General features: G+C 44.6%; 6 protein-coding genes across 10 annotated transcripts; 2 read left to right on the top strand and 4 right to left on the bottom strand.

The window, feature by feature from the left end:
- Positions 1-5202: 5202 nt before the first annotated feature.
- BCAT1 (branched chain amino acid transaminase 1) lies at positions 5203-85160 on the bottom strand. 3 transcript variants are annotated; one of them, XM_054989283.1, is made up of 12 exons: positions 85004-85160; positions 54706-54774; positions 37170-37370; positions 33286-33342; positions 29232-29342; positions 25378-25497; positions 19779-19942; positions 16175-16317; positions 11924-12009; positions 11049-11189; positions 7239-7313; positions 5203-6507 (listed from the first exon to the last, which is right to left on the bottom strand). In XM_054989283.1, the coding sequence occupies exons 1-12, from the start codon at positions 85007-85009 to the stop codon at positions 6466-6468; spliced, it is 1215 nt and encodes a 404-aa protein (XP_054845258.1). In that variant the 5' UTR covers positions 85010-85160; the 3' UTR covers positions 5203-6465. The 3 variants fall into 3 exon arrangements, with proteins under 3 accessions (XP_054845258.1, XP_054845256.1, XP_054845257.1); XM_054989281.1 differs by lacking the exon at positions 33286-33342; XM_054989282.1 differs by lacking the exons at positions 33286-33342; positions 85004-85160 and adding an exon at positions 67937-67985.
- Positions 85161-91486: 6326 nt separating this feature from the next.
- On the bottom strand, positions 91487-110104 carry GOLT1B (golgi transport 1B). The gene is made up of 5 exons (XM_054989233.1): positions 109918-110104; positions 103021-103112; positions 100565-100743; positions 98078-98159; positions 91487-94986 (listed from the first exon to the last, which is right to left on the bottom strand). Exons 1-5 carry the CDS (start codon positions 109940-109942, stop codon positions 94948-94950), a joined length of 417 nt encoding a protein of 138 aa, XP_054845208.1. The 5' UTR covers positions 109943-110104; the 3' UTR covers positions 91487-94947.
- Positions 110105-110431: 327 nt separating this feature from the next.
- RECQL (RecQ like helicase) lies at positions 110432-127745 on the top strand. The gene is made up of 16 exons (XM_054987720.1): positions 110432-110503; positions 110978-111067; positions 112894-112982; positions 114652-114846; positions 115445-115624; positions 117227-117333; positions 118800-118998; positions 119255-119421; positions 121119-121200; positions 121368-121516; positions 121955-122072; positions 122166-122304; positions 122752-122843; positions 123002-123218; positions 124255-124384; positions 126683-127745. The coding sequence occupies exons 3-16, from the start codon at positions 112964-112966 to the stop codon at positions 126860-126862; spliced, it is 1974 nt and encodes a 657-aa protein (XP_054843695.1). The 5' UTR covers positions 110432-110503; positions 110978-111067; positions 112894-112963; the 3' UTR covers positions 126863-127745.
- A 1226-nt stretch (positions 127746-128971) lies between these two features.
- PYROXD1 (pyridine nucleotide-disulphide oxidoreductase domain 1) lies at positions 128972-148800 on the bottom strand. The gene is made up of 12 exons (XM_054989337.1): positions 148671-148800; positions 145069-145149; positions 144243-144362; positions 141182-141310; positions 140535-140608; positions 138964-139124; positions 136749-136849; positions 135364-135502; positions 135043-135155; positions 132781-132903; positions 131544-131681; positions 128972-130020 (listed from the first exon to the last, which is right to left on the bottom strand). Exons 1-12 carry the CDS (start codon positions 148761-148763, stop codon positions 129772-129774), a joined length of 1521 nt encoding a protein of 506 aa, XP_054845312.1. The 5' UTR covers positions 148764-148800; the 3' UTR covers positions 128972-129771.
- A 24015-nt stretch (positions 148801-172815) lies between these two features.
- On the bottom strand, positions 172816-202726 carry IAPP (islet amyloid polypeptide). Its single transcript, XM_054988869.1, has 5 exons — positions 202714-202726; positions 194839-194973; positions 189496-189590; positions 189210-189347; positions 172816-173392 (listed from the first exon to the last, which is right to left on the bottom strand). Exons 3-5 carry the CDS (start codon positions 189573-189575, stop codon positions 173221-173223), a joined length of 390 nt encoding a protein of 129 aa, XP_054844844.1. The 5' UTR covers positions 189576-189590; positions 194839-194973; positions 202714-202726; the 3' UTR covers positions 172816-173220.
- On the top strand, positions 197853-242753 carry SLCO1A2 (solute carrier organic anion transporter family member 1A2). 3 transcript variants are annotated; one of them, XM_054988867.1, is made up of 15 exons: positions 197853-197935; positions 207322-207432; positions 212796-212937; positions 215513-215645; positions 216534-216634; positions 217731-217877; positions 222903-223001; positions 224657-224890; positions 227971-228135; positions 228871-229066; positions 230873-231038; positions 233152-233336; positions 235333-235397; positions 239078-239195; positions 241699-242753. In XM_054988867.1, the coding sequence occupies exons 2-15, from the start codon at positions 207361-207363 to the stop codon at positions 241931-241933; spliced, it is 2058 nt and encodes a 685-aa protein (XP_054844842.1). In that variant the 5' UTR covers positions 197853-197935; positions 207322-207360; the 3' UTR covers positions 241934-242753. The 3 variants fall into 3 exon arrangements, with proteins under 3 accessions (XP_054844842.1, XP_054844841.1, XP_054844843.1); XM_054988866.1 differs by lacking the exon at positions 197853-197935 and adding an exon at positions 202694-202779; XM_054988868.1 differs by lacking the exon at positions 197853-197935 and adding an exon at positions 203063-203142.
- The last annotated feature ends 20883 nt before the right edge of the window (positions 242754-263636 follow it).

The following is a 263636-nucleotide window of genomic DNA, read 5'->3' on the forward strand; positions in this document are numbered from 1 at the left end:
CGTTAGTTAACTTCTTGACTGAATGGAAACCGTTAATAGACTTTTTGCATGAAATGGATAACAAGGATTTGATGACATCTGGATTTATGGATTAAGAAACAGGAGCAATAGAAAAAAGAGGGGTTTTGTGACTAACTTAGAATAAGTGGGAATCTAGAAATGATATGTACTTGTTGTAGAGAAAATCGGAACTCAGCTTGTAGTGTAATTTAGGGTTTTTTTGTTTTCTTTTTTCTTTTCCTCTTAATTTTATAGATATATGTATTGTTAGTGTGTTATGTTTAGAACTGTGTGCTTTTTCTTGTTTTCTGTGTTTGTTGTTTATTGTGGTGTGGTGTATAGTTTATAGTTTAAATAAAGAAATTTAATACAAAAAAATCTATTTACTTTGACTGCATATATAAGTACCATCCCCTAGTGTAAAAAAAATAAATTCAGAACAATTACACCTGGAGATGTCTCTCATTTACAGGCCTCTTTCAAATGACCAGGTACCGTTATTTATATCATAAAACACATGTTAACCAAAAGCGTTTTGGCTGTGAGGCCTTCCGCAGTGATTTAAATTTTTACAATTACATACCATATACTAAATTTGTGGAACACATAAACATGTATTAGATTGTTCAGATTACAGCGTGTCTGACTCAATATTGGGAATTTCGCATTCTTTAATATTGGGAATTTGATTAAAGGTTTTGTAACTTAATATAGTTTTAGCTTTTTTGATATTGGCCCTTGGTATTCATACACTCAAGGTTTTTCTTTTCCTTTTAAGCCTCTTTGGTTACCTGGAGTTAGGTGATGTGACTAGGGCTTTTTGGGGGGGGAAGAGGTGGTGGAACTCAGGACCGCACAATGATGTCACTTTGGGTCAGCTGGAACAAGGGGGGAGTTTTTTAAAGTTTAAATCACCCCAAAATGGTCACATGGCTGGTGGCCCCTCCCTGCCCCATCACATGGCTGGTGGCCCTGCGAAGGACAATCTAAACTCCCCTCTGTCAGGAGATCAGGGGGTGGGGCCACCGGCCATGTGACCATTTTCAAGAGGTGCCAGAACTCCATTCTACCGCATTCCAGCTGAAAAAAAGCCCTGGATGTGACACTTTAGCACATAGGAACAAACATGGCAGCGGTACAGATTCGGCACGATAACAAGCAGGCCAAGGGAAGGATGAGGGTTACTGCTGATAGTACCCAATGCTCACACCAGACAAAGTTAATTCATTCTAACATTTCCATTATAAGAGAAGTGGCCAATGGGCAATTTGGGGGACTATCTCTTATGCTGTCCAAGCATAAAGGCCATTTTGTATTTTCTGCCAATGCAATGGGAGAGTAAACTTGTGTGTTTTGTGCTGCCTCTCCGCATGCTCCCAGATTTTGTGCAAATCCAATTTTTTTGGTGTGTGTGTGTGGGGGGGGGTAGGGATTCAGATCTCCCTCTTTCAAACAGGGTCCAGAAGTATGGGAAGAAGGACAGGCAAGCTGTCCACATTTTTCCTCTCCCAGATCCATTCCAGCCCAGATAAGGTGAATTCCCATCAAGGTGTCCGGCATAATAGGAGTGCACTCATGTAGCTTTGTCTTAGAGCCAAGATACAAGAGACAAATTACATGAGGAGGAGCACGTGAAGGGAGTCGCAATGTTAGCCTGGAAGCTGAGTTTTAAAATAGATCGGAAGGCTTTGTCAATTTCCCCTCTCTACAGAGCCAGGGAGATGCTACCCAGAGGGTTTGTTAATTTCCTCTTTGCCTCCTGAAGGCTCTTTCAGTTTTACCTAAGAGGCAAAGAGGAAATTAACAAACCCTCTGAGCAGCTATCTCCTTGGCTCTGTAGAGAGGAGAAACCGACAAAGCCTTCCAATCTCTTTTAAAACTCAGCTTCTTGGCTAACATTGCGACTCCCTTCACCTGCTCCTCCTCGTGTAATTCGTCTCTTGTAGCTTAGCTCTAAGTACCAAGAAACAATTCTTCGTCTTGGTAATATAGAGTGGGTAGCCGTGTTGAGTAGTAGAACAAAATTCGAGTCAGATCTCCAACAAAGTGAGCTTTAACCCAAGACAGCTTATACCCTGGAAAATTTTGTTGCTCTTTAAGGTGCTATTGGCCTCGAATTTTGTTCTTCATCTTGGTAGCTCTCCTCAGTTTCGTACAACTTTACAAACTTGCTAGATTTGCAGCAAAACTTTTCCAGCATACATAAGCAGAACATAGTCCAAAATAACTTAAGGATCCCACTTTGAACTACTGGAACTCGGATCTTGGTCACCTCCATGTAAGATGTCAGTCATTCACAATTAATTACTTTGACCCTTTATGTTACAACATATATGAGAAAACAATTTAGAGTCTTTCTTTCAGTTTTCAACAGTTGAGAGCTGGACTAAAAAATAAAATACACCCAACAAACATCAGCATCATTCCATAAAGTTCCACAAAGGCTGTGGCAAAGTTCATAAATTTGTGCTCCGTAATTCTTCTGTAAACATCTTTATATCAGTCTAGTAAGACCCCAGTATGCCTTTATCCTCTCCCACCCTGGATACAGCTAAGACTCCACCCCTAAGCACATTCACCACAGAGTAAGCCCCACTGATCTCAATGGGACTTACTTCTGAGAAAACTCACTTAGGATCGCACCTTCCCTTGTACTTTATGGTATTTAACAAGGCTATCTCTCCCATACATATTTTGAATTGTCCTTCTCTCCGCCCCTCGGAAAACCAGGCCTAGTGGGGAAGCCCCATCTGCACTAGTCCCAGCAACGGTAAATACTTTAGGGAGGGATGAGAAAAGAAACTGCCTTTCTTCTCAGGAATCTGGATATGGTCACCTTTCTTCATGGTCTCCCTTGGCTCACCATCTACTTCAAAGAACAAAACTGTAGGGACGTATTCAAAGCACCTGCAAGTCAGCAAGCAGGAGATCGCTGGGAGTAAAGTTATTTCAAGAACATTTCTGTGTTGGTTCTAGGTACCTGCAAGCCAGAGATTTTTGCATCCAGTTCACAAAAAAAAACCCAACCCTTCCCACTGGAAGCGAACAAAGAAGCAAAAATTCCTTCCAACTCTGAAACAAGCAGAGGAGGTCATAATTGTAAAGGGTTCGCTTCGGAGAATGCACAGCTTGGGATGGAACCACGAGTTCCAGGTAGCTGCTGAAGGGCCACAAGAGGGCCCATTGCTGACCACCGACCTTCTGTGCAGGAGTAAGTCTCCTTGCCTAACTCTTTGGTTGTCAGCAGTGGTAGCCAAACTGGGCCCTTGAAGGGACTGGGCCCTCCTCCTTCTCTGGCTTCTACTGAAATATACCCACTGGAGCAGTTGATGGCAACAAAGGATATCACTGCCAGCCCTCTTGAGGAGAAGAAAGGTCACATTTGAAATAATTTTGACAAACCCTCTCTTCAACCTGGTGTTGGCCTTGGCCACACAAATGGGATGTAGGAACCTCCCTTGCCATTTCTCCTCTACCTCAAGAGAGGTGACCGGGGCAGAGAATCGGAGGGGAAGGGGTCTTAATTGTTCCCTTGCCTGCCACTTTTCCTTTGCAATCCGTCTTGCTTCAAGTTATCCCCTCATTTGAGGGGACAAACATACATCTCGGAAGTTTAGTTGGGAGAAAATTAGCTGGGGAAGAGGGTTGCATGGGGGAAGATTAAGCCCTGCCCTCTCTGTCCTTGTTTCTCCCTTGTAAATTGTCTCCCCGGTTGCCATTTTCTGGTGGACATGGCAGCTGTTGTTGCTGGTCCCTGTATTTTGCCAAATATATTTAAATGTGTGGCATCAGTTTTTGTGTAGTGAGGTGAAACTCTTTATGTGGACATATGCTCTCTGGTCAAAAGGCACTCTTCAGTTGATAGCGGCCTTGTTTGAGCAACTACTTTACTCAATTATCAGCATCTTTGCATGCCCCACTTAATATTGTGGCCACTAGTCTAATGACAGGGGAATTGGGCACCCCAGATGGCAACTAGGGATACATGAAATACAAGTGAACAATGACTGGAGCATGACACACATTTGAGCAAGAAGATATAAGCAGTACGATGTCTACCATTAAACGGCACAGTGGTTTGTGCTTAACATCTGCATTCTAAGAACAGTGCCTGGGACAGTCAACTTCAACTGGTCTTCAACAAATTGATATACAGATATATGTATATATATCTACGAAACAGATATAAACATACAAAACTAAAATCAGACTCCTCGGTCTGATTCTAAAATTGTAACGGCAATTCGCGGTTCGCTAACCATGGGTAGTTTTGTACATGTTCATTTTCTCAAAGGGAGCAGCCACGAACCTCTCCGGGTTTACATTTGTGTAGAGAAACATTAACGTGAGAATCGCTGGATAGACAGCATTTCCTGCGACTGAGGTGTTTGGGGAAAAAAACATTTTGTAACCATGGGAATAGAAGCCAGCAACATCTGGGATTTGCAGATTCACAGTAGCCCTGGGCATGTAATTATGGAGGGACAAGTCAACACAGAAGGGCAGCTGGAATGAGAACTTTAGCCTTGCCTCCTGGCAGCAGAATGCATTGTCCCCTCTCCCGCCTATCCACATTTGCAAACCCATGGAATCTATCCTCGTAACTAGGAACACTGATTCATGATTGTGAGACAACAGCCAACTTGTGTGCAACTTGTAGATATGCAGGTATGTCCAGTGAATGTGTGCAAGAGGGGGTAGAGCCAGTATGCTCTGCTGTGAATGCGGGCAAAACCAGAGTACTCCCTCATGCAACCCGTCAGTGCCTCTCGGCCCTGTAGACAAGTTGCATGTTCAGGACTAGCAGCTTAAAATCACATGATCTAATTCCATAGATGCTTCCAAGGAATTTCAACCAAAAGCTGGTTAAAATGTCTAGAACAAGAAGTCAGCACAGCATTCTTGAGACTGAACCATTTTGGAAGGCAGGTGGGGGAATACGTTTCTCAGGACTCTCTTCCGTAAATGAACACTTGCAAATGTAAAGCTAGTAATGGCAGGAAGGGGGCTATGGTAAAAATCTTCTGCAAAGGGAATTAGATTTTTGTGTTCATCGAGTGGTTGATCTAGAATGGCATTCACGCATGCATTTTCCTTTCCCCTGCACTATGAAGTAGTACAGTCTTGGATGGGCTGTCCCATATGCTTTATCTGAATGTTTTAATTATGGGTCTGAGGTCAAAAATTATGGGGAGACACACAGAGAGATGCTGAATGTATTTCAAGGTGTTAGAGGTAGGTTCAGTTACAAAAGAGGAACATTGTTAAGTTTCCCAAAATTTCACCCTCTCTTTTATAGAAAAAAATAAATACTTCTCAGCTCTCTAAGTACTGTTAGTGCAACCACAAACAGAGAACTGGTTTTTCATACTATTTCATTGGTTATTTTACCAATGTAATCCAATTCTTCCCCTTAAAGTGACAATAACGGTAACTAATGGAACACTATCATAAGTAACCTTTGGCAAAAGATGTCTTAAAGCTAGCTCAAAAAGAGGGCAAGCTAGGAAACAAAATCTCCCTGTGGGAGGGTAGCTTGGTGTCCTAATCTAGGGCACACAAAATCCTTGGGCCAGCCCTGTGTGTACCCCTCAGAGGTCATTTTGCAGGGAGAAAAGAAAGGTTATCAGAATTCATCCAAGGCATGGTATTACCAGGCACCAAAGTGGCACCAAACCAGCACCAAACTGAATCATTTTCATTTAGAAAATTCTGCCCCTATGAGTCATGGTTAGGGGTGTGCACAGGGGAAAAATTTCAGTTGATTCGGGTTTGGTAATACCAAATTTTCCCAAATCAGGTAATATTCGGTATTTTTTACCGAATTCTGAACCCAAATTGCAAACTCCTAGTCATGGTCTCCACAACCAAAGTATTAAATAGGAAAAAGCAAAAAGCACCCTGGGGATTTAAGAGAAATATCCCACAACAGTCAAAGGAACAATAGAAAAGATTAAAAAAACGAAAACAAAACCAGAACAGTTTTATCATCTTCCCAACCTGGGAATAATGAGAAGACTCGGAGATAGCAAAAGGATACCTCTGAGACATTTGGCAACTGTGCTATAGGTAGCAATCTGTGGCTCAAAAGGTAATGCAAAGAGTACTTGGCTTGAACTGAAGAGCAGTTGAAGAACTTTTAAACACATCTGTCAACTGTACCGAGGACACGAGGGGGCATCAAGAAAACTGTCGGAAAAGTGTCTATTGCTTACATCTAGCACCTCTACCAGAAGACAGATTTCTACTCTAGAGCAAAATCACAGTAGAAAATCAAACGACTGTGTTCACATTCCCTGGCATGTGGACACCATTCCCCCCCCCACCCCACTAAGCCCAGGAACAAAGTGATAACACACGGACTACGCTACGCGGAGCTACGGTACAACTGGTCATTGTTCAGATGGTACGTCGGCCTGCCTTGTTCTCTTTCCAGGAGGTCTGAGCCTTCCTTGTCCTTTGCATTCAGGACACCACGATTGTCCACTCACTGTCTTCTCTTCCGTACTACAAGAAGAACAAAGAGTATTACTCTTTCACTAGGGGACAGTGAACAGGTCATTACAAACCCACAGCAGGGCCTAGTGCAGGCCATCTTGCCCGTTCTTCCACGCTAGTACCCAAATAGTGCAATCCTAAACAGAGTTATTATGCCCAATAACTTAAATGCCCAGTGACTTCATTGGGTATAGAAGGGTGTAACGTCTTAGGATGGCACTGTGGTCCAATTCAGTGATTACATTTTGTACATTTTCTAATATGTACTTCTGACAGTTTCCTACACTCTGAGCTAGCATTTAGTTACAAGCAACATAGAGTGGTTTCAAGCAAGTAATATTCCCAGCATAAGAGCTGAAATAGTATAGGCACGCAGGGTGACCGTACCATGTTACAAAAAGCACATTAATTGTCCACGTTATAGACGGCAGTCAAACTAAGTTTAATATATTCAGAGTGATACTGAACATAGGAAGCTACTTTATACTAAATCAGACCATGGTTCTGTCTAAATCAGTATTGCCCACTTGGACTGGCAGCAGCTCTTCAGGGTCGTGGTTTCTGGCATCAGCTACTGTCTGATTCTTTTAACTGGAGATGCTGGAGACTGAATCTGGGACCTTTGGCAAGCAAAGCATGCACTCTACCTCTAAACCACGATCCCCCAATGAAAAGAGCTGCTGGAGTATTTTTCTTCTCTTCCATGCACAGTTATCCTAGGAATGAATCAAGACCCTTACTTGGATATCAGTCAGTTGTTTCAAAAAACGGGTAGCTATCTGAGGTCCATTCTCCATGGTTGGAATGTGCAAATTCTAGAAGAAGAAAAAGTGCAACAGTTTATAACAAGATTACACCCCCTGCCCCCCCAAAAGAATGAATGAACTGCATTTTGGCACACTGAAATACAACTAGTCAAAGGTTTTGTTTTCTGTCAACAAAAGCAGACCAACAAAATAAAGAACAAAAATCAGCAGCAGTGGTGGTGGAAAGGAAGTTAACTTCTCTCTTTGTCTCTCTTAAAAACAATGATGGGAATTTTTTGCCATTCAGAAGAAGGACCATAAATTCTGTTGTGTGTAAAAAGGTGCTTGCTTGACTACCAAACACCAACCATTAAGAAACCAAGAACAAAACTTCCTGAGAGGCACTGTTCATATATTAATTACCAAACAAGAATAAATACTACCTTATACTGTGAGTAGTCAGCCTGACTTCTGACATCTTTAATAGCTGATCATGAGGAGAATGAGTCATGCATGGAATGTGTATGCAAGGCTGAGTGATTGGGCGTGACTGACTCCTGTCTCCTCATGCTGCGGAATGTGCTATCTTGACAATAAAGGTGCTCGTGAGTCACCACTCCATACTTTCCGATCTCCCTTCTTTCCATTGATTAAATCTCGGGCCTTCAAATAGCTCTGTTAAGTTTGTAACTTCTTCCTGGGAACATCTAATCAAAACTCTAAATTTATTAGCCAAGCTCCGGGAACATTTAATTAGTAGCCATTTCTTTGTGAGGCACCAGGAGTAACCAATCTGATTTCTTTGTCACACCCTGGTAGCACCAATCAAAAGTACTCAAACCTTTGTCTTTCCCAGGAGGTGAACTTTAAGGTCTTTGGCCTAATGGCCGAGGCCTAATTTTCCCTATAAGAACCAGAGCTTTGCCCCCCCCCTCAAATTGTGCACGCTTCCCTGGATCTGAGCGCTGTGCCCTCAGAGTCTCCTTCTCTGAGCCTCTTCTGGTCAAGAACGCTGGCCGTTAGAAGCCTTCTTTCCCCATGGACTACTCTGCTCTCTGGATAGGTAATTATTGCCCGAAAATCCCTCAAATCTATTCCAATTTCACCATTGCTTTCCTAGGAACCTTGTATGCTCGTGAGTTATTTCTTGTATGTGTGAGTTTTCCCCTTTAAATAAAAATCATCCGTCTCATCAGTTGGCTTAGGGAAAGGACCCTGTAAAAATTGGTGGAGTATCCCACTTTGTTACCCCTCTCGCATAGCCTTCTCCTTGCCGCTAATTTTCCCCTACTCACAAGGAGTCCCATTCTGGTAACAATACCATGTCAGAGAGTATAGCTCTATCTACCTCAGGATAGCTGACTCTGACGGACAACAGATCTCCAGAGAAGAGCTTTGGACATCTCTGCCTGTGACCGTTTAGCTGGAGATACCAGGGATTTGACCTTGGACCTTCTGTGTCTATCTGTATATTTTCATCCCATCTTTCATCCAGGGAGCTCAAGGCAGGATACATCGTTCTCCCCACTTCCATTTTATTCTTTATTCTTTTATTCTTTATTCTCACAACAACTCTGTGAGGTAAGTTAGAATGAGGCAGAGAATGACTGGCCCAAGGTCATCCAGAAAACTTCATGGCAGAGGGGAGGTTTACAATCAGGTCTCCCAGTTCCAAATGCTCTACCCACTATGCAACACTGGCCTTCTGCCACTGAGCCATAGTCTCTCCCCAGCAGCAAATGTCCATTGTGTGATCTAAGAGCACAAGACTGCTTTTCACCCCTGAACACGGCCTTATGCATCACTCTGCACATGCTCATACTACGTTGAGCCACCCACCTTGTGGATTGGCCTGCCTGCTGAGGTTAGGAAGGCTCCATCTCTCCTGGCTTTTGGCAAACTATGCAAAACTGACTTATTCAGGAGGGCTTTTTTACACAGGTAATAGTGCTGTACTGCAAAGAAATGTTTCAGAAATATACTTTGGTATATTTGGTATAACGGTACTACAGTGAACCATCTTTTGCTGCAAGTATGATCCCACATAGTTTCTGCATTGTTTAATACGCCATGCTAAATAGTTTATGTTTTCTTTCAGCATTGTTGCAAATGTGTATCAGATTTATCCCTGTTTTCAAACTTCTAGAGTCCATACTTTATACTATTGTTTACTGAATATCCTGGCAGTCGATTCTGTATCGATATGCAGTGTGTAATTCTCCTTGAGTCTCAGTGAGAAAGGTGTACTATAAATAACATAAATAAAGGAAAGCAACTCTAAGGAAGCCTTGTGAGTCTGTGTTTGGTCTCCAAAGGGTAGGCTACTTCCTGGGAATCCTATATACTCACTCACTTGTCTTCAAATTCCACAATACAAGTTAGATGGGCTATAAATGCCATAAGCCTATGAAATCAAAATTGCCAGTACTTCATGGTGTCCATTTTGGGGAGAAAGAACTCCTGCAGTACAGAGTTCCATAGTTCCATGAGTACAACTGCAAGATCTTCAGATTGTGAGAAAGTTAACCAAAACTATTGGGTCTACTGTCTGAGAAAATACATATTGTTTATTGGACTGTTATGTTTGAATCCTCAAAAGCTGGCATTATATTCTTAGAGCCAAAACACACGAGACGCCTGATGCATGGAAGACACTTCTCAGTTTCCCGTAAGTTTCCATGGGAAATGTAGTGAGAAAGAATCTCTGTCAGGAATAAGAGGGAGAATCTCCCTTCTTCCCAGCAGAGGCTCTTTCTCTAGGCATCTCATCTAGTCTGCTCGGCTCCCTCTCGCCGCTGACAGTGCGCTCAGCTCCCGAATGCAATTAGGGGAGCAAGGGGAGTGCACTGGCAGCCGCAAGAGGAAGAGCGCTCCCCTTGCTCGGGAGCAAAGCATGCTGGCGGCAGTAAGAGGGACAAGGAGCCGATCTCACCAGCAGCTCTCTTTCCCTCTCGCCACTGCCAGCACTTCCGTTGCTCCCCTAAATGCACTCGGGAGCTGAGGACGCTAGCAGTGGTGAGAGGAAGCTGAGCAGACTAGATGAGACACCTAGAGAAAGAACCTCTGCCAGGGAGAGGGGGGATTCTTCCTCTTCTCCCTGGCAGAGGTTCTTTCTCACTATGTTTCCCGTGGAAACTTGCAGAAAACTGACGACTGTCCTCCATGGGTCAAGCGTCTTGTCTGTTTTGGCTCTTAGATGCCTTGTTTCCAAAGACATAAGATGGGATAGAAATGTTTTAAATAAATAAATAGATAATCTATTGCAAATAATCACTTCCTCCTTGGCTTTCAATATATTTATTTACTTCATTTATACCCCGCCATTCTCCCCGATGGAGACCCAAAGTAGTTTAAAACATTCTCCTCTTCCCCATTTTATCCTCACAAGCACCCTGTGAGGTAGGCCAAACTGAGGGCCAAGCTACACATGACGAATGACACTTGAATGGCAAGTGTATTTCTCCCTGTTCACTTGCCCTCCACTCAATCCACTTGCCGTTCAAGTGTCATTCGTCATGTGTAGCTTGGCCCTGAGAGTGTGAGACTGACCTAAGATCACCCAGCAAGCTTCCGTGGCAGAGCGGGGGTTCGAACCTGGCTCCCCCAATTCCTAATTCTGACACTCTAACCACTACACCATGCTGGCTCTATATACCAGAATCAGCATCTTGTGGTTTTTTAACAACTAAGTACCCAACCTGCTAAAACAAACCTGAATTTAACACTATTAGATATTCCCGAAAATTCCACAATGGATTCCTCAGTAGACCCAATGATCCACTTACAAAACCCTCCTGCCCTTACCTCGCCCATATACAATATTGTTGAAATAGGGCACACAACACAAGCCGTTCCAGCACCAAACATCTCCTTCACTCGGCGATCCTTCAAGGCAGTTGTCAAATCGCTCATGGTGATGTATCGCTCGGACACTTTAAATTCTCCCTGTACAGGGAAAGAGATGTGTAACGAAAGAACATGCTGTCGAGAAGCCAAAGGTCCACTTCAGGTGGAAGAAGCAAAAAGTCAACAAAATATATACCTCGTTGTTGCCAGGAGAGGGCACTTTCCTCTACAAGTTTCCCTGAGTCAGCTTCACCTACATCTGTGTGGTTTGACTTAGAATACTAGAATCATAGGGTTGGAAGGGACCTGCAGGGTCATCTAGTCCAGCCCCCTGCACGATTTAGAAAATTCACAACCCCACCCCACCCTATGCACACACACCTCCAATGACCCTTGTTCCATGCCCAGAAGATGGCAAAACACCGTCAGGATCCCTAGCCAAACTGGTCTGGGGAAAACTGCTTCCTGACCCCAAGGTGGCCATTGGCATTACCCTGGGCACGACTTATAGGAACTTATACCCTGGAAAATTTTATTGGTCTTTTTAAGATGCTACAGGACATGAATTTTGTTCTCCTACACTTCTGATTTCCATCCACAGTGTTGGAGGTGTTCTGGGCACGCTCTTCTGTTCAAGTGGGGCAGCCGAGGCCCACAGGCCTAGACAGTGCATATGTGAACTTAGTGAAATTGTCCCAGAATCCTCTGCAATGTTCAGGGCTTCCATGGCAACCACACAGTATGGAAAAGATGCTCTAGAGTTTGGGAAGCCAATGGCATTAGATTACCTACCCACTTAAATAAATGAATAAAGGGAGGGGGAGATTACCTACCCACTTGTGTGCCAGGTCTAAAATGCTCTGCCTCGTCACACCAGGAAGAATGATGCCATCTAGTGGTGGAGTTGCCAGCTCCTCCTCTGTCAACACAAAACAAAATGACATAACAACAATAATAATAATATAATAATATTTGCTTTATATACCACCCATCGGGACAACTTAACACCCACTCAGAGTAGTTTACAAAGTGTGTTATTATTATGTTCACGACAATTACCCTGTGAGGTGGGTGGGGCTGAGAGAGTCCCATGGCTGGTCGTACTTTAAATTCCAGTTCTTCAGTGTCTAAATTGCAGGCCGAAGGGGGTTCAGGGATTTTTGTCCTAGGAAACTAGTTGTGAAAACAGAACATTTGTCTAATGAGAAGTTCTTGGCCAAGGAAAAAAAAGGGTAGAGGCTGCATCAAAAGTGGACTCCCCCTCTCACTCCCCACTTCCTCAGAAGTACTGTGACTGTGAAGAAAATTCTCTGTACCACTACTATGTGAGAAGGGGGCTCTGTGCCTGCCCTAAGGGGAGCCTTCAAATTAAGCTGTTTGTAAATGCAAAGTAAATAAGTCTATCCAGGGGTCATTTTGTAGAAAAAGAGCTGGAGGAACTCATTAGCATAACTCATTAGCATATACCACACCCCTTGACATCACTGGAAGTGTGTTATTAGCATAACTGATTTGCATATACCACACCCCCTGGCATCACCTATCCTGGTTGTTTTGGACCCAATCCTAGCCATTCAAGGCCAAAATTGGGCCCCAAATGGCAAAAAGGGGCTGAAAATGGCCGAAAAGGGGCCCAAAATGGTCAGGATCAGGCCGCTGCTGAGTGGGAGAGTGATCCACCATCCATCAGAAGCCCGATCTGGGCCGTTTCGGTCCCAATCCAGGCTGAAATGGGCCCAAAATGGCAGAGTCAGGTGGGCGGGGCCACCTGTCATGTGACCTCTTTGGGGAACTGCCGGAACTGCATAGATATGGTATCTATGCAGATAGTTTAATATGTCCTGTAGTGTAGTGCTTAAGAGCAGCAGGACTCTAATCAGGAGAACCGGGTTTGATTCCCTACTCCTCCGCTTGAAGCCAGTTTGGTGACCTTGGGTCAGTCACAGCTCTCTCAGAGCTCTCTCAGCCCCACCCACTTCATAGGGTGATTGTCGTGAGGATAATAATAACACACTTTGTAAACCACTCTGAATGGGTGTTAAGTTGTCTTGAAGGGCGGTATATAAATAGAATGTTGTTGTTGTTATATTATGTAGCTATTTACAGATTTATTCTGCACTTTTTTTTCCTTGCTGACTTTTCTGACTCGTGCCATTCTTTCTTTCACGGTTGTTTCCCAATGAAACGCAGCCATTAGCAAATGATAACTGAAAGAGAATAGGTGGTGGGAGGAAAAGAAACTCAGACAGGGCCTGTTGTCTCAGGGATACCACTATAGGAGGACAGAAACAAAAGAAGGGGGAGGAGCTGTGGTTCAGTCACTGACAGCTTTGCTCAGGTCTTGCAAACTGAAGACCGTGGCTTCTTTGATTCTACAATAAAAGTGGCAGTCTTCAAGGAACCACCAGGCTCTTGTTTTCAGTGCAGCAGATTATCACAGCTACTCGTCACTCATATAGCCATTTGCACATTTCAATGATGCCAAACAAGCTTTAAGACTATTGCTGGCAGTAGTGGTAGAGTTCCATTTCTCAAGCAAAGAGATGATTATAACAACAACAACATTTGATTTATATCACGCCTTTCAGGACAATTTAATGCCACACTCAGAGTGGTTTCCAAAAGGTATTATTATTATCTTCACAACAATCATTCTGTGAGGTGGGTGGGGCTGAGAGAGCTCTGAGAGAGCTGTGACTGACCCACCCAGCTGGTTTCAAGTGGAGGAGTGGGAAGTCAAACCCGGTTCTCCAAATTAGAGTCCTGCAGCTGCCACTCTTAACCACTACACCAAACTGGCTCTCATGCATGTGGGCATGAAGTTCTGAAGGTAGGTTCTCACCCCTTTTTACAAAAGCTTTACCTTGTCTTTCTTGCTCCGTGCTCTTAAAAAGATCTCCCTGGCACTCTTCCCTACTCTGTGGCCAGTGCAGCAACTGTCACAAAATGGCTTTCAAGCACTTGGCTTGTCCAGCCAGCTGCCAGAGAGCGGGGGCACCTGTGAACATTTTAAACTCCCCTTTCACATGCAATTTTCACAGAGTGTGCGCATATTATGTCCACCAGTTTGGCATCACCTGCGGCAACATCTGCTTCCTTTGGTACCAGACTGAAAGCATGACAATGTGCAACCCTTTGGGTGCCAAAAATGCTTATTCTTTCCTGTGAACTACAGCCAATCCTGGCTCCATATGGCTTCATACATTTCACCATTGTTAAAAAAAAAAAAAGACTGCAACTGTACACACTCCCAACTTGTGTTTGATTAGTCGAAGGAACTAACTAGTAGCTAATAAAAATGGCCTGCACTTAAGCACCTCACAGCCTTTATGTTTCCTAAAAGTAATGCATTTATGTTTCACAAAACAAAATCAAATATTTGAAATGCATAAGAGGCTAAACACACCATGTTTGTAGGCAGAAAATGTTGTCTGTACCTTTCCGGTGAACAGTTGCAAACTCAACCATTTTGCACCCCAAACGTACCTGTTAATCAGAAGTCTCCACTATACTGGGTTAGACAAAGATGTTCTTTTTCAGACATCTTGCTTGTGGGACTTGGGACTTGGGATTCTAGGGCCTCCATAGCTTCCCTGGGCATTCAGCTGATTGGCAAGTCCTTCTATGACATCAAAGCAGCTAAGCCAATGGCAGCCAGAGGGGCAGTGACAACTCAGGCCCTTGGTGACATCAGAGCAGACCGGCATGTATTGAAGGAGATTTGGCAAGTAGAGAGATCATATGGACCGTGCACATTTTCAATTTGTTCTTGTTTTGAGTGTATGTGTGTGTATATATAGTCACACTGCAAAGCTTGAAGTCCTGATGTTCCAGAAATAACCTCAGATGGCAGCATTCATTCATGAAACACCACACGTGGTATGTGTCAAGGGAAGAGACAGATTAGTCATGTTTACCAGTCACAAAATATGACTGCTACCTGATCCTAGGTGAGCCTAATCTTGTCAGATCTCAGAAGCTAAGCAGGGTTGGTCTTGGTTAGTAATTGGATGGGAGACCCCCAACAAAAAACAGGGTTGCAGAGGCAGGCAATGGCAAGCCACCTCTGTTAGTCTCTTGCCATGAAAACCCCACCAGGGGTCGCCATAAGTCAACTATGACTTCTTGAGGGCAGGATTTCATTTCACCTGATCCTAGAATCCGAGGGGTTTTTTTGGAAGTCAAAGAGCGTCCGGAGACTAGGGGCAGATGGCCAGGATAGATAATTTTTTAATGCCTGTTTTCTAAAATTCAAAAGCAGACAGCTGAAGTGCAACGGAATTACCTAGATAGACCTCAGGCCAATTATGCTACCATTTAATTGACCCAAGACATTTTGGTTCCACTTCTCTGTTTAAGAAATTAGCATGCTGGGTCAGCCTAAACGATCTGGATGCGATCCAGACTAAATTTTCCATTGGCAGAAAGGAAACCTACTGCCCCTCCCCCCCCTCAATCTCCACAAAATGCTGCTCCTCAGGGTTAGGGGACCCTGAGGAACGACAAGAGAGGAGTCTGCAATGGGAAAGAGGAATTGGTAGAAATTTCTAGTTCATTCTGGATTCAACTCAGTGCCTGAATGGGACAGACTCTAATAATATTCTAGACCAACTCTTAGAACTTGGTCATTAATAGTTGTGTCCATGCTAGTCTGGGAACCCCACCACCAACTTTTTTTGAACTTGAAAACTCAGTCACCACATTAGATGTGACTGAGCCAGGGGTTAATATTAGGCCATGTCAGGGAAAGGAGCCTGAAACTGGGTCGCGAAAACCAGTATACGTGTCCTAGTTTCCTTGCATGTCCTAGTTTCCCTTTCTTCTTCCCTGTGGCCCAGAAGAGTAATGTGAGAAAAAACTTGTTTTCAAAGGTCCTCAAACGGTTATTAATATCAAATGTGGAAAAATATTAGTTGGATGTAAACCCGGTTTGAAAGTTTTGCCTCAGGGGAAACTCTGTTTTCGAAAAAGACTGATGAATGGCACCTGAGGCCCAAAGGTGAAGTGACCATTTTGTTCAAACTTTTGTCAAACAGTGGTCAAAACTGAGGTAAAACCCCGACAGCAGTCTATGGTACTGTTACCTCCATTTTCATTCCGCCAATACAGGAAGAGATTCATGGTCCCGACTTCTGTAATTTGATGGTCTTCCCCATAGAGCCACAGAACCTGCTGACACCCTAACTCCATAGCTTCACGCTGGGCATAAATAGAAGATCCATAGTTCCTTTCGGAGACAGAAGAAAAATGGCAGGCAATTGTTATTGGACCATGCATGTATTTTACTGCATTTTTATCCCATATCTCTCTCTCTCGCTGGTAATGCTCATACAGCTATCACCTTAAGCAGAAATTAAAATGGAAAAAACTTTATTTAATATCATGTCTCTGATGTTTAATTATTGCCCCTACTAGCAACAAAGCCTGTTGTGGGAAAAATACAAAGGGCCCTAGAAACAGCAGAGCAGGCAGGCCGGGCATTGCATCCTCCGTAGTGTCTGGATCAGGCTGGAGGAGGGCAGGGCAGCAGGCCGGGCATGGCCCCCTCCCCCGTGCCCCATCTGGGTGGGGGGAGGGCAGGGCAGCCGGGCCAACTATTGCCTCCTCCCACATACCCTGTCTGGATGGGAGAAGCACAGAGTGCCCAGGACGGGCATTCCCACCTCTGCTGCCATCTCGGCTCTTCTCACCATCTCCACCAATATAAAAGGTGAATCGTCAGGAACACGTCTCACTTTTTATATAGTAAGATAGGTTTTGCCACAGAAAGAACAACAGAATCATTTGTATCCAAAAATAACCATGTCACCTGTGCTTTCAGATTAGGTAGTTTCATATTTTTAAGTAGAGGGATGATTAAGCTAGCCCTCAACTCATTAAATATGGGACACTCTATAATCATACGTTGAATGGTTACTTAAAGGCAATCTAAACTGTGATTTGGCAGAACAGCTCCTGCTGTGGCACTCTGAAACAATTTTAAAGGTGGGAAAGTCTAAATTACAATTTCAAGAATGGTGAAAACATTTATGGTTTCTTTAAAATGCCAGTCAAATATAGTTAAGGAAAGTGAATGGAAAATGTATTGATTGATTTCTAGGAACCTACTCCTGACTGTCCTCTAAAGACCCCCCAAGTTTCAGGAAGATTGGAATCTAGGGTCCAATTCTATGTGCCTCCCCTTACTCCCCCTTGCTTGAGCACTGTAATAGTGACTGAAATGGGCCTACATGCAACTGTGGTTAAAAAAAATGACACAGAAGAAAGGGTCATCCGTCCATCCCTCCCATGCCACAGCCCAAATCTGAATCAGGCCCCCACCCTCCGTGACTGCTTGTTTGCAGCTTAAAAGCTAGCCATTCAGGGATCTCTGGCTGCCACATCTTGTTAAGTTCCTCTTCAGAACACGTTCACAGTGACGAAGTTCAGGAAGGACTTCTCTTCTTTGCCAAGACCAAAGCATCCTAGATGCTTTATCTACTAGCTATATGTGCTAAACCATCATCTGTCCTAAGGCCCAGTTCTTCTGGCTCACACTACTGGATGCTGTCAGGCCTTCAGCTTGCTGTCCCCCTGGAGCCATTGAACACATTCCCCAAATGCTTGTATTCTACTGGACCGTCTCAGAAGTCTTTGCCCTGAGCCAAGGAAAGCCGTGATTGCGGCCAGGTCTGTCTCCTAAAGTGGGCAGCAGGTTGCAAGCTTTGATGACGCCAAAGAGAGACATTGCAGGGATAATACCAGCTTCCTTAGAACAGAGTGTCAATGCGTTACATGGCTGTTTTCTGAGTTCCAGACCTACAGACTGGCAGTACAAGGGACTTTTGTCAAACACCATCTGCAAGATTAATTCACAGCTACAACATTTGTTCAGGTCCAAAAGCAAATCTCCACCCCAAGCTTGTAGCTGAAGCCAGATCCAACTGAGCAGAATAGATGGGGTCAGTGTGGTGCAGTGGTTAGAGGATTGGACTAGGACTGGGGGACCCAGGTTCAGGTGGGTAGCCATGTTGATCTACAGCAGAAAATCAAGATCGGAACCCAGTAGCATCTTAAGACCTACAAGATCTCCAGGGTATAAGCTTTTGAGAGCCAAAGCTCCCCTGTCTCTGGCAAAGGGAGCTTTGACTCTCAAAAGCTCATACCCTGGAAATCTTGTAGGTCTTTAAGGTGCTACTGGATCCAGGGATCTTTCTTTACTAAACCATGAGTTCAAATGTGCAACCTGGGACCAAAAGAGAGAACCATATACACTATGGGATAATATTTATCTGTTAGATTTTTATCATGGCAGCACACATAATTGTCACATCTTCCATTTTATCATCGGAATAAACTCATAGGTAGGCACATCTGCAACCAGATGTGATTGGGTATTTCTGCTATCATCATGTTATAGCAAACCATTCACAATTGGACTTCCTTCCTTCCTTCCTTCCCCCCTTTCTCTCTGAGACTCAAGGTGGATTACTTATACTCAAAGGAAGATCCAGTTGTGATTAATATCTACAGCAAACACCAACGAAGTGGGTTTCCTTTTGTCCATTTCCTTCTTCAACAAAGTATCTCTCCCCAAAACAAAGAGATTTTCTCCACCTCACTGGAGCAGAAGGTGCTTGAGAAGAATCCACAAGGCACTACCTTTGTGTTCACAAGGAACACTCAATTCAGAAACGAGTGTCTTCATAGGAGGAAGATGCATGGCTGGCAAGTTCCCAGCATTTTTGGACCCGACACCCACCGCCGGCGCCAGGGTTTCTGGCGCCTGCGGCCACCCTTTCATGCTCGCGCGCGCCCCCCAGACTGCGTGATGACGTCATCACGTGATGACATCATCACGCAGTAAAGCTGGGGCCATTGGCCGGTGGGTGGCTGGGCCGGTGCGAGGAGGCTGCCCACGCTCCTCATGCTGCCCCGGCTCCCTGCCATCCCTGGCCCATGGCTGCTGCGCCCGCCCGGGGGGGTGTGGTGGTGGCGGTGGCTGGCTGGCGGCAGCGGCAGCACGGGCCAAGCATGCCAGTTCCGTGGCCCACGCCTCCGCCCCCAGCACCCCCTCTGGCCCCACCTCACAGCCTCAATGGTGGCACCGGGCCTGCCAACACCCCATGGTAGTCATTTTGACTGCCCTCACCGTGTAGAGATATGAACTCCCCAAACCCAGAAAATTTCAAAAAAAAAATAATCCCAGTCCTATGATTCTGCCCCCCCACCCAATTTTTCCAGTGGGATTTGGGGGGGGGGGGTTCTTCTTCAGGATCCTGGTTCATATGCACTGAAGCCCTATGTGCAAGAAAAATACGTGTGCTGCCCCTGGTCACACAACATGAGAACTGTGCATATTGGGAGCACTGCAAGTAGCACACACTCCCAAACACAAGGATATCAGGTTCTTGGTATCGTTAGGTGGGTAGCCATGTTGGTCCACAATAGAATAGCAGGATTTTAGTCCACTGGCTTCTTTGAAACCAACAAAATTTGGTCTTCAAAACAGAGCTCTGACTCTTGAAAGCGTACACTCTGAAAATCATGTTGGTCTCTAAGGTGCCACTAGGTTCCTGTTATGTGTGGATGTAATGTTTGTAAAGCACTAAACTAACTGCAATTAAAATAAATCTCATTATTATGTCTGAACTCAGACTATGTATTACAATTCAGAATGCTGATGTTTTTCAGAGGGAATTCTCTTACCCTCCCAGTTTGCAGTCCCCTGTTCCTCCTTTCCAGGCTCTGACGTATTTTGGATCTGCCCACAAGGATATAGGATTAAAGCTTCCGCTTGAGAAGTATGGACCCACGGGGCTTAGGATCACGTACAAGAGGGCCCTCGATGGCTTCTTGACTCCAAGGGATGGCTGAAGGGTCAAGACAAAAGACAAATATAGCTTGAAAACAGGTTCAGTCCTGGTGAAGGCACCTCTGTTGAAACAACAATGCTCTAGGAATCCTCGCAGAAATTTAAAAAAGGAGACAGGACTAGAAAACAAATTGGAACGGGGAGATAAATGATCTTAGATTGATTTCAGAGGGGAATGGTTGTGTTGGCTACAGGTTGTGGCAGAAGTCTCCCACCTTACTGATTTATATTTATTAAACATTTATACTCTGCTTTTTTCTACAGTGAGCATCCAAAGAACATTGTTTTCCCTTTGCTGTTTTTTGTGTTTTTACATACCTATAGTGGTTTTAGCCCTGATCTAGATAGCCCAGGCAAGCCTGATCCCATCGTATCTCAGAAGCTAAGCAGGATTGGCTTGGGTTATTAACTGAATGGGAGACCTCCAAGGAAGACCAGGGTCACTATGTAGAGGCAGACAATGGAAAACTACCCCTGTTAGTCTCTTGCCTGGAAAATCCTGGAAGAGGTTACCATAAGTTGACTACAACTTGATGGCACTGTCTACCACCACTAGGGTAGTATGAGTTTTAAGTCATTGTGTTATATGTTTTTACAGGGGTCACTTCATAGAAAAAGAGCTGGAGGAACTCATTAGCATAACTCATTAGCATATGCCACATCCCTTGCCATCACCAGAAGTGTGTCATTAGCATAAGTGGTTTGCATATGCCACACACCCCTGACATCACCTATCCTGGCTGTTTTGGACCCAATCCCGGCCATTCAGGGCTGAAATGGGGCCCAAAATGGCAAAAAGGGGCTGAAAATGGCCCAAAAGGGCCCCAAAATGGTCAGGATCAGGCCGTTGCTGAGCAGGAGCATGATGCACCACCGTCAGAGGCCCTATCCGAGCTGTTTCGGCCCCAATCCAGGCCGAAACGGGCCCAAAATGGCTGAGAGTCAGGTGGGCGGGGCCACCTGACATGTGACCTCTTTGGGGAACTACCGGAACTGCATTCCTGCGCGTTCCCCCTCGAAATGGGCCCTGTTTTTTTTTTATAATGTTTTGTTTCTAACTGTTAACTCCTTTGGTGGCCTTATAGGGAATAAAGTTGGAGTATAAATTTTGTAAATAAAATATAAATAAATAAGCCTTGTGTAGGAGGCCAGGCTAAGAGAGAAAAACTGGCCAAGTTCAACAAGCAGCCTTCCCTGAGTGTGAATCAAACCTGGTCCCCCAGTTCGCAGTCTGATACTCAGACATCACGGAAGGTCCTTGGTATGTTTGCACACTTTTGTCGCCAAGTCTTGTACCTGTCCCTTTGATTTTGCATTGCTGCAGATCACTCTCTCTACTTTATTCCAAGTCAATGGCAATTTCCACCTGTTGATTTCTGCAGGGCAGATTTCAAAAGGGCAGATACAAACCAGGTTGAATTTTTTCCCCCCTGGCTAGCTGGCAATCGCAGTTCCTGGCAATCACTGCATCCCACATATACTTCAATCATTGCCTTTCTTTGTCATTTTGTGATGATAAAATCATTTGTACTATAAATCTCGTATGTGTGTTTGAAAGTGCTCTTTTGGCACATGGGCTCATGCAATATGAAAGATGCATTTGGGATCTTTTGCAGTGCCACTGTGGGTGCTCAAGGGTAATTTTCGAACTGTGCAAAAGTGTGCACGATGCAGAGAATTGTGCTTGAACATCTTCTGACGTAACATCTTGGAGCTTGCCTCTTGGCTGGTGGGCTACTGGGTTTGCAGCGGTGAAATATTACTTGCCAAGCAATGGCTCGGGCAGGCAGGCCATAGCTAACCCCCTCCCCCTCAGTCACATATGGGGGAGAAAGGGTGCATGGCCATTCATCAGAGCCAAACTACAAGTGACGTCTTACACAGGTTGGACACTAGTCAGCTTCCCTCAAGTTTTGATGGGAAATGTAGGCACCCTGGTTTTACAGCTTGGCTCTCCATTACAGCTGCAAGACCAGGATGCCTACATTTCCCATCAAAACTTGAGGGAAGCCGACTAGTGTCCGACCTGTGTAAGACGTCACTTGTAGTTTGGCTCACAGCAAATAATGAAAGACAAAACAAAATGTGCTATGCTATGGCAGAATAGTTCCACTAGGTGGTGGTATTATCAACTGGAAACACTACATTTCTGTCTCAAAATGGCCATATTTCTTTACTCATAGAATTTGTTTATTTATTTTAATTCATTTACGCCCCACTTTTCTCCCAAATGGGGACCCAAAACAGTTTACATCGTTCTCCTCTCCTCCATTTTATCCTCACATCAACCCTGTGTCAAATGCTGGCAGCATCTGCCGTGCTCATGCCCGAGGGCTGGGGCTGGATGTTATGGTTATCTGCTAAAGTTACGCTGCGCTTGAACTGTAAGCTGTTTGCTCCTGAAGTTCAGTCTGCTAGGCTGTGCTCTCGCATCTGGCCTATGGGAAAGGAAGCCTACATCACCTTGTACCCCTGTGTGTCATCTCTCCCTGTGTACCATCCCCTGCATAGATGTTTCCCAGTGGAAGTAGCCAGCCTTTAGAAAAAGAGGTGGGGGGTCAGCCAAGGGGGAGTGTTAGTCTTTCAACAGGGCTTTTTTTCTGGGAAAAGAGGTGGTGGGACTCAGTGGTGGAACTCAGGACCACACAATGACGTCACTTTGGGTCAGCTGGAACAAGGGGGGAGTTTTTTAAAGTTTATATTGGTCTCGGCGAAAATGGTCACATGGCCGGTGGCCCCGCCCCCTGATCTCCAGACAGAGGGGAGTTTAGATTGTCAATCTAAGCTCCACTCTGTCTGGAGATCGGGGCGGGGCCACCGGCCATGTGACCATTTTCAAGAGGTGCTGGAACGCCATTCCACCGCGTTCCAGCTGAAAAAAAGCCCTGCCTTTGAATGATATATATGCCTGATACCTGCTTGTACTTTCATTCCTACGGCAATAGCAAACAATGAGAGGTCCCCACTCTACAATAGTACAAAACGAGTGAAAAACACACAAGCAGGAGAAGCAACGATAAACAAATATAAAAAAAACACACATTGATTTGACTTTTCATTTTGTGATATTTGTTTATTGTTGCTTCTCCTGCTCATGTGTTTTTTGCTCGTTTTGTACTCTCATTCCTGGCAAAGAACCCAATAAGATCATAATACTAGCAACTTTTCAATAAAGCTCTTACCAACAAACAGGGGAGCCTCTTGAAGGTTACTTGGCAGATTTTTACACCCTGTGAGTTAGGTTAGGCTGACAGAATGTACAGGCTCAAGGTCATCCAGCAAATTTCCATGGTGGAGTAGAGAATCGAACCCAGCTCTCTTAGATCCCAGTCCAGCACTCTAACCACTATCACACACTACTTCTCATTCAACAATAGCCCTTTCTCTTTTCTCTTTTTCCCTTATGGATGCTTAATGCGAGAGTATTTTCCTGCAAAGCTATTACTTCTGGTCAGGCACAAGTACATACCACTTGGAACGCACACGGCGCATACACACTTCATCTCTACCTGGAAAGAATCTGTGTAGGAACATAACTGTATCTGAATCAGGCCACAGTTTAGGACCATCTTTGGATTAGGTTGTCCAATCTTGAAATGGATTGTGATGCCACATGGAATGTTGTGCGGCTTATCCATACACACAGAACAGATGCACAAACTTTTTCACGAGGACTCAGAGCTCACCTATTTTTGCCAGAGCCTGAAAAAGTGTTCTGGGAGCATCACCAGCCAAAGTATTTCCATGTGTAGGGATCAGAGTTATAACTAGAGATGGGCACGAACAGCAATATGAACTAAAAAAAGCCATGAACAGCCCAGTCAGCTGTTCGCGAACAGGTGGTCGTTGCAAGCCTGTTCGTTGCTGTTTGTTGCTGTTCGTCAAGCCAGACAGTCAGGCACCTGCAATCAACTCCCTTGGCAACCGGAGGCAGGGACTGCTGTTGCCCTGGAAACCCCAATCTAAGCCCAATTTAGCTTGATAGGCAGGTCTTCCTTTCAAGTGTGGAGCTCCAAATTTGTTACAAGGAAGCAAAGAGCAGGGGGGAGGGGGGCTCCCAGCTCTGGTTTTGCAGACAGTGAGGGAGAGACAGTTGCTGTTGGCATTTTGAGAGAGAGACAGGGAGAGTGCATTGGAGTTTGAATTTTGTGTGTGGTGGGATAGGGATCTACCTTTTCAAGTTCCAGGGCTGCTGCCAGGCTCTGAGCCAAGCTATTATTTATTACTAGTACCTTTCCTGCTGCCTGCTCAGGTAGGGTTTCTGGGAGTGGTGTGGTAGGGATCTTGATGGCTGGAGGAGTGCCTGTTGGTCCCCACGAACAATGAACATGTTCATGAACAGGTCATGTTCATCAATGTTCATTGTTCGTGGATGGCAATGAACAACGAACACCATGTTCGTTGTTTTTTTCTTTTCGTGCCCATGCCTAGTTATAACACAAACTAAATGATGCAATCCACCTTTGGGTGGCCATCCACCTTTGGGTGGATAAACTGAGGTTGTGTAAGTTAAAGCTCACTTTATCATATCTGAAAATGTGTTGCTCTTTAAGGTGGTACCGGATTCAAATTTTGTGCTACAGGCTGGTACAGCTACCCAACTGCAAGTGAGTTAGTACTACTGACCTATCTGAAACCACTCGTGTTGTTGCAAGTGATTCCAGCCAAGCACTCAAAGAGGCTTGATATTTGTGAGTGTTTGGTGAGATGATTACAAATTAAACATGTCTGCACACCCACACTTATCCTGTACTTTACTGCCCCAATCACTACCAGCCACTCCTCCACGGCAAGTAATGAACTATACCATTCTGAAGATGGGGGAGAAGAGTTCTCTGCTGCAGGAGAGAGCTTTTTAAAGACACAGGATACAGCCTGACTTGGAACTAACTAACTTTCCTGTTAGTTAGTTCCCAACCTTATCCAACATGACTGCCAGCTGCAGTTACCAGCCTCCAAGTGAGGCCTCAAGAAGATCTCCCAGAATTATAGCTGATCTCCAGAATACAGAGATCAGTTTCCCTGGAGAAAATGTCAGCTTTGGAAAGCAGAATCGATGGTATACTCATAGATTCTAGGTGAAATTCTTCCCCAAACTCCCTCCCTCCGCAGGCACTTCCTCTGAATCTCCAGGAATTTCCCAGGTCAGAGTTGGCAACCTTACTGCCAGCCGAGATGGATGAGAATTGTCATTTTCACAACCTCCCAAGGCCAAGAAAACTACAATCCCCACTAACCACAGCAATCCAGCGAGCTCTGAGCATACGCCAATAATGTTATTGGCCTATGTGATGATGAATGCCCTTGAATTTTATTTTGTTTTTAATTGTGGACAAATCAGTCTTTTGTGTTGCCCACTTCATAATAAAATAATGACATGGTTTTAATTGTGTTAAAAAAATTTAAAAATCGGGGGACAAAAGTTTCCCCCACCTCTGTTCCAATCAAAGTAGGGCGGATATACAGGCTGGCAGAAGTTGAAAACGGCACCCACTCCTTTTCGACTTCCACGAGTTTCCGGATACACTCCAAAAGCTCTTCTTTGTCAAACCCCTGAAAGCAAGAGGAGGAGAAGACCCTGTTTAGAAGTAATCTGGCCTTTATGGGAATGCGGTTTCACGGGAACATTGAATTAGGCTATTAAATCAGGGGCCATGACGTTCAGGCGTATTTAGTACACAGACATAAGTATGTGATAAGGCACAACACCAAAGGTCATATGATTTCAAGTGCCCAAGAAACAAACCGGTATGACTGATTTTTATCGCAACTGAAAAATGTATTTCACAACAGAAAGTACATGAGATCTAAATCAGCAATTTATAATACTTGGGTGTGAGGCAAAGGAGGGAAATGAGACACTTCTGTCTCATATACACTTTTTCTTGCAGCTTTTTAAGACAGGTATTAATTAACAGTGGCAGGGAAAGAGGCATGGTATAGCCGGATCTCATCATCGATTCTTGGACTGGTACTTGGTGGACTGAAACCACCACGGAAGACTTCAGAGGTCAGTAATGGCAAACCACCTCTGCTTCTCACTTGCCCTGAAAGCCCCTTGCTGGGGGTCTCCATAAGACAGTTGTGACTTGACAGCACATATGTACATATTAATTAGCAGTAAGGAAAGGCAGCTGGAGCCAAATTCTCCTATCTGGTCCACAGCATACTCTTTTATCCCCAGCCCTTCCCCCTACCTACACATTACTTACCCCACAAACAGTTTCTCTCAAGATGGTTCTTCAGTGTAAGCAGCACAAGACATGTCAGCATTCTTGGTTTTTTAAATCATGTGGTGTTCTACATCTCCCGCCCCGGGGCTTTTTTTCTGGGTAAAGAGGTGGTGGAACTCAGGACCACACAATGACATCACTTTGGGTCCGCTGGAACAAAGGGGGAGTTTTTAAAAGTTTAAATTGCCCTCGGCGAAAATGGTCACATGGCCGGTGACCAGCAGCCTCTGCTCCAGCAGCGCAGAGGGCAATCTAAACTCCCCTCTGTCTGGAGATCAGAGGGTGGGGCCACTGGCCATGTGACCATTTTCAAGAGGTGCTGGAACTCAGTTCCACTGCGTTCCCGCTGAAAAAAAGCCCTGCCCCTTCCCCAATTTTATTTTCAAGACAACCCTGTAAGCTGGCTGAGAGAGTAAAGGGTTCAAAATTGCCAAGTGTGTAATGTGGTGGTCTGGGGATATGAACTTTGGTCTCCCTGGTTCTAATCCGACACTCTAACCACTATATGACTCTGATAAAGGGAGCTTGACTCTTGAAAGCTTATGCCCTGGAAATCGTGTTGGTCTTTACGGTGCTACTGAACTCCACTCTTCTACTGCAGACCAACACAGCTACCCACCTGAAACTATCTACATGACCCTGGGGCATCTCAGTGGCTCAGTTCTTTACACAGCCTAGGCACAGACCAATGGGAATGAGATGCTGAGATGGTTTAAGGGGAAATGTCCACCACAGCCTCCATTGGATGAGGTTAAATAGCCCTTTGCCTTAGGGTCAGTTAAAGGGTTCAAGAGCCCTTTGCCTTGGGTCAGTTAAAGGGTTCAAGAGCACTTTGCCTTGGGTCAGTGGGCAAAGCCAAGGTTTACAGGCCCTTCCGTTCTCACTTATTTGGCAGAATATTGCATGGCAGTTCCATCATTCAATCCCACTGTGTACCCCATTCGCTCCCAGGACAGAACTATGAAATTTGCATCTTGTATTCCAGGTGTGCATTGTTCTGGCATGAAAGAAATGGGTTTTCAGACTTCCAGAAAAGTAGCTTTTAGCAGACAGCTTCCACAGAGCTGTTCAAATCCCATCATTGTATCCATCTGCATAACAATAGAGGCTTTGAAAAAAATTGCTGTAGAAAGGGAACTTTTCAGTGTCTTGAAATGATTTTCTGCAGCTGTCGCTAAGGCCTGGATTATACAAGACCCCCAAAATAGATCTACCAGGAACACCACAGCTGTCTTGAATAAACATGACTGCCCAAAACATTACTGCCCAACAGAATTCCTAATGCCTGGGGCAGATATGATGCCCACCAGTGACTTCTCTCCCCAAAGCAAAGAACCAGCCCTAGCTTTCTTCCACCACATTGGAGCAGGAGGTGTTTCCGAAGTGTCCAGAAGGCATCACCTTTGCGTCTGTGGGAAGTTCCCATTTGGAAATAGCTTCCCCCTATCATAAGAAGTTGTTTGACCTGGAGCCTCTTGGTCCACCAAGCTCAATATCGTCTGCGTTGATTGGCAGTGACTTTTCTGCATTTCAGAAAAAGAAAAGTCTCTCCTAATTTATTCTAGTTTTTGTGCTATGGATTCAGCACGCAAAAGAGTTCTAGTAACTCAAGGTCTTGCATCTTCTTGAAGCTACCAGTTGGTACAAGACATAAAAGGACTGCTCGATGATTCTATCACTTGGCAAGAACAATGAATTGGATCCTGTGGATCCATTCTGCAAATGGTGGTCAACTCCTTCAGCACCTCGTGTCAGAGGAAAGCACCACCCTTAGCAGCCCCATCAAACCTATTTCAATGACTGAAATGAACAACAGCAACAACAATAGTGTGCTTACAATACCATCCCTATGCAGAGTGGTGAACAAAGTCAGGGTTATTATTATCCTCACAATAAAGTTGGGGAGCTGGGGCTGAGAGGAGTGGTTTACTCAAGGCTACCTGCAGAGCTCAGAGCAGTAGTAGGAGTTGAACTGGCAGAATACTGATTTGCAGCCCAACCACTTACCCAAGGCCACCTGCTGAGCTCATGGCAGTAGTGGGATTCGAACTAGCAGAATGATGATTCGCAGCCCAATTACTTAACCACTATGCTACAGCAGGTTTCCTAGCATACATCTATGATTAGAGGTTGCCATCCATTCCAAAGGGTTTCGCTGAACTGGGATTTCACAGAACTGGGATGGAACTATTGCCAAACTTAATAGCTGAATTCCTGTTTCTTTACTGCTGCTATCAGACGGAAAGTGGTACGGTATAGCCTGATCTTGTCAGATCTTGGAAGCTAAGCAGCGATGATACTTGGATGGGCAACCACCAAGGAAGACTCTGCAGAGGACAGCAATAGCAAACCACCTCTGCTTCTCACTTGCCCTGAAAGCCCCTTGCTGGGGTCACTGTAAGATGGTTATAGTTGACAGCATATATGTACGCAGGGCTTTTTTTCTGGGAAAAGAGGTGGTGGAACTCAGGGGGTTGCCCTAGGAGAAAATGGTCACATGGCTGGTGGCCCCGCCCCCTGATCTCCGGACAGAGGGGAGTTTAGATTGCCCTCCGGAGGGCAATCTAAACTCCCCTCTGTCTGGAGATCAGGGGGTGGGGCCACCAGCCACGTGACCATTTTCAAGAGGTACCAGAACTCCGTTCCACCGCGTTCCTGCTGAAAAAAAGCCCTGCATACAACTGAGATTAAAAATTGTTATCAAGTTCCAGAGGGTTTCATTTATTTGAGATGAAGCTACTGCCAAACCTAATATCTGAATTCATGTTTCCTTACTGCTGCTATACAAGTATTCCATTAGAGGAGAAAAGGAGGTGGCGTTTAGTGCAGGTGTGCCTCCGCTAGGGCTGGATCTAGTTCCAGCCACCATTTGCCACTGCTGAGGCCATTAGACAGGGGACAAGCAGCAGCCAGGAATCCGTTTCTCAAAGCAACATTTTCACCATTTTCACTGGTGTTGGATTTCAGTTGCTAAGAGATCACTGCTTCGGGAGTCAAAGCAGGATCAAAATGCAATCAAGAAAAAAGGACGAGAAATCTGTTCATGGTACAGACCGGCAAAGTGGCTCGTACAGCCGACCGCAGCATCCGGTCCATGTTCAACCTGGGTCGGAAGAGGCGGATTTTGCCGTCCACTCCTCGGTAAGCTTTCATGCCTTCAAAGAGCTGCAAAGAACCAAGAACAGAATCGTTGCAAAGGGTTGGTATTGCCAAACAGCAGCCGGCACAACATCGACACGGTTGCATTCAAAATGCTATCAAATGCAAAATTAAGGTTATCAACCATTTTTACGTATGCAACACTTGAAATGTAATAGGAGCTGGCACAGCTCCTGGGTTGAGAAAATGAACTGTGATCTGGTGAGAGCTTGCGAGTTCCAATCTTCCTTCCTTCACAAATTTCACAAATGGCTTTATACAAATCACTCTCTCAGCCTCATTCCCCATGTCCTGCACTATGGGGTTCCTAACACTGGACAGCTTTACAAGACTGTTGTAACAGTGGCAACAAAGTTATAAATATCAGGGCTGCCCTTAGGGTTGCCAGCTCCAGGCTGGGAAATTCCTGGAAATTTGGGAGGTAAAGGTTTGGGGGCGGGAGGTGAAGTCAGCGGTGTATAATGCCGTAGAGTTCATCTTCCAAGGCAGCTATTTTCTCCAGGGGAACGGATCTCTGTTTCCTGGAGATCGGTCTTAATTCCAGGAAGTCTCTAGCCACCATTTGAAGTTTGAGAACCCTAGCTACCATTTTCCCACTGGGAATGAGGAATCCCCCACCCACCCCTGTTCCTGTTTCCTGCTGACGGTCTGAATAGTGGCTGGAAGAAAAATAAACAAAAAAATTGCCATCCAGCTGATGGTGTGACATTACTTCTAAGGAAAACACAAAAGTGACATCAAGCCTCTCTGGGAATTGCCAGAAACTCTATGGTTTTACCATAGAGTTTCTGGCAATTACTAGTGAGACATGATATCACTTGTGGGTTTTCCCCAGAAGTGACATCACACTGTTGCAGCCCGTCCATGTGCCCCCCAGAATCCTGCCAGTTGCTAAATATTATTGAGTAAACAGTAACTAAATACCTCTGTATAGTGGCCAAATTATGTATTCTCCTTTCTTCAACTGGAAGAATCCAGCACTCCTGTCTAGCATCTTATACAGGATGCTAAGAATACTTTTGAGCTAACAGGGAGGGCAGAACTTCCTGATGAAAACACCTGGGCAACTTCCTGTTTTCCCAGGGGCTGCAAACTTTAATTTGTAGAGCAACAAGCCCTTCAGTTGATTAATCTTTGGAGTCCAATTCTAATCAGTAAATGCATTTAATCAGTGAGGCTATCATTTAAGGACTTGCTTTTTTTTACCTCTGGAGGATATTTTGGTTCTGGTAAATTACTCCAGCAAGGAATGAAGCAGAAAATATCGCAGGGAATTTACTCTTCACAATGGCAGCAAATGTTTATTAACTCCAGTATCTCAGCATCAAAATGGCAACATCACCTTGATATTTTATGCTGTTACTGTTTCAAACATATACTCAAGAATTTAGCAGGACTCCACAGGCCAACTCTATCTAAAGAAGGAAGGGCTCATCAATGGGCTGAGACCGGAGTAACTCTGTAAAGGATTGCACTGCTAGTTGGAGATATAGCTGGTTGAAATAATCGGTGCCTCTTGATTCAAAGAGCTGCCCTGATTTCTACACATATTGAGCAAGACGACTACTGCTTGCATCAAAACATCTCAGCTGTGCACAGTTACAGAAGATGCACCACTGTCTCAGAACATCCTTTACGATTTTTATTTTAAACTCTGACCGGGCAACCCTAGGGATTACTCAAATATGCTTGGAGGGAAACCAAGAATGAAACAGTTGTCCACAAACAAAAAGGCCTTGCCCAGCCTTGTATAACCCATTCTTGGAAAGATGGAAAACATCCACAAAAAACTTTCAGCTCAGCCTTTTCAGTAGCTAAGGAGGAAAGCGGCGGGGAGTTCCGAGCCTGCTGATTTCACCAAAAAAAAAAAAATCCCAGCTGCTTGCAATCGCGTGTGGGTGGGATTTTCCCACTGCATACAAAACAGAGCTAGGGATGGGAACTAAAGAAGTGAGGCTGGGAAGTCCCATGGTTAAACTCTCAAACCAGCCATGAACAGTCAGAACCCTTCCCATCTGCCACGGGATATTAACAGTGGTCTCCCTTATAGGGCTGTTGTAACAGTTCTCAAAATAACATATATGGCAGCAGACAAAACAAAGCACTATAATGTTAAATAATTATCTACGTTAGTAGCTTATCCTATCCTCAAAGTACTGGGATAGGTGATATAAACAAACAAATTAAATGTTGTCAAATTCATTCCCATTTTCCAACCTTTTTTCTGGACCTAAACATTGACCCTGCCCTCAAATGCCAGGCAGCGCAGGTGTCTTGAAGTGAAGTTCTAAACTCACCGATTTCAATGCACTTAGACAGGTGTCACTCTGCAAAGAATGGTGTTGTTAGAACACTCCACCGAAATGCTTGGGCTTGGAATCTCTGAAAACTTCCACTGAAAACTTCCTGTCTTTGTAGCTTTGACAAGGGGACCCAACTATGGATGTAGGGATCCCATTCCCTCGGTGGGGGTGGGGATCCCCTGTTCCCACCTGGCCGGTGGGTGGAAAGGCGGGGAAGGGCCTACCGGGTGTGCTCATGGGGCTGGCGCGACATCACTGATGTCATTGCACCACTCCGAGAGCACTTCACAGAGGGCCAATTTGGGCCCCAAACAGGCCGAATTGGGCCCATTTGGGGCCCAGATTGGCCCACTGCAAAGCATGTCTATGCTTCCCAGCCTTGTGTGATGATGTCACTTCCCGGAAGTGACATCATCATGCCAGTATGCACGAGCAGCATTCCAGGAGCACCAGGAAGGTAGATGCTGGATTCCCCCCTCCCACTGGGAGGGTAGGGAGAACTGGCAACCCTATATGGATGGTACCATTAGTATATCTCATGAGACTGTAATGTAGCACATGGAGGAGAGGCGATCTTTGAGGTACGTTGGGCTTACACTGGTTCAAAAACAGCCTTTTGCCTGTTTGCTTGAACTAAACAGGTATCACTGCTAGGTGAGGAAGCAAGGAGACTCCTGAGTTGGTTACAGACTAAATTTTCCGCCAGCAGAATCAAACTTTCCTGCCTCTCCTCTCCATCCCATTTCACCCCACTGATCGCCACAAAATGCTGCTTGTGGGGTTTAGGGGTCTCTGAGAAACAGCAGGAAGTGGGCCCGCAGCAGGAAGTGGGGATCAGTGGAAACCCCCTGGTGCCCCCGCCCTTTCTTCTTTCTCTGCATGAACTAAGCCAAACCACAGGGCCATCTAGATCTGTACTGCGAATGGTCAAGAAAGGTCTTTTCCAACACCTGCTACCTGTAGGGCTGAGTGAATATATCCTTCCCCCCTCCCTCATTTTGCTGTTGAATTTGTGGATTTCCATAGATTTCTATGCTATTTAATACGTACAAAGTATGTCATTTGTACGTTTAACACATGACATAATGCTGACCAATCGATGCACAAACAAGCTGAGAAAGGCAAACATTTGACGGAACCATTCTGATGCAAGGAGACAGAAAAATGGTGCAAAAATAAAGAACCGCAGGTTTGATTTGCAAAAGGGAGAAGCGAAACTGGGATTTTCGGACCGAAACAACAGGAATGAGAAATTCGACATTGTTCCTAGTAGCTGAGCTCTTTTAACAAGGGACTGAATTGTGGAACTTCTGCATGCAAAACAGGCGCTCTGCCACCAAGGCACAGCCCCATCCAGTAGCTAGCAGCATACCAACATGTGGGCAAGCAGGCTAGTAAGTTCTATGAACTCTATTTGCAAGGCTGGTCAAGGCATCTTACTGATGGATCGATACAAACCAAAACAAATGAATGCATGGATAATAATCTGACACTTGCCATGTATCTACAACAAAGAAGCCAGCCCACGTAGGTGGCAGAGCCAGGATTATCGGAGGAGTCACAGACCACAAAAAATGCAGAGACGTGGCAGGGGTGGGGAGCAGGAGAACGCTAAAAGCATCATTGTTAACTTGTGTTATACCCACTGTGTATTCATTGAGCCACAGCATGTGGAGCAGTTTCGCCTCTGTCAGTCCTCTTGGCTAGAGGAAACGTGATGCAACAAGGGTAAAAAAAATGAAATAAAAACAAAAATAATGGAGGGGGAACATATAAAAAAAAAGCATATTGATTATTAGCAATGAAAATATCAGAGACTCAGTATTACAGCAATTCACATCCAGGATTCCAGCGTGGTTCATTGCTCCTCGTAAAGACCTGGAGCTCTTAATACATCTAGCTCTATTCAGCCAGAGAGAGATCTGGAAGAAAATCACAAGGTTGTTCTTTGGGAGAGAATAAATGAGAGGGGCTTGAAAGTTAAATGAGCACAGCAAAGTCTTCTTAAAGACTTGGGGAGGGGGTCAAGGCCTTGTCCACCCTCTTTTTGGAAGCATCTTCCAAAGTCAACTGACCATTTTCAAATTTGCAACAGAGGGGAGAAGGGGGGAAAGCTAAATAAAAAAAAAAGCCCCACGTTTTCTCCACATGCTCCTTGGCAGCAAAAACATGCCCATTAACTGAGGCTCCGACACAGATGGAAGTATAACATATGCCACTCATACAGGCACCGAAACGGCAGCATTTGGCACTAACACCTCAACCATTAACCACGCTGGCTTCTGGCAAGTCCCAATTTCCTTCGCTGCCAGAGGCAACACGCTTTTGGCTTCCAGTGGATGTCTGTGCTATAAGGAGGCTGACCGCCCAACAGTTCAACAGGGAGTTTGGTGGAGGAAAGGGAATGAATGGCAGTCTCTTCTGCCCACCCAAACTAGGTGCTGATTCACAAACACACATTCATCAGCTGGAGACGGTAACTCCAAAAAATGATTGGCGTATGTAAATGAGCCATCGGGAAGTGAAGGGAGATCTTTTATACTACCTCATGTTCACCTCAGACTCAATGCTTTCTAATAGAGCCGATCACATGTTCAGCTAAATAATCAAGTGATGTCCACACACATGCAAACTGGCCTTGCAGGTATATATAATATGTCTGCTTATACCCCAAATCAACATGATAAATCTTGGTTAGAGTTTTTGGGGTGCCCTGAGAACGTTTGCAAATGTGATTCTAATAATGTATTCATTTGGCCCAGATATTTTTTTCTTATATCCCGCCTTTCTTCCGCAGAACTCAAGGTAGCCTACATAGATATAGCCCACAACTGTTGAGAACTAGATACATTCAATTACACTGAGATAATTTTTTTTTGTCTTGGTATATCCTGATAGCCCTCTCCTCTCCGCAAAAAAATTCTTAAGAAACGACGGTATAGCGGTAAACCATGACTGTACAAACCACAAATGCAGGGATGGTACTCCTAATGTGCCAGAAAGTGGCTTTCTGCCATTTTGGCAAGCCACAGTATGAATATGACTGGGGGGAAAACAAACATTTTGAACAGCCCAACCGATTTTCCCAGGGAGATCCCACAGGCCCAAACTTACACGTTACAGGAACAGTTGGGGCCACCACTAATCTACATCTTAACTAGGGCAATTTCCACACGGCTTACCGCAGCTCGTAACAACCCAGAAGATTGGTCAAAAAACGCAGAAGATCGTGTTTTCTTGCGTGATCTTCCGCATCTTTTCTGTGATCTTGCGGGTTGTTACGAGCAGCAGTAAGCCATGTGGAAATGGCCATGGTTTTATTAAAGGGAAAAATGTGCTGTCAATGCATTAGCAGTTCCCTATACTCAGAAAATGGCAGCCAATGAACTAGATATCACCATGCACATTTTCCTATTTTCAGGGAGACAAGTAGAGATGGGCACGAACAGCAATATGAACAAAAAAAAAGCCACGAACAGCCCAATCTGCTGTTCATGAACAAGCTGTTTGTGAGGCCCCATTCTAAATGGACAGGTGGTTGTTGCAAGCCTCATTCGTTGCTGTTCGTCAAGCCAGACAATCTGGCACTTGCAATCAATTCCCTTGGCAACTTAGGCAGGGATTCTCTGAACTCTGTCTGAACTCCTGCTGTTGCCCTGGAAACTCCTATGTAAGCCCAATTTAGCTTGATAGGCAGGTCTTCCTTCCAAGTATGGAGCTCCAAATTTGTTACAAGGGAGCAAAGACCAAGGGGGAGGGGGCTCCCAACTCTAGTTTTGCAGACAGTGGAGAGGGAGAGACAGTTGCTGTTGGCATTTTGATAGAGAGAGTGCATTGGAGCTTGAATTTTCTTTGTGTGTGGTGGGATAGGGATCTACCCGTTCAAGTTCCAGGGCTGCTGCTAGGCTCTGGGCCAAGCTATTATTTATTATTGGTACCTTTCCTGCTGCTTGCTCAGGTAAGGTTTCTGGGAGTGGTGCGGTAGGGATCTACCCCTTCAAGTTCCAGCGCTGCTGCCTGTCTCTGGGGCCAAGCTATTATTTATTACGGGTACCTTTCCTGGTGCCTGCTCAAGTCAGGTTTCTGGGAGTGGTGCAGCAGGGATCTTGACTTGAATGATGGCTGGAGGAGAGCCTGCTGGCCCCCATGAACAGAGTAACGGAAGGGGGGCTACAAAGCCAAAGAAATCCCAAAAAGATCTCTCTTTTACACTTTAACACAATTTATTTAATTGTAACTGTCTCTCTATCAAATTCCGTTGCTGTTTCATCAATAATCAATGGGGGTGAAAGAAAGAACCCCTGTCCTTCTAGAGACAAGAGGACACCTTAAATGCATACAATAAGGGACGTTAAAGATTGAGTCAATATTTATAGTGATACAATATTTATAGTAATTCAAACAGTCCAAAAGAGAATTGCCGAAGAGTTGTAGTGCTAAACAGCGTCCGTTGATTGAGTCAAGAAGGACGGGGGTTCTTTCTTTCACCCCCATTGATTATTGCTGAAACAGCGACGGAATTTGATAGAGAGACAGTTACAATTAAATAAATTGTGTTAAAGTGTAAAAGAAAGATCTTTTTGGGATTTCCTTGGCTTTGTAGCCCCCCCTTCAGTTACTCGGTTCCTTAGAGGAGATCTCCCCCTACTGGTTTTGCTGGGCCCCCATGAACAGCCAACCACGAACATGTTCGTGAACAGGGCCATGTTCGTGGTTACTTGTGAGTCCCTGTTCATGGATGGCAACGAACAACGAACATCATGTTCGGTTTTTTTTCTGTTCGTGCCCATCTCTAGAGACAAGATGAGCAGCAGCCACTTGAGTCTTCATAACATCTTAGCCCATTTCAAGTGTGACCTCTAACAGCACATACAGACAAAATATGCCACCGGCAGTCCTCCTGATACATGTGACTGCCATTGTATCTGAAAGGGACAATGCATGCACATTCCAGCTTCAGAACATGCATGTCAGAACCTTGAGCTTTCACGGAAGGGGCTGCGGAGCATCTTCTTTGCATGCAGAAAGTCCCAGATTCAAGCCCCGGCATCTCCAGTTGAAAAGACCGGGTAGTAGGTGATGTGAAAGACCAATGGTCTGATTCACTATATGGCAACTTAATGGATTTAGGGTACTGAGGCTAAAATGGCTATCCTATGTATCAGGAGGATTACGTGAAGCGCATTCTCCACACAGTCAATTGTAACGAGCTGAAACGAGCTGTGGTTAGGTTAGGTTCGCTACTGACATTTCATTCCTTTCCCATTATATAAATGTCACTATTATGGAGCTACATCTACAATAATAATATAGTACATTTTGGTACTGTATATTCAACAGTTGAAACGAAAGAAACACTTTTTATAACACAAGAAAGGATGCTTAAAAGACACTATATAATAATATAATATAATTACTATATAACTATATATAATGATATAATAACACATTTTATAACACAAGAAAGGATGCTTAAAAGATAGTAAAGCTTACAAATAAAACCTCTTTTTTGTCCTACTGCGGTACTCACTTCTACGGCGTAGTGGAAGGCCGATATGGCAGGATGAACAGAGAGGTTCTCCAGAGGCTTGATATGAGGTTTCTCCCAACCTGAAGCTAAGGACCATTCTATAAACAGCATGTTGTCTGAGAACACAGTTCCAAACACAAGGCCGTTGGGGTCTGGCTTTTCCTTGAAAGTGGTAGAGGGGTTGATGATTAAGTCGGCAGCCTAGGGGATAAAAAGCACAAAAACCAATAAACAAGAATGTAAGATTATTTATGCTAGAGCAGACCAATGGTCCAGCTAATCCAGCAACCGGAGGAACACAACCAATCCAGCAACCAAAAGGAATACAAGTAGCCCATAATAGCCTCCCCCATGATTTTCTTTTTTGCCATCAAGTTGCAGCCATCTTATAGCAACCTCATAGGGTTTTCAAAGCAAGCGACGTTCAGAAGTGTTTGGCTATTGCCTGCCGCTAGCAAACCTAGACTTCCCTCCCAGGCAAGTACTAACCACTGCTGACCCGGCTTAGTTTCCAAGATCTGATAAGATCAGTCTAGCCTGGGATTTCCAGGTCCATTATTGCTCCACAGCAACTGAACACAGCAGTTCCTTTTAGTCATTAATACTGATTGGTGAACCTGTCCACCACGGATTTGTCTAATCCCCCTTCAAATTCATCTAAGCTAGTGGCTATTATGACATGCTGTGGTGGTAATGACTTTTTGAGTAAAGTAGAAGTTACTTTTTTATGTCTTGAATCTACTACCCAGGAGCTTTACCAGGTACCTATGAGTTCTGGCATTATGCAAGAGGGAGTTATTTTTTTAAAAAAAATCCCCTTTCTCTATCCCATGCATAATTTTTTAAAAATCTATTGTGACACCCCTTTGTTGGATTTTCTTAAACTAAGAAGTCCCTATCTCCTTTGCCTTCCTGAATTTGACTATATTATAATGAAATGAATCAAAGTAAATTCAAAGATGGACAGAAACTAACAGCGCAATCCTAGACAGAGTTAGATCCAGGGCTTTTTTTCAGCTGGAACGCAGTGGAACGGAGTTCCGGAACCTCTTGAAAATGGTCACACGGCTGGTGGCCCCGCCCCCTGATCTCCAGACAGAGGGGAGTTGAGATCAGGGGGCGGAGCCACCAGCCATGTGACCATTTTCTCCGAGGGCAACTCACTGAGTTCTACCACCTCTTTTCCCAGAAAAAAGCCCTGGTTAGATCCTTCTAAACCCATTGATTTCAATGTACTTTGAAGAGACAATAGTACGGTAAGAGCCATTCCATATAATATGACGGCTACAGGAACACTGGCAACAAACATGTTTTCCACGGCAAACTTATAACATGTGGATCTCTTTGTCTCTCGCATAATATTCACACCCACGTGTGGCTGGAAACTGTGACTGAGTCACATTTTCTAGCCATATATATACAGAGTACACGTGATTTCGTACAGGAAACATTTCTCTAACACGGCCAGTGCAATTCTAAACACAGTTATGACCTTGTAAATTGACTTCAATGAACTTAGAAGGGTATAACTCTGCTTATGATTGCACAGTGCATGTTTCACATCCTACTGGATCCTTTTTAAAGCATTGTAGATGCTTGGGACTTAGAATCATAGAATCATAGGGTTGGAAGGGATCTCCAGGGTCATCTAGTCCAATCCCCTGCACAATGCAGGAAATTCATAACTACCTCCCCCCCCTACACACACACACTCAGTGACCCCTGCTCCATGCCCAGAAGATGGCAAAACAACATCAGGATCCCCAGCCAAACTGGCCTGGGGAAAATTGCTTCCTGACCCCAAGGTGGCGATGAGCCTTACGCTGGGCATTTAAGAAGGTGCCACAAGAACTAAGCACTGAGAGCCAAACTACAAGTGATGCCTTACACAGGTTGGACACTTGTCAGCTTCCCTCAAGTTTTGATGGGAAATGTAGGCACCCTGGTTTTACAGCTTGGCTCTCCATTACAGCTGCAAGACCAGGATGCCTACATTTCCCATCAAAACTTGAGGGAAGCTGACAAGTGTTCAACCTGTGTAAGACGTCACTTGTAGTTGGCTCTCACATAACCCTTCCTGCCCTCCCTCTCATGATCTGCCTAGGTTCACAGAATCAGACTTAACCCAGTACCTTCAAAAAAGAATCTTTACCACTAACCCACAGTCTCTCTCCTTGTGCCATGAAAGCAGTACAGAGTCTATGTATACTTCCATCCCCACCCCCATAAAATTCAAAGTCATCCTTCCACAAAAGCATTTCCTTGAATGCAAACAGCAGTACAGCAAAGAAGACATTTTGGAAGCACCCCATGAGATCTTGATCCCTGGCAGTAGACCTAGTAACTAAAAGGTGTGTGTTAGGTGTTTGGTCAACTGTCCAGCATCCTTCATTTTAGTCCAAAAAAAGAAATGTCGTGTTCCACAGTGGATGCACGCTGCTGGTCATGGGTTACCAAATAGCCCATAATAACCGACTTGAAGCATGTATTCAAAGGAAGAAGCCTCCTTTCCTGAAACAGCGTAACGAAGATCAGAGGGAAATACATTTCTCAACTTTGACATGCTTAAATTGATAACACGAGGAATTCGAAACAAACAATTGGATTTCATTATCTGCAAAGCCACACTATGAGAAAGGTCCAGCTCTGTCTTTTGGTAAAAGGCCAAATCCTTCTTGAGCTGAGAAAGGGGAATGAGCCACAGATCAGTTGTCAGGGGCAGTGAGTTGAGAATACTTGGAAGCAGCCTCAAGATTAACATTTCCTCTAACAAAGACTTCCTTTACGGCCTTGGAGAAATCACTTAATCTCTCTCTACTTCCACTTCTGATTTTAGCCGTGAAAGAAGCTGCTGTTTCATTTTGCTTCATCAAGGAATGATGTCCAACAATCATGGGGCTTGGATTGCTCATACTGTTACCCAATGAGGGGGGTCTTCTTGCGAGTTGGGGGAATTAGTGTGCAAGGATAGGGAGTGAGAGGGGGTAACTTTGGGATCTCCATCTATGTATACGTGGATCGTCCCGGCTAGAGAATTCTTTCAATGACCAGGTTTCAATCAAAAGGGGTTTTTAATTGAAAATAATAAAGATCAACAGCATGGAAAAACACAAACAACACACATTTAGAGCTAACTAGAAAGCAGAGGTGAAAATTGGATAGAGTTTGGGGGATCGGGTGATATTTACCATCCAGAAGAGGGTGTCCGGGAGAGAGAACATTGAGCAACCAGCGCACCAAGGCAGAAGAGCTCGAACGGAGGTTTGAGGGTGGATGCTGGATCCGACTGCATGCTCACAACTATGGCGGAGGGGTAGTCCGATTATACTGTGAAACATACTCAGGGGCAAGACTGCATTTTCTGTCCCCAAACAAAGACTTAATGGTTGTTCCCAGGGTGGGAAAAAGGATTGGGAAGCCATCTCTGGGGTGAGACAATATACTGACGAGCTGTCTCTGGGACGAGACAATGAACTGGGAAGGTTTGATAAGGTCTTCCCAGGCAGAATTAAAGGGATGACTGACGGCCCGCAAATTATGGTTGGGTAAGGCTATCAGTGCCTGAGTCACTTGTGAATAGGACAATGGATCAGGCACGGTCGCTAGGGTGTGTTGCGGTGATTAATTCATGAACTCCAGGAGGACCCTTGGTCTCAGGATCTATGCACAACTCTGGGGTGTGGGGGGTGAGAACTGGCCACACCTGTCATCTCACATGCTAGCAATGTTCCATCTCCCATCTGGGATCTGGCTTCCATTTCTGCCTGCTTGGGCAGTATTTTGTGTTTGAAACACAGTCAGAGAAGAGGCTTGTGGCATAGCCATATTCATAAACCTTAATATTGTTAGGGCATGTCTGACCACTAATGATATAGCAAACTTTTGTGTGAATAGCTCTGGGTTCAGCTGATTGGTTTGCTTGAGTCTTCTGTTTTCTTCAAAGGCAAAGGTTTTTCAAATGCATTGTGTTGGATCCGGGGCATGCAATTCTAATAAATTCCCATGCCCACATCAATCCGCCAATTCCTCCCTCATGCTGCTCCTGAAGGTCTTCGGGGGGAGAAGTGTTTGGAGGAGGCAATTTGATTTGAGAATTGCTTAAACTCTATTTGATCAGCCTGCTGGGCAAGGCTGCCTCCCCATCCAAAAACAAAAAACAAAAATGAGTGGTGCCACAACATGGTGGGGTGGGGCCACTTGAAATTAATCACGTGTTGTAAACTCCCTGCCCACACACTACTGATATGGTGGCTACATAGGGGTGCCATTCCCCAGTCTCGGGCGGGGGATCCTCTGCTCCTCCCTTCACTCCATGTCCACTTATTTGGCCAACAGGGGGGCACGCTCCCCAGGCCACTCCCCCAGGCAGTGCAGCACCCTCCCTCCTGGGTGGTGCAGCTCACTCTTGTGCCCCACAGCGAGCCAATCTAGCCCAAGGGAGCACTCCCGCGGGCAGGATCACTTCCGAGAAAGTGATGTCACTTTGGGCCTAATTGTCTTGCATGGTGTGGCTCCAGTGCAGGATTGCCAACTCCTAGGTAGTGGCTAGAAATCTCCCAGAATTACAACTGATCTCCAGGCCACAGAGATCAGTTCCTTGGAGAAAATAGACAAGAGCAAGAGTCCAGTAGCACCTATAAGACTAACAAAATTTGTGGCAGGGTATGAGCTTTCCTGAGTCACAGCTCACTTCTTCAGAAAGTGAGCTGTGGCTCACAAAAGCTCATACCCTACCACAAATTTTGTTAGTCTTATAGGTGCTACTGGACTCTTGCTGTTTTCTATTGCTACAGACAGACTAACACGGCTACCTATTTTGGAGAAAATAGCTGCTTTAGAAGATCAACTCTATGGCATTATATCCCACTGACAACAACAACATTCGGTTTATATACCGCCCTTGAGGACAACTTAACGCCCACTCAGAACGGTTTATTATCCCCACAACAATCACCCTGTGACATGGGTGGGGCTGAGAGAGCTCAGAGAAGCTGTGATTGATCCAAGGTCACCCAGCTGTCTTCAAGCGGAGGATTGGGGAATCAAACCCAGTTCTCCAGATTAGAGTCCCATCGCTCTTAACCACTACACCAACCTAGCTCTCTGAGCCAGTCCCTCGCTTTCCAAACCCCACTCTCTCCAGGCTCCATCCCCCCCCCCCCCAAATCTCCAGGAATTTCCCAATCTGGAGTTGGAAACCCTACTCCAAAGAAGTTGTGCATCCCCTGCTGCGCAACCAGAAGCTGATTTCTGAAATAGTGCAAGTAGTCATTTGACTTTGTATGCTGCAAAGGCCAGCAATGAACCAACAGCGTATTGCGCTGGACAGTGAGTGCAAACAACTCCACTTGTGCAAAAAATTTCCCCACTGCAACTCCCAACTCAAGAAACATTGCAGTGATAGTAATTAGGATGCAGGTTTGCAGTGTGAGGTTTGCAGTGTGTATATGTTGTGCAAATAAGAGGGCTTTTTACTCAGACAGGACAGGACAGCTGTACTGTAAGGAAGTGGTCTCAGAGAGATCCATCAGTAAAGGGATAGGGAGCGACTATAGACTACTACTATTGCTGTAAATATTGAGGGACCATAGACTCCACTACTATTGCTATAGATATGATCCTACTGGGTTGCTCCTCTATTGTTGTAGAATTGCTTATACCCTACTTCAGCATTTCTTCAGCTCTGTATTGGATTTCTGCTGGTTTTCAAATCTTTGCATATTTGCATGTATATATCCCTTACATGTTTATCGAAATGTCTTTGATATTGACTGTACTGGCTCACACTGTGAAATTCACCTTGAGTCTCAGAGAGAAAGGCGGAATATACATAACATAAATAAATAATTTTTAAAAATAAAGTAAAATGGCAACTATTTCCGTATTGAATCCAATTTATACAGGATCTGCTAGTCTTGAGGAGGAACAAGGAATTATCAGCTTAACTGTGCAGGGGACAGAAACGCCACTCCTGGGATTCCTGCCGTCTTCCTGACATCTGAGATTTCATTGTGGCTTTTGCATTTTCTTTGCAACAGTTAAAAAGGAGAAGCCCGTTCTTTTCTCTTTTTTCTCTTTCTTTCTTGCTGAGATTGAACTGTGCGTCCAACACCACGTTCATTGTGCCCCCAATCCTATTATCATAAGTGGCTCAATATAGTTACATACCAGCTTAGTAACAGAAGTCCCATGAGCCCATTGTACCCTGAAAGAAGCCCCTCGAGGTAGACCACAAACACCTGTTGACGCTTTTCTTGTGGCTTTCCACTTTATTCGGACATGCAGTATTTTGTTATTCAGCAACATTGCTAGACTTTCCTGCAATAATTCGGGCATTTCTTAGAGATAAATTGCTGTGATGGAGGCAAAACATAAAATAAAGCTTCGGAGGTGGGCCCAGGAAGGGGGGGGGGAAGACAGCTGGGTGACCTTGGGTCAGTCACAGCTCTCTCAGAGCTCTCTCAGCCCCACTCACCTCATGGGATGGTTGTTGTGAGGATAATAATAACACATTTTGTAAATCACTCTGAGTGTGGCATTAAATTGTCCTGAAGGGTTGTATATAAATTGAATGTTGTTGTTAACCTTCAGGTGGTGGCTGGAAATCTCCTAGAATTACAACTGATCTCCAGCCAACTGAAATCCGTTCCCCTGCTTCAGAGGGTGAACCCTATGGCATTATACCCTTCTGAGGCCCCTCCCATCCCCAACCCCCACCCTTTCCAGGCTCCACCCCCTAAATCTTCAGTAACTTCCCATCTTAGAGAAGAGTGATTCCGCACGTGTTGGATAATGCACTTCCAATCCTCTTTATAGATCATTTGGAACAGATTTTGTTGTGTGCGGAACAAAAAATCCACCTCAAACGATTGATAAAGTGCATTGAAAGTGCATTATCCAACGTGTGCGGAATCAGCTGAAATTTAACCTTCTAAGCTCATTGACTTCAATGGACTTCGAAGGAGGTGAAACGCTCAGAATTACCACTGCAAGTGTCCGAGTTGAACGGGAAACATTTGGCTCGCTCTTTGATCTCTATGAACCCTGATTCTGGAAGGTTCCAACTGACTCTGCACTTGCCCAGACCTGTCCAGATGACTGCACAGAGACAATAAAAAACAGATCAGAGCTTTAAATAACCAGGATTTTTGCTCCCATCTGAGATCTGCAGAACTTCAGTCCACTGAATGTATCAAAGCAGGGTATTTTCCATACCACCGAAGTCCTAACTAACAGATTAGTCTAACAGATTTGTAGAGGGAGCCAGGTTCATTCTTTGGCACCTCCAGTTGAAAGGATGACCATTTCCACATGTCTTCCCCCCTCACACAAAATCGCACAAACCTCATGGAACGACAGTGTCTTCATGGCTCCGTTTCATGGCACAATGACATCAGAAATCGCGCCATGAAATGGAATCATGACAGGAAATTGCACCATGAAGACGCCATCATTCTACGAGTTTTGCATGATTTTGCACGAGGGAAAGACGTGGAAATGGCCAATGTTGGGGGGGGGGAAGACTGGGAAGTAACTCTCTCCTCAAACTGCACATCAGAGTTGGCTGTTCCACAGTTCCTGCTGCTGAAAATCATGCCAACTTCAGTCTCGTTCCCATTTTTTAGGACCAGGCAATGTGTTTGGCATGATTGTGCTGTTCCACCCCTGGCCAGTATCACAGCTTAACTATGCATGCCATGATTGTCTATTTGTAGGGCTTTTTTCTGGGAAAAGAGGTGGTGAAACTCAGTGGTAAAACTCAGGACCGCACAATGACATCACTTTGGGTCAGCTGGAACAAGGAGCGGAGTTTTTTAAAGTTTAAATCACCATTGGCAAAAATGGTCACATGGCCGGTGGCCTCGTCCCCTGATCTCCAGACAGAGGGGAGTTTAGATTGCACTCTGTGCAGCGCAGAGGGCAATCTAAACTCCCCTCTGTCTGGAGATCAGGGGGCGGGGCCACCGGCCATGTGACCATTTTCAAGAGGTGCTGGAACTCCGTCCCACTGCATTCCCGCTGAAAAAAAGCCCTGTATTTGTCTATTCATTGCTGGCATCATAGCATGATTGTGCATGACTTCATCCGTGATTGTGCATGGTAGGACCGAACACATGGCTCTATCTATGGCCGTCACCATCTCACAGCAGTGTCATGAGAGGGGGGGAAAGGCTAATTTTTACAAAGCAGACAGCCCTACTCAGGCCTGAAATGCAAGATGGGTTACCTACAACAGGAGTCTATAAGTGATTGTAGTAGGGTTGCCGACTTCCAGATGGTAAAAAAGAAAGAAACAGCAAGACAGGTGTGAAAACTAACTAAACAATAAACAATCAGATGTTATACAACATTGTTTTTATGTGTACTGATACATAAAGAAAAAATAAGTGAAGTCATAAAAGAACTCCGCGTACACTTATTTTACTCAAGAAATAGGGGTGCCAAGTTAGATAACAAAGTTCCAGTTCTTATACACAGATGACAAAATCCATGCTAGTTACATATCCTTCGTCCTAAGAGTCTCATTTACATGGAAACAATAAACTTCTGTACACATCAAAATCTTCTGAATAACAACAAGCAAATAAATTTCATTGGATGATATTCAACCCAGAACACCGTAGCCGATTCTCTATAATGCAAAATACAATACAATTAAGAAATCCTGTAATTCCACAAAAAATGTATAATGTATACGTTTCAAGCATAATCATTGAAAGTTCATACAAATAATTCAAAGCATTACGATATACAAATTCCAAGAATGACGGTTGATGGGAAAGCTGGTGTTTTTTTTCCTCCTGCTTCCAGGATTCTTTATCAAAGCCGCCAACGCTTCTTGATAGAAGTTCTCTCACCAAGAAAACATCTAATCAATCACTTAGAGAAACCAGTGTTTCAGACCTTCAAAAAGGAAGTCTTGATCTAATAGCCAGGCCACAGAGATCAGTTCCTCTGAAAAAATTGGCTACTTTTGGAATGTGGGCTCTATAGCATTATAGCCTAATGAAGTCCCTCCCCTCCCTAAATCCTGCCTTCCCCAGGCTCCACCCCCCAAATCTCCAGGAATTTCCCAACCTGGAGCTGGCAACTCTATTAATTGTAGGGGTTGCAAAACAAAGTCACCCAGACCACACATACCACTTGGCTCATCACAGTCCCCATAGTCCCCAGTCAGGCTGGGTCAGTCAAATTATATCAGGCCTTGAGCAAAGAGCCTGTAGATATTCTTCTTTTTGCCTTATTTTTAAACTGCTGACCTGAGCTGTTTTTTGAGATTAGCTTAACAGGCCTTAAGAAATGTGACATCTGTTGTTTTTCAAACATTCCTTTACAAGCTGGCTCCAGGCTCCAAGGAATCTTAATGTTATGACATTACTTGGAACGGCAGACCCTTGGAGGCAGGCAATGTAATATCAGACAAAACGCTGCTCTTTCCAGCCCATGTGCCTAATAAAAAGTTTAAGTTACAGAACTGGAAGGCACGACCATATATGCTGCTAAGCCTGACCCAACTGTTTCTTGCCAGTGTGTTCCTACAGAGTCATCTGTCCCTTCCAGTGGCACTTTTCTTGCTCTTCCCACCTTGCCCCAACCCCAGCTCCATAGCAGCCGTTATTATCGTTACCGTTTTTAAAGAGAGACAGAAGACCAGTTAAAGAAGCAATCTGGAGTCATTTATGCCAGTATTTGGACTCCTGCAGGGTAAGAAGAATGTGGTTGACCGATGTTCTGAGTTTTATATAAACTATCTCTGGTGTTCTTCATGCAGAACTATCGGGAAGGGGTCAGGGGTCAGTGGTACAGCTTCTGCTTTGCACACAGAAAGTTCATTCCCCAGCAACTCCAGTCAAAAGGATCATATAATAGATGAAAGACTACAACCTGAGACCCTGGAAAGCAGCTACCAGTCAGAGTAGATAATACTGATCTTGACAGCCCAATGCCCAGACTCGGCATAAGGAATTTTGAATGTAATCCTTTAGAAACGATACTTAATCTCCAACTCAAGCTGGTCCCAACTGGTAGCATGGTTGTCATCAAAACCATTAAAGACATTCACACTTTTGTGTTAACAGGCTCCCAACATACCACCAGTGACTTTCCCCATGCTGACAAAGCCAACAGAGAAAGCCATTGCTCAGTAGTAGAGATGGGCACGAACCAAAATACAACCCAAAATTTGTGATGAACCAGGCCGCTTTGTGGTTCGTGAACCAGCGGATTGTCAGATCTCATTTCTGACAAACTACCACCAAGTTTAGGCTGGTTTGTTTGGTTTGTTTTTTGGTTCATCACTGCAGACAGACTGGTGCCAGTCAATTAGTTTCCTAGGCAACAGGGGATGGACTTCCTGCAGACCTTCTGCTGACCCAGAAGTGACCTTCTGCTGGCCTAGAAGTGACGATTTTCTGACCTAGAGCCAAAACACACGTTAAGAAAAACCTAGGTTCAGCACGTGTTCTCTTACCTCAAGGTTTGCTGGGATCTGTAGGTGTCCTGGAAGCTTAAAGTTTAGCATTTACAGAGCAGCAAAAAGGAAAAGGGAAATACAGGCGCCTGTATTTTAAGCTTTAAGCTTCCAGGACGACTTTAAGCTTCCAGGACGCTTACAGATCCTTTAAGCTTCCAGGACTTTAAGCTTCCAGGACCCCTACAGATCTTTAAGCTTCCAGGACGCCTACTTTAAGCTTCCAGGATGCCTACAGATCCCGGCAAACCTTGAGGTAAGAGAACACGTGCTGAACCTAGGTTTTTCTTAACGTGTGTTTTGGCTCCTAGATGTGACATTTTCACGAACCAAATGAACCAGTTCATGAACCGGGGGCAGGTTTGTGAAAGTTCGTGAAATCTGACAAACCACAAACCGCATGGTTCGGGTTTTTTCCAGTTTGTGCCCATCTCTACTCAGTAACGACCACAGAGATTGATAGAGTTCCTAGAGAGCTGTGTCAAAGAATGGGAACGTATGATGTCACTTCTGGGTTTTTCCTGAAAGGACTCTGGCTTTCCTCTGAGCAGCAGGAGGTTTGCACTGAAAGTGGGAGAATGCCTGTTACCACTTGCAGATTGGTATCTCTGTATGTGACACTTCAGATATGGAGACAGTTTGCTTATGCATCCTCCTTCCCTCCCCAAGTGTTCCCTGCAGATGCTAAAGAAGCATTGCCAGCCAAATGCACGTATCACTCACAAGGATGATTGATTGCTCAGTACGCAAAGATGAATGGTTCTCATCAAACCTTCACAAACTTTCTTACAGGATCCTTTAGGGAACTGGGCAAGATAATGCAGTTGATTACATGAAGTAGCATCACTCAGAGACAGGCAGCTCCTATTCAATATGATAAGGTATGCCAGACTGGCATTCTATACATAGACTGTTAAAAGCCAGTTTCTCTTAGTTTGACCTTCGTTCCACAGTTGTTGCAAGAAGAAAAATAGAATAATCTCATGTACCCAAAGCTCAGAGCTCCTTAGACAAAGGACAGAACACAATATATAAAATGACCTTTTTCAAAATCATTTGGATTTTATTCTTACAGGGCAATCGGTGATTTAGAACATTTATCACTATTGGACAGCCTATATTAAGATATCACTTCCTATGTTAATACTATGAAAGTATTAACAAAGGAATGACAAATTAACGATGCCTTGTTCGGGGGTACTAAAAAGCCAAGGGATAGGTCTAAGTACAGTTGCCACGGTTTTTTTGCCAGACTGTCCAGGGAAAACAAATTTGAAAAAATGGACACCTGCACGTGCTCCTGGGAACCTTAGGATTACCAGGTCCCTTACCCTCCCAGCGGGAGGCGGGGGACCTAGTGTTTACCTTTCTTGTGGCCTCAGCATGCTTCACTTCCGTGCTTTGTGCACATAGCCCTGCACCCACGTGATGATGTCACTTCCAGTGATGTCGCTTCCAGACAACATCACCGTGTGGGTACAGGAGCACACTTCACAACAGGCCGATTTGGGCATCAATTGGGCCCAATTCAGCCTGCTTGGGGCCCAAATCTGCCTGCTGCAAAGTACGTGCATGCTCTTGGGAAGGCACGATGATGTCACTCCCTGGAGTGACATTGTCGCACCACCTCCAGGAGCGTACCCAGGAGGCCCCTTCTTGCACCCTTCTCCTCCACTGGCCAGGTGAGTGGGGAGGGGGTGGAGGCTGAAAGTGGGGATTCCCCCACCCCCACCAGGGGAATGACCTGGGGTGTGCCCAGGCAGGTGTGCAAGCTGGCCTGCTGCACACCCAAGGAGCAGGCTGCCAGGTCACCTGCCCAGCCCGCTGCCCACCCGGGGAGCAGCCCACCTGTGCACCCAACTGCCAGGCCTGCTGTGCTCCTGGGGAGCAGCCAGCCAGCCAGCCTGCCCAGCCTCTTGCGCTCCAGTGATGATGTTCTGGAAGTGACATCATCATGCTGGGGCCTGGAGTGTACACGCACTTTGTACGCACCCCAAGGAAAAACACAAAGGGGAAGTGGCAGGACCCTTGTCTAGTTTGGAGAGGAAAGCCATCTGGCAATGCTAGGTCTAAGAGCACCTGATGACGCTAAGAAGACTTGAGTCTAGTGAATTCCTGGATGGAGAAAGAGCATGGGGACTCTATATATATTGCCAGGAGCTCCAACACCAAGATATGAATGTAGGCTTTGATCCAGACGTCCTGAAGGAGGATCAGTCCCCCAACCCCACTTCCCAAAATGGCTGCAGAAGATCTGTGGACCACCCAGTGTGTGTTGGGAGGTGTTTGGGGGACATATGGAGCTGCCTGAGTTGGAACATCGGCCCATTTATTTATTTGTTATATCCTGCTTTCCTCTCCAACGGGGCCACAGAGGCGCTTACCACTTTCTCCCCTTCTCCGTTTTATCACCATGACAACCCTGTGAAGTAGGTTAGGCTGACCGTGTGTGAGCAGCCCAAAGTCATTCAGCAAGCTTCCATGGCCAAATGGGGATTCGAACCCGGGTGTCTTGCTCTGACACTCTAACCACTACACTACTCAGGCTTTCTATCTAGCTCAGTATTGTCAATTCTAACTGGCACCCGCTCTCCAGGGTCTCGCTATGGATACAGCATAGTGGCTGGGAGAACAATCAAGAAGGCTGTTGGTTCCGGCCTCATATAAGCCACAAACAGACTAAATGGCTTTAAATAAGCAGCTCCCCACATGCCATATGGGGACAACAATACTGGCCTACCTCATAGGACTATTGCGATATCCATTAAACTCTAAAACTGCATAAGAGAGCCAGTGTTGTATAGTGGTTAGAGTGTCGTGCTAGAATCTAGGAGACCCAGGTTTGAATCCCCACTCTGCCATGGAAGGACGCTGGGTGACCCTGGGCCAGTGACAAACTCTCAGCCTAACCTTCCTCTCACGGTTGTTAACAACAACAACAACCTATATGTATTTTAAATTGTATAATTCTGAATGTTTTTATGGTTGTTAACTTATATTAATGGTTTTATGTCTTTTAATTGTATGTGTTTGTAATCCGCCCTGAGCCTGCTGGTGTGGGGAGGGCGGAATATAAACTGCAAATCAATCAATAAATAAACAAATAAATAAATAAATGATGATGATGATAGCAGCACTTATATACTGCTCTTCTAGACAGATTAGTGCTTCACTCAGAGTGGTGAACAAGTTAGTGTTATTATTATCCCCACAATACACAGCTGGGGAGCTGAGGCTGAGAGGAGTGGCTTACCCAAGGCCACCCACTGAGCTCATGGCAGCAGTGGGATTTGAACCAGCAGAGTGCTGATTCACAGCCAAACCACTGAACCACTGAGCTACAGCAGCTCTCTACTGAAAATACGCTTGTGAAAATAAAATGAAGGAGAGAACGATGTAAGCCATTTGGAGTCCCCATTCAGGAGAATGGTAGGGGATAAATGAAGTAAATAAATAAAAATAGTAACTGGAGATGTCACGGATTGAACTTGAGGTCTTTTGCATGCAGATGCTCTACTTTCACTAAACTTTAGCTGTTTGAGCTAAAGATAGTTCCCTGTTAGCATCACCCTCAAACTGGAGGACATGGGAGTCATAAGCAACGCCGAACGCACATGGCCTGGAATTCTGGCTCAGAGCAGCAATTAATTCTTCCCATCAAAGTCAGTCGGTTGAAACCGCCACAAGAAAAACCTGATGCCAGTTCACTTTAAAAGGCCCTTCCGTGCAGCAAAGTGGGAAGTTGGTTTTTTTCCTCTATCATATTTATTCCTAGCCCGGCTTAAAAGAAACAGCGACTGGCACTGATACATACTGGAGTGACCTTGAATATGAATCAGAAAAAGAGCAGACTGCTTCCAAAAGGATGTTAGCAGTTTTGGCTCACACGTTGCGACAGTCAGGAAGGAACAAAAGCAACTGACTGTTCCCTTTGGGAAAAAAAATTGTTAAAAGTGACCTTTTGTATGAATAATGAACTGGTGCCAAAGTAATTTCTCCCTGAGTTTCTCTGAAAAGTGCATGCACTTCTATGATTGTTATAACACGACTGCCAATTGCAGTAGGGTTTTATTTATTACCGGTCTATCCAACGTAGCTCCCAACGTAGCTATACATTTTGTATAGCAAAAAAGTTTAATAAGACATCCATGAAGGGCAAAAATAGAGATAAAACACACACTTAACAGGGATGCAGACTAGAAGAAAAATGAGAGCATTGAGACATGAAACCTGTACCCAAGTTCTAGCCTAAGTTTGTTTAGTGGCTCTTGGTGGATACATCATATTTTGAATTCAAACATCTGGTAGTGTATTTAACAAATTTATACCCTGCTAAGTCTCCTGAAGCAGTTTCTAAATCAAAGGTCCAAGACAAATACAAAAGATCAACCTAAAAATGACCCTAAACAGTCTTAAACAACAAAAACACAGATTCTTATGCCTTTAAACTCTTATGTACACAGTGTGGGACTGTGCAGTGCTGTTTTATCCATTACACACTATTGGCACCGAGCCTAGAGCCAAGAGATTTTCAAGGGCGCACAAAAATATTTGAAACCTAGAGGAAAAATTATTGGCTCCAAAATACAAAAAGGAAACAGCAAAATCAAAATTAATAAAAGCAAAATTATAAAAATCCTTTCAATTTTTTTCCAGAAAAAATATATGTTTAATGTAAGATGTGGATGCTTATATATCACCGTTCTAGGCAGATTAGTGCCCCAATCAGAGCAGTGTTTATTATCGCCGCAAAACAGCTGGGGAGCTGGGGCTGAAAGGAGTGGCTTACCCAAGACCACCTGCTGAGCTCATGGCAATAGTGGGAGTCGAACCAGCAGAGTGCAGATTCGCAACCCAACCACTTACCCAAGGCCACCTGCTGAGCTCATGGCAGTAGTGGGAGCCGAACCAGCAGAGTGCAGATTGGCAACCCAACCACTTACCCAAGGCCACCCGCTGATCTCATGGCAGTAGTAGAATTCGAACCAGCAGAGTTCAGATTCACAACACAACCACTTACCCAAGGCCACCTGCTGAGCTCATGGCAGTAGTGGGAGTCGAACCAGCAGAGTGTTTATTCGCAGCATTATGCTATAGCAACATATGATATAGGGTGGGGCCTCCAAAAGTAAAAGTGCCGAGGGCCTAGGAAGATCTTAAAATGGCCCTCAGACCGTGGTACGTTAAGGACCATCTTATTCTATAGAAACATTAATAGCATCTTCTGATACCCTGTGGTCTCCATTTACTAGACCAAAATAGGTTGCCTCAAGGGACAGGACTCCTGATTGGAGCTCAGCAACCCCAAAGGGAGCCATGGGGGGCCTTGAAAGGGTAATGAAGTGGGTTCAGAACTGGGGTGGTGAGACAACGGAAAGGAGGGAGAGCAGAACAAGAGTTGAGGGCAATCAGAGGGGGGGGGGGGCAGAGAAGCGGCAGCCAGTGGGGTAAGAAGCTGGGGCAGGGAAGGAGCAGGAGACAGTGGGGGAGTGATATTTCTCCTCTCCTCACCTCTTATATAAATGTTTTTAAAACAAAAGGAACGTGTGTCAGAGAGAGAGAGAATTAAATATATGCACAAGTGCCAAAACAAGGGGGGGGGGGAGCCCAAGCTATAGCAGTAACAGGACTGAGCTAAGAAGCAGAGGCAAAAATAAGAGGGAAGAATAGGGGTTGCCAACATCCCTGGCGGTAGCTGGAGATGTCCAGGAATTACAACTGGGCTACAGAGACCATTTCCACTGGAAAAAAACAGCTGCTTTGAAGGGTTGACTCTCTGGCATTATACCCTGCTGAGCTCTCTCCCTTCCCCAAACCCCACCCTCTCCAGTCTCCACCCCTCAAATCTCCAAGAATTTCCCAACCTGGAGCTGGCAATCCTAGACATTCCCCTGCTGGGCAAATGCAGACATTTGGCCCCCTGTGGACTCATCTGCCGTTTGCTTTTTACCAAAAACTAGAGGAAAGATTTCTTATGTGTGTGCGCTTAATTTTGATATGAGGAAGCAACAAAGGGAGAAATAAGAAAGGTTCTGAACAATTGGGGGGGGGGGTAGAAAAAAGAGGAAGATTGTACAGCATAGTTGATCTCAGGACAGCTGACAGACTCCAGGTGAGAGCTGGGCTTCTTTTAAGATTCATGAAGAACAGGCTAAGTTATAAAGGGTAGCTAGCTAACAAGCTCCCCCTGCCCTCCTCCATGTTGTCCTCCCATCAACCCAATAAAGTTAGTTAGAGTGACTGGTACAAGACTACTCGATGAGATTCAGAGCTGAGAGGGTACTACAAGCCTGGTCTACCTATCAACCCATTTTCCCCAGCCTTCCCTTCCAAGAAGTTAAAAGTAGCAGATGTAGTTACCTCCCACCAGGGCTTTTTTTCTGGGGAAAGAGGTGGTGGAACTCAGTGGGTTGCCCTCGGAGAAAATGGTCACATGGCCGGTGGCCCCGCCCCCTGATCTCCAGACAGAGGGGAGCTTAGATTGCCCTCCGTGCCGCTTGGCAGCGCAGAGGGCAATCTAAACTCCCCTCTGTCTGGAGATCAGGGGGCGGGGCCACCAGCCATGTGACCATTTTCAAGAGGTTCCGGAACTCTGTTCCACCGCGTTCCAGCTGAAAAAAAGCCCTGCCTCCCACCATTTTATCTCCACAACAACCCTCTGAGGTAAGGCAGGCTGAGAGAATATGACTGGCTCAAATTCCCCTGGTAAGCTTCATGGAAAAATGTGGATTTGCACCTAGTTCTCCCATGTCTCAGTCAGACATTCTAACTAGTACACCCCTCTTCTTCACTCAGCAGCCCTCTAACCCCAATTCCACAATGAGTTTCCTAACCACTGCACCACACCGGAATCAAACATGTACTGGACTTATCCTGCAAATTGCAGAAGGATCCTTAAATCCTCCCCCCCCCCATACCATCCCTACGTAAGTTCGCAATGCTTTTGCACACGTCAACAACTCCACAACCCTCACAGGCTGAGGCCAAGTCAAATCACCTTGCCTCTTAAGGACACCGTTTTCCAGAGAAACGCTGCAGGCAATTCTGCTTTAACAAATAACCTACCTTGAACGATTCGGTCACATGCTTTGCGGCTGCTGCTGTACATCCAGCTGCACAGTCGTTTTGACAACCCTGTAAAGGACAAAACACGGTTTGAAATATATATACTGGCCACAGAATGTTGCAGAGCACCTGGCCAGAAAACGCTCAAAAAGAAATCAGGTCATTATCGCTTGGCCAAGGCTCAAAACCCTACCTGAGGTCTACAGTTCTCACGGTCCATTTTGCCCCAAAACAAATCCCTTGAGCCTTTTACACTTGTGGGCTTGTAAGAGGATTGGGTAAATCCTCCTTTACTCTGTACGGACCCCAAGCTGCCGAGAGACAAGAGCGTAATTGTTGCCACTTAAAGTCGAAACAATGCTGAGCGGTTGGCATGCATCAAGTCAGTGGAGCCCCTTGTATTGTCTGTTTGAAGGCAAAATGCGAAAAGAGGACAGGAGCATGAAAGGTGGGATAGGTTCAGCTTTTGACAGTCAGTCACTTTAAATTAAACAAGGTCAATTGGGTCAAACATCCAGAAAAACATGATGAAGGGCAAGCATGACTTAGTCAATAGGTAATTTACCCGGCTGTGTGTGTGTTATGTGCCGTCAAGTCGCGACCCTATGAATGAAAGACCTCCAAAACGTTCTCTCTCTAACAGACCTACTCAGATCCTGCAAACTGGAGGACGTGGCTTCTTTTATTGAGTCAAACCATCTCATTTTAGGTCTTCCTCTTTTCCTGCTGCCTTCCATTTTTCTTAGCATTATTGACTTTTCCAGAGAATCTTGTCTTCTCATAATGTGACCAAAGTACGATAGCTTTAGAGTGGAACTACAAGTGACAAAAGGCACAGGTTGGACACTTGTCAGCTTCCCTCAAGTTTTGATGGGAAATGTAGGCGTGCTGGTCTTGCAGCTTGGCTCTCCGACTGCTGTCCAATGGACTTTTCAACTGTCACTTGTCCAACATTCCGCCAAGCTGCCTACATTTCCCATCAAAACTTGAGGAAGCTGACAAGTGTCCGACCTGTGCCTTTTGTCACTTGTGGTTCCGCTCTTAGTCTTGTCATTTTAGTCTTGTCAATTTACCTGGCTACATTTGAGTAATTGCAAACACACCATTCCAGTAGTAAAAGAACAGCGTGAAATCACGCTGTAAAGTGGGAAGGGGGGAAACTTCCTTCCTATCACTAAGTATCCTACAGGCTCATCAGCATATTTGTCTGAGAGCCAAACTACACGACAACCCGTGCCTGCTGTGCCCATGCCCACCAATGCCAGTTTATAAGATACTTTAGTAGATCAAAAATTGCCACGAGGGGCCATGGAACAGCAGTACCATGCAGTCTTGTTTCCCCCCATCCCTTTTCAATTGCAAAACAGACCCCCATGACTATTTCATCAGGTGTAGTTTTGGGACAATGCACACATTATAAATTCCTCATGTCCTCCCTGTGTGTCCAGTCAAAAGACAGCATGTTGGAGCTCTGTGTTTAGAACTTAACTCACAGGATCATGAGGGCCTAGTTTAGCTCAGGACCTCAATGAACAGAGAGGAGGGGGGTTAAGTGTCCCCCCCTTGCCATTTTCCTGACATTAGACAGATGGGGGTTCTCCTGACCTGGATAGCCTGGGTAAGCCTGATCTCATCACATCTCAGAAGCTAAACTGGCTCGGCCTTGGTTAGTAATTGGATGGGAGACCTCCAACGAAGACTAGGGCTGTAGAGGCAGGCAATGGCAAACCACCTCTGTTAGTCTCTTGCCGTTAAAACCCCAGCAGGGGTCAGCCTATATCAGCGATGGCTTGTGGGCATTCTCCACCAAACAGATCTGGGGAGCCTCGATTTGTCCTTCTGGAAAACTAACATGTAGTTATGAGTAGGGCAAATAGCAGGCCCTCGGGGTTGTTTGAGGTTGGGAAAACAGTGCAGTGGGGAAGGCTTAATGTTTCCACTCATGTGCCACGTCCCAACTCGAATCAGACCTTGGAAATTAAGTTCTAAATATGGAACCCCCCAGGACATGTCTGATAGACAGGACTTTGGCAGCCACATCGGGGGCCATAAAGACATTGTAGCATGCAAATTGGACCTTAAGTTGCTGGACTTCAGGAGTTGGGGGGTGGGTGGGGGGAAGACAGCTTAAAGCCTCAGAAGCAAAGCTGCTTAAAGAGAAGGAACACAGAAGCCAGAAAACGTAAGATGCCTGGATGTATTGTTTTACACACTTGGCTTCTGGAGGATAAATCCTAAATTAGCCCTTGAGATTGCAAAACGCTGCTCTGCGGAGATGCCAGCTTCGCAGGAAACTTGCAAGAAAATTATAGAGTTGGCTAGGGATATGCAGCTTCTCTTCTCCTCTCACTGGATTGGGCCCCAGGAAAGCATTGGTGGGTAAGACCAAACTGCCTCCAGTGCTAGGATTCTCACGGGACGCCATGCTCCCTCCCACCGAGAAAATTTGCTAGAGAGGAAGCGTAGCAGCATGGTGACTAAGAGAATCCCTGACCTTCTTTAGAGTAAATTTACCCAAGCAACTCAGTAACTAGGCATCATTTAAATTCTAGGGATTTTCCATTCACTGTAAAGAGTACAGTAGCACCTTTAAGACTAACCAACTTTATTGTAGCATAAGCTTTCGAGAGATGCATCTGACGAAGAGAGCTGTGGCTCTCAAAAGCTCCTGCTACAATAAAGTTGGTTAGTCTTAAAGGTGCTACTGGACTCTTTACTACTTTGCTACAACAGACTAACACGGCTAACTCCTCTGGATCCATTAACTGTGTCGTCTGTGTATGTGTGTAATGTGCTCTCAAGTCGCAGCTGACTCATGGCAAACTTTGTTGGAGTTTTCAAGGAAAGAGATGTTCAGAGGTGGTTTGCCATTGGCTGTTTCCACAACACTTACCTTAATCCGGAACGCCGTGGAACATCGTGAAAAAAACGTGGAAGATAGCATCTTCTCGCACAAGTTTTGTGCGATGTCGTGCAAAACTTGCACGAGAAGACGCTTTCTTCCACGTTTTTTTCACGACGTTCCGCGGCATTCCGGATGAAGGTATATAGTGTGGAAACAGCCATTGTCTGGCTCTACAAACCAGGGCTTCCTTGCTGGTCTCCCATCTAAATACTAACCAGGGCAGACCCTGCTTAGCCTCCAGGATCTGATGGGATCAAGCTTGCCTGGACCATCCAAGTCAGGGCAACGGTGTTGTACTTACTATTAAAATATATTTACTCCAATACTTACAGTCTTGAAAACTAAAAACACATAAAATATGGTATACCTCGCCCCCATTTAGCCTCCTTCTTAAGAAACAACATGAAACTTAAACCTCATTCAAAGCCCTTGCGAATAAAATGTTCTAGCAGATGACACAGGGGCCACTTGAAGTAAAGACAGATTTATTTATTTGTCATTTATAGTCCGCCTTTCTCACCAAGACTCAAGGCAGATTACATATTATGAGCCTAGTACAATCAGTATCAAGTACAATATCAAGGACATTTCCATAAACAATGCCATAGGGTAAATATAAACAAGTTTACAAAGACATACCATTAGCAAGGATCCAATACAGATTAGAAGAAATGCTGAAACAGAACATAATCGATTCTACGACTAACATTTGACAACATGAAGTACGGTAGTGCATAGGTGTACCTATTTGAAGCAGCAGATAGCATGCAAAGCAACATGGTGAAATCTATGGTCCCTAACTCATTAGCAAAGTATCTGAGATTAGTGAAGCATCTGAGATATGTGGGACAAATCGAAAGTTGCAACTGGAAGACCACAGTTGTAGCGATAGAGCAGCTTAGAAATAGGTCCCTTCTGGCATGATTTGCTTGTTGCATTAGACCATCTCCTCTCGAGGAAACCACTTGCTTAGCTAAAGCAATAGACTTGTCTGTGGCTCTCACCACGGAGGCTACCATCAAATTAATATGTACACGTTAAAACACTACAAAAATGTAATACGAACATAATGTGTAGAATGGGCAACGGAAGCTTTTTATGGTGCAGCGGTCCATTGCATCACTCGGAATGTGCTGCTCATCAAATTGATATTAAAGGGACAGCTAGAGGGATCCAATTAAAAGCGGGCCACCCTGGTCATCCCACAAAAGAAGGATGCAACTGTCTTGCAGCTGAGTGGTGAGGGACCAGCTCCTGAGCTGGAAGAAGTGGCTCTGAGACTTCCCTTTCCGAGCAGAAGGAAAGAAAGAGGGGGGCTGCTCCATTTTCTCCTCCTCTTCCACCCTGCTGCCCCATTCATTCCCCAGTAGCCTGCAACGCCAGGTTCCAAAAGATGGAGTAAAGCAGATACCACTTCAAAGAGTTTGAGAATCACTGTTCTTTCATAAAAAGAAAGGGAACCTCACAGCAATTAAATGAACTGTTTGGATTCATGTATACTATTAAGAGAACCATGTGTGTGTTTACTTGCGATCACAGGGTGGTCAGATTTCTATAGTGTCCTTCAGACAAAGCAGAGGACAAAATGATTCAGAGGCAGGCAACGGGACACCCATCTGGTGACAGATCTGACAGTCCGTCTTCCTTTTGATATTCTATGCCATCCCTGAGCAAAGCTCAATCATTTTATCCGCAGCGGGAGATTAGATACGCTGCCAAAGACGGCCTGTGTGATTGCTTCTGAAAACCCATGGAGGCTCTGGCCAGAACATTTTTAGCCTGCTTTGGTAAAAAGCAGAGCCAGCACTGCCGAATGTTGGGCAAAAAGTCCGGCTCAATCGCCCGCATGCCTTATGATTAACCAAGCCAAGCCACCACGTGCTGTGGTCTGTCAGATGCCTGCCCTGCCCCCATTTCCTTCCCAGTTTTTGTAACTCGAGACAGAACACAAAAGTAGAAGTTTTGTCAAATCCCGGAGAGGGCACAGGACAGGGTTGGTGAGCTGCTTTCGGGTTCAGCCAGTGTCTGTTTACGGACCCTGGCGATAGCGAGATGCTCTGGAGGTAGGTTTGCCAGGGGCCCCGAGGGCCAAAGCGAGAGTGCAGGGGCTGGGCACAGCAGGGAACTTACTTTCCTCACACCCTGCGCTCCCTCGTTGTGCCGGAAAATAGCATCATTTTCTGGCTCGATTAGTTAGTTAGTTAGTTAATTAATTAATTAATTAATTAATTAATTAATTAATTAATTTGGAAATACTCAAAACCCAAAGCACCAAGGCTCTTCGGGTATTTGAATCGCTTTGGAATGCTCCGTAAAGATTTGGAGCATTCCAAAGTGATTCAGGGGGCTGGGTTTTCTCCAAGCACCCCTACCCCTCACCCTCCCACTTAGTTCCCATCCCCTCCAACCTACTTACCTGGCCCTTTAAAGGGCCAGTTTAAGCAGGTCCCTTTAAACTATCAGCTGGCAGGCGGCAGGAGGGGATCCCCCTTGCTGCCTCCCAGCTGATAGTTTAAAGGGCCCTTTCCTGCTGCTTGCAAGTGGCAGGGCCCTTTAAACAGCACAAACTCCCCAGCCCCAGCCCCCCAGCCCCAGCCCCCCACTTACCTTGGCTCTGCTGCTGGGGTGGTGCAGGCCGTGGCCCAGCAACAGCAGCTCTGGCCTTCTCCATCACCCTGTGGACCCGCGTCGGGGCAGACGAGGCCGAAAAGGCCCTTCCTGCGGGGCCATTTGAGGGGCAGGAAGGGCTGCCATTTGAGGGAAAGTCAGCTCTGGCATTCTCCGCTGCCCTGTAGGCCTATGCAGAAGTGGAGGAGGCCAAAAGGGGCCTTCCTGCCCCTCAAATGGCCTCCTCCGCCCCCCCCACGGGCTCGCAGGGTGACGGAGAAGGCTGGGGCCATTGCTGCTGGGTCGCAGCCTCCATCACCCCAGCAGCAGAGCCAAGGCAAGTGGGGGTGGCTACACAACCATTTGAGGAGCGGGAAGGCCCTTTTTGGCCTCCTCTGCCGCCCTGCAGGCACCCTACGGGCCCACTTGCAATCAGCAGGAAAGGGGCCCTTTAAACTATCAGCTGTCGGACCGCGGGGGGCAGGATCCACCCCACACCACCTGCCAGCTGATAGTTTAAATGGACCTGCCAATTGCAAGTGGCAGGAAAGGGGCCCTTTAAACTATCAGCTGTCAGGCAGTGGGGGGGGGGATTCCCCCCACACCTCCTGCCAGCTGATAGTTTAAAGGGACCTGCCACTTGCAAGCGGCAGGAAAGTGCCCTTTAAACTATCAGCTGTCAGGTGGCAGTGGGGATCCTTCCCCCTGCTTGCAAGCAGCAGGAAAGGGGCCCTTTAAAGTTGCCCTGAAGCTTTCCGAAGCAACCTGAATGCTTCGGGGAAGCTTTGATTCGGGATTTCCAAATCGGGGCCACCGTACTGGCCCTGATTTGGGGATCCCAAATCTTTACAAATAGGGTCTGATTTTGGTATTTTATCTGAATTGGAAACCCAAAGCGCACATCCCTAATTATTATCTTCACAACCATCACCCTGTGAGGTGGGTGAGTCTGAGAGCTCTGGGAAGCTGTGACTGGCCCATGGTCACCCAGCTGGCTTCAAGCGGAGGAGTAGAGAATCAAACCTGGCTCTCCAGATTAGAATCCTGCCACTCCTAACCACTACATAATAATTAAAAACCAGTCTAATCCCAACCCCAGCCTATAAAGCCCTGCAAATAACATAAAAATTGCAGGTAGATAAAAATGCACAGCAATTTGCTCTACCTCACAAAGAATATTAGATAGCAAAGATATGCCAGAATAGTGCTCCCTTACAGAGTTTTCGAAACATCAAGAGGTCCTGCTGAGCATGAGTGCCTTCCGACAGTGCATTCCAAAGGGAGGACTCCACAATCGTAAAGGCTCTCTCTTCCTGGTGGAGGAAAGTTGTGCCACCCCAGGGTCTGGAGCCTCCAATAAGCCCTATGAAGATGAACGAAGCAGGCAGGGTGGTTCATAATGGGAGAGGTGGACCCAAAAGTATGAGGGTTCCAGACCGTGAAGGGCTTTAAAGGTGAAGACCAACACCTCCAAATGGGGGGATTCCTACTGCGCTCGGCTTCAGCACACTTAGCAGCTCCTCCGTTGTCGGCACGATGGGGACTGGAGCACATGCATGCACTTGTTTCCCCCCAGTGTCTCCCCTGCCACTGGTCAGGTGAACAAGGCCAAGGTGCAGCAGGTGGCAGCAGGTGGTGGTGGAGGCATGGCAAGCCTATCTGGTGGGTTGTGTCCTACTTAGTCCATCACAAATGGATTTATTTATAAAATCTGAGATCTGCTCAAAGCGTCTTACAAAATAATCCATGGTAAAACCCTTAAAAATTGAATAAAAATCTGGGAACCCAGTGGTCTAAGGCCACTGCAACATAATTTTCTAAGGTGAAACAGGCCAGAATCACAGGTTGAGTTCACAAGCTAACTACAAACCATGGCTCAGTGATTCAAATACAAGACATTTTTTCATGTCCACTCTTCCATTCATGCCTTCCTGCACTTCTGCGCTCCGAGTAAACCACAGTTTGCAGTTCCATCTACAACAGGAAAACTACACTTTGCTCAAATTGTTCATCAGCAAACATCTAAGCCAATGCAACATGATCTTCATGCCCAATAGCTATGCCTCTGCATTCCCATCTTCCTGTACACACATGCTAATAATGCTGGATGCACACTAACTAAAACACACAGAGACTCAAGAGGCACACTCCCACTGCAAAGTTGTTTTTTTAACCATGCTTTTTCTGTTGCAAAGACCAAAATTGCTGTGATTATTTCAAAACTGCACACCCGGTGCCATTTAAAAGAAGGACAAGTAGCAACACAGCCATTTGGTGCAATTTTATATTGAAGGCGTTTCCATCGCTGCTTTGGCTGTCCCGCACCTTGAAAAGTAAGCTGTACTGGAAAGCTTAATTGAACACAATGGCACTCCGTGCTGGTTGGGGTAGTGTCCCCCTCCCCTCTAAATCCACTGCTATTTCATCAAGCCGAGAAAGTGATGGCTGAGTCACTCAAATCTATTTTTAACTCCAGGCTGAAAAGGCTTGGAACTCCTTGTGACCTTTCCAGAAGAGATCTGGAGGCCAAGGAATATATCCAAGGGAGCCACATCCCCCTGATACTGTCAATTTCATTCAATTTCAAACCAAGCCAAGCCCAGGAAAGAGAAAGACCGCGCAACAGTCAAAAATCAAGGGGTCGTCCAGCAATGCCTAAATCTCTTCTTGCATGCCGTGAGAATTAAACATCTAAAGGTTCCTCTGAGCCCAAAATGTTCGGGTGTCTATAAATTAAATTAAAACAAATAAAATAAAATAATAATAAATAAATAATAAATTAAATAAATTAAATAAAAATTAAATTATACTGAATCAGGCCACATGTCGAAGAAGGTCAGTATTTTCTCTCCAGTGTCTCTCACATCACCTATTCCCTGATCCTTTTAACAGGAGATGTGGGGGATTGAACCTGGGGACTTTCTGTATGCAAAGCAGAGGCTCTCCCACTGAGTGGCAGCTCCTCCCCATCAGAAAAACGGCAGGGGAAGGTCAGTGGAACTCCTGAGATATTCTATTCACCTTAACAACTCTAAAGAAAACCTCCAAGAAACCATGGCGAGACAAAAGATTTCACCGTTATCTTTCATCAACTTCTTTCCCTCCCGTAACAAGCAGTCAAGTGTTGCTTATTATGGCTGTGGCTCAGATTCTAAAAATGTGTTCCTTGATTACTCGGGAGGAAGATTGGCAATGGAAAGGATGAACGATCAGCAGGGTGTATCAGGGAAATGGAAATGACAAACATTCTGTTTGCAGCATTTGATTCTCATTCACAAATGTAACCGGACCCATGATGCTGTGGTGACCACAGTATGAACACACGTGGGTGAACTGAGCCCCCCCCCCACCACCGTGGTCTTTTAAACCTGTTCTACCAAATTAAACCTGTAGTATACCACTCCTCAGGGTTGCAAGCTTCCAAGCGGAGCCTAGAGATCTTCTGGAATTACTACCGATCTCCAGGTGACAAAGATCAGTTCCCCTGGAGAAAATGGCTGCTTTGGAGGGTGGGCTCTATGGCATTATACCCTGCCGAGGCCCCTCCCCTTGCCAAATCCCATCCCCAAATATCGAGGAAATTCCCAACCTAGAATTAGCAACCCTACCCTTCCTCGAAGGAATTCAGGATGGTGTGCATAGTTCTCCGCCTTCCTCCTTACATTTTATCCTCACAACAACCTCATGAGGTAGGTTAGGCTGAAAGAGAGAGATTGGCCCAAAGTCACCCAGTGGGCAATATGGTTTGAATCCAGGTCTTCCTAGTCTGACACGCTAACTGCTAAACACTGCTTCGTCAATCTGCGGGAGACGGCATCTTACAGCATTCTTCATGCTTGTGAGTAATAAGCATTCTAAACTCCCCCTTATCCCACCAGCTTTCTTCAGCTCCTAACAAAACTTCCTATCCAAGCAAGAGTGACAAATGACCTAATTGGATGAGAAGCTGAGAGATCTATGCCTAGATAATTCAATATTTTTTTTCCTTGTATAAATATCAGCCATGTGAGGCCCCAATTCCAGTTCAGACCAGGATGTAGGAAGATGACTTTTCCCCACTCTTGGCACACGTTGTCCCTGAATGGTCCCGCAAAGCTGTTCTTTGCCCCTTAATGGGAAACTGCACAGAGTTGAACCAGGGCCTTGCATAGCTGCAATTTACAATGAAAAGATGTTGCTATGCATGTGCTTTACCCTGATCTACAACTGCTCGGCCTACCATGGGCCTGCAATGCCACTGCCTAGACCAACACCGCCAAGCTTGCATGCCCATAACCAAATGCAGATATATCACCCACCCACGGCCCCAGGGCTGGCGCGTCCATTGAGCCCAGGTAGGCGGTTGCCTCAGGGTGCGGGGCGCTGGAGGGGGCGCCAGAGGAGGCGCTGGGGGTTGGAGCACGCACCACGGAGCTACAGCCTTCCAGCCCTCCTGTCCCACGCTGCCGCTGCCACCAGCACATGCCCCTGGCTGGGCACAGCAGCCGCGGGCAGGCATCTGGGGCAGTGCAGGGCAACCGAGTGGGAGAGCTGGGAGGCCACCCGCGCACCGTCCCAGCCGCCTGCCGCAGCAATCGGGCCGGCTCGTGCGGTGCCCGTGATGATGTCACACGTGACGTCATCATGCAGGCTGGTGTGTGCGCAGGCGCCAAAAACCCTGGCGCCACTCCTGCACGGCCCAATGGGTAAAGCATGAGATGAACAGGACAAAAATACATTGATTTCTGCCCCCTCTTCCACTTTAATTAATAATGTCAAGAATGGATTATAAAATTATATAAGAACTAAATCTTTAGAAGCAGTCCCAGCAGGATTCGGCATAACAATTAGATTAAACCTGCCAGGGTCAGCCAAGGAAGTAAACAGCCTTGGAGGAAAATAACATGTAGATTGCAATGAGGGGCTATGATTAGCACTCCGGAGATGAATTTGCTATTTAAATTAAGCAATCCATTGCCAGGAGAATCATTCAAGATAAAAAGACCAAGCAAGGAGATGTATATTTTTTCATGCAGCCCAATATACGTATTTTAATCCAGTTTTTGTGCTGGCATTATCGATTAAATTTCTTTCTTTGTCATATCCAAGGTATTCCTTAGACACTAGCTTTTATTCACTGTTTGACGTTTTATTTGAATCTGTGCCATATGAGTTCCACAACTGAGGGTTCAACAGAGAAGACAAAAGTGTCCAGAAAATGCAAACCAGGCTTGTAGAGCTTCAATTTGCCTCGGGGGCCGTGCAAGGAAGAGAGGAGGGGTAACTCTCCAGTCACCATTCAGTTTTCTATTCGAAACTGGGCTCCTGCTTTTCAATTAGCTTTCTAAAGAAAAAAAGTGTGTGTTTTAAAGGATATGTAATTCCTCCTTTAACAAAGCAAAGAGCCCAATTTCAAAAGCAAAATGGAGGGAAGCTTGAAGGGTTAAATTTTCTCTTTGCTTCTTCTCTAGCACAAATAAAATTGAGGCTGCACAATTCTACAATTGCCTTTTATGGAGGGAGGAAAGTGCTCGATCATAATCTCATCTCTTTGAGTCCTGACTGGAGTTTAGGCAAAGCAAAATGGATTAATTCTGGATTCCATCAACAAGGAGTTGCAAGGCGCCATAGCTAGGGTATCTCCCCAGACTGAAATGAGCGTATTTCTTATATGCTTTGTGAAATGGACTTAGAGCCTATTAGGATATGTCAGGTGCTAGGTCCACTTGAAAAATGGTCATGATACAAAAAGGGACCCAACCAGAGAGCCAATGTTGTGTACTGGAACAGTGTCAGACCAAGACAATTCAAATCTCCATGACATCATTTGTTTCAAATATTTTACATGCCTGTTTTCCTCCTGAGTCAGGAATCATGGCAAGTAACAATAAAATACAATTAAACAGTATAAAATCACATAATTAAAAACATTTAAACAATAAACAAAATATATCTTAAAAACAATTTTAAAAACATCCTGTTCACATATTCCCTTTGGCCCAGATTCAGCTCCAAAAGCTTTTTGTCTTGCAGCCTCATCAGAAAGCCAAGAGGGAAGAATTCCCCCCTTTGAATTCTTCAAGGAGGTGTTTCCACAGGCAATTCCCCCCCTACCCTGCCCCCCAGTTTCAAGCCCTGGGGACCCGGCAACCCTATACAGGCCCCACCAGGAGGGTGGCAAACCTACCTGCATGGACCCCATCAGAAGATTGGAAATCTTAGTTCCAGATCAGTAAGAGTTTTAAAATGTAGTTTTGAAAAGTTTTTTTTTTAAGTACTCTCTTGCCCTGGGTTTATAAAGGCCCAGAAATAGTTGCAGTTTTTCTTACTGGCAATTTTGGCCCTGAATGCCACAAACAAGAACCTTAAATGACTCATCTTCACACAACACTTGGATCACAGCCTTATTTTTCAAAATTAAACTCGTTTGTTGTCCTCAGTACTAGCCTTCCCCCCCCCCCCCTTTCCTTTCTTGTTTTTGTTGTTATTGCATCCCATTGCTGTATCACTTCCTCCAGAACTGCTGGGGACATGGGAGGTTATAGAAAGAACTGAATGGCCCAGGAAGCCATTTACAATCTTCTGATCCCGAGAACAGTGTCTCTCTCTGTTGCTGACCTGCTTGTCAGATCCAGCATTGATTCATTTACTTTACAATTGCATTGTTTGCCAGGCTAGCAAAGGAAGCAAAACAACAACTATATTAAAGCTGTTTGCTGAAGCTATTTGACCTATACATCATGCCAATTTTCTGTGTTGCCCACCACAGTGGGGGGAGAAAAATAAAAATTCTGTATGCCTCTGTGTCAATATGTCACTTCTGGGTGCAATCTGGAAGTCACAATGGGTAGCTCTAGGAATTGCCAGAAACTCTATGTTTTTACCATAGAGTCTCCCATGAATCCTAGAGCTACCCTTTGGCACTTCCTGTTAGTACCCCGGAGTGATGAAGTGATGTTGGCAACATCACTGATGTCACTAACCCCTATGTCCCCACCCCCAATCCTGGTTTTCAACAAAAGTAATGATAACACACTACCTCCATTTTCCCCTCCTCATTTCCTCTTGCTGGCACTGCTCCTTCAGTGTGTAGTGAAAGCAAAGTACAAAGTCTAGCATTCTTGGACTCCATGCGTACATATTTATTTACTTCATTTTTACCCCACATTTCTCTCCAGTGGCTTACAACATTCTCCCTTTCTTCATTTTTATCTCACAACAACCCTGTAAGGTAGGCTAGACTGAAAGTCCATGTGTGACCCAAGGTCATCCAGCAAGCTCCAACAGCAGAGTAAGGATTTGAACTCGGGTCTCCCAACACTATAACCACTACACCACACTGGTTCTCTACATACTAGCAGCAGGTCTTTCATCAAAGCAGCAAAAATGAAAAGAGTGATTCAATACATTTTTTAAGTCCAGCAGGTAAAGCTTTCACAACCTCACTGATACAGATGAACATTCAAACACACAACATTACACACACACATATTCAGTCTCTATATATGAGACGCAGTACACGAGGATGCTCATGTGAAGGTTAGATGCAATGTTTGCCAGGAACTGTAGGGCAAAAAGACAGATCGGCTCTGTCCTTTTCACCTCTTTAGAGCCGGTGTGGCAAGATCGCTCCTCAGAGGTTTTGTTTCCTCTTTGCCTCCCTGAAGGCTCTGCCAATTTCTCCCCCCCCCTTTAGACGCACGTGGGCTAGCTCTGAAAAACAGGGAAGGGGGAACTCACCTGTTTCAAATCCCTGGGGATGGATTAGTCACCCCTGAGCTTAATCTCCTGCCCCAGCTCACAAGCAGAGGGGGAACAGCTCCTTTCTTCCAGCCTTTCCAAAGGGGGACCAAGGCTGTTGGAAAGCGAAAGGAGGAAGCCTGTGGTGGGTTGATTAATGTAGAGGGGAGAGAGGCATCCCTCCCTTTTCCTTCCACAGAACAGCCTTCCTCTTCCCGAAGCCAGAGGTATTTCAATTAGATATATGTAGATCTTTTTAAAAGTTTTGTATCCAGCATCAGGTCTGTCATTTTCACCACCCCTTCTGGGAGGCAGAGAGGAAAAAAACCAACTCGCTGAGCAGAGATGTTTGCTGGCTCTGTAGATCTGTCCTTTTAAGTACCCGGCTTGCTGGGTAACCTGCCTTGCTTCACTTGAACGTCCTCGTGTACTGCATCTTGTGTATAGAGAGTCTAGAGGTATATGCAAATGTGTGTGTGTGCACACGCATGAACAGGGGGCATAATACTCATATAAGACAAGAGGTCATTGCTAATATTCCTGCTAAGAGAATCTTTAAATATCCTTTTCATGCTTTTAAATCGTCTTTCTCCAGCCCACAGATCCTCAGACATAGTGATGGGCTGACACCATACTTCTGTGAAATCGTATAGACATACTGAATTTATAGTTGGGACTGGGTTAGGGGGACAGATTCCTAGCACTCCCACAGTTAAGCTTGCTTTTTGAAGAATGCAAACAAACGCAGTTGGAAAACATGACAAGCAGATCTCATAATTCAGTCAAAACTATAGCATGCTCACACCGCCTGTTGTCTTGCAGTTGCTGAGAAATTCTGAAAATTTTATTGCAATATGATAGAGCCCCGTGGTGCAGAGTGGTAAGCGGCAGTACTGCAGCCCAAGCTCTGCTCACGACCTGAGTTCGATCCTGGCGGAAGATGGGTTCAGGTAGCTGGCTCAAGGTTGACTCACCCTTCCATCCTTCCGAGGTCGGTAAAAAGAGTACCCAGTTTCTTGGGGGTAAAGTGTAGATGACTGGGGAAGGCAATGGCAAACCACCCCATAAAAAGTCTGCCAAGAAAACGTTGTGATGCGACGTCCCCCCATGGGTCAGTAATGACTCGGTGCTTGCACAGGGGACTACCTTTACCTTTATCATTCGATACTGAATGAAGAAGGTGGCATTTTCAGGGATTAGGGAATGGAAATAAAAATGGGTTTTATGGATGGATAAGAGTTTCACACTTGGCCCAAGAAACCTGCCTCCAATGTCTGGAAAAATAAAGATCACAGCCACATACAGTTTCATTTTTACAGCCACATATAATCTCAAGTTTGGGCATTAAATTGGAAGCAACCATGATCACTTACACAGAGGTTATTTGCCCTGGCTTGGATGCTATTGGAAAGTCGGTTGTTCTCCTACTTCCTCATAGCACCAGGTTGCTTTCGTGCACCTCCCATGCTTTCCTGATCTTTCCTGCCATCTTTCCCAACATCTTTCCCAAGTCCATTTTGCTGTAGTATTTTAGGAAATATCATAGCAAAGCCAGGAGGGCTTTGTGCACGAGAAAATCTGGATCTTCCATCACCACGCACATTGGCACTATTTTCTTTTCCCCACTCCCCTGTGGAATTCCATCACCACTGGAGGACCTTCTCAAAAAACTGACAACTGACCTATCGTTATCGTTAGTGTTATAACTATCTGTCTCTCGGGTTCTCTGATTCCAGAAGCTTGGATGCTTTAAAAAGTAAGTCTCCAGTCTCTTTCCTGGCAGAGACAGGACTTTGCCTTTTCAGGGAGTGCATCGGGGCGCTATAACTCTGCCTGCCTATGTGCATTCATCTCATGTGGACACAGCGCCTATGGATGGTTGCTCGCTGGTTCCATCCCTCTGGTTGGGAAGGTAAGAAAGGTAGTGCACCAGATTAAAGGGACAGAGCTCACACACACACAATTTGTACATGAAAAAGCACTGCACACACATGAGATGATTACATGTAGGCGGAGCCAATGTGCTCATTCACAGGCAAGTTGGGGCCATCATGCTCAGTCTCACTTCCCCTATAAACACATTGGCTAGGGTTGCCAGCTCCAAGTTGGGAAATTCCTGGAGATCTAGAGAGTGAAACCTGGAGAAAGTGGGGTTTGGGGAGGGAAAGGACCGTGGCATGGCATAATTCCATACAGTCCGCCCCCCAAAGTAGCCATTTTCTCCAGGGGGACTGATCTCTGTGGCCTGGAGACCAGTTGTAATTCCGGGAGATCTCCAGCCACTACCTGGAGGCTGGCAACCCCAACATTGGCCCTGTATCCGCATATGTCACCAACTAGGATTCAATGCGCAGGGCAGCAAAATGGCTTCTTGGGCTTAGGTGTGCTGTTTGCAACAGACCTCGAAGAAGTAGTTAAGTACCAGGTGGATGAGAAGCAACCAGCACAAGTGTGAACTCACAGCTATGCAAAAATTATTGGATTCACATGCAAGGTAGGGCTGATCCTAAGGCAACCCTAAAACTTCCAGGAAGGAATTTGTTTTATTGGTTTGGGTGGTGTTAAAAAAAAAAAAGGATGGGCTTAAATTAGGCTAGCAATGCCTCCAACAGAAATGCACCCTTGCCAGGACACCGTGTACTGTTCTGGTCATCCCATCTCAAAAAGGATGCTGTGATGCTTGAAGAGGTGCAGAATGCAGCAACTCAGAGGATCAAAGGATTGGCGCAAGTTCCCCAAGAGGAAAGAAAAGGGGGCTTGGGGCTTCCCCATTGAGCAAAGATAGTGATGGTGACAAACGTAAGGGACAATTATGCCTCATGGAGAAAAACTGGAGAGAACCGTTTCTCCTGGAATTCACATGGAATTCGTTGCCACAGGAGGTGGTGGCAGCTACAAGCATTGCCAGCTTCAAGAGGGGACTGGACAAATATATGGAGCAGAGGTCCATCAGTGGCTATTAGCCACAGGAGATAGATGGTATTCTCTTTGTGGGGAGGTGGTGCTCTGTTGTCTTGGTGCTGGAAGGAAGGCAGTGGGAGGGCTTCTGGTGTCCTGGCCTCACTGACAGTCCTTTAGATGGCACTGGATTTCTAGCCACTGTGTGTGACAGAATGTTGGACTGGATGGGCCACTGGCCTGATCCAACATGGCTTTGCTTATGTTCTTATGTTCTTATGTTCCTTTCCCATATTATTAGAGCATGAAGAGCAACCAATGAAGTTAACAGGCAGATGATCCAGGGCAGATAACTAATTGATCAAACTCGCTGCCTGGTGATGGCCTCTAACTTGGCTATCTTTGGGGCCATGGCTCCATGGTGGAGAATCTCCTTGACGTGCGGAAGGGTCTTGGCATCTCCAGTTCAGGAAGTAGGTGATGTGAAAGAACTCGACCTGAGACCATGGAGAGCTGCTGCCAGTCTGAGAAGGTAATACTGACCTTGATGGACCGATGGTTTGACACGGTATAAGGCAGCTTCATGTGTTCAAAAAGGGATTCGATAAATTCATGAAGGATAGCCCGTCAACGGCTATTGATGATTAAATGGAACCTTCATATTGGGTGGGAACGTAGCTCTGAATACCAGTTGGGGGCAGCAACAAGGAAGAGACTTGTGTTGCTTGTGCAGCTTCTGAGTTCATCTGGTTAGTTATTGTGATTAACACTGTGGACTGGTCTGTTCCAGCAAAGCTCTTTTTATGATATTGTGAAGTGTGAAGAGGCAACCATTTGACTTTACCCTTGAAACAACTCAAGTGTATGTACACATCCCAGCTTATATTATAGATCCAGAGGAGTTAGCCGTGTTAGTCTGTAGTTGCAAAATAGTAAAGAGCCCAGTAGCACCTGTAAGACTAACCAACTTTATTGAGGCATAAGCTTTCGAGATGAAGCATCTGATGAAGAGAGCTGTGGTTCTTGAAAGCTTATGCTACAATAAAGTTGGCTAGTCTTAAAGGTGCTACTGGACTCTACTGTTTTGCAGCTTATATTATAACGCTGTATATTAAAGCAGAGATGGGTACAAGGCAAGACAGCCCGCTCCAGATCTTTTAACATTTAATGCATAACAAACATAATGTTTATTTTATTTATTTATTTTATCAATTTTATACCCTGCCCTCCCTGCAAATGGGCTCAGGGTGGCTAACAACATATTTTATACAATTAAAACCATACACATATGTAAAAAAACATTAAAACAATACAAAAACTGGCACTATGATCATTTCAGGCTATAATAAATATCCGAAAGACCAAGTACATAGCTGCAGCACAGCCCAGGGCGGCCGCCAGCGGAGCACAGGATGCGGCAAACAGGAAGGGGACAATTCGCTGGCTCTTCAACGAAAGGCCCGGCGGATCATCTCTGTTTTGCAAGCCCTGCGGAACAGTAAGAGGTCCAACAGGGCCCGTATCTCAATCAGGAGTACGTTCCACCAGGCCAAGGGCCCTGACCCTGGTCCAGGCCAGATGAAGGTCCCGTAGGCTAGGCACCACTAGGAGCTGCTTATCCACAGAGCACAAGGCCCTATGGGGGACATAGTGGGACTGTTAACTGATGACCCTCCCACCCAATGGGGATGCAAGCGCCTTGCTGGATCAAACCAAGTATCCACCTAACCCTGAATTTTTGGCAAGAGGTCAACAACCAGCAGGTGCTATGCGGATCCACTGGAAATGAGTCACTGGTGGACTCTGGTCTACCCATCTCAGTTTCCTTCAAAAAGTGAGAAGCAGAGATGATCTCTCATTTGCTCAGATTTAGAAGCAATCCTGGGTTGTTTAATCTATCCCAGTTTTATGAGGTGACAGGCAGAAGATTTGAGTATTACACAACCCTAAATAACATTAAATATCAACAGTCGTTGCAAACCAGGACAAAAAGGAAAAGAATCTCTGAACACAACAACCTGTCAAACAGGAAGCAACCTGAAGGAAAAGCAGGCCGTCTTGGATATTTCTGGGCCAGAAAAGGAGAAATTACTTTTCCTTGCTGCTCAAGCATCAAGGGCAGGCAAGATTCAAAAGGAGAGCAGCTCCTGTATCTTGAATATTTGCACAGAAGCAGGAATTTCAGCAGGTGCCGTTTGTACCAGTTGAGAAGCCGACACCTGCCGAAACGTTTCCTTCCTGCCTTCCTCTGAGGTTTTCTGTTTTATTGAGTCATACCGGCAAGGTTCACAGGATAACAAGAAGAAAACGTCTGTGCAATTTCTGTATACATTTTATAACTATCCTTAAAATACTTATGTCTTTAAAAAACACCTCCTATCTAAAGTTTTGATGTCCTACCTTCGTGAAATCAGATAAACTATTGCTCATGCTATTGTTTGTGATTAACACAAACCTGATTTTTAGGATAAGGGTGAGGATTAGAGCACCCACAATCCTTTAAATAGCTGGTGTCTCTGACTGTCAACAGTTCGCCTTTGGAAGAGTGGAGAAGACAAAAAGCCTTCTGCAATTAAATTCAAGAACCACCCACTGTGTTGCAGAAGAGAGACACCCTGCCAGCTGTCACTCACTGTCGTCTGTCAAAGCCCCACAAGTATTTACTGCCTTAACAGATCGAAGAACTCAGCGTTCCACTAGTGCACCTCGACCGTGGCTGAAAATCTCTCAATGCTCAAGTGTTTTTTTTTTAAAAACTATGATGCTGCCTTCTATTAATTCAGACTATTGTCCTTCTAGCTTGGGGGTGTCTCCCTAACTGACTAAAACCCTCCAAGTCTGTATGTTTTGCAACTGGACTGAAAAAATGATGCCTATTGATATTGATAGTATTTTGTAGTTAGGATCAGCCTGTTTTGTTGTTGGTAGCAAACAAGTCTAGTAGCAGAACAGTACATGTATTTTATGAAGCTGCTGTTGATTCCTTATTCTTATTATATCTTAAGATTTGGACCATTTGCCCACTGAAGAAATTGAATAACTGAAAACAACAAGCAACGTTCTTTAACCTTTTCAGACCTGGGACCCAACTTGAACCCCCAGCCAGTAGCATGGGATCCATTTAGTGGCGAGCATGTGATAAGAAGTCATGGAACATCACAGTCACATGATTTTAAGTTATAAGACATTGTAATCACATGATATCACAGTCAGCAGCTGGAAGAGGAGGAGCCAGGGTTGTGAATTCACCAGCATTAAGGTCTAGACTAGAGGCAGGCATGAGCCGAAATATGAATCGAAGTTTGTCACGAACCGGGCTGATTTGTGGTTCGCAAACCTGCAGTTTGTGGGAGCTCATTTCTCATGAACCATGACGAATTTTATCCCAGTTCATTTGGTTCATATCTCAGTTCATCACTGCAGACAACCTGGTGTTAACGAACTGGTTCGTGAACCGAGGCAAGTTCGTGAAAGTTCGTGGTTCATGGAATGTGATGAACCATGAACTGCATAGTTCGGAATTTTCCCGGTTCGTGCCCATCTGTAGTCAAGACTATAGGCGGCAGACCAAAAGAGATAGGAACAGAAAATACAAGCTATGCACCATGTGGTTTATTAATGAAGATGTACACCCAGCACAAGAAATTTCAAAGATGTCCTTTGTGGCAAAAATTCTCTTTTTGTCTTTTCTCTTTCCTTGCCTGGCACAGTCTGAGGTCTTTCTCAGCGTCTAACTATACATTATTTTTTCCCAGTTATGTCCTTAAGTCGGATCGCAGACGTGTTCTCTGCGCTTTTCAAGCAGGCATCAGGTGCCCAATTCATCTTAGGAGTGCAATTCCCAGGGGGAATCTGGGAACATCTCCAATTAAAAGGATCTAGTGCAAAAGGATCTAGTGGAAGGTGGTGTGAAAGACCCCCCCTACACACACACACAGGAAATCTTGATCTACATGTTAGAATAGACAATACTGGCCTTGATAGTAGAAGGCAGTTTCATGTGTGTCCATGACAACTTTCTAAATCCAATGAGCTTAGATGGATGTAACTCTGTTTAGGATTAGCATTGTAATTTCTGCATAACACATCAAAGCACAGCCCCTTTTCGAGATTCTAAACCTCAGAGCTTCCCAGCAACAAGAAACCCAGGTGCCTGGAGTGGTTTATCAGAGGACAGAATCTAGTAAAACCCTTTGATTATCTGCAAAAAGCGGTTTCACTGGATTTCTGGCAGAAGAGCAGAAACTTTTAGATAAGCAAAGCCAGCATGTTTTCAACCAGTATCTGCTAAAGCTCTCCTAATGGAGGAAAGTTAATTTAACCTCTAACATAATAATGAGCGTGTTGAAGAGAATGAGCGCCCCGCTCCGTAAACTCAATAACCTGGTTTCTTAATGGAGACATTATGAGACGAAGCAATTAATTCCAAAGAAAAATAGGACTCCCTCATCCTTGTAATAAAAAGAAGATATACCAGATTTACAAGGGTGGAAAAAGCAACCATGAGGAAAATAAAAGAAAGCCCCGACTAAAACACTATGCGGATAATGAATACTACTCTCTTTTGTAAGTGGGATACTAAAAAATATTATAGAAAAAGAATGGTCTGATGAATACGGTTTTAAGTGGTTGGTTTTAACAACTATTTTGTGTTTACTGAGGACTGATCCAAAATGAGAAGTTGTAGTTTACCCGGATTCAATCCCCACAAACATATGGGCACTTCGGCTCACATAAGAGAGCAGGTTTCACCAATTCCCCCTGCCCAATGCAGACCACCCCACTAGGGTTGCCAGCTCCACGGTGGGAAATTACTGGAGATCTGGGGGGTGAAACCTGGATAAACCTGGAGAAAGTGGAGTTTGGGAAGGGAAAGGACCTTGGCATGGCATAATTCTATAAAGTTCACCCCCAAAGTAGCCATTTTCTCCAGGTGAACTGATCTCTGTGGCCTGGAGACCAGTTGTAATTCCAGGAGATCTCCAGCGACTACCTGGAGGCTGGCAACCCTACACCCCACATGGCATTGTATCTCATACTTGTTTGGAGAATTCCCAACCCCAAACAACTGCTTACGGCTGCGGGGCTGCTTTGGCTGCTTACAGCTGCTTTGCCTCAACAGCAGAGCTCTTTTGTACAACAACCATATTTGTTAGCCATTTTGGAGTTCTGGATGAGAACAGATACTGAGTTTATCCTGAGTGTGTCTAGTGCAAGGGATAGCAACCTTTGGCTCTAGAACTGACCATAGAAGCAAGTAGGGCTCTTTAAAAAAGAAAATGAAATCATGAAATTAAGGTCTATTGGAGGGGCAGGTGGGATGCTGAAATAGCCAGTATGTGAAGGGAATGACAGGAAAAGGTTGGGACTACCTTGCTTCTCAGAAAAGAAAATTATAGGGGTGAACAGTGTCAGAGATCCAAGTGTGATAAGGTTACAAGCCTCCAGGTAGTAGCTGGAGATCTCTCAGAATTACAACTGATCTCCAGGCAACAGAGACCAGTTCCCCTGGAAAAAATGGCTGCTCTGAAGGGTGAACTCTTTGGCATTATATCCCACTGAGGCCCCTCCCCAAACCCCACCTTTTCCAGGTTCCACCTCCTAAAGTCTCCAGGAATTTCCTATCCTGGACCTGGCAACTCTAATGTGTGAACCATGCAAAGATTTATGACAGAACACAAAAATAATCATACAGGGTGTTGCTGTGTATATTTATTACTTATGAAAGGACTTGCAACAGCCAGTGTTTGGATCGCGAAAACTTGTCAATTATCAGTCACGTTACACTGCTTAGTTTCAGTTATGCAAATGGATTTTTTAATACTGTCTCTTTGCCGATCTCTTGATCTGAATTTTGACATAGTTTGGCTCCGTAATTATAAACGGTTGCTGACCCTGGTCTTACTGAGTCTAAACTGCTCTAGGCCAGATCTGTTACCTTCCTAACTTCTCCGATGCAAGCATTAAAAAAAAAAACCAGAAAGGGTAGCATATAACATTTCTAAAGATAAATGTTTTCAATAAACTCATCAAAGGTAAGTCATGTTTTATTACTCACACAATACGTAATCCTCCTGTCGATTTCTCTACCATAAGCTGTCATTTTTTTTAAAAAAATTTATTGGTGAGTATACTTTTCAAATTCAATACATTCATTCCCTCAATATCTAATTAACCCTATCCCCCACCCTTTTCCTCCCCCCACTCTATCGACTTCCAACAGCTTTCCAACCCTTAACCCCTCTTATTACTTAATAAGTCCCTTACACTAAGCACATTCTAATTCCCCCCCCCCCCAGGTATTCTATCATATATATCAAATATCCTATCAATATAATATACTTCTATCAATTATGCTATCAAATATTCTATCAGTATAATATACATTTATCAGTTATACTATCAATATAGTATAAATCTTATACCCCTCAATATAGCAGACCAGTATAATATAGTATAATATATAACAAAAGTCTTAATTTAAACATATTCTATTTCTTTTAAACCTATATTCTATCAAATATACTGTCGTCATTATAATATGTATTAAAACCCCTACTGTGTGCCCTGCCACCAATGTGGCACAGCATACAACACCGTACTACACATTCATTATATAATATACAATCTGATCCACTACCATAAACTGTCATGATGACCGCTAACTTAGGGCCAAGCTACACATGACAAATGACACTTGAACAGCAAGTGTATTTCTCCCTGTTCACTTGCCCTCCACTAAATCCACTTGCCGTTCAAGTGTCATTCGTCATGTGTAGCTTGGCCCATAGATGATCTTGGAGCCAGAGTGGTGTAGCGGTTAGAGTATGGGAATAGGATCTGGGAGATCCAGGTTAGAATCCCCACACTGCCATGAAAGCTCACTGGGTGCCCTTGAGCCAATCACACTCTCTCAGCCTAACTTGCCTCACAGGGTTGTTGTAAGGATAAAAGAAGAGAATGATGCAAGCCATTTTGGATCCCCATTGTGAAGAAAGGAAGGGGAAAAATGGAGTAAAAAAATTTAAAAATATTCTCCTATTGTACCTTGGAGGGGAAGGGGGCTGAAACGGCTGGAAAGCAACTTTTCTACAGTCCCAGGGCTTTTTTTCTGGGAAAAGAGGTGGTGGAACTCAGTGGGTTGCCCTCGGAGAAAATGGTCACATGGCTGGTGGACCCGCCCCCTGATCTCCAGACAAAGGGGAGCTTAGATTGCTCGCCGTGCCACCAAGCAGCGCGGAGGGCAATCTAAACTCCCCTCTGTCTGGAGATCAGGGGGAGTGGCCACCAGCCATGTGACCATTTTCAAGAGGTTCCGGAACTCCGTTCCCCCGCGTTCCTGCTGAAAAAAAGCCCTGTACAGTCCCTTAGCAAAATCACAGATGAAATGAGATTTGAACCAGAGACTAGACAATGTGCACACCCAGCCACCGGACTATTTTAATATATCAGCTTTTTTAGGAAAGGCTTGTAATTGGGTATTACTTGGCTTTAAGCAGCATACACAAGTATTCTCTTTCAGACAGGCTGCCTCAGATAATCTTTTACTTGCATCTGTTTGCATCCAGTTTGCAATTCCTGGACCACATCCTCCAGCCCTCCGCTGGACAGAAGCTAACTCCACCACAATGATACTCTATCGTTAATAAATCCTCTCTGTGTACGCCAGCCATAAGGCCAGCAGCAGTTGCTGTGTCCAAATGCCCGAGGTCACAATTAGCTGAATGCATAACTAGGGTGATGTCATGCCAGCCTGCCTCGACTAACTATTTCACACGCCCAACACAAACACAACATTTCCAGAACTCAATACATTTCTAAACAGTTTACCCCTGGATCGTTAAGAAACTTAAGATGGTTCAGGTTTATCTGGTCTACCATTTTGTTTCAGAGGGCACAAGCTGTCCCTAGCAGGGTGTGAAGACAAAGGCTTTTCCTTGCTGCCCCCCATATCTAGTGCCCAGAGGTATACTGTTTCTGTCCATGGAGGTTCAATTTATCCATATCCATAGTGGCTAATAATTGTTGTTATATACATTCATGGAAGGTGGATCTATTCTAAAAGACAGTGGTTATCATGACATCTTGTGCTAGTGAAACTGACAAGCATGTTGCTCAAAAGAAGCACTTCTTTTTGTCTATAGGAAATCTACAAACACTTTAATAGGGCAGCCCAAGTTCTCATATTATGACAGGTGTCTCCACTGTCCACTTATGATTCTTTACAATTCTATCATGTCCCTTTCAGTTGTTTATTTTCTAAAATAAAAAAACGTGTTAGCATTTCCTTATATAGGAGATATTTCACTCTTTTCCAGAATTTAAATATCACTTCTCTGTATCTTTTTCAGCATGGATATCCCAATTATTTCAAGTGTGAATACCCCAGAGGTTTATCTAATACCTTTGTAATACTTACTGTTTTATTCTTCAATCCTTTGACACTAGCTGGCCCGGATTTCACGAGAGGTAGGCTGCAGTTAAATACTCTAGTTAAATAGGTTTATTTTCTCCCAAGCAGGAACTGTGGCTCAGTGATAGAGCATCTGCCAGGCTTGCAGAAGGACCCAGATTCACTGAGGCTGATTCTGCACACGTTGGATAATGCACTTTCAATGCACTTTAGCAATCATTTAGAAGTGGATTTTTTGTTTCACACACGAAAAATTCAGTTCCAAATGGTCTCTAAAGAGGATTGGAAGTGCGTTATTCAACGTGTGTGGAATCGGCATCAATCACCAGCGTCTCCAATTTTTAAAATGTGGAAGTAGATGATATGGGATAACTTGACCTAAAACCCTAGAATGTTGCCAGTCTAAGACAATATACTACGATAAACCAATGGTATGATTCAGTATAAAGTCGCTTCACATGTTCCATATGCTTTCAAACAATATATTAGAACAGGGGTACCCAACCTTTTAAAGTCTGTGGGCACCTTTAGATTTCTGACACGTGGTGTTGGGCGCAACTACAAAATGGCTGCCACAGGAGGCGGAGCCACACACACAGAGGAAAGCCAAGTGCAGGGGGAAAGAGGGGTAATTTTAAATACACGGGGAAAGACAAGTAAGAGGGAATAAAAACATCGCTGCAGTATAGAAATTAACTAATTTTATTTCTGGCAGATAACTGTATAATGGAGAAACTATATAATCAAAACAGAATGAATATAAGATATGTAGAAGGAAGTAAAGAAAAACATATAGAGTATAAGTTAAATTGATTGACTTATATTGAACGTATATAATGTTTATAGAAGTACTTAACGTTATGTAGAATGAGGGACAAATTGTTTGTCCCATATTGATGAGATTAGAATGTGTAAGATAGAGTATAGAGTACAAAAATTAGATAAAAGATTATTATTATTAAAGAATATATGCCAGGAATGTAATATTTAGTGGATAAGTTAAGTGGGAAAGGGAATAGAGATAACACTGTGTTATAATAGATAAGCTTAGAAGAGAGCGAAAGTATATGTTTAATAGAATAAAATAAGTTTGAAATGAGTAGGGGAAAAAAGGGATAAGGGGTTGGAAAACTGTTGGAAGTCAACAACAGGGGGGGAAGGGAGGGGGTTAGAACTGGAATATATAAAGGAAATTGATTGTAATGAGCATAATATTGATTTCTAATCCAATAAAAATTAAAAAAAAAATCACTGCAGCAACAGCTGTCGCTGAAACGTTAGTTTAACCTGCACGGCCAATCAGATCTCCAGCGGCCAATCAGAAGCCCTATTGGGCAAAAGTCCTGCATGGCCTAACCACTTTGTGAAAACACCAGGTGAGCACCACGTTGGGGACCCCTGTACTAGAGAAACTGTGCAGCTACCACTCAGGATTTACTTGTCTGCCTCTCACATCATGGTTCTGAGCCTCCTTACGGCTTTCTACAAGTGTAAGTAAGGACAGATCTTCCTATTCAGCAATGTCACATGGTAGAGACCTGCTGTATCCCCTTTCCACGCACATGCTTTGCCATAGAGAGCCAGTTTGGTGTAGTGGTTAAGAGCGCAGGACTCTAATTTGGAGAGCTGGGTTTGATTCCCCACAGTTTTGAGGAACCATGCATCTGACGAAGAGAGTCGTGGTTCTCGAAAGCTTATGCTACAAATAAATTGGTTAGTCTTAAAGGTGCTACTGGACTCTCTACTATCCAGGAGTTTGGCAACCCTAGAAGAAGAGAACCTGCTTTGAATGCGGAAAGTCCCTGGTTCAATCCCTGACACCTCCAGTTAAAAAGAAAAAACCAGGAAACAGACGATGTAGAAGACGTGTTCTTGAGAACCTGGGGAGCTTTTTCTAGTCAGAGCAGACAACACTGGTCATGATAGACTAAAATTCTGATCAATACAGGGCAACTTCACGTATTCAGAAATTGGCAACAGGTAGCATACAAGTTGTAGGTTCTTCTCATCAATATCTTTGATGTCCCATCTCCCTTGAAAGGAATTAGTAAACACCTCCTTGTCCCTGTTTCATCTTCATAAGCCTCAGGATGAAAGGGGCAGTTTGTAAGCCAATAAAAAGCATCAAAAATCCTCGAATCCCATTGCTGATCGTTATGCTCATGAGGCACATATTCAACTTTCCCTTAAGTCTATTTGCTTCCCTTTAAATCTATTATTCAGCCCAACAAAGAGATGATACAGATGTAATCTTCTTTATAGCTAAACACTTTAGTTTACAGACTGTTGGTGCCTTGGGTATTAAAGAAAACAGGAGCGAATGTCAGAACCATTTGTTAATTTTTTTTCCTGATGGGAGCATCCTTCTCAAAACCTAGAGACAAGGACATTTTCAGAACCACTCTAAGCAGAGTTGCATCTTTTGAAATCCATTGAAGTTCATGAGCTTGGAAGGGGTAACTGTGTTGGCGGGCACTGTTTGAGAAACAACAGCCAAACTTCAAGAAAAAAAATCAATATATTGTCGAAGGCTTTCATGGCCAGAGAACGTTAGTTGTTGTCGATTTTCCAGGCTGTATGGCTGTGGTCTTGGTCATGCCAAGACCACAGCCATAAAGCCCGGAAAATCCACAACAACTAAAAAAATCAATGTTGCTTCATTCCCTAAAATCTTCCTGCAATTTCTCTAGGCTGCCTTGCCCACTGCCAAATGGCCTCACCATCTGACCAACAGAACCTGCTTTCCTGTACCCAAGAACAATTTCTTGGTATTGTTGGTACAATAGATTGCTGACGATAACCAAGTTGAAATCATGACTACAAACAACCATTAATTCTCCTGCAAATTCAAGACCAAGCCTGCTATTGCTAGATATGACCTATATCCATGGGATTCTTGACTGTAACGACCGGATTTAATTAATTTCAGTTGTTTCACTCCTCAGTGTCATCTCTACTTTCTTAATGTGTCTGCTCACCTTTTTATCTTGCCCTTCCATAACTATGTTCTTCTATCATACACCATTTCCCCCTACACATATATAATTTCCTTCTTTGCAGTTTATTTTATGCCACCAATCTGGTTGCTAAAGTGGGTCCTAGGCATAAGACCCAGGAAACCTCCAGTTCAAATCTCTCCTCTGCCATAAATCCACTAAAGGACCTTGGGCATGCCTCCCTCTCTCTAAGAGCCAAAACACACGTTAAGAAATACCTAGGTTCAGCACGTGTTCTCTTACCTCAAGGTTTGCCGGGATCTGTAGGAGTCCTGGAAGCTTAAAGTTTAGCATTTACAGAGCAGCAAAAAGGGGAAGGGAAATACAGGCGCCTGTATTTTAAGCTTTAAGCTTCCAGGACGCCTTTAAGCTTCCAGGACGCTTACAGATCCTTTAAGCTTCCAGGACTTTAAGCTTCCAGGACCCCTACAGATCTTTAAGCTTCCAGGACGCCTACAGATCCCGGCAAACCTTGAGGTAAGAGAACACGTGCTGAACCTAGGTATTTCTTAACGTGTGTTTTGGCTCTAAGTGTCCCCTCTGCCATATGGGGACACTGGCCTACCTTACAGGGCTGTTGTAAGGATAATAAAATAATGTATGGTATGTGAATTGCCTTCAGCACTGAAAGCAAATCTTGTGGCACCTTAAAGATGAATCAAGCATCGTTTAACATTTGTAGATTAGAGTCTACTTTGCCAAAAAAATATAATACTTTAGTATAGTATAAATGTTAATTACCTGTATTATCATTCTGGCTATCTGGTTTCTAAAGCACAAAAAATAAGAATGCTATATTGATTTTGGCACTGACACTGTAACCACAACACGAGGCTGGCATCCTACCCTCTTTGTGCCAGCATGCTTCTCTTTTAAGTATTTTTAACTCCACTTTTTCTGAACTTACTTTCTCACTTGACTTTCTCTGTCAATTCCCCCTCCCCACTACCCATGCATCCATCTTTTCCCCCAACCTGCTTTTTTTGCCCACCCTTAGAAGATCAGAGATAGCCAAGCTCTTTGGCTGAAGCATCAGAAAAAAAGATGCTGTATGGTGAGATACGGGTGGTGATGGAGAGTGCCCTCAAGTCATAGCGATACAGATGAGGTGGCAGAAAGACAAAGATTGTGCTTTGCCCAACACACGGCAAATGAGCTGAGCACCAGCGGCAATACCAGTGCCTCAGGGCGGTCCTCGGATCTGCCAGGCTGGCAGCAGCATGGGTCCAGAAGGGGATCACGGGCATAAGCCAGCCCTTCTGCCTCCTTCCAGGCCGCAGACCTGATGCACCTTGAGGGCTCGCCTTGGTTGCCTGGGCAGAGAACCAGCCCTGGCTGCCAAGCAAAATGCTGTGTCGGGCCACTGTTCACGTGTCAGGGGTTGCCAACCCTTCTATCGGGCCCAAATCCCTTAAACGTCCTAAAGTTAGGATTGGCAGGTTTCCTTCTGGCCGTCTTCCTGTGCCTTCGGCAGCAGCCAGACGCCGTTTATTTTGACCAGTGAAGCTTTCCTCCCCTCTTGCCCTGTGCCAGAGATGAGCCAGATAGGAAACGTTTCACCCTCGGCACATATTTCTGGCGTTCATGACAAGGAGCGACAGAATGGGGAAAGAGGCAAACCCTGCGGCATGGTGGGAACCAGAGACCGCCTTGAACAGCTTCTCTAGAAGGAAGTCATGCCCACTGGCTATCCTCTGGCAACTGTCATGTTCCATCTTGCCAGGGGTATCAAGAGCGCCGTCAGTGACACACCGTTCAAATATGCAACTCCACGGTGACCTTTTCACTGGCAACGGATCCCTTGGGTTCCAGCACGCTAGGGCCAATTCGGTCCCTAATCTCCTTTACAGACTTCTGCCCACAAGACCTTCTTTGGGGAGTTGCGTTTTCACTGGGAGAGAAAGTCAGCCCGCTCCCTCTTTACACACACATGCCCCCGGATGCTTTGGGAGGGAAAGACTTCCCCTCCATCTCAGTCAGCAGAGGAAATGTGCGAAAGGAAACAGGATCTAGAGAACATCTGTTAGAAAAGTCTTGGTTGCCAAAGAAGGGGAGGGGGGGGGGGAATACTGGCAGGATCTCACGTCAGTGCCGAGGGGTGGGGGGGACTGAAGTCATATCTTCCATTAACTCCAACCTTGCCTACCAGCGGCTGGATGCTTGCTGACCTGATTCGGAGCAATTGATTTGCAAAGCTAAAAAGATCTATAAATAAAACTTGCGGGCTCTTGAAATCCACAAGCAAGCCTCTACGCCCCCAATAACGGTCCAGCCAGAATTTCGGTTTAACCTACAATTTCCTTTTTCTAGCATGTCGGATTACAAAACCATAAATGTTGGGGAGGGGGCACATTGGATAAAAATGCAACCCCTCCCCTTTGCATGGCGCTTGGGTCTTTTAACCCTTGCAATCCCGTCAGAGCCTTTAAAAAAAGCGAGCCCCAAATAAAATCCTTTTGCAGAACCCCAAAACACCCCACCCAAGACATGAATGGGGGGGAAAAACACATCAAAATGCTATCAGGCTTCTCCCACCCCTCGATCTTATTTCTTTCCAAAGCTCGTCCCTCCAAATTCTATTACAGAATAGAGAAGCGCAATAGGAAACGATTCCTTCGCAAGCCTCTCCGGAGCACGCAGATGCGCCCCCGGGCATGGTTTTAAAGGGGGGAGCAACCGCTTTGCAAACGTGGCCGCTCTGCGCGCATCTCCTCCTCCCCCCTGGATCTTACATTATATTCTGTGTGATGCCCAAGTTACCTTCATCTCGACGGCCCAATCCGGTCCAAAAAAGATTTAAAAACCGCAAGGAGGGCTTGCTTGCAGTCTTCCTTCCCAGCCCCTTCGGCGGATCTCTGCTTGCAAAGACGGAGCGCCCGGGCCAAGGGCTCGCCGCCTGTGCAAAAGCAAGCCCGGAGACCGCGGGCGGGACACGTTGCAAAGTCAGCTTAGAATGAAGCGGCGGTGGATTCTCGCCTGCTCCGATTGCATCACGGGCAGGAAGCCGCAATTCCCGCAGGCGCCGCTAGGGGGTAGCGGAGCGGCTTGGAGAAGCGAAAACCCACACCATTTGCAGGGGCGCAACGACGCAACGTCGCCTCGGCGGCTTTCTCTCTGCTTTCACGCGTGCTGGACACTGGACTTTCCATCCACGTCGAGCGATCCTCGGCAAGTGGGTTTTCCTGTTTCCAACAGGACAAGCCAGCCATTTGCACTGAGAAGTGGACCGAAAGCGCATTATTCAGCTTATGTGGAAGCAGAACCTAGTGTTGGTCAGCATCAGGGTGCTTTTCAAGTTTACCGCTTGAGGCCGAGAGTGCCTCTGAGCCACGTGCAGAGAGCCTTCTTGCTTTTGCAACACCAGGATTGGAATCCAGCGGCACTTTAGAGACCAACGAGATTTGCAGGGTATAAGCTTTTGAGAATCAGAACTTCCTTTCCTTCCCTCTCCCTTGATTCTCAAAAGCTTGATACCCTGAAAATCTTGTGGTTCTCCAAGGTGCCACTGGACTCCAGTCCTGCTGTTCTACTGCAGACCAACAGGGCTACCTACCTGAAATTTGCTTTTGCAAATACCTTTTGACAGTGGCATCCCTATGGAATCTGAAGGAGATCTTCTAGGGGCTTGGATCGATGGAAGAGAGGAGAATTTGTCCTTGTGCTTGGAAAGAACAGCTGGACTGGAGGGATTCATCTCTAGCACCCATTTCCAGTGTTCGGATGCCACTGCTGTGGAAGTTGTGGATTTATTTGCTTCATTTTTACTCCGCCTTTCTGCCCAGCGGGGACCCAAAGCGGCTTACACCTTCATTCTTTTCTCCTCTCCATTTTATTGTCACAAAAAGCCTCCAAGTTAGTTAGGCTGAGAGAGAGAGAGTGGTCCAAGGACACCTATCAGAGATGGGATTCGAAACTGGGTCTCCAGGATCCTAGTCTGACACTAACCACTATGCCACACTGGCTCTTTTCTTTGTGGAAAAATCACACATGCTGTATCATCATCATCGTTGTCAAGTCACAACCATCTCATGGCATTATCCATTGTTGGATAATGCACTCTCAATGCACCTTAGAACTGGATTTTCCTGTGTGAAATAGGAAATCACAGTTGCAAATGATTGCTAAAGTGTATTGAGAGTGCATTGTCCAACGAGCATGGAAGCAGCCTGCCCTGACCCTCCTCCAATAGTCAGAAGATGGGATGAATGCTGGGCTGCCAACCTCTGGCTAGGGCCCAGAGCTTTCCTGGAATGACATAGATGCAGAGGAGTTAGCCATGTTAGTCTGTAGTAGCAAAATCAAAAAGAGTCCAGTAGCACCTTTAAGACTAACCAACTTTATTGTAGCATAAGCTTTTGAGAATCACAGTTCTCTTCGTCAGATGCATGGAGGGCAAGAAGAAACTGGTCAGATATATAGGTGGAGAGGGGAAGGAGAAGTAGATGCAAACAGTAGCTTCTGATATGGAGATCAGTTTGCTTCTGTTAAGGAAGTCAGTTACTGACAGCTGACTACAGAGATCAGTTCACCTGGAGAAAATGGCCACCGGCGTTGAGGCTCTACGACATTATACCCCACTGAGGAGCCTCTCCCAAAACCTGCCCTTTCCTCTCTCCACCCCCAAATCTCCAGGAATTTCCAAAACCAGAGTTGGCAACCCATTCTCTATGGCCTGATAAGAATTGGGATGTAGATGAACAGAAGTACCCATAAACTATAAGAATGCTGTTCCTTTGTGTAACCAGCCTTAGGGATCTTCATGGATAAGTAGGTAGGCTGAAAGTCCAACCAAATATAGAATTACTACTACTACTATATGGTCCTTTGCTTGAGAAGCAGTGCCTTTTTAGGGATTGCCCCAGAGTTCTGACACAACCTCCCCCCAGAAAGTGTGATTATCTTCTCTCATGTTCCAGACAGTGGTGTAAGACCCATTTGCTTACAAAGGGCTTTGGATAGGATGAGGAAATGCATTTGAAGGGGTAGTTATTTCAGTAAACATGGTTTAATAACAACAACAGTGCTTATATACTGCTCTTCTAGACAGATGAATGTCTCATCCAGAGTGGTGAACAAGTTAGTGTTATTATTATCTTTCCCCCGCCCCATACAACTGGGGAGCTGGGGCTGAGAGGAGTGGCTTACCCAAGGCCACCCACTGAGCTCATGGCAGCAGTGGGATTCCAACCAGCAGAATGCTGATTCGCAGCCTGACCACTTAACCACTTCTTCTGCTGTTGTACGTACTGATTTTGTGAACTCCTGCCCTCAAGTCATAGCTGACCTATGGTGACCCCTAGTGGGGTCTGTGTTAGGGGTGTTTTAAAATTGCCTTGTGAACAGACTTGAGAACCTTGCAACTGCATATGCAATACTGTAAATATTTCATCTTCACAACAAACCTCTCCGGTTGCCTTAAAGGGGGGAGCCCTCCCAAGCCATCCACATTTCACAAATCTCTCATCCCGACCTGCTGCTGCTGTGTTTTGAATCATTGCAATTTGGCTCAGCAACCCTCTGAAGCCTGGAGCACATCGAAATCAGGGAGAGCAGCCCCGGTTTGTGCAGCACAGGAAAACAGGAGCAAGTCGTTGCAGAGGGGGAGCGTTGCCATGGAAACGTTCAAATGATAAGCCAGCAGTGAATGAGGAGGCCGATAGCATCTTTTTTTGTCAGCCAGTGGCGCAGGCTTTCAGGAAAACAAAACTAGCAAGCGGCCAACCAAAGGTGGTTGACGGGAGCTTAATTAGCAAAATCTCCTATTTGCTGTTTGCAGGACTCAGTTCTTTGGGAGGAGAGTTAAAATTCACAAGATTCAGTGCAGCAATTACGGAATGACGTTCATATAGTGATAAATATTGAATATAAAGCTATGATAAGATGGAAATGGTCAAATATTAATGACAAGGTAGATTGCATAATTTATTTAGTTTGTGAAGGTAAAGGTGAAAATACTCAATAGCTGGAATAGTATATGTATTCTTTAATATTGATTAACTCTGATTAAGATATGTTTTGAGTACTCTGTATTTTACTCTTGAGTACTCTGTATTTAACTCTTGTAGTGCAAAATCCTACCCCTCCTTTGACCCTGTAACTCCCCCTCTTTTTTCTGTGCCCTTTTTATTTTGGAAATATTAAAAAAAAAATCAAAGGAAAATTCACAAGATTTGAGAACTCCTGGCCACATTCCAGATTATATTGCAGAATGGTGAAAAAGAGGTTGGGGTGGGGGGCTGCAGAAAGTGTACTCTGGTTTTTGATGAGCAAGATTCGGGTCCAGTAGCACCTTAGAGACCAACTAAATTTCCAGGGTATGAGGTTTCGAGAGTCAGCGCTGCCTTCGCCAGATACGAGAAGTGGGAAAAGGAAGGAGGTCTTTAGAATCCAGGCAGAGGGTGGGAGGAGTAAATGAGAATGTCAGGAAGCTAGCTATAATCCATGTTGTAATTGGCCTGATAGCGCATGAGTGCAGAGTACAGAAAATTAACATTTGTAATCAGAGCTTTTTTTCTGGGAAAAGAGGTGGTGGAACTCAGTGGGTTGCCCTTGAAGAAAATAGTCACATGGCTGGTGGCCCCGCCCCCTGATCTCCAGACAGAGGGGAGTTGAGATTGCCCTCTGCGCCGGCAATCCAAACTCCCCTCTGTCTAGAGATCAGGGGGCGGGGCCACCAGCCATGTGACCATTTTCAAGAGGTTCCAGAACTCCGTTCCCCGCGTTCCCACTGAAAAAAAGCCCTGTTTGTAATGCAAGAAAAAGTCTATGTCCTGATTCAACCCTGGAGGCTCCATTGTTCCAAATTTGCAAATAAACTCAATTTCAGCAATTTTGTTTGATGTGCCACTTGGGCCTTCCTTTTGACCATATTTAAGCACCATGGCACTTTGCATGCAGAAATCTCCAAATGAAAGTTATCATTCCTCGTAATCCTGCCTGCCCTCCAACGATGCTCAGAGGCATAGCTGCACCTCAAGCTCCACGGCCCAAGTTGGGAGTGAGTCAGACCCTGGATGCAATGAGTTGGGTCCGGTGGAAGTACCCAGAGTAGTGGGCAAAATGGCTCTTTCGCCACCTTCCCCAAACAACCCCAAACTTCTCTCTGCAGATTGAGAGACAAGCAAAATGCATGAGATCAAGCACTGCAGAGACAAGTGGGAATCGGGTAAAATGTTTACTTCATTTGTACCCCCCTTTTCTTCCCAGTGGGGACACAAAGTAGTTTACGGTATTTTCCTCTCCTCCATTTTATCCTCGCAGCTCTATGAGATAGGTTAGGCTGTGTGCATGATTGGCCCAAGGTTTCCCAGGGAGCTTCCATGGCATCTAAACTTGGATTTACTTCACTTATACCTTGTTTTTCTCCCCCAAGGGGCTTGCTATCATTCTCTCCCACATCTTATCCTCACAATCACCTTGCGAGGTAGGTTACACTGAATTGTGTCTCTCTTTCTCTTCCATTTGGGGCTTACAACAGAGGAGGAAAAGACAATTTCACTTTATTCTCTCTTGTTGCTGTAGACTACATCCTGTGGCCTATTTTGCTTGGGAGGCTCTCCCAAATCTCAAGAGGAGTCTTGGAACAAATGACAGGCTGCTGGGGGTGGGGGTGGGCGGGGAGGTGAGGAAAGATCCGCTCTGCCACTTTGTTTGGTAACTCCTCTGCTAGATCCAACCCGTTATCTTGCCCTAAACCTTCCAACAACCCTGTAAGGTTAAGTCAGCGTAATTGTTCCTGTAACAGAAAAGGGTACAAAAGCAGAAAGCAGGCTTGCCTAAGATTGCTTAGTTTGTTCATCAGTGGTCCCCAACCGTTTTGGCACCAGGGACCGATTTCGTGGAAGACAATTTTTCCATGGACCGGGTGGTGGTGGTGGTTTCAGAATAATACAATTGTGCACTTTATTTCTATTATTACATTATAATATATAATGAAATAATTATACAACTTGCCACAATGCAGAATCAGTGGGAGCCCTGAGCTTGTTTTCCTGCAACTAGACAGTCCCATCTGGAGGTGATAGGCGACCACTTACCTCACCTGCTCCCTGGAGCCGCCTCTGTGCTCACCCGCCACTCACCTCCTGTGCGGCCCAGTTGCTAACAGCCCACAGACCGGTCCCGGTCCACGGACTGGGGGTTGGGGACCCCTGTTGTTAATGACTGAAGCAAGATTCAAACCAGGCCCCCCCCTAAAGCATAGCTCATTTCTTTAGCCACCATGCTACACCAGCTCTTGTGCACACACTGTGTACCATTATATATTTCAAATCTAAAGAACACTTTGCCTGTATAGCCATTTTACAAAGGGGCCAAGAAAGACCCAACTCCCCTGTAAAGAAACACTTCCCCAGAAGGTTGACACATCACAACAAAACTGGTATGCAGGCTTGTGGAAAAAATTGTGTTAAATCATTTTTTAAAAAGGAATCTGAGATGACAAGCTTCAGCCTCCACGAGAAGTCATAGGCTGTATGAATTTCCGTTCTGTTGCCTGCTTCCAGTTCTGCTGCTCCCTCTCAGGTTTTAAACCCCCCTAAAAGTCAATACAAAATGAAAAGGCACTTCTGGTTTGATTTATGGAAGAGTAAATGGCTCCTGTCAGCAGGCTTGTAAGAAACAGCTTCTGAAGAATGCACCTAATCAGCACTCCCGAGGAGACCGTAGGAGCAGAAGCATCTTTTACAGGAGTCTGAGTCACTGCCAGGTCCAGGGACGGGGCTTCATTTGGTGCTCTGGTAGTTTCTTCCTTTGGGTCCAGTCCCCCTAGCCAGACGGAGGTGATGGTGAATGACAGTCGTTTCTTCTCCCCCCGCAACAAGACAGGCAAGCAGATGGCTTGCAGCCAGGAACTGGTAGTGGGGCCACAGTAATAAATGCGTCATGAGATTTCATCCATTTGTCATACAGTGACAGGGGCTTGAACCAGATAACCCACGGCCTGAGGCTTAGACCCAGCCCTGTGATCTGCCTGAGTGTTTGCATGTCATGTTCCAGAAGTCAACAGTGACGTGCAATATCCACTTTTCCTGACTGGCAAGCAGTAGGGGGCGCCCTGAGTTGGCTGGATGCACATGCTTGCTCCATTTTGTGAAAGCACCTGCAGAAGACTGCCTGGAATATCATCCCAGACAAGACAGATTGGTTATGTTGACCCTCCCAACAGAAACCTTAGGAAAGCTTCCAACACAGGGCTATTTTTTCCCATTTAGATAGGTAAAAAGTCAGACGTTTGATTACCAGTTCATAGAAAAAGTACCTTTTTATTCAAGGTATGACAAGAGTATTTACAGTGTTCATTTAATCCAGACAAGATCTGTGTACGATTCCTAAAGCAGCAACGAAGAGTTACATTTAAATGGAGGGGAAAGACTTTTATTAGAGATGATGCCTTTGTTTCTTGCAAAAGGTTACAACGCATGAGCCGGATCCTGGGCACGTCTCTTTGGAAAGATTTCCAATTGAGTTCAGTGGCACTTACTCTCAAGTAAGTGTATAAACTAGCAGCCGTAAGACTAAGGACTCGTTCTAACTGCTTTGTAATACCAACTTTGCCTGGCTTTGTATTCACCAAAGACCATCACCTTCAAAGGAACAGACGTGTTCCTATTAAGTCTTCCTATCTCTGCTGCTGACTGTGAGCTGGAGCTTGGAGGGAAGTCATGACGCTGCCCCCAGCCTAAAATCTTCAAGAAGGTTTAAACACAGCATCCTAATCTGAAGAAAGTTAAGGTATTGCCTTCTTTTTCACTATCATCCTAGAATTCCCGTGCATGCATGCGCGTGCACACGTGCGCACGCACGCACATGCACACACCCCATTCCAAATACTTTCCTAATCAAGTAGGACCATCAGAAGACAAAAACAAGAATTACATCAAATTTGCAGCTGATCACTTTAAAAAAAAAATCCAACACCTTCACAATGTCTTTTTTCATTTTTACAAAGGGGTGCTCGAATGAGATTCCCAACACACAAACTGAAGCTTTTCTATCCAATCAGAGGGCTACAATTAGGGTTTCTATCACTGTCACTGTTAGGTAATACAGGTCCCTTCCATGAGTCAAGTAAAACAGAAACCAATGAGAGAGCTGTGTGGGTATGGTTAATCAGAAAGAGTCCAGTAGCACCTTTAAGACTAACCAACTTTATTGTAGCATATAACTTTATTGTATTGTAGCTACAATAAAGTTGGTTAGTCTTGAAGGTGCTACTGGACTCTTTCTGATTTTGCTACTACAGACTAACACGGCTAAATCCTCTGCATCTATGGGTATGGTTAATGTAATTCACAATGCACTGTACTTGAGGGGGATCAGGAACAGTTCCTTCCCCGTTCCACTCAGTGTAGGGGAAAGATACTGCAAAATGGAAATTTTGATGGCTTAGTAATATCTGTACAGCCTTTTCTGTCCCCTGGTTACAGCGCTAGGAATGATGTATGAATTGCTCAGCTGCTTCGAACCGTGATAAAAGGCATGGCTCTCAGGGCTCATGACACAGGAGGATGATTTTTGGATACAGGAATGACTCGGGAGAGCATGCCTTTGTAGAAAAGTTTCACGTGGAAATGGGAGATATACAAACAATGTTTCATGCAGTTCCGCCCGTATCAACAGCCACCGATCTTTGTTCAACTTAAACTGTAGTGTACGCCACAGCATCAGGGAAACTGGGGCAGCTCAATGGCTGGGCACAACTCACAGAATGCACCCTACTCAACAGGATACACAATTTTTTTTTTAAAGGACTGCAGTGTGAGCGCCCCCCCTTACATATTTTTTACATCTTACAGGCAGCAACATGTATCACAGTGAAACTAAAATGAGGTACATGTGTGGCTTCAAGAGTAAAGATAAACAGTTTCAGGACTTTTGAAAAGACATGCGTTCCCCAAGTGTGTTTTCCTGTCCTCGAGACAAAACCAAAAAAACCTGGGAAGCTCCTGTCAAGATTGCTTTCGCAATTGGAAACATTCATCTTATCCAAAGATATTTTTCAACATTTTTTTTAAGGGGGGGGGGGAGCCTAAAAGCAAAGAAATTTAAATAATCATCCACTAGATTTTTTAAAAGGGCTATTTCTGTCAAGCGTTAGCAAACTTATCAATAGTTACCAATACCAAAGCTGAGAAATTAGTTGCACAAATTTAGAAAAGTTCGTGCTTCAAATAAAATGACCAACGTACACCTATCCCCTAAATGGGGGCTTATAGTAGCTGTTTGGAGCTAAATAAGTTAGTCCTGCATTAATACACAGAGTTTCTGTAAATAAATATCAGTCTGGACAGATATGCACCTGAGAACCAGGTCAGATGCTCTACCTGTCCTGATCTCACCCAACTATGAGCATGGGCAGAATACATGCAGGTCGCTCTTTCTTGCCCACTTCACTGAAATGTACAAAGCAGTTCTAAAACTTTTTGTGTGTTGAAACATGCATCCTTCCCAGCCATCAGAACAAGTTAACAAGGAAGGAGCAGTCCTCAAGTGTGGCACTGAATTAAGGCTACTAAAATTTCCCGAGACCTCCCAACATACAAATGACTGAATATTCTAACCTCATTGTAAAGTTATTTACAGAAGTCGCACTGCAAGATGCTGTCCTAGAATAAGGATGGGATGCATAAACTCAAGTGCCTCCACTCCAATGCCTTTGCCAATAGAAAAGACATGATGTTATACATGATGCAGGGACATTACACTGGCTGCAGGCAAAGCAACAAAAATACATTCAGGATCAGCACCTTTTTGAAGAAATGGGTCGGCTGGGCAGATCATGTTTCAAAAAACGTGTGAGCACCTCGAGACCAAGCAAGTCATTTCGTAAGCTGAATAGGATGAACACCAAGTTTTATTTGATGACCGAAGGGCTGCAACCTTTTTGCGATGCATACATGTAACACGGATCAGGAAGAGCCAGCAAAAAAGGAGTGTAAAACTGGCTTCCTCTGTCCCCGTCAAATTGAACAGATGTCAAAACCAAAGAGTGGTTTCAGGCTAGAGTACTTAAAAAAAATATTTGACCTGTTTGCATATTTCAAAGACAAACCTAATCAGAATTTTACATTTGGCTTTAAACATTTTCTACGAAGTTTTATTCCAGCTGCGTATTTACAAAGAAATGTATAAAGCAGAACTGTAGAGTGAAATCCTCTAGCGGTGCATGGTGAAAGATGATGATCCACCTTAAAAGGCCATACATCATGCCTAAAGGAAGCCTCTTTGCTTTTGACAGGTGAAAAAAAAAACACGGGTATTTGCTTTCTTCCGATTCAGGAGCATAAGTAAAAAGACTGGCAGGTGGAAGGAGAGAAGGACCGTGCCTGCTTACTCGACAACACCTTCAAAATCAGGAGGTAAAGTTACAGGCACTGTTAATCCCACAGCGGGGTTGCTGCAATGAGCACATACTCCAAAAAGCGTTAAGAAGTCTTGAATCGTTTTAGACCACGGGTTTGGCCCGTGGCTTTTTCTTCAGTTCACCAAATTCCAGGAGCAGCAAGTCTCGGGGTGCACGCTTGCTACCTTTTTCCTTTGCTAACGATGCATTTTGCAGACTACGGTGTAAATTTAAAAAACTTACATCAAGACTTTGTTACAAACTTTGCCTTTGTACACAACAGAATCTTTGTGCTGATCTTTTCTTCAAAAGGACTTTATAAATAATATAAATTTAGACCCAGTCTTCAGCACTCTCGTCATTATACCATGTTGTTGCTTTCTCCAGCTTTATCTACGAGCTGTTTGGGGATGGGGGGAAAGAAGAAAAGGGGAAACAAGTTTTAATTCTGAGATTCTACCACATTTACAGGTTACTGCAAGGAGACAGGCATTTCTGCACGTAAGGAGCAGGTTGAAAGTGACTATAATCAGATCATACTCAACAAGGTCTTTATGTGGTATACACAAAATCAACGCAACTCAGTATTAACTGTAACAGTGTTTCAGCATGGTGTGCATTTATACTGACACTGACAGCAACATGAAGATGCAACAGAAATGGAAAAAATAAGGGAAAAAGCAAGTATAAATACTGTCAGCTCAATGACCCGAAAGGAAATTTTTTTTAAAAAGTCAGCCATTCATGCATTAACAGACTGAAGATGATTTTTTTTTCAACTAACCATTATTGGGGCTTCTCTTCTGAGCCTACGCAGGCTTTGAAGAAAACATCAACAATTAAGTTGTCAAATAGGATTTAACTCCATTAAGATACCAATGTATATTGGTAAAGATCAATGACGATGAAACGCCAAACCAGATTATAAGGCCTGAGACGTAGATAACAATGATAAAAGAGATTTAACGCCACAAGAAAATGCATCGACATCAACAAGGCTTGCATACCATTCCTACAAACTACTGCACTGGCAAATCAGCGTTTAGGGCTGGTGCAACTTGCCAGCATTATAATCTGGGCACTGGAAGCTTTACCATGTACCATGGCACAGCTCCAAGACGTGCCATGGTACAAGGTTGGGCACAGTAGGGGCATGGCGGGGATGGGCTTGGCTTTCTAATGCCCTTTTTGAAAGGCACCACGGCCACTGTGGTGGGTACTACAGTGAAATCACATGCACCTGACCTTCAAAATTATCGACAGTGCTGCTGAGCTGCCTGCGACTCAGTTCCAGCCAGGACATTTGTGATAGCAAATACATTCCAGCATGCTTGATGTAAAAAAAGACAGACACAAGCATACAGTGACTCTCACGAGGAGGACGTCATGTTTGTTTACATGCATGGGTCATTTTAAAAAGACGTGGATGGCCAAAACTGGGGCTGAGTAGCTAGCTCTCAGGTTAGGATGAGGAGCGGACCAGTCCTCTTCCCTCACTCTGATTCAATTAACTATCGGCCATGGTCTTTGCTCACACGGGCATATTATATAGCGCATCGATCCTGATATACATGTAAAAGTCAAAGACACCAATATTAAAGTTACGGCTTCTCAACAGAAATGCAGAAAGGTGCGGTTTAAAAAGGTATTGAAACACCTGGTGCCCTCTGGAACTCACTCCCCGGTTGCCTAAAGTTTGCATACTGTGCCCAAACTGTAGCTGGCACAGAACAACAAAAAGGCATTTACACCATTTCATAAAGACTGGCCAAGTTGACGTTAAACCGATGAAAGATCTTTGTGGCTGAGAAACTGAAATATATTGTGGGGCACACTGAGGCAACACCTTCATTTGTAAAAAGTGAGTTGCAGACCTCAACAGACTGTGTTGCCAAACTTGCTGGTTGTGTTTTGCTTTGCAGAACAAAGCATCACAGGGCAGTCATGGAAATCCACTTCTGGTACAGAGGATGACGGCACAAGTTCTATTAGTGGGTTCTTTTGGAACCATGACATCACATCAAGATGCACTTAATTCCCCACCCCCACCCCCCAGAACACAGCAGTGGTGGAAAGTAGGGGAGTGCAATCCAGGTCTGGGGGGGCGGGTTCCAGATTTTTGCCAATCCAGTTTTCCCAAATCAAATAGGAGAATCCCGGATCCAGACCCCTAGATAAATATGTGGGATGTGGCTTCAACCTCAGGCTGGCTTCCTGGGCTTCTCCCATGTTTTTTTCCAAGTGGGAGGAGGAAGGGGGAGTGAGGCTGAGGCAGGAAGGAGGAGGAGTGAGGCATGGAGGGGGGAAGTGAGTGGCCAATCTGTGCAGGAGCTCTCCTGTCTGCTTGGCTTCTGTGAGTCACACTGGTTCAGTTGGGTTAAATTGCGACAGTGTCCCCTGCTTCACTATAGTTTGGTGTGAATTTGCTGTTTTTACATGATTCTCTGGTCCTCTTGTTTCATAGGAAATAATGAAGAGAGGCTGGGCAGCTTGCTCACAGGCCCTTGAGTAATGAGAGGGCTTCAGCTTGGTTCTGTTGGGCTTTCTGTGAGTTGAGCTTGTATCTGGCTACAGCAGTCAGCTTTGACTTTTTTCGCTATAGGAAACAATGGAGGGTGGCTGGGGACATTCAGGAGCCCATAGAAATGTACCCCGGGGTCCAATTTTCCTGAAACTTGGGTGGTCTTTAGAGGACAGTCAGGAGTAGGTTCCCTGCAAATTTCATGGAGTTTACTTGAAAACTGATGCCCTTATTCCTCCAGCTAGCTTTCCCCATAGAAAATAATGGCCAAATAAATCCAGGGATCTCTAATCTTGCCAAACCAGATTAGAGGAGTTTTCCTGGATTTCAGGGATCCTGGATGTTTTTTGTTTCCCTGAAACCCAGATCCAGGTTTCCCAGATTTTTTTTTTTGGGGTGTACACCCCTAGTGGAAAATGCCATCAGGTTGCAGCCGACATATGGCCACCCCTGTAGAGTTTCCAAGACAAGAGACAAACAGAGGTGATTTGCCTTTGCCTGCCTCTGTACAATGATCCTGGAATGGCGGTCTCCCATTCAAGTACTAACTGGGATCAACCCTGCTTAGTTCCTGAGATCTCATGAGACTGGGCTCGCCTGAGCTATCCAGGTCAAATCCCCACCCACCCCCCTCCAACATACACCACAGTAAACAACTGCAGAGCAGAGGTATGCGGGGAGAGGGGGGGGTGTCCAAATTTTTGACATATCTCTTTTTATGAGAACTCATGAGGGTAAGATGCCTTTTATCCTTACAGATTCTGTTAAGGGGTGTGCAACTTCTGAACGTGGAGCTCTTTTTCAGAGCAGAAGTCATCCTCAGGGATGAGTATGGCAATAACAGTCTATAGATGGATACAGAGCTGCACAGAGAACTAAAAAACTTTACGAGCTGTTATGACGATAGGCACCCCCAAAGCACAGATATGAAGAAACAGAAGCATGGGAGTAGATGCAGTTTAATACTTACCGAGCTTATACCAGGTAAATTCAAAAGATAGCCAAGAACTGGCACTCTTCTAATAAAACCAACCACCACAGGGAAAAAGCCCCTTTAAACAAAGAATGGGAAAAAAAAGATTAGTAAAGTTCCGCAAACTTACATATTTCTGTATGACAATGGAACAAGATCACATCAAAACTCACTTTTTGTACTAACTGGGTAAGTTTTATCATTGCAGGTTTCATTTTCTTCCATAAAGACTATAGATGAATGAATGGAAGCAACTAACAGTTGATGACGGCAAAATTTTGCATGGCTACAAAAGCATTTTAGCTATTCGAATTAGTTAAGCTAAGCAGCAGTTCTAAGGAATCTACTGCAATGCAGTTAGTGACAGAATTCAATCTAGTATTCCCTAAAGAACAAGCAAAAACGTCCTGCTTAGGGGGGGAAATCTACTCAGAAGTCAGTCTCATTTTATTGAATTGGGCTTGCTCCCTGGAAAGTGTCCTTATGATTAATGCCTCAAAAAACTACTAACCAATACAGTTCCTAAGGCATGCCTACCACTGAGACATAAGTTAATCTCTCAACCAAGAGGATCAAGAGAGGGATCCATACAACTACTTTCCCCCCATCCCAATAGATTTCTATTGAGATCCACATCCAAGTGGGAGTGGTCCACTGACTGGGAGAAAAGTGGGATATGAGTATTTTAAATAAATGCATTTTAAATAAATTACTTGATGATTGCTGCATCAAATGGAAGATTACGAGATGAATGAGCAATCACGGATCAAAAGGACCAATGCTTTTCAGTGCAACATGAAAGGTAAAGTTCAAGTATAACAACAACAACAACAACAACAACATTCGATTTATATACCACCCTTCAGGACAACTGGTTAACAAAACTTTACTAGGGTTGGAAACTTTGCTATGGTTTGGCATGGTGTCTAAATTAACACTCATAATCAGAAAACATGGTTTATGATGAGTTTGAAAGTCAACAGTCTGCACTAAACACATCATCATCATCATCAACTAAATTTATAGTCCGCCCTCCCTGTGGATGGGCTCAGGGCGGATTACAACATAGAGATAAAAACACATTAATAAAACGGTACATTAAATCATGATAAAAGCCAGATTTAACCGCATAAAAACAAACTCTGCACTATGTTCTGACTCTGCAGTATGTCCCAGGTTCACTTCACCCTTCCCTGCCAACCACAAGGGAAGAGAGGGGTGGGGACGTGAGTTGGTGCGAGATTAGCCACCGTTCCTACATGGGGCAGATGACTCAATATAGCCCCCCCACTAATAAGAGACAGGCTTATTGTCAAGCTGAACTGGCAAACCACTGCTCCACCCTGGACACCTCTGGACCCTGAGACTGGAATGCTAAGCAGACAGAAAAGGAAAGGAGACAAACAGGGTTTACCTATACACTTAGAAGTGCAATTCATGGTTTGGGTTCCAGATCATAGTGACGGCAAAATTTGATACCTAACAAAGGGAGCTTTGATTCTCAAAAGCTTATACCCTGAAAATCTCATTAGTCTTTAAGGTGCTGCTGGATTTGAATCTTGCTGCAAAATCTGGTGTGATTTCTGAACTGAGCCAAAGATTTTTCACTAGGGGCTTCAAGAATTAAATATGCAAGTGATAGAGTGTGTGCACGCGCATATGTGTCTGTGCCAACCAGCCCGGGTCTCATGAAAGTTGGTTGATTACTGATCCGCTTTGGGTCTCAGTGAGAAAGGTGGATTATAAACAAACATACATACATGCAAATGCTGGTGTTCGAAAGGAGCACAGACTTCCAAAGTTGCAGAAGAAGCAAGAGAATCATTCACTCTAAGAGCAAAGGAGATCTAATGCAGATCTAATGATGTCAGGGTCAGGCCCTGGGTCCCATTCTCCCTTCCCTGCAATGTTACAGCCAATAAACCCCTTCCCTTTTGGCTTTAACCATGGCTAAGCGTTACAAAAGCACTAATGCAGAACATGGTGAATAAAGACGGTCCTTAAATCAGGTTTCACTAATCAGATTAATACTAAAGTTTCAAATCTTAGTGTTAGCTAGCGTTAACGGTGGCACTGATGCCACGCTCAACTGTGGCAAGGGAATTCTGGGGAGAAGCAGCACAGAATCCTGCACCTTGCTCATGAGAGCTGGATCGAGGGTTAAAAGGTCAAGAGTGTTATGCCTGCATCAGTTCTAAAATTAATGGATTTCCTCTGGCAACTTAGAGGCTAAGCAGACTGCTTGTCCATGGCCATTTTAATAACAGAATTACCTCCAGGGTTTCAAAAATATCTTTTTGGAAACAAGATGGCATTTCAGTTTACTCTTAACACGAAGAGAGACGCTTCTGAGAGTACCTGACTGTGCACGTTAAGCCTCATGAATGAAACGGCAATTGTTTGATGAATGTCAGTTTCACAATAGGAAAAAAAAGGGTTACTCTTCAAAACAAAAGCAAAGAACAGTGGAAAAAAAAACCTTACCGGAATAAGAGGAAGAAACCATAAATTTCAAGGACCATTCCTATCAAGGGCCAACCAATGAGAACAATAAGTACACCTCCCAAAAAGAAGCCAGAGGCTTTCATTTTGTGCTTCTGGAAGAAGAATCGGAATGTCCTTTCTAAACCGATCACAAAAGCCAGGCCAGCCACAAATAAAACCTGAAACAGACATTAATAATAAGCACAACGCAATGAAGGGGAAAATGTACTTAAGTACAAAAATATTAACTTTACAGAAGACGAACCTATGTCGGAAACCAAAGCTTATTCTCACGTTGCATCCATGACAAAGTAGAATTCAAATGTACTACTGAAAGAATGTTTTGGCATAACACAAAAAAGCTGATTTTGCTGGAGGAAAAGACCTAATTTACATGCTGTTAAAAGAAATTGAACAATATTGGCTTGACTTTATTAAGAAACAGTTGTGCTAGGCCAACAGTTTTCCCTTGCGGAAAAACTGTGTGAATAGATCAGATAACAAAGTTCATCTAGCAAGACATCAAAGCTTTTGATGTATTCCAAGCAATATATTTGGAAGCTTATGAAACTACTGAGAGCTGAATAACCAGGTTGAAATGCAATAATATCAAGATTACTGATAAAGTGATGAACATATTCTGCAAGAGCAATGCTGGTTTCATTCTGTTAACATTAAAGTTATTGTCTCTCTTATCACCCACTTGACTATGTATTTTATAACTCTGATAAGATACAAAGCATGCATCCAAACAATAGTAAATGTTTAGATAGACATTTACTATTGCTCAGTTGCATGCTGTCGATCATATCAGTTATAAAATTCCTGCATGTAACAAGCACAGTCCATCTGAATTTAAGCATTTTTCAATCCTATTGATTTCAGTGGGAGAATTAGAGAGCATGTCTAAATATCAAATAGGGCTTTAAAATGCTTAACTTTAGGGGGGTTGGACTCAAGTTGCAAGACACTTACAAGTAAAAGTGAGGGCTATCTTTAAGAGTAAAGAAGTACCAACAGTGGCTTATCGACAAATAGGGAAACTTAAGGTAGCACCGAGTAGATTTCCTGTGCCAAAGTACAAGAAATGCCAGATTCTACCGATTCCTGTGAAAAAAGATTTTTTAAGAAAGCAAGACAACTAGACCACAAATTCAGATTCTGGAAGACCAAAGGCCCATCCTAAATAGGGATTCCTAGTCACTTACTCTTGCAAGTACTGGGACAACCTTAAACACACACACACAACACACAAGAGCTTCAATGCACGATCATAAATTTTCATGTGCAAATATATTTTTAACTATTTATACTTTAAAGCACAACTTCTCCGTGTCAGTTGAAATATTTAATATCACAGTTCTAAAAGGCTGATCACCACTGATTAATGCAGTTCACTAGGTGGAAGGACAGCGCTCGACTCTACGTTCCGTCTGATCCAGTCGCACACTCTCAGCCTAGCTTAACTCATGAGGTTGTTGTGAGGATAAAGAGGAGGAGACCTAAGTTGCTTTGGGACTCCATTAGGAAGAAAGTCAGGGTACAAATGAAATAAATAATCTAGCGCTCCATTCTTTTACACTTTAAGGTCTGATCCAGCAAGGCTCTTCCTATGTTCTTACGGGACTGCATATATTGCTCATCCAGCCTAAATAGCAATCTTATTTCTATAGCATCAGCAGTATACACGGTGCTTCCCACTGCAAATTAGCCCCAAACAGGTCTTTGTTCAAGAAGCCAACAATCTAAATTTACAACTCTCAGAAAGTAGGTGGAAGATAAAAGTAAGCCAACGCACATATTTTAACCCTGTCTCAAGGGTTAATTCAAAAGCTTTGTGGAGGTGGCATGATTTGAGCTGGGGGTGGAGGGGCTGACAAAAAAGAGTGAGACGGCGTCACGAACATGCTGTGGGTAGGAGTTCTGAGCATAAGAGGCTACAAGGCAGCTACCTGAGAGAGCCAGAGAGGCCAGCTCAGGATGGCAGAACTGGAGAAATGACAGCTTATGAAGAAATCACAGCTGAGGCAAGTCCATGGAGAAGTTTAAAGGTAAGCACAAGGAATTTGTGTGGCGTGCCAAAGGAGATGTGAAGCCAACACAGGTGAAAAGCAGGAGGACCGACTTGATTCAAGGGAAAGGGCTCCAAGGAGATAGGAGTATGGAGTCGCTGGCTCTTCAGTCTTCCTGTTCTTTTCCACATCACTCATTACTAATGAGCGCAGAAAGACATCTGCTGTGCTCCACAGAGGGCTGCCAATTAAAACAAAGTTTCCTGAGGCATACACAATCAAGGCACGCCTATCATACTGAAGTGAACCGAATGCCAGACAAGGTGCTCCTTAAGATTAACTTCCTCTCAGGTTTTTGTATGTATGCCAACTACAGTGGCACGTTTGGAGGGAAGCGTGTGCAGTTGATGTATTATGTAAATATGACTCATGTAAAAGACTTACATTTCCAATAGCCAAAAGTGCTTTGTCAAAAAACAGGATCATTCCAAAGAAAAGGAAAAATACTCCAAAACCTGTAAGTCCCATTCCAATTTCTGTAATACAAAAAGAGCAGGAGAATTAGTTAAAACGTAGCCTCGGCAATAAGGAAAAGAAAAATAATTTAATATACAAAACACTCTTTAACAAATGGGACTTCGACAATTATTGACCTGCTCATTACTACACCCAACACCTCGCCCTCATTCAGGCAGGATGCATCATGTAAAGAGAAAAGAACTGCCTGCCTGGATTTGATCAAGGGCCCACTTAGTTCAGCAACAGCTGGTCTCTGTGCAAACACTGCTGGGATACCAATTCAGTCGCAAAATTAGCAGCCCTGCCTGTAATTTTGACTTGTTCTTTTCTTTTGTCTCAACTACTGCAACCCTGATTTAATATACTCGTTGGCTGTCTTCAGATCTGTTCAAAAGGACAAGCAGACACTATTATTAAATGAAATGCCCACAAAGACTTCTGTAGGAAAAACCAATGAAGAGCTATCGAAATCAGAGGCAGAGATCTAATTCAAAGAAAGAGCAAGACATCACCTTTCTCAAGCTACAGCAAACACCGCTAGTTTTAAGAAAAATGGGTAGTCAGCAGTAGCACTGAAGACAGCAGTCACAGGACTACGTCAGTATATTAGAGACTTTATTTCTTTAGCAGAAGAACAAGATTCAAGGCCAGTAGCACCTTAAAAGCCAATAAGATTTCCAGGGTATAAGCTTTCAAGAGTCAAAGAGGGGTTTGACATTCAAAAGCTTGTACCCTTGGAAATCTTGTTGGTCTTTAAGCTGCTGCTAGACTCAAATCTTGCTTTTCTACTACAGACGAACATGACTACCCACCTGAAACTACTTCTTCGGTGTTTTATCTATTGGCATCAAACCAAAATGGCTCACAATGAATGCAAAGACATACACTTAACCCAACCTGGACTACTAATTGAAAACTGGCATCAGGCTACTCCCTTTCTCTGGGAGCAAAGAAAAGGAGGCACTATCTTGTATACAGTTTTGTCAAAGACTTAGGCAAGCACTGCAAATGAAAAACACCCTTGCTTTTCAAAACTTCAGAAGGAACAGAACGAGAATATATAAGTTTAAGCATCTCTACCTGTTGGAACCTGCAAGGAATTCTAACAGTGCAATCCTAAGGAGAGTTACTTTTGTCTAAGCCCATTGATTTCAATGGGCTTAGATTGGAGTAACTCTCCTTAGGATAGTAAGAAGTCCAGTAGCACCTTTAAGACTAACCAACTTTATTGAGGCATAAGGTTTCAAGAATCACAGCTCTCTTTGTCAGATGCATCTGAAGAAGAGAGCTGTGGTTCTCAAAAGCTTATGTCTCAATAAAGTTAGTTTGTCTTAAAGGTGCTACTGGACTTTTTACTATTTTGCAACTACAGACTAACATGGCTAACTCCTCTGGATCTATTCCCTTAGGATTGCACTGTAAGTCTTGTAGTCAAATATGAAGTACACCCAGGGCTTTTTTTCTGGGAAAAGAGGTGGTGGAACTCAGTGGGTTGCCCTCAGAGAAAATGGTCACATGGCTGGTGGCCCCGCCCCCTGATCTCCAGACAGAGGGGAGTTTAGATTGCCTTCTGCACACCACACAGAGGGCAATCTAAACTCCTCTCTGTCTGGAGATCGGGGGCAGGACCACCAGCCATGTGACCATTTTCAAGAGTTTCCGGAACTCCGTTCCACTGTGTTCCAGCTGGATAAAAGCCCTGAGTACACCAAATGATACAGCAACATCATAAGTGAAGCAGGTGCACTCAGCACTACATCAAAGGCAAAATCCCACTACTCCCAAACGTCAGTGGATGAACGACAGTGAAAGATCACATACTGGAGCGAACTATCAAGGCCAGCCAATATGTACAGACCTTTTTCCATATAGTTAAAGTGATTTTAATAAAAAACAAATATTTTAGATTAGCATAATCCAAGACACCTCCAAAAACAACCAAAAACAAAGAGGACGTATGTATAGACTGCTGCACAACAAATAGAATAACAACAATAATAACAACAACAACAACATTCGATTTATATATCACCCTTTAGGACAACTTAATGCCCACTGAGAGCGGTTTACAAAGTGTGTTATTATTATCCTCACAACAATCACCCTGTGAGGTAGGCGGAGCTGAGAGAGCTCTGGGACAGCTTTGACTGACCCAAGGTTACCCAGCTGGCTTCAAGCGGAGGAGTGGGGAATCAAACCCGGTTCACCAGATTAGAATCCTGCTGCTCTTAACCACATCTAGATTTACTGTGCAATAGGCATCAGTTTCACCCAGAATGCTAAATCTCTATTGAAAAGATACGGGATTTCATTCTCAGACAATTCTTTTGCTATTGCCAATCACTGCAAAGCCTCATAAATAAAAATACAAAGCCTTTGCAGCCACTATCTAACCCATAGCGCTGCACAATAAAATGTGCAACAATTGTGAGTTTTATTATGGATGAATTGTAACAAAAGTGAGATGGAACAGCCTTTTATTCTTGGAAGAATTATGAATAGTGCTTAATTATGGGTCTGTGCCAGGACACTAGAAAATTAGAGCACATTTAGATTCTGCTTATTAGGAAATCTGAAGTTGCCTTTCTTCTGCTAGGAAGGTATTCTTTGCTTGGTCTTCTGGATGCCATGTGCAACTTCCATTTCATCAGTATTTATTTTTCATCGAAAATGTTTGGACTCAGGGTATCTGCAAGCTCACAATATACGTTTGTGTTAGCTGTGCTATCACCCTTAGGGGTTTATAGTGTAAGACAGCAATTCCCCCTGATTAAGCAGGCAGAAACAAGACGATCTGGGGGGGGGGGGGAAGAGACAGGACATTTCCGAGAACTGGAAGAAGGGAATTTATAATACAAGTAGCATTAAGAATGGCCCATACTTAGGGCCAAACAAGACATAATGGCATCCTTGTGGCTGCCACAAGAAAACCGCCATTTTAAAAGTTATTTTAAATTGATCGGACCTGCACTGTGGCCAGCTGAGGCACTCATCCCCTCTCCAGGGCTGTTTTAACACTTGAAATGCTGCTGGGGCGGGGGAGAACAAGAGCACCACACTGCTGTTGTTTCAGTCCTGATTGGGCCCTCGAAGCATTTTTAAATGACTTTAAAATTACGGTCATAAGTACACTGCCATGTCTAGTTTGGACCTTACGTTGCAATCTTTGGCATGCTTACCTTAGTGTAACCACCAATGAACACAGTGATACTGACTTCTAAGTAACCATGCAGTAGGATCATACTGTTAGTCTCTCTATCACCGAAACAAGTTTGGCTTATTTTGTACCATTTAAAGCATGCCAAAATGTCCAAATCTTTGACTTCTGCCAGACAACCGTAAACCCAAAGCTATATCAAAGAATTCCAGTCCAGAACATACCATAGATGCTGGAGTACAAAAATATGTCCACATTATGGAGCTTTATTGAACTACAGAAGAATGTGTTTTAGGTGTTTGTCTCTTGAAGAAACACATCAAGCATCTAAAGATGCAGCTACAATAAGATCTATAGCACAATTATTTAGTATTTGAGGAAACTGTACCTATGAGTATCCTGTGACTCCAAACTCAACCAGTGAAGAGCTATTACCCAGGATTTGTTTTGATGGCTATGGCGAGCAGATGCTTTGTTATAATTTTTATGTGGTATCTGTGAATTGTTTATCAGCAATAAAAGAGGTTTTACATTTCACATTAAAAGGTAAATTGATTAAATAACATAAGAGCACACTTTGTGAATGGATCTGGGTCCAAACATGATGGAGGGATGCTGACTGCTGCCTCCACTTCCTTTGATGGCCTCCGTAGCAGCAGTTGGAAACTAGAGGATGGGGGCCTGGAAGACATTTTAGGTCATTTTAGCCAGCATAACCCCTATGAACTCCAACACTGTCACACACCTAGAATTCAACATTATTTAAATATTGTTTCAGCTTTTTCCTGCCTCTCCATTATTAGCCATTTCTGCCTCCTTTATTAATTAGCTCCATATCTTAGATTAATAGTATATTAGATTTTTGCAGTACCACAAACAGATATCATGCTTTATTAATATATATTAATCCTCCTTTATTAATATATATTAATAGCATTTATAGTCCGCCTTTCTCACTGAGACCTCAAGTGGATTACATATTGTGAGATTAGTACAATCAATATCAAGGACATTTCCATAAACAATGCCATAAGGTAAATAAATACAAGCTTACAAAGACATAGCATTAGCAACAATCCAATATAGAGTTGAAGAAATGCTGAAACAGAGCATAAGCGATTCCAGGACTGACATTAGACAACATATAACTATGTTGTGGGAACATATTTGTAGCACAAATTGCACACAGGACAGCATACTTAAAGCAACAGACAGGACATAAGACAATATAGTGGTGAAGTCTAAGGTCCCTAACTCAGTGAAGCATAAACATATACTTTTAAAGGAACTGCATTTGTAGAGGATAGGCAGGATATAGGGATCTAGGAATATGCATGTTCTTCTGAGTCCTTCTCAACTAAAATTTTCATTGCATTATTATGCAAGCCATTTGTACAAGTAATATGTGAACCAAACTTGTATAAAAAAAGGCCATATTGGATTTAAACAAGGCTTTCCCTTTTTTTCATTTTTTGAACCAAAGGATGGAGTCAAAAAAGCAGTGCAATTTTTTCAACATAATTTAGGGATTTGAAGCAGCAGCCTCCTTGATAACAACAAACCACTTTAGAAAATAGGGTTTTGATACGGCATACATCACTGCAGCTCACAGAAAAGAGTCAATACTCCCAAGCCTTTGGTTGCACACACAGTAGCTTTTCAAATCCCAGCCGTCATACAACCAATACCGCTTTGATATTCATGTTTATGAACTTGTTCTGTCAAGTATGTTCAAGCCACCTCGTTGTGTCAAAATTTAAACTTTCACATTCATTGTGCAAGATTCCTTAATGTCTTCTTGGGCAACACTGATGAGTAAGACTAGAATGATTTTACTGAAGGATAAAGAAATAACCAACGTGGTAACGGTTTGCTCAATTAACTGCACAGAAAGCGTTTTCTTCAAGAAAGCATTTAGGAATATGCACGTCTACCCTGATTATTCTATTTGAAACTGCTTTGAGGCAATTCTGATTAGGTGACAGTTTTGGAAACTACAATTAACATAATTTCTTCCCAGTATGAATGAACGGAATGGTAAGTTCTAGCTGAAGTTTCCAGACTCCAGGAACATGAACTGCCATATAATGCTGTTCTGCTAACACAAGTTGCCCCCAAACTTTCAATTAAAATGTGCAAAGTGGGGCAAAGGAAACCAAGGCCTTCAAAGTTGTTGACACAGTAGCAGTGCCACACCAGTCATTTAACAAAGTCAAGTCATCACTATGCACCAGGCAATGAACTGACTCCACCTCTGCACAAGAAAGAGCACTTGCCACTCACTCGTCTGGCATATGTAGAATAGATGTTGTAACACAGTACCCAGGGCATCTCACCTACCACGGCAGGGCAACAGACCACAATCAAATCTTATAAACATTATAAAAATAAGCAATTTTAATCAAATCTCTTCTGACTGACTAAATGCCCAACCCTAACACACAGCGCCTCAAGAAGCCACACTAACCTCTTGCCTTTTACAGCCCTATCATTCCATCTCTAAGCCCTGCCACACCCCTAAAACAAAGCATTTTCCACCAATGCTGCTTCACTTCCAAATGAACGCAGATCACATTCATCCAGTTACCCATCTCCCCTCTCCTTGGTGTACCACCTATTATGTGTTTTTAACTGTAAGTTCCTTAGGGACAGGAACCTGTCTCCTTTTTTGCCTACTAAAATTTGCAAGACATCATAATACACCTGTCACATTATATATACTATACTGCTTGACTTACGGCCAATTCACATGATTACAAAGCCAACCAAACATTTGATCAGACATGATCTGGGAGTCCTCTGCTTCCTAGGTATGAAAGGCCCTGATACAAATCAGTACCACACAGAGAGGGTGCTTATGCTTTCCTTGAAAATCTTGTTGGTCTCTAAGATGCCAACTCTGACCTGAATAGCCCAGGTAAGCAGGATCTCATCATATCTCAGAAGCTAAGCAGAACTGACCATGGTTAGTAATTGGATAGCAGACATCCCAGGAAGACCAGGGCTGCAGAAGCAGGCAATGGGAAACCACCTGTTAGTCTCTTGCCATGAAAACTCCTCCAGGGGCCACCATATGACTCGATGCCACTCTCCCCTGCCACCTCTAAGAGGCCACTGGGCTCGAATCCTGCAGACCAACACGGCTACCAATGGGAAGCAATGTAAGGCAACTTCAACCCCAATTGCCTAAAACAAAACTTAAACTAAACGCAGACGATTAAAATTTTAAGATATAACAGAAGCGAGCTTAGGGATGGGAAAGGAGCCGTAGAATAACAAGTGCAGTAATTGGACGTGACTGCTATTCACAGACATTATTTTTTAAAAAACGGCTCTAGTTATGAATCACCTGAAGCTGTACCGCCACTGCCTGTGATGGAAGGCCCCACAACCATTCCAACACTGTACCCAGGGTTGCCAACTCTGGTCTGGGGAATTCCTGGAGATCGGGGGCGGGGGGAGGAGGTCTGGGGAGGATGGGGTACGGGGAGGGACCTCAGCGGGGCATAATGTCATTCAGACCACTCTCCGAAGCCGCCATTTCCTCCAGGGGAACTGATCTCCATTATCGGTAGACCAGCTGTAATTCCGGGAGATCTCCAGGCCCCAGTTGGAGGTTGGCAACCCCACTCCCGCCCCGCCCCCTTCCCTCTGACTTCACCCACTCTGAGTATCCGTGAGGGAAATCATGATGGCGGCAGCGAGGCGCCGGCCTGGGACGCTCCGACAGAAAACGAGCCGAGGAGAGCGAAAATGAAGCCGACTAAAAGAGGAGGAGGAGAAGCAGCCGCCACGTCTTCCGGAAACACGCAGCCCCCTCAGTCAGTCCCCGGCTTCGGCTGCCACTGCTGCCGCCGCTCACCAAAGCCGCCTCCCATTGGGCAGAGCGGGAGGAGCCAATCCGCGTGCCGTTTATTGCGGCTTTCCTCTCCCTCAGCTCTCGTCAGAGGCTTTCGTGAGGAGGAGCCAACCCAGAAAGAGAGAGGGCGCACGCGCGTGGCTGGCCTTTGATTGAGCGGTCAGGGGAAAAAAAAGAGTGAGTGTGTGTGCGCGCGCCCTGGATTGGTTGAGGAGTCAGTGACGAAAGGGCGAACGCGCGGTCGTGGCTGACCCTTGATTGGCTGAGGAGGGAGGATGTAGAAAGATACGTATGCTGATTGGCGCGGTTTATGACAGGAAGGGGAGAGCGTCTCTCTCTCTCTCTCAGATTTGCCTATGCGCGCCTGAGGAAAAGGGAGTTTTGGTTGTCAGGTGGGACAATTGAATGGAGCCTCCCTGTCCAGAGCCAGTATATCTTGGATACATATCTCCTCTCTTCGCCCTTGGTTTTGCCTTTTAAAACATTTCCTTGCCCTGCTTCATTGGGAGGCAAATTGATTAGTTTTCAGTTAATTTCCCCATATCTTAATAGATTTCTCAATAGATCTTAATAGAACTTCTTGTTTATTTGTTTAACTCATTATTTATACCCGGCCTTGCTCCCCAATGGGGACTCAATGCAGCTTACAGTGTTTCTCTCTCATTTTATCCTCATAACAACCCTGTAAGATAAGTTATGCCAACTCACCCAGCGAGCTTCCATGGCAGAGCAGGGATCTGAACCTGCGTCTCCCAGCTTCTAGACTGACACTCTTAACTGGTATTCCACACAGCCAGCAGTCTGCCTTTGGTTTGTTAAATGTTGTGCTTTTTGCAGTGTTTTTCAAAAACTCCTCATTTTCACAGTTTGCATCCTGAAGAAGTTTAGTTTGAGGACTGGATGAGTAACAGAACACAGAGGATCTCACCTTGAACACTGGAAGCTGTGCTAGATGGGTAAGTGAAAAGGTTATTTGAGGTGGGTAACCATGTTGGTCTGTTGTAGAACAACAGGATTTGAGTCCAGTGGCCCCTTAGAGACCAGCAAGATCTCCAAAGTATAAGGGAGTTTTTGAAAGTCAAAACTTCCTTGTCTGAAGAAGAGACCTCTGACTCTCAAAAGCTCATACCCTGAAAATTTTGTTGGTCTCTTAAGGTGCCACCGAACTCAAATCCTGTAGCTTATTCTCTGGTGTCTGTTCTGTGTCCTGCCTTAATATTTCCAGGAGTCTTATAATGCAGTCCTAAGCTTCAGTGGACTTAGAAGGGTGTAGCTTTGTGTAGGATTGCACTTGCCTAGTTAGCAGTAATAAAACATTGTCAATGGAAGACTTACGACAACCAGTGAACTCCCTTGTTTCTGATGGCAATATGTATCCCTGGGGTTCAGGAAAGACTGCACAAGCATTTCAGTAGCCGTTTTTTTTTAAAAAAGGAGCTTCTTCCCCATTCAAAGCCTTCTTGTTCATCTGTGTACTTTCATGCCAATCTGAGGGTCATTTTATCCACTGATTATACCACCTTGAGCCATGTGGTAGTATAGCAGTCATGATTACCAGGATATAGCTTAAAAGGTAGGGATGTTTTTTTCTTTTTTGATTGCTTAGAAGCAACTAACTGTTTCTGTACCTTATAGTTAGGCCTTAATCTATTGCTGCATCTTTTAGGTTTAGTCTGATTGTTGTGCTGCCAAACAGTTGGTGATTAACGTGGGTGCTGATGAGTAGGCAAATTAGTGTTTAGGGCTGGAACTAGCAGACAAATTGCATATAAAAATTGACAGTTCGCTGGTTTGGAAGTTTTTCATTTATTATTCTATTCCCATCCCTCATTGAAATGCACGGTGCCCTCTAGTGGCCCAAGTTTATTTTCCAAGGAGAAAGGCAATGTCTGTGTGGCTTACTGGTGGAGCATCATCTTTGCATGCTGAAGGTCTTAGATTCAATTCCTAACATGTCCAGTTTTTTTTTTTTAAGTATCAGATGTAAAAGACCTCTTCTTGAGACCTTGAACCGCCACTGCCAGTCAGAGTAGACGATACTGACCTTGATGATTATTCAGTATAAAGCAGTTTCATGTACATATATACAGTGTCAAATTAAGCAGACTCAAACTGGGACTTATGGCTGTGATAACAATGCAAAGATGCCTATCAAAATATTTTGAAGAAAGCATGGTGGGCACAAAGGCTTTTATTTTACTATCTTTTCCTCCTGGCTTTCCTTAAAGGAGCTGAATGTGGACTACATTATTCCCCTTCTTTGTATTTAATCCTCATGACAGCCTTGCAGGGTAGCTAAGACAGAGGAATTGTGTTTGTCCTAGCCATGTCTGGGGTCCTGTGCTCTAGTTTCCCAAGTGCAAACTTGCTAGTCGCTACATAGATCCAAAGTGGTGTTGTGGTTGGACTAAGATCTGGGGCACCCGGGTTCAGAACCCTACACTAGCATGGAAGCATGCTGGGTGACCCTGGACTAGTCATACTCTCAGCCTAACCTACCTGACAGGGTTGTTGTGAGGATAAAATGGAGGAGAAGAGAACAATATAAGACACTTTGCGTTGTTGCTGGGGGAATGGTGGGCTATAACTGAAGCAAATAAATAAATGCAGTGTTGTTATAAGAAAATATTCTCTGCCAAGGTGATGGGCTGTCTTTCAGGGCAGCAGTTACATTCCAGAGAGATTTAAATATTCCTTATGATGAGACCATGTTCTTTCTCCAGAGATGGATTTTCATGCTTGTGACTTTTAAAGGTTTTTATTATCCTTTCAAATATTTTAGAAAGATTCTACTGAGGAATTGCTTTGGACCCATACTCGCTCATCAGGCTGAGAGACTTTGAACTTTGAAGATGACGACCACTCTTTCTGGTAACCCAGATCTTCCGCTGCAGGTTATATAGCACAAGATCGATAGCTTGTGTTGTGTTGTCTGTGTGTTAACAAGAAATGTATTCCTTATATTTTTTTAATCCCACCCTTCCTCCAAGGACATGGGGTGGCATACATGGTTTCTTTCCCCGTTGAATTCTCCCAACAACAACTCGGTAATGTAGGCTGGGGTGAGAGAGAGAGAGAGTGACTGGCCCATGGTCACCCGGTGAATGTCTTAACTAGAGATGGGCCCGATCTGAATTACGATTTCAACCCACCCACCCCCGATTTTGGCGTTTTCGCCATCGTGACTCAGCTAATCGGTTCTGGAGTTTGCTAGTTTGGGACTTGATTGGATGGGTCAGTTTCTGTTCGGAATTGCAGACACTCTGGTGCTAGTAATTAATTCCCGGGGCAACGGAGTCAGGGAAATGAGCTGTGTTTGCCCTCCTTCTGTCGCCCTCGAAACTCGAATGGAAGCCCAGCTTTCCTTGATTAGCAGGCTTCCTTCCAAACACGGAGCAGCAACCCAGGGGAGGGAGGGGGAAGGGGGTGGGCACAAAGGAAAGGCAAAAGGCAGTGCGGGAGGCTGGGAGGCTGTCTGCGCCCTTTGCATTTCCCCAGGACAAGGGGTGTGTGGGCAAGCCAGCCGCCCCTTGTCCTGGGGAAAGGCAAAAGGCAGCGCGGGAGGCTGGGAGGCCGCTCGCGCCGCTCGCCTTTACCCAGGACAAGGGGCGCGCGGACAAGCCAGCCGCCCCTTGTCTTGCGGGGCAGGTGAATGGCACAGGCAGCCTCCAAGCCACTTGCGCTGCTGCCAGCTCCGCAGCGCACTGGGACAGCTGGCTTGCTGCGTGGGCATGAGCGACTCAGGAGCGCGCGCGCAACAGCCTGACTATGGTTGCTCTGGGTGCTGGCCTCCCCAATTCCCGATTTTGGACCGAAAACGAGACTTGATCGGTTAGATTCGGGAACCTGCATTCGGCGGCAGCCCAGATCCACGATCGACTTAATCGGGATTTATTTTTGGATCGTGCCCATGTCTAGTCTTAACTGAGGAAGGATTTGGCCCATGTCTCTCCACTGCTCATCCAGTCCTGTGACTGCTGCCACAGACTGGTATTACCAGCATGCCAGAAACAGAAAAAAGCCATTCGGTTTGCATAGGTCATCTTCTGTTTTTTTTGGACTGGTGTAAAATTATGTAAATATGAGAGTAATAATAACAACAACATGCGATTTTCATACCGCCTTTCAGGGCAACTTTAACACCCACTCAAAGCAGTTTACAAATTATGTTATTGTTACCACCACAACAATCACTCTGTGAGTAGGCATAAGATAAGAAAGTGGCAGGCAGCTGCAGAAAAAGCAAAGTGTAGAAGTTTCGTGAGAGTCCAGGACTCACAGAAGTTCCTCTATGGAGCATTTTCTTGTTTAGAGGGGGTTGGAATTCATGTGTAGCGGGGAACCAAGAGCTCTTTGGAAAAACCCTTCTGTCTAGAGCTCTCTACAAGGGGTCTAGACAGGAACGAGGAAAAAAGGCAAGCCGTAACCGATCTTCTTTTTGCACCAAGTCCAGGGTGATTTACAGGATTGCTTTGGTTACTACCCTGCTAGCTTCGCATGCGGGGAAAATTGTTGGAATGCTCGTCTCTTTCTACTTTAGTGCTGCAAGAGGAACTGGCTTCTGTTGACAGTGAACTTCAGGCTCTCGAGGTCCAGGTTCAAGAACTTCTGGAACGCCAGCAGGAACTTATTCAGAAGAAGTCTGTGCTGAAGAAGAAAATAAGGGAGTATTCTGATGCGGAGAGCGGGGGGAGCAAAGACATTGAATCAGCACCGGAAGCTTGGAACAAGGAAGGTCTGCAAGATGGGATTCGATTCTTGACAATTCCTTGTACTGGCATTCAAATAGTCATTTCTGACACTACCAAGCCCCATTAAAGAAATGGGACTTACTTCTGCGTAGACCTGCTTAGGATGGCTCTCTTACAGTGAAATTCTAAGCAGTGAAATCTTAAGCAGAGTCACTGCGGTCTGAGCCCATGTTAGTCGAGTGAGAGGATTATTACTGCTATCGAGGTGCTATGGGATGCAACTTTGCAGAAGGGTAATTTCTTAACAATGGCTATCATAGCTTATTAAGAAGGGAGGTGGTGTTGTTGGAAAGGTCCTTTCATTACTTTTGTATTGCTTCTTCAGTTCACTTAAATGGATGGAAAACTGAAGTTTATATGGTTGCAGAATAGAATAGTTCCATCACCTCTTGCCGCGTTGGGAGCAAATGTTTCCAAAGAGTACCGAGCCATTTAGGTTTGGCATGTAGGTGGACTCTAATTGCACCCCATCTGCCAATTCAGGGGGAGGAGAGTTATTACTACTTTAGAAAAACATTTTTGTAACTTTCTCTTTTCGAAGGAATGCTGACTTTGTATAAGTATACCGCTTTACTTTCATAGATTTTCCATGGTCTACAAAGATCAGAGGAGAGTTGCAGAAGAGTTTTAAGCTTCAGAAGTTTAGGGCTTTGCAACTGGAAACTATCAACGTTACAATGTCAGGAAGAGATGTGTTTCTTGTTATGCCTACCGGTGGTGGAAAGAGTCTGTGTTACCAACTACCAGCTGTATCTTCTGATGGTACGTGCTTATGTTCTCAAACAAATGGATGCTGGCTTTTCCTTGCTTATTCTTCTCTTGGTAACTGCACTAGTTGCAATTTTCTGTTGCTAAATAATTGAATTAGGTAACAATCTATGACTGTATTGTAATATAAGAGTAGAAGGTTTTCAATTAACTTCTCACTGTAAATATTTCTGCTTAATCAGTGGCAAATTTAGCTTTAAATGATCTTAATCGTGCAAGCTGAGATAGACGTGTTATTTCTATTGTATTCATACTGGCAAATGACCAAATGGTATACATTAGCATTAGGGAAAATTTTCTAGCTTTGGGAGTCATGTTGACATGGGCCAGTGTGCCATATTGATTAGCTCCTTCTGCCACCACCCAGCCACACTGGCTTCTCTAGCTGCATAGATATGTAGATAGTGCATGACCCAAAGGAGAACAGGATAGTAGCGCGATGCAGGCGGTCTTCTTTAGGCTCTGGGGCTGCGTTTGCATATCCCTGCTCCCTGATGCTTTGCTATTTTCATTGAAACTTTTAATATAATTATCATACCATGTTTTTGATTCAATAACTTCTGAGAATTCCAGCTTTAATAGTGTGAGTTGCTAAATAATGACTGCATGTGTGTAAACATTTCCTTACAGCCCAGCAATAAGCTTTTCTAGGGAGAGATGCCAGCTGGCTTTTATGACTGAGACTGAAGGTTGTTAGAGTACCCCCCCCCCCCCCCACGCCACCAGCCCATATAAGCTTGTTGTACAGCAAGAATGTACAGTAGGGAGGTTAGGGAAAAGAAACTGAATGTATTGATATTTTATTTATTTAAAAAGCTGATCCAATTAGTTTTGGAATAACCAAAGAAAGTACAAACAGCACCAATACCGTCAACAAAATGATAAAGCATAAAACAGAGCAAAACAGATAACTAAATCATCAGAACATAAACAGTGAAGAAGGTGCTCAAAAGTGCACTGGAACAAAGAGGGCTTTGTCTGGAATCTCATTGTTAATAATGGTACCAGGCAAGTATCACAAGGGAAGGGCATTTTGGAAAACCTGGCACCACACCTTGTTGGTGGATCACATAGCATGCACACACAAGGTACTGAGTCCAGGCCTTGGCATCTCTGTCTGAAACGACCTTGGAGAGCAGGGCTAGGAAAGATCCCTGTCAGAGCCCTTGGCGAGATGCAGCCAGTCAGACTTGGCTATACTGTTTTAATGGACCAGCAGTTTGACTGTAAATCAGATTCCTACGGTATGCGTAGCACACACAATAGCAAGCCATGTATGTTCTGTTGCCATGGCTTGAAATACAGCATGAAGATGTCTTGAGTATTTTAATAGCTCTTATTAACTGGGGAGGCATTTTGGTTGTGTGCTTGCAACAGGGACAAATGTGCCCATTGTTGGGGTGCTTAGTACAATAGGTGTGTGGCAACAGCGCAGTGAAACCATCACAGTTGTGTAGCCGACTTCCAGGGAACATGCCTCCTTTTGCACAGTATAAATGTATGTTCTTAGTATCTTCTCCTGAGCAGGGAGTCTGGCTGTGCGGTTAACTGTGAACATGTCAGGGAGCGGATTCAAGGGCTTGTTTTGTTTTTCAGGGTTCACCCTTGTCATTTGTCCACTGATCTCACTCATGGAGGACCAACTAATGATCCTGGAGCAGCTGGGAATTTCTGCAACTTTATTAAATGCCTCTAGCAGTAAGGTAGGACTCCTTGCTAAGCATGGGAGCCAGCTGCCAAATTTAGACATCAGTTCTTAGCATCTTGCCCTTATATTTAGAGGCCATGGACCTAAGCGAGCGGTGTTCCTTCAGTTTGTTAGTGTGGGCTTTGTAGGTTTTCATTGGGAATGTAGCAGCATAGCCCAGTCTTGTAGAAAACCCTCTCTAGAATATTGATGGCATCTAAATGGATATAGCAAAATGAGAATTGCTAGGGATTTGGTTGGCCTGAAAACTTGAAAACAACCCCTACCCCCCACCAAATCCTAGCTCTATAGACCCAGAGGTGGTTAACTCAATGGGGGGGGGGGGGGAAGACCCTCTGCCATAATCTGCACCACATGTTTCCAGTATGGATTGGGATAATTAGCGCTGAACACTGTTGCACTATGCTTCTCTCAGAAGCGCCAAGTGTACTAGGTTCTTTTCAAGATTGCAGTGGGATGGAAACAAACTGTGCACGCTACTGGTTAGACTCAAATGAGCATAAGAGCACAATTTTGCAGCAATAGCAAGGCAACTACATTCATTGATTTAAAATATTTAATAAGCCTACCTTTCTCCTGGGCATCTCCGCACCCAAGGCAGGCTATAGCAGTGCTCTGAACTTTTACCTAAAAGGAAATGTTCCCCTCGCTTTCAGTGAGGTCAAAAGGGGAGTTTTGTGAAAGGCCATTCCACAGGGGATCTGGCCGCATCCGCTGACTTTTGTATGGGTAGGTTAAAGAAAGGACTTAAGCAAGATCTAGCAACTCCTAATGACTCCCACTTCCTCTTCCTTCTGATTATCTTTGCATGACCTACAGGCTGAAAAGAGGTATCTTGCTAGCTTGCAGTTACAGTGGATAGAGTGACCTCTGACCCCTTAATTCCTTATCCAGGCACTGATGGTTTTGGGGTTCTTGAATTCCTGAATTCTGGGGTTCCCCTTTGCAATGCTGAATGTTAGACCTTCTTTGGAGAGTAATAGATCTGAAGCAAGTAAAGGAAGAGAGGCTCAGTCATGGGAACCTGCGGATAAGAGGGTTGGATTTGGAGGCGAGCGTCCTTAGATTCAAGTCAAGCTAGGGAATAACAGTGCATTTCCCCCAGAATGCACGGACATGCATCCCTATGAGACCACCTGTCCATGGTACGCTTAGGAAATCTGGGATGGGAAATATAGCAACCACCATGATAAAACAGTAGAAATGCTTTCTCCATGGATGCAGGTAGCAATCTATGTCAAAATAAATGTAAATGTTTGAGAGCTAAGTTGTTACTAGGAGGTGTTTTTTGACGTTAGTGGAGGCCATCTGCCTGGCAGACGTGATTGTGGATTTGACCCATAATTAGTACAACGTTATATAGATTTTTAATCAACTGCAGACACAGAGTTACAGTTTGTGATCATTTTGATGTCTTGACTGTATGGTCCTTCTCTCCTCCTCCCCCTACCCCCCAAATAGGATCATGTGAAGTGGGTTCATGCTGAAATGTTGGCTCGCAATTCACAGCTCAAGCTGGTTTATGTGACTCCAGAGAAGATTGCCAAAAGCAAGATGTTTATGTCCAAGTTGGAGAAAGCTTACCAAGCGGGAAGGCTTACCCGCATTGCAGTGGATGAGGTCCATTGCTGCAGCCAGTGGGGACACGACTTCAGGCCTGGTATGTCCACCCGGAAAGAACTTCACATGCGCAAACGAAACTGTCTTTCAGGGAAGCTTGTTCGCCATCTTTGATCTTGTTATTGAGGAAACCCAGAATCCCTCTTCTCAGTGCTTACTGAGATTTCGTTAATTTGGAGGTGGCTGAATGGTTTTACCTCTTACAGTCTCCTGAAGCAGAACTTGGAGACACATAGTGTAAAAAATTGGGTTTTTTTCAATATTTTTGTTCACTATTGTCGTTCATTTGCATTTAGATTACAAGTTGCTGGGGATTTTAAAGCGGCAATTTCCCAATGCGCCATTGATCGGGCTGACTGCGACTGCAACGAGCCATGTTCTGCAGGACGCGCAGAAAATTCTGTGTGTTCAGAAGTGCATCACCTTCACTGCGTCATTTAACCGGCCCAATCTCTACTATGAGGTATGCTTGTTGCATTTCCTGAAAACTGGCTAGAACCAGGAGCAATGGGAGATGCAGAAGGTTCAGCCCAACCCACTCACCAGGCAGAGGTGCAATACTTGGGATTTAAGGTGATTCAAAGCTGTTAAAGTCACGTGTTCCCATTTAACTTTTACCTGGCCGCTATTGGACAATAGCTCTGCAGAATACATAGTTGTCCCGTTCTATTCTCACCCCCAAGTTGACATGCCTTTAGAAGCAAGGGGTTTACTCTCTTGCTGGGTTGACTGTAAATTCTAGAATCAATTAATTCATGATTGATTTTGTCCTTGGTTTCGGCAGGGTTATATCTGCTGACGAATCCCATCACTCAGATAGTTTAGGTGGGTAGCCGTGTTCGTCTGTGGTAGAACAGCAGGATTTGAGTCCTGCGGCACCTCAAGAGATCAACAAGATTTTTTTTCTGTGTCAGCTTTTGAGAGTCAGAGCTCCCTGAAGGTATTTGAAGAAGGGAGCGCTGACCCTCAAAAGCTTACACTCTGAAAGTCTTGTTGGTCTCTGAGGTGCAGGGCCAGATCGACGGGGGGGCAGGGGGGCAGCTGCCAGCCGCCGGGAGTGCGCAGGCAGCAGCGCGGGTGGCTGGGAGACTGCCTGCTGGCTTGCAGCATGCCCCCTGTCCTGCGGGGCAGGCGAATGGCGCGGGCGGCTTCCCAACCATCCACGCTTCCCAGCCACTCTGCAGCATGCCGGGGCAGCCAGCGTACCGCACAGGCGGCACGCTCCTCCCTGCATGCTGCGCGCATGTGCAAGGAGCCATACTTGGGTTGCCCTGGGTGCCGGCAACCATAGATCCAGCCCTGCTGAGGTGCCACTGGTTTCAAATCCTGCTGCATCACTCCAAGTGAATATCACACTCGTTGCCACATTGGGGCGCTTCGGTTGTGTTGTGGGTTAATGAGGGGGCTTCACTTCCTAGCCACTGGGTTGGATCCAAACTAATGTTTTCCATGGGTGCAGCGGGTTTTTTTGCCTGCACAATGTGATTTTCCCACTTCCTCCCTCTGGGAGAGGGGAGCCCCAGAAACAGGATCGAGGGGCATTTGGGGATGCTGCAGGTAGGGAGAGGTGGGGAAAGTCATCGTCTGTGGACAGAAGGCCTGGCATCCTTGAAAACATTGGTCGGCATCTAAGCCACTTGATTTTGGGCGATTAAGGGCTATTTTATTAAAATGAAAATAGAATGTGGAGAACAGATGTACCTCCCCCGCCCAACCAACCCCATTAACCAAAAGCCCTGCCTAACTAATTCTCAAAGCTGTCCAGGTTATGGAGGTTCAGAACTGGGGATCAGCCATAAATATGCCTCCCAGTGTGCTTGTTAGACACATGGAGAGGTCAGGTGGTTCCAGATGGCCAATGCAATAATAACAGTGCACTTATATACTACTGCCATTCAGAGCGGTGAACAAAGCCAATGTTCTCATTATCCCCCCAGTGCAGCTGGGGAGCTGGGGCGGAGAGGAGTGGCTCACCCAAGGCCACCTGCTGAGCTCGTGGCAGTAGTGGGATTTGAACCACTGGAGTGCTGATTTGCAACCCAACCACTTAACTGGTGCAAGAGATTATTAGTATGTAAACTGTAATCACAAGTAGATGGATTTATGAAAAGAGGAAGTAAAACTAATTTGTAATTTTTAATGCCTTTTAAAAACCATTAGGTTCGGCAAAAGCCTTCGAATGCTCAGAGTTTAATTGAGGATATTGTTAAGCTCATCAATGGAAGATACAAAGGCCTTTCAGGTGAACACTCTAAGGGCTGCTCTCTTAAAGCACAATTGTATCAGTAGGTGAGCTGCCTTGTAAAGCTGTGCTCTGGGAGGGTCTCTGAAAGCCTTACTCTTGCTTTGTGTGGGTGGTGCAAACCCCCCCATCTCCGATTTCAACACTGTCCTCATTTCTTGGTACAGGAATCATCTACTGCTTTTCCCAGAAGGATGCGGAACAAATCACCATGAGTTTACAGAAACTGGGCATCAAGGCGGGCACTTACCATGCAAACATGGAACCCAAAGATAAGAGCAAAGTTCACAAGCGGTGGTCTGCTAACGAAATCCAGGTGAAGTGTACAATTTGTTTCCTCTGTTCAGCTCAGATTAATCCTCTCCTGGCGATGAGCTCTGATTTTCTTTATTTACTAGATTTGTATTCTGCTTTTCCATAACCAAGGGCCTTTATATCATAAAAACACAACACGTTGAGCCTGTCAGTAAAACTAAACAGCAGTACCATTGCCACCAGTCAGATTTTGCAACAACAGTCCATAAACAAAGGGCTTCTCCCCATTTCTCCCTCGCAACAGCTTAACAGAACAAGTGTGTCTTTATCAGTTTTCAAAAGATAGCAAGCAATGAGACCACATGTGCCTCCCAGTACCAGAGTGACAACAGAAAACGCTGTGGTCTTTGAGGGGTAACTAAGTTGGCACCCTGAACAGGGCCTCATTGGCAGATCTGGAAGTACAGGAAGGGGCTCATATGCTACCTCTCTCTTCCAGGTTGTAGTGGCCACCGTTGCTTTTGGTATGGGAATCGATAAGCCAGACGTGAGGTTTGTAATTCATCACTCAATGAGCAAGTCCATGGAGAACTATTACCAAGAGAGTGGACGTGCAGGTATATTCGAGTAACCAAGGGCAGATTCCGAGCAGCTGCTTCCTGATAGTAGCGTGTGGGGTTAAAATCTGTTTTTAAAAAATGTTGTTCTAGGTCGGGACGACCAGAAAGCCGATTGCATCTTATATTACGGTTTTGGAGACATGTTCAGAATCAGCACGATGGTAGTGATGGAAAACGTAGGGCAAGAGAAGCTGTATGCCATGGTTTCCTATTGCCATAATGTAACCAGGTAAACGGTTTTGTTTGTTTTGTACATGCGTGTTGTGCTTGTGTAGAGGTGGTCTTTTAAAAAGTTGCTGTTCCTGTTGATTTTGTTTTCAGAGTAGCATGGGCTCCTAGAGCAGTTTTGTTTTTAACTTCTCTCACTCTCTTGCTGGTGTTTGTGTGTTTGTGTGTGTGTGTGTGAGAGAGAGAGAGAGAGAGAGAGAGAGAGAGAGAGAGAGAGTGATGTGCTGCCTAACATTCCTGAGGCTGGTTCTTGACTTGCAAAGTGTGGTTGGCAGGGAGCAGACATTACATCCAAATGTGCCCATTGAATACCCACATTTGTACCCAGGATCCAGGTCTGCCACGGGAAGGAGTCCTCAGTTGCTCTCCTCCTGCTTTGGGGCTCAGTGCACGTGGGCCTGCCTGCGCTTTTCTGTTTGCTTCTTGATCTGGATGTTTATATTTCCAGGTGTCGCCGGGTGCTGATAGCTCATCATTTTGACGAAGCTTGGGACTCTGCCAACTGTAACAAAATGTGTGATAACTGCTGTCGAGTTGAGCGTAAGTGATTGATTTGTAATGGGGTGACACATGGACAGGGTGACACATGGAGGATCCCGTCTGGAGCAGAGATGGAATTTGAGGCCCATTTTTATACCTTTCAGCAGCTCATGGTCTGTTCTGTTTTGTGGCTGTTTGTTTCTCCCCTTGTGGCTTAGCGGTTGAGAAGATGGACGTGAGCGGGTATGGCAGGGACCTTGTCAAGATTTTAGGGCAAGTGGACCAAATGAAAGAAAAATTCACGCCTCTGAAGTTGGTGGATGCCTGGCTAGGGAAGGGGTTGTCCAAACTGGGGGTAGAAGTTGCTGCTCCCAACCTTCCCCGTGTTACATTGGAAAGAATCGTTGCCCATTTGATACTGCAGCGTTATCTGAAGTAAGTATACAAATGAACAGCTCTTTCTTCAGGGGCTTTGTTGCGTGATTATTTTGAAAAGGGTCAGTGGCTCAGTGCTTATAGCATCTGCTTTTCATGGAGAATGTTTTGGGATCAGTCCAAAATATCTCCAGTTAAAAACAGCCATGTAGTACATTGGTGATGTGAAAGACCTCTGAGATCCTGGAAAGCCCGTTAGCCAGAGTAGATGGTACTGACCTTGATAGGCGGATGGGCCGACCTGGGAGAAAGCAGCTTTATGTGTTCGTTAGATGTAACAAATTCCCCCTTGTTCAACTCAAGTGGCTAACTATTTTTTAAATTTCACAGTCTAGAACAAAGCGATACCCAGAAGCGCAACATAGGCAATGGTAGCCATTTGGAGTAGAAACAGCAGGATTGGAGTCCACTAGCACCTTAGAGACCAATGATCTACATACGGGAGCTCTGACACACAAAGGCTTATACCCTGAAAATCTTACTTGTCTCTAAAGTGATACTGAACTCAAGTACAAGGAATGAAACCAACAGCAGAAAACCCCCAAACCAGCAGAAGCCATTAAGACCAGTGGCAGAGAATGGCAGCAGCAAAAAACCCCTATGCATTTAGAAATCCGTTTCGGTGGTTAGTCGAGTTGGTCTGCAGTAGAACAGCAGGATTTAGAAAAGTTCAAGCATTCCCACGGCTCTCCAGGAAAGCACTGCCTTTGCCTGTTGCCGATGGAGCAAAAATGTCCTTCCCTCGGCCCGCATTTTAAGTCTTAAAGCTACTTGGCCTGCATCGCCATCCCCTTTGCCTCAGGCAGTGGAGGAACATGGAAAAGGAGCCATCTTCATGGGCAATAAGGTTTATGTGGGAGGAGGTGATAACTGAGGGCTCTGAAGATTAGGATGGGCACTTGGAGTCAGGCTTCGAAGGGCCGTTTAGTACAGTGTTAACCCTTGATGCACTCCTTATCCCCATTTTGTTTCATCTGGGCTTTGGCTTCTTGTTCTGGTTCTCCCTTTTCATACAGCCGGGCTTAATTTCTTGCAGGGAAGACTTCAGTTTCACTGCATTTGCTACTATATCCTACGTGAAGATAGGGCCTCGAGCTGATCTCCTGAAAAATAAGGCGCACGTTATCACTATGCAAGCGATAGCAAGCGGCAAAAATAGTACCAAGGTAAGACTACCCCCATCCCCTGCAAAATAGTATGGACTATTTGACACTGGGTTGTAGCTGCGGGCTCAACCATTTTTCTCCCAGCTCTGCCTATTGGATAGTGAAGCAGAATATGCAAGTTGCTCTACCAAAGGAAATGCAACACTGTTAATGCAGCATTTTAAGACCGTACCATTTGGGGGCAGAGCATCACAAGTCTTTTGTAATGATGGAAGAACCCAAACTTTTGATGAACCATCTCTGTTTTTCAGGAACTCAGAATGTTAGGGAAGGAGGGAGGTATGAACAGTAGGGAGCCAGGGAGCGTATAAGGATGGGAGTTAGAGTAAAACCAAAAAAAGGCAGAAGTTCTGCTCTCTTACTACCAAAACACTCATTCAGATCCAGGAAAAAAGAAGCCTAGGACTTGTTTCTCTTCCATTAAAGCCTTTCACCATCAAAACTAACTCTTGTCTAGAATAAAACCAATTGTACAAGCGGTCAGCTTGCATGAGTAGTGTAGTTTCTGAAGCCAGTCACAGTTCCAGTATTGCACTGTACATACAGACTGCTTTTGTAAAGTAAGCTGGAGGCAGTCATTTCTTTAGAAATGTGCCATTTAGGAAACAAACCATAAATCTGCATCAACCAGCTTGAATGGCCGATAGATTCGGAATTGCATAGAGTGGCTGGGGCTGTGTGCTTGTATGGAGCTCTCTCTCTCTCTCTCTCTGATGCACCTTTCAGGTGATTTCAAGGAATGTGGCCACCATTGACGCAAATCTTTTCCTGTTTTTTAGCTGAAGTTGCAGCCTTTTCTGCTCCTTACAGCAGTGAAGTGACACACACACACACACACACACACACACGTATCAGGACATGTGTGCAAACATCCCAATGCGTGTTAATTCCAGACCCTGGCTCCGAGGGAATCTTTTAGTCCATGAATACACAGACATGACTAGGCTTAATATACCGCCCGAAAGGGGAGGGAAGCAGATACTTATCCAGATGGTGATTTTATTGTCTCACCAGGAATAGAGTGGCAAAGAAGAGAAAAGGGCAGGTTTTCACACCAATGGTTGTTGTGGGTTTTCCGGGCTGTATTGCCGTGGTCTTGGCATTGTAGTTCCTGACGTTTCGCCAGCAGCTGTGGCTGGCATCTTCAGAGGTGTAGCACCAGGAACTACACTGCCAAGACCACGGCAATACAGCCCGGAAAACCCACAACCACCATCGTTCTCCGGCCGTGAAAGCCTTCGACAATACATTTTCACACCAAGATCAGTACTAAAAAGTCCACAACAGGAATAATTCAACATATGGCCATTCAGTGATAAAACAATGCAGCAATTTGCATATGATTGTTCAGACATGCTGTAATAACTCGCAACTGCAAATCTGTGGTGTCCACTTTAAGTTACCCAAAAGGTGTCTCCAACTTGAAACTAGTTCAAGAAAAAAATACTGAGAAAAGGGCATATGTACGAGAAAGGTTGGAGAATAGGAGGGAGGGAGAGGATAAAAACAAGGCCTCTATTCCAGGAGGGTTGGAAGCCAGGTGGATGGGAATTGGGAAAGAGGTTAGAGCCCGAGAAATTAAGAAGGGAGGACAAGGTTAAGAGGAGAGGTAAAGGTAAATTGAATGGGAGAAATTAAATCCTAGTCTGCCTGCCATGATGGAGTATCAGTGACAGAAGACAGTCCAGGGGGAAAGAGACCCTCGATGCTGGGGACCGTGAAGTCCCTGAGTTATTGCCATGCAAACATTGGCCTGGGTGGGAGGGGCTTCAAAGAGCCACAGATTGGATCCTTGATTAGGATGCTGGACAGCTGTCTTGGCTGTTTGCATATATTGCATATATTCTGATCAGTAAAATAGAAAAGTGTCCAGTAGTATCCTTAAGAATAACCAACTTTACTGTAGCATAAGCTTTCGAGAACCACAGCTCTCTTCGTCAGATGCATCTGCCTGTCAGATACTTCTGACGAAGAGAACTATGGTTCTCGAAAGCTTATGTCACAGTAAAGTTGGTTAGTCTTAAAGGTGCTACTGGACTCTTTTCTGTTTTGCTACTACAGACTAACACGGCTAACTCCTCTGGATCTATGAGTCTGATCAGTGATTCTTCAACCAGATATGAAATCTGTGTGTACCTCTGGCTGCACATGGTTGTGGCCTCTAGGGAAGCTTAAAAGCAGGGTGAGGAAGGGATCTTGAAGTAACACTAGATGTTACTAGAGGAGAGATGCAGATCAGTGACAGCCAAACGTTTTGAGGTGATTTCTCTTTTCACATGAACCATTCTGGCTTGCCAGATCCAGTCGCCTCCACTACGTAGCCTGGGAAGCCCAAGTGGAGAGAAACGGAAGTCTGCACCCAAAAAAGAGGAAGGGAAGCTTAAACAGTCTTCTTCCAAATACCATTTCCAAGCAAAGAAGTGTAAACTTCAATCAGATGAAGAGGAGGAGGATGAGCTGACGATCATTGAAGATTAAGAAAGGGGATTTCTATACTGTATTTAAATCTTCTCCTTTAGAGGGAAAGGCTACAGATGATGTATCCTTATTTATTTTTCACCCAAAACAAATCTAATTACCCAGAAAGTGAAAGGACTCTACCAAGAAGACGAACAGTCCACCACTTTTTCCAAGGGGGTGGCAGCAGCTGATGACAGAGATTTCAAGAAGGAACGCAAATGTTTTTTTTCTTGCCGCTTTTGTGAACTATCTTATATAGTATATTTTGAAATGGAAGTTTTGAGGTGGTTTCAGAGGGGCTTTAAAGTATGTATAGAAGACAAACTTGCCTCTCTTGCCTGTGTACCAACAAGAGTGCTTATCAAAATGACACTTTGAATTGCTGCTTATTGTGACGTGGAGATTTTGCCTTGCAGTGACAACTGTCTAAAGATCTACTTTTTCATTGACTGTGTGTGACATTCCGTTACACAGCATCCAAAGAACCAACCTGTTTTTAGAAATGGAAGAGTACTTGTGAAGACCAAAGGGGGCAGAGTCACCTGTTTTATCTAAACAGACCTGGCGTAGGTGAGGAAGCACGAATGCCTGGACTCTCCCTGCCTGCAGCATGATGTGATGCAGATATAACATGCTGAGTTTGTGCTCTCCACTCCTTAGAAAAGGGGGTGGTGGTGGTGAATTATACACACAGATCTACATTACATATTGCAGTGCAAGGGTGTGACCGAGAGCTCAGCAGCAATAGGCTTCCTCATTATACTGTTTTGCTATATACGTGAAGCTGCCCGTGCTTCGTTATCCGCTCCGAGGAAACAGAGCCATGGCACTCTAATGAACCGACAGCATCCAGACTCCTCACTAAGACTCAGATATCCACATTCCCCTGTGTGGCCTCCGCATAGCCTGCAAACCCAACCCACACAAATTTGTTTAATCACTGGGGTTAATGCACAGTGCCGTTATTCCCATTGAGCTCAGACTGGAGTAACTCTGCTCAGGATTTCCCTATAAGTGACTGAAGGCTTCTGGTTGGAGACACAGTCAAGAACTATAAAGGAGGAGGATTTGCATAACAGCAGTGAAGGAGCAGCTGCAGGTGAAAAAAGACTTCAGGGCTTAGGAAGTACCTCTAGGTTGGAATATTTGGCCATGTGTGATCCCCGCCCCCTGCAAAAAGATGTGGGAACTATCAGGAAGGCTATAAGGGTGAATTTAAGTAAGCAGTATGTAAAGCTTTTTAAAAAAATAGCCAAAGTGACTGTATATGTAGGTCATAGGGGAAAAGTCCATCTTTTGTTAGTAGTCTGAATAGTGAAATCAAGAGAGGACTGGTTTATCTTGTCTGGAGGCAGCTGATAAAACCAATTTTTGTAAAGCAAAATAAACATGCTGATGTTCCTGTGTGAAGGGGAATCAACACAAGAGGCATTTTGCTTAGTAAAACCTTGTTCACAAGGAGCCAACAATAGTATAGTCAGCAATTTAGTGAGGATGTCTGTAGGAGGGACGTGTTTTATGGGTGCAAGTTTATCATGTGAATGAGCTGCTCCTCTTCCTACTGTAAACTAATTTGGGTATTGATAGGCAGGAAAAATGCATTCATTCATTCAGCATTAATTTGGGGGATTCACTGCTGCTTTGGGGGTGGTAGGTGGAGAAAACTCTTATCTGTATTGGCTATCTAAACAGACCAGCTAGTTTTGCATGCCAGAGGCTGTGGTTGTCTCCCAGCAGGGTTCATAAAGCTGACTGACTGGCTCCGCTTCAGTCTCCTGCGTGGAACTGCATTTTGACAGCGGGTGGCAGCATAAAGATGGCACAGAGTACATGAAGGGATTTGCCAGCAGTTTAGCTGCTTCAGGGCCAAGGTAGCAGGGGGTGGGTTCCCCTGTGGTGCTGGGCCGCATTCTACTTGATGCTAGCTGCTGTAGAGCTGGTGTGTTGGTAGAGCTCAGTACAATTCAGGAAATAAATAAGGGGCCAAAAATGTTGAGGTTCATTTAAAAAATAAAGGTGTCCTAGAGTAGGAACCAGTTTATGTTGTGCACTATTTCCAAGGAAAAGGACATCTGTGAAGTAGAAATTCCACTGCAAATACTTCCTTTTCAGCATTCTTACAGGAGATTCTAAACAGCATGATTCAAATGTTTATTTTCCAAGATTTGCTCTCATTTGAAATTTAGATGGTCATCCAAGCCAACAAAAGATTTCTTCGTAAGGGACAAAGTCTCTGCTTATACGGCATATGGTCATTCATAATTATTTCCAAGTAGGGGTTCAGTCCTCCACTAACAGGAAGGCTCTGGGTGGGCTGGGAGAAAACCACGAGACTGGCTGCGCCCCCACAGATGCCATGTCTTGGCGCTTACTATAGCTGGGTGGGACAATAAAATAGAAAAGCAGCTACAGACAAATGAAGCGGGGTGGGCCAGCTCCAGATACCATTTGTGTTTGTTTTTATAAACTAGGACTACTAGATCAACACGGCATGATCTAGATGTAGGCACTTCACAGTCTTGTTGATTTCACTAGTATTTAATCAGAGCAGAGGTTGTGTTCAGCACCCAGTAAACCAGCAGGTAGCCTGCTCCAGGGCAGGCTTCCAGTCCCAGCCTGTCAAGTACTTACTTAGGTATTGTGGTATGTTTAAGCCCCACTACAACAGAAGCTGCACAGCAGCAGTAAAAAAGTCACCTGTAAATTACATTAACATGTTGATGTCTGAAGTAAATTCCTTTACCCACTCAACGGCCAACTTTATTGCACTTGCAAAGTGGTACGCACCATACCATCATCACCTGAAAGCACTCCTTGTGCATTTCAAGGTAGCTGTTCCACACGGGGGGGGGGGCGGGGGGGACCCCTATCTAAACACCCAGTCTATCACTCAGAAAAAGTCAAAGACGTTCATTTTTTTCAGAAGGTCAGTCAAAATAGTCCTCTATGTCTATGTTTGGATCCAAGAGATGTTCCCCATAGCGTGAAAGATCCATCTGATTTAGAATCAAGTTTTCAAAAGTTTCCTCCAGGTCGGTTTCGCCGATCAGCAGGGCTCCCATCATTCGGCCATTCTGCATCGCCACTTTGACATATTCCTGGCCTTTCGTACATCTCAGCATCAGTTCATGGTCTAATCCCAGCCCTTGACTGTTGTATTTTCCCAGCAGCACCACCTGTAGGAATAAATGACAGACGGCGTTCATCTTCTCAGGCAGCAGATAAGCACTCCAAAGACTGCAGAAGAGAGCCTCCAGTTTAAATTCAGCTACCGTGTCATTGATTTGCTTTGTATTTATCCTAAGGATGAAATTATCCCACACTTTCTTGTATGTGTATGCTCCGTAGTTTCTCTTATGAGAAACGGTACAGTGCACAACACGCACACACTGAATTCAGTTAACAACAACAAAATTCGATTTATATACCGCCCTTCAGGACAACTTAATGCCCACTCAGAGCGGTTTACAAAGTATGTTGTTGTTACCCCACAACTATCACCCTGTGAGGTGGGTGGGGCTGAGAGAGCTCCAGAGAACTGTGACTCGCCCAAGGTCACCCAGCTGGCTTCAAGTGGAGGAGTGGGGAACCAAACCCGGCTCTCCAGATTAGAATCCCGTGCTCTTAAGTGCACCACCAAATTTAAATGCAATCCAGACTTCCTGCTAGTGAAGATCAAACAGAATGAGTACAATACTTTTATCAGTCATGGTCACAATAATCAATTGCCACTCCCAGTATCATGAAGAGCTTAAGCCAATGAGAATCTTGCATTAGCTGCATCAAATCTCTAAAAATGCAGCATTTCAAGGACTGATGCTGGTAGCAACTGACCCACATGAATAATCATGCAGACTCCAATGCTAACCAGGAACGGTTTCTCAGGAACGTAAGTCCTGGTAGTGGGCAAAAAACAGAGAGTCACAGATTCAGCGTTGGAAGGCGCCTTACAGACCATCTGGTACAACTCCCTGTCCAGGGCAGGAACAGCCTAAAGCATCCCTGACAGGAATTCGTCCAGCCGCTCCTTGAAGACTGCCAATGAGGGGGAACCCACCACATCCCTAGAAAGCTGATTCCACTGCTACATTACTCATAACATGAAGAAGCTTTTCCTAACATCCAGCCGGTACCTTCCCTCCTGTAGTTTAAACCCACGGAGTCCTATCTTCTGTTGCCAAGAGGAATAGTTCCCTTCCCCTCCTCCAAGTGACAGCCTTTTAAATAAGTAAAGAGGCCAATCATGTCTCCTGTCAACCTCCTCCAAATGGAACATTCCCAAGTCCCTCAATCTTTCCTCATAGGGCTCGGTCTCCAGGCCCCTGATCATTCTGGTTGCTCTCCTCTGCCCCCGTTCCAATTTGACCACATCCTTTTTGAAATGAGGCCTCCAGAACGGCACACAAGATTCCAGGCGGGGCCTGACCAATGCAGTATATAATAAATAGTTCCTCCAATGATCTTCTTGAAGCAAGTCTTCAGTTGCATTATTTAACTATAAAACGCAACATACAGCATGCTAGGAAGAAAACACACACACACACCAGCCACTGCAGCACGATGCTATTCAATGCACATCTTTGAGCAACAGACCTGACATGTTTACTTGCTAGCTGCCCTACCCACTGCTGAGAAGGCAGGAATTTCAAAACTGCAGCCTTATCTTGTAGATGCAATTCTTTACCAGCAGTTTAGTTACCTTGTAATTGAAAAATTTTGTTACATGAGCAAAGAGTTCAAAGCTGAAGTCCATATCAATGGGTTCCCCTAAAGCATCAGCGGCCATACATTTTGCAGCGTACCATCCCATCTGCCTCGCCTGGGTCCAGAGCCTCATCTGGGGGGCGGGGGGGGGGGGGAGGGGAGAACAAGATAATAAAAGGCACATGAGATGAGATGCGGATGACCTCAAATACATAGCATAGTGGAGAACCTGCTGTAACAATCTCATTTTGTGCTACAAAATATAGCAACAGCTCAGTTTCTCTCCACAAGTGCTCTTTTGTGTGTCAGCACTTCACAGAATTGTTCAAAAGGTCTTGAATGGTCGTATGTCTCAATGGCTTCTCAGAAAGAAGCTTTAGCTTGTATTTGTGGAAAGTAATAAAACAACAGATAGAGAAATATTGCCTAAATTAAGAACTCCACATGTTGCACAGATATAGAAAGAGGCTTTTGATTCCATACTAAAGGTATTATGGGAGCCATTTTCCAAAATAAAGTCATTGCTGCTGAGAACGCACCTAGTTCATCTGTGGAAAAGTTTCCCTTAAGAAGACTACCAACTTTATACAGTTTCAGGAGATGCGTGAAAATTTGTTTATAAATCCCCAATGTAGCACCTCTAACATGGCCAAGAGGTGGTGAGTGACTGTAGCAGCTACCAATTCTGGCTCTCTTCCAGCCCTCAAGTGCTATTGCAAGAAGCTGGGCATTTCTGCAGGGTGAGAGAAAGAGCATGGGTTGATGAGCAAAGGTGCTAAGAGTGCTCAAAAGGGACTATGTGCAGGTAAAATTAGCTGCTGTCTGAACAGCTGCTATAATTGCATGGAGACTTCTGACTGGGGGAATAATTCAGACTTGTATGAACTGCAGCAAAATCTTTTAATGTTTAGACTGGCCAACTGTTGAGTCAGCCTCCAATTACACTGCACAGATGTGTTGACCCCAAGATATATACTCTTTCTCCTCTCTCCAAAACCCTGGCAGGGAGCACAACCCACACACATGAAGCTGCCTTATATGGAATCAAACTATTAGTCCATCAAGGTCAGTACTGTCTATGCAGAATGGCAGCGGCTCTCCAGGGTCTTAGGGAGAGGTCTTCTCACCTACTGCCAGATTCTTTAACTGGAAGTGTTGGGGATTGTACCCGGGGCCTTCTGCATACTGAACAGATGCTCTCCCACTGAGCCCCAAACCCAGATCCGCTTTACCTGCTGCCATACTGGGCTGGGCTCCCATGATGTTGTGCAGATGTCCCCTGCTGCATAGATATCCGGTAGCGAAGTATGCATCTCTTTGTCCACTTTTAAACCTCCATCTTGACCCAGAGCAAACTAAACATTTCATAGGTAAATGTAGATTTTTAACAAAAGAGAGAGAAGGGGAAGCAACAGGTGCCAGTTGGTCAGCATTTTACATAAACATTACATAAGCGCCTACAGTAGGGTCACAGATGCACGTAACATACTCCCCCCTCCAGTTCACCACTTCTGGTCGGTGCAAACATCTGAGCAGCGATCCATGGTTTGCTTTCCACGTCAGGATCACACAAGCCGTGATTCCAAGCTAGCTTGTGATCCCAGTTCAGGTAGCAAATGCAAATCACAGTTCACTCACAATGTCTGAACCGGCAAACTATTGTTTGCCCCTACGCAGAAGACATTTTCAACTGTGGAGCATAAACAGAGGAGGAAAGAGGAAATGTGGAAACACTGAATCATGAAATTGTGTCTTAACCAACAGTGTCCCCCGATGGTTCAGGAGACCAAACAAGTGCTATACACTACAGTGCTTGGAAAAATATTCCTTCCAGCCTCCTCAAATGGTTGATCTGTTACATCAGATCGGTCTACTACCAGGCAATGGGTATTAATAAAGGGAGAGAAGTATTAATAAAGGGAAGAAATTATATGTTATCAGATGGACCCTTTACTGTTATGACCTTTCAATCGTTCAAATAAAGCACCTGAAAACTGAAATTTCTGTATCTGCTCACTCTCAGAGTGAGGTTATCCACCCCAACTAAATGTATTCACAGGAAATGCTAATATAAAAGCCATGTGATACTTTTAAGTAGGACCAGCGAAAACACCACATAAAATAGCGTGCCAGCTGTCAAGCTCTCCAGAATGGGGCATCAGACTAGATGTCTATACATAAAAGGGCAGGGTGAGTTTTCAAGCCTTGATCTTAAGGCCTCTTCTCTGCCTCCTGTGTAAAATGCTACCTCTAATCAATATACACGTAATTCTCAACAAGCCCAAATCTTTGCATACTTGAAACCAGTAATTTCTGTGAACAGACAAGACAGATCTTTGTACAAATCTGAAAAAAGCCTCAGGTTTACAGAAAAATCTGAAATCTAAAATGAATAAATAAATAACAATACACTGGGTTTTTAAAAAAACAGAAGCAGTGCCTCTAGCTTTAAGAAACAAAACATCGCTAGGCAACTACAACAGTATTGCCAGCCTTTCAGCCTTGGTTTCTTTCAGTAAAAGGGGAGGGGGGCAGGGCCCTTTCCGGAGCTGTTATGGCCTTTGAGGGAGGACTCATCAGGGTCAGGCCCAGCAGCAACCACCAGGTGACTTGCTACCATGTGACCTGCATGACTCACCCAGGTCCAGCTGCTCACCACAATTCAGAAGTAGCCACTGCATGAAAGCCACTGTGGTGTAGTGCTTAGAGTTTCAGACTAGGATCTGGGAGACCCAGGTTTGAATCCCTGCTCTGCCATGAAAACTCATTGGGTGACCCTGGGCCAGTCACACGCACTCAGCTTAACCTACCTCACAGGATTGTTGTGACAATAAAATGGAGAAGAGGAGAATGATGTAAGCTGCTTTGGATTCCTATTGTGGAGCATAGTGTGGTCCAAAAAAAGCAAATAAATAGTAAACGTAGCTGAAAAAGGGGCAAAGATAAATGGAAGGTAGGTTGGTGGGTGGGAAGAAGGAAGCAGAGAAAGGCGAGGGTATGGGTGTTACCAGGAGAGAAAGAGGAAGCAGCGCGGAGGGGATAAAGGGGAACGTGAGGTCCTTTTCAGGCTCACCACTGCACAACTGGGCCTGGCACAGCCAGAACTGTGCAATTGGACCAGCCTAGCAGCTGACATGCAACTTGGCCAGACTTTTCCTGGAAGGGGCTACTGGAGGGGAAGGAAGGTAGGAAAGCTGAAGGCTGGGGGATAGATAAAGGTAGGTTGGGTGGTTGGTGGAAAGGAGAGAAGGAAGCAGGAAAAAGGGAGAGGCTGTGGGAGCTTTTAGGGAAGGGAAAGAGGAAAGAGTGGGGGAGAGGAAAATGAGATGCCACCTGCAAGTCCTTCTGGGTCCCTACTTGTATCTTCGTATTTTTAAGTATTTTTGTACTGTTAAAATCCTTGTAGTTTAGGTGGTGAAAAGCTACTTTAAGGTAGATCCCACCCACCAATTTTGAAAGATACCACATCAATAAGATTCACCATTAATGCTTACGTTGTTGCCATCAAGGAACGGCTGGACATTGGGCACCACTCCAGTGGCACTGACGATGAAGCTGCAGCCGTACACCTTCCCATTGGTTAGTTCTGCATATGCTGGCCACAGTTCTGAAAGAATGACAACATCTTACATTAATACCAGAGGAGTATTAATATCAGGGAGCCTGCGCCTCTTCCAGCAATCGCTTCTTCAAGATAACGCTCCTCACATTTAGAGAGCTCCAGCTTTAGAAGGAGCAACTGAGTGCCCGTGTGGGGTTGGCAAGCTGCGTCTATCAGCAAACGTGTTCTTGGTTCTTCTCTAAATGCTGCTTACCTTGATCTGGTTCTGCGTCCCCCTTATCCTGTTGTGCTTTAGGGAAAGCCAAGGATACCTTCTGTGACTGCTGGAACTCTTCCTGGAGGTAGATTTTCTTTATCTCACACTGGCTTTCGATGTGAACTTTATGGGAAAGCTTAAGAGAAATAGACAAAGGCATTCCTTAATATCGGTAAGTACCAGCAACCTTTAAAAGGTGTCCCATGCATTGAAAATACATGGAAGAGTCCTTCTAAGCCCAGTAAGGGCGTGTGAATTACCTTGGGGGAATCAGGCCGAGGTCCGGCATGCTGATGTACAGATCACACGAGTCAAGCCAATGAGACCGGGACTCCATGTGTTTAAAGCCCTTGGGCAAAGCCCAACATGTAACTAACAGAGAGCTTATTATTATTACTGTTGTTTGTTTATAGTCTGTCTTTCTCACTGAGATCCAAGGCGGATTACATACCACAAGTCAATGCAAGATAATCAATAGCTAGGACACTCACAGCAAAAATACAACATGATCAACAGTTGGGACATTCAATGAAAACAGATATAATAGGGTACGGTAGCCAAAAATTTGAAAAACTAGCAGAAAGCTGAATACATAGATGAAATCTTTCTGAATTTAAAGCATAAGTAACTCAAATGACATTTTTAGCAAAGCTGACCTACCCAATAGGAGTGGATCCACATCAGCAGACAGTACCCAATGCCTAGTCTATATTCCCCATCCCTTACCAAGGTATCTGAGATATTACTTATGACACAGCCCTATAATCTGAGTACGCAGAAGGCCCTCCCAAACAATTCAGTCTTGCATAGCTTGTGGAAAACCAGAAAAGGGGGGGGGGGCTTTTCTGACCTCCTCAGGCAGGCCATTGCACATGGTGGGGGCTGCCACAGAGAAAGTGTGTATGAGCAGCTGTTGGTTTAACCCAGCTGCAGGGTGGTAACTGCAGAAGTCCACGTAACAGACTCACGAGTCATTTCTTACAAAGAGGGATTACAGCAAGCGAACAGCGGGTGGTGGATTCTTTGGTACCTGCCATTTTCCAGCTCCAAAACTCTCCTGCCCCATTCTCAACATACCAGCATCGAGACTCTGTTTCATCTGCATGTAACATGCCGTCAGCCCCCAAGAGTGCCCTAATCAGCTTGTCCAGTGGAAATATACACAATAGCACAAGAAGCCTTTTATCTGAGGAACCTTGTCCATCACTGATCATTTTCTCTTCAAGGACGCTCTCAAGCTGCCAGGCAACATAGTTTGAAGGTTGAGAAGACACTTTACGGTCTGTAAAGTACAACCAGATCAAATGGGTTCTTCCCCTGTACAGCTCTCCACCCTGCAGGTGACCGGGCCCCTAAGCAAATGATAAGAGAAACAGGCCTACCTCTTTTGCTCCTTTGAGGTGCAAGCCTTCGTGCCAATCAGGGCCCAAGGCACTGCCCATTTTCCCAGGGCTTGCTCCAGTTCTTTCTCCCTTCTCAGCTTCTGGAAAAAAGAATCAAGACAGAGATGAAAACATGGCCGTATAATACAGCCGTTCTCTAGATGCTCATCTGAGGACCAGAGCTGTCAAACTTCCTCACAAATGGCCAGGAAGTAGAAAGTCAGCATCATCTCACAGTAAGACCTTCATTGGTACAGAGTACAGACAATTTGGTAGTCACAGACCATCAACTGGAGGGCTAACATGTTTCCGAACTGTTCCAGACATATCAGAAAAGCCAAGAATCAGAGCTGAGGACAGACACTGCAAGGTATATGTAATGATAAGAGTCTCTGTGCTTTTTTTCAAAAGAACATTGGAATCCCTGCCAGATCACACTAGTGGTCCATTTAGTCTGGCATCCTGTTTCACGCAGCAGCTGATCGGCTGCCTAGAAGGGCCATCAAACAAGGCGTAGACACCAATGCCTTCCACCTCTGATTGTTGCCTCCTAAGGACTGGTGTTTGGAGGACCGCTGCCTCTGTACACAGAGGTTCCCTTTAGCCACCTATCCTGTACGAATCCATTAAATCCCCTTTTAAAGCCATCCAATCTTTTCCTTTCAGGTGGAAACTCAGAGCAGAATTCCACCATGCCTGGTTGGATGCTTGGCAGGGCCTCTGTGGGACAGATTGGGACAGACCCAAATTGCCCATTCCTGTTCTAGTGAGTTCAGACCAAGTGACTCTGCTCTTGCATACAGTTTGCAACATACAGATTAAGACTTTAGTCTTATAACCATATAAACTCTCAGCAGAACAAATTTATTTATTTTGTGAATTTATGCTATTTATAGTCCACTTTTCTCACTGAGACCCAAGGAGGATTACAAGCTGGGACATTCAATAAATAAATATACTTCACTGATCGGGTGTGTGGGTCGAACAGAAATTTTAAAAATCACAAGTGTTTTCACTGAGCATGACAGCTACCAAGAAAAACAAGTTATCTACACTTCATTTAAAAAATTCCCTCTTGGGAATACAGGAATAGAACTGTGGCAAAGACACTAGGGATAAAATGTAACTCTGTTAATTTCATCCTACATGCTAATTTCACTTACTTCTTCAATGCAATTGGGGTAAAAATGACCCCAACACCAGTAACGTACCTATTACAGTTTACAAAGTAAAAGTGGGGGGGGGGGCATGAAACATCATTGGACAATCTCCTTATCAGAGTCCTGTTTTCATTGTATACCGTTAAGGGTATATGATTTTGGCAAAACCTCTTAGCCTCTGTCATCTACTGAAAATAAATTCAGGCACCCATAGCTAGAACAAATGTGCAAAGTCTCAGTTCCATCTCTCTCCACTGTCCCCCTCATGTTTAATTTTAGACTGCAAGCACCCCGTGCAAGGACTTGTAGTTGGTCAAGTGTCACACACTGATAGTGCTATTTAAATAATGGGCTGGATCCAAGCTTTTCAGAGCGGAGTGAGTTTACACACTGGATTTTCACTGCCTTCACCTTTCCATAGTGGTCTCCTGAATTTCCCCCAAAGCTGCTGCGGATGCACAGAGGATCCTCTAGAATAATATGCCCTGCAGCAAGGAGGGGGGGGGGGGATTCACCTCACTTGCACTCCGTATGTACAGGAAGACAGTTTTGGCCAACCCCCTGCTGCACCTCCTTGTGCTGCATGGCACGTGGTTCCAAGGGTCTCACAACTTTTGACAAGGGGGAGACAGCAAACAGCTCCTCGGCAAAAAAGCTCCATTTGCAAAAGCCTTGGATCCTACCATCCGCTGGGGATCCCCCCCTGCCCAAAGCCATTGCAGCAACTATTCCCCAGCTCACGCGCTGAGTCACTACGCAGCAGCAGCTCCCACAGTTAAAAAGATATTTGATTTGACCAATGCAACAGTCTGCACGCTTTTTAAAAACCACGACATGTGCAAGTTTTATTTATCTATTTTACTTCATTTATACCCTGCCTTTGTCCCCAAAGTGGCTTACGTCATTCTCCTCTCCTCCGTTTGAGCCCCACAACCATCCTGTGAGGTAGGTTAGGCCGACAGTGCCAGCTTCCATGGCAGAGTGGGGATTCAAACCTGTTTCTCCCAGATCCTAGTCTGGTACTCTTAGCCACTACACTGTGCTGGGGGCTGTACCTGCCATCATATACTTGGTCCTCTTGCAAGCAATCGGAGGCTCCGGCTTCTCTGCGCGCAGCTTGGGAATCAGGAATTCAGCTGCGCCTGCATCAAAGAAGGTATTCCCAATCGCTTTGTCTTTGATGGCCCAGATGACTTCACAGCCTTCAATTTCATAGCTGGAGAGAGAAGTAAAACGCAGAAGAGAGGATCGCTCCCTCTGAGCATTTTTTTGCTGGATGAACTACGGCAGGCAACAGCATGGACTGAAAGCCTCTTTCCTTGGAGAATGTCTTGTGACTTAAAGTTACGCTGATTGCCTCAGAAGATGCGTGCAAGATCCGGTCCCACATCATGGCCTGAAAAAAATCTGTTTCCTACCCTTCTATCCGATGAAGCGTTCTAATGAGCTCAAAAGCTTGCACCGTGTTTTGTGCCAGTTTGGTTGGTCCTAATAAAAGGTATTACACGGATTTCAGTCTTGTTTTTGGATTTGGTGTGGACAAACATGGCTGTACAACTTTATCTACATCAAGTGATAAACAGCCAGTCTTAAATCAGTAAAATTTTAAATTCAGTGGAAAGGAAGGTTGAGGCATGCATTTTTTTAGCTCTCTTGGTTCAAGTGTGTTACTGTAATATAGTTTCCCATTAACGTGACGCTTTTTTTCTAAAAAGTGGTTGTAATGTTCAGTAGTCCATTTCATGTTTTATCTTAGTTCCAGGGCACTAGAATCTGAAACAGTTCCAGCCCAGGTTTTACTCGTCTCTGGAGCAAGCTGCCTAGAGAAACTGCTTGAAGGACTCTTTTAGGTCTTGTGTTCCTTTATTCATTTGTCCTAAATAAAGTTACTCTATGCTTATTTTAAAAAATCTTCCAGCATCTTCCTGGAAGATTGCAGCATTTTACACTGGTATGCTATTTTACTGCACCGAAAGCTTTCTCTCAGAAAGGCACCACTATTGAAGTTTTGGTTGATTATATTTAAATAAATTAGCATATTAGCTAAAAGTTTGATCACTTACAGACATCTTTTTTATATATACTAATCCTGCTAAGTGTTATGACATCATTGCTCTTAGTGATTTTATAGAGCTCTTTTAATGTATAGTGCCTTACAAACCATGTACTTTTTCCACACGAGCTTTGACTCTCTCGGCCTCTAAGGTGCCACTGGATTCAAACCATGTACTGTTTATCCTGAATAGAGCAGCAATTAGAAAGAAGACACTAAACCAGCTTAAGGCTATTTTACCCAAAGCCATCCAGCAAGCTAAATATTGCCCAGAACTCTGTCCTCTCATACCCAAGTTTGACACTATCCATTATGTCACACTGCCTTTCTAAAGTGGTGTGTAATGTCAAAAACCACGTTCTTCTTGCTGTCCTCTATTTTCCGTAGGACAATTCTCACCTCCAGCATAGCAAGGCAAGAACATTTGGCCACGTCAACGTTAAATAATACACATTATATAAATATATTAGCAGCCCCTCGCTGCCGTACAAAACGTTATTAGTACAAATTAGGTTCACAGTCAAGATCATCAGGTCCCTTATGAACATTTATCTTTAAAAAAAATTCACTTACACCAACTCCAATGCAATGCCGCCATTTCCTACAATAATTATTCTTTTGGCTTTTGCCAGATGTTTCTGAAATTCCTACATTAAAGAAAGAGAAGATTATAAATAGAGGGTAGAAACTGAGTCGTCCCCATTCAGCACTGAAACAGACAGAGCCGTATCTATCAATTAAATCGTGTTAAGGAAAGCGGGGTGAGGGGTGGGGGAAGGAGTCCGCAGGGATGCACGTTTAATTCTAGGGATCTATTTTTGAGTCCTAATGCTCTCCCCCAGATTAGGTCCCAGCTGCTATTTCCTTTATTAGACTTCATTGCAGCCTCTATGACTCCCCAAAAACATCCTATTTACAGACCGTATGAAGTGCAGATCTCTAAAGAAGTTACATTTTCTAAATAAACGAATGCTTGTTTAGATTACAGGGATGTGCAAAATCTTCTTTCTCTCTCTCTCTCTCTTCCCTCCCTCCCTGTTCATATTTCCTGTACTGCCATCATGTGCAACATGCAAAAGGGCTCAGGTCTGACATCTCCACATCAAATAATTGTAATGTAACACTGTCCACAATTCACAGCTGTTTTGGACTATGTCTTCTCTGGAAGAACACAAAATACACACACACACACACACACACACAAAAGCAAACAGCATCACCGTAGCACTGTCTGTATCCCGGATTCCCAACACAAAACGGTTTCCTTCAGTAATTAATTTCGGCTTGGCTCCAGCACACAGACAAAGTTTCTCATAACCGTACTCCTTGCCGTCTTCTGTGATTATCTTCTGCAACCAGGTTTAAGATGGGGGTGGGGGAGGGATGAGAACACAGAAGATCTATCAAAGCAAGCTGCAGATTTGCTATCAAGAGCCACCCCTAGAAGATATCCCACATCTCAAATCGCGAAAAGGCTTTGAGGTGGCTAGCAATTTCATGGGAAAAATCAAGTCAAAATGCTGCAGAATTAGAACCCAAGTCAAATGAATAATCGTTACCATCTACAGAGGGAGCAAGAATTTAAAATATGAAATGTTAAAATGGGAAACAAAGATAATACTAAAACAATGTGGAAATTCAAAGGAAAGGGAGAAAAAATATCCCTACAACCTGGAAGCCCCCACTTAATATGGAATATACAGAAGTGCTTGCAGGCTCATTTGTCGTAATAGGTCTTGGTTCAAAAAAACATGACCCAAGGCATTTTACCATGTACTACCAGCGGGTTAAAATGCCATTCACAACTAAAAGGTTTCCAGTATTTCCTTAATGAGAATAAATGGAGTGTGAACATCTTGGAGGAGCATGGACATCCTCAGCACAACATTCATAGCCATGCTGCTGAATGTCTGATAGTTTTATGACCATTTTTAAGTATTCCTCGCTTTCCACAAGTGATACTTGCAAAGACTTCTGCAGTGTCTTTGCTGGAGGAGATCAGACCCCAGATGATCTATCGATACCAATGAGCCAGATTCTCCACCCACCTCGTCTCCCCCGAATTCTGAGCATCTATTTTGGCAATACAAAACATGTCATGCCAGAACTGGCCAGTAGGCACAACTGCCTTGAGTTCTGTGACCACATGATTGTAGAGGAGGGGTGCATCTCTGAGCTTTCACTCATTCCCTCTTTAAAAAGTCTTGATCTTTTTCTCCATGAAGCCGTCAATGCAGATTTTAAAACATTCATTTATTTCTGGTTCTTGGTGCACTTGCTTGTAAAATGTCACATGAGACGGGCTGCGACTGAAGTTTGGGGTTCCAGCCCAGAATCTTACTACTTGACCGATTTGCTTCCAAGTTTTCTCCATAATTCTACAATCTGCGGCTGTGTACTAAGGGAAGTTTGGTTCCTGCCGCCTCATTTTTGAGTCGCCATCCCAAGCCCTCAACTTTGCAGTTCATATGAGCGCACACACACACACAAAATCCACCCTGGTTGAGATTCAACAAAAAACAGTGCACAAACATTTCCACATGGTGGCAGCACCTGTTTTGGGATAAAACCATATTGAGTGCTTAGATGGAGCTCTGAATTTCTGCTGGCTGATGTCAGGACAAGATGAACTTGCCCCTTTCGTTCAAACAACACTTTAAGGCAAAGATTAAAGCCGAGATCCGAGTCCTACATGTGCACAAAAATGCTTCTGCGTGCTGTCATCTTCCTTCCTGTCATATGAGAGGTTCCCCTCCATCTTTCTGGAATGACCTAATAGGTGGCAGGTAGACTTGTGGAAGTAAAAGCAGAGCATTCCAGACAATATTCTCTCTTCAAGTACTGGCAGCCTCTGTGTACCGTTTGTCCTCCATTCGCCAAATACACTTTTTGCCCTGTGATGTTTATCTCCCCCAAAGATCTCAGCTGACAGCTAAAGAGCAGCATCTCACAGAATGAGAAACGTAGGCATTGAGCCTGACAGAGGTGCTAGCGACTTCTGAGACTCTGATTCTCCCTGGCTTCTTCTTCCATGCCTCAGTCCTTTCTCCTTTGTCCAAAGCTCTGCTGCTAAAATCACTTCGATCTCCAGAAGTTCAGGCCCCTCCTTGGACTGTTTCAGTACCTTCCACTCCCCTTCTCTATTCAGCACAAATGCATTTTCCTGTCAAAGATCTCCACAGCTTTGCCTTTTCCTGTGTCAGCCCTTTTCATTCAATATGTCCTAGCCTATGATCTCCACTCTACCACCCTGACCTCAGCACAGACAATAACATAACATTCAATGTATACAACTTAATGCCCACTCAGAGCGGTTTACAAAGTATGTTATTATTATCCCCACTACAAACACCCTGTGAGGTGGGTGGGGCTGAGAGAGCTTCAGAGAGCTGTGACCAGCCCAAGGTCACCCAGCTGGCTTCAAGTGGAGGAGGGGGGAATCAAACCCGGCTCTCCAGATTAGAGTCCTTAACCACGACGACAAACTGGCTCCCTCTAACTCCCTTGCACAACACTCTCCATTTTCCTTTACTGCCCTCTTATGCATTTTTATCCCACTGGTTCTCCAAGGAGCTCAGGGCGGCGTACATGGCTCTTCCCCCTGCCAATTTTATCCGCACAAGTAGGTCACATTGAGAGAGAGAGAAACTGGCCCAGTCATCCAGTGAGCTTTATGGCACGTTTGTACCTAGGTCCTATTCCAACCCTGACTCTCAGGAATTCTGTCCTTGAACATATTACCGGAGTACATTTTTATTCCACCTTTCCTCCCAGGAGAGCAAGGCAGTCCACATAATTCTCTCTGCTCTTCTGTTTTATCCTCACAACAACCTGGTGAGGTGGGTTAGGCTGAGTGTTTGTGCGTCCAGCCCAAGGTCACCCAGTGCTACTGTCGGGGTGAGCATTTGAAACAGTCCACCAGTCCAACACTTTCACTGCTATGTTACAATGACTCTCAAATATGCAGCTCTACTCTTCCCTTTCCTTCAAGATCTCTCCTTGAAATCTACCTTTTTTTCCATCCCAACTGTAACTAAACTTCAAGCAAGCTGCATTTGCCCAGTTTCAGGTGGGTAGCTGTGCTGGTCTGCAATGACACAGCAAGATTTGAGTCCAGTAGCACCTTAAAGACCAGATTTCCAGGGAATAAGCTTTTGAGTCAAAGCTTCCTCCATCAGATATGCAGTTAATATAACTACAACAGCTCTCTCTCTCTCCTTCTCCTGTCCTTTGAATGTTTCATGTTTCACATCAAGGCAAAAGAATTAAAGGTTCTCTTACATGCTCATCACTTTTCAACTGTTTTACACCAGACTGGATAACTTTAATGTTAGGGTAGCGTTTCTCCAACACACTGCTCACTTGTTCCTCAACATCAAATTCTTCTAAAGTTCTGGAAACCTAGCAAAGAAGACAATGATGAGATCACTTTAGGGGTGAATTAAAGTTTCACTGCAAAAATCTACTGAAGCCACAAATGTATATTTGTGCAACTCCACAATGAATGCAGCATACATAAGCACTTTATACATATATTGTTTAAAAATATAGAAGTCAGGAAGGTTGTTGCTAAAAGTAATTGTTTGGCTATATCGTTCATTCGTTTTTAACAGCTGTTTCAGAAGTTGCCTCGTTGACCGTACAAACTACATCCAAGGGTGGGTTTGCAAAACACACGAGGCTGTCTTGGGAGTTGGCACGCCGCTGCCAAGCTTGTCTGAATCAGCACCACTATGTGGGCGATGAATGCACGTATCCAGTTCTTCCTTTTTGGTAAAGGAAGAGCAATTTTAATGGAACATCTTATGGTCTGCGATTAAGGACAAGTCCAGGCCTGCACCAGACAATATTATGATAAATATATGAAGCTGCCTCATATCGTCAGACCCAACCTGCACACATCACCCAAGAATATTCACTGCTAGCTCAGACACCCAAATGAACAAAATAGAATACCACCAAAGTGCAGAAAGTATTATCTTGGCCTCCCACCCACCGAGTTCCTATAAACCACAGCTGGTGCGATCTAGACAACAGACCTCGGACACCTGCCCTGCACTGGAAATCACACCCTAAACCTCCAAGAGTCAAAACTTCTCTCTCTCACCTGTTTAAAGTTTGTTACTGCTTTTATAACAGGAGACGCCGTGATTAGTAAAATATCATCAGAGGGAAACTCGGTAGCCAACTTGTAAGACAAGAGAGGAAAAGTTTGAGATTATTTTTTCAGTAATATTTTACATTCTAACATCCCACACGTCCACGTTCTTCTAGACACACTGATGGTTCTTTAGTGAGGAACAGAGTCATACGTGCACAAAACCACTTGGTGACAGAATAAGGAGTCCAGCAGTATATTACAGACTAATGAAATTTATTCCTACATAAATCCAGAGTAGTTAGCCGCGTTAGTCTTTAGCTGCAAAATGGTAGAGTCCAGTAGCACCTTTAAGACTAACCAACTTTATTGTAGCATAATCTTTCAAGAACCACAGCCCTCTTCGTCAGATTCATCTGTGGTTCTTGAAAACTTATGCTACAGTAAAGTTGGTTAGTCTTAAAGGTGCTACTGGGCTCTTCATTATTCCTACATAAGGTTTTTAGAGTCAGATCTCACTTCCTCAGATTTGAAAGCTTATGCTAGAATAAACATTGGTCTTTAAAGGTGCCACTGGAGCCCTGTTTCATTCTGCTGCTACAGACCAACACAGCTGTCCATTTAGAATTATCACTGGAGGGCAAGACTTGTTTCAAGTACAAACACGGCCCAACAGCAGATTGTCCTGAACAAACAACTCCCCTTCATTACTATTCAGTTCATTTCTAACCTACCTCTCTCCCCAGTGGAGACCGCAAAAGGCATTCATGGTTCGCCTTTCCTCCATTTTATTCTCACAACCCTAATGAGGACCTAAAGCAGCTTGCATTTCTCCATTTTATCCTCACGACAACCCTGTGGAGTAGGTTAGGCTAAGGGAGAGTGACCGGTCCAGGGTCCCTCAACAAGCTGCCATGGCTTAGTGGGGATTTGAACTTGGATCTACCAGACTGCAGTTTGACACTCTAACCTCTCTACACCATGCTGGCTCTTAATGCTTTTAAGACTCAAAATTAAAAACTCAATTAATCTTCTTAATGTTTAATACCCTACCAGGCTTAAAAGAACGGGTCTTCTTGAGGGCTAGAAACAGGTTAAATAACAGAAAGTTGAGCGCAAGAAGGCCGTTCTTGCATCACACAGCAGTTTCCACAGGGACTGGTGCTGGGACCAGGGCTATTTAATTTGTTCATAAATGATACAGAATTGGGGGTGTGCATCACAGTGGTCGGATTTATTTCCTTCATTTATACCCCACCTTTCTCCCCAAAGGGAACAGAAAGCAGCATACATTGTTCTCCTCACCCCCACTGGTATTTGAGGATGGCACTCAAATTATTCAGGATGATGAGAACTGAAGCAGATTGTGAAGAACTCAACTGGGCGAGTAGGACGTGAGATTCAGAGTAAGTGTAAAATGATAAACAATGTGGCAAAAAAATATCCCTGACTTTAAAATATGCCCAGGGGTATCCAAATGAAGTCTTCTCAGAATCCTACTCAGGTCTATTCAATGGGGCTTAGTCTCAAGGAAAGCGTTCTTAGGATGTCAATGGTTGGCAAAGTATCTGTCCAAGAAACTGCAGTAACTGTCCAAGAAAGAGATCTTGGGGTCATGGTAGATAGCTCATGCAAGTGTTATTGTCGGGCAGGGTCATATAGATCCAGAGGAGTTAGCCGTGTTAGTCTGCAGTAGCAAAATAGAAAAGAGTCCAGTAGCAACCTTTAAGACTAACCAACTTTACTGTAGCATAAGCTTTCGAGAACCACAGTTCTCTTCGTCAGATGCATCGGGCAGGATAGCAGCGAAAAAGGAATTCTGTGCTAGAAATTGTAAGGCAACGGATAGAAAATAGAACAGTCTGTATCATCATGCCCTTGAATAGATCTTCAGGGTATAGATCTAGCTGGTCACAGTGTGAGACAGAATGCTTGACTGTTGGGTTGATTTAGTACCGCTACTCTTTTGTTCTCATCTTCTTAAACCAAAAAGTTCATGCAGTAATTTGCAAAGAAAAAAAACCCTACAGCGATCTAAAGACATTGCTCTTAAAAACATTAACAATGTCAACACAAATGTTAAGTGTCAGACTAGGATGTGGGAGTCCCAGGTTTGGATCCCCCATTCCTCCACAGCTCCTCACTGGGTGGCCTTGGGCCAGTCACATACCTCTTAGCCTAACCTACCTCTCTCACAGGGTTGTTGTGAGGATAAAATGGAGGAGAGGACAATGACGTAAGCCAGCCACTCTGGGTCCCCACTGGGGAGAAAGGCAGAATACAAATAACGAAAATTTTAAAAAGAAATAAAAAAGAATGAAATCAGTAGCCAAGAGCCTCCCCAAATAAATTTAATCTGATGGACTTTCTGATACGCAAAATGGATCAAAAGAAATATATCTCCTTAACTACAGCCCTGACTTGGATGGCCTAGGCTAGCCTAATCTGGTCAGATCTTGGAAACTAAGCAGAGTTGGTCTGAGGGCCAAGCTACAAGTGATGAGTGGCACTTGAACGCCAGGTGAACAGACTCGCGTGTATTCCTCCCTGTACACTTGCGCTCCACTTGCACTTATCAAGTGGAGCACAAGTGAACAGGGAGGAAAACACATGAGTCTGTTCACTTGCTGTTCAAGTGCCATTCGTCACTTGCAGCTTGGCTCTTAGTTAGCACTTGGGAGACCACTGAGGAAGCCCAGGGTTGTACGCAGAGGTAGGCAATGATAAGCCACCTCTGTTCATCTCTTGCCTCAAAACCCCTACAGGTCACCGTAAGTCAGCTACGTCTTGAAGGCCCTTTCCACCAATTAGTGAATTCTAACGTCCAGACAGCCCTATATATGCTCCATTTCAGATGCAAAGGAGTCCCGAGAAGGCATGTTCTGCCTAAGACTATGGGAAGCAGCCCTCCTTCAAATACTCTGGCTTACAACCGTTTGGGGCCCTTAAGGCGGTAATCAGCATATCCACTTTGACAGGAACCAAGTGGCAACCAATGAAAGCTCTTACGTTTCATACCCACTAAATGCAGAACGTGCAATCTTCCCCATCTTGCAACTGCAACTGGTTGCCAGCTCCAGGTTAGGAAATTCCTGGAGATCTTGGGGGGGGGGGGTGGAGCCTGGAGAAGGACGGGGTTTAAAGAGGAACCTCAGTGGGGAATAATGCCATAGAGGGCACCCTCCAAATCAGTCATTTTCTCCAGGGGAACTGATCTCTGTGCTCTGGAGATCAGTCGCAATTCTAGATCTCCAACCACCACCTTGAGGTTGGCAACCCTATAAAGAAACTTCCACGTGGATCAGACTCTTAATACAACTGACTGCTCTTAATCAAGAGTAATGGCTGCTCTAGCTCTTTAATCCACCGATCGCTTTCCAAAGCCTAAACCAAGAGGAGACCTCCCGCTTGTAGGAAGAAATGATTTGCATTTTGCTCCGCAATCCTAGTGGGGGAGAGGGCGCTCACGCCACGCATGCGCACTGAATAAAAGGTGCCTACGCGGGACGCGCGCACTGAACCAAACGCGCATCGAAGGTGGTTGGGAGGCCGCGCGTGCGCACAGCTACACCCCCTCGCTGCTTGGGGGGGGGGGGGAAGCAACACCTTACCCGCTCGGCGCAGGTCACCCCCGCGATCCCACCTCCCACCACAACGAACCGGCTCCGGGCGGCGGCAAGGGGTGGCCGCGAAACGGCTGCCATGATGACCGCTGGAAAGTGCCTCACCGCGAACTGCGGTGTCCGGGAAACCACTTTGCTACGGCACGCCAGGAGGCTCTTGTTTTGACGTTTCTTCCACTCGCGTTTTCTTTCGGTTGGGGGCGGGGCCAGGTGGCAAAGTGGCTCTCTGCTGCCTTGTAGCGGCCAAACGTTGTATTGCAGCTAAGGGGACTGGTTTGCTATTGGAATAAATCTTTTCCAGAGGGATTGGTGCGTTATTCTGGCCGCTTTCACACACGTGGGACAAGCCACTTTAGCAATAATTTGCAACGGGATTTTCCTATGTGCTGCAAGAAAATCCAGTTGCAAACAATGTCCAAAGTGCATTGGCAGTACATCCTCCAACCTATGCAAAATATGTTTCAGCGAATGAAAACTTGAGTTCTGCAGAGTTTAAGGACTAACAATGTTTATTCCAGCAAAAGCTTTCGTGAGGAAGAGACTAAATAACGTTGTTGATTTTCAGAAAGGTAGAGGACTCCCGTTTAAGATAAGGTTGCCGTCCTCCAGAGGAGACCAGGGGATCTCCCAGATTTCCTTCTGATCTCCAGGCGACAGAGATCAGCTCTCCTGGAGGAAATGGCTGCTGTGGAAGGGGGACTGTATGCAATTGTATCCGGCTGGGTTTCCTCCCTTCCCCAAACCCCATGCCCTCTAGGCTCCACCCCAAATCTCCAGGAATTTTCCAACCCAGAGTTGGAAACCCTGGTTTGCTACTGACTTTAAAACCAGGGAAAGTTAGCCAGTAGGTTGTCTGCATCTAAGTCTCTAGTACCGGTCTCGCTCATTATGGTCTCACTCACAGATAGGAACCCGTTTTTTAATGCCAGTCCTAGCGCTGCAGAATGTGAATGTAGCAATGAAGAAAAGGGGGGACTTTACACATTTGGTAACTCTTCCCTCGCTCTTGCATTTAGAGTGGGGGGAACCAAATATCTGGGATTATGAGTCTTCCAGAAATTTTCTTTTTTAAAAACGGAACATAATCTGCATAACAACTTTTATTAGGACCAGCCAAATGACATGGAACAGTGTGCAAGCATTCAGGTTCTCCAGATCTCTTCTTTAGGCTGCACATGGAAGGAAGGAAGGAAGGAGCTTCAGGACATGATGGAAAATCCTAGTGGAGTCTGCCTTGCGCTATATGCAGAGCTGATGTCAGTATACCATAGTGTGTGTGGATGTGCCATCAAGTTGCAATTGACCTATGACAACCCCAGCAGGGGCTTTCAAGGCAACTGAGGGGCAGAGGTGGTTGGCCACTGCCTATCGCTGCAGAGTCTTCCTTGGTGGTCGCCCATCTAAATATGGACTCTGCTTAGCTTCTGAGATCTGACAAGTTCGGGTTATACCATACTACCTTCCTTCCCAGTATACCATAGAGTTTAAGGATGTCCGGTGCTGGGGACGGACTTAGGGAACGCCCCCGAGGCACCCACCCCAGAAATTAGGCTTGCAGCCCCCCAGTCCAACCCTACCACCCATAACACTCAGAGACACCAACAAGGGCCAAGAATGCCAAAGAAGCCCCAGGTGCAGAAAGTTCAGGCAAAGCCTCAGGCGCAAGAAGCTCAGGCAAAGCCTCAACAACAGGAGGCTGGCTAAGAAACGCCTCCTGGGTCCTAATGACTGCTGATTACCCAGTCAGGGCTCCAGGACAGCCTCTTTCCTCAGCCCAGGGGAAGAACAACAGCCCAGCCAGGGGGAGAAGAGGCAGAGGGCAGAGACAGCCGGCCAGCACCAACTCAAGCAGCAGGCCAACAGCAGCAAAGGAGACACCAGGCCCCACTACCACCCAGAGGCCGGCAGGAGAGGTGCAGCAGCACAGCAAACCAACAGACAGGCTAGAAAGGGCGGGGAGTAGCCTGGAAGAGCCAACAGCAGAGCAGCCACAAGTGTGGCTGCCTAAGGCAGCCAAGGCAGCAGCTAGGATGTTAGGGGCGGGGCTAGGAGGTGGAGGCTAGGATTGGTGAAGGGATAAAAGGGGAGTCCCCCCTACAAGCAGGGTGGAGAGTAAGGAGTCAGATGAGAAGTGTGGAGAGACAAGGAAGAGACAGGAGTACCTTGAGAAGGCAGGGACTGCAGTTAAAGGGGCAAACCCAGGGGTGCTGCCAACCCAGAGGGGAGAGCGTCACCAAGGAAAACAGAAGTGTAGAATGACATTACATTGCATCTCTACTGAGCACCCTTCCCTCCCCAGACTCCGCTGTCCCCTGGCGCTGCCCCCAAATTTCCAGGATCTTCTCATATTGCAGCTGCCTACTGTATTGACCACACACATGAGTAGCCAAACCTTGAGGGAAAGTAGGTTTGAAGATGAACAGCACTGCTGCCCAAGGAGTATGGTGTCCTTGGGTTTTCTCTCCCGTCCTGAGGCAAGGAGGCAAGAAAATAAGTAGTAGATCAGGATGTTTCGAGGCTTGGCTGCCACAGAGAGTTGATTTGGAGGGAGGGAAATATGCCTAATATATTGTCGAAGGCTTTCACGGCCAGAGAACGATGGTTGTTGTGGATTTTCCGGGCTGTATCACAGTGGTCTTGGCATTGTAGTTCCTGACATTTCGCCAGCAGCTGTGACAGGCATCTTCAGAGGTGTAGCACCGAAAGACAGAGATCTCTCAGTGTCAAACTGTGGAGAAGATGTTAGCAGGTAATTTATATCTACTCAGGAAGGTGGGTTTGGGTTGCGTCATCCTGTTAGAGTTTCCCAGGGTGTGGAATGCTAATGCACTGTATCCTGAGGAGGTTCTTTTGCATATGGATTGGTGCTTGATATGCTAATCTTATCTGCAGGGCTATTGTAAGCTGTAGAGTAGAGCACAATTTCAACAGGAAAGAAGAGACTTTAAGAATGAATAGAGCTTGGTTTCCAGTCCTGAAAAACACCAGGCTAACGAAATACTCTACATCTTACAATAGCCCTGCAGATAAGATTAGCATATCAAGCACCAATCCATATGCAAAAGAACCTCCTCAGGATACAGTAAAGCATTAGCATTCCATTAGCACTCCACACCCTGGGAAACTCGTACAGGATGATGCAACCCAAACCCACCTTCCTGAGTAGATATAAATTACCTGCTAACATCTTTTTGATGATGATTTTGATAAAGGTGCTACTGGACTCTTTTTGATTTTGCCACTACAGACTAACACGGCTAACTCCTCTGGATCCATAGCCAAATAGTGTCTCTCTGAACCATTTCATATTGGGAAAACTGTGCAGAAGGGGGAAGCCGCAAAAAAAAAAAAATGGGGAATTTGAGGATAAGGTTGCCAACCTCCAGTTGGGACCTGGAGATCTCCCAGAATTAGAGCTGATCTCCAGGCCACCAAGATCAGTTCCCCTGGAGAAAATGGCAGCTTTGGATGCTGAACTCTATGGTTTCATATCCCACTGAAGTCTCTCCCTAAATCCTACCCTCTCTAGGTTCCACCCCTCCAAATCTCCAGGAATCCCCCTTCTAAGTTGGCAACCCTACTTGAGGATAACCTGCAGCTCATGTGAGACTGTTACACAGGATAGAAGGTGAGAACCTAGACCTTGTCTGCTTGTTCTCTGTAATGTGTAAATTGGTCTTGAGAATTGTGTCTTTTCTCTTAATGGGACTGTGTAAATAGCTGATAGTACAGAAGGGCATGACAGTAACAGAGATACCCCACAGTGCTAAATATATTAAGAAAAAATTATCAGATTGTATAAACAGAAGATTTGCTTTTTTCAGGTATATGAAAAGACATCTACAAGTATCATAGAATCACAGAGTTGGAAGGGGCCATACAGACCATCTAGTCCAATCCCCTGCCCAGTGCAGGATCAGCCTAAAGCATCTCTGACAAATATTCATCCAGTTTGCTAGCTGACTTGCCTGAAGTTGCCATTAAAATATGGTTTGTTATGCGGTTCTTTTTTCGAACCATTTTATGTGTTAAAACATATATTCTCCAAACGAATAGCTAGCGGGTTCATCATATTGGAAGGACCATGAGTAGTTCATGCTTCCAATACATGCAACTGGCAGGAGTCCAGAATGTATGACTGTAACATCTGAAAAGGGCTATTTTGGTTCCACAATGGTAGCTTCAAAAGCAAAAAATTGACATTATATCCAGAAATGAGAACCATTTGAAGTCTGTTCCTTTTCTCCGCAGTGTGGTGAAGTAGCAACTCCCTTTGTTGTTGCTGAAGAAATGGTCCATTCTTTTCAATTCCTTTATTTTGTCATTTCTTTCCATGCTGCCTCAAGCCTGCTGTCTTCCAAGGGAATCTCCCCTAGATATTTTTAAGTGTGAAATTGGGTAACCTGAAAACACCTTTTCCTTTTTCGTCATATGCAATTCCCTCTTGCCAATTTCCCTTTGTGATTTGTGCAGTTTTTACTGGAGACAGCCAAGATGACAACATTTATCATGAGAGCGGACAGGCTTTTTGGCAGTTCTATTTTGCTACCCTGATATTGGACTGCACCCGTGTCACTTTGCATTAATTGTGTCGGTCTGTGGAAGCCCAAATTAGTTCTGCTGATGAGATTTGCAATACCTGGGCTCCAATATTATACTTTCCAAGGTAGGGCATTTCCAATTCCCAGATGGGCAGTGAAGGTTGGCCGAGCCACAACTTATCAAAGCAGTGCAAATTGCCTAGCATGACATTTGAGAGCTGGGAGGTTTCAAGAAAAATCCATTGTGTGTTTTTTTTATCTCCATTTTTATAGCCATGGGGTACATCTGCCTGTAATTCCCCTCTACCTGCTGTAATTCTTGAATTCCACTTAAGGATGTTGACACTAGATTAAGAGAATATGAGCAAAGTGGTATTTTTCCTGGGCTATGTTTATCAGACAAACAAAGGTTGTAAGCAGGGGTCATTTCGTAGAAAAAGAGCTGGAGGAACTCATTAGCATAACTCATTAACATAACTCATTAGCAGATGCCACACCCCTTGACATCACCAAAGTGTGTTATTAGCATAACTGATTTGCATATGCCACATCCCCTGATTTGCATATGCCACACCCCCTATCCTGGCTGTTTTGGACCCAATCTTGGCCATTCAGGGCTGAAATTGGGCCCAAAATGGCCCAAAGGGGCTGAAACTGGCCGAAAAGGGGCCCCAAATGGTCAGGATTGGGCCACTGCTGAGTGGGAGAGTGATCCACCACCCATCAGAGGCCCGATCCAGGCCGTTTCGGCCCCAAATCAGGCCAAAATGGGCCCAAAATAGCTGAGAGTCAGATGGGCAGCGCTACCTGACATGTGACCTCTTTGGGGAACTGCCGGAACTGCATTCCTGTGCGTTCCCCCTTGAAATGAGCCCTGGTTGTAAGTAACCACACTGTTTTGCAGACAAATTCTAAAAATTCAAAACAAATAACTTACATTAGGACCAACCAAAATATCACAACACAGTGTGCAAGTTTTCGAGTTCTCTAGAACTTTTCATCAGGATGTTTTGTTTTTGTTTTTAAGAAAAGGGGGGGGGATTCTTTGGCAATAGCCAGTCTCATATCTCTCCAGCACTAACAGTGCAATCCTATGGAGAGTTACACCAGTCTAAGCCCATTGAAGTCAATGGCCTTAGACTGGAGTAACTCTCCATAGGATTGCACTGTAAATGAAACTTCTTGGGTGCTTTCTCTTCTCCTTTTTGATTTTCTTTTTCGGCCAATGCATTGGTATGAACCATCACATTGGTATTTGGGGAACGTTTTCCCCTGATAGTCCCCACAAATGCCAGACTGTCTATGTGAAAACTGGACACCTGACAACCTTAATGACAAGGGAGAGAGGGAAAATAACAGGGACCAGTTTTGTATATTTCATAAAAGACACAAATTATAGCATGTGTTCCATGTCTGAGGAGGGGGGGGGGTTGCCAAGAAACTAGCAGAGGGCCTCTTCCTTAGCAAGAGGAAAGGAGGGACGGCTTGCAAATCGTGATGTGTTTAAGAGTCCTCTGCTTGATGGCTCTTGCAAACTAGCCAAGCCCTAGGCTAATCCTCTGGATGGTAGAGTTAAAAGGGCAGAGTTGTCATTTTCCATACCCGTGCTGAAAGCCATTGGCATCCTAGTTAAGACACTATCTCAAGCACGTTTTTTTTTTAAAAAAAAAATGGGCTTTGGCCCACTTTAAACTGAAGGGAGCTCAGAAGCTGGGGGTGGAGGGAGAGGTTGCATGTTAAAAACAAAACTCCTTCCTGCACATAACATAGCCTGTCAGTGCGTGCTGGAGACTGAGGACAGCAACGTCTTGGGTACAAAGAAGAGAAGATCTTGCAGGCAGCAACAGGTTCTAGTTAGGATTGTAGGGGGGTGTCGTCTTTCTAATAAGGAGTTTTCTACTTGTCTGTCTGCAGAATGCTACTCTTAGAATAATTTCTTCTTAAAATTCTCCGGAACTCTCTCAGCTATCAAGGCAGCAGCTAGGTTTATGCTTTCTCTTTCCAATAAATAAATAACTAAATAAAACTTTTTGTTAGTGGTAGAAAATGGCATCAAGTCATAGCTGGCTTATAGCAACCCCTGCTGGGGTTTTCAAGGCAAGAGACTAACTGAGGTGGTTTATCATTGCCTGACTCTGCAACCCTGGTCTTCATGGAAGCCTCCCATCCAATTATTAACCAATACCAACGCCACTTAGCTTCTAGGAGCTGACAAGATTGGGCTTGACTACGCTATCTGGGTCAGGGCAATCTTTGGCTACTAAATAAAGCTTTTGTTACTCTGTAATCAGTTCAGAGTCCTGACTGACGCTGAGGTCCTCTGCTAACAGGGAGAAGTGCAATGATATCAGGAACCCAAGTGTTCTGAGAGTGGGTGTATGGAGGGAAGCACCCAAGGCATAGTGAAACAAAGGGCGGGAGCCGTCTTAAGGCTGGTAGTGGCAAAAGTTGCAGAGTGCCAAACTTGTTCTGCACTCCGACCTCATCTGATAAAAGTTTGCAGAAGCAAAGAATTTTTTAATGGAGGAGATTCGGTCGAACCTGATATGCTCATATCCTGTGTGCAGGGTGGAACACTGAAACATGTTGAAATACGGCACATACATCATTATCCAGGCTTTGTGTGTGTGTGTGAGAGAGAGAGAGAGTGAGTGAGTGTGAGTGAGTGAGTGAGTCAAGCAGTACTCACTGGTGTTGAGTATCAGCTTCTTTTGGTAGGTGGGTAGGAGGATGTCCCTGAATCCTGAGCAGTTCTGAATAGCCCAGGCTAGCCCAATCTTATCAGATCTCAGAAGCTAAAAAGGGTCAGTTCAGGTTAGTACTTGGATGGGAGACCTCCAAGAAAGTCCAGGGTTGTTATAAAGAGGCAGGCAATGGGAAAACTCCTCTGCTTCTCTCCGGCCTGGAAAACCTCATGGTGGGGTTGCCATAAGTTGGCTGTGACTTGTGGCATACCCCCCTCCCTTTCCTCAAAAAGATCTGAAGGAGGAATTGGGGGGAATCAGGGCAACCTTATATATGAGTTCTGGCGCCGATTTATTTTTTTAAAAGCCCTCATTATTCTGCATCTGTGGATCAGAGTTTTAGCGACTGGTGACATCTTCATCAGAAATACCTATCCTGTGTTTTTATGACCGTATAAACAGACGTCAGCAGAGTGCAGCTGGATCCAACAGCCTTTTAACCATATTCCTACAGTTTTATATTACCTGTGTGGGTTATAGCTGTAACCTCAAAAAAACTGAGGGGACGGCATTACTAATCAAAAGGTTCTTAACTGATTAAGCAGTTAATTAGGTAAATATAACAGCCCTAATATGGATGCATCAGGGGACCCCCCCCCCTTTTAAAGCCACACCTTCCTTCCTTCCTTCCTTCCTTCCTTCCTTCCTTCCTTCCTTCCTTTCTTTCTTTCTTTCTTTCTTAATTTATTTACGGATGATTACTCAGCCCACCCTGATGCTGCTCCTTAACACTTTGGCCAAGAGTTACAACACCGCTCCCTCAGTTCCTGGCTCCACCCTCCACTGGGAGATTCCAAGTCAAGCCCTGCCCTTGCCTTGTGGACTGCGTTGCCTCTAGCGGCAGCTATATCCTATATATAGCTCTGTTGCCCTGGGGGTGCCTGGACCAGGCCCTGTATCCTTGTCAGGCCTGCACTGCCCTCTTTGCTTCTGCTTGTGTGGCCATCTTTGCTGCTGACATAGTCCTGCGCTGCCCTGATAGCTTCAGTCCCATCGGGCATTGCAGGAACTCCTCAGTTGAGCCATTTCCCTGGGCTCCTGCTGGCTTCTCCTGTCTCCTGGCCTAGTGAGTGGGTTCCCTGAGGGTTTGCTGAGTTGGTGAAAGTGGGAGGGGTCACTTGGGGGCAAGTGAGCCTTTGCCTGCTTGCTCCAAGTTGGGCCGGCTGTTCTGGACACTGTGATCTAGCATGATCATCTGACATTCTACTAACTATGGTTAGTTAAAATCCATCAAATCAGGGTTTGAAACCATGGTTTGAAGTTGGTTTATTAACCATGGCTAGTCTTAACTGGGTGAGGTATGAACATCCTTGCTTCAGCTTGGTCTGTTCCCTGGTTATGGTTACCAATTTCAAGGTGAGGCGCCTGCAGTTCCCTGGAATGGTGACTGATCTCCAGGCTACAGATATCCGTTCCTCTGGAAGAAATGACAGCTCCAGAAGGTGGACTCTAAGGCATCACACCTCCTTCCAAACTCTGCCCTCTCCTGGCACCACCTGTGAATCGCCAGGAATTACCCACGCTGGAGCTGGCAATTATCACCCCCTTTTATCACCCCTTCCCATTCCACTACTGCAGCTGGTTGGTGCATCTCAGACAAAGGTCTCAAAGACCAGAATGAGACCCATAACCTAAACAGCTTGCCATCCATTCAACTGGATCCACTACTCTGCTCAGAAAATGGATTTCAGAGCTTGCTTCTAGATGATGAATTCAGGCTTACCATTTGCCGTTCACCAATTGGAATCTAACTTCCATTGCTTGGAAGATCCCAAGACAGCATCGTGGATCTCAAGTTTCTGAGGCATTTGTGGAGGTCTGCTTGGTAGCACGAAGCTATCAGAAGCAGTTTCGTGTCATTCTGAATGATTTATCTGAAAAGGTTAGCCTGTCTTCATCTTGTGGGAAAATGTATTTTAAAAAAATCAGCCAATGTGGATCATCAACATTTCCGATTCAAATTTCTTTTGGCAGGATGTCAGCAGCCTTAGCAATTCTGCGCGACTTTACTTTGATCTGGGAATATGACCTTATAGAAATTTCATCATTCTTCTTCTAGCTTTATGATTATTCTGGGGGTTTAAAACATTTATTCTTCTAAACTTTTTGGTTTAAATTTCTGGTCCCAGAATATTTATTTAAACTTGATTCACCGTATCTCAAAGGCCTGAGGATGATAAAGGAGATTATAAGTTTAACTATCCCATTAAGTCTGTTGTCAAATTCACTGAACTCTAACTAGGAACAGACTATATTAAAACTCCAACTCCTCTTCCACACAGACAGCTCCTAAGTTTTCAAGGATGGATTTTAACGGGATCTCATAGGTGAATTTTAGGGATGCTTCTGAATTTCTTATCCAAATTTCTCCTTGGATTTTGTGATTTTGAGTGATCTTTTTTTCTGAATTCATGTAATAGGAGTTATCTATTTTTTCTTTTCTTTTTTTAATTTCCAAATTTTGTACAAAGCACTGTTTGCCCTATTGGTTTCAGTTTTCACAGCATGCATTGCTAAAACACTACAAAAAAGCAGTTTTTGATGTCTTTGTATGCCACCGCAAGAGTCTTTTTGTAGGATGCTGCACAGAAGTGTGTGTACATATCTGTAAAATGCTGACTCTGCTAAGGGCAAACACCCTAGGAACCCAATAAATCTTCAATTATTTTATATCAAAATATTTTGTTATTTGTGTCTTGCTCACCGTGTGAATACAAAAGATATACAATCATTCAAAATTCTTACAATACATACATATATATAAATACACACATGATTGTATATCTTTTGTATTCACATGGTGAGCAAGACACAAATAACAAAATATTTTGATATAAAATAATTGAAGATTTATTGGGTTCCTAGGGTGTTTGCCCTTAGCGGAGTCAGTCTTTTTGGGACCCCTCGTTTCTCGGTGTTGTTTGCTTTGCATATCTGTAAAATGCCACACCAAAGAATTATGATGATTAATATGTCCAATCATATCAAGATTGCTTTTTTTTGCAATGTTTTATAAATGTGCATGAGTACATCTCATGCACATTTAGTGCATGAGTAGTGTGTGAAGAGGAAAAATATGTAAATTGATTCTTAATGTAAGACATGGAAACGTTGTTCCACATCCTTAGGTACAGAGATGCATTTTTAAAAGTTCTATACCTGGGAAAGAAAGCAGAGGAGAACTGATTGACAGAATCATTTAGCTGGTAGAAGGGTCTGGTAGAAACTTGGGTTTCCTTTTAAAGCTGGCCCCGGACAGTTACTCTGAGGTTTCAGTCATCAGCTGCAACCATCACCATTTCAGTTACATTCCACAATCTCATCTTGTTCCTTTTTTCCAGCACCATTCAAACTCTATGAGATCACTTTGTCCTTTCTTCAGTAAGAAAATAATGTCAGTGAGATTTTTTTCTCTCTTCTTTTTCTTGCGCGGGGTGTTCTCTGTAAAATAGCACCTTGAACACTGAGGTTCAAAGGTCATATAGCAAGCTGATTTTTTTTTGAAACCACCCAAATATCCTGACACTATGTGGCCGGAGGTGACAATTTTCTCTCAAATTATCGGTCGTAGCGACCGTGGCCCATTAATCTTCTCTGCCGTTGAAGATTTCGTTGTTACATTAAAGAATCATCACCTCTTGGCAATGGAATACATGTCCCACATGTTCCAGGAATGTGTGAAGTTTTAGCGCACCTCAGAAAGGATGAGATGCATTAAGTCTTCCAATTAAGTGTCTTAAGAAAAATCTCATTAATGAGTAATGGGTTATGTTATGGGATGAGTGGATGCATAATGCGCGAGTGAGCGGACAGTTTTCTTGCATGACTGTGAAGTTCCCTGCATCACAAATTGTATAAATGCTGATAACAAGGAACGGTATAAAACAATAGAAGCATGATGCTGTAAGCAATTTTCAATTCAGTCATAATTTGTCTTGATTCTTGGCCTATGGCTGTTATTTATAGCTCCAAAGTACTTCATTGGGATAGGTCTGGATAGATATGAGTGTATTTGCAATGGCACATATGCTCAAAAGAGCTGTGACATCATTGTTCAACAGGAACATTCTGTCTTTCAAGAGATGCATTTGTCAGAGAATTATGGTCTCGTCAGTGATCTGAGATCAGCTTTGGATTCACGTCTTCCGGTTTCAAAAGTTAGGCTTGAAATAAGGCCTTTGACAACATCCCAGTTATGGAATACCCTTCCCAGACTTGCTCATAAACTTCATTCTTTTAACACCAAGTTAAAATATTCTTCCAACCTTTTAAGGGATATCTCATGCTGTGTGTTAAACTGTTTATGTTGTTGAGATTTTGGCCGTTTCCGTGTGTCCTTAAAGGGACGGCCCACTCACCAAACGCTGTCAACTTTTCTCCTTGACTCCAGACATCTTTGTTTTCAAAACGGTTGCAAGCTCTTTGGCTTCCATTCTTTCGGCACCTTTTCTGGGACCACGGAAAAGTGCAGTCCCAGAAAAGGTGCCTAAAAAAACGGAAGCCAAAGAGCCTGCAACCGTTTTGAAAACAGAGATGTCTGGAGTCAAGGGGAAAAACTGGCAGTGTTCGGTGTGTGGGCCATCCCTTTAGGGACATGAGGAAATGGCCTTTATGATTCCTAGCTGCTTCTGTTTTAGGGTTACTCATAGGGGGGTGGCTTGTAGGCTCATTATGGGGGTCCAGCAAATTAGAAGTGATTGTAGAACTCTCCTCCAAAGAAGATTCTTTCCCCCAAGAGTTCTCAAGTATCATTTATAATTTGTTAGGTCCAAAAAACTGACGAATGGCAAGATTCACTGTTCTTTGTAGGTGCCCATAGAGGATGTCGACTGAGAGTTGGTGCAGAACTGAATGAGAGTTCAATTGTGTTTTGGTTTTGTCCATAAAGAGCTGCAATAGTAAATGGTTTGGGGACTCAAAGAATTAGTTTCTCCTATCCTTTGTGGAACAAACCAGTCCCTTATATACATCATTCCCTCTCTTGGCAAAATTCATTGTTTATTATGAAGTCAGCAAAAAGGCCCACTGATTAAAAGAGGATTTCTTGAGAAACTTTCTAGACATGCAAGAGAATGATGGTGATTTTTTTAAAGTGACACATATATCTTTTTGGTTTGATGAGGACTGAGTATGCTGATTTCTCTGCAGAGAGCAGTTACATTTTAGTTAAAAGGGAGGCCAAGAAGGTTTCCAACCTCCAGGTGGTGTCTGGAGATCTTCTGGAATTACAACTGATCTCCAGGCCATAGAGATGAGTTCCCCTGGAGAAAATGGCTACTTTTGAGGGTGGACTTATGGTATTATTCCCAGCTAAGGACTCTCCTCTCCCAAACCCTGCCATGCCCAAGATCCACTTCCAAAATTTCCAGGAATTTCCCAACCTGGAGCTGGCAACCCTAGAGGACAATGAGGGAGATGAGAAAATTGGCTAATTTACGTTGCTGTGAATTTAAGCATTGATACCCATTGTGAAGCCTATGGTGCCATGGTGCCTAATATGTTTCCAAAGCAAAGAGCCATTCCTGGTTCTTCTGCACTTCTTTGGAGCAGCAGTTGCACCAGAAGATTCCAGAAGCATCACCTTTTGGCATGCAGGGAGCACCCATTCAAAAATAACTGCTTCCATCCTAAGGAGAGACTTGGATTGGAACTTCCCAGAATTTTGTGATTGCTCCATGGCAGCCATTTTGTGATTGTTCCCACCACCCATGGCATCCATGACATTTTGTCATGGTACCCACTAACAGTGCACACAGACCCAGCAAGGTTGGGGACCCCTACCTGATAGTATCCTGAAGGGGCAATTTGGGTAGGAAGAGGAGAATTTCCAATTGTCCCTTCATTATTCCTTACATGCCTCAGCTTCTTCCTTCCAATAGCAAGCTTCATAGGTGAGTGCCAGTCACAAAGGTAGCAAAAGGAGCCCATCTTTGGACAAGACTGGGGTCACTGAATAACTGAGAGATGCCAAAAAAATTAGTTAAGAAGTTTAAAAAAGAAGACCCTCCCCTCAAAAAAACCAGGTTGATTAGCACTAAGCTTGCATAGGGCTGCCAAGTAATGATGGGCACAAACGGGAAAAAATGAAACTTTCACAAACCTGCCCTGGTTTGCAAACCGGTTCATTTGGTTCGTGAAAACGTCACATCCAAGTCAACAAATCGTCATTTCCAGGTCAGCAGAAGGTCACTTCTGGACCAGCAGAAGGCCAGTTCCGGGTCAACAGAAGGTCTGCAGGAAGTCCATCCCCTGTTACCTAGGAAACTGATTGATCAGCACTGGGCTGTCTGCAGTGATGAACCAAAAAACGAACCAAATGAACCGGCCTAAAATTTGTGGTGGTTCATGAGAAATGGGCTCTGACAAACCACTGGTTCGTATTTCAGTTCGTGCCCTTATCTACTGCCAAACCTTCTGTTATTGCATGGCCTATCATCACTAGAAGCAGTAGTGGGAGAGGAAAAAAAACAGACAACAGTGTCTGTGTTGTTACATCACTTCTAGGGAAAACTTGGAAGTTATGTAGGGTAGCCCTAGGAATCGCTGAAGACTCTAGGGCTTTACCATAGACTTTCTAATGATTCCTAGAGTTACCTTATGTCAGTTTCTTCTGAAAGTGATTTCGGGATGCAGCCGATGTCACCACGGTTGCCAAGTCCCCTCAATATAAAACTGGGGTGCTGGGGCGCAACAGGTACTTACTTACCTGTGCATATGTACAAAGCATGCATGCGTGCCCATGGCAGCAGCTGATTATGCCATTTCTAGCATGACCCATTGCTTCTGGATTTTTACTGAATTGGCCCTGGTGTGATCCATCACTTCCAAGTCATGCTGGAAATGGTGTAATTGGCTGGGGACATGTCCTGCCCTGCCTCCCCCCATTTCCCCTTGGTTTTCCCTTGCTGGCCAAGTGAGTGGCAGCAGGGGCAGAGACTGGGGTGGGGTAACCCCTTTCCCCAGTGAGGGGGGGTCAGCACCCTGGTCATGTACCCCCATGTTCCCACTCCAAACCCAGGAGACATTTAGTCTGAGGGAAATTTTCCAGTCACTGATTCCCCACCAGTTTGAGAGAAAAAACAGCCTCACTTCTAAGTCTTGTATGTCCTAGCTTCTGCTTCAAAAATTGAGAAAACAAAAGAGATGAGAAAAGAAAATTATAGCTCTTATTTTCCCTCATCAAAACCCACCAAATTCAAACTTTGCCTGAAGATGATGTGAATGAAGAGCTACAGCTATGCCTCCAACGGTAAGAGCTCAGCTCGTCTGACGAAATTGTCTGTTGAGTGCCACTGCAAGAATAAGGAGGGAATGTTTTAGGAAACCACGTAAAAGATATAATATCTGTCAAACTAGTTTTCTTTTCCCTCCTCTTCCAATGATGGAAATGTAGGGGGGCGGAGAAGAGAGTACCAGGCACATAACATGTTTCAGCTTGACAAGAAGCTGATTTCTTGTTTTAGTAATCCAGAAGTGTGTGTTAGTCAGAGCTACCCAATCTTGCTACCCCTTAGGCAATGAAGGCACCGCAGAAATAAATCTAATGGATTGGAGGCAGTGAAACATTTATGGGCATTTTTTGATCTAACAGGATTCTCCTGCTGACGTTGAATGTAAGTGGGGACTGAAGTGACTCAATGGAATATTGTAAAATGTGAAAAAGCTTATTTTCTTCTACCTCAGTATGAGGTTGGAATGACACAGGGTTGGAAGGAAGAGGTTGCACCTTAGGGATGGGGTGCTTCAATTGCTTGTTCCTTCCCCTAGAGGAAACACGATTATTCAAATCGTAAAGTTTCCTACTTCTTCCATTGTCCTCAAACTGCATTCCGTGCTGCCTTTTAATAAAAATAGTTCCAGGCACTGGTTAATCTGTAAGTCTTAGTTATTTACTTAATTACTTACTTCTTTACTAGCTTTACTTCATTAATATCCTGCCTTTCTCCCCAATGGGGAACCAAAGTGGCTTGCAATGTTCTCCTCCCTCTATTTTATCATCATAACAACCTTGTGAGGTAGGTTAAGCTGAGAGTGTTTTTCTCCCTCAAAGGGACCAGCTTATAATGGCCTCCTCAGTTGATCCTGGGGAGGGCAGGGTTTGGGGAAGGATCTAATGCCATGAAATCCATCCTTCAAAACAGCCATTTTCTCCATGGGAACTGATCTCTGTAATATGGAGATCAGATGTAATTAGAGGAGATCGGCAGCCTCACACGCCTTAAAACTGAGTTTAAAATCACCGTGAGCTTCAAACATGGAACTTCTAATGTACATCTGGCTTACACAATCTGTGGCTGACCCATGAATGAACCCAGGGCAGTGTATCTTGTCAGGTGTGAGTTGTGAGTTTTTCTCAGTTCTGGTGTACCCGATTTGGATCCCAATCGTAGTCAGCCTTCCCTTCCCCAATGCCATTTTCCCAACCAAAAATGGTCAGGGTGGGGTGCTATTTGGCTCACTGAGGAAACTTGTGTGTCTCCGAAATGAGCATGTGTTTCTCCAAAATAACACCCTCTGGGAACATTTCAGGTTGGTAAAATGGTGTAGGGGAAGAGGTTGAATCCTTCTCATGCATACCATGTTCACAATTGGAATTGGGTTTAGGAACAAACAGACCAAAGTAGAAGAAAACTCTGAAGTTGGTGATAGAATGATGATCAGGAGATGGAGGGAGCAATCCTAACTTGGTCTACTCAGAAGTAAGTTCTGTGTTATTCTGTGTTATTTGTCAATGAGCCTTACTTGTGGGAAAATGTCCTTAGGATAGCAGCCAAAATAGTGTGGAAGCTTTAAAAAAAAACACCTCAGTTTTAGACCCAGTTGTGGACAGGGGCATAGACTTTCCAATTTCCCGGGCGGGGGCTGGGGCCGCGCCGGTTCTTAAAAGAACCAGGGTCCAGTGACATCATAGGGAGGAGCCAATGACACCACAGGGAGGGGCTTCCATTGCCACCATCTATGGAGGCGGGGCCATGGAGGATTTAGGGAGGGGCTCCCCACAAATTTAGGGGGACCCAGGCACTCATGATCATTACCTGCTTGAAAATCAAAAAAGGATTGGAAAACATTTTCATAAAAATTTTCTCTTGTATTGTTTGGCGCATATATTGTTGCTAGTGTGTAAATCTTGCCTTCCAGAAGCCTGATTTTCAGAATCATATATCTTCCATCAGAGTCTTTTAATTCTTCTGTAGCATTTATTTGTAAATTGTTTATATAAACTGCAACTCCTTTTTAAAATTATAAATTCTTAATAAACACAGAAATACATAAGAGCAAAAAACAGGAACAAAGCTCCAAAGAATCATGGAAGTTGTAATATAAATAGGAGGGGTGGACAGTCCTGTGCTTCATCTGCCATTATAACTGAGTCCCTCATATGAGTTTGTCATTGATTGCCACCCCGGCCAAATTCAAGAGGGCTTGAGCCCCTCAGCCCCCATGTAGTTCACCAGTTGCCTGGGGGGTTCAGCCCCCCCTGGCCAAATCTGGGGGGGCTCGAGCCCCTCAGCCCCCCTGTAGTTTACACCTATGGTTGTGGAAGTGAGTTGAGTATATGAAGTAGCTTAAGGTGGTAAAATTAGATCACTTTAATCACAATATATTAAATACAAACGAATGAGAGTCAAGGGGATGTGGAGTGATTTTGTCAGGCTATGGGTGACAGGATATGGTAGACACGTCTCTGTACTATTGCAACAAGAAGTCCAAGCTCTTGGTTAAATGGTTTTATTCAGAAATCCAATCATTTCCATAGATATGCCCATAGAATTACTCAGAGGCAAGAAGGCATCTAAGCAGTACATACTTCCTTGATAGGAATAGAAACTTGAAGAAAGTACATCTTTAAATAGACATTTTCCCCCTCCCACCTAGACCACAGGTTTGCACAGGAAAGGGTCCTGGGAATTTCTTCTAGGGTTTCTACATCAGCCTAGACAGGACAAAAGGCATAAGAGTAAACTGTAACATTTCAGACAGCGCAAGGTCACTTCTGTGAGCTTCAAAGGAAAGAGATAAGACAGCTGTGTTCTCAGGCTGCTTGAGAAAAGAAAGTGATGGTTAGGGCATTTGCACAATGATATTAAGGCACAGTATTAGCAATGGTTCACCACACAGAACAATGACATGGATGTAGGGGTACAGACATGACAGATATGGTATAGCCTGATCTTGGCAGATGTCAGAAGCTAAGCAAGGTCAGTTCTGGGATGAGGAAGACCAAGGAAGGCTCAGAAGAGGAAGGCAGTGGCAAACCACCTCTTCTTCTCACTTACCTTGAAAGCTCCTTATGGTGTCACCATAAGTCAGTTATGAATTGTCAGCACACATAGGCATAATGAGAGTTGAAAACTCATGAGCGTGCTTGTACGTTTTGGACTGACTAAGCATCTTTTTCATAATGGACAATTTGAAAGGCCTTTTAATTACCAGCATTAATAAAGAAATGAAAGGGAATGTTGATCAGAATGTACAGTAATTCAAGAATGACTCTTTTACAGTATGGCACTAGGAATATTAACAAACGATGAATTAGAGACGTGAAGGTATTTGGATTAAACAGGGATAGGTCTGTGGAGTGTACGTTAGTGGTTTTAGCACAATTTTTTTCCTTTTCACAGACATTAAAATGTTTCCTGAAAAGGAAATTGAGTTCTTATCTGTAATTTGAGAATTTAAACAGAAACTGATAATATAAAATAATTTACCATTGTCCCATGATAGTGACACAAACCTACCTGTATGATTAGAATAATTTCCATATATTCTATTGTTAGAGAACTGTTAGCATTACAAAAGGAGAACAAAGTTGTGTGATTAGCATTTTAAATGAGTTATCTTTCTCTGAAATTTGATTTAGCCTTTGTTGGCTTTTTGGATTAATTGTATCTAACAACTTTTGAGAAGATCTGCTTTCTGATTTGATGGAAGTAGGAATTAAATTGTGAATTCTCAGGTTCAGAAGAAGCAGAACTTTTTTCAATTTAGTGTTTAAGGACATCAGCCATTTGCACTCAAGGAAATATTTTCAGCTTAATTGGCTAAAATATCGCTGGTGACAATCTGTACTGAAGATGCCTTAGTTGTGAAAGAGTTTATCTATGACCTCTCCCTAGCCCACATACTGATATGACCAGCTTGAACAGACATATGCATCTAGCACATTGTTATTTTGCTGTTCCCCCAAAGAGCTCAGGATAGCATATGTGATTCTTCTCCATTTTGCCCTCACAACAACCTGTGAGGTAAGGCTGTTAGCAGTCAGACCCCCTCTTCATGCTGAGAAGGTAGTTCATTGATGTAATATCATAAACCCCTTCCTCCTGCGCCAGAAGTCCAAGGCACTGCCAGGCTCAAGGCATGCTAACTGGACTGAAGCCTGGAAAACTACCAGAACATGAGTCAGAGGTGGTTGACTGACTCCCCCTCCACACCCCGGAGAGACGCAGGCATAACAAGGCTTCCCAAGAAAAGCCCTGTCTAATCTTGTCAACACCCTGCTGTACTTCCCTCTCATCCATCTATCCTAATCAAAGCTGTTCAGCAAACCTGGTAGCTTTCCCATCCGGTACTTACCAGATCATCAATAAATATTTTCTTCTATAATCTACCTCAGATAGGAACCATCAAACCTCTCCCAACTCTTTCGTCCATCTCCAGAGACAGCCATTACGTCATTGTTTTGGGGCAAAGATGTCAGTCAGTTTTGCGCCAGGGAACATTTTGCCCTATAATTGGACTTCCCAGCCATGTGCTCTGTGTGTGTGTTTGGGACCCACCATACAAACACACACCAAAATTTGTTTGAGCTTCTTCTCTTCTCCGTGAAACACTGGTTGTTTTGCTGCTGTCTTCATGGACCTCTATCTTCAAGACTGGTAACTATCACCTTCCTTGAAACTGCTTTCTCCTATTTTCCTCCCTGGTTTTCTTAGTCTTGTGTGCTGTGTGTATTTGTGTTCTTGCCCTTTTTGTTTCTCTGTAATAAAAAACTCTTTCCTGTTGAACATCTGCCTATTTATTTGAGAGTTCTCTAAGGGAATAATCCTAGTATACATAGGTGGAGAATCCCAGTTACCCCCTCTCGCTGCCTCCTTAATGCTAATTCCCTCAACCAATTAAGAAGACCTCCTATTTGGGTAAAAGAGTGACTGGCTCAATATCAGCTTGTGAGCTTCATGGCAGAGTGAGGATTTGAACGTTGGTCTTTCCAGTTCTGGTCCACTGCAACCCACTATCTCTCAGTGAGAGTTCCTGAGACTGTAGCATTTCACACTGCAGGCCAGGACGTATGTGTTTGTTCCACCACCTCAAAAATACTCCTACAGAGCAGTCCTAAGCAGAGTTACTCCACTGAAATCAAACCATTGAAATCAATGAGCCTAGATTGGAGCAACTCTGCTTAGGATTGCAGTGCTAACGACAGAAAATCAACATGTCTGGCAGAAGAGTTAAGCTCAGTTGTTCCCAAACATTTTTGGTCCACCACCCCCTTGGTTCCATAAACTCATCTTTGGTGCCTCCTACCCTGCCCTGTAAAGAGAATTAATCAGAACAGCGGTTTGCACGACCCACTAAAAAGATAATAATTAAATTCAAAACAGTAACATTTGTTCTTCAGTTTTTCTGTTTCTGCCATTTCTATTCTGAAACAAAGAATCTAATGATTAAATACTATTATGTGACAGACTTACTGGCAAAAACTTGAAAATGACAAAGAGGCAAAAGTACACGTTGATGACAATTTCTCAGAGTATTCTGATATGACTAGAGCTCTGGTGGCATACTTAAAAATTCTGATAGTTCCTACCAGATTTCATCACCATGCAGAGGCAGAAACATGAGAAAGGAAGGTGTTTCGCTCTAGGTCCTAGCCTGGTCAATTCTAAATAAGTGAACAACACGCTCGGAGGGCCCACCTTCTGTGCCTCCATCGCCCCCTTGCCTCTTAGCACCACCCTATGTAATCCCCGCAACCCACTTTGGGAGCCACTGTTCTAGCTTTTCCTTCTCTGGATTTTCTGCACATATGATGTTGTTTACAGGGGGAACATTCAAACATGTGACTGATGTGGTCCCAATGGACTGTATGACTTGGGTTGCCAATTCTGAGATGTGGAAATTCCTGGAGATTTTGGCGTGGGGACTAGTGAGAGCTCGACTGGACACAATGCCATGGAGTCCACCATCCAAAGCAGCCATGTCCTCCAAGGGAACTGCTCTTTATAAGTCTAGATATCTGTTGTAATTCTGAGAGCTCTCCAGGCCCCACTTGGAGGTTGGCAACACTATACATGACCTCTCTGTATGCGCACATGCACACTCTTTATACACATGCACACACACACACATACACACAACAGTTCTTACTTATGAATGACCGACAGCCGCTACACAAAGTCTAGTTTTGTTTGGACGAACCTCCAACCTACTTCGTATTTCCTGTGTGACTGTAAAGTTACCTTTAAAAGGGGGGGGGCGCAAATCATCTCCCATGCACATGCAGAGGTAGGAGAAGAGCCCCCTCCTTCCCCACCGTGCCAAGAACTTTAACTAGCCAAGAAAGGCCGTGGGGGGAGGGATCTTTGAATTACTGATGATGCCACACCTCTGTCCAAGTGTGGTTAGATGATACAGGAAGATCCTTGGCAAGTGCATGGAAACACCAGTAATTAGGGTTACCAACTCCAGGTTAAGACATTCCTGGAGATTTGGGGGGGGTGAAGCTTGGGGAGGCAAGAAACCTTAATGGGATATAATTACATAGATTCCACCTTCCAACGTTGTTATTTTCTCCAGGGCAACTGATCTCTGTCACCTGGAGATCAGTTATAATTCTGGGAAATCTCCAGTCACCACCTGAGATTGGCAACCATATCAGTAATGCAAACACACACACACAGAGTAATGCAAACACACACCAACACACACACACCAGCCCTTTTTGGCTAGCTAAAGTTCTTGGCTCGGGAAAAAGGAGGGTATGTGCCTCCAGGTGTGCATTGGAGATGATTTGTCCCTCCCCCGCCACACACTGTTTTAAAAGTAAGCTTACAGTCACCTATTAAACACAAGGTGGGTTGGGGTTTTGGTGAAACCAAACTCAAGCTTCTGTAACATGTAAGGAGGTCCGAAGTAACAGTAGTTGAATAACAGCTTCACAGCAGTGGAAGAAATATCTCCCCTCCAGGTTCTAGAGACTCAGTGCCCATAGCCAGCCTTCTTCATGGGGGAGGGGGGGGGAGAATGCAACATTTTCAGGTGTGATGAGACTCTCCGCAGCCAAGTTACATGACTGAGGGAAGGCTGATGTCATGGCCTGGTAGGCCTCAAGCTGAGGAAGGTGCCCATCTCTTCCTTAAGTTGCGCTTCTCACAGTCTCAATGAAGTGGCATATTTCTGAACCTCACCGTTTTCTTTGAGACCATCTCTTTATTTAAATAGGAATCATCATGTCATAAATTAATAGATTCAGTATGGCATAGTAGCTGAAGCATCAATCTGGGACATGAGGAACCAGGGATCAACTCAACAATATTTGATTTGGGGGCCAGTCTTTCTTTTCAGTCTGATTTACTTCAAAGAGTTGTAATGAGGAGCGAATGGGGAAAGAATCATATACATAATACCCTGAACTCAGGTGCCAAGTGGCAAAATAAAATTGTACTAGATAGTCAGAAATCTTTTTTTTTAAAGATTCAGGTGGGACAAAACAGTAATCTAGACGGGGCAGTCCACTTCCTCGCCCCATGCTGGCTAGCACCATGAAGTGAGGTTCAAACTGCTTCAGGAATCTTCCTTGTACGATGTTTTCCTGTTGGCAATTGCTTAAGAAGAAATGAGTGCCTGTGTTTATTCTGTGAAGAAAAGATGGCCCTTCTCTTCATCGCCTTCACAAATTTGCCTCTCTTCTCTCAAGCAGATTTGCCCTGGTCACCATATTGAAAAAAAAGTCCCCCCCCCCCGCCCCTGCAGTTTGGGGCTTAGAGCTGTTTTTCCTATTATGCAGTAAGGATTTGAACTGTACCACTTCACACTTCAGGTGGCAAGTTTCTGAAAATCATTCGTTTACTCATTTTAAAATTCCACAAACAGATTTTTGGCCTACTGGCCCATCGGGTTGCCAAGAGCCTTAATAGAGCCTTAATGGGACGTTATTCATCAAGTGACGTTATTTACCTCCATGCTGTGAAATATTTCTGCTGCCCATTTCTACACACTAAGCCTCTATTAAAGAGACAGGTCGTTTTCCACCAGGCCTGTTGGCAATGCTACATCTAAAGTAATCAGTGATTGAGGAAGTTATCTCGACTTTTACTTTAAAAATTTTGGTACCTAAAGGTTTGAATGAGGGCTGAGACTGGATGGCTTTATTATTGTGATATATTTGCCCTAGGTCTAATACTGAGTCATTATGGAATATCCTGTGCTTCATTCTGATAATGTTACTGCAGTTGGATTTTGACTTTGTATTGTAGTATGTCTTTTGTGACTTGAAGTATCTGTACCTTTAAGTAATGAAATGGGCTATCTTGGCTGTCAAGGTATGCATGAAGGGCCTCTGGTCTCAGCTTGTCCCTGGGCCATTTTGAAAGCCCCAATCCATCCCGGCTGCTTCTGTGGCCATACTGCTGCTTCAGGTGGTTAAGCCTGCATAGACACTGTTCTCATATTCCAGGATTCTGTTCTCATATTCCAGTGCAGCGGGGAACCCCTCACCTCTAAACCAGAAAGAAGGGGCAAACCCAGAAAAGTATATTTCAAGTTGAAGGTTGGGGGTCCCTTCTAGAAAGCTTGAAAAGGATCGTCCTCTTGACCCCTCCTTACTTTTGACTGGGGGGGGCAAGCTACCAGGTGACCACTGGTGGCCCCATTCCCCGCTGCTGCTTAATAGGCCCTCAGGAGAAAAATCAAAGGGCTTCTCAGAATCACACCAACATGTGACATCACTTCTGGCAAAAAGGAAGTGATATCATTGCACAAGGGTGACCCTCTAGGATTCAACCAAAACTCTATTAGAAGATTGTCTCCAGCTCCCAAACTCTCTTGTTGGGTTTCCACTGATGGCTGGCAATGCTACTTTTAACTCCTGTCTTCAGACTGCACTACATGGTATGGATTCCACTGGATTTTGTGGGGGCAGCTGCTTCAAACAGTAAGCAGTTTTATGTGGACTGATGCAGCTATGTAGATGCTTCCGCACCACACTGCAAGCCTACCTACCACACATTCCTATTGGCAGAGGGCTATGGCATGAAGACCTGTCAAATAAAAGGACCAGTCCACCAAGAGTGCAGGTACACATACGATTCTTTGCTGTTGCAAGTGACCAGCAGATGGTGCTCTTATTGGATGCATTAGCCCTTAGCAAATACAGGAATGAATCACACACAGGAGAATGTAACTATAACAAATTGGGATGAGTTAACCATTAGCCAAACTAGACTAAGTCCAGCTTTGATAGTTTTTCCACAAAGCTCGATGCAAGCAGAAAACTAGCTCAGCAGGCAGAAAGGTGCTACCCGCTTCTCCTTTCTTGCTATGCTGATTTTCTGCTTGCAAGGAGCATTTAACAGTAGGGATTGTTCCAAAATGAGATTCTCCATGATCCTGTACCTGCTGCCTGAAATGGTGCAGTCTGTTTTACCACCTCATTCCCTTCACATTCTCATGTATGTGTGAACTAAACTCAAATGGTGGGTTTGTTACACTGAAATAGCTATTCGTGGGAATGTGGCTTAAGGCAGATCTCATTGATTGAAAACTGTTCCGCTTCAGCGGAACTTGAAAGATGTACAGTCTCACATTTTGTCTTTCCAGTCTTTTTAATTAAAAAAAACCCCAAACCTGTTGCAATTTACATTTCCGATATTTGTGGCTTGTGGACATGAGATTTATTTTCTTTTCAATGGAAGGATTTCACAAGCATGTGGATCATAGGAGCATTACCACTTCAAAACCCTCGGCATGTTATCCCACATGCATAGCGGAACGACATATCCATGGGTCGCAAACAGAAAACTCACACAAAGAAAACAAGGCACCGTTAAGAATAAATGGGGGGGGGGGGTCAATGACCAAAGGAGTTGTGGGCGGCCCAATCCTCAAACTACTTACTCCTATGGCAGCTCATTGAAGCAAAGAGAATTTGTATGGAGGAGTTGGGGGAATCAGAACTTTGTACATAAAAACTGTGGGGGAGGAAGGGGTGGTATTTCTAATGAGGACGGCAGCTATTGCTGTCTGGAGACGTTAAAGTTGTAGATAGTTTGGAGGTTCTTTGTCTCTTTTGCCGTAGGTGTTGGAACCTACATTGGTGGGTGAGTAGATTGCTCCGAAAGTGTTGCTCGAACGGACTAAGAAGTCGGCTAAGCGTTGAGTCACACAAGTGGCTGTGTTGCACTTCCGTTTCTCCAAGCGGTGACTGCAGACAGTGGAACAAAACAGAGAGACCACCATGAAAACTTTGCAGCAAACACTCATTTTTGCTTTCAGCTGTTATTGAATGAACGTCTTAACAACAGATTGTTTTATAGGAAAGGGAAGTTGTATGTTTGGGGGATGGAGCTGCTGTGGAAGCTTTACTGGGAAACAACATCCAAATCTGATCAATGAAAACTTGGCTGTTGAAAGAACCTTCCCTAGAGCTGGCAAGCTTTTAAATTTTTTTTGTATTAGTGTTACTGCTGATTTATGATGTTTTTGTATTATTATTAGAGATGGGCACAAACCAAAATATGAACCAAAATTAAGCACGAACCAGGCTGGTTCATGGTTCACGAACCACAGTTCGTCAGATCCCATTTCTGATGAACCACCACGAATTTTATGCTGGTTCGTTTGGTTCGGTTTTTTGGTTCGTCACTGCAGACAACCTGGTGCCAATCAATCAGTTTCCTAGGCAACATGGGATGGACTTCCTGCAGACCTTCTTCTGACCCAGAAGTGATGATTTTCTGACCTGAATGTGATGTTTTCACGAACCAAACGAACCGGTTCGTGAACTAGGGGCAAGTTTGTGAAAGTTCGTGGTTCACGGTTCGTGAAATTTGATGAACCACGAACCACATGATTCAATTTTTCCCCGGTTTGTGCCCATCTCTAATTATTATTGATTTCATTGAATCCATGTATCTTTTTATAATTTTTTTTTGTTATCCTTAACAATGGCAACAGACTGGACTGTGACGACACCTCATGAACATGAAAAATCCCTTATTGGGGATTATTAGAAAAAGGTTTAAAGACAGAGGAAAGAAGAAAAGGTAGGTTTTACTTGGAAAACCCCAGCTGCACATTCGTTAAAGTCAACAGGGACAATGAAGCAATCCACCCTCCCAGATCAGCTGAGAACATTTGGGAACTCAGATAACATCCAGAATGTCAGTTATTTCTCCTCTGCTCTTATATAATTTTGTACTGTGTGACCATCCAGTGCTGTATTGTGAAGTGCTTTGGAGTTTTCTCTTGGTTAGTTTATTAACCTTGGAAGAGACTGCCTTGAACTTGAGCATTGGTGAACTAACCATTGCAACAGTGCTCGGAATGCATCCCTTTTTGCTGACTCAGGCAGTATCAATTAACAGACAGAAGATCCTACAAGATTGTCAGTGCGCCTGAGAGCCAAGACATTACAGAGCCCTATTCTTTGCTCAGCCCCGGCTAGATAGCTGAGGCCAGCACAATTTCATCAGACCTTCAAAGCTAAGCAGGGTCAGCCCTGGTTAGGGGACACCACCAAGGAAGGCCAGGGTTACTATGCAGAGACAATGGCTTATCACCTTTGTTCATTTTCTTGTCTTGAAAATTCTGTGGGTTGCCATCCGTCGACTGCAACTTGACAGCTCTTTACACCACCATTCTTTGCTTGCTCTGTTTATTTTTATAAGAGTGCCTAAGGACTATTTCTGAACTCATTCTATATTCTATACAAGTTATGTAGGGACCCTAAGGTGTTATAGGTCTAACATATATTGTCCGTTGCCGTAACTAGGTTCCTATTATGTAATTGCTGCATCATTTAATGTGTCATGTTAATAGTAATGCTTTGTTTCAGATTTCTGCTTGTTTCCAGATTTCTACAATCCGAACCCTGTTGTATTGTTTACTGGATGTCCTGTCCTGTTGATTGTATTGACTTACATTGTGTAATCCTCCTTGAGTCTCAGAGCTAAGCTACAAGAGATGAATTACATGAGGAGCAGGTGAAGGGAGTCATAATATTAGCTGGGAAGCTAAGTTTAAAAGAGATTGGCTCTGTCAATTTCCCGTCTCTACAGAGCCAGGGAGATCCTCTTCACCTCTTAGAAGGGGAGGTGAAACTAACAGAGCCTTCCAGAGGCAAAGAGGAAATTAACAAATCTTCTGAGCAGCCATATCCCTGGTCCTGTAGAGAGGGGAAATTGACAAAGCCTTCCGATCTCTTTTAAAACTCAGCTTCCTGGTTAACATTGCAACTCCCTTCACGTGCTCCTCCTCATGTAATTTGTCTCTTGTAGCTTGGCTCTCAGTGAGAAAGGTAGGTTATAAGTAAATGTAAATAAAAATAAAATAATAGCCATCTTTGAATGTGTGCATATTCTCTTAAATACATGCATGAAGGCTAATATTCCAAAAACTCTTAGATGGCACTTTAATACAATTTTACTTCCCTTCCTCTTGCAGCTACAAATTTACTCCCCTTCCTCTTGCAGCTACAACCCCCCCGCCCCGATCCTTTCATGGATTTTTGAGTGCCATGTCTAGTTTAGCCCTAAGCAATCCGGTTTTTAAACAAGCCAGGGCAGATCACATAAAAGACTTTATGAATACAAAATGATTCATCTGAGATATCTCAGTCCATTCTTTCAGACTCTAAATGCCTTTTTGACAGGCTGCATGAGTTCCTTGCCTCTGTTAAAAAGAAACCGTGATTTAGAAGAGTTTTAAAAACCCTGCAATACCAATTATTAGCTAAGTCTTGGGAAGATGCAAAGCTGTATTAATTAAATTACATGACATTAATGAAAAGCACTCTTCCCAGACCAAATTTCGCTTGATTTGGGGATCTGGAGGGAAAGCCAGAAAATTATTAATGTAATGGATGAATCATCGTATACTGTCAATTAGAATTTAGTAAACAATCGTTCAAATAAAATGAACATGTATTCTGAAATTTTTTACCTAGTACCAATCTAACTGAGGTAGGTAAAGATTTTTGCATTGTCAAGGTCGTGGCCCCTGCTATGCTCTGGAGGTTTGGGGTTCACTGGTGTATTGCAGGCCTGATCTTCTATGGGCTTCTTTGGAAGTGCTATTAGGATCTTTGACATACTTTGGGATTGCTAGAGAGATGCAGCCTGAGAAGCTGTGAGACGCTAAGAAGGAATGCAGTTATCAGCATGGCCAAAGATTTTTCATCATAACAATTCTACTTTCTCTCACTGTTCTTTTTCTCTCTGCATAGATGGGAACCTAGCAAAAAAAAAGGGGGGGGTAGAGTAGAGTGGGTAGTGTCTGAAGAATTTAATGCTTAGCAGGGGGAGGGGACAGCCATTCCTATCAAGAAAGTCTTTCAGTACTGAACTCTTAGGTTATTAAAAGCTTTAACTCATGCATCTTTGGACTCATACAGTGAAGTTATTTGAGATCTAAGCTGGCAGTCTCTGACACGCAGAATGTATCAGATGGAACTGCTTGGGAGGGTATTCTTATAAAAGGAACGTGTGTGTGTATGTACCATCAAGTTGTAAATGACTTATGAAGTCCCCGGCAAAGAGCTTTTGAGGCAAGTGAGAAGCAGAGGTGGTTTGCCCTTGCCTTCCTCTGCAGAGTCTTCCTTGGTGGTTGCCCATCCAAACACTGACCCTGCTTTGCTTTGGATGAGATCGGGCTCTGCCATGCCACCTTCCCTCCCATATAAAAGGAATGGGGGTATGATAAAATGGAATTGCATAAGAAAGCACATTTTATTATAGGGAACAGGGATGTTACTTACTTACTTACCTACTCTAGGATTCTATGGTTCTATGACCTAAAGTCAGTGGAGGTCCTTCAGGTCTTTTAAAATTAGAACAGAGTGCTCTTAATTGTTTGACTGGCAATTGAAATCCTTGCCCGAGCTCTTAGCCAACATGAAGGCATTCAAGGCATTAGCGTCAATGTGAACCACAATCTTTATGAATGATTCCCCAATCAGAATATTTGAACACATAGTGTCTGTTGATTGGTCGTGATAGAGAGCCACCGAGATATAAAGTTACCTTGAATAGAACAGAAGTTCTTGGGCCAGGATCCAGTTTCCTAATATAATCTCTACTATATAAAAGGCAACCCATGTTGCTGATGACTCACTTTTTATCCTGGTAAAGGCACAGTGAGTCGTCGACAATACTGCGCCTGTGCCAGGAGAAGCCCAGAGAAGCAGTGTCTGCAGAGGTGGTGGGGAGGCCCAGTGCTGTGCTGTGCCCCTCCCAAGGCCTCTGTGGTGCAGCCCTCCCAAAGAGCCCTCCGGAGGGCTGCACTGATGCAGCAGCCTTCTCCATCACTGCAGGGCCTTGGACAGGGCACCGTGCCGGACCTCCCTGCCACCTCCACGACCATGGAGGTAGCAGGGAGGCCCAGCATGCCAGCATGGCCCTCTGGAGGCCCAGTGTGGCAGCGGGAAACCCTGGTAAAGTGGTGCGGCCCTCTGGAGGCCTGGGAAGGCCCAGTATGGTGGCCCAGCCCTCCAGAGGCTGTTTTTTAGAGCCTGTTGTTTTTACAATAGGTCTGGTTACTAATGGTCTGATAATTTAGATGGATCTCAATGTACAGGGCTAGATTCAATCAACTGTAAACAGAACAAATTCAGCGGATGTATCCTCTCCCCTCCATCTCTGTTCTCTTTGCAGCACTCTGTGTCTCCCAGAAGCTGTTCCTGTGGGTTTGTGGAAACTTCCATTATTACCTTTTTTATTTAAAGCCTGCTGTATTCTTAAGTAAATTCCTTTTAGATGCTTTCAATCATCCTGACATTAATTAAGAGCTAATTTGATTCAGGATACAGCCTAACTCCATCAAAATGTAAAACTGACCTTGTCGTTAGTTAAACATGATATTTTGTTTTCACTATTTTTCCAAACTTTTTTTTTAACTGTAGACATTTAAAAACATAACAAATGTCGAAAATGTGAAGATTGACAAACAATTCTTGTCCATGCCGTCTAGAGAGAACTAATTCCAAAATATAGGAACGATGTTATTGACAATTAATTTTGATTTTTGCTTAAAATTAGAACTCTCATTTTTAATGCCACCTTAAGCAGAATCAACAACACCCTTCTAAGCTCATTGACTTCAGTGGATATAGAAGGGTGCAACTCTGCTTAGGAGTGCACAGTTAATCGCTTTATTTGGGATGCACAGCTATGATCTAGAAACATCATAAATTTGCTTGGGTCATTTGGTAGAAAAAGAGCTGGAGGAACTCATTAGCATAACTCATTAGCATAACTCATTAGCATATGCCACGCCCCTTGCCACTACCGGCAGTGTGTCATTAGCATAACTGATTTGCATATGCCACACCCCCTGGCATCACCTATCCTGGTTGTTTTGGAGCCAATCCTGGCCATTCAGGGCTGAAATTGGGCCCAAAACGGCCAAAAGGGGCTGAAAATGGCCCAAAAGGGGCCCAAAATGGTCAGGATCGGGCCACTGCTGAGTGGGAGAGTGATCCACCACCCGTCAGAGGCCCAATCCAGGCTGTTTCGGACCCATTCCAGGCTGAAACAGGCCCAAAATGGCCAAGGGTCAGGTGGGTAGGGCCACCTGACATGTAACCTCTTTGGGGAACTGCCGGAACTGCATTCCAGTGCATTCCCCCTCAAAATGAGCCCTGAATTTGCTATATTCGGGACTAGCAAAGCAACCTTTATAGTAAAGCATAATATTTCATTGACCTGCACATCACTTTTTGCACCTATAATTGAATTTGCCACCTATAATTAAAAGACCTTTTATATCTGCCTAGTAACAGCCAAAGGATGGATAAATTAAAGATGCTAAGTACAATTTTGCCTTTTCTAAAATGGTTATCCAATTGATTTTTCTTAGTGGTTTTGATGGAGTTTAGCCATACTCAAAAGCCTTTCCATTTTTTTTTTTGGTCTCTCTCCCTTTGATTTACTATTTTCCCACTGTGATAAACCTCCATGGGGCTAAAAGCACTTTGATTAGAAACATTTTTTTAAAAAAAAACCTTTAATCTGATGAATTGGGGGCACATTTTAATTCAACCAAATTATTTCTTAATCAATATGTTTAACAAACTAAGGCTGCAGTCTTAAAAACACTTTACTCGGAGTAATAGTGAAATCCTTAGACCCAAGTCACTCTGCTTAGGATTTCACTGTAAGTCCCATTGAATACACTGGCTTAGGCCAGTCCCTAAAACATTGCAACCCTTGAGGGGTGTGCTGTTTTGAGCAGCCATACAAGGAAGGTAGTCAGAGGCCACCCTCCTCCTCACTGCTCTTTGTATCTGCAAAAGCATGCTGGCTAGAAAACAGGAACGGACAAAGCCTCTTCTTCCTCCATGCACACACATGCAAGCCCATTCCTTCCCCCAAACCATTTTGAAGGTGAGTGTGTTGGACGTAAACGGTGAGTTTATTTGGTGTTTAACAGGAGGGAACACCAAATAAACTCACAGTTTATGTGCAGTGCAACACACTCACCTTCAAAATGGTTTGGGGGAATGAATGGGCTTGCGTGTGTGCGCATGGAGGAAGAAGAGGCTTTGTCCGTTCCTGGTTTCTAGCCAGCATGTGGAATCAGGCCCTGGATTGGATCAGACAGACGGGGAAATCAAAATGGCCCTGGAGCGAGCCAGGCTGAGTATCCCTGTAGAGCTGAACAAGGCTACTAGGACTTGGCTCTGTTTGCTCCAGGTTGCCAATAGCTCTCCAGGGCAGCAGCCAACTGGGAACTTTTCCTGTAAGTTAAATGGCTGCTCCACCCTGGGCTGAATCCAGGAACTTTTTCTGCTCATCCTCCATTCCTAACAACAGACTCTATTCCACGTGGACAAAAGCCATACAGGTCCCATGATCTACAAGACAGCCTTTTTGGTGGTCAAAAGGAACACTTTCCCTCACTTTGTCACCGGTGGAAATCAGGTTGGATCCACCCCCCCCCCACCCCCTCCCCTGTATCAGCATTAACGATATGAGCAAAGCTGAGATTTAGATGCAATCTGTTAATGCAGCACCTTCCCGGCACCTCCAGAAAAGGATAATTATAGTATCATCATGCCATTAAGTGGTAACAATGACTCAATGTTTACCTTTTGGGTGAACTTTTAAAGGTTATTTGGAGCACTTGCTGATATCGTGAGAATGATTAGCATGACAAGCTCTAGCTCCTTTCAGCTGTTTCTGAAGCTCTACCCCCCCCCCCCTCACCCCAGGCTGAATGGCAACTGGTCCCCAGGGACCTTCTACGCATTCTTCCCCAGTCATTTGCTGCAATTTCTACAATCTGGCTCGATAAACACCTCGTAGAATTTGCTGCTGTATGCAGTGGCTGCATCTGTAAGCTCTGTGTGAAAGGAGTGTTTTTTCTCTCCAGGGAGGAAGGAAACACTTCCCTATCAAACCTGGAGCTCCAAAATACAGGCTCTCTTGTTGCAAGCTAGTCCATAGTGAATGTCATGTCCTGGTTGGACTAGGATCTGGGAGACCCAAGTTCGAATCCTTACTCTATCAGGGAAGTTCGCTGGGTGACCTCATATGACTGTTGTGAGGATAGAATAAAGGAGGAGAAGGAAGTGGTAGGTCCCCATTGGTGTGTCACTTTCTAAATAAATAAATAGAACTTTTGTTTATGGTTGAGGTATTTATTAATTTATACTCTCCAATGGGGTCCCAAAGTGGCTTACATTCTTCTCCGTTTTTCATTCTCACAACAACCTTGTGAGGTTGGTTAGGCTGAGAATGTATGGCTGGCTCAAGACCTCCCAGCAAGCTTCTATGATAGAGTGGGGAGCTGAACCTGGTCTCCCGGATCCCAGTGTGACATTCTAGCCACTACACCACACTGGTTCCCACATTTCCCTTCCTTGCTTGCTATTTGCAACTCAAGGCTGTCACATGGCACATTTTGATTTACTTGTCATAACCTGAGGAGCGGAGGGGACAGGGAGGAAGGGAGGAAGGAAAGTAGACCTATTTTGGCAGCCGTGATGAGATCACCATAATTTCTTGTTTTAACCTCCTTTGTCGAGAAATACAAAAGTCATATTTCCAAAATTATTTGGCAGGAGATGGCACCAGACCCAGGGTCACTCAATCACTTTTAAAAAACATGTTGGACCTATTTAAATGTGTGATTTCCCCCACGTGTCTGAAATGGTACAGTCCAAGAAAGGCTATGCCATGATATTTCCAAAAGTGGAACTGGGAAATTAGGTAACAAAGTGAGGAACATTCGTGTGATAAATTTTAGACTGCTCCAAGTGGCGAGTTATGTTTACATTAGACCTTTCTGTGCTCCCACTAAGAGGAGACCTACAGGGGTTTGTAGCGACCTCGCTGAGAGTTGATCTACAAGGGCAGGGTCAAGTTTTACCAAATGACATCTTTTTATCATCAGCTTTGCTAACTGATGCTTTAAAAATTCAGGTGTTCCTATTCTTGTGCAGGTGTTTAGTTCATGCACTGTCTTCAGCTTCACCAATGAGCTCACGAATTATCAAAATTTTCTAGAATTTGCATGAGTGTGGGTGAGAGCTGCCCCTATACCTTCCCTTTTCAAGAGCGTGTCAGATAGTCCCAAGAGCATGTCAGATGGTCCCTGCAGGCGCTGCAGCTGAAGGACAAATGAGATTGCAAGAGACACACGACTACTGCTGAAAACTGCAGCCCTGAGCCTATTTCTTTTTAACCCCTCTTCCCTGTAAAGTCTAGGAAATTAAAATGCAAGGCTTGATGTCACAATTATGTGGTTCCCCCATTATTGCATGTGGCAGCCTGAGAAGTAAAGGTGAGGTAATCAAAGCACAATGATATCTTATGGTTTTTACCTATTAAAATTAGGATGGAGAAAATGTAACAGGGCTGCCGTTTTCAGCAGCAGTTGCGCACTGTTTGTAAGATCTCATTCCACCCTGATCGGGTCCTCCACTATTTTTCCCAGTATTCTTTTTCTGTGTCTAAGAACTTTCAATTATCCAGGGTTTTTTTAGTTCCTATGCAATGTAAATTATGAAAGCCAGCATGGCATAGTGAGTGATGGGCTGCCAAGTAATGGGAGCAGAAGTTATGGTGGGGTAAACAGAATAGCAGGAAGGGGAGTCCCTGACTGTGATACTATGTTAAGTACAGTGGTACAGTGGTTAGGATGATGGTCTCACAGTGCAATCCTAAGCAGAGTTACTCCAGTCTAAGCCCATTTATTTCAATGAGCTTAGACTGGAATAACTCTGTTTAGGATTTCACTGTAAGATCAGGGAGGCCCAGGTTCGAATCTCCACTCTGCCACAGAAACTTAGTGGGTGACCTTGGGTCAGTCGCTCACTCTCAGCCTAGCCTACCTCACAGAGCAGTTGTAAGGACAAAATAGAGAAGATAACATAAGTGATGTTGGGTCCCCTCTGGGGAGAAAAGTGGCATATAAATAAAGTAAATAAAATAAGTAAATGCTTCATTTCTTTCTGCCGTCTCTATCATATCCACATTGGAATCATTCTGTGTTGTTTCTAAACCTGAATTAGAGCCAAAACACACGTTAAGAAAAACCTAGGTTCAGCACGTGTTCTCTTACCTCAAGGTTTGCCGGGATCTGTAGGAGTCCTGGAAGCTTAAAGTAGGCGTCCTGGAAGCTTAAAGATCTGTAGGGGTCCTGGAAGCTTAAAGTCCTGGAAGCTTAAAGGATCTGTAAGCGTCCTGGAAGCTTAAAGGCGTCTTGGAAGCTTAAAGCTTAAAATACAGGCGCCTGTATTTCCCTTTCCCTTTTTGCTGCTCTGTAAATGCTAAACTTTAAGCTTCCAGGACTCCTACAGATCCCGGCAAACCTTGAGGTAAGAGAACACGTGCTGAACCTAGGTTTTTCTTAACGTGTGTTTTGGCTCTTAGGCAGCCTTAAACAAGTTAAGCTCCTTGCAGTTTTTATAATTTGGGCGGCCCTACTTTTCAGACCTATAAAGCGCTCTACACACGATCCTCTCGGTATGTGCATTTGCCATTTTCTGTGAATAAGGCAATGCATACATTTTCTGGCTTTAGTATATGATTGGAAACTCAGATTATTGAAAGAATATGTTTGTGTATACCAGAGGTAGAAAATGGGCATAAAACGCTGAACATAGAGGATCACATGTAGTGTGCTTTCCTGATGTATGAAGTAGGAACATCAAAATCATAATGACTGAGAATGGCTCTACTTTTGTTACGTTAATAATAATACTGTGCAACCAGGGCCAGTTCCAGATTTTCAGGGAGCCCAGGCAGTGCCGTCTCTTCCTCTGCCCACCACCAGGCACTCCTGCCTCCTTCCCTCTCACCCACCTGCATGCCCCACACCTGCTTGTGTGTCCTTCCCTTGTCTGCTCACAAGCCCTTCCATTGCCCATGCTCACAGCTTCCTGCAAGCATTTCCCAAGGGGGAATAGGCGGTGTGTGTTGCAGGGAGCATTGGCGGTACAGCACTAGCAAGTGAAGGGTCAGGGGCAACAGCAGAAGGGGGCCCTGCCAGAAACCCTTGGCCCTGGCAGCTGCCCTACCTTAGGGTATGCTGACGCCAGCCCCTTGACCAACCATACAAAGTTTGTATGAGCTACTGAGAAAATATCCATCGATTCTAAATATTTATCATTTGTTGCTGTATGTAACAAACCGCTTCAGTCTCATGACCTCTGAAACAAGTTACATGGTAGACAGAATCATGCGATACAGTTAGGGGTGCCAGATTCCCTTACCCTCCTGGCAGGAGGTGGGGAGACCTGGCTCTTTCCTCCTCCTTCCTCTCATCATGCTGTACGCACATGTGTGGCTCCACAGCTGCGCAATAACATCATTTCTGGTGACGTCATCAGACAGGCACAGGAGTGCACATGCACTTCACAGCAGGCCAATTTGGGCCTCAACTCCCAGGCTACAAAGTGCGGGAGTACTCTCGGGATGCTGTGATGATGTCACTCCTGGGAAAGACGCTGTCACGCTGCCCCAGGAGTGTGCCTGGGAGGCCCGTTCCCGTACCTTTCTCCCCCACCAGCCAGATGAGTGGTGCCGGGGGGGGGGAGAACCTGCCCCTACTGGGAAAATGGGATCCCTAGATACAGTCCTTGTTATGTTGTAACACCTAAGAGTGAAGGTTGCATGTTTGAATGCCTCCTGATATGGAAAAAAACCCTCTCCCTGCATAAAAAACGCTGGGTTTTCAGGCACAAGACTTCAAGTCCAGCCTTCCTCCAAACATGATAATCTGCCAACGATACAAAACTGAATTATTCAGGAGGTCTTTCTACACAGAATATAAGGCTGTGTCGTAAGAATTAGCTCAGAGAGATGCCTTGGTAGGGAGAGGGGCTACAGACTATGTTGATGGGTACTGTCTGCTGATGTAGATACGCGCTTACAAGGGAGTTTCCACATTGCTAAACATGCCATGGAAACTACTTATGCATTGTTTCAGAAAGAATTTATCTCTGTGCTCAGCTTTATGCTTGTTTTCAAATTTTCTGCTACCTCAGCGGATTGTATCTGCTCACTGAATATTCTAACTGTTGTTCATTATTAGATTTTGTTCGGTGAATGACCCAGCTGTTGATTCTATTGTATTTCACTTGTACTGTGTAATCAGCCATGAGTCTCAGTGAGAAAGATGGACTACAAATAAATAATAAATATAAAACTTTTTTTAAAAGCTGTGTGGAAGTATTCAAACATGGAGATTCTCATTTTCTACCGGAGGTGACAGAGTATAGCAAAAACTGGATCATATTATTCTGCTGCTCGTGGAGCTTGGCAGGTGATAGCACCGCTAGTCTAGACTGGAAAACTGGAGACATTAGACTGGCACAGATCTGTAAATACTGATATAGTAGTACATTGTCCCTTGGTCCATTATTATTTATATCCGTGCCAAAAATCCAGGGAAATGGGAATCCGAAAAATCATCCTTACCACAAAATATGGTGGCGGCGGGTGCCCTCAAATAATAGCTGACTTATGGACCCCTGGTGAGGTTTTCATGGCAAGAGACTAACAGAGGTGGTTTTCCATTGCCTGCCTCTGCATCTCTGGTCTTCATGGGAGATCTCCCATCCAATTACTAACCAAGGCCAACCCCGCTTAGCTTCTGAGATCTGACAAGATCGGGCTTGCCAGGGCTATCAGGACACTGCTTGATATAAAAAGTTACAAATTATGTGCTTCCCACATGGTAACATGGTGAGTTGCTTCTCATGAAACAGTTTGAAGTAGAAAAATGACTACTTATAAAGAAGCCCTTTGTTTCTCTGAACTCAAGAGGGGCTTGCTCTGACAACTTTCAGGAGTGTGTGTGCATTTATAGCCACCAGAATGATTTTGGAGAATTATCTTTCTCTGACAGACAATAATCTGCAGGCATGATTCAAGCCCATTTGCTGGCTCCAGATATTCTTAACAGAACAGTTTTTGCTTTAGAAGAAACAAAACTCCTTTTACTTGCCTTCTGCCTTAAAAACCTACCGTATTAATCAGCGACAAGGATCTCATATATCCCAATTGTTGAAAAGTACAATAACTGGGATAGATTTGATAACAACTCCAATCTTAAGCTAATAAACATTATTGTTTCTTGTGCAGAACTTCAAAAGCAACATGAAGGCTATTGGGATACTTAGTACCCTACATTCTAAAGTATTTAAGGTGGCCCCATTTCAGTTGGTAGGAGGTTTGCAGCCATCTTGGACCATAGAAGCTGCCATTTTACTATGTCTTATCTCAGGTGTGTCATTCTGTGGGATGGGGAATATCTTTGGAGAAATGTTCCCGAGGGCATTTAAGGGCCATTTGGAACAATCTTAGAAGTCACTCCCTTTTTATTCACTGGGGTTTATTTACTCTCGGGTTGACTGACATATGACTGGAACCTTCAGGAAACTGAGGGGGAGGGCATGGGAAAAAGTACATCAATGTCACTTATGGATAAAACCATAAGTAACGTCATTGCTGCTCTAGGATTTTGTTGATCGCAAGGGTCATTGATGTCACTTCTGGGTTTTAGCCAGAAGTGATGTCAGCAATAACTTCTCCTCCATTTCTCCCTGCCATTCATTCTGCAGGAATTCTCCGGGAGTGACACCTGATATCCGAAGAGTAGTTCCCCTGAAAGGGAACTGCAAACAGTTTCATACATTCTGTAGTTAACTGTCGTCATGACTAATGGTATTGGAGGGGGTTCAGCCCACCAACAAAATCAAACCACCACTGAAACTTCACCCTATGAAAGGGTTAAGTACCACACAATATAACTATAATTAAAGAGCCAAATGATGTCCAAATTCAAAACAAATGATTAAAAAACAGCCAGTGTAAGAAAGCCCATAACCAAAAATATCTACCTTACCCTCACTGATAATTGACATATTGATAAAGCACCGCTTCCCAACACTGGATGTTTGGCATCCTTTATTAGGAAGTGGCAGGCACAGGGTCTTACAATAAGTAGTAAATACGCACAAGAGCTCCTTGCATTTTTGTTTTAACACCCTGCCAGAAATCGGTACAAGATTCACACTTGGATTATTGTTAGTTGTTCACCTCTAAGGATTTTTAAAAAGCCTTTACCGTAGAAATCTTTTCTTGCCCTTTCCTTCACATACTGATTATTCTAGCTCTCCACCTAACCCTCCAATATAGCTTAACTTAAAGTTTTGATTTTCTTTTTAAAGAGGCCTTCTTTTTTGTAATGAGCCACATTTAGCCCCCAATATAAAACTATATCAAACTTCTAAATTAGTAACCCAGTTTCCCAGCTGGGGTATAGTTGACCTCCAATATGCTCCCATGCCTTTTTTTCTGTACAGATACAAAATGAAACATTGTGATAAGTGACAATATTTTACAGTGTTTATGGGCTCAGTAAGACCCCCGTAAACTGAGGTGAATAGTGCTTTCATTCCAAAGGGATTCTGTAATATTTTAAGTAAATGTGTGTATGTGTCTTTAAAAGCTTCGTGTGGTGTAGATGAAGAGTGGGGGTGAAAGAGAGGGATGAGCGAATGATGTGATTGGTTGATGACATAGAGCCAAGCTACAAGTGACGAATGACACAGGTTGCACACTTGTCAGCTTCCCTCAAGTTTTGATGGGAAATGTAGGCATCCTGGTCTTGCAGCTTGGCTCTCTGGCTGCTGTCCAATGGACTTTTCAACTGTCACTTGTCCAACATTCTGCCAAGCTGCCTACATTTCCCATCAAAACTTGAGGGAAGCTGACAAGTGTCCAACCTGTGTCATTCGCCACTTGTAGTTTGGCCCTGAGAGTGTGGGCGGAGTGAATGCAGTTTTCAGTAACTGAGAGTGGAGAAAAAAGATTCAGTCAGGGCAAGAGAGGCAAGCTGTGTGCAGCCTGAGTATTTTTAAGCAGTTCTGTGAGAAATATTTAGTCAGGAGAAAGCAGGCAAGCTGTGTGCAGCCTGAGCTTGTTTATGTTGTCTGAGAGAAATATAATCTGTGTGGAAGCCTGAACTGTGTGTTTGTGAAAGAACATTCAGTCAGGGAAAAGCAGGCAAACTGTGTGCGCGCCTGAGAAAAGGTCTTACTTGTAATTGAGAGAGAAATTAATATCAAAAACAGGCAAACTGTGTGTGAAGCCTGAGAGAAGATCTGTGTGACTGGGTTTAAGTACAGTAACTTTAAGAATTGAGAACTACTCTTTTGAAACCATCAAGTTTTAGAAATAATATCAAACCAATACGCTTCTTATAAAAATAAAAGTTTACTTTGTTTTTTTATATTCTAGAGTATCTGTCATTCCTATATCCCATTCCTTTCCTCAGGGCTGCCAGGTCCCTGGTGGGGGCAGGGGATCTCCTGCTCCCACCCTCCCTCCACCCCCCACTACTACCACTCCCCTAGCTGGTGGGGAGTGATGTCCCTTCTCGAGTGATGTCATCACGCAGGTCCTGGGAGTACGCACACCGTTTGCACTGGGTCAATTTGGGCCCCAAATGGGCTTCAGTCCCAAAGTGTGATGCAGCAGTTGAGGAGCTGTTGTAACCATTTACTATTTTTCATGCATACTTCCAAGAGTTTTTGCATTGAAGGAAAGGTAGGTGAGACAAATATCTGGTTCTATGATACCTTGTTTGGAATTAACATTTAAAATAATTGCCCACCCTCGTTTCCATTCCTGTATAATCGTTTCTTTGTTTTATAAACAATAATCCTTAATACAGTTTCATTTTTTTTGCATTGAATTAGTGTCATTGTCAAATAAATCTCGTTCGTCTGTCTCCCTCCATTCTGCCAGGTGAAGGTAAAGACTTTTTTTGTTGTTTGGCATTCCCCATCCTTAACTCTTATTGGTCCTCCTTCCTGGTTGTGTTGTTATGTCTATTATTTTTTAGTGAATTGTTGAAATACTTTATATATACCTTATTTTAAATAAACTTTGATGTTAGGCACCTTGGGAACCCTATTTGGATGGAAAGGTGGCATAGAAATATTTCAAATAAATAAAAACATGTTTTAAAAATCTATGACTAATTGTCCTGACCTGGATAGTCCAAGTGAGCCCGATCTCATCAGATCTCAGAAGATAAGCAGAGTCGACCTTGGTTAGTAATTAGATGGGAGGCTTCCAACAAAGATCAGGGTTGTAGAGGCAGGCAATGGCAAACCACCTCTGTTAGTCTCTTGCCTAGAAAATCCCAGCAGGGGTTGCCATAAATCAGCTATGACTTGATGGTACTTTCTGCCACCACCACACCAGTGAATTGCAATGTTTCTACTAAAATCCTTTGAACAAGTGCAAGAGGATTAAAAGCTAGAGCTGGCTTGAATTCTTGTTAACTGCAGAAGGAATGGTTTTACAAAATAATTCCATTAGTGAAACTGCACAGGACCAGCTTGTTTAGGGGTAGTTATATCTAAAGATTATTGCAATCTTAGTTTTGAGACAAGAATGATCTCTGAACAGACATCTAGTAAAAAAAATCTGATGCAAATTTCATATATTGTTCTCAATGCATGTTTTACATTTGAATCAAAAACAATCAGAAAGAACAGATACCTTTTGGGTTTTATTGTTTCTTCTCCCAGGACAGCTCCATTCAGTCCCAAGAAGCCGGTACTTCTTGAAAGGACAGGCAAGAGCCATTCTTGTCTGTTGGGAGTCCCATCAGAGAAATCACCAGCCAAAGAAAGCAGTCTTTAATAAGAAAAGAAAGAGAGAACAAAATTTCTCTTTTGTTTCATGCTACATCCCCTTCCGTGTATTTTGCAACTATCTGGTATAAGCAAAGTGTGGAATGACGATTTCTCTTTGGGAAAGGAGGGTATGTGCAATGATTACTGACCTCTCGACAGGTGTCGCTTCCAGGGAATTTAAAGTAATTGATAAGAAGATAAAAAGAAAGGGTCCCTTGAGGCTGCACATCTCCTTTGGATGTTTCTAAGAGAAAAATCGTAAGTCAAAAACTTCATTCTAAACCATGCACTCGGCTTTGCATGCCGAAGGACAACCGTCATAGCACCTCAAATAAACTAGAATATTTCAGCAAGATTAGAAAATACAGTTCCAACTTATATGAAACAACATCATATGTCCCCTTTTCAGTTTCAACGATAAAAAAAACCCTTCAGTCTATCAAAAATAGTAGGATTTGAAAGGCACCTTAAAGACTAGCAAGATTTTATTCCTAAATTTATGTGGACTAGAGCCTGCTATATTATCTTTTGTGGTTTGCCCATATGTTTTATTTTATTAGAAAACACCTTTTCCCTTAATTAAATCCCACTCCTTGTGGAGTTTTCTCTTTTCCCTACCTAGTTTTTCCGAGCTTTAAAAAATCAAGAGCAAAAATCTGAACAACGTAGTTACCTTTCAGCGGCCGAGGAATTTAGCTGAAGAAATCCAACAAATTCTGCTTTTGAAGGAAGAATATAAGCAATGATTGCCGCTTGCTTCTGACTCTAGAGAACCCTTTCCCTCCACCTTCCTTGCTGGCAAGCTATCTAGCTCTTATATACCCTTCACACCTTTCTCAGCTCTGACATCAGGCAATACAGAGAGAGAGAGGGAGAGAAAGAGAGAGAGAGACCCTGTCATTAATTTCTCTCCCTATAGATAGAAAGTGCCCAACAAGGAGCAGAGGCTGATCGGTCATCTCTACATTAGCACAATAGCAAATTTTAGGCAAGTCCATTCAAGAAGCACTCGTTGAAGTGGCCCTAATGAAATAAGGTACAAGCACTGGTACCATCGTTCCAAGAATCCTAATAAGACGCTGAGGTAACTGTTGCGGTGGGCGTCAACAACAGCTAAATAAGGTTACAAAAAATTTTTAGGAAGGAAGTAACTGAAATGCAGGATGCAAAGCTGTGGAAATGCCAAGAGGCAGACATTTTGTAAGGAGAAACGTAAAAAAGAAGCGACCTGCAAACTTGTCATGGGATGGAATTTTTAAAAAATTAAGTAGGCCAAATTGCAGAAAGTAGTTGATAGAGTGTTATAATCAGGGCTTTTTTTCAGCAGGAATGCGGTGGAACGGAGTTCCAGCACCTCTTGAAAATGGTCACATGGCTGGTGGTCCCGCCCCCTGGCAGTGCAGAGGGCAATCTAAACTCCCCTCTGTCTGGAGACGGGGGGCAGGGCCACCAGCCGTGTGACCATTTTTGCCAATGGCGATTTAAACTTTTAAAACTCCCCCCTTGTTCCAGCTGACCCAAAGTGACGTCATTGTGCGGTCCTGAGTTCCATTACTAAGTTCCACCACCTCTTTTCCCAGAAAAAAGCCCTGGTTATACTTGGCTCTGGTAGACCCAGGTTCAAATCCCCACACTAACCCTGGAAACTCTCAGGTACCCCCAGATGACATCAAGAGACTTTATACCTAGCTGGTACTCAATCTTAGAATACCTAATGAAACAACAAGAAATCCCCAAAGACTTAAAGACTTAGATCTATGGTAAATTGGAAGTATATAATTCCTCTATATCGCCACTACTAGTTATACACATCTACTTCCCTATGCTCAGCTACAATAGCACATAACAGGATGGATATTCAGTACAGTAAGATATAATCATAGCTATATGATTGTTTATGAATAGTAAATATACGTTATTTATGATTGTATGAGTGTATAATAATTTAGAAAACATATACTGAATGTAATAATTGTTTATAGATACCTATTCTTGTAAAAGTTATTTGTATTATTGGTGGTTTTGAAAAGAAAAAGAATTAGAGGGGGGAGAAACTCTCAGGTGACCTTGGGTCAGTCACTTACTCTCAGCCTAATCTACCTCACAGGGTTGTTGTTGATGTTATGAGGATAAAATGGAGGTGACGAGAACCAAGTTGTAAGCTGCTTTGGGTCTGTATTGGGGGGGGGGGGAAGCAGGAATAAATATCTAAATAAATAAGATTATTCCCAATCCCAACAATAAATTTTACTATTTAGATCATTTTCACTGGATCCTGACAGACTTTCATATAATATATCTTAATCATCCTTGTACAATAAGGCCTATATAGTTATCCCTGTATCACACCTGGGAAGAAACTGAGGGCCAAACTACAAGTGACGAATGACACAGGTTGGACACTTGTCAGATGGGAAATGTTGGCAGCTTGGTGGAATGTTGGACAAGTGACAGTTGAAAAGTCTATTGGACATCAGTCGGAGAGCCAAGCTGCAAGACCAGGACGCCTACATTTCCCATCAAAACTTGAGGGAAGCTGACAAGTGTCCAACCTGTGTCATTCATCACTTGTAGCTTGGCCCTGAGAAATGAGGCTTGTTTTAGTTTCATATCAAGTGTTTTTTCAGCTGTCATCAGCACCTATTGGACAGTGTCTGTGTCCACACTCAGAAGAGACACAATTCTGATTGTCCCTCCCCATAAGCCAGAACAATTTTGTACGGATATAAAATTTTGTATGGATATAAAATGCTTTCTGATGATGAGCACTTCCTCAGATATACTAAATGTGTTCTGTCTCTCTTCAACCTCCACCCATCAAGGGCCGTTTTCATACTGTTTCATACTGTTTACCCAATCGTGCAAAACTCCCGGAATGACACGCCTTCCTGGTGCGATTTTCACCAGGAAGGCATGATGACTGGAGTTATCATGGGAAATTGTGCCAGGAAGGCATGTCCTTCCAGGAGTTTTGCACGATCGGGTAAGCAGTGTGAAAACGGCCAAGATTAAATCATTTTCAGCTACTCTCCATTACAGGGATGTTCTCCCAACACTGCCCTCTCAAACAGAGGTGACTGGGAGGCAAGGTGAGATGGAAAGGAAGGAGCTGCAGGCTGCGCATCCTCAAGTGGGATCCAGGGGCACTAAGACTGTCAGATACATACTGATACGTTCCCTAGTGGGAACTCAATAGCCAGGCAGGCGAGGTCTGATCCAGATTGGAATCACAGAGAGCCAACATGGCGCAGTGGGTTAGAGTGTCAGACTAGGATCTGGGAGAACTGAGTTCGAATCCCCACTCAGCCATGGAAACTTGCCGGCTGACCTTGGGCCAATCACACACTCAGCATAACCTACCTCCACAGGGTTATGGTGGAGAATAAATGGAAGAGGGGAGAATTATTCAAGCCACCTTGGGTTACAACTGAGAATAAATAAATAAATAAAATAAATGTGGGGTGAGAGTGCTCCCCCAGGTCATTTTTTCCCAACCTGAAACGGTCCCGGGGGAGTGCCATTTGCCCTATCGGGGAAAACTTTGTGTACCCCACCAGTATATGTGGAGCCCCAACAAGGCAAATACTGCCCTCCAGGGGCCTTCAGGTCAGGAAAATAATATGAGGACAGAGGCTGATACTTCTTCTCATGTGACATGTTCCTGATTCAAATTGAGCCTCACACACCTGGACGTTTGAATTCACAGCGGGGAATTTACAAGTCATGTGAGAGCCAGTTTGGTGTAGTGGTTAAGAGCAGCAGGACTCTAATTCGGTGTACCAGGTTTCATTCTCCACTCCTCCGCCTGAAGCAAGCTGGGTGACCTTGGGTCGGTCACAGTTTCTCAGAAGCCCCACGCACCTCACAGGATGATTGTAGTGAGGATAATAATAACACACTTCGTAAACTGCTCTGAGTGGGCATGAAGTTGTCCTGAAGGGCGGTATATAAATAGCATGTTGTTGTTGTTATTGTTAGTTTCTCCTGGTCCCCTGATCTGTCCAAGTCAGAAGGTTGAGTTAATAGTTGAGTTTACCCAACGGGGTGTGTAATTGGAAACCTTATTTCAAGGTCATGCAGAAAATGTGGAGGACCCAAGGAGAAGAGTAATGTGTAATTAGACATTTTTGTTTGTTCTTAACTGGACCTTCTAGTTTCTCTCCAACCAAATGGGGAAAAGATATGGGTACTACTTATATGTTTTCCCCAGCGTTTGCAAAAGCAGCTGTGAGTCTGAGCAGGAAATGTTAAACAGGGAAAGGGTTGAACATGTCCTCCCCAACTCCTTTCCAACTCTTCAACAAAAAATTTGGAGGAAATTGCCCAAATTGGCTTAATAATAACACCATTTAGTGTTAAAAAGCACTTTTAGTGTTCTATATATGATCATAGTATTCTGGTCACGGAAGTGACCAGAGTTAGGGCCTTTTCAGTGGTGGCCCCTCACCTTTGGAATGGCATCCCCTGTTAAGGCTCACCTGGCATCTACCTTACTTTCTCTTAAGCACCAGGCTAAAACATTCCTTTTTGCCCACACTCTTAACTAAGGGGTTTTATATATTTTTAGCTGTTTTATAGTCTGTTTCTTTGCTAAGGATCCTTTTATCTACATCATTTTGGCCAGTCTGTATTTTATGCTGCTCTTATGCCCTGTTTGTTTTAATGGTGCCAGCCTGTTTTTTAATGGTTGCATTTTAATAGTATTGTTTTTAATGGCTGCCTTTTAAAAGCTTTGATCTCTGGAGAGGTGACATACATTTTCTAAATAATTGTACAACAATCCTGTTAGGTGGACCTGTATTATTATTTTTATATGGCAGATGGGGGGAGGAGGGCTGAGGCAGAGCATCTTGTAGCAGAGACAAAATTTGAATCCGTAGCCTTGTGTGCCATAGCTCAGAGGACAAAAACAGACTTGAGGAAGATCACGTATCTTGCTATGTCTATATAAAATGCAAACTGCAGGCTCAGGAAACCTCAATTTGAATCTGGGTTAGGTGGGGGAGGGAGTTTAGTCTTCCGATTGCTTCTCGGTTTTGCCGTGCCAAACTAGCTCCCTCAACCTACTCTGTTAGCATTCCAAAGATAAAAAGACATGTTTTTAATAATGCATATCCTCTGCCCCTTGACACATTAAGAATACAGTGAGGTGCTCAGTTCTGAAACCAAGTGGACGTTGAAGGGTTAACCCCTCTCTCCTATCCCTGCATTGCCCCCAGGCAAACTGAAGCCGCACAAGACTGCAGTTGACATTTTTTTATATATGAATCCAGATACCCACACTCATGTCTGTTTTTTGCCCCGAGACTCTTAACTACTATGCCACAACAGCAGCTAACAACTTATTTGGGTCTAAGTTCTACCGAAGTTTTCATCAACATGTCTCACTCTCAGCAGTCAGGATTCCTTTCACAGCCACCGCCAACACACACACACAGATACATACACTTCTGAAAACTGCAGAAGGGGAAAAAAAATGAATGACAACTAACCTTTGTCTTAAGGCGCTCTTTGGAGTTTCAGATGAGACTTCCTTGACAGTTTTGCTATTAATAGTGGCTTTTTCTCTTGGTCTGAACAAGCAGAGCTGAGCCCAACTGGGAATCAGAGATGTTCATAATAGTTTTCTGCCGGCAGCGAAGGCAAGAAATAAATACATAAATAATAATAATAAAACATCGCACTGTCATTCGTGGAGGTGGGTTGATGATGCTAGGAATGAATGTAACACTTTGTACTCCCCCTGGTCCCTGGGTGATAAGAACTTCCCGAATGCAGGCTGAAAGACATCTCTTCAACCCCCCCGGCCCCCCTGCAGTTTGAAAATGGGAAAAGAAAGCTGACAGAAGCAGCTTCTGCCACAATGGAATCCTAGAAGGCTAGTTGTGTTTGGATCTGACTACGGAAAGTACTTGTTTCCCATCTGCTCAACCTGTATGCTTGAAGCTCGCCTGTTTGTTGCAAAAGGCAAAATGGAGGAGGGGGGCAATGATTTTATGAGCCAGTTTGGCTCCTATTGGGGAAAAAAAGCGAGGTATAAATATCTCGATAACATTCGCCACACAAGGAAGTCAACCCTGTAAAAGGAAATGTCCCCTACACACACATGGGTACACGCATGCACACACAGTGCATGGCAAGGACAGTTTCTAGAGGAAATGCTAAAATGCAAAGTGATATGCATTTAATCTTAACTCATCTATGAACACCACTTTTCCTCTCAATGCTAAGACATATTTCTAGGGTTACCATTAAGGACCCTTCTCGGGTAGCACATCATAGTTTTTTTTTTTTTTTAAGGAGCATACTACTAACTAGTAACAAACTATCAAATATTTATTCAATTTTTATATCAGGCAGAAGTGCTATTCAATTTCCCCTGTCAAGCACCAATTTATTTGAGTCAATCTTCAGATTGTTCTGACGTTACTCTTACAACATGTGGTAGGGTTGTTTGAGGCGTCTCAATCAGGGCTTTTTTTCTGGGAAAAGAGGTGGTGGAACTCAGTGGGTTGCCAGCACAGGGGGCAACTCTTGGCGGAAGGTGGTGCCCCTGGTACCACATGTGTGCACGCAAAGTGCACACATGCTCCCAGGGCCAATGACATCACTTTGGGTCAGTTGGAATAAAGGGAGAGTTTTTACAGTTTAAATCGCCCTCGGCAAAAATGGGCACATGGCTGGTGGCCCCGCCCCCTGATCTCCAGACAGAGGGGAGTTTAGATTGCCTTCCGCACCACTCCGCTGGAGCGTCGTAGAGGGCAGTCTCAACTCCCCTCTGTCTGGAGATCAGGGGGCGGGGCCACCAGCCATGTGACCATTTTCAAGAGTTTCCGGAACTCCGTTCCACCGCGTTTCAGCTGAAAAAAAGCCTTGGTCTCAACAGAGTGCACACATGCTCCCAGGGCCAATGACATCACTTTGGGTCAGTTGGAACAAAGGGAGAGTTTTTACAGTTTAAATCGCCCTCGGCAAAAATGGGCACATGGCTGGTGGCCCCGCCCCCTGATCTCCAGATAGAGGGGAGTTTAGATTGCCTTCCGCACCACTCCGCTGGAGCGTCGTAGAGGGCAGTCTCAACTCCCCTCTGTCGGGAGATCAGGGGGCGGGGCCACCAGCCATGTGACCATTTTCAAGAGTTTCCGGAACTCCGTTCCACCGCGTTTCAGCTGAAAAAAAGCCTTGGTCTCAACAGAGACAAAGACACCCAAAGAGCTTTGGCAGGACTGAAGCCGTGTTCAAGTGCTACACTTCTGCCTATCCATCACACCTTCTGCTTACTTGCATTAAATCAAAGTTTTCTAAATATTTTAGAACTGGCACAGCACGCCACCCCTTTTTATAGCAATCCCTTTCCCCTCCACTTGGAATCTAATCAGATGAGATTATGATTTCCTCCTGCGGAGAACACTGGTTCCCCACTTGAAGAAATGAGACCTGGTGGATAACAAAATGGAAATGTTATTGGATTATATAAAGCATTGATTGATGAATCATAGTTAATGGTATTTTTCAGAGGAGGGGGGAGAGTACTCCAGAGATGCATTGATGTCTTTGAACTGTCAATCAACCTACTGCACATTTATTCCTGAGACACATTTTTAAGTACATGTGATATGCCTCAGCTGAACGCATAAAAGATGCATATAAAAATTCCTTTATCTTAAACTACACCCCCCTTTTTTTGGCCTAAAGCTGTTTCTCTGGATTCCCCACTTCTTTCAAATGCCAGTTAATAGGACAGCCAGAATGTCTGATATTTCTTAACATTCAAAACCAGGAGAATTTCTCTAACAGGATATCTTAACAAAACTACCTCTAGACTGGAAGACATCCATTTGTTTTCATTTAAATAATCCACACGCAATAGAAATCAATGTGAGCGCTGCGTTTCTTTCAAAAGAGAGAAAGATGTTTGCAATAAACTTATTTTGAAAAGAATAAATAGAGTGACATTAAAACCTGTTGTGTTCGAGCTGCAGACATCACAGAGAACGAACAAACTGTAATTCGTTGGAATGTTCTGACTCTCGAAAGCTTGCACTCTGAAAATCTTGTTCGTCTCTTAGGTGCCACTAGACTATTCCACTGCAGACCAACACGGCTACCCACCTAAACTAGGATAGATCCCCAGCACCTCTAGCTAAAAAGGATCAGGTAGAACATGATGTGAAGGTCCCTAGAAAGCCTCTGATAGTTAGAGTAGCCAGTTTTGGCCTTCATAGCCCAATGTTCTGACTTGGTATAAGGCAACTTCATGAGTTCAACTACAGTAGCAGCACCCTCTCCTCCTTCCTTTGAATATCACATCGATTGCCGCAACTCAGTAGGACAGCTGCTTGTGCACATCTGAAACGTACTAATAAGTCAGCTATTACGGGGATGTTGAGAAGTAAACTCTCACTGCAAAAAAAAAAAACAGAGAGGAGCAGTTTTAAGGCAAGTTAAAAAGAGAGACTAGAAATATTTGACAGTCAAGTTGTGGCCATGGTATATACTAGTTAATTTTCAACAGATCAGAAAGGAAAGATCAAAGTCACATCAAAGAGACACCATTCAACTTATTCCCAAACACACACAGTGATCTTGGTAAGTAAACGATGACCTTTATTTTTCTAATGCTTTTCCAGTTTGGATATTTATTTTGATATTTAAACAAGGCTGACAACTGATCTGGGGGGAAAAAGTGACTCAGCAATTCAGCATCTGACGAAGAGAACTGTGGTTCTGGAAAGCTTATGCTACAGTAAGGTTGGTTAGTCTTAAAGATGCTACTGGACTCTTTTCTACTTAGTAATTCAGTATATGCAGCAACCATCAGGTTAGGCACTGCACAGCATGGAGAGAAATATCACTTGTTGAAGTGTACCCCATTTGAACACCTGTCAAACAGGTTTGCATTGGGTTTTTCCAAATCTAGCGCATGTGTAAAAATGTTGCCAATCCAAACAGGTTGGAGGCCATTAATATCACTAAGGACAACACAGATGAGCACTGAATCATAGGATTTTTTTAAATCACAAATTTTATTTATGGCTGATTTATATGATTTGTGATTGCTTTCACTGGCCGTTTTAAAAATTGCCTGCTAAGCAGAGCAGCAGTGCAGTATGCATGGGGGGAGATAAGCAGAACTCCATTGCATTGTATGCAAACGCATATGCGCGACTGTACCAGTAGGAAGGAATAGTTGACGCAACTTGCAGAACTGCCATGAATGGGCTGATGAATAAGGCGCTGAAAAATGGACTCCCTGTTTGGAACAGGTGGGCAGAATGTAAGCTGATCCAGCAAGCATTAGGGCATCCTTAAAATAAATAGCAGCACTACTGGGATGTTAAATTTGGTTTGGACAAATTCATAATTTCCCCTTAATTCACATTTGAATGTGAATGTTTGCTAAACCTAGAGTTTTTCCAACCAAACTAGGAGCCATCCCTAGAATTTTTAATACTGTTTTTTTTATTCTGTCATCCTGCTTATGGTTATTAATATGTCATTGAATTGGTTATTTCGAAATGCGATCTGCTCAGAAGTTTCAAAATCATGGTAAGTATCCTGACCTCTTAAAAAGGCTTAACAAAGAATTTCAGAAATCTGCAAGTTTCCATTGCAAGTTTTGGTACTTATATTCAGGACTGCCAACGTTTTGGTTGACCACTTTTGCTATGCCACGATCCACCAGACAATAAGAAGAAATCATGATACACATCATCATCAATACGTTAGAATGTAATTGGACATACATTTAATAAGCTCTTAAGCTTTCAGCTCTAAAACAATGAAAAACAAAAATAAATGGCCTTGTACCCTATTGAGGTCTTTCTTCTCCCCCAGGCTCCACCCCCCAAATCTCCAGGAATCACCCAACTTGGAGTTGGCAACCCTAGATGCCCTATAGTCCTTCCTTTAAAGCTGCCCTTTCCTCCAGGAGAATCGATCGCTGTAGTCTGGAGAACAATTGTAATTCTGGAAGAAATCCAGATTCCCCCTTGAGGTTGATAATTCTTTGTTAAACTCCAAGCTGCCACTCTGTGCTCCCGTCCTGAACTGGGGCCTTCACTAGTGTTGCCACCTCAGTGTTGGGAAATTCCTGGAGATTTGGGAGCTGATGCTAGAGAAGGCAGAATTTCAGGAGGGAGCCCAGCAGGGACGTGATGCCATAAAGTCTCCACTCTAAAGCTGTCATTTCTCCAGGGGAAATGAGAACCAGTTTGGTATAGCAGTTAAGAGCATGGGACTCTAATCTGGAGAACCGGGTTTGATCCTCCACTCTTCCGCTTGAAGCGAGCTGGGTGACCTTGGGTCAGTCTCAGCTCTCTCAGAGCTCTCTTAGCCCTACCCACCTCACAGGGTGATTGTCTTGAGGATAATAACAACACACTTTGTAAACCACTCTGAGTGGGTGTTAAGTTGTCCCGAAGGGTGGTATATAAATCGAATGTTGTTGTTGTTGTTATGTAGTCTAGAGATCATTTGTCATTCTGGGAGATCTGTTCATCTTAGGGTTTCCAGGTCTCCTTACGTTCCCAGCCAGTGAGTGGGGGAGGGGGGCCCTCACACTTACCTTATTGATTCCCTCAAGTGCGCACAACATGTGAGCGCTCTCCTGGCATGGTGTGATAATGTCATTTCCAGGAGTGATGTCATCGCGCAGGCCCTTGGAGTGCTCCTGGCCTATGTGATGACATCACGTCATTCCTGGGAGTGATGTCATCATGCTGTGCTGGGAGTGTACCCAGGAGGCCTGTTCCACCCCTTTTCTCCACCACCCAGGTGAGTGGGGGGGGGCGGAAGATGGGAATGGGGGGATCCCTGGTCCCCTCCAGGGGACCTTACAGCCTTAGTTCACCTATTTCCCCAATTATTGTATTGCTGCCTGACTGTCAAAAGGCCTTGCCTGATTGAAAAACTGGAGGATAGACTGGTGTCCTTTCGCTTCTTTTTATTCCCCTTTTTAAAACCACCGTACCTTTCTGGCAGCCTCTTTTGTATTTATATCCACCGCCAGAAATGGCAGTATAGAACATGGCATGTTTTTGACTGCGAGGGAACCATATACTTACTTACATATGTTTTGGGCCTGTAAATCCTACCAGAAGCAGAAGCAGCCCTTGCTCGCACCGTCTTTTGGTGCTTTGCTTTGCCCTTCCTGCTAGAGGTCTGTCCCTTCTGCCTGTGCAAAAGGAACCCTGGAACTGGTATACTGTAGCATGGTGGTTAAGTGCAAATCAGTGTTATTCTGGTTGGCATCCCACTACTGCCATCAGTTCAGTAGGTGGCCTGGGATAAGCCAGTCCACTCAGCCCCAGCTCCCCAGCTCTACTCACCTGGCTGGTGGGGGGACAGCATGGGGGTGGAGAGAAGTGCGTGCCCATGCTCCCCCTTCATAGAGACATCCCAGTGCATGCTGAAATGTGGCTGAGTGAAAAGCTCCCTTTGGAGGCAGTTTTCACTTCTCCTCCTCCATTACCCTCCCTCCCCTGTCATGCTCATTTTCCAACAGGACTTTCAGCACGCTCACTGAATCGGAAAACTGCCTCCAAAAGGGAGGTTTTCACTCAGCTCTGTTTCAGCACGCACCTGGATTCCTCTACAAAGGGGGAGCACAGGAACGTGCATGCACTTTGCATGCACACAAGAGGTTAAGTACCCTGCTGTCTACACCCCTGGGAGCCCTAAGGAATAACAACAACAACAACAACACTAACTTAGTTCACTGCTCTGAGTAGAGCCCTTATTTGTCTAGAAGAGTAGTGATATAAGCACACTTATTATTATATGATAGATCCAGGAGGCCCAGCAATTCTAAATATTGTTTGAGATCGGCTTCAGACAATCCCATAAGATCTGGACAACAGATACACAGATACAAGGAAATAAGCTTCTATAAACAAGCATGCTCTACAGTTTTACCCCCAATGTTTGTCCTCACGGCCATGGAGATTACATACGGGACATTTGGGTCCAGTAATGTGTATCCTTTCCCCTCCTTGTGGGAACCCTGCCAGGAACTGTTTAATAAAAATGAAGGCATCTCTGCAGGAGAGAGGGCAGAGTGATGCCTGGGTGTACTGAAATGAAGATGGGGAATAGACAAAAGAGGGGAAGAACATAATTTTGGTAGCATGATGTTGCTATTGGTTCCAAAAGTCAAGAAACACACAGTAAGAAAATATTATCTGTAGTTGCTTGCACTGTATCCTTAAAACTGTTGTTCATTTCTTCTGTGGGCCTTGACAGCTATACACCATCCTTAGGGCATGGGTACAGTTAAACCTCTTCACCCCCCTTATTTCCCGCCCAGCCATATCTTGTACTAAAATGATCTTAACTGCAAAAGACATTTCCCCCAAACATCTGTACATGGTGGTGGAGAGTGCCATCAAGCTATTAACCCCTAGTGGGGTTTTCATGGTAAAAGACTTACAGAGGTGGTTTGCCATTGCCGGCCTCTGCAAACCATGTCATTGTTGGAGGTCTTCCATCCAATTACAAACCAAGGCCAACTCTACTTAGCTTCCAAGATCTGACAAGATCAGGCTCACCTGGGCTATCCAGGAAATGGCTCATCTGTACATAGCTATTTTTTAAAAAAGTCTCTGCAAATATGTTTGGATGTTATTCAAGAAAGGTGTGAAAAAGACATAGGTGACATATTTAGGTTTACCACATCAGAAGGGGAAAAGAACTGCCTGTACTTTGGAAATGAAATGCCTTTAGCTATGTAAATAGTTGGAGACCCATGATATGATATCATCCAAATCCCTCTCTACTTTGCACAGCAAACGGGGGGAAATCATGATGGCCCCAGACAACTAACAAACATGTCAGTTGCATTTCCCAGTCTGTTGTCCTTATGGTTGCCAACTCCAGGTTGGGAAATTCCTGGAGATTTTGGTGGTGGAGCCTGGAGAGGGTGGGGTTTGGGGAGGGACCTCAACAGGGTATAATGCCATACAGCCCTCCCTTCAAAGCAGCCATTTTTTCCAAGGGAACTAATCTCTGTTGCCTGGAGATCACTTGTAATTCCGACAGCTCTCCAGCCACCATTGAGCTGGAGAGCTGTGCTGGAATAAATTTTGTTCTTCTCCAAGGTGTCACTGGACTCTGGTTTTGTTAAACAATGTACCGGTTAATACCAGATACAGCAGGCTGTTGTATATAATTCTCAACACAATGCTCATCTGTTAGCCCTTAAGAGCCAAGAGGTTAGTAATGCTGGGTCCTGTTAGGAGTTAATGCCAGTGGACTGGCCCGAAATCAAGGTAATCAAAGACCTGCAAAGATTAACATTGCTTAGGGAATTAGAGACCTGGTCTTTCATAGACTCAGCCAGAAAAAGAGAGAGAACAGTGAACACACACCGGTAGTGTATGGTCCGATCCAGGTCCAAGATGGAGACTGAAGCCCCTGTGAACGATGGTATCCAGGTGGGTGATCCATCTACATAGAATTGCGCTCAGTAGATCATTCAGAGGACTGAAAAGGAGACTATAAACCAATCTGTATCCACTGCAGGGACAGGGTGGCTTGCTGGCTTCTTCAGCCTTCTTTGGCTGAACTTCTTTCCTTCTCTTTTGCTCAGCAAAAACAAAACAAAAGGTTTCACAGTCTTCTTACAAAATAGTACATTCAAGGCTGTTCTTTCCCCCCCTTCTCGTTTACCCTGATTTGCCTCTCTGTTGAAAGACCTCTCAGTACGGATTGCTGAGCTTTTATCCCAGAGGAAACTTCAGGATGGCTTAAGTTTGAGGAGAAAAGCCAATTCACATCCCTTAAACGGAATCACCAAGGTATGGCTAGAAAGGTGGGAAGTCATTGACCAAAAAGGATGGAAAGGAAAATCTGTTTCTGTTTTGGAAGGGAGGGGTAGAGAGAATCTTGAATGTTGCAATAAGGTGTGCAGAATTGTTGCAGTTTCATATTTATCTTGCTGCCCTGAGAGCTAGAAACTTACTTTTTTAAAAAAGTTGGAATGACTTAGATTTCAATATAAAACCACCTCAGGTTGCATGCTGTTGATGTTCAAGTCCTGGAATGTGATTTTTAAATTTGAATCAAAAGATGAAATGGTAGCAGAGTGTGAAGATTACAAATGCAACTTTGTTTATCAGATTGCCCTGCGGGAAGAGCCCCAATTGTATAAGCAAGCACAAATTTAGAAAAAAAAACCCCAATGTTGTCTATGCAGAGTTGGCTGGTACAGAGAGGATGTGTGTGAAATATATTTTAACAAGCAGGGAACCTGCAAGGACTGGCAGAGGTTACTTCATACCCCCCTGTATACCCTTCTCCCTCCCACTATTTTCTTTTTCTCTCCCCTTGGCAGCCCTCTTGTTCCCACTCACCAACCAACTTTACTTTAATCTGCCCTCCAAATTTTGAGCTTCATTTATTTTATTTATTTATACTCCACCTTTCTCCCCAACGGGGACCCAAAGCGGCTTACATCACCCCCCTCTCCTCCATTGTATTCTCACAAGAAGTAGATTAGATTGAGAAACAGTGATGCATCCAAGGTCACCCAGCAAGCTTCCATGGCAGAGTAAGAATTTAAACCTGGGTCTCCCAGTTCCTGCAGCCAAACTACACGAGACAAATTACGCGAGTTTCTGCAAGTGATCAGAACTGTGTGTGCTCTAACATGCCCGTGTGGACTTTTCCCCTAGTTGGGCAGGTGTCCTGTTACTTCAGTCCCTGCATGTGTTTTGTAACTGCAGTCTATGTGTGTAGCTGCATTTGCAAGCATCCGTGGTCATAACCAATGAGTCGCCATTGCAGAGTGACAATTTTGGGTGGCTTCTGCTTCTCTCTCCCCTCTTTTTGCCCTTAGAACCAGCTTACCCCCAAATTGTTTTGCTTTTAATCTGACTTGTTTTAAATTCTCCCATTTTCTAGCAGACACTGCCACCTCCCTACTCCTCCCTCCTGCACTCTCCTTCCCCCTTAACGTTCTCCTCCTCCTCCTCCTCATGCAGCGTCTTCAGTTGGGATAAGGAGGAGGTGCGAAGAAAGATTGTGGCAATACGATTAAGCATCTGAGCAAAAGTTCAGAAACAGGCCTGATACATGAACCTGAAAAGGACGAGGCGGGAAGTGTTCATTCTCCAGTTCGGCTCAGCATACAGAGCAAATTTGGTAAAATATGGCCATTCTTTCCAACGGGAAATGTGATTTGGGGCTTTCCAGAGGCCTAGGAGGGCATTTTAAGGCCAAATTTTACCAAATTTACTAGGGGCCTACTTCTAACTATCCTCTAATGACCTTCCAAGTTTCATGAAGATTGGACTTCAGGGTGGCCATTTTATGCCCCCCTCAAAAAGGTGTCCCCAGTCGCCTCCAATCTCCATTATTCCCTATCTAGGGGGATGTGGTGGCATTTTGCGAGCAAAATCAACAGAAATTGCAAGGGATCTACTCCTGCCTGTCCTCTAAAGACCCCCCAAGTTCCAGGGAGATTGGACCCTAAGGAAGCCATGATCCATGTGTTTCTACAGTGGTTGTCATCCACCCCACAATAGAAACAAATAGGGTAGCTGGAGGGTACCTTCTTTGGGGGGGGGGCCTTCTTTGGGTGGGTAGTCCTGTTGTTCTGCAGTAGAAGAGTGAGATTTGCATCCAATAGCCCTTTAAAGATGAACAAGATTTCAAGGGATAAACTTTCAAGTGTCAAAACTCCCTTCATCAGATACAAGTAGGACTGGAGTTCCCTAAGCCCTTATATCCTAAACAGAAGGTTGGAGGGGTGTTGCCAAGAAGGTAGTCAGGATGCAAAGATGCACCGCAGCTTGATTAGAGCAGGGGAGAAATGCTTATGGGTAGGAAATGTGGAAAATGCTACAGATGCTAAAAGATTTATATATTAATGCCCTACACAATGGGGACACATTCTCCTCTCTCTGTGCAGTATGGCAGGCAGATTCCCCTGGGTAAGGGTCATAATCCCTAAGAATTTCGTCCTAATTGTGGGAGGATTTGCAGACTGGATTATGTTTCCCAGTGAAGCACAGGGAAACAATTTGCAAACTTATTAACCAATCTGAGTCGGGCTATTACAATATGAAAGAAGATGAACAATTATTATTATTATTAACATTTCCTTCAACAGCCAGTATGACGTACAGTTGTCCTGAGCTTATTGTATAATTAAAATAACAATAAGATGCATGATTCCATCTTTATCAACTGTCATTCTCAAATTGTTCATAAACTTCTTTATGAAACTCATGGGTGAAAAAAAATAGAAGGGCCCCTAAATACATTCTAACAACTGTTGCTGTATCTTGCAGGATGAATTGTAATTATTCTAATAATTATTATATGGTAACCATGTTTGTACAAATTTCTGTAGGGACCCATATCTTTACATATCTGCACATACTTGTATGTAGTAATCCTGTTCATACTCTTTGTATACAAAGATTTTGCTACCATTTTGCCATTGTCTAATTAAAAGAATTTTTGGCTTCCATACTTGAGGCAATATCATTATGGCTGCAATAATTAAATGTTTTAACAGAACTTCATGCTGTTTTTTTCAATCCAAAAGGGACTTCACCTAATAGACAGGTCATTGGTGTTTAATCAACCAAAGTAAAGTCCAGTATATTATTATTATTATTATTATTATTATTATTATTATTATTTATATCCTGCCGTCCCCACAAGCGGGCTCAGGGTGGGTTACAACAGAAGATAAAATATACAAGATAAAATCACAATAAATTAACACACCTTTCTAATAAAACACCTGCTCACCGTATAAAAAACGTAACATCTGACAGAGGTGGAGGTGTAGCTTAACCATGCGTAGTCACTCATATATGGGGGGTAGATGGTCAATACCCCCTACAGACATAGAGGAGAATGGGAGAGAGGCTCATTTGGTGGAAACCCTGATGGCCTCAACCATACACCTGGCGGAACATCTCCATCTTACAGGCCCGCCTGAAGGAGACAAGATCTTGGCGGACCCGGGTGTCCTCAGACAGAGAGTTCCACCAGGTCAGGGCCAGGACCGAAAAGGCCCTGGCCCTGGTTTAGGCCAATCGAGCCTCTCTGGGGCCAGGGACCACCAGTAGGTGCTTACTGACTGATCTCAGCACCATCCAGGGGGTATATGGGAAGAGATGGTCCCTCAGGTATGCTGGTCCCAGTCCGTTTAGGGCTTTATAGGTTATAGATATATCCACTATCTCTTTGTGTATTAATTTCAGAACTTCTATACTGAAGGATAAGTCTACTGTAGCACGGGGGGCGGGGGGGAACCTACCAAACTAATTAGCCAATGTGAGTGTGGGCTATTATGATATGAAAGAAACCAAACAAAATTTAATGAGCTGAACCTGAATGTGATGTCTGTGCAAATCTCATACTGAATGCTTTTTTTTAAAAAAATAGTATTTTGGCAATGAGTGTGCTCTGACTTGGATAGCCCAGGCAAGCCCCATCTTGTCAGATCTTGGAAGCTAAACAGGGTCGGCCTTGGTTAGTAAATGGATGGGAGACGACCAAGAGAAAGGAGGGTCGCTCGCTATTGAGAAGCAGGCAATGGCAAACCACCTCTGTGAGTCTCTTGCTAAGAAAACCCCACCAGGGGTCACCATAAGTCAGCGATGACTTGACAGCACTCTCCACCACCATCAACAATGTGTGCACAAACATTCACAAGACAACAAAATAGTATTTTTTAAAATTAGCCAGTTTGGTGTAGTGGTTAAGAGCGTGGGACTCTAATCTGGAGAACCGTGTTTGATTCCTCACTCCTTCACTTGAAGCCAGCTGGGTGACCTTGGGCTAGTCACAGCTTCTAGCTCTCTCAGCCCCACCCACCTCACAGGGTGTTTTGTTGTGGGGATAATAATGACATACTTTGTAAACCGCTCTGAGTGGGTCTTAAGTCATCCTGAAGGGCGGTATATAAATCGAATGTTGTTGTTGTTATTGATGTATTTGTTTTCCTCTTTTAAAAGGCCAGCGGGACCAGTGCAGATAACCACAAGGATAATTCCATGGCTAATTCAAAGAGCAAGACGGAAGGCGAAAGGAAACTAGCTGTTTTCTTTCGTATATCCAAGCTGAAGGTATTGTGATTTTAATTCTAATTTCCTAGTAAATTTTTTTTAAAAAATTATCACTAATTCCTTCGAATAAGCATCTAAGTGATAACGGAAATACTATTCTTCTGGGGGGCCCTGAAGAGACATTCACACAAAACCTGGAACTCACAGTCATTCTACATGTTACTTCTATGAGTTCTGCACAGAGCCAACCCGTGCTCTGAGCAGACACACATTACCTCGGGGTATTGGCCTCTATTTAAAAATAAAAACAGCATGCAAACAGGCTCAGAAAGCTGCCACCAGGGGAGAGAAAGTTCCTTCCTTTCTCCTAAGCTTTTTTCCCAGGGCAAAAACAACGCGGGGAAGGAGAGTTTTCCCCTTTTTGCTGCTGCATGGGCACACAATACCTCCAGAAGGAGCAGCAGAAATGGGGAAATGTCTCCCCTCTGCATTGTTTTTGCACGGGGGTGGGGGGAAGCTTGGGAGAAAGGCAGGAACGTTCCCTCCCCGGGTGGCAGCTTTCTGAGCCCATTGGCATGCTGTTTTTAAAAAAACAATACAAGACAGTCCCCGAGGTGATGTGTGTCTGCGCAGAGCACGGGTGAAGAACTAGGGCCAAGCTACATGTGACGCATTACACTTGAATGGCAAGTGAATGGACTCAGAGCGGGACCACAAGTGACGCCTGACACAGGTTGGACACTTGCCAGCTTCCCTCAAGTTTTGATGGTAAACGTAGGCAGCTTGGCGGAATGTTGGACAAGTGACAGTTGAAAAGTCCATTGGACAGCAGTCAGAGAGCGAAGCTGCGAGACCAGGATGCCTACATTTCCCATCAAAACTTGAGGGAAGCTGACTAGTGTCCAACCTGTGTCAGGCGTCACTTGTGGTCCCGCTCTCACATGTATTCCTCCCTGTTCACTTGCACTCCACTCGCGTCACTTCTAGCTTGGCCCCTAGTAAAAGAAGTAACGTGTAGAGTGACTGTCAGACCGGGCATATAGTTGGACACCCAGATGCCTTCCAGCTTCTTCCACCCTCTTTCACGCATGACTTGTTATGCAGAGCTGCAGTCAGAGGGAAATTATAGCAGTGCGATCCTAAGAGAGTTACACCCTTCTAAGTAAATCAAATTCAATAGACTTAGAAGGGTGTAACTCTGCTTAGGATTGCACAGTAAAGGTGTCAGGTGTCTGATTACCATCATGGTACATACCAACATCAAATACATTTTTTTTTTTAGGGAAAACCGGTACTGCAGTAGCATTGGCTGAAAACATGATACCTGTTTACTCAAACAGCAGCTTGAATTACTAATGCTGGAAATGTATTCTGAACTGACTCAGAGGGTTTTTTTTCATGCAAGCTGGACAAAAAATGGATAGTTACAGAGGCCTCCACTAAGGGATGATTCCCAGCTGTTCTCTCATTGCTGATACAAATGATGTGGCTTTTGCAGTATAGCAAAACCAAAGGGATCACAATGTAAAGGACAAGACAACAAAACAGACCATTGTGAACTGTAGCGCTTCCTGAATAAAGACTGAGTGAAATAGGTATTGTACTCAAAACAGAAATAGTGGTGTATTAAAAGGTAAAGGTCTGTGCAAGCCCCTGTGCAAGACCCATGGGGGGGACGTCGCATCACGACATTTTCTTGACAGACTTTTGTTATGGGGTGGTTTGCCATTGCCTTCCCCAGTCATCTGCACTTCACCCCCAGGAAACTGGGTACTCATTTTACCAACCTCGGAAGGATGGAAGGCTCAGGGCCAAGCTACAAGTGACGAATGACACTTGAACAGCAAGTGTATTTCTCCCAGTTCACTTGCCCTCCACTCAATCCACTTGCTGTTCAAGTGTCATTCGTCACTTGTAGCTTGGCCCTCAGTCAACCTTGAGCGTGGCTATCTGAACCCGGCTTCCTCCAGGATCGAACTCAGGTCATGAGCAGAGCTTGGGCTGCAGTACTGCAGCTTACCACTCTGCACCACGAGGTTCTTTTTTGTTTAGTGTATTAATTACTTACAATTATCAAGATATGTACATCAATATAGACATTTCATTCCAAACATTTTAAACAATGGCCAAAGCATAGTAAATAATCTATTTCAATAGGATGAAGCTTTGTTTGTTTCTGTAAGACGGAACTTGACGGGGCTTCCGGCTAACTCTCACGTTTCGGTGTTACATTTCCTTCTTCAATGAGGCAGATTAACAATGGGCAATGGGACCTCCATGTGGGGATATTATCTATGCTTTCCTTTTACCTGATCCCATCACCCTACTGCTAGAGTAATTTTTATTATCTTTTTAAAAAATCTGTAGTAGGTATATTGTGATAGTGTTCTGATACTCTTGCAATATGTGCAGATAAAGTGCTGCCAAGTCACAGCCAACTTATGGAGTAGGGCTGCCAGCCCCCTTTGGAGGCAGGGGATCCCCAACCCCCAGCTGCTACCATCCACCAGTGCTTACCTGACCAGTGGGTGGGGGGGAAGGTGTGGGGAGGCTGGCTGGAGCATGTGGCTAAATGGCATGCGCACACTTCAGGGGTTCAGATTTTGTGCAAGATACCAGATATCTGTCTATGGTCTGCAGGTGGAACTAATGAGATTAAAGTTGTTTTGTGCTGGATTTTCCTGAACTCATGGGATTTAATCTGAGACTGGTGTTTTGTAACTTTGTTTCTACTAGATACAGGGCAGCTTTCGTATTTCACAAGAATAGTTGGAAAACCAGTCTGGGAGGGCGGCGACAAAGCTCTCTCTCTCTCTCTCTCTCTCTCTCTCTCTCTCTCTCTCTCTCTCACACACACACACACACACACACACACACACACACACACACAGACACAGGTATTGGAGTACAGAACCGGGGAAAATATTTGCAGAGGTAGATGACATCAAAGTAAGAGTTTTGAGCTGGCTATGGTGCCCATCAGAAACATTGGGGGGCACACAATGTGGAAACTGGCATTGTGTGACACTGTAACATTGATTCTACCTGGAAGTGACATCACAGCACTACTGATGGTCTAGGAATTTCCTAAATCTCCATAGAGTTTTGGTTTTCATAGGAATCTGGGAAATTCTTAGAGCAGGTGTAGCATCACTTCCAGGTATGCATCTTAAAGTAACAGCACAGTATTGTGTCATGTTAATACTCACCTTTTGTCCCCAGCGTTCCATCTAGTAGCAGTGGGAGTCCAAAATGTGGGGCCAGGAACCATAACCCCATAGTACCCATATGTTTATTTCCTGATGTCTATTTACTTCTACCACAGAGTCAAGAACTGATTGTGGCCCTCCTCCACTTCATTAGAATAGGAGTTTCTTCAGAACAGCTGAGTAGGCATCGCCTTTGTGTCTACAGGGAGCACTCATAACAACAACAACAACATTCAATTTATATTCTGTCCTTCAGGACAACTTGATGCCGCATTCAGAGTGGTTGACAAAGTGTGTTATTATTATTATCCTCATGACAATCACCTTGTGAGGTGGGTGGAGCTGAGAGCGCTCCGGAGAGCTGTGACTGACCCAAGGTCACCCAGTTGGCTTCATATGGAGGAGTGGGGAATCAAACTCTACATTAAAGTCCCATTGTTCTTAACCACTACACCAAACTGGCTCACGAGGCTTGGAAACTCGTAACATTTTGTAGAACTTTCCAATATTTTGTGATAGTGCTCATCTTCTACGGCGACACTCTCGTTGTGTCAGCCACTCCCTGTTCAAAATTCCAAAGCTTCTCACCAGATCAACAAGGTTGGAGATCCCTGTTCTAGCCTACACACTGGGTAATCAGCCCAAAAGCACCATTTCATCAACTTCCATGGATAGTCTGCAGAATTCATTCGTGTGCTTCCTCTATGCTCCTCACAAGTCCTGTTCAGTCAAGGCAGGCTGGGTGAGTGCTGTTAGAACAATCTGGCCTTAGCCATTCTGAGGAACTGCTCCCACATCCACTAATCCTACCAGTCAGCACCCGGTGCGCAACATTTGTAAGCACTCACAACATCATCTCCCTGAATTTTTTTGTGAGTCTCCACAAACACATACATGAATTGTAATTCCCAAGAACAAGGATATGAAAATCTAAATATGGGCCGTTTCCACACGGCTTACCTTGTTCCAGAAAACAGCGAAATCTCGCACGAAATCACACGAGAAGATGCTGTTATTGTGCGAGAAGTTTGCGAGATTTCGCTGTTTTCCGGAACAAGGTAAGCTGTGTGGAAACGGGCATGGTGTTACATACAAAGCTATCTAACAGAAATCAATCACTGTGACATTGAGAGATCTCTGTCTTTTGGTGCTACACCTCTGAAGATGCCAGCCACAGCTGCTGGTGAAACGTCAAGGACTACAATGCCAAGACCACGGCAATACAGCCTGGAAAACCCACAACAACCATCGTTCTCCGGCCGTGAAAGCCTTCGACAATACATAGAAATCAAATCCCTGGTCCATATAGTGTTGACTGGCATCAGCTCTAGCTTTCTCGGTGCCTGTCTGAGATCCTTTAAATGGAGATACCCTGATTGAACATGGAAATTGATGCATGAGTGAAAGCTAGGGATCCCAGGTCACCTGGTGTGGGCAGGGGATCCCCCAATCCCACCCTCCATCCCCTGCCACCACTCACCTGGCTGTTGGAGGGAAGGCGGGGGAATAGGCCTCCTGGGTGCACTCCTGGGGCAGAATCGGACTCAGTAGGGGCCCAAAATGCAGGAGTGCTCCCAGGCCTTTTGTGATGATGTCAGTTCCCGGAAGTGACATCATCACAAAAGATGAGTGCTGGGTCCCCCCTCCCCCCCGGAGGGTAAGGAAACCTGGCAACCCTAAAGCAGGCCAGGCAGCAGCCATTACAGCAAGTAAGACTGTCACGTACATAGCAATTTGTTCCATGTTTTAAGCCTAACAACAAGTGTTCTGTCTAGTAACCAACCACAAGCATCCGTGCATTAGCCAATCACAAGTTTTCAAGTGTTATGTTGCAAAGTATGTCTCTTTATCATTGTTGCAAAGCTCTGTGCTTCAGTTAGTCTGAGGTGGTTGCTCACAGCATGCATGCATGAACAAACTGAGCATTCATTTACGTTGGTTTTGAGAGTCTACTTTGACATAGGCCAATCTGTTGCTCTACCACTGAGCCATGGCCCCTCCTTACTAGCCATCGTGGAATGATGCATAGTACAAACTGGCAATTATTATAAACAGGATAGTAATCACTCTCCACAGAAAGGCTGTTTGTTGACTGCTTCTCACTGAAAGCATTACGAGTCATTTGGTTGTTATTTTTGCAGCCCTGGTGATGCCACTTTAATGCTTTGTAGCAATCCGTTATTAATTGCATGTGCTTTCCACCTTCTCTTTTAGATATTTCTGCTGGCATTGTCTTTTGCCTATCTGGCCAAAACCATGTCTGGAGCTTACATGAACAGCATGCTCACGCAGATTGAAAGGCGGTTCAACATCCCCGCCTCACTGGTTGGAGTCATCAATGGAAGCTTTGAAATGGGTATGCAAGTTATTGGGTTGGATCCCAACTACATTGGGGATTTCCACCAGTTCCCCCTTCTGGCTGCATCCCCCCCTCCATGCAATGTCTCAAGATCCCATATTGTCCATGAGCAGCATTTTGCAGAGATCTGTGGGCTGCAGTGGGAAGGGGAGGTTGGAAAGTTCCATTCACTGATGGAAGATTTAGTCTGGATCCGACCCCTTGATCGGTTTGAGAGGCTCAGTTCAGAACTCCACAACAGACTCTCAAGGGACCTGCCCAGAGAATTTGTGCATTTGTTTACTTTATTTATATTCCATCTTCCTCACTGAGACTGGGAGGATTAAGCAATTAAATGCGCTGAAATCAGTATAATAATACATGCATAGCATTAAAAACTAGGTTGCAAAATTAAAGAATGCAACACAATTAGTACAGTGCATACATTCAACAATGGAGTGAATATGTCTTCCTTCTTCCCTTTTTACATGCATGAACATACATGAAGCTGTCCTATACTGAACCAGTCAATCAAAGACAGTATTCTCTATTCAGATTGGCAGGGTCTCAAGTGAGAGATCTTTCACATTTCCTATCAACAGACCCTTTCAACTGGAGATGCCGGGGATTGAACCTGGCACTCTCTGCATGCAAAGCAGAGGCTCTACCTCTGAGCCACAGCCCCTCCTCATTTATAAAAATGCTTTCCTAAACAATTCCATTTTACACATTTGGTGGAATTGACTTTATCAGGCAGTCCGTTCGACCATTTGGGAGCCACAACGGTGAATGATCAGACCTGGGCAGCTGTTCAACTTATCCATTTGCAAGGTGACACCTTCCGAAAGCTTTGCTCAATAAGAGAAGGTGCCACTTTATAAAACTCCCTTTATTAAAACCACAACTCTATTCTCCTTATAAAAATGCCCACCTGAACATTTTCATTTTACACATTCTGCAGAATAATAGCCGCATAGGAGCCTTCCTAACCTTGTGGAGCAGGCTGTTTCACCAAGTGGGAGCTATAACAGAGAATGCTAAGTGCAGGCAGCTGTCCATCTTACCCATTTGTGGAGTGGCACCTTCAGAAGAATTTGCTCAGATGAGTGAATCTGCTACAGTGGAGCGTCTCAAGGGTGGCAGTCCTGTAGTTATGTGATTCCTTAGCGCCTTGAATTTTATTCTTTGAAGTAATACTACTTTAGATCTCTTCTAGATCCATAGACAGACTAAATGAATGTGGAATATCTTAAGACAAACTTAATAGCAATTAAAATATCTTGTAAAGTGGTATTCTAGAGCAAACTTACGTCAATTAAGGAGATCTCCTGGAATTGCAACTGATCTCCAGATGGGGGGACACTGGCTGCCCATTTACGAGCTGAGTTGGGACTCCCTTCAGCGAGGGCTCGAGCCCACCTGATAATTATAAAATTGGGGGGGGGGGAAAGCCAGCTAAAAACTCCTGACTCATACAGTAAACTTAGTTTCCATCTACTGAATAACAAAGATAATGCTCGCCTTCCATTTATTAACTACATCGTTGCCAGATATACTATCCCTGATGATTTATTGCAGCCCTCAGAGAATAGCTTTGATCTTCGCGATTGGATCTTTAGAGAAGATGCCCTAATTGATGCTTCTCTGATTTCTCAATCAAGGTTTGCTCCCTGGTTTAATATGATTTAAAAAGATCATTGTAAGGCCTCCTACTTAACCAACATAACTGCGTATAACCTTAGGAGGACCTTTACTTCATTGCGCTTTCAAACAATGCCTATGGAGATGCTAATGGGCTGATATAGAAAGACGCCAGTTGACCAATGCATCTGTATATGGGGTCATTCAGTGGAGGACTTCCCTCATTATATCCTGGCTTGCCCTCTATTCGCAGAACCTAGGAATAAATTCCTGGCTGAGATCTTGCTTGCTCTACATCCTCTGTCTGACTCTGGCCGATTCCAGATGACTAACCTTAAGTCGCTTCATGCCGCCCTCTTCCGGATCGCGACGGGGAAAATGCGAAATATCGCGTTTCCTCACGCGAGTTTTGCGCGTCGTCGCGCAAAACTCGTGCGAGGAAACGCGATATTTCGCATTTTCCACGTCGCGATCCGGAAGAGGGCGGCATGAAGCGACTTAAGGTTAGTCATCTGGAATCGGCCTCTGATAAGATGGTCACGATGCTCTCCGACAAGGATTCTTTTATGTCCCTAAGACTGGCGCTTTTTGCTTTAGCTGCTAGGAAGATCAGAGCAAAGGAATCAGCCATTGATTCACTGTGATTGCTTTTAGAAGGTTTTATTAATTTTAAAGTTTTTTTAGTAGGGCGTTTTATGTGGTTTTGAAGTGTTTGATTACCTGATTATTTTGATAATGTATTATACTGATATTTGAGAGTGTTTTGACATTGTGAAGGCCAATGGCCATATACAATAAAACGAATCTGATCTGATCTCCAGATGACATGGCTGCATGCAACATTGACAACGAGTAACATAATTTTTTGTGTAGGAGAGAGAAAAGATAACTTAAAATCTCAAGTTCTTGAGTCTTAAAAAATATTCATACTTCGCATTCTTTCTGTCCGCAGGTAACTTGCTGGTCATTGCCTTTGTGAGTTACCTAGGAGCAAAATGTCATAGACCACGGCTAATTGCTGTGGGTTGTGCAGTTATGGCCTTGGGATGCTTTTTGATAGGGCTACCTCATTTTCTGATGGGAAGGTGAGCCTTTATGTTTCATATATCCTCTTCAGTGTAATTTCTCTCCCTAAAATAATTATGTATCTGTACAATATTTAACATACAATATTTAACATAACATTCCACAAAATGAACTCGCAGAAGAAAGGCAAAACATAGTCCAAAGAAACGTGTAAGGACTCTGTTCTGAATGGGTATGTCTTTGCCAAATCTGATTTTTCAAAATAATGGGCCGTTTCTAGACGGCTTACCTGCCTCCAGAACGTCGCGCCATCTTGCGGGGAAAACGCGAAATATCGCGTTTTCTCGCGCGACTTTTGCGCGACGTCGCGCAAAACTTGCACAAGAAAACGCGATATTTCGTGTTTTCCCCGCAAGATGGCGCGACATTCTGGAGGCAGGTAAGCCATCTGGAAACGGCCATGGTGTGTGAGTGTCCAGGTACAATTAGGGAAATGAAAGAGATCATGACTGTGAAAGAACAATTGCCAAGAATAGGATACAAACGTTGATTCGGTAGACAGAAATGCATGAGCAAGAGAGGAACAGTGTGTGTATGTTCCTAGCTTGGAAACATAATTTGGAAGTTGAGGCTGTTTATAAAATCCCAGGCAGAAAGGCTGTGTTCTTTGCTGCTAGGGTTACCTCAAGGTAGGACCTGGAGTTTTCTTGGAATTACAGTTTCCTTGGCAGTTTTGGAAGCTATGACATTATATCCTTGCTGAGCTTTTGCACATCCCGAATTCTGCCTTCCCCTGATACTTCTTTTTCTATGTAACTGTTTCACACGAGTACATGAGTTTTCCCATTGCTGAAAATACTTGGTAATATTTGCTCCTGAGGAAAGAAACCAAAGCAAAGACAGATACCCTATTTTCATTCCGTACACACATTATTTTTTCTTCACAGGTACCAGTACGAAAACTCTGCTAATTTAGCAGAAAATTCTTCTTCCTTCATGGCCGTTTGCCTTGCCAATCATACCTTAGCTACTGAACAACCCTCAGAAGGTGAGGTTCCCCTCTCTGTTTAGTATTCATTGATACTTCTTTTTCTATGTAACTATCTTGGTTAGTGACCTGATCTAGATAGCCCAGGGGAACCTTATCTCATCAGATCTTGGAAACTAAGCAGGGTCAGCCTCGGTTAGTATATTGGATGGGAGACCTCCAAGGAAGACCGGCTTCATTATGCAGAGGCAGCCAAGGAAACCATGTCTTTTAGTCTCTTGCCATGAATGCCCCACCAGGGGTCACCATAGGTCAGTTATGACTTGATAGCACTCTCCACCACCATCCTGGCTAGTAAATTTGTATTTTGTAAGCAAAATGGATTGTTAGGCTTAATAAGGGTTCTTGCAAAAGCTTAATTCTGTTTTGAAAGAACTAAGACTCCCTCATGAAGCCCGGAATTGCTTGTAGGCCATATCAGCATACATACTTCTAGGGTTGTCAACTTCCAGGTTGGAAAAATTTCTAGTGGGTATAATGCTACAGAGTCCACCCTCGGAAGCTGCCGTTTTCTCTAGGTTAACTGATGGCTGGAGATCACTGGTAATTCCAGGAGTTTTCCATCCCCCACCTGGAGGTTGGCAACCATACACACTGTTAGCCTCTGAAACATCAGAACTGATTTGTCACTTACACTTGTGCAGGTGAATTTCACCAATTGTATAAGAATCCCAATTCTAAGGCCTTCCCAGGTCATCTTAAACCGGATTCCAGTGGCATCTTAAAGACAAATCTATTCCAGCATAAACTTCTGTGATTCAGAGCTCACTTCCTCAGATGCATTCAGTGTTCATTCATTAGGCTGATATATTTATACTACAAGTTGTAAACAACAGAAAAGGGAGGGAATAATCACAGGTACCAGAGTAGGTGATGTTTCTGATTACTCTCCTGATAATTGTTAGTCCTAAAGAAGTCAGGAATGCAAAATAAAATGTCATGAAATTGCCACGGACGCTTCATTTTGATGGAAGCCAGGAAGATATAACATTGCATTTCACAGTATGGTTTTACTTCTGAATGGATGGCATTAAAGTATTTCGTTACCTGAGAAAGCTTTCAAACAGACATCTTTCTTTGTTTATTTTATTCACAGAATGTAAAAAACAGGCTGGATCTTTGATGTGGGTGTTTCTGTTGGTGGGAAACCTCATTCGAGGAGTTGGTGAAACTCCCATCACCCCTTTAGGAATTTCGTATGTGGAAGATTTTGCAAAATCAGAAAATTCTCCTTTCTACATTGGTAAACCTACAAATGCCCAAGCTTAGTATTATGTACTGACATGAAAAAAAGTTCTTATAAAGCCTTGGTTTCCTGGGATTCCTTTTGGAAAGAAAGGCGATTTAGAAGTGTAATTAAAACAATTAAAAACAATTATATTCACCAGGGCTTTTTTTCTGGGAAATGAGGTGGTAGAACTCAGTGGGTTGTCCTCGGAAAAAATGGTCACATGGCTGGTGGCCCCCCTCCCTGATCTCCAGACAGAGGGGAGTTGAGATTGCCCTCCATACCACTCGGTGGCACGGAGGGCAATCTAAACTCCCCTCTGTCTGGAAATCAGGGGGCGGGGCCACCAGCCATGTGACCATTTTCAAGAGGTTCCGGAACTCCGTTCCCCCGCATTCCCCCTGAAAAAAAGCCCTGATATTCACACCTAAACTACGGGTAATGGAGGCAGCTGGCCTGCCTTAGGCTGAAAGATCAGATATCTCTTCTTGTTCTTTCCCACAGACTACAGAAATCAGTTCCCCTGGAGAAAATGGCTGCTTTGGTGGGTGGACACTTTGGCATTATACAGCTCAGAGGTCCCCCCCCCGCAAAGCCCTCCCACCCTAGACTCCACCTCCAAATCTCCAGGAATTTCCCAACTCAGAGCTGCCAACTTTACCCACCCCACACTTCCTTTTCCTGATGTAATTTGGCTTCCTGGCAGCCCTTTTGTTCCAGTAGGTTAAATTAACCTACTGGAACAAAGGGGCTGCCAGGAAGCCAAACTATACTATACATGCATTTTCACTGCCAGGAAAACTGTTACCATGAGTGTACTATATGTTCAGGTTTGTTTGCTATTGGCAGTTCCAGCATAGATGTCAGGCTGAGACCTTGGAAACTGTGATGGAAATAAAACAGAGGTGTACTCTTGCTTTGCTGGCATGGCTTCAAAATATCACAGCTAGGGGATCAGTTACACTCTCAGAAGAATACCCGCCCCCCGCCCCCACTTGTCCTGCATCACAGTCTGGATCCAAATTTGGTGGTCAACACAGCAGCAGCTATTTAGAGAAGTTTAACAAGGAGATTTACGGTGCAATCCTAAACAGAGTTACTCCAGTCTAAGACATTGAAATTAATTTGGCGTAGACTGGAGTAACTCTGCTTAGGATTGCACTGTTATTTATGGATCTCCATCATCTTGCCTAATTTAGACATCCATCACTTATAAAACAGAGTGTGTGCATTTGTTTTTAAAATAAAGGGGCATGAAGGATTCTGTTCCTTTCTGCAGTCTGTCTTGCAACTTTATTGTTCTGTCAGCCAACCTCTGATATAAACCCTCCTGGGAGAAAAGTATCTAGATGGGACAAGCTGTGTGGAGGTAGCCAAGGGGGAAGGGTTCCATCAATCTAATCCTTGTGTTCTTTTGGACCCTTCTCTATATGATTGGGGCAGGCTCAGGTTTAAAGCATCGGTCTGCTATCATAGCTCTTTACAAGGCAGAACTGTTGTTTTGAAAGAATATCTCAACATGCTTCTTAAGAAACCTATAATACCCGAAGAGCCGGTTTTTCTTTTCCTTGACAATACTACAGTACGCTACCTGAAAATATTTGCTTACTCATTTAAAAACCACAGCATAGCATTTTTAAAAGCTTCTTAAGGTGCATATGTTTGCGTTTGCTCTCTCATTGTGACCTCTAGCCAAACAGGTTTTGTGGAACAATATTTCATTGGAAGGGAGGACAGGAAGTTGCACTATAAATGTTCAGTGTGGACGGACCGTGATAAATCTTGGGAATGGGGATGGTATGAAACTACAGGCCCAGTTCTCATCACAGTTCTAGTTCTGGCCACTAGCCTTGCATTTTGTTTGCTTATTTTTAAATACATGCTTTGTTTTTCCACTTAAGTGTCTTAAAAGCAGCTTCCAGTTCAGCAGTGAGAAACATCATAAACCATTGTAAATTAAATCTTTTTTTTTTGAGGATTTAATTGTATAATTTTAACACCACATGAAAGCTCCGACCCCATTTCTCAACACCCAGCTTCCAGATTTGAATCTCTGAACACTTCATAACATCCATTATAAAAAGTATATCTTATTCATTTCTGAAATACTTCAATGGAGCAGGTTAGGTCCGCTGAGAGAGACGCTATGGGTGCCCAAAGCATCACTTGGGAGCTATCTCACATTTAGATTCCTTTGGGGCCTATTTCGTATTTAGAAACACATAAACAAGGTCTTTATTAGAATAGATGTGCTGCTGCTGTCTTCCAGGGGCAGTCATACCTAGAGGTGGGCACGAAAAGCAATACAAACAAAAAAAAAGCCACGAACAGCCCAATCAGCTGTTCGCGAGCAAGCTGTTCATGAGGCCCCGTTCCCGACGAACATCTGTTCGTTACAAGCCCTGTTCGTGGTGTTCATCAGCCGTTTGTCAAGCCAGACAGTGTGGCGACTTTCAATCAATTCCCTTGGCAACAGTAGACACGGACATTCTGAACTCTGTCTGAACTCCTGTTGCCCTGGAAACCCCAAACTAAGCTCAGGGGCACTTCACCCCCGACTCAGCCACTTGTCAGGGAAAACCCTGACAAGGGCTGATTGCAGCCTGCCGGGGTTTAAATTTCCCTCTCCCTGCTGCTGCACAGTGCAAGAGGGATATTGAAATCCCCCACTCAGCTGCTTGTCAGGGAAACCCCTGACAAGCGAGCAGCTGAGTGCAGCCTGCCAGGGTGAAATGCCCTTATCCCTGCTGCTGCACAGTAGCAGGGAGAGGGGCAGTTCACCTCTGACTCAGAGCCTCACTACAAGTGACATTTTACACGTGAAGGATACTGGATCATTTTCGCAAGTCTTTCTGGGAACTGAAGTCCCTCTCCCCCACCCCTTTTCCTTCTGTTCCTTCCCCTCGCTGCCTGAAGAGACAGAGAAAGCCTACGGCAACAGCAGCTTTTGCAAATTGTCTTGCTCGGAGGGGGGGGGGGTGCTCTGGAGAAAGCTGACATGTTGGTGAAGTCCTAGTGTCCTTCCCCTCTCTGTTAGAATTGCCGCCTGAAGAGTCAGAGAAAGCCTGTGGCAACAGCAACTTTTGCAAATTGTTCCTCCAGTTACAAGCCTGCTCTCAATGATCTTTGGGGGCGGGCAGCTGCAACTTTCTCAGCTTTCTCCAGAGCATCCCCCCCCCCCCGCCAGCAAGACGATTTGCAAAAGCTGATGTTGCCGTTGGCTTTCTCTGTCTCTTCAGGCAGCCATTCTAACAGACAGAGGGAGGAACAGAAGGAAAAGGGGTGGGGGAGAGGGACTTCAGTTCCCAGAAAGACTTGCGAAAATGATCAAGTGGCCTTCACGTGTAAAATGTCACTTGTAGCAAGGCTCTCAGCTGTTTGTCAGGGGTTTCCTGACAAAGTCTCCCCCCCTCCCTCAAGCCAGCTGGAAGGAGGGAGACTTTGAAGGGAAGGAGGTTCCCCACACCATTTGCACGGAGCTTTCTTCTGTTCCAAGTCTTCCCCCTCCCTCCCATGAACAGCCAACCACAAACATGTTCGTGAACAGGGTCATGCTCATGGTTGTTTATGATTCCCTGTTCATGGATGGCAATGAACAACAAACACCGTGTTCATTTTTTCTTGTTCGTGCCCATCTCTAGTCATACCTACATGGCATCTGGGCAGCTACCTTGAGCCTTGGGCCAGAAGGGACCCTGACCAACCATGGTACCTCTCCAATGCCTGCCTGCCTTCTTTGCCTTCTTCTTGGCATGCCTGTCTGCTGCCTCTGGCCTGGGGGCCCAAGGAGCAGCCAGCTGGCTCAACCCCTGTTCACCCCCTTTGGGGCTTGGCTTGCTGACTGAAATCTCGCCAGCTGCAGCACAACCCATCCCACCCCTCCGGAACAGCAGCCAGCTTGACAACTGCTGCATGCATTGCCTTACATGGGATGTATGTTGCTTGAGGCTGGGGTGGTTAAGGTGTGTGTGGGATTCTGTGACCCAGTCCTGGACATTTTCCCAGGACCGCAGAATCACTAAGGCCACTCCTGCTGTCCTGCCAGCAGCAACTTGCCTGGTTCCGCGGACACCCAATGCATCTTGGGCCCCCAGAATTTGGTATCCCTAGTCTTCCCTTATTGGTGGCTTTGCCTCTATCTGAGCTATGCAGTCTGTATTTGGACAAATGATGATCCACAGTTTCTCTAGATGCAAATATGTTTCTTGTGCTGAATTTTATGAACTTAAGAAGTTTTGTAATCTGAAGTTCTCCCACCTCCTAGTTGCAGCCTAGCAACTCACCTGGCAAATGGCATTCAAAGCAAGTACTATCACCTAATTGACAACAGATTTCTCCTTTCCCTATTCTGTAGTCCCAAACAGGAAGGCAGCAATAATATGTGCTTTATCAATCTCTGGTGGCTCCTAAATATGACTGAAACGCTGTCTCGGAGGTTGGTGGGTTACACAGACTACAGTCCTAAGATCTAGGGTTACTTTACTATCCCTATCCTGTAGAAAATAGTGGTGCAAGATGCCATGGTGTCTCTTCTAGTTGCATACCCAGATGTGACATCAACTTCAGCAATGCTCTAGGAATTTTCCAAATCTCTATAGTAAAAACCATAGAGGTGCTCTAGGTATTTCCCAACTCCCTCTGGGTTTTACCATAGAGATTTGGGAGTTTCCTAGAGCATTGCATGTTGCTGGTTCTTCCTCCAATTTTTGTCTCCTCTGCCAGCGGAGTTTTTCCGCTATGGTAGGAAACATGGAAGCCCTACTAAGAACACTTTTCCTGGGCCTCAGTGAATCAAATGGGGCACATGTCTGAGTAGATCTGCTTAGGATTGCTCCCACATTGTCCTAGTGGCACATGAAGTTTTCATTTGTATACCGAGGACAATCACAATATTTAGACACCAATGCGAACCTCTATTGCTATTGCAATAGAGAATCTTCAGATGGTGTTTTCTAATAAATGTCGAAAAACACACTTGTTTTCAATAAAGAAAAGGATTTTGGAAGTTTCATATGGTTTCTTTTTCCTTCTCTCTTTTAGGCCTCCTACAAATAGCAACTATCCTGGGACCCTTGTTTGGTTTGATGTTGGGTTCCCATTGTGCTCAGCTGTATGTGGATGTTGGGTTTGTTGACTTAGGTAACACAACTGAAACTGGTAAAGTTTAAGCATTGCTCAATAAGGAAGAATTTACATGCCACTCAGAAGTCACCAGATTTGCAATGGCAGTAAACACTGATCAGCTTTAACAGTCACAGTTTCCTATTCTATTTTGTTATGGTGTTTGGCTCTATTCCAGAAGGTTGTGAGATTCAGAGCCAAGCTACAAGTGATGTGTTACACAGGTTGGACACTTGTCAGCTTCCCTCAAGCTTTGATGGGAAATGTAGGTGTCCTGGTTTTACAGCTTGGCTCTCCATTACAGCTGCAAGACCAGGATGCCTACATTTCCCATCAAAACTTGAGGGAAGCTGACAAGTGTCCAACCTGTGTAACGCGTCACTTGTAGCTTGGCTCTCAGAGAGACCGAGAAGGGTCTTGCCTCAGTAACAGAGCATCTGCTTTGAGTGCAGAGAATCCCTGTTTCAATCCTTGGCCCCTCCAGTTAAAAGGATCAGCTACCGGTTGATGCAAAAGACCTTTACTTGTGATCCTGGAGATACCTTGATAAACTAATTGGTCTGAGTCAGGGTAAGACAGCTTGCATGTGTTCTCCAAGAAGAGCTACCCTAATCATGGAAATCCCAGGAGAAGAATTCCCTTGTGCATGTATGAAGGCAATAGTAAGCCACCTCTTGCCTTGAACATTGGATTGCTTCTGGCATTCTCTGCTTAGATGGAGGTAAATCTGTCTGTAGAGGGCATCTATTGGCCTGTCTCTGACATCGCTATCCTGGGAGGGGCTATTTGACCCATCAGGAAAAATCACACATATTCCAGAGAACACATGACTTCCCCCAATGGACCAAACAGTGCCCTCCCAGGATCAATATGAGGTGGCACTATAACAACAACAAAATTTGATTTATATACCGCCCTTCAGGATGACTTAACACCCATTCAGAGCGGTTTACAAAGTATGTCATTATTGTATTCACAACAACAAACACCCTGTGAGGTGGGTGGGGCTGAGAGAGCTCTGAGAGAGCTGTGACTGACCCAAGGTCAACTAGCTGGCTTCAAGTGGAGGAGTGGGGAATCAAACCTGGTTCTCCAGATTAGAGTCCCGAGCTCTTAACCACTACAGCAAACTGGCTATAAAGACCCTACTCAATCCATACCATTTTCCTAATCCAAATTGGTCACTACTAAGAGGAGAATCTGCAACTCATGTCTGACTGTTACACGGGCTCAAGAGGCCAGACCCAATGTGTGTATTCCATCATGTGTGAATGGATGGTCTGGTGGTGTTCCGTAACAAAAGTGTTTACACTCAAATTGCATATGAGAGGCTGAGAAATGTCGGCTTGCCTAAGACCACAGTGTGACTTCATGATAGCATTAAGATTTGAATGATGGATTTTTTTAGTTCACAGCTCAGTTTTTTAGCCACTGTGCTCCGGTTGCTCTCCGTGGATTGATTTCAGGCAGCACTACATATTTTGTATCTGATTCTCAGATGTTTGTCATTTGGCAGGGCCCTGGGGGTTTTACATTATTTCTTTCCCAGAAATCTATTTTATTCTTAGTAAAAGGAATGCTGTTTACTTTGCTCAGATAGCTAGCAAGAGGTGATGCAACCCCTGAAAATGACTGATAACTTGGCTCTATCTCTCCCGTTCCTTTCTCTCCAGCGGATGTGACACTGAGCCTCCTCGATGCTCGATGGGTAGGGGCCTGGTGGCTGGGAGTCATGATATGCGCTGGAGTGAACCTCCTTGTCTCCATCCCCTTCTTCTTCTTGCCCAGGACCCTTCCAATGGAAGGAGAAGAAAACAACCTCGATTTAGGAACCAAGGGAAACAGAATTCTGCTGCGAAGGGAAAGTGTGAGTCAGGCCAACCAGAAAATGAGTGAAATTGCTAAAGGTGAGCATTTTTTAAAAATTACTCTTTCCCTTATCAAAGGGGGAAAAGCTCCTTAAAAATCATACACGATGCTGTGAAAGTCTTCCATCTTAAGGCTGATAGTTCTCAAAGCTTTATCTGAAGTTTTGGCCTACTTTTCAGAGTCTCCATGGAAAGGAACACAATGAGCGATTCCGCACCCGTTGGATAATGCACTTCCAATCCTCTTTATAGATCATTTGGAATGGACTTTTTTGTGTGCGGAACAAAAAATCCACCTCAAACGATGGATAAAGTGCATTGAAAGTGCATTATCCAACGTGTGCGGAATCATCCAATGTCAGGGAACAGAGCAAGAATCAAGGGGGCAACATATTTTCTGTTTGTCTTGACAGGGTTTGCTAACCACGACCCCCATATGTCCATCATTCTCCACCTCTGAAGGCATCAGAAACAACCAGGCTCTACCTGATCCATCTGGTGCAATTCTCTGACCCCACCAGACACAACTATATTCTGCTCCTAGTCTCAAGAGGCCTGGCAACCAGGCTGAGCCTGACATGCTAAATTGGTGATGTCACCAGCACAGTGACATCACATCTGGGTACAACCCGGAAGTGCCAGAGGGTAGCTCTAGGAATCATTGGAAACTCTATGGTAAAACTAATTCCTAGAGCTACCCATTGCCACTTCCAGTTTGTGCCCAGAAGTGGCACAGCAAAGTTGGGTGACTTCATTGAGGCAACCATCGCTGGTAAAAACATAGGGGGAAACCCTGTAGTGATAAACTGATGGGCAGCCGATAGAGTGACTGTGTTGTTCAGGGCATTGAGGCCAAAACCTTTGATGCTGCCTCCAAGCATCGGTTTCCTGCCTCTGAATGAAGATGATTCCTCTAGTCACCATGGCTAGTAGCCATTAATGGGCTTCTCCTCCATGAATCTGTCTAACTTCCTGTTAAATCCATCATCACTGGCAGTGAATTTCGCCTTTAAATTTCTCATTGAGTAAAGAAACATTTCCTTGTTTCTACTTGAGCCTCATTGTAGCTCTCTGCAGATGTTACGTTACACTCATGTAAGGGGGAGCCCACTAGCCACATTTATTGGGACTGCCCTGGTCCCCATGAGGCACTCAATATGCACATTCATGTAATGTGAATTGGGAAGGATTCTCCATGCAGATTCAGCTACCCTTCGGAGAATGCAGAAACTTGATTTTCTAGAGTCCTGTAGCTGCATGGTAAACCCACATTTGTCCACATTACACAATCGTGTATATACGTTGCATCATAGACACCCACACTCTTCCAGTACGTGAGGCGAGCAGGCTCCCCTATCGTGTGAATGAAACACCAGTGTGACATCCACTAAGGACTGCTGTCTTTGCAGTATTTGATTTTCAAACATATGGCTAGAGCTCCGGTGGAAACACAGGCACTATTACAGGGCAGTGGATCCACTACCCCACATCAGATCCTGAGAGAGAGAAGGGCCGTTTCCAGATGGCTTACCTGAAGATGCTCCATGCCGCAATGTTGTGGATCGAGCCAGGGAAAACGCGATCTTTCGCATTTTCCCCGGCACAATCCACAACATCGCAGCATGGAGCGGCTTCAGGTAAGCCATCTGGAAACGGCCAAGGAGGGAGGGAAGGAGAGCAATAAGGTGGCAGGGCTAAGCATGTTTACATCACACCAGTGTGCTGACATCACTGCTGGGGGGAAACAGAAGTGCTGTTCTAGGATTTAAAAAAAATCTAGAGCATCTGTGATTTCTCTTCTGGATTTTACCGGAAGTGATATCAGTGTGCCAGCACAATGCTGGAGAGCTCTCTCTCTCCCATTTCCTCTCACCCACATTTCAGGTCCTTGGGGGGCAAAGGAAAGGTTTGTTGGGGGTCTCCCTCTATAGTAGGTAACCTAGCAAGCCTATGTCAAACCCAGACACACATAGGATTTCCATTTGCCCTCTATGAGTTGACCACCCTGTGCTGGCACTCCCTGTCTGGAACAGTGAGGGAAAATGGGGAGAGGAACAATATCACTGTGTTGGGCGATGCTCTAGGAATCCTGCAATATCTATGGTTTTTACCACAGAGATTGAGAAAATTCCTAGATTGTTGCTCAGTACAGTGATGTCACTTCTGGATCTTCACCCAGATGCGAAGCTGCATTGCATGCTGACAGAAGCAGGGAAAGGTGAGGATATGGGGGCAGCCAGGAGAGGGAAAAGAAGAAATAGTGCGGGGAGGGAGATACAGGGGGAAATGAGGTGCCTCTCACAAGTCCTTGTGGGTTTCCCGCCATGCAACTGGGCCTGGCCCAGAGGCCAGTACTGCACAACTGGGATACAGTTTTCTAGGAGAGAGGCTGACAGGGCAAAGGAAGGAAGGAAAACTGAACATGGAGGAAGAGACAAAGGTTGTTCGGCTGGTGGGGAGGAAGTGAAGGAGGCAGGAACAGGAAAGAGGCTATGGGAGAAAGAGGAAGTAGTAGGAGCAAGGAAAATAAGATGCCCCTGCAAGTCCTAGCAGGTCCCTCGCTTGTTTACTTGAATGCCTCCAGGGGTCATTTCATAGAAAAAGAGCTGGAGGAACTCATTAGCATAACGCATTAGCATATGCCACGCCCCTTGACATCACCGGAAGTGTGTCATTAGCATAACTGATTTGCATATGCCACACACCCCGATATCACCTATCCTGGCTGTTTTGGACCGAATCCTGGCCATTCAGGGCCAAAATTGGGCCCAAAATGGCAAAAAGGGGCTGAAAATGGCTGAAAAGGGGCCCCAAATGGTCAGAATCGGACTGCTACTGAGTGAGAGAGTGATCCACCACTCGTCAGAGGCCTGATCTGGGCTGTTTCGGCCCCAATCCAGGCCAAAACGGGCCCAAAATGGCTGAGAGTCAGGTGGGCGGGGCCACCTAACATGTGACCTCTTTGGGGAACTGCTGGAACTGGGTTCCTGCGTGTTCCCCCTCGAAATGAGCCCTGAATGCCTCATTTGCAACATTCATAACAATATTGCCATAATCCCAAATCTTCTGTTCTGACTGGAAAGTGATCAAGAATAACTGATCCATTGCTTTATTTCTAGATTTTATCCCCTACCTGAAAAGCCTTCTTCACAACCCAGTTTACATGCTTTTTATATGCATCACTGTGCTTCAGTTCAGTGCTTACATCGGAATGATCACTTTTATGCCAAAATATCTGGAGCAACAGTATGGGATATCTGCATCAGATGCCATCTTTTTGATAGGTAAAAGAAACAGATGTGTTCGGAAGTGGGTGAGGTGGTGATAAACTTTCGGGATTAACCAGGCGATTGTTCCTCTTGGAGCTGAACAGCATGATATGTTTGACACAAAACCAGATGAGTTTCCCATGGGAATTCTGTTTGCAAACATATTGGGCTCCCACCCAGATCTGGAAGGGGCTCCCCTCTGCTCCATTTTCTCTACACGAAATAGCCCTTGGTAGAGATATTTGCCCCACTGGAGGCTGCATATATACTGCCAAGAGGCCAAATGGTGCCCCGAGGGCCATTTGGGGTCAGAAAAATGGTGTGGGCAGAGTAGAAGCTCCCCCCTATAGGCCCCTTTGAATAAGGGCCTCAGCGCTTGAGAACTGAATCCCTACAGGGAGCTCACAGCTAAAGTCAGACTGAAAAGCCGCATGGTGGACGCGTGACGAACATCACCTGTAATTTGGCCTTTGGCAAAGACAATTTGCAAAAGGCAAGGAAGGTGTGTTGTGAAGGATTGAAAGACGCTGCAGAGGAAAGAACAGGACTGCAGGGTGCTACAGCAGGTTCACTGCCGAGGAGAGCTACTACTTTCTAGAGAGCTCTGAGAAGCTGTGACTGACCCAAGGTCACCCAGCTGGCTTAGGCAATTATACTTGCCTAATATTTGTGCATTTGCTGCGGCTATAGTGCATGATCTTGCCTTGAATGCATCTAAAATCAGATTTTTGCCCCCTCCCCTCCATCTAGCTATTTACAATCTACCAATTATATGCACTGGATATTTTTTGGGAGGTTTTCTGATGAAGAAATTCAAGATAAGCACCTACAAAGCGGCTCACATGGGCTTTTGGAGTTCTGTGGCTGAGTATCTCATCTACTTTTGTGCCTATTTCATGGTTTGCAAAAATTCAACCGTTGCTGGTTTAACTGTCTCCTACGAAGGGTACGTATCCATGCTATGGTAGTCTTCATATTGTCTGTAACTGATATATGAATGGTTGATGCATTGGAATAGACAGGGGTCATTTTGTAGAAAAAGAGCTGGAGGAACTCATTAGCATAGCTCATTAGCATAACTCATTAGCATATGCCATGCCCCTTGCCATCACTGGAAGTGTGTCATTAGCATAACTGAGTTGCATATGCCACACACCCTGACATCACCTATCCTGGTTGTTTTGGACCCAATCCTGGCCATTCAGTGCTGAAATTGGGCCCAAAATGGCAAAAGGAGGCTGGAAATGGCCAAAAAGGGGCCCCAAATGGTCAGGATCGGGCCACTGCTGAGTGGGAGAGTGATACACCACCTGTCAGAGGCCTGATCCGGGCCGTTTCGGCCCCAATCCAGGCTGAAATGGGCCCAAAATGGCTGAGAGTCAGGTGGGCATGGCCACCTGACATGTGACCTCTTTGAGGAACTGCCGGAACTGCGTTCCGGCGCGTTCCCCCTCGAAATGAGCCCTGGGAATAGAACTGTGCAGAGCTGGCTGGACCTTGGTTTAAATATCAAACTACAAAGAGATTTGAAAGTCTTCTGTGACTGACATACTTTTGATGACACAATCGGGAGTCTGGTGGGGCCTAAGGACTTTTGTTGGCACTTGCTATAATCCTGTCAGAAACGGATCAAGGCTTCCTTGTAACCCCACAAAGGATGTCATCAAGAACATGGTTGTAGGCCTCCATACAGTGTGTACCCTTGCAAAGTATTGTGGGAAGTGTTGCCAGCAGTGGCAAAGAAAAATAAAATTTAAAAAATGGCCATTGGGCCTATAGTGTGTGTCTGGCGCAGTGGCCAGTTTGCCTCAGATGCCCAAATCACAGTCTCCTTTGTCCCTGAGTACTCAGCCAGCGGCAATGAAGGCAGGGAGCATTGAGGAGGCTGCGGCAGCAGTCACCAGGTCAGCCTGTGGCCCCAAGTCCCTCGCAGCCTCAGGCTCCATGGAGACAGCGCCATAGCAGTCTCACGCCAAGTGGCCAGGGAGGGCCGACAGCCAAGTGGCGGGCAGGGGGACCATTGGGCTGATGTTGCCATGGGTGATGCTGTGGCAGTGGCAGAAGGAACAGGGCTGGGCAGCCTCCCAGCCCAAGGGCAGGTGGGGGAGGAATGGCCCACAAGGCAGGGCTGCAGGAGCAGCACCACCGTGGCCAGCAGTCCTGTGTCAGCCGGAAGAGCTGCCCAGGATGGGAACCAGGCAAGAGAGCAGGTTGAAGGGAGGCAGTAATGCAGCAGGCCATCATGTGGGGAGGCAAGAGCCCTGTGTCAGCCCATTTGCTGGGGGCAGACCTGGGGTATGTGGATGGATGCTGGGATTGCTGAAGGGATAAAAGGGAGAGTCCAAAAAAAAAAGCCAGGGAGGAGAGGGCAGTGTCTAGCCAGGGTGCCCAGGGGCCACAGCGTGTCCAAGGGAGCACGAGGGTAGCTGGGTGATTCTAAACCCACCCTACTCCCTTTCTGAGGCTTGGGACACCCCTTGACCCTGGTGAGGGCAGCAGCAGTGACAGCCGATGGTACCAGGGTGGGCAAGGAAAAGGGAGAGCGCTACAGTGTGACATCATGCCTCTCTAGGAATGGCTGGAAATTCTATGGTAAAACCTAGAAACGATGTCACCTCTCTAAGAATCTCTGGGAACTCAATAGTAAAACCTAGAAAGAATAGCCGCCATCACCCCCTCCCCCCCAGGTTCCTGCTCATTGCTAGGCTTTGTCTCATGCGTGCTTGATCATCTTTCTGAATTTTTTTCCCAGGGTAGATCAACTGTCCTATATGGAAACAAGCTTATACGCAGAATGCAACCATCATTGTGGCTGCTCGACCAAAGTGTGGGATCCTGTTTGTGGAGAAAATGGGATTGCATATGTTTCAGCGTGCCTTGCTGGATGTGAAGTGATAAATGGAACAGGGAGAAATACAGTAAGGCTTTCATCTTGGGCTGAAGACAGCTATAATAGGCGTAGTGTTTAGGACTTTATGACCCACTTTTTTCAGAAAAGGAGCCAAAGCAGCTTACAAGAAAAATTCTTGAATAAACCAATGCACATTACAAAACAAAAAACAAAACTAGTACATCTCAGGATGGCCTGGGATTCATTGGCTGGCTTGGCTGAATTCACAGTCTGTGAGCCACCGGGCTGAGAGCTCTTTGGCTCTTGCCTCTTGGCTAGGGTTCCTAGGTGCCCACCAGTGGCAGGCAAAACTCCTGGGGATTTCCTCTTTGCCCACCAATCAGTAGGAGGTGGCAAGCCCCCCGGAGGTTGCCTGCCACTGGGAGGCAAACTGGGAACATGTGCAGTGCACATGCTCCTAGGGGGTGTGATGATGTCACTTCCTGAAGTGACATCGTTGTACCTGATGTAGGCATGATGATGTAACTTCCTGGAAGTGACATCATCATACAAGCACCGGGACATGGAGAACACACAAGGTAAGTGCCGGGTCCCACCTCCCACCGGGAGGGCAGGGGACCTGGCAACCCTACTTTTGGCTTGTGCCCAAAAGTTCATGCCTCTGCCCATGCCCCCTTTTTATCAGGTACCTCAGACAGGAAGAGGAAAAGCAATCCTCAGCAACCATGTTACAGAAATGGCAAAGGTGTCCCTTCTTCCCTCCCTTTCTGCTTTTGTGGCTGAGAAAAAATGTGTCTAACGGTCAGTTTGGTGAAACCATCTGGATGATGGCAAAGGGGCATGCTGCTGGGGGGGAGGGGCTTGCCATTGACATCACGATGGCACAGGCAATGTGCTTACATTGCCAGCGATGTGCCACCAACACCAGCAATGTGCTGACATCACCCCATGTGCCAGAAGTTATGTCAGTGGGTTGTTGGGGTCGCTCTGTTTTTTTTTTACAAATTTAGAGAAATGCCTGAACCTCCCTTGCCATTTCCAGTTTAAACTGGAGATGGTATTGGCATGCTGCTGGCACACCAGTTCTCCCCCCCCCCTTTCCCCCTCCCCAATTTCTCCCACTGGTGCCTGAGGCACCAGCAGAAATCAAGGAACTGCCAGGAGATTTCCCACCCTAAGCAGTCAGCTGGCAACACAACCAGAGAGACTGAGCTGCAATCTGGTGTGCACGTAGTCCTCCTGAATCCATCAATGACTAAAGAAAACTAAAGATGGGACATTTTATGTCTAACTGTCCAAAGCAGACAACGCTCCAGCATAGATGAGATGAGCTTCCAGCATCAGAATATTACCCTACCAACATTTACAATTTCAGTGGGCTTAAACTGGAGTAACTGCTTAGAATTTCACTGTTAGTTACTTCCTCTGCATATGAAATGACACGTCTCCCTTCCATTAGAATTAGTTGCCATTCTGCACTCTCACCCTCTGCCCCCCTGCCCCCTGCCACCACTCACCTGGCCAGCATGAGGGGGGACAGCAGGGGGACAGGTCTCCAGGGCACGCTCCCAGGCTTTGCACAGGGCCTCTTTGGGGCCCAAATCAGCCCTGTGAAGCGCATGAAGTAGGGTTCCCAGGTCCCTCTCCCCTCCCAATGGAAGGGTAGGGAACCTGGCACTTACCTTGTGCCATGTGTGCGCTTCCAGGGGGGCACAGTGACATCACTTTTGGCAGTGACGTCACCACGCCAGCCACGAAAGCACTCCTGCGCTCCACACAGGGCCAATTCGGCCTGTTTGGGGCCCACTTCCAGAAGTGATGTCACCGTGCCCCGCCCCCCCCCCCAGGGAGCATGCACATGGCACGTGTTCCCTGGTTGCCTGCCAATGGCGGGCAACCTCTGGAGGGCTTGCTACCTCCCACCACTGGTGGGCACCTGGCAACCATTGTGCAAAGAGGAGAAAAAAGGTGAGGGCTTGGTCACCCCTCCCACTGGGAGGGTAAGGGGACCTGGCAACCATAATTAGAATAGGGGAGGGAATTCTCAGTATCCACCAGCTGCCAAATGCAAGCTTTACAATTGAACGCAGTGTTCTTGTCTGTCACGCCTCTGATCTTTCCTGGACTTTGGAGCAACCTACAACTAGGTCCTTAAATGATTTCAAATGATGTTTTTGCAGGTATTTGGAAACTGCACTTGCATTCCAGCATCAGGTTTTCCATCAGGAAACAGCTCCGCAGTGCTGGGCCAGTGCAACAGAGAAGAGGCGTGTGGTACAATGTTGTATTACTATTTAATTTTGTCTTTAGTTTGCTGCTTTATTTATTCCACGGGAGCCATGCCGGGTTACATGGTCCTAATAAGGTATGCAGGATTTAAAAAAAAAAACATTTTAAAAAAAAGAGCAGTGAAATTGTTTTCTTGAGAAGTTGCACTTGTCTCCACTAATTATTGAACTTTATATTTCTTGGATGATTTTGTCAATTTAGTGAGCAAATTTCCTTTCCTTTTTGCATAATAATAGCTTGTGCACGAGACAGGGGTTTTTCTGTGCTTCTGCTTTGACACCGGCTGTTTTCACACTGCTTACCAGCCAGGGAACATTGTGCCAAGCTCCCGGAACGACAGCATCTTCCTGGTGCAATTTTCGTTCTCGCGCGAAATCGTGCTAAGAAGACACTGTTGTTCCGGGAGCTCAGCACAATGTTCTGTGGCTGGTAAGCAGTATGAAAACGGCCACCGTATACAGCCTTATAATCACTCCCAGTTGTTATTCACACACATATGCCCTGCAGTATGAGATTGCACCCAGCTGAAACAGTTCGCAAGCGAATTTGTGTAAACAGACACCAAGCCCTTCACTGACTGGAGAGGTAGAAGAGGCTAACAAAATTTGTGGTAGGGTACAAGCTTTTGTGAGTCACAGTTCACTTCTTCAGAGAGTGGAAAGATGTGAAATATTTGTGGAGAGGTGTGAACTACTTCCCTATGGCAGATTCCAGAGGGAAAAGCGGGTGCAAATATACCCTTAAACTGTTTTCGGTGCATCTCATTATTAATTTTTGAAAAATTAATCCCGCAAAGCTGCTGACAAAGCAAACAATGTGAACCACTTATCTAAACCAAAATAATGGTGGTGATGGAAAATGCTGTCAAGTCTTTACTGATTTATGGCAACCCCTGGTGGGGTTTTCATGGCAAGAGACTAATGGAAGTGGTTTGCCATTGCCTGCCTCTGCAACCCTGGTCTTCGCTGGAGATCTCCCATCCAGCTACTTACATATTTTTTAAAAAAAGAGCTATCAAAATCCTTGTGGTGGTGTAGCAGGGAGAACGGCACTGATGTGAGCTAGGCTGTCGAAAATTTTCACTTTCCTGTCCAGGCTGCTTGATAATGATAAATAAATCGTTATGTAGGCCCCAGAAACTTAATTAAAGGATTCCATGTTTGGGCCATTAGCAGAGTCTATCATGCGGCATAGGAAGTGTGATTATAGGTGGTTGTGAGCTCATTCTGCTGGCTGGTGTGTGTGCAGGATGAAAATAATAAAAGCATACACTTGGTTTATATTTGGAAAAGAAATAAGAGTTCTTTATTGCAGGAACTCCACACACTGATAGGAAAGGAGGAGAGACAGATTCTAACTACCTATCTAATCTAAGGATGGACATGGATTGCAGGGCAAGGCCTGCATCCATGCTGCCAAGACCGAGGGAGGAGAAGGAGAGAGGTGTTGCTTGGAACAATGCCAGGAAGAGAAGGAGTGAGAAGGAGGAAGTCAGGAGGAAGAAATCCTGAGAATAGCAATCTGCACATTAAAGAACTGTCAGAGCAGCAGTAAACACTAGTAAACAGAAAACAGAGTGACCTGACCTCTCTATCTTTCTAACTCTTTGGTTAGTCCCCCTCTGAAGAGGGACAGTTCTGGATCCACCTCTTTCAACAGATAACATGCTTATAATGCATTTTTCCCGGGAAGATCAGATCAATCTAGGCAGGCAAAATAATGTACTGAGGCTGGAAAGTGAATGATTAGAAGGCAATGTTAAGTGCATGCTCAACCCCCCCCCCCCCAACTGCACTTTGGACACCAAGGTAGAGAAAAACCTCCCTGTGGGTGCAGCCCCAGTTCAAGAGCCACGATTGTTGAGTATTCACACTTGGGCAAACCTGGGTGGGCCACTGCGTAATGTATGAATTAGCTCTTATTTCGAAGGAACCAAAAGAAAATTTCATTTTTAAAGAGATGTGCACAAGAACGCAGGCACATCGGAGTAAATTGTCTTAACGGGAAGCAGTTCAAGAGCAATCAGATGCAAACCATTTATTGGTTTAATATGAAATTTTCTTATTACTTAGGTCTCTAAAGCCGGAGGAGAAATCATTTGGGGTAGGACTGCATGCACTGGCAGAAAGAGTGTTTGGTAAGTTATGTTTGTTACTTTAAAATGCACTCCAGTTGGAAAGAAAGAGAAAAAACAGACCTCCTTCTTGTTCTCTGAGAGCTGACTCTGGAAATCGTTTCCCATATTGGATATAAGGATGCTTCTGAAATCCTCCATGTCCAAATTTCTCCCCATAGCCTTGCAGGTTGCTTGGTCTTGTTTCCAAAGAGGGACTGATGCATTAGGGACACTCCCTTGTTCCGTTTTTCAAAAATTGCTGCATTTTGTATCATTAGGGATGTCACTTACCTCCTTCCAGGAGGATGTCTTTCACCGATTCTCCCTCAAATGAGCAACAGGAAGAAACAGGGAGGCTGAAATGGCATCATGTGATACCATGACATGATTTCCATCTGAAAAACGGGAAGTGACAGCCTAGGGTTGCCAACCTACATGTGGGGCTTACAGGTCTCCCTGAATTTCAACTAGTCTCCAGGCTACAGCAGTCGGTTCCCTTCAGGAAAAGGGCTATTATGGAGGGTAAAGAAGATGGCTGATGACTGTTTGTTAATTTCCTCTTTGCCTCCCGAAGGATCTGTAAGTTTCACCTCCCCTTCTAAGAGGTGAAGAGGAAATAATCAAATCCTCTGAGTGGGATTTCCCTGGCCCTGTAGAGAAAGGAATTTGATAAAGCCTTCTGATCTCTTTTAAAACTCAGCTTCCTGACTAACACTGCGACTCCCTTCACGTGCTCCTCCTTGTGTGATTCATCTCTTGTAGCTTAGCTCTGAGATCCTACCCCTTCCCAAATCCTTCTTTCCCCAGGCTTCATCCTTGAAATCTCCAGGAATTTCCCAACCTACAGATGGCAATGCTAGATGTCACCACAGTGTGGTGGTGTTCTAGGAACCCACCAGATCTCTATGGTTTTTGTTATTGATGGAAATCTTAAACCAAGGAAATCCCTGGCCAAATGCCAGCCCCAGATGCAAGTCCCACTCCCAATGCAATCGGAACCAACAAAGTCCAACAGAACCAAGTTACAGCAAGGGAACCAGAGAATCCTGGTGTCAAAACAGAGAATTCCCATGTCAAACTAGAGAACCACAATGCCAAACCTGAGAATCCCAAACTGAAGCAAAGAGGGGGGGGTGAGATTCACTAGAGCCATGAAGTTTAAAAGGTGGCTGGCATTGGCTTGAAGGGCTGTTTTGGCACTCAGGTGGGGGTGGAGGGGGAGAAGGGGAATCCACTCTGCCTACTGCTTCCTGTCCCCCACTGGCATCACGCTGCTCTACTGCCATGGTACAGAGCTTGCCTCCACTCGCTGCTCTCTCACCCGCTGCTGCTCTGCTGAAGTTGCCTACAGCCCAGTAATCTGACCTATCAGTGTCCATTTTCCCAGATCCTATTCTCCAGTGTGATCTGGCTTAGTCCAATTTATGCCAGATCAACATAAATCCAGCTCTTTATGGTTCACAAATCCTAGATCATAAACCCCTAGACAAGCCTCCCTGTAGACTTATATAGGGAGTTTCCCCTACAGGTGAGGCTGAGTTCTTTGTTAAGCTCCTTTCTACTTGCTGAGGGCCAAACTACAAGTGACGAATGACACAGGTTGGACACTTGTCAGCTTCCCTCAAGTTTTGATGGGCAATGTAGGCAGCTTGGTGGAATGTTGGACAAGTGACAGTTGAAAAGTCCATTGGACAGCAGTCGGAGAGCCAAGCTGCAAGACCAGGATGCCTGCATTTCCCACCAAAACTTGAGGAAAGCTGACAAGTGTCCAATCTGTGTCAGGCATCACTTGTAGCTTGGCCCTGAGTCATCTCCCAGTTGAGGGTCTCTCTAGATGTGCAGGTTTCCACAGCCATACAGCAGTTAAAAAGTAAATGGCTGTTAAAAAAATAAAAAAGAGCCCAATGGCCTCAGAATGCTTCCATGGGGGGAGGAGAGGGCTCGCAACTTGGGTGTCCTCCTGGATGCGTGGCTGTCATTAGAAGATCATGTGTCGGCCGTGGCCAGGGGGGCTTTTTATCAGGTTCGCCTGGTTCACCAGTTGCGTCCCTTTCTGGATCGGGACGCCTTGCGCACAGTCACCCATGCCCTCGTTTCCTCCCGTCTGGACTACTGTAACGCTCTCTACATGGGGCTCCCCTTGAGGACCACCCAGAGGCTACAATTACTTCAGAATGCGGCCGCGCAGGCGATTATGGGAGCGACACGGCATGCCCATGTAACACCCCTCCTGCGCGAGCTACACTGGCTTCTGGTGGTCTTCTGGGTGCGCTTCAAGGTGCTGGTTACCATCTTTAGAGCGTTCCATGGCTTAGGGCCTAGGTATTTACGAGACCGCCTGCTGCTACCGATAGCCTCCCACAGGCCGGTACGCTCCCACAGAGAGGGCCTCCTCAGGGTGCCGTCGGTCAAACAATGTCGGCGGGTGACCCCCAGGGGGAGAGCCTTCTCTGTCGGGGCACCTTCCCTCTGGAATGAATTGCCCCCGGAGATACGTATGGTCCCTGACCTACACACCTTTCACCGTGCCCTTAAGACGTTATTATTCCAACAAGCGGGGCTGGCCTAAATGTGTTTTAATTGAGTTGTCCTGTTCTGAGCTAAATTATCCAATATGTTTATATTTTATATTCTTACTGTTTTGTATTTGTATGTTTTATTTTGGTTGTACACCGCCCTGAGTCCTTTGGGAGATGGGTGGTATAAAAATTCAATTAAAGTTAAAGTTAAAGGAGGGGCTCCCCGCAAGCCGTTTCCCCATGTCAAATAGCACAGGAGGAGTCCCCCCCCCGCTGTTTTTCCTGCTCCATGTGCACAGAATATTCCACGTGAAGCAGAAAAAAACCTGGGGGGAAACCTCTTTCCACAGCTATTTTGGCATGGGGAAATGACTTGACAGGGGGAAGGGAGAAGCCCCTCCTCCCCCCATGGAGACATCCTGAGGCCATTTGGGCTCTCCTTTATTTTTTTAACACCTGTTTCCTCAAAGCTTCTGTGTAGCTCCAGGGAACTCAAATTGGGTCTAGGGAACTCAGACCCAACTCTTTAAACCATCTAGCTGGGCCCTGAGTCATCTCCAATTTGAGCCATCTCCTCTACTCCTGAGGAATATAAGGGCCCAGGTCTTTCATCTCTCCTGGCACTTGATCAGCAAGGAGAAGGCCTCAGGCTGCCAGGCACGTACAGGCCTCTGAGCCCTTCATTTTCTCTACTCCTGGGGTCCTTCGGGAGATCATGGTAGGTTTGGGGGTGGGCAGGTCCATGCTGGAGCCTCCTAGCTTGAGGGCTCTGTTGGCTCAGGGGCAGCCCTGGAGCTGGCACAGCATCCATTTGTGGGGTTTCTGAGGAACTTGCCTCACAGGAGGGATCCACTGAGGCAGGGCTTGGTAGCGGGTCATGTTCCTCCTTTGATGAGTACTCCGCCCCCGACACCCCCTCTGGCACCTCTCCAGTGCCCTCGCGCCTGAGGCCACCACCTACCTGGCCTCTATGAGCGCACCGGCCCTGTCTCTGACAGGATCGCAATTGGGAAATAGCAAATGAGAAGTCCACCATGTGGCAAACACACCAAATCACATCTGAAAGGAGAACAGAACATCTCAAATTGTGCCGTGAACGTGCAATTGCAGGGACCTTCTGTCTCTCAAGCAGCAAAAGAGTGTTACAAAAGCATTTAAAACAATCCTTTTTGTCCCATATAGCTGGAATTCCATCACCCATTTATTTTGGAGCTATGATAGATACCACATGCTTGAAATGGGGAACCAAGCGCTGCGGGGGAGAAGGGGCATGCCGAATGTATGATTCTGACACATACAGGTACGAGTATTACTGTATGTCCTCTATTGTTTTACCAAAAACTTCTTTATCCTTTAGAGCAGAAGTCCGCAATCTTTTCGAGCCTACAGGCACTTTTGAAATTCTGACACAGGGTGGTGGGCGCAACTACAACATGGCTGCCTCAGTGCCTCTTGAGGCAGCCAACTACAAAATGGCTGTCACTAGAGGCGGAGCCAACCACAAAATGTCAAGGAGTGAGGGTCTGCAATACTGTAATAGCAACACTTCAGCATTTCAGATAGAAGCTCTGTTTAAGAGGTTGCATGGTAAAATGAACATACTGTTTTAAAATACTTGCTTGCCTACGCGCAGCTTACCAGTTTGGTGTAGTGGTTAAGTGCAGCAGGACTCTAATCTGAAGAACCGGGTTTGATTCCCCACTCCTCCTCTTGAAGCCAGCTGGGTGATCTTGGGTCAGTCACAGCACTCTCAGGGCCAAATTACAAGTGACGAATGACACTTGAATGGCAAGTGTATTCCTCCCTGTTCACTTGCCCTCCACTTGCTCTCCACTCAATCCACTTGCCGTTCAAGTGACATTCATCACTTGTAGCTTGGCCCTCGGAGCTCTCTCAGCCCCACCCACCTCACAGGCTGATTGTCATGAGGATAATAATAACACACTTTGTAAACCGCTCTGAGTGGGTGTTAAGTTGCAATGAGGGGCAATATATACATCGAACGTTGTTGTTGTTGTTACCTTCTGCTTGTGGTGTGGTCACTGCTGCTGAAGCAAGGTTTTCTAAAAAAAAAAAAAAAAAATCTGCACAGTCAGATGTCCAGTGGCCAATCAGAAGTTCTGCTGGGCCAAAGCTAATGCCAGGAAACACATTGGTGAGCACCATGGATACTCATTCTATACTTATAAGAAATGTCACGGGACCCTTCATGAATTTCGAAAGGTGAACACATAGAATGGAGACACGTGTGGATGGGGGTACTTAACCATTTTTCTGCTCCAAGGCTGCATCCACATGGGGACAGTTTTCCATGTACCTTCAGCTGCCACGGATGCAAGAGGCCTTCTCAGCAGCATAGTTTTCCCCACGCTTGCCTCGCTCCAGCCCCCTACAGCTGCCATTCCCTCACCTGGGCCACCAGAAGATTTTTCAGGCTTTTTAAAAAATGGTAATTGACATATTATGTTATTAAGCCGTGAGTCATAGGGCCAAGCTACACATGACGAATGACACTTGAACAGCAAGTGTATTTCTCCCTGTTCACTTGCCCTCCACTCAATCCACTTGCCGTTCAAGTGTCATTCGTCATGTGTAGCTTGGCCCTCAGTGAGAAAGGTGGACTCGAAATGAGGTAAACGAAATAAATCAAATATAGCTAAAGATCGGGAACTGAAATATTGCTATAATATAACTATAGCAATATTTTATTTATTTACTTCATTTATAGCCCACCTTTCTTCCCAATGGGGACCCAAAACAACTTATATGCATCTCTTTTCCTCCACACATCTGACGAAGAGAACTGTGATTCTCGAAAGCTTATGCTACAGTAAAGTTGGTTAGCCTTAAAGGTGCTACTGGACTCTTTTTGATTTTGCTACTACAGACTAACACGGCTAACTCCTCTGGATCTTTTCCTCCATTCCTCCTCTAACAATAACTCTGTGAGTTTCTAGGGGGTTTTGGCCCTAAATTCAATGCTGTTGGGAAGTGGTGTTTTTTCCTCCTTCCACACAGCGTCATGTACACCACCTGGGATTCCTTGTCTTTTCTCTGATCTTTCTGAAACCTGCTTTGCTTTGAAGCTCTGGGAGAGATTGCAGCAATGCCTGGGTAGCTGCTATGGGGGTGAAAAAGTTCAGATTTTCCTTGTCCCACCATCGCAGCAGCCATTTTCCTCATGGTAGCCATTTCCTTTCCCTACTTCAGAGGGGTTTTTTTGTTTTTATTGGTGATGTAATAGTGTTTTATTGATATACCATTATACCAAAATATGCATCAAGTTCTCTAATTTCCCACCTTTCATTAAAAAAAAAAAACCCAGTAAGTCTTTTGACCCTTTCCTTGTGGAGATATATGGGGAAAAGCAACAAGATGAACTAGAGACTTTCTTTCTAAAAAATGAAAACTGGAAACTCAGAGTATCTGATGCATATTTTAGTATAACAATATATCGCTATAATGCTACTAAATCACTGATTAATAAAACTACCAGGGTTATCTGCTGTGTGGAAGCCCTGTCACTGCTGAGCTATAGCAGTTGCATCAGCAGCAGCAGCAGGGAAACTACACAAGCCTGTCCATGTGTGGAAAACACTAGCGTGTGACTGGCCCAAAGTCACCTAACAAGCTTCCTTGGCAGGCTGAGGATTCGAATCTGGGCCTCTTGATCCTAGTCTGACACTATAACCACTAAACCATACTGGCTCCAAAACAAGTATATATTTGCAGATAATGGGAAGTTGTTGGGTCATCGAGAACTTTGATGGTTCTTGGTTAATGTTGTTCAAATTGTATTCCAGATTGCTATATCTGACAGTGCCGGCAGTCCTCCGTGGGGTATCGTACATCCCTTGTGTGTGCATACTCTTGATCTTGAGGAAACAGTCTAAGAACCAGAGTGGAAATCTAGTGGTTGAAGCCAAAGAAGAGGAAAATGGACCAGCTGAACAGAAGGACGTATCAGATGCTCAAAACTGTACAAGTTTACATCTAGAAGTAATCGATCGTGCAAGCACGGACCTCAATAAAGACTGATGATGGTAGCAAAAGACTGTATGGAGATGATAAAGGTCGTTATAAGTCGGGATGAAAGAAACTTACATTTCGTACTGGTACTGTCTCTTGCGGGTCAGGGGGAGGGCTCAAAGTAGAAAATGGAAAATATCCCTTCCTTACTGGTATTCATTACCAGCTTGTACCAGCTTACTTTCACCTCTGTTATTATAACATGAGTATTTTACCTGTTAACAGTCTTTCCCAAATGCCCACAGAAAGTAGCAATGGGTGACTGACAATGACTGTTCTCCATTGCAAAGGTTGTAGGGTGTGTTAGGCTATAAGAAAGCTCTCTCCCTCCCTCCCTCCCTCTCTCTCTCTCTCTTTCTGTCTCCCTGAGGTGTGTGATCTTCAGTGGCTGTTTCACATGTGCAAGGCGCCACTCGATTTTGCAGTCCCCCTTACAAAGCAATATAGCCCGAATTCCTGTCCAGAGATCAAATGCCATTGATTCAGACAAAATAAAAAAAGTCCTAAGGTGATTACAGAGTTTTCCAGAATATAAAAATACACTTAACACTGAGGATTCTGAGTGGAATATATTTCACCTTTGCAACAGAAAAGCTTAGGAAGGTAAGGATAAGGGAATTTAGGGGAAAAAATGGGGGGGGGTGAGAAAGCTTTTGGGAGCTTGCTTATGCACATTTCTAGATTGCATAGGTCTTTTTATTCCAAAGCATTCTGCTGCTTTTAGAGGACTAAGAGCCAAGCTACAAGTGACACCTTACACAGGTTGGACACTTGTCAGCTTCCCTCAAGTTTTGATGGGAAACGTAGGCATCCTGGTCTTGCAGCTGTAATGGAGAGCCAAGCTGTAAAACCAGGATGCCTACATTTCCCATCAAAACTTGAGGGAAGCTGACAAGTGTCCAACCTGTGTAAGGCGTCACTTGTAGTTTGGCTCTGAGGTTCCTTCAGAGCTTATCTCCGTGTGTGTAGGAGGACCAAAGAGCTGTTCTCAGCTCCTTCTGGGAATCCCTCCCATCTGAAAACTGGAGTTTAACTGACGCTGTTCTCACATTTTTTCACTGGGAGGGATGCTTTCTGATGGACACTGAAGGGCCTGCCAATTACATTCTGCTCCAGAAGGGAGGGTGTTGTGTGTGCATACAGGAAACAAAGGGGACCCGTGGAATTTACGTTGACAGATTTTGATCTTTTTTCCCACAACTGTCCGGGGACACCCAGTTTGTTCCTTCCGTCAGCAAACATTGCACTTCTATGCCACCCAGCTGAGAAATAAATGGGGTTGCTTGTAAACAAAGTCGGTCATTTTTTTTTAATACACCTGACTTTCCTGGTTTGCAAAAAAATAGCATTTTGTATAGAAAAATACTGCATCTAAAATGAGACAGCTCATCTTTCTATCTAGGCAGGCTTTGTAACAGAAAAGAGAGTTACAAACTGAACTACAAAGCACTTGGTGGGATGGGATCAGGGCGGGTGCAGGAAATTAGAGCAGCAAGCCCATGGGGAAGAACGACATAAGCACAGAAAAGGGAACAAAGACAGCACAATTATAGAAGGGTTAAACCAGAGGGGTTGGGGGGGGGACTGCCCTGGAATAGGGTCTTGCCTCTGCCCTCAAAGGAAAGAGGTGCCTGCCAAGCTGCACGGCTAGTAGACATGTCTTTTGCTGGGCTGGGTCACATCGCACGCCAGGCCCACTTAGAGCTCAAAGAACTAAACATGCCCCTTTACCAGTACATACATTAACAAAAACTGCTAACGTGTGTTCTCTCCAATGAAGTGTACCAGTGAATATTCTTTCTTTAAAAAGTTCTGTAAAAGAGGGTGCTCCCCAGTGAAGAGGTTTTTCCAAAAAAATATATCTTGGACATTTTCACTTGAATAGGATCTTGCACAATGATTGCCTTTTCTCTCTTATTAGAAATGTTTGGCTGAGCAATATTGATATATGTGTATCAAACTGCCTATATGAAAATAGATGATGTGTGCGGTGCTCTGATATTTTAATGCAGAAAGGCATATTGCAGTCTCCACCAACACACACACACACAATAAAATCTAGCTGACTTCTGATTTCTACATTTTTGTTTCTTATTTCTGCTTGAATTAATAAAGCTGACAGGAAGAAAATGAATTCATTTGAAATGTGGTGCTGGAGGAGAGTTTTGTGGATATGATGGGTGGCCAAAAAGACCAATAAGTGGGCTCTAGTTCAAATCAAGCCTGAATTCGCCCTAGGAGCTAAAATGATGTGGCTATCATCATGAGAAGACAAGACTCTTTGGCAAAGTCAATAATACTAGGAAAAGTCGAAGGCAGTAGGAAAAAAGACCCAAAATGAGATGGCTTGACTCAATAAAGGAAGCCACAACCTCCAGTTTGCAAGATTTAAGCAAGTCTGATGGTTGTTGTGGGTTTTCCGGGCTGTATTGCCGTGGTCTTGGCATTGTAGTTCCTGACGTTTCGCCAGCAGCTGTGGCTGGCATCTTCAGAGGTGTAGCACCAAAAGACAGAGATCTCTCAGTGTCAGTGTCACTGAGAGATCTCTGTCTTTTGGTGCTACACCTCTGAAGATGCCAGCCACAGCTGCTGGCGAAACGTCAGGAACTACAATGCCAAGACCACGGCAATACAGCCCGGAAAACCCACAACAACCATAGTTCTCCGGCCGTGAAAGCCTTCAACAATACTTTGAGCAAGTCTGTTGATTCTAGGATGTTTTGGAAGTCTTTCATTCATAGGGTCACCATCAGTCAAAAGTGATTTGACAGCACATAACACATACACACACATTTGGGCTTGATAAACACACACGCTTCCCTTTTCAGCTTCTTTTCCTCATTCTCTTTTCTGTCGTAAATCTTTTAAAATGCCTCCCCTGTTCTACTCTTGTTAATGTGCATTTCACATAAATGCCTTGGATGGCGTCCATTGGGGGGGGGGGCATTCCCACTTTTTTAAAAAAAGTTCTGCTTCCTGGATATAACTCACTCACATTCCCTCAGTTACCATCAACCATGTAGAAATTTTTCCCTACCTTCATAGACTGTACTATTTCTCAGTCCTGAACTTAGAAAAGATAGTTCCTGTTACTAGATCAAGATGGGTAGCCATGTTAGTCTGTCTGTAGCAGTAGAAAAGAGCAAGAGTCCAGTAGCACCTATAAGACTCACAAAATTTGTGGTAGGGTATGAGCTTTCGTGAGCCACAGCTCAGTTTTTAAGATACAGCTAGAATGTGAGTATTCTTGTTACTGATAATCTGGTAGGCTGAGGGGCTTGTGGGTTTTTTGCCTTGGGAACAACTGAAGGGTTAATGTTGTAAAAGCTACCCATCTGGGCAAGGAATAGCTTTGTTCTTAGTAATGATATTGGATGGAGATGCTGCTTCTTAGAAAGGCAGAATCTCTGGGGCTATCCTGCCCACTTTGGATGAAATGGTTTTGAACCTAAATCTCTGAAGAGTTTATTCAATCCTGCCTTGTCATTTGAAGATCAGATAAATGCAGTTGTATGAATAACCTTCTTTCAGTTGCACGTTGTGTGGAAAACTCTCTTAGAATCTGCTGAGGTAGCTACACTGATCCATGCTAATTTAACTTCTAAACTGGACTACTGTAATGCACTCTGTGTTGGGCTGCCCTTGAAGACTATTCAAAAGCCGCAACTGGTATGGGACATAGCTGCTTGACTACTGTCCAGAGGTGTAATAATTCTATACTGATTTTAAGACACCTGTATTGGTTACCTATATGCTTCTAGGTCTATTTTAAGGTGATAATCATCACCTTTAAAGCTATATACGACCCACATATCTGAAGGACCATCTCTCTCAGTACCATTATACAAACTCCAATCCTTGTTAAATTGTTTGCTGAGTACCTCCCCCGCCCCGCGCCAGGTGTATTAGACCAGCCACAACCTGGTCATTTTCAGCTGAGACACAGAAGAGGGACTGAGTTGGCCCATTTCCCATTAATTCTATTGAGTTAATCCTCCTCACATCGGGTCTTCCTCTTTTCCTATTGCCTTCCACTTTTCCTGGCATTATTGTCTTTTCCAGTGAGGCTTGTCTTCTGATGTGACCAAAGTACAATAGCCTCAGTTTTGTCATTTTAGCTTCTAGGGAGAATTCAGACTTGATTTAATCTAGTACCCACTTATTTGTCTTTTTGGCAACCCATAGTATCCATAAAATTTTCCTCCAACACCACAATTTTCTTCCTCTCAGAGCCAAGCTACAAGTAACTTTTTTCACACGTAGAACACTTGATCATTTTTGCAAGTTTTCCTGGGAACTGAAGTCCCAGTGTCCTTCCCCTCTCTGTTAGAATCGCTGCCTGAAGAGCCAGAGAAAGCCAGCTGCAGCAGCAGCTTTTGCAAATCCAGAGCAGCTCCCCGGGAGCAAGACGCCCAGGGAGAAAGCTGCAGCTGCCCGCCCCCAAAGATCGTTGAGAGCAGGCTTGTGACTGGAGGAATGATTTGCAAAAGCTGCTGCTGCTGCTGGCTTTCTCTGGCTCTTCAGGCAGCAATTCTAACAGAGAGGGGAAGGACACTAGGACTTCAGTTCCCAGGAAAACTTGCGAAAACGATCAAGTGTTCTTCACGTGAAAAACGTCACTCGTAGCTTGACTCTCAGCTTTCTTCATTGTCTGACTTTCACGTCAATACATAGTAATGGGGAATACCATAGTACTGACCTGTCAATCTCTATAGTATGTACTTCTCTGTATCCTGAGACCAGGCACAAGGGACAGTGAACAAGTCTTTCACTTCTTACACAAATTATCTTGATCTTGGTCTCCAGTGACACCTCCTTACACTTAAGGATCTTTTCTAGTTCTTTCATGGCTGCCACCCAAGCTTCAATCTTCTTCTGGTTTCTGGTTGCAGTCTCCCTTTTGGTTGATGATTGATCTAAGGGATCGAAAACTTTTAACAATTTCAGTTTCTTCATTGCCAACATACATCTTCTTGAAGTTCAGCTGTAATCCTGCTTTGGCACTTCATCAGTAATCATTTCAAGTCTTTATAAAATCTTAACTGTAATCTCTGTGAAAAATACTAGATTAAGAATTCTCTTGCCTCCAAACCCTGAAGCTAGAAACAACAGTTGAATGAGGTGGACACTTCTTGTCCCCCTGGAGCCCAAATCAGACTGGAAGCCCCACTATATACTCTTCATCTCCTGCAGAAGGAGCTTAGATCCAAATACAATAAATCCAATAGGTGGGAGATGTAAGACCAGTCAACGGTAGGTGAAGACTGAAAATCCTTGGGCAAAACATCTTCTTAAATACCATTCCCTGTAGTCACAATTTTTATCACAGTCCAGTTGTAGTCAAAATGTCCTGCCTACCCCGATTACCCCATACAGTTTATGAGACAACAACATGGCCCTGACTATTTTCATTGGTCAGAGACACTCGTATGACCCAATCCATGATAAAGAATTTCTCCAAGATGCTCCTTCTGGGACAATTAACTGACTAAGCCCTGATTCCTGACACCTCTCTACATCCCATCTGATTTCAAAGAATAGGTGCCATCCCATGTAGACATTGGCTGGAATTGTTTGTTCCTCATCTGATAAATTTGGTTCAAGGACAACACTGCTCAGATTAGCCCGACCTATTAGCTGAGAGCAAGTTTGGTGTAGTGGTTAAAGAGTGTGGGACGGGACTCTAATCTGGAGAACTGGGTTTGATTCCCCACTCCTCCACTTGAAGCCAGCTGGCTGACCTTGGGTCAGTCACAGCTCTCTCAGAGCTCTCTCAGCCTCACCCACCTCACAGGGTGATTGTTGTGGGGATAATAATAACAATACTTTGTAAACCGCTCTGAGTGGGCATTAAGTTGTCCTGAAGGGTGGCATATACATTGGTGGTGGTGGTGGTGGTGGTTGTTATCTTACTGTTGCAACAGCAAAAGAAAGCAATTTTGCTGTGGTACAGAGACTCCTTACAGAGACAAAGGATTCAAAAGTATGGATTGGATCCAGATTAAATTGGCCAATACCACTGATGGCCCTTTCCCACCCTCATGTCATTCTCCAGGATCCCCTGTCTCCGAGGAGTAGCATTTTGTGGAGATCTGTGGGCTTAAGTGGAAAGGAGGAGGCAGGAAAACCGCGTACAATTTACAGTGTACATTCAGTTCAATTTACAGTGAAATCCTAAGCAGAGTGACTCCAGTCCAAGCCCATTTCACTGTTAGTCTGGATCCAACACTAAAAATATCTGTATGTATTGACTGAAGATATATGGATCTGTGAGCTTGGGCCAGTCACTGTTTCTCTCAGAGCCAAACTACAAGTGACGTCTTACACAGGTTGGACACTAGTCGGCTTCCCTCAAGTTTTGATGGGAAATGTAGGCATCCTGGTCTTGCAGCTGTAATGGAGAGCCAAGCTGTAAAACCAGGGCGCCTACATTTCCCATCAAAACTTGATTGAAGCTGACAAGTGTCCAACCTGTGTAAGGCATCACTTGTAGTTTGGCTCTCAGGGTAACCTCCTTGTCGTTAAGATAAAGTCAGGAGGGGCATAAAAGTCTCCCTGAGCTCATAAGTGAAGGGCTGGGTCAAAATTTGAATGAATAGCAGTCACTTGTCCCACAGTCTCAATGCTACAGCATACCGGCTGCTTCTTGACAGCACAAACTCAGCATAACAGGAACCGGTAACTTCCCATCCTCTCGAATGAAGTCCTTAGAAATGCCAGAAGGGCTGTCCTTTTCCTGCAAGAAAGTGTTAAAAAAAATCTCTTCAGTATTTATTTCTATCCATTCTTCTTGTGCCAAGGTAACCTGGGAAACCTGAAAGGATACTGAGCGCTGGAGTCCGACAGAGGGGACAAACAACTAGCCTTTGTTCGGTAATCAGTTCATTTGAATTTCAAAAAAATAAAGTTGCCAAGTGTTTTCTCTTCCAGGCAGGCTAAACTTGCATTTTGCATGGGACTCTTGATGGCCTGAAGCTAATCCTCCCGATTCATGCAGGGGGCCTTCTCCTTGGCCCCCGTGAGATTAAGAACGAGAAATGCCGTAAGAGTCTACATGTGATTCCCTCACTTCAATGTTTTGCAAATGCGCTCCAATTGCTTGCTTTAATATGGGAGAATCTCTAAAGTAATTCCAGAATCCGAGCACAAACAACGTACTGTAGCTTTCCACTCCTTCCAATCATTTGTACTTTCTTCTCCTTCTCTTTTAGTCAAATCCTAAGCAGAGTTACTCTGGTCTAAACCCATTGAAATCAATGTGCTTATACTGGAGTAACTCTGCTTAGGGTTTCACTGTTAGTGTGTCAAGAGAGAGCCAACGTAGTGAGGATCAATCAGGCTGCATATGCAAATGACATTGAAAGGCTGGCCCAATCAGGGAAGAGTGGCTGAGCTGGCAGTGGGTGGGGGTGCAAGCAGGCAGCAGCCTGCCAGCCACACAGGGAAGCCATATCCCTTTGAGAAAACACATTTTGCCCCTTTTTACCCCCTTAGGGGGCGAATTTCTTAAAATCCCTTCTTAGTGGGTGTTTACATCATGAAAGGAATGTACTCCCCAAATTTCATGTTTCTAGATCCAGAGATTTGGGCTGGGTGTTGATGAGTCAGTCAGGACACTTGTCTTTATGTATATATAGATTATTCATTCATGAATTTCACTGATACTGTACCTTTATCCCGAATGGGGTCCTAATGCAGCTTGCAGCTTTCTCCTCTATTTTATCCTCACAACAACCATGTGAGATAGATTAGACTGAGAGGATGTGTCCGGCTGAAGATCACCCGGCAAGCTTCCATGACAGGGTGGGGAAACCTACCTGGGTCTCTCACACTCTTGTCCTACACTCTAACCATCACACCACACTAGCTCGCATTGTGGATTTTGTGGCACGTTTGCCAGAAGGATGACCATCATCGATCTTCACAGATCTTGAAGGACCATGCGCTTCCCATCTTTGATGGGATTCAGTTGACCCAGTTAAGGACGTAGGGGTTATACAGGATCCAGCACAGCCATTAGAGAACAAGTGCAGTGGCAAAAAAAGTCCTTCTCTGAACTCAAACCAGCCTGGAAGAGGGCCCCTACCTTGACACAGCCAATCTGGCTACTTGAATTCATGCAGTGGTAGCAATAAGACTAGACTACTGTCATGCATTCTTCCCTCAAAGTCAACCCAGAGACTCCAGCTGGCACAGAGCACTGCAGCTCATTTTCTTTCAGGAGCTAGATGGAGCATGTATATCATTCTCCAGTCACTCCTTTGGCTTGCCCTCAGTTACTGGGCTCAGTTCAAGGCTTTGACCGTCACATACAAAACCCTTCATGGACTTGGTCCCTCATATCTAGGCAATCACCTCTCTCTCTCTCTCTCTATGTTCCACCACAGCAGCTTCACTCAACTGAACAAGGGCTTCTGCCATTACCACCCTGTAGTTGGGCAAAATCAACAGCTGTCAGTACAGGTGCTCTTTCTGTGGCAGCCCCACCTTATAGAATGGCCTTCCTGAGGAGGTCAGGAAAGCTCCCACTCTTCTGGCTTTCCACAAAGTATGCAAAACTGAATTATTCAGGAAGACATTTTTTACTCTACAGCCCATACCCCAGGGCATTTTTTCAACTGGAAAGCGGTGGAACGGAGTTCTGGAACCTCTTGAAAATGGTCACATGGCTGGTGGCCCCGCCCTCTGATCTCCAGACAGAGAGGAGTCTAGATTGCCCCACTCCCCTCTGTCTGGAGATCAGGGGGCGGGGCCACCAGCCATGTGACCATTTTCTCCAAGGGCAACCCACTGAGTTCCACCACCTCTTTTCCCAGAAAAAAAGCCCTGCCATACCCTATTGTATTTTGTTCGTTGAAAGTCGTAAAGATTGATTATATTGATTTGCACTGTGTAATCTGCCTTGAGTCTTGGGGTTAAACTACTCGAGACACCTGACACGTGTTGGGTTCTCGCAAGTTTACCTGGGTGGTGTAGTTGGCAGCAGGACGGGAGGGAAAGAGGCAGCAAGGGGAGCCCGAAGCTGCCAGGCAGCTAGCAGCGACAGGAAGGAATCCCCAACCACAGTAATAACTAATGCAATTTTTCAGAATTTTTCAAGATATTAAATTTAAAGTGACCAAGTGTGGATATAAAAGGCTCATTAATAAATATCAATAAATATACTCAATACATACATACAATAAATAGTTCATAAATAATGCATAAATACAACAAAGTTTTCAAAACTCATGATCCCCCCCACCCCCCACCCCCCGAACGCCTTTTTGGAGGAAGGATTAGTGACTCTGGGAAGGAAGTCCCGGAGTGTGCTTACCCTGGTTGGGGATTCCTTCCTGCTGGTTTTGTTTGAGAGGCAGCTAGCAGCGGCGGAGGGAGCTGCCACCACCACTGCTAGACTCAATCATCCCTTCTCACAGAGAGGGGAAAGAAGGATGGTTGAGTCTAGCAGTGGTGGTGGCAGCACTCCTTCTTCCGCTGCTAGCCATCTGGCAGCTCCGGGCTCCCCTCACTGACTCTTTCCCTCCCATCCTGCTGCCGATTACACTAACCAGGTAAACTTGTGAGAACCCAACAGGTGTCGGGCATCTTGTGTAGCTTGACTCTTAGTGAGAAAGGTGGACTATGAAACAAAACAAAACAAACAAAGCTCCTCTCACCAAGTCCCTCCATGTTATACATACACAACGACTCCGCTGGGAGGCGGGAGCAGCTCATTATTAGTTCCTTCAAGCCCTTTTGTGCTAGCAGGTCTCCACATAAGCTGGCAGGGCTTAAAGGAGCACAAAGAAGTCAACTCTTTTTTAGAGGTACCACTCCCAAAAGAAGGTGAGCAGTTGCCTTAGAGGCCTTTGTGACATCATGGAGGCCTCTCTCTCCCTCCGGGTGGGAATGGTTGAACTAGCCCACTCTGAGATGGGCACTCTGCTAAACTCAAAACAACCATAGAGTGTAAACCTCGACCTACATCCCCATTGGGTGCATGATGGATCCTTATCAGCCCTGTGGAAGTACCTGAAGAAAAACAGACAAAAGATATTTCGTATGTGTCTTTATGTTTACAGGTGTGGCATTTTGTACATCTAGTCAACTGAGACAGAAAACTGGCAAAAGGTCAGTTTTGGGAATAGGAGAACAATGCAAAGAAGCAGGAAGAGAAACAGCTTAGATCAAATGCCATGTTTTTTTTAAAGAAGCATTATGCACCATTGGACCATTTCAAAGTTTACAAGTATTCAGTGGGGTCCAAATGAATTTGAGATGTTTACATTGCATCACGATAGGCCGAGGATGCAAGGCCAGGTCAATCACAAGGCACTTTGCTTGGGCCGATTGTTCTGGAGCAGTTTTGTGGAAAGCTGAATAAACGTGTAACATGTAACGTAACGTAACAAGAATAAAGCTGAATAAACGTGTAACGTAACAAGATGCTGGTTGCTAAAAGGTCTGTACAGTCGGTGGGCCAGATGCTATTGTGTTGAGTTTATTGATATAAAAGAGTGTTCCTCGAAGAGTGAGGGAAAGATTGAGCTTTCTAAAAATTATAAAATAAAAAAAATGGATTTAAAGCTGTAGTAGTAGCAACATTGAAAATATTTTAATGAGATTTTTTGGTTATAATTTTGTCCAGATTTTTAGCCAATTTTTTAAAATTCTTATCAGTTCACAGGAATCCAAAGGAAAACAATTATCAACTGAAATTCAGAACTAATGTTCTTTAGGAAAGGAAGTATTAGCTAAGTGGGATTTGTTTGTTTGTTTGTTTGTTTAAATATTTACATCCTGCCTTTCCACGTGGTTTGAGGTGGCTTACAAATGATAAATAAATCATTATGTAGGCGCCAGAAAATTAAAGGATTCCATGTTTGGGCCATTAGCAGAATCTATCGTTAGGCATAGGAAGCATGATTATAGGTGGCTGTGAGCTCATTCTGCTGGCTGGTGTGTGTGCAGGAATGAAAATAATAAAAGCATACACTTGGTTTATATTTGGAAAAGAAATAAGAGTTCTTTATTGCAGGAACTCCACACACTGATAGGAAAGGAGGAGAGACAGATTCTAACTACCTATCTAATCTAAGGATGGACATGGATTGCAGGGCAAGGCCTGCATCCATGCTGCCAAGACCGAGGGAGGAGAAGGAGAGAGGTGTTGCCTGGAACAAAGCCAGGAAGAGAAGAAGTGAGAGGGAGGAAGTCAGGAGGAAGAAATCCTGAGAATAGCAATCTGCACATTAAAGGACAGTCAGAGCAGCAGTAAACAATAGTAAACAGAAAACAGAGTGACCTGACCTCTCTATCTTTCTAACTCTTTGGTTAGTCCCCCTCTGAAACCTGAGGAGAGAGACAGCACGGAATCTTCCTCTTCCAACAACAATAATGATTTTAAAACATTTCCAATTTAAACCAAGATAAATAACAGACCCCAAATCCCTCCTTCCCGGTATGATGAATGGATGCCTGACTACATCCTGATATCTCACTGATGAGATATTGAGAGCAAATCTAAATTGCTAAACAAACATTACACTATATTCAGTATGAATAGTCCTCTGCTTTTGAGATGCACACTGTACTTACGGTTGGTAACATGGAAATTATAAATCTTGATCCTCTATCTGTCCAACATCTCAAGAGAAAGAAATAGGCATAAAATGAATTGCTTAGGCATTTGCTCATTTCCCCTCTTTGAGTCTCCCCCTCCCCCCCGCCAAGAGCTTTTATGTTGAAAATAAATGGCATCCTTTTGCTCTTGGCTGGTTCCTGCTCTTGCTCACTGGCTGATTCCACACATGTTGGATAATGCACTTTCAATGCACTTTATCCATCATTTGAGGTGGATTTTTTCTTCCGCACACAAAAAAATCCATTCCAAATGATCTATAAAGAGGATTGGAAGTGCATTATCCCGCGTGTGCGGAATCACTCACTGAAAGGGTCAGGAGGACTTTTCTCTTCCTTTTTAGCCACATAGACCAGCAAGACACAAAATGTGCTTTCTTCCATTTTGTAGGTAAGTTTTATGTTTTCAAAGCTATCTTTGGTGCTATCAGGCGGGTAAGGGGGTAGGAAGCCAAATAGCCAGCCACAAATGAATTTGGGAGGTGAAAAAGAAAGAGACTATAGGTTCCACTCTTGCACTTGAAAGTTGTCAATCCCTTCCTGCAGGAGACAGGAGGCAGCAGATCTTCACAGATTTATTGAAGGCATTCTGTACTTTTTCGGAAGTAGTCTTCTTTGCATTTCTTTTCTCAGCCCTGCTATTGAAAACAGACTTTTTGGCTAAGCCATGGTGAGGTGGAAGGAAGGAAGGAAGGAAGGAAGGAAGAGAAAGAAAGAAAGAAAGAAAGAAAGAAAGAAAGAAAGAAAGAAAGAAAGAAAGAAAGAAAGAAAGAAAGAAAGAAAGAAAGAAAGAAAGAAAGAAAGAAAGAAAGAAAGAAAGAAAGATTGAGGAGGGAGCAAAGCAGACTAAAAAGTAACATTATTATGGAAAGGGGAATTTCTTTTCAAAAATTCACTTTGCTAGATAATGAATGTATCTTATTTTTTCCTATTTTTTCTCTTTCAGAAGAGGGATTTCTCTTGTGGTTCTCTTTGATTTCTCTTTGGAAAGAAATCAGTGCATCTTTTTGTACCTTTAGCCCTTACACTTGTTTTATGTTATGCACCACAGGGTGGTGCACCTGCAGGAGGATAGAAAGGTTTGGGAAGACGTTGCCTGCCTCTGAGATTCTCAGAGCAAAATTTCGAAATTTTGTATCATCTCCATTCCTGCTGCTCTTCTCTTTGAAATTCTCTTTAATCAAAGCAGAGATTATTAGAAACTGACTCCAGATTCCAAAAAAGTGGGAAAGAAATGGATGGCTGGATATCAGGGAGACATTGGGTAAAGAGGAATTAAGAGAACTTCTTTTAACAACACTTCTAAAAAGAGCTTGCCTATAACAACAGGATGTGGCTGTGTCTATGTGGAAGGGGGTGGCAGAAAAGAAACTTATTTTTGTGAAGTGGATTTTAGTATGTCCCCTCCTTATAGTTTGCTGGTAAAATCTGTGGATAATTTTTCACGAGAGGCATGCAAGCTTTTTAATCTGTGAGGGAGGGAGTTTTCCTGCATACAAAATTTGCCTATTATCTCTTGCTCAATCTTTCAGTCAGAGGGAAATTGTGGGTTCCCCTGAAATCCTGTCTGCATGGTCCTTGATTCAGATCAGGGCTACAGTATGTAGAAAGAAGTGGCTTCAGCCCCTCAACCCACAGTTTTTCAGATCCAAAATGATTGAAGACGGGGTATTTGCCCCGTTGAGGAAAACCACAGTGGTTTCCCTGATGGGACAGTGGTTTCCCCACAGTGGTTTCCCCAATGGGGAAATAGTGCCCCCAGGGCTGTATAAATTACATGAAATGGCACAAGATGTGACTGAAGCTTGTGTTTGCATGCCACGGTCCCAATCTGAATACGCCACCACAAATGTGGGAACTGAGGTGAAACTTTCACCTCACATCTGATTGGGATTGGGGGATCCAGATAATCTGTGGAGGAAAAGGAGACTGTAGTTGCTCAGTGGTGAGGTGAAAGCATTCTGCACATGCTCAGAGGTACTATCCAGTTATGAATGCTGAGCTGCTGATGCCATGCTTCAGTGTTCTTCATCAGTCGCAAGTGGGAACACTGGCCAGCCGTGATTTATAGGCAATATAGCGCACAGAATATGTTTGTGGCAAAAACTAGATTTATTCACTCATTTGTTTATTTACTTCATTTGTACCTTGCCTTTCTGCCAAATGGGAGAACTCAAGCCAGCTTACATTGTTCTACTTCATTTTATCCCCATGTTTTATCCTGTGAAGTAGTTTAGGCTGCGAGTATGTGACAATGTTAGTTTAATTTTAATTTAATTTATTCAATTTATACTCCGTCCTCCCCACACCAGCGGGCTCAGGGCAGATCACAACAAGGCTTAAAACACATTACACAGTTCAAACCATTATTACCATTAAAACCATAGAATACTACATACCACAGTTTAAAACACCACATCTATATAAATATAGAAACAAGAAGCATAGCAGCACATAATCTAGACGATCACCTTTTCACCATCTCCAATGTCCACCGTCACCGTTACCCAATGTCACCCAGCAAGCTTCCATGGAAGAGCAGGAATTCGCACCTGGGTCTTGTAGACTGTGCCAGCACTTTAATCTCTATACCTCACTGAGTCTCATTTGAAGCAGTGGTGTCCTGGTTTAGAATTCAATCCCACAGACTGAAATGCAAATGAACTACTTATAGAAACTTGAGATATTGGTTTGGGGCATAAGTTTATTCAAGATTTGTTGACTGGATAAATGAAGCGTCCAGTACTTTCTGTTTGCTAGCTGACCTTGGTTCAAAATTGATTGAATCAGGTTTTGCCATTTCAAGCACACTTTATTTTGTCCTGGCTATCTAAAGAGCCGGCTGTGTGTGATTTGGGAAGGCCGTGATTCAAATTCTTGTATCCCTGCGGACTCACTGGTTAGCTTTGACAAGCTGCAGTTCCCTCAGCTTTACATCTGCAATATGGGAATAACACCAGCTTGTTTCACAGCTTCAGAGGCCTGGAAGGAAAAGTTTTAAATAAATAAACAAAATAAGTCGTGGAAACAAGAGCTTTATGCTTTGGAGTGACAAATGCACAGATTTAGCATCTCTGTTGATCTGAAACCACTTTCGCTGGCTGGCTAGGTGGGTGCCCCTTCCGCTCTAACTGCTCCATGTGCGTCCCTCCTGAAGCTGTGTGCTCAGGGGAAGCATTCTAGATAGAAGTGTACCGTTCTTCGGTCAAGGGTATACGATAGCTGTTCTCCCTTGGTTGCATCTCCAAACAAGCTCAAGGTCCATTTGCAGGAGAATAAAATAAGTGAGTGAAACAAAAGCCTCGTGCTCTGGAGTGGCAAATGCACAGATATAGCATCTCTGTTGATGTAACACCCAAATGAAACTGCTTTGTCAACATTCTTAAATAAAGTCGTTCCAGTTGTGGAACTGTGTGTACACTAATGGAGGTAATATAATGTTTTCAAATGGATACTGTTTGCCAGTCCTTTAAATTACATTGTGTTTCAGGGGGAGGGGAGGGGTTAACCAATAACTAGTTTGGTATGACATTAGTTTAACCACGGTGGAAAGTTAACGCAAGACTAATGTCTGTCAAAAAGTGAAGTCAGACATGCTGGCTGGTTGGAACAAATTCAAAAGTAGCCTAACTTTTATTTAGCACCAGCCAAAATGTCATTGGTTAATGAGAATGTCATGATACTGTGGATATTAAAGAAAACAAACAAGGGAGAAAAATTGCGGGGAGGGGGAAGACAAAAATCTATTCTTTGGTGTGATGGAAAAGCCCCTCCCGCTAGGAAATACAGGGGTCTTCCAGCAGCAGCACAGGAAATATGAAAATTCAGTTAACGCCATTCAAACTGTCCCAAAGCTCCCAGATTACAGTCTGAAATCTTTTCTGGCATTTAGCATGGCTGAGCTTCATAAAATCTTTGTAATACTTCCTCTGAAGACTAGCAATCTAAGGACAGATGGGGTTTTCCCACCATCTCTACTCCCTCCCCTTTGGTTTAACATTGAGGCTGATTAAGAGCTTTGGGAGTCTTTAAATCCTATTTACTATTTATTTGTCCACTATATTTTAATCCCAACCTTCTTCCAAGGAGTTCAGGTAAAGTCGCCCGACTCCAGGTGGGGCCTGAAAACCTCCCAGAAATTCTCCAAGATTTGAGTCCACAGAACCTTAAAGACCAACAAGACTTCCAGGAGATAAATTTTTGAGTTTCGACTCTCGAAAGCTTACACCCTAGAAAATCTTGTGGGTCTTTAAGGTCCTACTGTACTCAAAGCTTGCTGTTCTACTGTAGGCCAACGCAGCTATTAGGGTTGCCAGTTTTAACTGGGGAATGTTCTGGAGATTTGGGGATGGAACCAAAGAAGGGTGGAGTTGGGAGGGGGGGGGTCTTCAGCAGAGATGTGATGCCAAAGAGTTCAGCCTCCAAATCTGCCATTTCCTCCAAGGGAACTGGTTTCTATCATTTGCAGATAGGTTGTAATTCTTGGAGAACTCCAGGCCATATCTGGAGGATGGAAGCCTGATGACTGCCCAACTGAAACTCATCTCCAGTCTACTGAGATCAGTTCCTCTGGAGAAAATGGCTGCTTTGGAAGCTGGTTGCTATGGCAAGACACCCTGCTAAAGTCCCTCCCTCCCACAATCCCATTCTCCCCAGGCTCCACCCACTTATCTCCAGAAATTTCCCAACCCAGAGTGGGCAACCTTAAGATGAGGAGAGCATTCTTGTAGAGGAAGCAGGGCTAATTTCGAGGGGGAACACGCAGGAATGCTGTTCCGGCAGTTCCTCAAAGAGGTCACATGTCAGGTAGCCCCGCCCACCTGACTCTCAGCCATTTTGGGTCCGTTTCAGCTTGGATTGGGGCTGAAATGGCCCAGATCGGGCCTCTGACAGGTGGCGGATCACTCTCCCATTCAGCAGTGGCCCAATCCTGACCATTTTGGGCCCTTTTCAGCTCCTTTTTGCCATTTTGGGCCGAATTTCAGCCCTTTATGGCCAGGATTGGGTCCAAAACGGCCAGGATAGGTTATGTCAGGGGGTGTGGCATATGCAAATCAGTTATGCTAATGACACACTTCTGGTGATGTCAAGGGGCATGGCATATGTAAATCAGTTATGCTAATGAGTTCCTCCAGCTCTTTTTCTACAAAATGACCCCTGACAGGGAGTAAACTTGCAGTGTAATGAATCAGCTATGGAGGTGACTTTGAGTGGGGATACAGCTTTTCCTACATTCATGGTCTTGTCATCTTAAACCGATATGTTTTCTTGTGTTGTCCTTTTTCATCCTACACTCCCAGCCAACTGCATTATTGTGTTTTACTAGCAATCTTTGCTCTTATCACATTTCGTACCCCCTTTGCTGACTTACTGATGTTGTCCTATTTTGCAATTTATTTATTTATTTACTTGCTTCATTTGCACCCCACCTTTCTCCCGGCGGGGACTCAAGGTGGCCTACAGCATTCTCCTCTCCTCCATTTTTCCTCCCAATCCAGTGAGGTAGGTTAGGTGAGAGGGTGTGACTAGTCAAAGGCGCCCAGCAAGATTCTCTGGCAGAGTGGGGATTCGAACCGGGTTCTCCCAGATCTTTGTTTGACGATCTAATGACTACACCGCTCCGGCTTTCATTCAATGATCGATTGAAAAGTTTTGATTGTACTTGTAATCCTCCTTCAGTCCCAGCAAGAATGGTGGAGTATAAATGAAAATAACAATAATACAATATTGTTCTCTGCTCCGTCATTTAACCCTCGCGACAACCCTGTGATGTTGGTACGACTGAGAATATGTGACTGAAACCCAGCAAACATCCACGGCAGAGCTGGGATCTGAAAGATGATCTCCCGGATTCTAGCCTGACTTCGTAAACCATTGCACCAAACTGATGGTTATCATTTATCTTCCTCTACCAGTTCATCAGTATTTGGGAGTCCGTGGTTCATGCCCTATCAGAGGGGATAATGTTGAGTCGTGTTTGTCTACTTGAGACGTCTTATACGAGGATGCTCAAGTGTAGGGAGACACAATGTTAGCTGGGAAGCCTAGTTTAAAAACACAAAGCCGAAGGCTCTGTTAATTTCACCTCTCTACACAATGCTGGCAGAGATCGCTTCTCAGAGGGTTTCAATTTCGGGGAGGTGAAACTGGCATAGCCTTTGGGGAGGCGAACATGAAATTGAATGGAAAGGCAACTGTCTGTTTATTGGATTGTCTCTCCTTTAGCCTTTCTCTGCAATCACTCTGCCTCTCCTTCTGTTTGTAGTCTTGTGTGTGGGTAATAATCCACAGACGGAGTGAATTACTTCAAGGCTCTGCTCAGAACTGTTTATGCCGCTGTAAATGAGTTACATTACAATCTTATGCAGAGAGATGCCATGACATAGCGGTTAAAGAATCAGACTAGCATGTCGGAGACCTGGGTTCAAATTCCCACTCTGCCATGGAAGCTCACTGAGTGACATTGAGTCAGTCCCCGCTCTCTCAGCCTGGGGTTACCAACCTCAAGGCTGGGCCTGGGGCTCCCCTGGAATAACAACCAATCTCTAGATGACAGAGATCAGTTCCTCTCAGAGGAAATGGCAGGTTTAGAGGCTGGGCTGTATGGCATCACATCCCCTCTGAGGTCTCTCCCTTCCTGAAACGCTGCCCTTCCACGGCACCATTCCTAAATCTTCAGGAATGAAGCTGGAGCTGGCAACCCTGTCCCAGTCTAGCGTACCTCGCAGGGTGGTTGTTGTGAGGATTAAGCAGAAGAGGAGAAAACAATATAAAAAGCTGCTTTGGGTCCCCATCAGGGAGAAAAATGAGCTATAAATAATTTTAAAAAGAGTTATTCAAATCTAAGCCCAACGAGATTGCACAGGAACAGCCCATAAAATTTTTGCTGTTTTAGATACTTCAGGCTAACAGGGCTATTCCTCTAGGATTTGTCACTCATTTATAACATTTTGTACAGTACAGTCCAATTATTAACAGTGGCTTTGCATTAACGCCTGCTGTTTATTTTGGATCCACAGTTAAAATTAAAGGCAGGGAAGTGTGGTATGTGGGACTGAGGCCTGGGTGACCTTGGGCCAGTCACTCACCCTTAGCCCAGCCTACCTCACAGGGTTGTTGTGTCGGTCACATTGGAGGTGGAGAACCATTTCTGGCACCTGAGCTCCTTGAAGGAAGGGCAAGAAATAGATAGATAAACAGTAATAAGTAAATAGAATCTTGTTATAATAAAGCCTGAACATTTGATTTTTCACAGAATCTAAATAATTTTGTCTCATCAGTCAGGGTAGGCCAACGTTCCAAAATATCTGTTTAAAATGTCCATTATATCATGCCCCCCAATCATATTCAGGTTTCACACCAGTAATCAATTGATCGATCGATCATCTTCAGGAAAACATACCTTTAACATTTTCTTTTGATTGTTCAGATAGGTGTATAATTAGAGTTGCCAACTATAAGCCAGGAAAATTCCTGGAGATTTTAAGGGGTAGAACCTGGGGATAGAGGAGTCTGTGGCAGGGAGGAAACTCAGTGGGGTTTAATGCAGTAAAGTCCACCCTCCAAATCAGCCATTTGTTCTAGAGGGTCTGGTCTCTGTCTTCTGGATAGCAGTTGTAATTCCAAGAGAATGCCAGCCGCCTCCACCTGGAGGTTGGCAACCCCATGTATAACATTGAGGATTTCTTGCACAGGTTGTATCCTTGGAGAAAACCAGCCATTTATTTTTATGGAAGTTATGTGGTATGAAAATTCCCATTGTGGTTTTGTACAATCAGTCTAGGACATCTTATGTGAGCATGTCCAGATGGCACTGGAGATCAGAGACAAGACAACATTCTGAAGGTGGCTGTTTTGAACATGTTGCCAAAAGCTGCTATGGCATAGCATTTAAGTTGTTGGGCTGTGAATCAGCATTCTGCTGGTTCGGAGGACCCCCTACTCCCAGCCATTGCTCCCTGCTGCCACTCACCTGGCTGGCGGCGGGGAAAGGCCCAGGTAGCAGATCTGGGAGGCCGCCACGCAGCAGCTGCGCTCCCTCAGGCACCAATGACATCACTTCCGGAAGTGATGTCATCATGCCTGCCAGGACTATGCGTGTGCTTTGGGCACACGTGAAGAAGTTTCAGCAAGGTAAGTGCCAGCCGACAGGTACACCCCTCCTCCTGCTGGGAGGGTAAGGGAACCTGCCAAGCCTATCTCAAAGATTAAGAGGAGGAATCTTGGTAGGACAATTTACTGGTTTCTGAAAGTAACTCAGAAAAAAAATCTTGAACCTACTTCCCCGCTCTGGGATTCCCTAGGCTCAATTCATGTTCATGGAGATTCATGAAGGCACCTGGCCTCAACCTTGTCCATGTCTGGTTCCTTTCTTGGGTATATCTGGAGTCTACCAAGGCTCTCTGTTTCCACTGTGGGGTTGACTGCAGCAGAGTGATCTTTTGCCAGCCTTATTGAGGCAGGGCTTTCGGGGCAGATGTGGCTTAATGTGTACAAAGGTGCCTTCAAAGAAATGTCCACACCTATGGCACGCCCGAACATTGCAATCTCTTCAAAAATCTCTTGGCACGTGTAAAGATAATAGAGCAAGAAGGCTACACCTTGTTCTTATCCATGGTGCAATTTAATCTGGTCACACACAAGCTCACATCCTTCAAAACATGATGGTATCAACAGGCAATATTTATTTACGTTAGTTTCTCCTAATATGCATGTGGCTAAGAGTGCCATCCTAACAGACCTTCTAAGCTCATGGACTTCAGTGGGCTTGAAAGGGCCTAACTCTGTTAGGATGGCACTGCAATTCACCTGTTTGTAAAGAACTACAGGGTTAGAGCAGCGATATTCAGCGGTACTCACTCCTCAGCTTGAGGAAAACCACATTCACATTTTCTACCAACCAAAAGAACCACATCTACATACCCTGTGTGCCCCCCCCCCGACCAAACACAATAATATAAAATAACTAGTAATATTAAATATATAACTATAACCTTTCAAATTACCAGAGTATCTCTGAGCATGTAGGGTTTATCTCTCCCCACTACTTTAGCCGGTATCTGAAGTGAGGGGAAGGGCTTTCCTCTCTGCCTTTCTGCTCTCTCCTCAGCATGAGGCACAATAGCCCAGGCAAGCGACTGAGATGGCCAAGGTGCCCAGAAGAGAGCAAGCTGGCTACGGAGAAAGGGAAGTTAAATCACCCCCCCCCCCACACACACACACACACCGGGGTGAGCTTGCTCTTTTCCTGGGTGGATGTCCTTGTGGTGGTTTCACTCTAGGGTTGCCACCAGCATCGCCAGTGACATGATCATGCCCCACAAATGGCTAAAGTGTCCCTGACAATGCACTGAAATCACTTCTGGTTACAAAGAGCAGTGGCAGGAAGAGCCTGCTGGTGGTGGTGGCATATGGCTAGGGTTGCCAACCTCCAGTTGGTGGCTGGAGATCTCCTGGAATTACAACTGATCTCCTGGTGACAGAGATCACTTCCCCCGGAGAAAATGGCTGTCTTGGAAGGTGGACTCTATGGCATTATAGCCAGTTGAAGCCCCTCTCCCTCCCATACGCCCCCCCTCTCCACACTACCCCCCCCCCCAATCTCCAGGAATTTCCCAACCAGGAGCTGGCAACCCTATGGCTAGGGCTGCAGGTGGAGCCTGGCAACCAGTGGGAAGGTTGGGGGCAGAGATGGGAAGGGGGTAATGCCAATTATATCAGTGAATCCAACGACATCACTTCTGGCTACAACCTGGAAGTGACAATGGTAGCTCTTCAAATCACTGCAGCTCTGTGGGAAAACTCTATTGTGATTCCTAGAGCTATCATTGCCACTTGCCAGCAATTAGGCTGGAGCTTTTTTCTTTATTTTTCTCTCAACACACCTCGGAGTGGCAGCAGGCAACAGATCAAATCCCCAGGAGCTTGCCCACCATAAGCAGGCAATTGGTAAGCAGACCTATGGCCACACTATTTTATGTTCTTCTCTGTGGCTCTCCTCCTGGCAGCTGGGATGAAGAGAAGGGTGTGAGGTTTGTTGGAGTGGATGGCCCTTTACTTCTAAGTCTGGCACAAGACCCACCACTGAGGG

Source organism: Eublepharis macularius, chromosome 9, assembly GCF_028583425.1.
Source record: "Eublepharis macularius isolate TG4126 chromosome 9, MPM_Emac_v1.0, whole genome shotgun sequence".
In the NCBI taxonomy this organism is placed as follows: domain Eukaryota; kingdom Metazoa; phylum Chordata; class Lepidosauria; order Squamata; family Eublepharidae; genus Eublepharis; species Eublepharis macularius.

What these genes read in the sequence shown, in the direction of transcription:
- IAPP (XM_054988869.1), bottom strand. Translation starts at nt 189,575, where the DNA reads ATGTGCAGCCTCAAGGGACCCTTTCTTTTTATCTTCTTATCAATTACT. An exon ending in GAAGCGACACCTGTCGAGAG is followed by an intron (nt 189,348 to 189,495) that starts GTCAGTAATCAT and finishes TTCTTATTAAAG; the next exon opens with ACTGCTTTCTTTGGCTGGTG. An exon ending in GAAACAATAAAACCCAAAAG is followed by an intron (nt 173,393 to 189,209) that starts GTATCTGTTCTT and finishes CACTGTCTGCAG; the next exon opens with TCACCGCTTGGAGAAACGGA.
- PYROXD1 (XM_054989337.1), bottom strand. Translation starts at nt 148,763, where the DNA reads ATGGCAGCCGTTTCGCGGCCACCCCTTGCCGCCGCCCGGAGCCGGTTC. An exon ending in GGGTGACCTGCGCCGAGCGG is followed by an intron (nt 145,150 to 148,670) that starts GTAAGGTGTTGC and finishes TTGTCTTACAAG; the next exon opens with TTGGCTACCGAGTTTCCCTC. An exon ending in GGGATACAGACAGTGCTACG is followed by an intron (nt 140,609 to 141,181) that starts GTGATGCTGTTT and finishes TCTTTAATGTAG; the next exon opens with GAATTTCAGAAACATCTGGC.
- GOLT1B (XM_054989233.1), bottom strand. Translation starts at nt 109,942, where the DNA reads ATGATTTCCCTCACGGATACTCAGA. An exon ending in CACTTTTGGCTATTGGAAAT is followed by an intron (nt 100,744 to 103,020) that starts GTAAGTCTTTTA and finishes TGTCTGTTTCAG; the next exon opens with GTTTTATTTGTGGCTGGCCT. An exon ending in GGTTTCTTCCTCTTATTCCG is followed by an intron (nt 98,160 to 100,564) that starts GTAAGGTTTTTT and finishes CTTTGTTTAAAG; the next exon opens with GGGCTTTTTCCCTGTGGTGG.
- BCAT1 (XM_054989283.1), bottom strand. An exon ending in CTGTACGAGCCACTTTGCCG is followed by an intron (nt 25,498 to 29,231) that starts GTCTGTACCATG and finishes TCTTGCTTTCAG; the next exon opens with GGGTTTGACAAAGAAGAGCT. An exon ending in CAATATTGTATATGGGCGAG is followed by an intron (nt 7,314 to 11,048) that starts GTAAGGGCAGGA and finishes TTCTTCTTCTAG; the next exon opens with AATTTGCACATTCCAACCAT.
- SLCO1A2 (XM_054988866.1), top strand. Translation starts at nt 202,723, where the DNA reads ATGGTCCGATCCAGGTCCAAGATGGAGACTGAAGCCCCTGTGAACGAT. An exon ending in TTCGTATATCCAAGCTGAAG is followed by an intron (nt 207,433 to 212,795) that starts GTATTGTGATTT and finishes CTTCTCTTTTAG; the next exon opens with ATATTTCTGCTGGCATTGTC. An exon ending in ACTGGCAGAAAGAGTGTTTG is followed by an intron (nt 235,398 to 239,077) that starts GTAAGTTATGTT and finishes TGTCCCATATAG; the next exon opens with CTGGAATTCCATCACCCATT.
- RECQL (XM_054987720.1), top strand. An exon ending in AAGATACAAAGGCCTTTCAG is followed by an intron (nt 121,201 to 121,367) that starts GTGAACACTCTA and finishes TTCTTGGTACAG; the next exon opens with GAATCATCTACTGCTTTTCC. An exon ending in GGTCTGCTAACGAAATCCAG is followed by an intron (nt 121,517 to 121,954) that starts GTGAAGTGTACA and finishes TCTCTCTTCCAG; the next exon opens with GTTGTAGTGGCCACCGTTGC.